General features: G+C 43.7%; 5 protein-coding genes across 11 annotated transcripts; 3 read left to right on the forward strand and 2 right to left on the reverse strand.

Annotated features, from left to right (window-relative positions):
- Nucleotides 1-13,961: 13,961 nt before the first annotated feature.
- LOC123992336 (claudin-19-like) lies at nt 13,962-22,705 on the reverse strand. Its single transcript, XM_046293490.1, has 4 exons — nt 22,478-22,705; nt 14,433-14,592; nt 14,227-14,308; nt 13,962-14,061 (listed from the first exon to the last, which is right to left on the reverse strand). Exons 1-4 carry the CDS (start codon nt 22,703-22,705, stop codon nt 13,962-13,964), a joined length of 570 nt encoding a protein of 189 aa, XP_046149446.1.
- A 680-nt stretch (nt 22,706-23,385) lies between these two features.
- LOC123993169 (presenilins-associated rhomboid-like protein, mitochondrial) lies at nt 23,386-37,268 on the reverse strand. Its single transcript, XM_046295025.1, has 10 exons — nt 37,046-37,268; nt 32,933-33,152; nt 32,609-32,749; nt 31,899-31,947; nt 31,430-31,525; nt 30,796-30,945; nt 30,613-30,683; nt 30,433-30,534; nt 24,667-24,764; nt 23,386-24,196 (listed from the first exon to the last, which is right to left on the reverse strand). The coding sequence occupies exons 1-10, from the start codon at nt 37,114-37,116 to the stop codon at nt 24,073-24,075; spliced, it is 1,122 nt and encodes a 373-aa protein (XP_046150981.1). The 5' UTR covers nt 37,117-37,268; the 3' UTR covers nt 23,386-24,072.
- Nucleotides 37,269-37,355: 87 nt separating this feature from the next.
- On the forward strand, nt 37,356-62,719 carry LOC123993168 (protein MB21D2-like). 3 transcript variants are annotated; one of them, XR_006831387.1, is made up of 3 exons: nt 38,029-38,166; nt 39,325-39,382; nt 49,462-49,587. XR_006831387.1 is itself a non-coding variant. In XM_046295024.1 (2 exons), exons 1-2 carry the CDS (start codon nt 37,911-37,913, stop codon nt 61,105-61,107), a joined length of 1,521 nt encoding a protein of 506 aa, XP_046150980.1. In that variant the 5' UTR covers nt 37,356-37,910; the 3' UTR covers nt 61,108-62,719. The 3 variants fall into 3 exon arrangements, 1 of the variants encoding a protein (XP_046150980.1); XM_046295024.1 differs by lacking the exons at nt 39,325-39,382; nt 49,462-49,587 and adding an exon at nt 59,843-62,719 and having other exon boundaries at nt 37,356-38,166; XR_006831386.1 differs by lacking the exon at nt 49,462-49,587 and having other exon boundaries at nt 38,028-38,166; nt 39,321-40,519.
- Nucleotides 62,720-77,688: 14,969 nt separating this feature from the next.
- On the forward strand, nt 77,689-216,214 carry LOC123993170 (fibroblast growth factor 12-like). 5 transcript variants are annotated; one of them, XM_046295030.1, is made up of 6 exons: nt 77,691-77,836; nt 77,941-78,095; nt 193,557-193,667; nt 197,923-198,026; nt 214,062-214,260; nt 215,106-216,214. In XM_046295030.1, the coding sequence occupies exons 2-6, from the start codon at nt 78,056-78,058 to the stop codon at nt 215,249-215,251; spliced, it is 600 nt and encodes a 199-aa protein (XP_046150986.1). In that variant the 5' UTR covers nt 77,691-77,836; nt 77,941-78,055; the 3' UTR covers nt 215,252-216,214. The 5 variants fall into 5 exon arrangements, with proteins under 5 accessions (XP_046150985.1, XP_046150986.1, XP_046150983.1 ...); XM_046295029.1 differs by having other exon boundaries at nt 77,689-78,095; XM_046295027.1 differs by lacking the exons at nt 77,691-77,836; nt 77,941-78,095 and adding an exon at nt 123,881-124,212.
- Nucleotides 216,215-236,976: 20,762 nt separating this feature from the next.
- LOC123992337 lies at nt 236,977-242,758 on the forward strand. Its single transcript, XM_046293491.1, has 4 exons — nt 236,977-237,120; nt 237,270-237,371; nt 238,586-238,607; nt 241,957-242,758. The coding sequence occupies exons 1-4, from the start codon at nt 236,977-236,979 to the stop codon at nt 242,334-242,336; spliced, it is 648 nt and encodes a 215-aa protein (XP_046149447.1). The 3' UTR covers nt 242,337-242,758.
- The last annotated feature ends 45,600 nt before the right edge of the window (nt 242,759-288,358 follow it).

Below are 288,358 nucleotides of genomic sequence, written 5' to 3' on the forward strand. Positions count from 1 at the left end.
CTCCGGGCATACTCCGGCCCCGGAGGAACATGAGGGCTATCCAGGGGCCGACCAACGCCATCTCCGCAGGGGTGCGGATCTCTCCCCCAGCATGAGGAGGGCAGGCGTGCAGGAAGTGGAGTCTTGGACAGCGGAGCGGCATGCCATGAGGACCATAGGCAGGTGCTTGTCCCAGTCACGCTGGTGTTTGGAAGAGACGATGGCCAGCTGCTGTCCAAGCGTTTTGTTGAAGCGCTCCACAAGGCCATCACTTTGAGGATGGAGAGGAGTAGTGCGGGTCTTGTGCATACCCAGCCTCTCACACATGGTGGCGAACACACGGGACTCAAAGTTTCTGCCTTGGTCGCTGTGGATGGACTCTGCAGCTCCAAACCTGCTGAACATCCCCGCTGTCAGGGCGTCGACGATGGTCTCTGCCTCCTGGTCAGGCAGAGCATAGGCCTCGGGCCATTTTGTGAAATAGTCCATGGCCGTGAGCACCCAGCGGTTTCCACTGTCTGTGGTGGGGAACGGCCCAACTACATCCACTCCCACCCTCTCCATGGGAGCCCCCACTGGGAACTGTTGTAGCTGAGCATGAGAGCGGCCTGGGGGCCCTTTCTCGCTGTGCAGTTGTCACAGCGGCGACAAAAGTCCTCCACATCCCTCTTGTGCTGCCCCCAGTAGAAGCCCTGACGGAGACGGCGCAGTGTTTTTGTGACCCCAAAGTGTCCAGTCCCCACCCCCCATGAGTACTCTGGAGCACAGCCTCCCGCAATGCTTTTGGGACCACCACCTGCCACCTCTCCTCTCCCGTAGCTGACTCCTTCCATGCCCGCTGTAGCACGCCATCAGCCAGCCGCAGTCTCTCAAACTTCGACCACAACCCTTTGGTCGCGAGTGAGAGCGCTGTCACCTCTTCCCATGGTGGCCTCACCTGCGCCTCTACCCACTGTAGCACTGGCTGTAGGTCTGTGTCCCGTCCCTGCTGCTGCCGCCATTCAGCCACGTCGACAGTCTGCAGCTCACAGCAGACAGGCCCGCTCGCCCGACACACTGTGGCACAGACACCCTCCTCTGCCCGCAGCTCTCTCTCCCGTCCCTCTCTCCGTTCACAGTGGCGGCAGCCGTCTGCAGTACAGGGCCGACGGGACATGGCGTCGGCGTTGGAGTGGCGTGCCCCTGCCCTGTGCACCACCGTGAAGTCATACGGCTGAAGCTCCTCCAACCAGCGTGCCACCTGCCCCTCTGGCTCTCTGAAAGACATGAGCCACTGGAGAGCAGAGTGGTCAGTCCTTACAGTAAAGGGCAGACCACCCAGGTAGTACTTGAAGTGTTTGACGGAAGCCACAACAGCCAAGAGCTCCCGCCGGGTGACACAGTAGTGGCGCTCATGTTTGTCAAATGTTTTGCTGAAGTACGCCACCACTCTCTCCCCCTCTGGCCCCACCTGGGCCAGCACCCCACCCATGCCCACATTGCTCGCGTCTGTGTCCAGGATAAAGGGCAAGGTGAGGTCAGGGGGCGAGCACGGGGCCTCGATCAGTGCACGTTTGAGGGTGTTGAACGCCTCCTCACACTCCACTGTCCAAGTGAAAGCCTTGTCCTTCGGCAGCAGGCGGTTCAGTGGAGCAGCAACGCTTGAGAAGCCCCGTACAAACCTCCTGTAGTACGAGGCCAGGCCCAGGAAGCTCTTCAGCTGACGCTGGTCGGTGGGGGTGGGCCAGTCTCTGACAGCCCCTACCTTGTCCTCCATGGTGCTGATCCCCTCCTTCCCCACTCGGTGGCCCAAGAAGGACACCTCTCTCCTCATGAAGTGGCACTTCTCGGGGTGGAGCTTCAGACCTGCGGCAGCCACCCTCTCCAGCACACGCCGTAGCGCCCCCAGGGCTGACTGGAAGGAGCTGCCATGGGCCAGGATGTCATCGAGGTATACCAGACACTGCTGTCGGGGGATGCCATCCAGCACCCTGTCCATCAAACGCTCAAAAGTAGCTGGAGCGTTGCACAGGCCAAAGCACAGGACCTTGAACTGCCAGTGTCCTCTGTTAGTGGAGAACGCAGTTTTGGCTCTGGCCTCTGGGGAGAGGGGCACCTGCCAGTAGCCACTGCGGAGGTCTAGTGAGGAGAACCAGGAGGACCCCTAACCAGGTCCAGCGACTCATCGATACGTGGTATGGGGTATGAGTCCTTCCTGGTTACCTCATTCAGCCGCCTGTAGTCCGCACAGAACCTCAGCTTGCCCCCCTTCTTCGGAACCATGACGACTGGCGCCGCCCAGGGGCTGTCTGAGGGCTCAATGAAGTCTGCCCGCTGCATCTCCAACACAGCCTTGTCTGCCGCCTCCTGGCGTGCCAGCGGGATACGGCGGGGACGCATCTTGATGGGTCGAGCATCACCTGTGTCGATCTCATGCTGCACCAGATGAGTCTGACCCACCTCTTCCTCACTCAACGCAAAGCTGTCTCTGAATTCAAACAGCAACTGCCACAACCGTTCCTGCTGCTCAGGGTCAAGACCAACACAGTTCCTCCCCCATATCTCCCTCACTGCAGACAGTGTCCTCTCCTCTCCCATCTGGGGTAGCTGGGCTGGGGGGATGCGACCCGGGCTCACAGAGGGCTGTGTCATGGAGGTAGCTGGGGGAATGTAACACACCGCTGTAGGTGACAGGGGGACTGGGGAAAAGTCACACACAGCTGTGGGGGAGGGGGCGCAGCCATGAGTCTCTGCTGCTTTAACTGTTGGAGTAAAGGGTTTGTTGGGTTGAGTGAATGTGACATTAGGGGGGGCCATGGTGACTTCCGTCCCTCCCTGGAAGCTCAGTGTGCCCCTATTTAGGTCTAACTGGCAGCCTGTGCTCCTAAGAAAGTCCAACCCCAGGATACAAGGGTCCTGCACAGCCGCCACCCACACAGGATGACGCACAGTCCTGCCCCCTACTGTCAGAGTCATTATTCCCTTCCCTTTCATGGGTGCCAGCTCACCTGTGACTGTGCGGAGCTGCACAGTTGTAGGCTCACACTGAGTCCAACCTGGCACAATATCTGGCCTCACCAGGGTTACTGTGGAACCAGTGTCCACCAGGGCGGAGCAGGGCACCCCCTCCACAGTGACAGGGACATGACAAAAGTCCCCAACACAGGTCCGGCCCACCACAACAACAGGCTCCATCCGCTTGCCCTCGTCTCCTTCTGGGGGAAGTGGAACCTTGCTTCCCCGTCTGTGCCGGTGGGCTCCTCCAGAAGATGATGGTGGTTGGGATAGAAAGCTAGGGGTCCGCACTACCCGGTCTATGCGGACCCCGAGCCGTTTCCCTGAGCTCTGGGGGACATGGGGCAAACTCGGCGCAGATGGCCTGGCTGGCCACAACCCCAGCAGACCCGGTGACCAGGGCGTGTGTTTCGTTCCGCCTGTAGCGACACAGCACGAATGAGTTTTGTCATTTCGGCCACCCAAGCAGGCTTTTCCGGCTCCGGGCTGCTCTGCCCCCCAGCTCGCACAGAGGGTGTGTCTCCCTGCACCCCCACCAAAGCCCCAGCTGAAGCCCCAGCCCACACCAGCTCCCTCTCCAAAGCCATCTCCAAGGCTGTCTGCAATGACTCAGGATGAGCCAGCTGGGTCTGTATGCGCAGCTCCGTAGGAGAGAGCGCCTGTATGAACTGGTCCCGTGCTAGCTCGCTCTGCACGGAGGGGGGCATGTGAGCATATGCCCGCCGAGAGAGGCTCTCAATGTCATTAGCTAGCACCCGTAGAGGCTCTCCAGGCTGCCTGCGTCTATTACTCAGTTCGGAGCGCAGTAGCCCGGGCTGTACACACTGTCCATAGCGCCTCCTCAGTGCTCCCACTAAAGCCCCATAATCATGCCTGTCCTCGGGGCTAATCAATATCAAACAGGCTAGAGCTTCATCCGTGAGGCATAAAGCCAACTGCAGTGCCCTTTCTTCATCCGACCACCCCCTAAAATGAGCTAACAGTTCAAACTGAGCATGAAAAGCTTCCCAATCCGCCTTACCGGAATACTTCGGGGTCTTAACAGATACGGACGCAGCCGGGAACTGGGCGCCGCCATGTTTGTTTACATCCTGAGCCCCAGATTCCTCATCACGCCGCGTCGACGTCACCACTTCGGTCCGCCCACCAGAATCCGCGCGAAATACATTCGACGAAGCACTCATGCCCGCTTCAGCCGCCATCGCTCTAACGTCCTCCCTCAAGCGGCCTCTGCGCTCCGACGCCCTGGCGATCTCCTCAGACAGAGCCCCCGACGTCCATTCACATGCAGTTCCTTGGCCATAATCGTCCCCTACCTCCACCTTCACTTTCGGATTCCCTCGAAGCATTTTCCATCTCCGTTCTCACCTACGGTAGCTAGCCACATAAGTCAGCTAGCTAGCTGGCTAACTTGTATCAACGTTTTTACTTCTGACACCAATGTAATGACCCGACTAGATCATAAAGGAACAATTGTCCAGACAGAGGCTTGAGTTTACGAATTGACGGTTTATTACACCAACTTTACACAGGCTACTGTTTGGGCCGTAGCACACGCCAAATAGATGACACAAGCCAATCGTGACCTTCTCTTGTGAAGCCCAGACGTAAGAGAGAGAGAACAAAAGCTGAACCTGGTCTTAACTTCCAATGCTCCACCCCCCTGCCCAACCCCCCTCCACGCCACTCCACCAACCACCAGGATGCCCGGCATCAGAACATTCCAGGCATTCCCGTGATTGGCAGATAGCAGGTTGATTGACAGGTTGGACCCCGCGAACACCGTGTACTGGTCAGTACAACACAACCACCTCCTAGCCTAACACATAACACACAGCTGTCTGTGCGGGTCGCTACAATATATACAAAAATAAGACTCATATCAAAAATAAGTAACAAAGACAAATAGAAACCAATTTGTGTTGATTTGGCACTCGAACATCAATACGTTACCCATCCCCCAACACTGTCAACAAAGAGTCAAGACTAAACCAATTCACCTTGGTGGTGTGCAGACTGGTTTTATATTATTCCTAACGATTCCGCACAAACCAGAAAAAAATCCAACAATATTTCTATGAAACTATGAATGAATTGTGGTTTATTTTGTAGCATTTCGTGGTGTGACTGATTTGACTAATTGCATTACTACTGTACAAAGTTAGAGGTGCGCTATTTGATAGATTCCCCTGCTCCCCCTACCTCGGGCTTCCAGTGGGGAGACCTGAGGTCAACCTACGCCCGCCCCCCTCCCCATCTTGTAGTTCTGAGTGGGAGACCTTCCCAGGCAGTAGCCTGTCTAGCTCACAAGCCAGAATCAGGGTGCCCACTCTGTCAAGGTTAATTGACCCACAGTCCCACATGGTGACATGATATCATTGACGTGACGTGCAAATGAGCGATAGAAAACCGATCACACAAATGTCACCATTCTGTATTTTTTTGTGCGGGCGCCCTGTCCCGCCCCCGGCAAGTTGCCGCCCTGGGCGGCTGCCCATGTCGCCTCTACCTAAATTCACCACTGCCTGCAGTCTGCAATGAAGGCCTATCCACCACCATGGACACATCAGGAGCACCATTCAAACCCTCAACCCTTTTAACAGCTGCTGCATATGAAATGCTCTGGGCAACCTTAACTTTGGCCACATCATTTTCTTTCACCCTTGTCGGGCATTCAAAAGACGTGGCTTCATGGTTCCTACCTCAATTGCAACATGTTACATTTTCATCACTTTTATAAGTCGATTCGGCTAGTTCAAACACACCTGTCGCTGACAGATGTTTAAAATAGAGCACACAGCTATACAATCACCATAAGGCAGTAGAATGGCCTTACTGAAGAGCTCAGAGACTTTCAACATGGCACCATCATAGGATGCCACCTTTCCAACAAGTCAGTTTGTCAAGTTTATGCACTGCTAGAGCTGCCCCGGTCAAATGTAAGTGCTGTTATTGTGAAGTGGAAATGTGTCGGAGCAACAATGGCTTAGCCACGAAGTGGTAGGTCACACAAGCTCAAAGAACACGACCGCCAAGTGCTGAAACATGGAGCGTGTAAAAAATAATCTGTCTTCGGTTACAACACTCATTACCAAGTTCCAAACTGCATCTGGAAGCAACATCAGCACAATAACTGTTTGTTGCGAGCTTCATGAAATAGGTTTCCATGGCCGAGCAGCCGCACACAAGCCTAAGATCGCCATGCGCAATGCCAAGCGTCAGTTGGAGTGGTGTAAAGCTTGAGGCCATTGGACTCTGGAGCAGTGGAAACGTGTTCTCTGGAGTGATGAATCTCATTTCACCATCTGGCAGTCCAACAGATGAATCTGGATTTGGCGGATGCCAGGAGAATGCTACCTGCCCCAATGCATAGTGCCAACTGTAAAGTTTGGTGGAGGAGGAATAATGGTCTGGGGCTGTTTTTCATGGTTCAGGCTAGGGCCCTTAGTTCCAGTGAAGGGACATTTAACACTAAAGCATAAAACATGTAAAATAAAGTTATGCTTTTGAATCATCTATCCATAGAACATTCTTCTAGGTGCTTTTTGGCAAACCTGAGTCAACATTTTGGACAACATGGGTCCCATTATGCCTGGCGAAAACCAAACCCTGCATTCCACAGTAAGAACCTCATACCAACGGTCAAGCATGGTGGTGGTAGTGTGATGGCTTGGGGATGCTTTTCTGCCTCAGGACCTGGACGACTTGCCTTAAATAAAAAATGTACGAATCAGAATAACAAATACAATTTGAATTACAACTCTTGATAACTCCATAAAGGAAATACTTGTATCCCATAAGGTAATTCAAGAAATAGTGAAATAGACTAGAGTCAGGTGTCCCTCATTCAGGGGCAACGCTCTCGGTCCTTCTCGTGGTCCGAAACACACATAGGACTATTAATAAATGATCAACTTCTTCCTATGTATCAGCGCTACACTTAAATCTCACCCAATGTCTCTAGCCTTTCTGGTGAGGGTGATCAGGCCTCACCAGAAAGTCAGAACAGAGACCAGATGTCAAGCAACCCCATTAAGTGAGTGTTTCTTTCCCCTTTCTTTCCCTCTTCCTCAGACTCATTGTTTAAAAACATTTCAAACATTTTGTGTACCAGGTTTACATTGGGTTTTTCTGTACATTTCTGATCAATAGACTTTAAATGTTTGCAAGCAAAACTCACACAATAGATACTTCATGAAATGTTATTTGTGTGCCCTTTAAGCTGCATCCTTTCTAACCCATGAAAAAAACACCAAAACCAAATAAGAAGACCCCACACAATAAATGAAGCACAGTATTAACATCACTAACAAATATTCATAACAGGTGGGTTGTGTGTAGGTGCTGTCGTGGGTGGTAAAATGTAGGGTAAAAACAAAAACAAAAAAAATACTTAATTTTGGAGCTCCCTTAACAACCGGATCTGGGTACCTTTATACTGTTCCTGCCTCAGGACGCCTTTCAATGGGAGAGATACAGAATCATTGGTAAACTCATCAGAACATTTGGTAGTGGACATTTCATCAGTCCTGGAAGAAATAAAATAAACATGTAAATAGTTTTCTTCATTTTAATCAGTCCTAAAAATTCTTAATCAAGTTCACTGCATCTTTGGGCATTATGTCTTGATAAAACCATGCGTACCCAGAATCATACTTGAGACACATCAGATGATACAGTGTCCCATTAAGCAGAATAGGCACTGTCTAAAGTAAACAATCCCAGTGCCCCTTTCTTGTAATCTTATCATTTTTACCTGTTGCATTGACTTATGTTTTGTACTGACTGTCCCTGTGACATCAACTAGTCAAAATATGAAACATGAAACAATATTAACAACTCTACTAGGTCCTTCAAAATGTTGGTGCTGGCTTATAAACGCAATATTCACTACTAAAACATTTACTTGGATCTACTTCAATTTTGGACACAGTTCCACGTAATGTAATAATATTATTGTTTTAGATTACATTACCTTCTTACTTAAATCACTGGTGTTACCCAAACTATAGAATTGAGTAATAATAATTGAAAATGGTCAACAACATCTCTCATTCAATTATTCATACCTCTGTCTCAAATGTCCCACTGTGTCACTTACAGTCTGTTTGAGTTCAGTGAGTACCACTCACTTTCACTGGCGGCTTATCTATTTGTCCACAGGAAGCTTATCTCTAACCCAAACACCAGAGGCTCAATCCCTCTGTTCGTCATGTGACCTTGTATTAAAACCTCAGCATTTTCAAATTACTAAAATATCTGAAAGCCACTAATAACATATTACCATTCACATACTGGCAACACTCATTACATCTGATATCAACTGATAGATCGTACTGTTAATCGTTCCACTTGACCTTCTTTATCAATGTCTTTGTTTCTCTCACAAGTCTCCATATCTGTTACCTTCAACTAAAACCCTTCTAAACTTTCCAGCAGAAAAAAACACATTCTCAATCACTACTGCTAAGACACATCACTCTCAAACAATGTCCTGCTTTTACCCCTATTGCAAGGTTTTAAAAAATAAAATAAAAACATGATAACTTTCTCCATAATGGAAGGCATTGTTTTCATTTTAGTCTACCCTTACAATTCTCTTCCCTTACAATGTTACTGCTTCATATGATTATTTTAAGAGGAATATGTCATGCACCAAATTCATAAAATACATCGGCCAAATCAGAAGGGAAGAGAAACTTTGGAGGGAGCTTCCTTTTTGAGGTAGCTCTCGAGACTAGAGTATTATAACTAGGCTAACACTACTGATCAGTCCACAGTAGATGGAGTGATCTGTCCATAATAAGTCTGGCACAGGAAACAGGATAGACTGGGCCTTAAGTTTAGTTAATTAACAAGTCTCTACGTGTTCAACATGAATTGGTTCAATATAAAGGGCATGGGTTTTGTTGGTAGAGGAAATCCCATAAGCATTTATAGTTTTATTGGTTAGGGGTAAATCAGGTCCCGTACATTAACCAAAAGTGGATATAGTGGCTCTCGTATCTACCAACCATAATGTTTAGGCCAGACTAATCTACTTTTACCCGTGGGCATTGCTGTACCAAAGATTTTGTTTCCCCTAAGGAGTGTCCCTATAGTGGCTGGTTAATTTAATTTCTAATAAAGACTCTGATTAACGTGGCAATTATATTTTTCAGTTAAATGCTGTTTTAAAAGCATAGAAAACATGCCAATCTTTGTTTGAGACTTTATTTCCCGAGACCATTTAGGCAGTCATACAATGCTTTGATCTTATCTTTATCAAATGATCCATAAAGGGACCACTCTGAACATTTCTCAAAATACTTTTTACACCACTTACGTACATCTACGTGTGGGTATACAAGTTGTATATATATTGTTTTTTCCATTGTTTATCAAATCCGTGGGGCGACGCACAATTGGCCTAGTGTCATCCGGGTTAGGGAGGGCTTGGCCGGTAGGGATGTCCTTGTTGTCACGAATATTACCGAAGGTGACTCCCCTTCTTGTTCGGGTGGCGCTCGGCGGTCGTCGTCGCCGGTCTACTAGCTATCGCCGATCCGTTGTTCTGTGTTCGTTTAGTTTTGTCTAATTGGTAGCACTTGTTTCTAGTTTGGTTGTTAGGATAAGGTTATATATAGTCTGTTCAGCCCGCTTCTGTTTCGTGCGGGCTTGTTCGTCTGTTTTGTTGTTTGAGTGTATTTTTGTTGGCATTTGGGTTTCACGCTGTCCGTTTATATATCTGTTCATTTGTGTTTCCACTTTTGTACATGTTATGTTTCCGGGACATTAAAGCGTGTTGTTTTTCCCACATCTTTTGCTCTCTGCGCCTGACTCCACACCTCTTCACTCATTTATCGTAACACTTGTCTCGCACACCAGCGACTCCTGTGGCGGCCCGGGCGCAGTGCGCGCTAACCAAGGTTGCTAGGTGCACGGTGTTTCCTCCGACACATTGGTGCGGCTGGCTTCCGGGTTGGATACGCGCTGTGTTAAGAAGCAGTGCGGCTTGGTTGGGTGGTGTATCGGAGGACACATGACTTTCAACCTTTGTCTCTCCCGAGCCCGTACGGGAGTTGTAGCAAAGAGACAAGATAGTAGCTACTAAAACAATTGGATACCACAAAAAAGGAGTCAAATTAAAATAAATAAAAATTTAAAAATAGTTTAACTTGGGTCAAACAATTTGGGTAGCCTTCCACAAGCTTCCCACATTAAGTTGGGTGATTTTTGGCCAATTCCCCCTGACAGAGCTGGTGTAACTGAGTCAGGGCTTTTTCAGATCTGCCCACAAATTTTCTATAGGATTGAGGTCAGGGCTTTGTGATGGCCACTCCAATACCTTGACTTTGTTGTCCTTAAGCCATTTTTCCACAGCTTTGGAAGTATGCTTGGGGTCATTGTCCATTTGGAAGACCAATTTGTGACCAAGCATTAACTTCCTGACTGATGTATTGAGATGTTGCTTCAATATATCGACATCCTTTCCCATGATGCCATCTATTTTGTGAAGTGCACCAGTCCCTCCTGCAGCAAAGCACCCCCACAACATGATGCTGCCACCCCCATGCTTCACGGTTGGGATGGTGTTCTTCGGCTTGCAAGCCTCCCTCTTTTTCCTCCAAACATAACGATGGTCATTATGGCCAAACAGTACTATTTTTGATTCATCAGACCTGAGGACATTTATACAAAGAGTACAATCTTTGTCCCCATGTGCAGTTGCAAACTGTAGACTGGCTTTTTTATGGCAGTTTTGGAGCAGTGGCTTCTTCCTTGCTGAGCAGCCTTTCAGGTTATGTCAGCATCATTTTCTGGAATTTTCCAAGCTGTTTAAAGGCACAGTCAACTTAGTGAATGTAAACTTCTGACCCACTGGAATTGTGATACAGTGAATTATAAGTGAAATAATATGTCTGTAAACAATTGATGGAAAAATTACTTGTGTCATACACAAAGTAGATGTCCTAACCGACTTGCCAAAACTATAGTTTGTTAACAAGAAATGTGTGGAGTGGTTGAAAAACTAGTTTTAATGACTCCAACCAAAGTGTATGTCAACTTCCGACTTCAACTGTACATATGAATGGATAAAACAGTATGTAAACATTTTTAAAGTGACAGTGTTCCAAATGACAGTGTTCCATGTCTATGTACATAGGTTGCAGCATCTAAGGTGCAGGGTTGAGTAACCGGGTGGTAGCCAGCTCGTGACAGTGACTAATGTTCATTGCAGCACTGTGGGCGGAGGCCGATTATTTAACAGTCTGATGGCCTTGAGATAGAAGCTGTTTTTCAGTCTCTCGGTCCCAGGTTTGATGCACCTGTACTGACCTTGCCTTCTGGATGGTAATGGGGTGAACAGACCGGGAGTCGGGTGGCTGAGGTCCTTGATGATCTTTAAACCTTAGGGGTCAAGCCGAATTTCTTCAGTTTCCTGACGTTGAAGAGGTGCTGTCACGCCTTCTTCGCTACACTGTGTGGGTGGATCATTTCAGATTGTCAGTGATGTGTACGCCGAGGAACTTGAAGCTTTACACCTTCTCCACTGCAGCCCCATCGATGTGGATGGCGTGCTCCCTCTACTGTCTCCTGAAGTCCACGATCAGCTTTTTCATTTTGTTAACATTGAAGGAGAGGTTATTACCTTTGTAAGACCATCATGCACATTCAACAGAGGTTATCAGCATTCAGTTCACTCTTCTTACACCGTTGCACCCGTAGCACACGCTCCAGCAGGTGTATCTCACTGACCATCCCTAAAGCCAACACCTAATTTGGCCGCCTTTCTTTCCAGTTCTCTGCTGCCTGTGACTGGAACGAATTGCAAAAATCGCTGAAGTTAGAGACTTTTATCTCCCTCACCAACTTTAAACATCTGCTATCTGAGCAGCTAACCGATCGCTGCAGCTGTACATAGTCCATCGGTAAATAGCCCACCCAATTTACCTACCCCATCCCCATATTGTTTTTATTTATTTACTTTTCTGCTCTTTTGCACACCAGTATCTCTACCTGCACATGATAATTTGATAATTTATCACTCCAGTGTTAATCTGCTAAATTGTCATTATTAGCCTACCTCCTCATGCCTTTTGCACACAATGTAAATAGACTATTTTTTTATTTATTTTTACTGTGTTATTGACTTGTTTATTGTTTACTCCATGTGTAACTTTGTGTTGTTGTCTGTTCACACTGCTATGCGTTTATCTTGGCCAGGTCGCAGTTGTAAATGAGAAATTGTTCTCAACTAGCCTACCTGGTTAAATAAAGATGAAATAAAAAAATCAAATAAAAAATGTAACATCGTCCCCCCATCTGACTCCACACTGAAATAACAATTGTCTGATTGCCAATGTCAGGCTGGGTCTGTAGCTCTAAGGCCATATTTAGACAGGAAGCCCAATTCCCATCAGATCATTGTCAGAACTGATCTGATTGGTCAAAAGAAAGAATTGGGCTTCTTGTCTAAATGCAGCCTATTTAGCCAATAATTAAAATGAACATTTATTAGCTAGCTTGTAAAGTGTCTAATTAAGTGGCTCGTTCCTAAAAACAGGTAGCTTAGTACTCAAACTCTGGAAGAACTTCATCTAATTCTTTATTTTCTCATTTAAAAACTTTTTTTCTCCCCAATTGGTAGTTTTACAGTCTTGTCCAATCGCTGCGACTCCACTACAGACTCGGGAGAGGCGAAGGTTGAGAGCCATGAGTCCTCCGAAACACGACCCTGCCAAGGCGCACTTCTTCTTGACACACTGCTCGCTTAACCCAGAAGCCAGCCACACCAATGTATCGGAGGAAACACCATTCAGCCTGCAGGCTGACTTTCTATCTTCAGAGGCTTGAACATTTTTCGAATAAAAGTTAACATTTTGACCAACGACCCCAAAAGTTCTATATAGAAACCAAATGAACCATTTTTTTCTAAATGGGGTTCAAGCCCAGTCAGTGGCAAGTGGAGGGAGAAAGTGAAACAAATAATCTAGCACAGTGATGCTGGTTATATGAACCAATTACTGTATTTTTCCCTGTTTAAAGCAGTCCAACTGTAGATTTGTACAACAGATTCTGACCAAAGTATCTAAATTAGTCACATTGTAGACATATCAGATGAAATGTTAAAGAACAGAATATCACAATGTTTTTTTCATTAAATGTCAAGCAAGGAGCTGAGCAATCACAAGACATTACTTGAACATATGGCTATAGTCAGATTAGAATCAAAGGATTCACTCCTTACCCACTGGGCACACACTGATTGAATCAATCATTTCAATGAAATTACGTTAAACCGATGTGGATTAGAGGTCTGTGGCCAGTGGGTATCTTGTCCATTAATTTGGAGTTGTGGCATAGCTTATATTTTCTATTAATTTAGATATAAAATATCAATAGAACAATAATCATCCATAGAGAAATAGTTTTATTTTCGAAACATTTCAAAGTAATAAACATTGCATTAATATTCACAGTGACTCACACAACTCAAGAAGACAACAACAAAACAACAAAAATATAACAGCAAATGCAAACCAGTAAAATTACACTTTACTGAAGTAATAAATGGAAACATACAAACAACAACATTTTTTTTAAACTCCCCGACGGACACAGGTGCTGCCCTGTAGATCTGTTGTCCACGGCTTGTTTTTGAGTAGTTGTATGAATATCCCCTGTAAGACAAGCAGGGTACAAAATATTGGTCAACAATGATTTCTTTGACTAGTTCATGTAACAGATGGGAAATCGTTAGCTAACTAGTGTTGGCTAGCCATCACCTGCCTGGAGACCTGAGATAGCGTTGTCCTCTCTTTGCCCAACTAAGACCATGGTTTTGGTAGGATAATGGTTAGCTTGCGCGTTAGCTTTGGGAGTAGGAAGTGTCTTTGGTTGCATCCCAAATGGCTATATAGTGCACCACTTTTGACCAGAGCCCTATACTGCACTATATAGGGATGCATGTGTAATTTGGGACTCAACTTTGTGGGCGCAATTACTCACCCTGTTGGTGGTGCTGGTGGACATCTCTTACAGGAACAGCAGAGCATGACCCCACCTAGAATGGCCGACCTGTATAGACCTGTACCCAGCTCAAACCTACAGGGACAGAGAATGAATCAACTTTATGTGTGTGTGTATCCAAATAAGAATGATTCCTTCAATAAAAGGTTTTTATTAACAAGGTTTTAATTGATTGGTTAAGGATCTAACTAGAACGCCAATTCCCAGGCAGTACCTTCAGCTTTTGGGATGTGTATTCACCTTACTCCTGCAAGGAATGGATCATGGAACTCCTGCACCACCCGCGCAGCGTACCATGACACAGCAGTCAAGGTGGAAAGACCTGCAGGAGAGGCAGATTGAGATGGTTGATAAACGGCAGAAGAAAGAGAGATGCGGAGTGGGGGGGGGGAAGCGAGAGAGAGAGATTGGTACTCTGGTGATGATGCTGGCAGTTGGGGACACACCTGATAAGATGAACAAGCTGCCGCCGGACAGAATGATTTCGCCCTTGGCCTGTTCAGAAGTGCTGCCGATCTCTGTGCATTTCAGCCCCCGCACTGACACAATGATGGACGCTAGACCCAGGAGCAGAGCGATGATCATCAGGGCTCGACATGCCTGTATGTAATCTGACCACAGGAAGAAACAGAGTTCCAGTCAACAACAGACATTGGATCGATAGAGGGCCTGAGCAGACTGGGCCTTGGAGTCAATACGGGAAATGTGCTCAACTCTATCCCCTTGCGTGTCTCACAACACACACACACTAAAGAAGGCATAGCATACATTTTGCAGGGTGTGCTAGTGGGACATGTTGCCTAAAGAAAATAAACAGACTTCAATTGATGCTATCAAGCAAGTTCTGGTGGCCTTTTTTCATTGTTAGACACCGCTAAATGCCTATATCAACTTCCTGTATGTCAACTACAGAACACACATTAAATCAGATGTAGGGTGTGTCTAAGATACAGAACTGTAGCAATACATGGATCATTCATGTTTGCTGAAGTGACACTCCATTGAGAATATGAAGACAGATTGTGTTCCTCTTATTCTTAAAACATTTGGCAACATCAGGAATCCAACAAAGCGGACTAGTTAAGGTTGCTGTATGTAATTGACTGACCTTCACACAGCAAAATCGCATCGCATAACATTAACCATTTGATTAAGAGGGAGTCGGCAAGTGACAGAGGAGCAGGAAACTTTTCCCTTTACAGTTCCCTTTGACAAGGGGTGTCAAACTCAGCTTGGGGGTAGTCTAAGGAGATAAACAATATGACAGATTGGTTAATCGAAAGCAATGACACTGTTTGACTTCCTCAACTATTAAATCAGGAGTTTCACAATAGATACCTGCCATTGGAGTTTGCCATTGGTATCTCCTTAGAATATGCTCACTATTATTTTCAGGTTAGACAAAACTTTTATTCTCTCTCTGTAACAATGAAAGTACTCTGACCTTTGGTGGTAAGGTGACTACAGTTCTGACTACAGTTCTTCATTCTTATGAACATGTGGTTATCTAGGAGCTTGTTTCTGTGTCATAGAGGTGAAAGGAAACCAAGGTCAGTGTGACTGTCAATGATTGACTGAGCGATGATACAATGATACATACTTGTGCGATTTACATCCAGGGTACTTTCATGGCCTGAAACTGAGACCATATGGCATGCATTCTTCAGTCTGGAGGTAGCCAGTTGAAAGTGTCCGTCACATTGGAAAGGAATTCAAAAAGACTACCATACTACAGTGTCCATTATGAGAACAGCTTCAAAAAGTCCTGCTGAGGCTGTCCTAATATAGAAGCAATACTACAGGCATGCTACAATTTATTTAACAGATACAGTATGTCAGCCTCAACTACACAATACTTTTGTAACGCAAATACTTCTTTAGATCTTAATTAATTTGTGCTGTATGGACACTTATCAAAGCAGCATATTCACCTTACAAATGTAAAACTACATCAAGAGTCTAAGGATTTTAATGTAACTGCTAGGGTCACACTGTTGGCTGGCATTAGTTAATCGAAAGGCGCCTTTGCAATGTTTATACATTGCTTTTGCCCTCAAACTAATGTCCGTGCATACACACTCCTCATTTTGAAACTTGAGACATCTACCAGGTGAAGGAAGTATGTCTTTGTGGTATCCGAGGAAGATATTTGACAGTTTATACCCTGTTGTAAAGTACAGGAGAAAGGGGGATCTTTCTCCCCTTTAGTATCAAGCAAAGGAATGTCTTTGTTAACAGACAGCTTTTCTCGCCAAAACTCTAACATGTCCAAAACTGAATACTGGATCAATATTTCTAACATAAGAATGTGGGGAATGGTCAGTGGAGAGCTATAGAAAACTAATGTCATGTTGTTATTTATTTTGTTATGTCATTAAAACTGGTATAAAAAAATACTGTAACTTGGAAAGTATATCCCCTTTATCTGTCAAGTTTCCATCCAATGTTGTGCATATAATATAATATGGAAAATTATTGAATAATTTTTGTTAAGATATGAATGTGATTTTAGGAGGGATAAGAGAATCTCCTATATACTGTTCATAGTAAGTAGCCACGCCCTGAATGAGGTCAGAGAGCATGTCAGACTGACGGAACCGTCCCCTTTTGACTTGAGTGCATAAAAGGATTGCCCACAGAAATTAACAGTAGACCAGGAAAGATGGGGAGTTGCAGCCCAAGTATAAAGTGGTTTAAACGCTGAATCTCAGAGACCAGGAAACATGAGGTGAGAGCTACATGTTTGAAATGGTTGGAACTTTAAACCTCAACATGAGGTGAAGAAATAAACTCACCTTCTTTGAGACCAGAGAGACGGTGAGCTGCAGCTCATGTCCACCGTGGTCCGAATCCTGAATACCAACACGAATGGTAAAACAAATTCCCCTCTCAGACAATCACTGGTACAGCTGATTAGCTGTCCTGAGTCAAATATCTCAAACTCTTCAAACCATCCTTACTACTCTTGTCAAATCACGAATGATTCCTTATTCCAAATGGGCAGTGGTTCATGTACAAACTATATGATAAATGTGAGGATAGTTCTGAAAAGTATCGACGATGAGTGTCTTTTTCTCTTTCTCCATGTTTTTGTGTAAAAAGCCACCGTATTGTATTATAAGATGACTGTTTATTGATGTGATAGGTAATGACATTTAAAGTTTAATTCAAGATGATAACTCTTTAAACGACCTCTTCCGTGGTGTCCCAAATCATTTACATTACATTACATTACATTTAAGTCATTTAGCAGACGCTCTTATCCAGAGCGACTTACAAATTGGTGCATTCACCTTATGACATCCAGTGGAACAACCACTTTACAATAGTGCATCTAAATATTTTAAGGGGGGTGAGAAGGATTACTTTATCCTATCCTAGGTATTCCTTAAAGAGGTGGGGTTTCAGGTGTCTCCGGAAGGTGGTGATTGACTCCGCTGTCCTGGCGTCGTGAGGGAGTTTGTTCCACCATTGGGGAGCCAGAGCAGCGAACAGTTTTGACTGAGCTGAGCGGGAACTGTACTTCCTCAGTGGTAGGGAGGCGAGCAGGCCAGAGGTGGATGAACGCAGTGCCCTTATTTGGGTGTAGGGCCTGATCAGAGCCTGGAGGTACTGAGGTGCCGTTCCCCTCACAGCTCCGTAGGCAAGCACCATGGTCTTGTAGCGGATGCGAGCTTCAACTGGAAGCCAGTGGAGAGAGCGGAGGAGCGGGGTGACGTGAGAGAACTTGGGAAGGTTGAACACTAGACGGGCTGCGGCGTTCTGGATGAGTTGTAGGGGTTTAATGGCACAGGCAGGGAGCCCAGCCAACAGCGAGTTGCAGTAATCCAGACGGGAGATGACAAGTGCCTGGATTAGGACCTGCGCCGCTTCCTGTGTGAGGCAGGGTCGTACTCTGCGGATGTTGTAGAGCATGAACCTACAGGAACGGGCCACCGCCTTGATGTTAGTTGAGAACGACAGTTTGTTGTCCAGGATCACGCCAAGGTTCTTAGCGCTCTGGGAGGAGGACACAATGGAGTTGTCAACCGTGATGGCGAGATCATGGAACGGGCAGTCCTTCCCCGGGAGGAAGAGCAGCTCCGTCTTGCCGAAGTTCAGCTTGAGGTGGTGATCCGTCATCCACACTGATATGTCTGCCAGACATGCAGAGATGCGATTCGCCACCTGGTCATCAGAAGGGGGAAAGGAGAAGATTAATTGTGTGTCGTCTGCATAGCAATGATAGGAGAGACCATGTGAGGTTATGACAGAGCCAAGTGACTTGGTGTATAGCGAGAATAGGAGAGGGCCTAGAACAGAGCCCTGGGGGACACCAGTGGTGAGAGCGCGTGGTGAGGAGACAGATTCTCGCCACGCCACCTGGTAGGAGCGACCTGTCAGGTAGGACGCAATCCAAGCGTGGGCCGCGCCGGAGATGCCCAACTCGGAGAGGGTGGAGAGGAGGATCTGATGGTTCACAGTATCGAAGGCAGCCGATAGGTCTAGAAGGATGAGAGCAGAGGAGAGAGTTAGCTTTAGCGGTGCGGAGCGCCTCCGTGATACAGAGAAGAGCAGTCTCAGTTGAATGACTAGTCTTGAAACCTGACTGATTTGGATCAAGAAGGTCATTCTGAGAGAGATAGCGGGAGAGCTGACCAAGGACGGCACGTTCAAGAGTTTTGGAGAGAAAAGAAAGAAGGGATACTGGTCTGTAGTTGTTGACATCGGAGGGATCGAGTGTAGGTTTTTTCAGAAGGGGTGCAACTCTCGCTCTCTTGAAGACGGAAGGGACGTAGCCAGCGGTCAGGGATAAGTTGATGAGCGAGGTGAGGTAAGGGAGAAGGTCTCCGGAAATGGTCTGGAGAAGAGAGGAGGGGATAGGGTCGAGCGGGCAGGTTGTTGGGCGGCCGGCCGTCACAAGACGCGAGATTTCATCTGGAGAGAGAGGGGAGAAAGAGGAGAGAGCACAGGGTAGGGCAGTGTGAGCAGAACCAGCGGTGTTGTTTGACTTAGCAAACGAGGATCGGATGTCGTCGATCTTCTTTTCAAAATGGTTGACGAAGTCATCTGCAGAGAGGGAGGAGGGGGGGGAGGGGGAGGAGGATTCAGGAGGGAGGAGAATGTGGCAAAGAGCTTCCTAGGGTTAGAGGCAGATGCTTGGAATTTAGAGTGGTAGAAAGTGGCTTTAGCAGCAGAGACAGAGGAGGAAAATGTAGAGAGGAGGGAGTGAAAGGATGCCAGGTCCGCAGGGAGGCGAGTTTTCCTCCATTTCCGCTCGGCCTTCCGGAGCCCTGTTCTGTGAGCTCGCATTGAGTCGTCAAGCCACGGAGCGGGAGGGGAGGACCGAGCCGGCCTGGAAGATAGGGGACATAGAGAGTCAAAGGATGCAGAAAGGGAGGAGAGGAGGGTTGAGGAGGCAGAATCAGGAGATAGGTTGGAGAAGGTTTGAGCAGAGGGAAGAGATGATAGGATGGAAGAGGAGAGAGTAGCGGGGGAGAGAGAGCGAAGGTTGGGACGGCGCGATACCATCCGAGTAGGGGCAGTGTGGGAAGTGTTGGATGAGAGCGAGAGGGAAAAGGATACAAGGTAGTGGTCGGAGACTTGGAGGGGAGTTGCAATGAGGTTAGTGGAAGAACAGCATCTAGTAAAGATGAGGTCGAGCGTATTGCCTGCCTTGTGAGTAGGGGGGAAGGTGAGAGGGTGAGGTCAAAAGAGGAGAGGAGTGGAAAGAAGGAGGCAGAGAGGAATGAGTCAAAGGTAGACGTGGGGAGGTTAAAGTCGCCCAGAACTGTGAGAGGTGAGCCGTCCTCAGGAAAGGAGCTTATCAAGGCATCAAGCTCATTGATGAACTCTCCGAGGGGACCTGGAGGGCGATAAATGATAAGGATGTTAAGCTTGAAAGGGCTGGTAACTGTGACAGCATGAAATTCAAAGGAGGCGATAGACAGATGGGTAAGGGGAGAAAGAGAGAATGACCACATGGGAGAGATAAGGATCCCTATGCCACCACCCCGCTGACCAGAAGCTCTCGGGGTGTGCGAGAACACGTGGGCGGACGAAGAGAGAGCAGTAGGAGTAGCAGTGTTATCTGTGGTGATCCATGTTTCTGTCAGTGCCAAGAAGTCGAGGGACTGGAGGGAGGCATAGGCTGAGATGAACTCTGCCTTGTTGGCTGCAGATCGGCAGTTCCAGAGGCTACCGGAGACCTGGAACTCCACGTGGGTCGTGCGCGCTGGGACCACCAGATTAGGGTGGCAGCGGCCACGCGGTGTGGAGCGTTTGTATGGTCTGTGCAGAGAGGAGAGAACAGGGATAGACAGACACATAGTTGACAGGCTACAGAAGAGGCTACGCTAATGCAAGGAGATTGGAATGACAAGTGGACTACACGTCTCGAATGTTCAGAAAGTTAAGCTTACGTAGCAAGAATCTTATTGATTAAAATTATTAAAAATGATACAGTACTGCTGAAGTAGGCTAGCTGGCAGTGGCTGCGTTGTTGACTTTGTAGGCTAGCTGACAGTGGCTGCGTTGTTGACACTACACTAATCAAGTCGTTCCGTTGAGTGTAGTAGTTTCTACAGTGCTGCTATTCGGGGGCTAGCTGGCTAGCTAGCAGTGTTGATTACGTTACGTTGCGTTAAAAGAACGACAATAGCTGGCTAGCTAACCTAGAAAATCGCTCTAGACTACACAATTATCTTTGATACACAGACGGCTATGTAGCTAGCTATGTAGCTAGCTACGATCAAACAAATCAAACCGTTGTGCTGTAATGAAATGAAATGAAAAATGTGATACTACCTGTGGAGCATGTAATCCTAATGAGTTAATTGTTACATGACTAATTTAATCGGGTAACAATTTTATTTTATATATAACAATTAAACATAGTTGGTTGATTAAATAAATAACATTCATAATATTAATGAAAGTAAAGTCATGACAGTGCCTTCAGAAAGTATTCATACCCCTTGACCTTTTAAACATTTTGTTAGATTACAGCCTTATTCTAAATTTGATAAAATAGGTTCCCCCCTCATTAATATACAAACAATAGCCCATAATGACAAAGCAAAAAACTTTTTTTTAGAAATGTTTGCTAATTTTTATATATATATATATATATATATGATATATATATAAATTATATTTACATAAGTATTCAGACCCTTTACTCAATACTTAATTGAAGCACCTTTGGCAGCCTACAATCTCCTTGGTTATGACGCTACAAGCTTGGCATAACTGTACTTAGGGAGTTTCTCCCATTCCTCTCTGCAGATCCTCTCAAGCTCTGTCAGGATGAATGGGTGTTACTGATGAGCTATTTTCAGGTCATGTTCGATCGCGTTCAAGTCCGGGTCACTCAAGAACATTCAGACATTTGTCCCAGGCCACTCCTGCCTTGCCTTGGCTGTGTGGTTAGGGTCGTTGTCCTATTGAAAGGTGAACCTTCGCCCCAGTCTGAGGTCCGGAGCGCTCTGGAGCAGGTTTGCATCAAGGATCTCTATGTACTTTGTTCTGTTCATCTTTGCCTCGAACCTGACTAGTCTCCCAGTCCCTGCCACTGAAAAACATCCCCACAGCATGATTCTGCCACCAAGATGCTTCACCGTAGGGATGGTGCCAGGTTTCCTCCAGATGTTACACTTGGCATTCAAGCCAAAGAGTTCAATCTTGGTTTCATCAGACCAGAGAATCTTTTGGCAAACTCCATGCAGGCTGCCATGTTTCTTTTACTGAGGAGTGGCTTCCGTCTGGTCACTAAAGGCCTGAAAAAGGCCCGATTGGTGGAGTGCTGCAGAGATGGCTGTGCTTCCGGTAGGTTCTCCCATCTCCATAGAGGAACTATAGAGTGACTATCAGGTTCTTGGTCACCTCCCTGACCAAGGTCCTTCTCCCCAGATTGTTCAGTTTGGCTGGGCGGCCAGCTCTAGGAAGTGTCTTGGTGGTTCTAAACTGTGTTCTTGGGGACCTTCAATGCTGCAGAAATGTTTTGGTACCCTTCCCCAGATCTGTGCCTCGACACAATCCTGTCTCAAAGCTCTGTGGACAACTTCTTCGACCTCATGTCTTGGAATTTACTCTGACATGCACTGTCATCTGTTGGACCTTATATAGACAGTTGTGTGCCTTTCCAAATCATATCCAATCAATTGAATTTACCACAGTTGGACTCCAATCAAGTTGTAGAAACATCAAGGATGATCAGTAGGAAACAGGATGCAGCAGAGCTCAATTTCGAGTCTCATAGCAAAGGGTCTGAAAACTGTTTTCGCTTTGTCATTATGGGGTACTCTGTATAGATTGCTGAGGATTTTTTTGAACATGGTTAAAACTATAGTTTGGATGGTCAGTTCATGCATCCATGGCGCTCTTTGAATTTGAAAGTGGTTACATTTCTCCAACAACATTCCTCCACTGTTTACCAAAACTATTTTGTTTTTGTTTAAACTAAAGATTGCCCCTTTAATAGTCCATGTGAGTATTGCACTGAGCCCTGCATGTGTCTCTCAACTGGTAGCCCCAGTACAGTCTTGTATCTCTGGCACTCCACAGAGCCCAGAGACGTGGCTGCGCAGGTCATCCACAGGCCCTCAAACTGCCAGTTGTTGGTTGTGACAGTCTGAGAGTGGCTGTGGACCCTCCAGGAATGGGAACGAGTGCCGCTGTTCTCCAGACACCAGCCCATCACCCCTAAAGACAGACCCAGGACCTGGAAGGCTAAAAGCATAGTGGTCGGTCATGCTGCCTGATTTACTTGGAAGAGGCAGAACAAAATGTTTTTGTTATGTAGTAGTTATTAACCTACAAACAATGAGTGTTAGCTATATCCCAGTTGGCAAAACTGGTTGCACCGTCGTCAATATGATGTATTTTATGTCATCATGGTCAGATTGTATGATGGTTGTACAAAGACGTTTTGTTAAAGTATTTTCCTGGTTGTTAAAACCACGTTATCTGAACTACCGACATATAGTGCCAATACCCTTTGACTTATTCCACATTTTGTTGTATAGTTTTACAGCTTAGTTAATGGTTTACTGGTGAAAGACTGAAGAGGGAGCAGTCCATCACCTTTCTCAGTTTGATAGACATGAGACTCTTTTAGTGAAATAGTAAAGACAATCCGTGAAAGCGGGGCCTCACGATCCTTCTGAATTTTTGGGTTTTAAGCAGGAGGTGTCAGAAAAGTTACCACAGTGATAACTGGCTTCTGGCGGCCAAGCGTTCATAGCGACGTCGCTTTTTGATCCTTCGATGTCGGCTCTTCCCATCATTGTGAAGCAGAATTCACCAAGCGTTGGATTGTTCACCCACTAATAGGGAACGTGAGCTGGGGTTAGACCGTTGTGAGACAGGTTAGTTTTACCCTACTGTACATATGGAAATAAATCCAAGTAGAGCTATAGCTTGGAGCAAGACAAATACACATTTTATTTGAATCAAATAAACTAAACGTTTTCTTTAATCTACAACAAATATTCCTGTACACACACTGAGTCTACAAAACATTAACACCTGCTCTTTGCAGGGACCAGTGAATAATGAGTGCCTTTGAATATAGACTTCATCATATAAAAACACATGTAGATGTGATATCGGTTTTGACATTGTAGCTCCCTAGCCATCCCCTGTACTGACAGTGGGAGGGGTTTCGTATCTTAGGGTTTAAACCTCCACCTCAGCATTTGGGGAGATGATGACGACCTGTAGGCTCCTGGGTCCGTATTCACATATAATCTTACGGATTATGATGTAAAAAGGTTCAACTAATTATAGATCAACACTTTATTGAGTTACACTAGGGCCTGTATTCACAATATGTCCCCATTGTGTCCTCTCTTCTCTCACAAACACATAAAAGCATGATTAACACAAAAGCCCTGCATTATTTTGTAGTATGTGTGTATAAGTGAGTGAGAGAGAGAGTACTGAATACAGATGGCATTTACATGTGTGAGTGTGAGAGACAAACATAGAGCTTGTGTCTGTGTGGGGTAAATGGAGAGTTTGGCTTTGGTTTGTGTGGCCAGCAAGGCTGTTGATACTATTGACAATCTTCTGCCATCCATATGCATTCACACAGTACAGTGCGCTCTACAGGGGGCCGCTGCCACCGTTTCCTCCCCCACCAGGACCCTTCGTCCTAAGGTCGTGCCACACCTTAACTAGAGGCTCGCGATTCTTCCATATCAGCTCGTGGCCATACATGATGTACCAGCTACAAAAAAAAGGAGAGAGAGAATAGGTGAGGAACATATAGAGATAGGAAGAGAGGTAGAATGACAGAGTTTAAACGAGAATACAATAACATATCTTAATTTGTCAATTTGGGCTGTCTTGGTACCCGATCCAATACCACACATGTACACGATAGGTTGGGAGCAGTATGGGGTAAGAGAAGAAGAGTGGTCACCCCTGGAGCAGTTTTTAGAGGGTGTGGGGGTAGAGGATTAAGTGACACCCAAACAAAAAACGGCAGAGCCGGGGTATTGTGGAGAAAATGGTCAAAGACAGCTAGCTTGATTAGATGTTGAGATGTTTTGTTGCTGCCCTGTGCAAGTCATTTTAATGGGGATGAGTGTGTGAGAGAGTAATTGAATAAGTGAATGAGAGCAGACAGACAGATGGACTTGAAGCTGACTTGCATGCCAAAAGGTTTTCCGCCTAGCTGAACAGAGTGAGACTTACATGCCAAAAAGAGCTCCGCCGAGATGGGCCGCGTGGTCGAAGTAACGCCATCCTAAAACTAGGCCAGCTGTGTCGATAGCTACTATGGCTTTCAATGCCTGGACAGGAGAAGAGAAAACAGATGGTGTGAATAAACAGGACAACAAATAACTTCCTGGACTCACACTTACATTTTAGTCATTTAGCAGACATGCTTATCCGGAGCATTCATCTTAAAACAGCTAGGAGGGACAAGCACAGAACACAGTAATAGTAAGTACATTTTCCCCAATGAAGTAGCTATCAGTAAAGTCAGAGCTACTAAGGGGGAGAAAAAATACATTTTTATTTATTTGGGAATATTTAAGATACACTTTTGCCAAGAATCAGTGATCCAAGTCTTGAGAGCTCTCCTGGTGTGTGTATCCTTCAAACAGCATGCTTGATGGCAAACACACCAATACAGCCGTGAATAGGGCACGACAAAGCCAATTCTCCCTCAGGAAACTAAAAAGATTTGGCAAGGGTCCGGAGATCCTCAAAAGGTTCTACAGCTGCAACATGGAGAGCATCCTGACCGGTTGCATCGCTGCCTGGTACGGCAATTGCTCGGCCTCCGACCGCAAGGCACTTCAGAGGGTAGTGTTTACGGCCCAGTACATCACTGGGGCTAAGTTGCCTGTCATCCAGGACCTCTACACCAGGCGGTGACAGAGGAAGGCCCTAAAAATTGTCAAAGACCCCAGCCACCCCAGTCATAGACTGTTCTCTCTACTACCGCATGGCAAGCGGTACCGGAGTGCCAAGTCTAGGACAAAAAGGATTCTCAAGAGTTTTTACACCCAAGCCATAAGACTCCTGAACAGGTAACCAAATGGTTACCCGGACTATTTGCATTGTGTGCCCCCCCCAACCCCTCTTTTACGCTGCTGCTACCCTCTGTTAATCTTATATGCATAGTCACTTTAACTATACATTCATGTACATACTACCTAAATTGGCCCAACCAACCAGTGCTCCCGCACATTGGCTAACCGGGCTATCTGCAGTGTGTCCCACACACCCACCACCCCCCCTTTTTATGCTTCTGCTACTCTCTGTTCATCATATGCATAGTCACTTTAACGATACCTACATGTACATACTACCTCAATAAGCCTGACTAACAGGTCTCTGTATATAGCCTTGCTACTCTTTTTTTCAAATGTCTTTTTACTGTTGTTTTATTTATTTTACTTACCTACACACATCTTTTTTTTCCACCATAAACTGATTTGATTTGATGTGCACAATGGGTCACATAAGACACCCTACTAAAGGCATTTAACAAAAGCCACAATAAGACCAAATACTAATTGTCAAAACACATACCAAATCAGACATGCAAACATACATCGTAACAAAAATCTGAAATACCAAGAATACTAAATCCCCAAGTAGCATAAAGGTGTGCAAAATGCATACGAAGGACAGTTTGACTACGTTCCAATTCTGTACCCTTCTCCTGAACTGTACACATGTACACTCTAGTGATGAGGGGGAAGAAAAATAGATATGTACACTGAACAAAAATATGAACGTAATATGCAATCATTTCAATGAGTTACAGGTTCATATAAGGAAATCAGTCAGCTGAAATAAATTCATTAGGCCCTAATCAATGGATTCACGTGACTGGGCAGGGGCGCAGCCATCAGTGGGTATCACTTGAGAGCCAGGCCCAGCCATTAAGAATGAGTATTTCCCCACAAAAGGGCTTTATTACAGACAAAAAAATACTCCTCAGTTTCATCAGCTGTTTGGGTGGCTGGTCTCAAGAGCTCGCAGGTGAAGAAGCAAAATGTGGAGGTCCTGGGATGGCAGTCACACGTGGTCTGCGGTTGTGAGGCTGGTTGAACGTACTGCCTCTAAATTTACGTTGGAGGCGGTTTATGGTAGAGAAATGAACAAAATTATGTTTGTCCCCAGCAGAAGGTGCACCTGTGTAATGATCATGCTGTTTAATCAGCTTCTTGATCTGCTACACCTGTCAGGTGAATGGATTAATTTGGCAAAGGAGAAATGCTCACTAACAGGGATGTAAACAAATTTGTGCACAAAATGAGAGAAATAAGCTTTTTGCGCATATGGAACATTTCTGGGATCTTTTATTTCACTTATAGTTCCTCTTATTTCACCATGAAACATGGGACAAACACTTTACATTTTGTATTTATATTTTTGTTCAGTATAGCTCAATATCACCATTTTAATTTTTGCATTAGTTTCCTGTACCTGTACCAAAATTCCAGTAATTTTCCTTCATAGCCGTTTCTCCATCTTTTAAATAGGGAACCAGCATTTGTGATTTCAGCACTTTTATTTCCATGACTGATCAAAATGTATTTTCTGATGGCTCTCTTGTCCTTATGCAGCAGAAATATGTTTGGAACATCGAATCGCCATAAAAACAGTATCGAGTTGCAATATATGGCATACAGTTGAAGTTGGAAGATTATATACTTAGGTTGGATTCATTAAAAATAGATTTTCAACCACTCCATTAATTTATTGTGAACAAACTATAGTTTTGGCAAGTCGATTAGGACATCTACTTTGTGCATGACAAGTCATTTTTCCAAAAATTGTTTACAGACAGATTATTTCACTGTATCACAATTCCAGTGGGTCAGAAGTTTACATACACTAAATTGACTGTGCCTTTAAACAGCTTAATATTTTGGGTCCATGGCCAGGAAACTCCCCAGACCTTAATCCCATTGAGAACTTGTGGTTAATCCTCAAGAGGCGGGTGGACAAACAACACCCACAAATTCAGACAAAGTCCAAGCATTGATTATGCAAAAATTGACTGCAATCAGTGTGTGGCCCAGAAGTTAATTGGAAGCGCAGGACAGACGGGAGACTCTGGCGGCGCAGGACAGACGGGAGACTCTGGCGGCGCAGGACAGACGGGAGACTCTGGCGGCGCAGGACAGACGGGAGACTCTGGCGGCGCAGGACAGACGGGAGACTCTGGCGGCGCAGGACAGACGGGAGACTCTGGCGGCGCAGGACAGACGGGAGACTCTGGCGGCGCAGGACAGACGGGAGACTCTGGCGGCGCAGGACAGACGGGAGACTCTGGCGGCGCAGGACAGACGGGAGACTCTGGCGGCGCAGGACAGACGGGAGACTCTGGCGGCGCAGGACAGACGGGAGACTCTGGCGGCGCAGGACAGACGGGAGACTCTGGCGGCGCAGGACAGACGGGAGACTCTGGCGGCGCAGGACAGACGGGAGACTCTGGCGGCGCAGGACAGACGGGAGACTCTGGCGGCGCAGGACAGACGGGAGACTCTGGCGGCGCAGGACAGACAAGGCGCACTGTAGGCCTGGTGCCGGCACTGGTAGTACTGGGTCGAGGACACGCACCTCAGGGCGAGTGCGGGGAGGAGTAACAGGGAGAACTGGGCTCTGGCGACACACAGGAAGCCCGGTGCGGGGCACTGCCACCGGAGGGCTGGTGCGTGGAGATGGCACCGGATAGACCGGACCGAGAAGGCTCACTGGAGATCTGGAGCACCGAGCCTGCCCAACCTTACCTGGTTGAATGCTCCCCGTAGCCAGGCCAGTGCGGTGAGGTGGAATAGCCCGTACTGGGCTGTGCAGGCGAACCGGGGATACAATACGTAAGGCTGGTGCCATGTATGCCGGCCCGAGGAGATGCACTGGAGACCAGATGCGTAGAGCCGGCTTCATGGCACCTGGCTCGATGCCCACTCTAGCCCGGCCGATACGAGGAGCTGGAATGTACCGCACCGGGCTATGCACACGCACTGGGGACACCGTGTGCTCCACCGCATAACACGGTGCCTGCACGGTACAACGCCTTCTCTCTCCACGGTAAGCACGGGGAGCTGGCGCAGGTCTCCTACCTGACTTCGCCACACTCCCCGTGTACACTCCCCCAATACATTTTTGGGGCTGCCACTCGGGCTTCCAGCCCTGCCGCCGTGCTGCTTCCTCATACCGGCGCCTCTCTGCTTTCGCTGCTTTGGGACGGCGATATTCCCCTGGCTGTGCCCAGGGTCCTTTGCCATCCAGAATCTCCTCCCAAGTCCAGAAGTCCTTTGATTGCTGCTGCTGTCTGTTACCACGCTGCTTGGTCCATTGTTGGTGGGTTATTCTGTCACGATCGTCGTATGGAGTAGACCAAAGCGCAGCGTCGTTAGAATACATTCTTCTTTATTAAATGAAGAATACGAAGAACAAAACGAATATGACGAATGTGACCTCTATATAAACAATGTGCCAACGTGCAACATAACATAGACAATAACCCACGAAATACCCAAAGAAGATGGCTGCCTAAATATGGTTCCACTTCTGACCCACTGGAAATGTGATGAAAGAAATAAAAGCTGAAACAAATTATTCTCTCGAACAGCTGATCTCTACTATTATTCTGACATTTCACATTCTTAACATAAAGTGGTGATTCTAACTGACCTAAGACTAGGATTAAATGTAAGGAATTGTAAAAAACTGAGTTTAAATCCATTTGGCTAAGGTGTATGTAAACTTCCGACTTCAACTGTAGATAGAGAAATAGTCGTAGTGTGAGTCGACCAAGCACAGGCTATTTCGATTTATTGAAACACTTTGTGTTAAACATTCCATATGTGTTATTTCATAGTTTGTCATTACTATTATTCTACAATGTAGAAAATAGTAAAAATAAAGAAAAACTCTGAAATGAGTAGGTGTGTCCAAACTTTTGACTGGGACTGTATATCGTATCGGCACCGAAGTATCATGATATTATTGTATTGTGAGGTGCCAGGCAATTCCCTGCCTTATTCCTCATACACATGAGGGGGAGGGAGTGTACTATGGTGAAAACTCCCTCCATCCATGCTTACACCAATCCAATACTTTTAAAGGGAAACTTCACAATTGTATTCATAGTCATCATCTCCAGCACCACCCTATCAACAGCGTATGTGAAAACGGTGCATTTCTATGTTTTGTAGTAAAAACGACTGAGGAAGATGAATAATACCAATGTCATTGGAAACACTTATGTGATTTTGACCAATTGTGAGCAGTGGTGGACAAAGTACTTAAGTATATTTAAAACTCAAGTATGACTTAAGTAACAAAAGTAAATGGAATTGCTAAAATGTAAAAGTATTAATAATTGCAAAATCCTTATATTATGCAAACTAGACAGCACAATTTATTTATTTGTATTTCCTATTTGCAGATAGCCAGGGGGCACACTACAACACAGACATTAATTTACAAACAAAGCATTTGTGTTTAGTGAGTCCACCAGATCAGAGGCAGTAGGGATGACCAGGGATGTTCTCTTGATAAGGGCATGAATTGGACCATTTTCCTGTCAAAATGTAACAGGCACTTTTGGGTGTCAGGGAAAATGTATGGAGTAAAAAGTACATTATTTTATTTAGGAAAGTAGTGAAGTAAAAGTTGTCAAAACTATAAATAGTGAAGTAAAGTACAGGTACACCCCAAAACTACTTAATGAATACTTTATGGTAGTTTTACTTAAGTACTTTACACCACTGGTTTTGAGTAGGCATTGTCTACTAATCTTTTTTACTACAAAACATAAAAACGTGACATTTTAACATATGCTGATGTTGGGGGTAGTTCTGGAGATGACGAATATGAAGTTGAAAATGTTCCTTTAAATCCCTGAGTGCACACTTCTGGAGATGGGTAGAAAATCAGAATGGAACTTCTGTGTGGTTAAGTGTGCTGTAAGGGTTGTTCACTCACATTGCCTGCAGAGAAAGCATACATCGGGAGGAAGATGATTGCCAGCTTAGCCTCTGGCATTTTGGTACAGACGGCAGCCAAGACTGTCATGATAGCTCCTGACTGGAGAGGACAGGAAGTGATGTCAGAAACAGGAAGTAAAGGGGAATTCCAAAAGGAGTCTAAAATGTTAGTGCTTACCGCTCCAAGAGAGGGACCCAAGCGCCCGCTGGCTGTCTTACACACATAGCTGAACATCGTAGATATAACACCTGGCAATGAGGAGATGATTGATTATTTTTCTGAAAATAAATCTGTACTTTCAGGATTAGTAATCTGTCTATTACAATCTGCCATTTGTCTCTCACACACGCGTGCTGGTACCTGCAGACACGTAGACAGCCATGAACTGCTCCCTGCCTAGCATGGAGACGATGCTGGAGGAGAAGCTCCAGAGGACGTACATGTTGGCCGCCATGTGGAAGAAGGAGTAGTGGCTGAACGTGGACAGGAGCATGGGGAAACACAGGGTTTCTGTGGATAGGGTAGAGACAGGAGGAGATGATTAGGGAAGTGTTCAATAGGAACGGGGAGGGATCTACCTGAATTTTTCCTATAAGAAATATTTTCATCGCAAAACGTTTCGCTAGGGTTTGCTACCGTGTGCACCATTTCTTATTGGACAAGTCTTTTCAGAGTATAAATCGGTCTATAGAGGCTGTATAGTTGTTAATATAATTTTTTTTATGCCGCTTTTTACTGTAGTTTTTTAATATACATGTCAAATAAACTGGATCTCTGTCAGTGTTAATAGTAATGAAGTGCCATGATTAGGGCCTCTAGTTTTACCTGACCAGGAAAAACTATAGCCTATAACAAGGGCTCCAGAGGCTCCAGATTTCCCTGGTCAGGTGAAGAAAAACTCAGGGCCCTAATCCTGACACTTATTACTATTAACACTTCCTGAGGCAGAGATCAAGTTTTGTGTGTATTTGTCATCATAGTTTCCCCTACTCACTGGAGGCAGGGTTGGATGTGAAGTATTTGATCATAGAGCGCTGGAGGGACGGCACCCTCCAACAGCAAAACACCACGGCATTAGCAGCTATGATCCCTGAGAGAGATAGGAGAGGAGTAGAAAAAGACAGAATGAATGAGAGATGAGAGATTAGTGGATAATGAAAGATGGGGGGAGGTGCTAACGGTTGGAAAAAGATGGCAGGATGTTCCCTTGAGCAAGGAACCTAAACTGCACATTGGGTGCTGCACTGCGGCTGCCCTCTGCTCCAGCCTTTCCATAATAATGTGTGATTTGAAGTGGTTGGGTACATTTCTGTCTCGTACAGACAAAAAGTAAATATTATCTTCAGTTAGAGAGGGTAGTAGTGAAAGTGACAATCATCATCTCCAAATATCTGTATCAACTAGTTGCTATCGAGAGGACACAAGAAAGAAAAAAAAAAGAATGGGCTTCAGTACAGACTAACCTGTAACAGTACGTTGTCCCTCACTCAAGCCGTTCCACCACTGGTTGATCTGTAACAGAAACAGAACCGGTCTGAAAAAACAGCCACACGTAGTGAAACCTGGGTTGTGTTCATTAGGCACTGAACAAAATAAAACTGACTGAAACAGGGAGGGACAACCTGGTCCAATAAGGAACGTACATTTTCGTTTTCTGTTGCAAAATGTTTTAAAACATTTTCTGTTGTGTGTAGTAAGGAACACGACCCAGCATAGGGAATCAACTCCCTAAGACATCAGTGTGACGACAGTTCAGCAAGAAAAGGGGGGAGCATTGCAATATTTGGCCTAGTGTGAGTGGCAAAGTCCACAACTTGGGCCAAATCAACCCTTTTCCTTATAAAACTTGAAAGAGGCCAGCACCGCAAATTCATAATTCGTCAAAATAATCACCAAAATAATTTCTCCTCGTAACCTTCAAATCCCATTCAGTTACAAATGGCGGAGAGACTATACACTTTAACCCCTGTTCCAGGGACCCTGCGCTGCTCCCAGCCTGTTGTACTGTATGTGTATGTTGTGGGGAGAGGCCGGGTAATGCGACAGCAAAATAAAAAATGTCCAGTATAATGTATCAATAAAGATGAATACAAAATAATGAGGCATGGTATAAAACATGAAAAAAAAGGATCAACCCAATATCACGCATGTTTTGACCCATCCTTCATCTCACCCATTTGCGAAGATCCCCCTGTTTCTGCGGCCGTAGTTTCTCCAGCCAGTCGGCACGGACCTCGTCAAAGTAGCTCTGGACCCGGGACTTTAGTGACTCATACTGCCAGATGGCCGCTGTGCCAAATGAACAGGCTGTAAACTAACATAGTTTTAGTCCCCCTTATTCCGTCAGTGCTGTGCTGAATTTGCCAATAGACTTACTGAGGCCTCTGTGACGGCAACAGTAATACCTGTTCAGTGTGTAACAGGTAATGCAGTTATATTGTACTGTGTTGTAGTATAGCTTATCGAATAGTGTTTGTTAAGTTAAAGAAATACCTACCCCTATTGTGAACACCAGGGGCTTGACCAGTCTGCCAAAGCTCCTGGGGTGTGTGTATGCCACTGAGGGATGAACGGGGGGAGTTGCACCCCTCTTGTGGATGAGCCCTTCACTGGGCTCTGTGTGTGAGGGCCCCGTCTCCTCTATGACCCCCTTCTTGGTCTTTGTCTCCTTCGCTGCTTTCCTGAAGCTACATCTCTGTTGAGTGTTGAGGGTGAATCTAGGGAAAAGCATAAACAGTGAAGAGTAAGAGCAAGATGATTGGTCAATTATTTAGCTATAATAACATTGAGTAAAAGGAGAAATGGTTTGAATCCTCCTTCTAGAGAAAAGAGAAGTGATCTTGAAAGTAAAAGGGAGGAACTTACTAAGTTACTCTGGATAAGAGCATCTGCTTAATCAGTGTTTTTTCATCCTGGTCCTGGAGTTATTGTTATTGCCCTAGCTCTACCCAATTCCACTAATAAAAAAGTTTGATAATGAGTGATAAGTGGAACCCGGGCTGTATTCACTAGTAACCAAATGGAGGCAAACTTAAGCAAAGGGAACGGGGAGGGACAGATCTACCCGAATTTTGTCCAATAGTAACTAGTTCTTTGCAAAACCTTCTGCAGTGTAAAACGTTTTTGCTACCGTTGTTGCTAATGAACACACCCCAGGTGTGTCGTGCTAGGGCAAAAACAAAAATGTGCAACCCTTTTGGTCCCCAGGACTAGTGGTGTAGAGTACTTAAATAAAAATACTTTAAAGTACTACTTAAGTTGTTTTTTACTTAACTACATTCCTAAAGAAAATAATGTACTTTTTACTCTGTACATTTTCCCTTATACCCAAAAGTAGTTGTTACATGTTGAATGCTTAGCAGGACAGGAAAACAGTCAATTTCACACAATTATCAAGAGAACATGTGGTCATCCCTACTGCCTCTTATCTGGGGGACTCACTAAACACAAATGCATTGTTTGCAAATGATGTCAGTGTACCCCTGGCATTCCGTACATTTGAAAAACAATAAAATGGTGCCGTCTGCTTTGCTTAATACAAGGAATTTGAAATTATTAACACTTTAGTATATTTTAGCAATTACATTTACTTTTGATACTTAAGTATACAGTGCATTTGGAAAGAATTTAGACACAGACTTTTCCAAAATGTTCTTATGTTTCAGCCTTCTTGTAACTTATTTTTTAAATTTCCCGCAATCTACACACAATTTCCCATAATGACAGAGCAAAAACTGGCTTTTAGAAAATTTTGCAAATGTATAAAAAAAAAAAACTTAAATATAACATTTACATAAGTATTCAGACCTTTGTTGAAGCACCTTTGGCAGCGATTACAGCCTCAAGTCTTCTTGGGTATGACGCTACAAGCTTGGCACACCTGTATTTGGGGAGTTTCTCCCATTCTTCTCTGCAGATCTTCTCAAGCTGTCAGGTTGGATGGGGAGCATTGCTGCACAGCTATTGTCAGGTCTCTCCAGAGATGTTCGATTGGGTTCAAGTCTGGGCTCTGGCTGGGTCACTCAAGGACATTGAGACTTGTCCCGAAGCCACTCCTACATTCTCTTGGCTGTGTGCTTAGGGTCGTTGTACTGTTGGAAGGCGAACCTCCGCCACAGTCTGAAGTCCTGAGACCTTTGGAGCAGGTTTTCATCAAGGATCTCTCTGTACTTTGCTCAGTTTATCTTTCCCTTGATCCTGACTAGTTTCCCAGTCCCTGTCGCTGAAAAACATCTCTTGCTGCCACCGCAATGCTTCACCGTAGGGATGGTGCCAGGTTTCCTCCAGAAGTGACGCGGAGTTCAAGCCAGAGTTCAATCTTGGCCAAAGAGTTCAATCTTGGTGTCATCAGACCAGAGAATCTTGTTTCTCATGATCTGAGAGTCCTTTAGGTGTATTTTGGCAAACTCCAAGCGGGGTGTTATGTGCTTTTACTGAGGAGTGGCTTCTGTCTGACCACTCTACCATAAATGCCTGATTGGCGGTAGTCCTTCTGGAAGGTTCTCCCATCTCCACAGAGAAATTCTGGAGCTCTGTCAGAGTGACCACCGGGTTCTTGGTCACCTCCCTGACAAAGGCCCTTCTCCCCCGATTGCCCAGTTTGGCCGGACGGCCAGCTCTAGGAAGAGTCTTGGTAGCCAGTCAGGGCTATGGAACCCTGACCTGTTCACTGGATGTGCTACCTTGTCCTGGACCTGCTGTTTTGGACTCTCTCTCTACCGCTCCTGCTGTCTCTAACGCTGAATGATCGGCTATGAAAAGTCGACATTTACTCCTGAGGTGCTGACCTGTTGCACCCTCTACAACCGCTGTGATTATTATTATCTGACCCTGCTGGTCATCTATGAACGTTTGAACATCTTGGCCATGTTCTGTTATAATCTCCACCTGGCACAGCTAGAAGAGGACTGGCCACCCGTCATAGTCTGGTTCCTCTCTAGGTTTCTTCCTAGGTTCTGCCCTTTCTAGGGAGTTTTTCCTAGCCACCGTGCTTCTACATCTGCATTTCCTGCTGTTTGGGGTTTTAGCCTGGGTTTCTGTACAGAACTGTGTGACATTGGCTGATGTAAAAAGGGCTTTATAAATACATTTAATTGATTGGTGGTTCCAAACTTCTCCCATTTAAGAATGGTGGAGGCCACCGTGTTCTTGGGGACCTTTAATGCTGAAGAAATGTTTTAATACCCTTTCCCAGATCTGTGCAGACACAATCCTGTCTCAGAACTCTACAGACAATTCCTTCGACCTCATGGCTTGGTTTTTGCACTGACGTGCAGTGTCAATTGTGGGACCTTATATAGACAGGTCTGTACCTCTCCAAATCACATCCAACCAATGGAATTTACCATAAGTGGACTCCAATCAAGTTGTAGAAACAGCTCAAAGATGATCAATCGAAACAGTTCTGAATACTTATGTATTTATTTATCCATTATTTTACCAGGTAAGGTGACTGAGAACACATTCTCATTTGCAGCAACAACCTGGAGAATAGTTTACAGGGGAGAGGAGAGGGATTAATGAGCCAATTGTAAACTGGGGATTATTAGGTGACCGTGATGGTTTGAGGGCCAGATTGGGAATTAGCCAGGACACCGGTGTTAACACCCCTACTCTTACAATAAGTGCCATGGGATCTTTAATGACCTCAGAGTCAGGACACCCGTTTAACATCCCGTTCGAAAGACGGCACCCTACACAGGGCAGTGTCCCCAATCACTGCCCTGGGGTATTGGGATATTTTTTTAGACCAGAGGAAAGAGTGCCTCCTACTGGCCCTCCAACACCACTTCCAGCAGTATCTGGTCTCCCATCCAGGAACTGACCAGGACCAGCCCTGCTTAGAAGCAAGCCAGCAGTGGTATGCAGGGTGGTAATGCTGCTGGCCATAATAATGTCAATAAAGCTATTTCTGTTTTATATTTTTAATACATTTTCAAAGATTTCTAAAAACCTGCTTTGTCATTATGGGGTACTGTGTGTATATATATTAAATAAAACAAAAAATAATACATTTTTGAATAAGGCTGTAATATAACGTGGGGGGAAAAGTCAAGGCGTCTGAATAATCTTCGAAAGCACTGTATTTATAACCAAATAATTTTACTCAAGTAGTATTTTACTGGGTAACTCACTTTTACTTTAAAAACTTTCTATTAAAAAGGTATCTTTACTTTTACTCAAGTTTGACAATTGGGTACTTTTACAAGCATTGCACAGGACCAGGATTAAGAGAAACTGTGCTAACTAAATTCATTCTTTCATATTTACACAGCAGAATTTGTAAACAACAAAGGACTTTTGGGTGCTCCCAAAAGATAGCTAGCTACATGGCACAGAAGAAGTCCAACTAATCAAACAATAATTCAATGGGAATACTGAGGTAACAAGCAGCCACCGATATTACTACAACTGTGGTTGCAAAGACTAGCGGACTGTGGCACCACTAGCAACGTGTCTCAAAGTGATCAGCTGTTCATCATCACGATAACCTACAGTAGCTAGCTATGGCAGCCGCTAGCTGAGTTTTAGCTATAATTTCTAGACTGACAATACATACATCAGTTGCCAAGATCTCAGCCAAGGGCAAAATACATTCCGTACACCATACCTGTTTCCTCTGGTTGCTGTACTAATGATGTCAGCCCTAGCCCATCTTAAAACGCAACCCCTCCACGCCATGTTGGTAAAACGAATGACCCCTCTTACATTCGCTACCGGGTCAACAGTCTAAAACAGCCAAACATAACTGGGTCATATGGTTAGAAGGTATCCAGCTTTTGTCAAATTTACGTCAAAAGTATAATATTTTTGCATTTTAGTTAACCCCCTACCCCTCATTCTCCTAACGTGCTACGCTAATTATCCAAACCTGCTACTTAAAGTTACATTTGACGAAAGGCTGGATCCCTTCTAACTATGACCACAACTGACAGGGACAACTAGTGGAAAACAGGGACATGGCAGCATAGTATAGTGTGTTTCACTAGAATATCATTTAATGTTGTCATTTTTTCAAAAAATATTCTGACCATTTTAAACATTTTTTCTAATAATATCTAATATTTTGAAAGTAAATGTTACAGTGATAACTGTTTTTATTTGAAGTGTTTAAATAGTGAAAACATCTCATCTTCCGAACAGCTCTTTCTTCTACGATAGGCCGGGCAACTTATCTGCTACATAAAATGCGCTCGAGCAATTACTTCGTCGCCCTAGAAGAGCTGATTCAGCCGCGACTTGACTTCTGATTTTATCACTCTCACACTAGCTATGACAAATACTTTGTCCACTATTCGACATACCATCCCCAACAGTAACGCTGATGAGAGCACTATGCACACCCCGCATACAATTTTGAAGGACCTCCGATTGGTTTGCTGCAAGCAGCGGCTGATGTTCTGAACTGAAGCCGAGGCAGCCATTGTGGGGCCTTGGGACGCTTGCGTTCACAGTGCTGTTTTTTTCTTGCAAACATGGCGGCCCCTGATCTAACCTGCCGGGCTGGGTCCGTAAATAGCTTGGGAAACAGCCCCACTGCGACTCCCAGCTCCACGACCAATAACAACAAGATCATCCCAAGCTACCTCGAGCTCGATTTCAGGTCCGGGGCCAGAATCGAGGATTTGAACCGATTGATTCAGGAATTTAGTAAACACGATCAGCGAGAATATGACGACCAGCGAGCGCTCGAGATCCACACCGCCAAAGATTTCATTTTCTCCATGCTCGGTAAGAGATTGTCGGTGGGGGGGATCACGTCTGTTTAGCTGTAATTTGAACCTACAACGAGGCTCAACCTTGTTTTATTATGCAAACTATTTATGACAATGCTCAATAACAACTACAGTCCGCTAGCTTCAGGGCCGGACCTAGACGTTCTACCATAAGGCATCACCGAGTTAAGCATTGATAAAAATGCTTGATATCATTTGGATACGTTTTCATGTATTTATTTCAAAATTTAAAGCAAACAATAGATATTATTTTTGCCCTTTTCTTTAACAAAGGGTATGTGGAACCCCCCACTCAATTCAAGCCCTGGGTTTAACCAAACACCGAGCCCTTCCCAGACACGGATACATTTAATCAGTGCATGAGATAGTGTTGGAGTATTTGGCTATACTGACATCTATGGATGGCATAACTGTGTCTATCAAGCAGGTATGATTACCACTTGTTTTTTGGAATTATGATTATGCCCATAGAAAATGTTGGTGCACATATAGGAGGTCCCTTACCAGGCAGAAGTGAATTTTACTTTAACCCCTGCACAGGAGACTTACAATGTTGCTATCACTATGCAGCCAACTGCCTACACTATAGTATGAAACCACGTTTCTTATTAATAATATACCACCTGTTGTCACACATGGCAAGATCCCATAATTGTTACAATTACAATATAAATAACACTTTTATATAACATATTTAACATATATTTTGATATTCCTGTAGAACTGTAAAAAAGAGTAAGATCATTTGAGCTTTAGAAACAAGTGCTTTCATAAGTGCATGGCGGGCCTCGTTTCGCTGGAGCAGTGTAAAATAAGCTTTATGTCAATGACCCAGCCTCAACGAATTTAGTTTGTTTACATATCGAGTTTGATTGTCCAACATCAGTTTCAGCATTTATTTATTTAGTCTCCGCCTAGAGTGGCCTCTTTCCTCTGCTGTGGTGCTGCATACAGTCAGAGATGTTTTAACTCGGTAGCTGTCCATCGTCCTGAAATCAAATTATCTGAGAGAGATCGAGAGGAAGAGAGAAAGATTAGGATGTTGTCTATTTAAATAAATAAAAATACAAAGTGAACAGGTGATAGATAATTGAGTAATCTTACAAATTTAATGCGAGTGGATGATTAACGCTTACCTTTTATTCAAAGACAGGTTGACTCGCCTGGCCTTCCTGGCAGCAAAAGCATGCACTGCTTGTTGGAGATTAAAAGTAAGCTAAAGAGATGTTGTAAGACAACTCATGCTCAATTGATATGGTGGCGAGTCCATTGAGTCTCTTGTTTTAAAGCAGAGCGCAGGCGTTTCGGGTGAGTTTGAGACATGGTTTCTGCTCTCTCCCTGTCGCCATCCTCCTATTGTAGTGGGACACTGAACTTTCATTGACCCTCATCTCTTAGGAAATTCCCCCCCTTATCCTGATGTGGCCCAGCCTGCACTAATAAGTCCCCTAAAGAACTATTCACCGGGATCTTTTATGTTTTTTGTCTGGGAGCCACTGTCATCTGGGATGGGGAGCGATGAATCTATGTCCGGGTCCAAGATAGTAGGGTCTTCACTGGCATTGTTTGGAGGTGTGGCAAGGACTGGTGCGACCACCTGTTCAGCCAGACGGCTGTCATCATCGGTGGAAGTGCATTGATCGGATACAGGCTGATGGAAATTGCTGCATGCTGCATGCTATATTTCAGCAGTGAATTTCTTTGTTTTCGAGATTGTGCTTTTCTCATTTTGTACAATTTTTTTATATTTGCTTCCTGATAGTTTTCGTCTGAGACATGGTAGCAAATAGTTTCCAATCTCTGTATCTTACTTTTATCTAGAATTATATCCACTAGTAGTAGCTAGCTAATGTTAACAGGCTAGGTTAGGCTACTGCCTTAATCACTAATTGTCTTCGTCACACACAAACATTAAAAAACAATAACATAATTGAATTTCATTGGAAGATTAATTTTTATGAATGTTTCACAATTGGATAATCCCATATAACACACACATCACCATAGCTACCAAGGATGATGGGAATGAACTTTGGGAGAAGCGGGAATGGGATGGGGATGGGAACTGCAGCAACGCTATGAACTGGGACTGGGGCACCGCCGGCGGTGTAGTAGCCGATCAGGGGCACCGGAGGGCAGCAGCCAATTGTCAAAATTCCGCTCCAAGTTCACTGCGGCTGCCTAATCTTGTCTAATGGGTTAGCTTAATTTCAGCGGGGAATGGTATTTTAATGGCTACCCGGACTATTTGCATTGTGTTCCCCTTCCCCTCAACCCCTCTTTTACGCTACTGCTACTCTCTGTTTATCATGTATGCATAGTCACTTTAACCATACCTACATGTACATACTATCTCAATCAGCCCGACTAACCGGTGCCTGTATATAGCCTTGCTACTGTTATAGCCTCGCTACTGTTATTTTTCACTCTTTTTTTACTGTTTTTTTTGTTTCTTTACTTATCTATTGTTTTGTTTTTTTACTTAAAAATTGCACTGTTGGTTAGAGCCTGTAAGTAAGCATTTCACTGTTGTATTCGGCGCACGTGACAAATAAACTTTGATTTGAATGGATGCAATAATGAAAGCAAGTGTGCTGCTGTTTTACAAATTTATCAGTGTAGATCAAATCAAGAGGCTGACTAAATCCTTAATATCTATTTATCTGACCCATCATTGTCCAGTCCTAGATACATTGATCAATATAATTAAGAATGGATTTAGTCTTAAATCATTCATAGGGCTGCAATGCCTGCAAACTGTATGCTCGAGGGCATACGGCGTGATAGACATATTTTTCTGTTTGGGAGGTTTTATAACCATATAGCAACCAGATTAAGATGTATTTTTCATAACATCATGAAAAATACGTATTATATTGGTTGAAATCTGAACTACTGACCAGTTATCTAAATGCTATTCATTTAACACCATTCTATATAAACATGTGCATAGTGTTATAAAAGTACTTAGTAAAAATACTTTAAAGTACTACTTAAGTCGTTTTGTTGCGGTATCTTGACTTTACTACATTCCTAAAAGAAAATAATGTACTTTTTACTCCATACATTTTCCATGACACCCACAAGTACTCGTTACATGTTGAATGCTTAGCAGCACAGGAAAATGGTCAAATTCACACACTTATCAAGAGAACATGTGGTCATCTCTACTGCCTCTTATCTGGCAGACTCACTAAACACATAAATCGTTTGTAAATTATGTCTTAGCGTTGGAGTGTACCCCTGGAAAACTGTACATTTTAAAAACAGGAAAATGGTGCCATCTGATTTGCTTAATATAAGAAATTTAAAATGATTTATATTTTTACATTTGATTCTTAATAAATATATTTAGCACAAAATACTTAAATTTTACTCAAGTAGTATTTTACTGGGTGACTAACTTTTTCTTGAGTCACTTTATAATAAGGTATCTATACTTTTACTCAAGTATGACAGTTGAGTTTGTGGGCCACGCACCCATTGGATATAAGACACTAGAACCATTACAAATGGTGGTAATGTTATTTTTCCAGCAGGGTTTCCATGATTCAGTTTAGCACAGTTGGCAAACAACAGTTGGGAGAGCGCACCAAAGCAGGTTAGGGTCTCATGTACTCCGTCAACACGCTGGGACTATTCCGTTTGAGACTCGGGACTCATGCGGGCCGAGCTCTTCCGAGTCCAGCATAATCATATTACTCTAGTCTGAGGCTAATGGTACTCTGGTCGAGTCCACTTCAGCTTATCTGGCAAGATTAATGTCTTCAGGAGTTGGGTCATTTTAGATTTTTATCCTGCAGGTGATGGAACACCAATAAATAAATATTTTTTATTTCACCTCCATCGAATTGGCTAGGTCATTAGCAAGCAATATTTTGTGACAGTCTCTGTGGCCCAATCAGAGATGGTCCCTAATTTATAGGATCTCTGATGCTTTAAATGCTTTTGATTTTACTACAGGCTATGGCAATGCTTTTTGTAGTTGCAGTCCACCGAATTGAAAAGTGCACATTCACTTCCAAAGCATTTGTTCTAGGCTACCAGCATGTAAGATAAACATGCACAATAATACAGGATATCCTTACAAAAATGCACTGTTGTTAAAATGCAGTGAAACTGCAGTTCAATTACATTATGTTTTTTAAATGAAGAATATCTGGTGGCTTGCTGTGTGGCTTCTAATGGTAATCATTTGTTTATTTTGCTGTGCATTTTCTTCTGTTTGTTTTCAGAATTCAACAAAATACACGTAGGCCTATATATTTTTATTTCAATATCCTAATACAATCCACCAATATTTATAAACCCTTATTTGTAATCCATTTATTTCCATCAATAATTAGTAAACATTTTTTTTTGTTATTTTCAGGGTCAAAATCAGGTGCAATCTATGTTTTCCTTTAAAGCTTTTGAGCAATTCAAATTACTGCACACATTGTTATTTTAATTTCAGTAGCTAAATGAAGAGGTAGGCATATCTGGTCCAACTCAAATTTGGATTGGAATCTGTGCCTTTCTCGCAGCAATGCATGTCTGTGCGCCTCGCAGGCAGCCTGCTTGCTCAAGTGTCAACACAGCTGGAAGACAATGACTGTTTCTCGAAATGTACACAAACATTTTACTTTTGCAAGTAGAGCGGCGGTTTGTTGGGGAGAATAATGTCAAGGAAAGTGTTTCTAGCAAGCTAGCGTTAGCTGGATATTTTTAGCTGGCTAACGTTAGCTCTCTAGCTAATCCTCCATGGATGTGGTAAGTTTGACTTTTTTTAACCTGTTGTAGCTAGCTAACTAATGTCTTGACATTTTGATATCTGTTTAATGACAGTAAATGTGTGTGTGTTCTGTCTGTTTGAGAGATGGACAGAGAGCGATGATGATCAATAACTTTAGAACACATTGTCAATGTCGTCATGCTTCCTTGGTGTGTGAGAGATGGTTGATGAATACAAATATAGGAAACATTGATTGTGTGTGAGAACTTTTTAGCTAACCTAATACTTGAAATATGGATGTGAAGTTTTTGTTGATTCATCAGGGATCCTTGTATTTGACAATATGATGCATTTTGCCTATCCTGACCCCCCCCCCTCACCATCAGTACGACCAAGAATATGACTTTCGCGAAGCGGATCCTGTGTTCCACCTTTCACCCAGGACAACGGAATGGATCCCAGCCGGCGACCCCAAAAAACGACTTCGTAAAAGTGGAAAACGAAGCGGTCTTCTGGTCAGACTCCGGAGACGGGCACATCGTGCACCACTCCCTAGCATTCTCCTCGCCAATGTTCAGTCTCTTGACAACAAGGTTGATGAAATCCGAGCAAGGGTAGCATTCCAGAGGTACATCAGAGACTGTAACGTTCTTTGCTTCACGGAAACATGGCTCACTGGAGAGACGCTATCGGAGTCTGTGCAGCCAGCTGGTTTCTCCACGCATCGCGCCGACAGAAACAAACATCTCTCTGGTAAGAAGTGGGGCGGGGGCGTATGCTTCATGGTTAACGTGATGTGGTGTTGCCACAACAACGTGACGTGGTGTTGCCTTTCGGAAAAGCTGACCACGACTCCATTTTGTTGATCCCTGCCTACAGACAGAAACTAAAACAAGAAGCTCCCGCGCTGTAGTCTGTTCAACGCTGGTCCGACCAATCTGATTCCACACTCCAAGACTGCTTCCATCACGTGGACTGGGATATGTTCCGTATTGCGTCAGACAACAACATTGACGAATACGCTGATTCGGTGAGCGAGTTCATTAGAACGTGCGTTGAAGATGTCGTTCCCATAGCAACGATTAAAACATTCCCAAACCAGAAACCGTGGATTGATGGCAGCATTCGCGTGAAACTGAAAGCGCGGACCACTGCTTTTAATCAGGGCAAGGTGACTGGAAAAAAACATATAAACGTGTCAACCCTCGCAAGGCTGCAGGCCCAGACGGCCCAGACGGCATCCCCAGCCGCGCCCTCAGAGCATGCGCAGACCAGCTGGCTGGTGTGTTTACGGACATATTCAATCAATCCCTATCCCAGTCTGTTGTTCCCACATGCTTCAAGAGGGCCACCATTGTTCCTGTTCCCAAGAAAGCTAACTGAGCTAAACGACTACCGCCCCGTAGTACTCACTTCCGTCATCATGAAGTGCTTTGAGAGACTAGTCAAGGACCATATCACCTCCACCCTACCTGACACCCTAGACCCACTCCAATTTCCTTACCGCCCAAATAGGTCCACAGACGATGCAATCTCAACCACACTGCCCTAACCCATCTGGACAAGAGGAATACCTATGTGAGAATGCTGGTCATCGACTACAGCTCGGCATTTAACACTATACTGCCCTCCAAGCTCGTCCTCAAGCTCGAGACCCTGGGTCTCGACCCCGCCCTGTGCAACTGGGTACTGGACTTCCTGACGGGCCTTCCCCAGGTGGTGAGGGTAGGCAACAACATCTCCACCCCGCTGATCCTCAACACTGGGGCCCCACAAGGGTGCGTTCTGAGCCCTCTCCTGTACTCCCTGTTCACCCACGACTGCGTGGCCATGCACGCCTCCAACTCAATCATCAAGTTTGCGGACGACACAACAGTGGTAGGCTTGATTACCAACAACGACGAGACGGCCTACAGGGAGGAGGTGAGGGCCCTCTGAGTGTGGCGTCAGGAAAATAACCTCACACTCAACGTCAACAAAACTAAGGAGATGATTGTGGACTTCAGGAAACAGCAGAGGGAACACCCCCCTATCCACATCGATGGAACAGTAGTGGAGAGAGGGTAGTAAGTTTTAAGTTCCACGGCGTACACATCACAGACAACCTGAATTGGTCCACCCACACAGACAGCATCGTGAAGAAGGCGCAGCAGTGCCTCTTCAACCTCAGGAGGCTGAAGAAATTCGGTTTGTCACCAAAAGCACTCACAAACTTCTACAGATGCACAATCGAGAGCATCCTATCGGGCTGTTTCACCGCCTGGTACGGCAACTGCTCCGCCCACAACCGTAAGGCTCTCCAGAGGGTAGTGAGGTCTGCACAACGCATCACCGGGGGCAAACTAGCTGCCCTCCAGGACACCTACACCACCCGATGTCACAGGAAGGCCATAAAGATCATCAAGGACAACAACCACCCGAGCCACTGCCTGTTCACCCCGCTATCATCCAGAAGGCGAGGTCAGTACAGGTGCATCAAAGCTGGGACCGAGAGACTGAAAAACAGCTTCTATCTCAAGGCCATCAGACTGTTGAACAGCCACCACTAACATTGAGTGGCTGCTGCCAACACACTGACTCAACTCCAGCCACTTTAATAATGGGAATTGATGAGAAATGATGTAAATATATATCACTAGCCACTTTAAACAATGCTACCTAATATAATGTTTACATACCCTACATTATTCATCTCATATGTATACGTATATACTGTACTCTATATCATCTACTGCATCCTTATGTAATACATGTATCACTAGCCACTTTAACTATGCCACTTTGTTTACATACTCATCTCATATGTATATACTGCACTCAATACCATCTACTGTATCTTGCCTATGCCGCTGTGTACCATCACTCATTCATATATCTTTATGTACATATTCTTTATCCCCTTACACTTGTGTCTATAAGGTAGTAGTTTTGGAATTGTCAGCTAGATTACTTGTTGATTATTACTGCGTTGTCGGAACTAGAAGCACAAGCATTTTGCTACACTCGCATAAACATCTGCTAACCATGTGTATGTGACAAATAAAATTTGATTTGATTTAAATGGTCAACATTGACTCCAATCCGCCCTACTTGTTGCTTATCTATGACTGATTGCTGGGGACTTTGAGATGTAATAATAGTAGGGGTTACCTGAGATGGCAGCGGCTTCCCTGAATGCTGATTGGCTGACAGCCGTGGTATATCAGACCATATACCACAGGTATGACCAGTTAATAATAGCAATAAGGCACCTCGGGGGTTTGTGGTATATGGCCAATATATCACAGCTAAGGGCTGTGTCCCGGCACTCTGCAAGGCGTCGTGCGTAAGAATATCCCTTAGCCGTAGTATATTGGCCATATACCACACCCCCTCGTGCCTTATTGCTTATTATAGTACCATGGAAATACTATTAGCCAGCTGGGTCCACAAAGTTTCTTCAGGAAATGGCAGCAGTTTTACGGGCGCCCAACCAATTGTGCTATTATGTGGGGGGGGGGGTTCACGTTATTTGTAACTTATTTTGTACATAATGTTTTTGCAACCGTATCTTACGGCAAAAAAGAGCTTCTGTATATTAGGACAGTGATCACTCACCTCGGAATAGACAAAGATTTTTTCTACAACAAAGATGATGCACAAGACATTCTCCAAACACCCCACAGGACCGACCTCCCCGTTATTTGCAAGAGGAAGCGGCGCAGGTACAGAGGACAAAGCGCCGGATGCCTGGTTAGGACCCGTAGAAGTCGACTTCGAAAGCTGCCGTTTACCGTCAATACTACTCGCCAACGTGCAATCATTGGACAATAAATTAGACGAGGTATGATCCCGAATATCCTACCAACGGGACATCAAAAACTGTAATATCCTATGTTTCATGGAATCGTGGCTGAATGACGACATTGATATTCAGCTAGCGGGATATACGCTGCACCGGCAGGATAGAACAGCACACTCCGGTAAGACGAGGGGGGGAGGGGTGGTCTGCATATTTGTAAACAACAGTTGGTGCGCGAAATCTAAGGAAGTCTCTAGATTTTGCTCGCCTGAAGTAGAGTATATTGTGATAAATTGCAGGCCACACTACCTGCCTAGGGAGTTTTCAGCTATACTTTTCGTGGCTGTTTATTTACCACCACAGGCAGATGCTGGCACTAAGACCGCACTCAGTCAGCTGTATAAGGAAATAAGCAAACAGGAAACCACTCACCCAGAGGCGGCGCTCCTAGAGGCTGGAGACTTTAATGCAGGAAACCTAAATCTGTTCTACCAAATTTCCATCAACATGTTAAATGTGCAACCAGAGGGAAAAACATTCTACATCACCTGTACTCCACACACAGAGACTCGTACAAAGCTCTCCCTCGCCACCCATTTGGTAAATCCGACCACAACTCTATCCTCCTGATTCCTGCTAACAAGGAAAATATAAAGCAGGAAGCACCAGTGACTCGGGTCTATAAAAAGTGATCAGATGAAGCAGATGCTAAACTACAGGACTGTTTTGCTATCACAGACTAGAGATTGAATCATACTACACTGGCACCGACGCTCATTTTATGTGGCAGGGCTTGCAAACTATTACGGACTACAAAGGGAAGCACAGCTGTGAGCTGCCCAGTAACATGAGCCTACCAGACGAGCTAAATCACTTCTATGCTCGCTTCGAGGCAAGCAACACTGAGGCATGCATGAGAGCATCAGCTGTTCCGGACAACTGTGTGATTACACTCTCCGTAGCCGACGTGAGTAAGACCTTTAAACAGGTCAACATGCACAAGGCTGCGGGGCCAGACGGATTACCAGGACGTGTGCTCCGGCATGTGCTGACCAACTGGCGGGTGTCTTCAATGACATTTTCAACATGTCCCTGATTGAGTCTGTAATACCAATATGTTTCAAGCAGACCACCATAGTCACTGTGCCCAATAACACAAAGGCAACCTGTCTAAATGACTACAGATCCGTAGCACTCACGTCCGTAGCCATGAAGTGCTTTGAAAGGTTGGTAATGGCTCACATCAACACCATTATCCCAGAAACCCTAGACCCACTCCAATTTGCATACTGCCCAAACAGATCCACAGATGATGCAATCTCTATTGCACTCCACACTGCCCTTTCGCACCTGGACAAAAGGAACACTGATGTGAGAATGCTATTCATTGACTACAGCGCAGCGTTCAACCCCATAGTAACCTCAAAGCTCATCACTAAGCTAAGGATCATTGGACTAAACACCTCCCTCTGCAACGCTGATCCACAACACTGGAGCTCCACAGGGGTGCGTGCTCAGTCCCCTCCTGTACTCTCTGTTCACCCACGACTGCATGGCCAGGCACGACTCCAACACCATCATTAGGTTTGCAGACGACACAACAGTCTGATCAACAACAAGACAGCCTATAGGGAGGAGGTCAGAGACCTGGCCGTGTGGTGCCAGAATAATAACCTATCCCTCAACGTAACCAAGACTAAGGAGATGATTGTGAATTACAGGAAAAGGAGGACCGAGCACGCCCCCCCCCCCCCTATTTTATCGACGGGGCTGTAGTGGAGCATGTTGAGAGCTTCAAGTTCCTCAGTGTCCACATCAACAACAAACTGGAATGGTCCAAACACACCAAGACAGTTGTGAAGAGGGCACGACAAAGCCTATTCCCCCTCAGGAAACTGAAAAGATTTGGCATGGTTCCTGAGATCCTCAAAATGTTCTACAGCTTCAACATCGAGAGCATCCTGCCTGACTGGTTACATCACTGCCTGGTACGGCAATTGCTCGGCCTCTGACCGCAAGGCACTACAAAGGGTAGTATGTACGGCCCAGTACATTACTAGGGCTAAGCTGCCTGCCATCCAGAACTTCTACACCAGGCAGTGTCAGAGGAAGGCCCTAAAAATTGTCAAAGACCCCAGCCACCCCAGTCATAGACTGTTCTCTCTACTACCGCATGGCAAGCGGTACCGGAGTGCCAAGTCTAGGACAAAAAGGCTTCTCAACAGTTTTCAACCCCAAGCCATAAGACTCCTGAACAGGTAACCAAATGGTTACCTGGACTATTTCCATTTTGGTCCCCCCCCCAACCCCTCTTTTTATGCTGCTGCTACTCTCTGTTTATCATAGTCACTAACTATACAATCATGTACATACTAACTCAATTGGGTCGACCAACCAGTGCTCCCGCACATTGGCTAACCGGGCTATCTTCATTGTGTCCCACAACCCCTCTTTTACGCTACTGCTACTCTCTGTTCATCATATATGCATAGTCACTTTAACCATATCCACATGTACATACTACCTCAATCAGCCTGACTAACCGGTGTCTGTATGTAGCCTCGCTTCTTTAATAGCCTCACTACTGTATATAGCCTGTCTTTTTACTGTTTTATTTCTTTACTTACCTATTGTTCACCTAACACATTTTTTGCACTATTGGTTAGAGCTTGTAAATAAGCATTTCACTGTAAGGTCTACACCTGTTGTATTCGGCACACATGACAAAAACTTAGATTTTCTTTTAAAATCTCAGATTGATACATTTTGTAATGCACTGATTCTCTTCACTCTAGATCTGACACGTCTCATTAGTCTTCAAGAGGACCACTACGATCCAGATCGCCTTCTCTGCTCTAAGGTCCTTGATGACAATCTACCCCATCACACCAATCTTATTAAACATTTTTTTTAAATCCCAATGTGCGTTTAATTTTTTTTATTTATTAATTGGGTGGTTCAAGCCCTGAATGCTGATTTGGCTGACTTCCGTTGTATAGCGTATACAAAACATGTATTTTTACTACTGTAATTACGTTGGTTAGTTTCTAATAATAATAAGGCACCTCTGGGGTTTGTGGTATATGGCCAATATACCACGGTTAAGGGCTGTATCCAGGCGTTTCGTCTTGCATAGCCGTGGTATTGGCCATACGCCACACCCCCTCTTGCCTTATTGCTTAAATATATTCTGTCCCAGTCTTTCTATGCATGTAATGTGTGTAGGTGAATTATGAAACAATTACTTTGCGATGTAGATTGCTTGATCTATTTTAAATGTAAGAATATGTTTCAGATTGAAACTTTAATTGGTGCCTATGGAAACAAATCCTTTTTACAGTAGGCAATACGCTGTAGACAGGTGGTCATTACCAGATTATGATGAGATCTTATGATCGGGTGGTCTACTGATGTCTTTTCAACCAGGTTTTGCTCACTAGGTAATGTAACATGGATAAATTATGACTGACTGATCTACAAATAATAATCAGTAGTTATTTATGATGGAAGGTGATTTACAGATCAGTCCGTTGGCAGTCTCTTAAACTGCTGCAATGTAGAACAAGCCCCGTGTGTCAGATCACAGTGGGCGCGTTCAAGCGGATCACTTTTGTTAAGTCGTTGGTCACAGCCTTTCAAAGTGTGTTGCATTATGGGGATTCAAATTGTACGACTAGCTCCTACATGTTCACTGCATGATCTTTACAAAAATCATGTGATCAAAGGTTATGAAGTTTTGACTGCAGCCAACTGCAAGTTTCTGCAGTTGCTCTTCACAAAGTTAATCTTGCAGCCATCATCTACATTGTGGGGGGCTCTATTGTCAACCAATCATTAGGGTGTTTTTGTTTGACTCACACGGACATGACCAAAAACATGACTGAAACAGGAACTAACTTTGCCAGGAATTATAAATATTAGTGGATATACAATTTAATGAGATTTTTGAGTCTCAATAATGAATTGTACACGCACATTAACAGTACCAGTCAAAAGTTTGGACACACCTACTCATTCAAGGGTTTTTCTGTATTTTACTATTTTCTACATTGTAGAATACAAGTGAAGAAATCGGAACTATGAAATAACACATGGAATCATGTAGAAACCAAAAGTGTTAAATCAAAATGTATTTTACATTTGAGATTTTTCAAAGTAGCCACCCTTTGCTCCCTCTTGGCATTCTCTCAACCAACTTCATGAGGAATGCTTTTCCAGCAGTCTTGAAGGAGTCATTATGCTGAGCACTTATTGGCTGCTTTTCCTTCACTTTACGTTCTGACTCATCCCAAACCATCTCAATTGGGTTGAGGTCGGGTGATTGTGGAGACCAGGTCATCTGGTGCAGCATTCCATCACTCCTTGGTCAAATAGTCTCTACACGGCCTGGAGGTGTGTTGGGTCAATGTACTGTTAAAAAACAAATGATAGCCCCACTAAGCACAAACCAGATTGGATGGAATATTGCTGCCGAATCCTGTGGTAGCCATGCTCATTAAAACCTCTACTGACTCCCTAACCCGCATGCGGGAGCGTAATCATTGCCTGACACTAACTAGCATAACGCAACGGACATAAATATCCCTAGAAAATATTCCTATTCATGAAAATCACAAATGAAATATATTGAGACACAGCTTAGCCTTTTGTTAATCACACTTTCATCTCAGATTTTCAAAATATGATTTACAGCCAAAGCTAGACAAGCATTTGTGTGAGTTTATCGATAGCCTACATAGCATTTTGTCCAGCTAGCAGCAGGTAACTTGGTCACGGAAATCAGAAAAGCAATCAAATTAAATTGATTACCTTTCGATAATATATGCGGTCGGGACAATTCATTTTTCAGTAGGACCGATTGGAGTAATGGCTACCTCTGTATTTTACACGAGAGTCACCCTGGGAGCCATCAGGTGACCACTTACGCAATGTAGCTGCCTACGGCTATTCTTCAACATAAATGTGTAAAACTACGTCACAATGCTGTAAACACCTTGGGGAATACGTAGAAAGCGTAAGCTGGTTGATAGCCCATTCACAGCTCAATAGGGACTCATTGGAATGCAGCGCATTCAAAATATGGGGCACTTCCGGATTGGATTTTTCTCAGGCTTTCGCCTGCAACATCCGTTCTGTTATACTCACAGACAATATCTTTACAGTTTTGGAAACGTTAGAGTGTTTTCTATCCAAAGCTGCCAATTATATGCATATTCTAGCATCTTGATAAAATATCCCTTTTAAAACGGGAACGTTTTTTTTTTCAAAAATGAAAATACTGCCCCTAGAGTCGCAACAATTAAGTGTGCCTTGAATTCCAAATAAATCACTGACAGTGTCACCAGCAAAGCACCATCACACCAAATCAAAGTTCTTACATCAGCTGATATCCCAAAGTGCTGTACAGAAACCCAGCCTAAAACCCCAAACAGCAGGAAATGCAGATGTAGAAGCACGGTGGCTAGGAAAAACTCCCTAGAAAGGCCGAAACCTAGGAAGAAACCTAGAGAGGAACCAGGCTATGAGGGGTGGCCAGTCCTCTTCTGGCTGTGCCGGGTGAAGATTATAACAGAACATGGCCAAGATGTTCAAATGTTCATAAATGACCAGCATGGTCAAATAATAATACCCACAGTGGTTGTCAAGGGTGCAACAGTTCAGCACCTCAGGATTAAATGTCAGTTGGCTTTTCATAGCCGATCATTAAGAGTATCTCTCCCGCTCCAGCTGTCTAGAGAGTTGAAAACAGCAGGTCTGGGACAGGTAGCACGTCCGGTGAACAGGTCAGGGTTCCATAGCCGCAGGCAGAACAGTTGAAACTGGAGCTACAGCATGGCCAGGTGGACTGGGGACAGCAAGGAGTCATCATGCCAGGTAGTCCCGAGGCAACGTCCTAGGGCTCAGGTCCTCTGAGAGAGAGAAAGAGAGAGCATACTTAAATTCACACAGGACACCGGTAAGACAGGAGAAATACTCCAGATATAACAGACTAACCCTAGCCCCCCGACACAAACTACTGCAGTATAAATACTGGAGGCTGAGACAGGAGGGGTCAGGAGACACTGTGGCCCCATCCGATGATACCCCGGGACAGGGCCAAACAGGCAGGATATAACCCCAGCCACTTTGCCAAAGCAAAACCCCCACCCCACTAGAGGGATATCTTCAACCACCAACTTACCATCCTGAGACAAGGCCGAGTATAGCCCACAAAGATCTCCGCCACGGCACAACCCAAGAGGGGGCGCCAACCCAGACAGGAAGACCACGTCAGTGACTCAACCCACTCAAGTGACGCACCCCACCTAGGGACGGCATGGAAGAGCACCAGTGACTCAGACCCTGTAATAGGGTTAGAGGCAGAGAATCCTAGTGGAGAGAGGGGAACTGGCCAGGCAGAGACAGCAAGGGCGGTTCGTTGATCCAGTGCCTTTCTGTACACCTTCATACTCCTGGGCCAGACTACACTCAATCATAGGACCTACTGAAGAGATGAGTCATCAGTAAAGACTTAAAGGTTGAGACCGAATCTGCGTCTCTCACATGGGTAGGCAGACCATTCCATAAAAATGGAGCTCTATAGGAGAAAGACCTGCCTCCATCTGTTTGCTTAGAAATTCTAGGGACAATTAGGAGGCCTGCGTCTTGTGACCGTAGCGTACGTGTAGGTGTATACGGCAGGACCAAATCAGAAAGATAGGTAGGAGCAAGCCCATGTAATGCTTTGTAGGTTAGCAGTAAAACCTTGAAATCAGCCCTTGCCTTAACAGGAAGCCAGTGTAGAGAGGCTAGCACTGGAGTAATATGATTCAATTTTTTGGTTCTAGTCAGGATTCTAGCAGCCGTATTTAGCACTAACTGAAGTTTATTTAGTGCTTTATCTGGGTAGCCAGAAAGTAGAGCATTGCAATAGCTTAGTCTAGAAGTGACAAAAGCATGGATACATTTTTCTGCATAATTTCTGGACAGAAAATGACACATTTTTGCAATGTTACGTAGATGGAAAAAAGCTGTCCTTGAAACAGTCTTGATATGTTCATCAAAAGAGAGATAAGGGTCCAGAGTAACACTGAGGTCCTTCACAGTTTTATATGAGACCACTGTTCAACCATCAACATCAATTGTCAGATTCAACAGATTCAACCACCTCCATATTCAACCACCTCCTGCTTCACAGTGGGAACCATGCATGTAGAGGTAATCACCAGTGGCGCAACTCAGTGCTTGAGGCATCACTACAGACCCTGATTAGATTCCAGGCTGTATCACAACCGGACGTAATTGGGAGTCCCATAGGGCGGCGCACTAATTCGTTAGTGTTTGGTTGGGTGGGCTGTCATTGTAAATAGTTAAATAAAGGAATTTGTTCTTAACTGATTTGCCTAGTTAAATACAGGTTAAATATTACTTTTTTATAAAAATCCATTCACCTACTTGGTGCCTCACAAAGACACGGTGGTTGGAACCAAAAAATCTCAAATTTGGACCAAAAGAGAGATCTATTGTCCTTTTTTCTTTGCAGCGATTCGACCCATGAAGGCCTAATTCACGCTGTCTCCTCTGAACAGTTGATGTTGAGGTGTGTCTGTTATTTGAACTCTGTGAAGCATTTATTTGGACTGCAATCTGAGGTGCAGTTAACTCTTACTTATCCTCTGCAACAGAGGTAACTCTGGGTCTTCCTTTCCTGTGGCAGTCCTCATGAGAGCCAGTTTCATCATAGCGCTTGATGGTTTTTGCGACTGCACTTGAAAAAACTTGACATTTTCCGGATTGACTGACCTTCATGTTTTAAAGTAATTATGCACTTTTGTTTCTCTTTGCTTATTTGAGCTGTTCTTGCCATAATATGGACTTGGTCTTTTACCAAATAGTGCTATCTTCTGTATACCACCCCTACCTCGTCACAACAAAACGGATTGGCTCAAACGCATTAAGAAGGAAAGAAATTCCACAAATTAACTTTTAACAAGGCACACCTGTTAATTGAAATGCATTCCAGGTGACAACCCCATGAAGCTGTTTGAGAGAATTCCAAGAGTGTGCAAAGCTGTCATCAAGGAAAAGGGTGGCTACTTTGAACAATCTCATATTACACACTTTTTTGGTTACTAAATGATTCCATATATGTTATTTCATAGTTTTGATGTCTTCACTATTAATGTAGAAAAGAATACAAATAAAGAAAAACCCTTGAATGTGTAGGTGTGTACAAACTTTTGACTGGTATTTTTATCATTTAGAAATAAAGAAAAATCTTTATAATCAATGCCAACACTGCCATGTTGATCTGACCCCTGTTGTTGGAAAACAACGTTAGTGTTCAACTTTCGGCTGTCACAGTTGCACCTCCCATGACTTCACGCCTCTGCTTTTGTCTAGAGTCGGTTGCTTTAGACTTACCACTTAAACTTGCCCACTAACTCAATGGTATTCAAAGTCTGGTCATGACCTCTAGTGGGGTCGCCAAAATGATTATACGTTTTAGTATATATAAAAAATAAAAAATTGGACAGATTATTGTATGGGACAATATACAAACATTTTTGAGAAAGATTATTTGAGAAATACAAGTTTGAGTAAATGTATTTATTGGTTTCATGAAAATGCAATGAATTGAAGGTTATTTGTTGAAAATAGTGTCCCAACAGAAAAAGTTTGAATACCACTTTTAACTAACTTGAATAACTTTGATTTGACTGGCATATTAGGCTAACTGTTGTGGTGGTGTACTGGTTCAGCAGCGGTGTTAGAAAAATGCATACCATGAAAAATCACTAAGATAATTTGAGCAGAAGATACAAAAGGAGTAGAAGACAGACGCACACAGTCTGACACACACACACAGCATATGTTTACTATCCTTGTGGGGATCTAAAATTGATTTACATTCAAAATCCTATTTCCCCTAACCCTTAACTCGAACCCTAATTGTAATCTTAACCCTAACTGTAATCCTAACCCCTGAGCCTAAAATAGCCTTTGTCCTTGCAGAGACCTGGGAAACGTCTACACGAGGGGAAAATATTCCTCGTTTTACTATCCTTGTGGGGACTTTTGGAGATTTCCGGTACCCACAAGGATAGTAATACAAGCCCACACTACACACACACTTGCGCTGTAGGCCTACACACTTAAGCTTCTTGCGCTCAGTGTCTCAAACAAACAGTGACAGTAGACCACAGCGCCGAGCCACTCGGGCCCGTCTCTTATGTCGGGGGTTATGGCTGCTGAGAGGGAACAGACACTTCCTGGAATCAGTGAAGAGGAAAAACAAACGAGGCAGAGCACTGCAGTCCACATAGATAAACTCAGCCAATGCGTATGGAGCATGCTAGGCCAGCTCAGTCCAGTGCAGTGCACACAGAACCCAAGAGCAAACTGCACAAGCTAATGTCAAGTTTTTTTTTACATCTGAAATGTTATGGAATGGCAGGATGCCTTTGACAGGGGAGATTTCTTTGGCCTGTGTTAATATTATGTCATGTAAATGTATCGGGTTGGAACCGGTTCAGGGAACAGAAACTCTCATTTTTAGAGGAACGGAACCAAAACCAGAAACGAAAATGATCTCTAGTGTTCCGGTACAGACCCGTTATTTTCAAATCTTGAGAACCGTTTAATCTTTAGTTCCAAAAATATTCCTAATGTCTAGTACCTTTCCCTCAACGTCATCAAGACATACAGTAGGAGATGATTATGGACTACAGGAAAAAGAGAGCCGAGGACCCCCCCCAATTCTCATCGACGTAGCTGAAGTGGAGCAGGTTGAGAGCTTCAAGTTCCCTGGTGTCCACATCACCAACAAACTATCATGGTCCAAACACACCAAGACAGTCATTAAGAGGGCATGACAACACCTATTCCCCCTCAAGAAACTGAAAATATTTGGCACGGGTCCTCGGATCTTCAAAAAGTTCTATAGCTGCACCATCAAGAGCATGGTTGCGTCACCGTCTGGTATGGCAAATTCTTGGCTTCCGACCGCAAGGCACTACAGAGGGTAGTGTGTACGGCCCAGTACATCACTGGGGCCAAGCTTCCTGCCATCCAAGACCTCTACATCAGGGGAAGGTCCTAAAAATTGCCAAAGACTCAAGCCACCCTAAGCGTAGACTGTTCTCTCCGCTACAGCACGCAAGCGGCACCAGAGCACCAAGTCTAGGGCCCAAAGGCTTAACAGCTTATACCCTCAAGCCATAATACTGCTAAACAGCTAATTGAATGGCTACCCAGACTACCCCTCCCCCCCCCGTGTCCATTTTTTTTTTTTTTTTTACATTGCTGCTAATCACTGTTTATTATCTATGCATAGTCACTTTACCTCTAGCTACATGTACATATTACCTGGATTACCTTGACTAACCTGTGCCCCTGCACATTGACTCAGTACCGGTACCCCCTGTATATAGCCTTCAGAACTTTATTTTGTGGTCAGAACGGCGGATGGATTTTTTTTTTAAAGGTTTGGTTCAGAACCAAACGATTGGAAAATAATTTAGCTTCCAACCCCTGAAATGTATATGCATAGAAATACTAGTGTAAAGATCAATATAGCCTAGTGTCTGGATCTGTATGTTATACCCCACTGGGCAGCGTGGTGGTTTGACTGCGACAGGCACCCTGGTGGGGATGCGAAATAGGCATCTTGTGTCCGAACTTGCAGCCTGGGGGGGATTAGGTGAAAATTGTCTTGCACTGCCCCCTAGTAGAGAGATGTAGTACAACACTAGTATCCAGAGGGATATATATATATTTGACATTTTAGTCATTTTGGAGACGCTCCTATCCAATTTCGCCAGTTATCAGATGCCATCTTCATCCGCCTTTCCAGCTGTTTGGGAGATGGGACTCCTGTATCTGCCTGGTCAGCAGCTTTGTAATTGGAGTTGTCCATCTCCTAGACTGGCTGCAAGTCAGGGTTTGAAAGCCCAGTCTACTCTAAATTTTCCCGTAACCCTGGGTGGGGGCCCTTACCGGTGTTGTGCGGGTAAGGGTCGTCACTCCCTGAGGTAGCATGCAAGGCAGAGCAATGCAAAGCAGAGCAGAGCAAAGCATGGAAAATTTACTCAACATTTCCAAGTTCAGCTTTCTTAATGAACCATAAAATGTAATTATTTCTAGTTGTTTATCAAGGTTAGCTGGCTAACTCATCCTGCTTTGTAGTATACCCTCTGGTCTACTGGTAATCGGTTAACTTACATTTAAACAACACTGATACAGGACCAGACGTTTTTCCACCCACATGAATATTAAGGTTAGTATTGGGGGTCGGATTATCTGATCCTAGATCTGTGGTTAGAGATTTCCTCTACCGCAAGTCTAGCCTTCAGTGTGTATTGTATTAACACATACTCACAGAGCCAGGAATGACATAGGCTACCGTATTACAGAGCATTTGCACTGCACATAATCATAGGATTAATCATAGTGCCTTGCGAAAGTATTCGGCCCCCTTGAACTTTGCGACCTTTTGCCACATTTCAGGCTTCAAACAAAGATATAAAACTATCTTTTTTTGTGAAGAATCAACAACAAGTGGGACACAATCATGAAGTGGAATGACATTTATTGGATATTTCAAACTTTTTAAACAAATCAAAAACTGAAAAATTGGGCGTGCAAAATTATTCAGCCCCTTTACTTTCAGTGCAGCAAACTCTCTCCAGAAGTTCAGTGAGGATCTCTGAATGATCCAATGTTGACCTAAATGTGATAGTGTGATAGTCTCAGAGGTCCGTTAAAAGCGCAGAGAGCATCATGAAGAACAAGGAACACCAGGCAGGTCCGAGATACTGTTGTGAAGAAGTTTAAAGCCGGATTTGGATACAAAAAGATTTCCCAAGCTTTAAACATCCCAAGGAGCACTGTGCAAGCGATAATATTGAAATGGAGGGAGTATCAGACCACTGCAAATCTACCAAGACCTGGCCGTCCTTCTAAACTTTCAGCTCATACAAGGAGAAGACTGATCAGATGCAGCCAAGAGGCCCATGATCACTCTGGATGAACTGCAGAGTTCTACAGCTGAGGTGGGAGACTCTGTCCATAGGACAACAATCAGTCGTATATTGCACAAATCTGGCCTTTATGGAAGAGTGGCAAGAAGAAAGCCATTTCTTAAAGATATCCATAAAAAGTGTTGTTTAAAGTTTGCCACAAGCCACCGGGGAGACACACCAAACATGTGGAAGAAGGTGCTCTGGTCAGATGAAACCAAAATTGAAATTTTTGGCAACAATGCAAAACGTTATGTTTGGCATAAAAGCAACACAGCACATCACCCTGAACACACCATCCCCACTGTCAAACATGGTGGTGGCAGCATCATGGTTTGGGCCTGCTTTTCTTCAGCAGGGACAGGGAAGATGGTTAAAATTGATGGGAAGATGGATGGAGCCAAATACAGGACCATTCTGGAAGAAAACCTGATGGAGTCTGCAAAAGACCTGAGACTGGGACAGAGATTTGTCTTCCAACAAGACAATGATCCAAAACATAAAGCAAAATCTACAATGGAATGGTTCAAAAATAAACATATCCAGGTGTTAGAATAGCCAAGTCAAAGTCCAGACCTGAATCCAATCGAGAATCTGTGGAAAGAACTGAAAACTGCTGTTCACAAATGCTCTCCATCCAACCTCACTGAGCTCGAGCTGTTTTGCAAGGAGGAATGGGAAAAAAATCAGTCTCTCGATGTGCAAAACTGATAGAGACATACCCCAAGCGACTTACAGCTGTAATCGCAGCAAAAGGTGGCGCTACAAAGTATTAACTTAAGGGGGCTGAATAATTTTGCACGCCCAATTTTCAGTTTTTGATTTGTTAAAAAAGTTTGAAATATCCAATAAATGTCGTTCCACTTCATGATTGTGTCCCACTTGTTGTTGATTCTTCACAAAAAAATACAGTTTTATATCTTTATGTTTGAAGCCTGAAATGTGGCAAAAGGTCTCAGTTCAAGGGGGCCAAATACTTTCGCAAGGCACAGTATATGCTGTCTATTCATCCCCATATTTATTTTTTAAATGTATTTTTATTGAACAGAAAGGATAGATAAGGAAATGTAGGAGGAGGTTGAGTCAAAGGGCAGTAGGCCAGATTCGAACCCATGCCAACTCTAAACGCTGGACCACACAGGCCACCAATAATCCCCCTTTATCCTTCTCCCATCAGGTATGGTGCAGAAACTGGAGCAGAAGCTCCCTGTGGCCAACGAGTACCTACTGCTGTCAGGTGGCGTGCGAGAGGGTGTGGTCGACATGGACCTAGACGAGCTGAGCGTCTACGCCCGCGGCACCGACTATGACATGGACTTTACCCTCCTCGTGCCTGCTCTCAAGTTGCACGACCGCAACCAGCCGGTGACTTTGGACATGCGCCACTCAGCCCTGTGCCACTCGTGGCTGAGCCTGCGCCTCTTCGACGAGGGCACCATCAACAAGTGGAAGGACTGCTGCACCATGGTAGACCACATCAACGGCGCCACCAACTACTTTTTCTCACCCACGCTGGTGGCTGACTGGTTCTACGAGTCCATCAGTGTGGTCCTGGTGGAGATCCAGAAGAAGCCCCAGCGCGGAATGCCCCGCGTGGAGAAGGTGGAGCGGAACGGCACCATCATCTCCGTCATCCTGGGCGTGGGCAGCAGCCGCATGCTCTATGACATCTTGCCTGTGGTCTCCTTCAAGGGATGGCCGGCGGTGGCCCAGAGCTGGCTGATGGAGAACCACTTCTGGGACGGCAAGATCACAGAGGAGGAGGTGATCAGCGGCTTCTACCTGGTGCCTACCTGCTCCCACAAGGGCCGTAAGGAGAATGAGTGGCGCCTGTCGTTCGCCCGCAGCGAAGTGCAGCTCAAGAAGTGCATCCCGGCCAGCCTGATGCAGGCCTACCAGGCGTGCAAGGCCATCATTATCAAGCTGCTGTCAAGGCCCAAGGCCATCAGCCCCTACCACCTGCGCAGCATGATGCTGTGGGCCTGTGATCGGCTCCCCGCCACCTACCTGTCCCAGGAAGACTTCTCAGCCCACTTCCTGCTAGGCCTCATCGACGACCTGCAGAACTGCCTGGTCAACAAGATGTGCCCCAACTACTTCATCCCGCAGTGCAACATGCTGGAACACCTCTCGGATGAGACGGCCATGCTCCACGCCCGCAAGCTCAGTTCGGTGCGCTCTGACCCGGCCGAGCACCTGCGCACCACTATCGAGCATGCCAAGGCGGCCAACCGGCTGACCCTGGACCTGCATTGGCGCGGCAGCGCCTTAAACCTGCCGTCGCCACAGTCGGACGCGGGCGGCGAGCACCAGCCAGATGACCGATTGGCTAAGAAGCTGCAGCAGTTGGTGATGGAGAACCCCAGCAAGTCCATCTCGGTGTTCATCAACCCCGACGATGTGACGCGGCCGCACTTCCGCATCGACGACAAGTTCTTCTGAGACTTCAAAATATAAAAATACTACTCTCCTTTGACTAGATTGGTCGAGTCATCAAATTAGTCGGTTTCCCAAGTAACGGTCGCCACAGAGCGGTGTGAGGTGCTTTTGTCCAATAGTGTCTTCCCATTTTGTTTCTCTGTCCCTGACACCTGTCCCCACACCCCACCAACCCTAACCCTGTCACCTTTATAAGGCCTTTACAGGACTACATGAAACAGGTGGAAGAAGAGGTACTGCGTCTTGCCTCGGATGGTTAAGGAATGTCTTAGTCCCTGTAGGAGAACTGATGGTACTAACGCCATAACTGTACATAGAGAGAGTTGAGTGGATATGTGTGTGTGTACTTTGATCTTATTTTGCGCAGAATGTAGAGGCACACAGTTATCATGTTGGAAGTGCTATGAAGTGAAGTCTGAAATGTTGCTTATCTTTTAGGAAGGCAATTTCAATGGTCTTTTTTTCTCCACTAGGCTAAATGCTCTGAATTTATACCTACTGGTTTAGAGTATGTTTAGAGCTGTTATTCCAATAAGCTGTATCACAATGACAAGTTATTTCTAACTTAACGTTCTCTGTAGTCATGTCCATGCCCTATTTGTATAGTGAACAGTTCCAGACGTATCCCGAATATGCCAAAAACCTGCAGATATCTGACCGGCAATGTGATACACATATCTTCATCCTCAAGTGCAATTAGTAAACAAACACACACCACACCATACATAAATGTGCTAACACTCATCATACACACTCCTGATCAGTGAAATGGTGTATTTAATACGTATTTGTGATATTCTAGAACTCTGGGACGTTGTCATTTTGTTTGTCTTTGTTATATGGAACTCAAACATTTTACTGCGAGTCTTATTTTCCAGATTTGCTGCTGACCTTAAGATGTTTTTATGATTAACTGGTTAAACAAATTAAGTTAACAAACACAATTATGAATTTTAATTGTACCTGTGCTTAGCTACTTTGTACACACGAATCCTGTTGAGTCAAACCTGGTCCTTCTGTAGCTCAGTTGGTAGAGCATGGCGCTTGTAACGCCAGGGTAGTGGGTTCGATCCCCGGGACCACCCATACGTAGAATGTATGCACACATGACTGTAAGTCGCTTTGGATAAAAGCGTCTGCTATAAATGGCATATATTATTATTATATTATTATTATAAACCTGTCATGGACCAATCAGAATGGACCAACCGTGCAACCTCACCATTGGCAGGGATCTAACACACTGCTTTATCATTAATTCAGACCAATCACTGCAGTGGCCGGAAGAACGTGTTCTGTGCCTCTACTTTTTCAAATGCATACTGGCCGCGTTTCCCGGGCTGACTACATTACAGATGCCTGTCAAATCTCACAATGCCTGAAGAGCTGTCATATCACATCATATGATATGCAATCTGATGCCTGACTGTACAAATCGATCGACCATGGGTTGATGCAATGTAGTTGGCCTGAAACGTGACCATACTGTATGAGAGGGAGAGCAAGTCCCGCATTCGACCTACAATGACCACATCAAATAAAATTGTGTGAATAATCTGAGAGCTGTGTAGATGGTAACACTATAAACAAGCTAAAATGTAATAAAACATTTAACAACCCTAAAGAGAAACTGCTGGAAAATAATTGACAAACAATGTTGTATAACATTTAAGTCACTTGTCTGATGCACATTAATGATGTGCATCGCAAGCCTAATAAGATCACTATGCGCAATGCCAAGCGTCGGCTGGAGGGGTGTAAAGCTCGCCGCCATTAGACTCTGGAGCAATGGAAACAAATTCTTTGGCGTGATGAATCACGTTTTACCATCTGGCAGTCTGGGTTTCCCAGATTCCAGGAGAACGCTACCTGCCGAATGCATAGTGCCAATTGTTACGTTTGTAATCGCACAACCTTGCTAATGCTCTTCTCGCTGAATGGAAGCAAGTCCCTGCAGCTGTAACGGGATTCTTCCTGGGAAGGAGAGGAGGACCAAAATGCAGAGTGGTTATCTTTATACATCTTTAATGAAAGCTGAACAATATACAAAACAAGAACCGTGAAAAACCGAAACAGCCCTATCTGGTGCAACAAACACAAAGACAGGAAACAATCACCCACAAAACCCAACACAAAACAGGCTACCTAAATATAGTTCCCAATCAGAGACAATGACTAACACCTGCCTCTGATTGAGAACCATATCAGGCCAAACGTGTCTGGGACAGTTTTTAAGATCCTAGACAAAATCCCCAAGTCGCTGTTTACTCGGGGCACCGAAGCTCATTTCATGTGAGCGGTTCAGAGACAATCAAATTGTAAATGTCACATGCCCCAAATACAACAGGTGTAGTAGACCTTACTGTGAAATGCTTACTAACAAGCCTTTAACCAACAATGAGGTTTTAAGAAACTGAGCGTTAAGAAAATAATATGAGGCTATATACAGGGGTTACTGGTACAGAGTCAATGTGCAGGGGTACAGGTTAGTCAAGGTAATATGTACAGGTAGGAAGGGGTAAAGTGACTATGCATAGATAATAAACAGTGAGAAGCAGCAACGTAAAAAAGGGGGGGTCAATGCAAATAGTCTGGGTAGCCATTTGATTAACTGTTCAGCAGTCTTATGGCTTAGAGATATAAGCTGTTAAGGAGCCTTTTGGACATAGACTTGGTGGTCTGGTACCGCTTGCCGTGCTGTAGCAGAGAGAACAGGACTTGGGTGGCTTGAGGCTATGACCATTTTTGGGGCCTTCCTCTGACACCTCCTAGTATAGAGGTCCTGGATGGCATGTAGATAGGCCCCAGTAATGTACTAGGATACCGAGGAACTTGAAGCTCTCGACCCGCTCCACTACAGCCCCGTCGATGTGAATTGGGGCGTGTTCGGCACTCCTTTTCCTGTAGTCCACGATCAGCTCCTTTTTCTTGCTCACGTTGAGGGAGAAGTTTTTGACCTGGCACCACAATACCAGGTCTCTGACCTCCTCCCTATAGGCTGTCTCATTGTTGTCGGTGATCAGGCCTACCATGAAAACTTAATGATGGTGTTGGAGTCATGCTTGGCCACACAGTCATGGGTGAACAGGAAGTACAGGAGCACGCACCCCTTAGGGACCCCCATGTTGAGGATCAATTTTTTCTTTTGGAAATGTTTTATTGACACAATTCCTTTAAAAACAGCTCATACATTTTTTACATCATTTACACACATAAAAACGGCAACAAAGCCATTTAAAATGTGTGCTGATGATCTAACAAAGGTAAAACATTTTTAAGGCATGAAAAACATGTTAAAAAGTCACTTTGTTAAAAGGCTGTCTTCAATCACTTGTACAGGAGCGGGGTGAGTCCTTATCAAACTCGCCTCATCCTGCTCTCCCGAATAGACCATCGTCCCGTCCTTCGGGGCCCAGAGGAGATCCCTCCCCTAGGCGCATCGCCCTAGGCGCCGCAGCGCTGTCAGGCCGTGGCCGCCGGGACCTAGGGTGTTGTGGGGGACCCTTCGCCTGGGGTCGAGGCCCCCTTCCGTTCGTACCACCCCAGGGCTTCCGTGGCTACCATGGCCACTGCCTGGGGGGTGGTCTCTACGCTTTTTGCTACCAGCAGGTTACGGGAGGACCACAGTGCTTCCTTCAGGCACGTGAGGGTGGGCCAGAGCTTGGTGAAGGCCTTCGGTGGAATGGGCCTTCGGCCCACCCCGTACAGCACGAGCTGAGGTGTTAGGTCCTCCCCTGCTGGTAGACACGATGTAATCAGGGGGCCTGCTTCCTTCCACAGGTCCCTGGCGGCTCTGCACTCCCAGAGCATGTGCCTCACCGACTCATCTTGGCCGCAGCCCGGTCGGGGGCACGCGGATGTCCTCGCCATGCCCCGTGAGTGCATAACGGCCCTGACCGGGAGGATCTCGTGGGCGACCATCCAGGACAAGTCCCGATGCCGATTCAGGAGTGCAGGATGGGCCACGTTGCGCCAGACCGTTGTGGGCTCGCCTATAGCGAGCCCGCGCACTGGACACACTGGTTCCCGTTCCTGCACAAGAGAGAGAAGAGAGCGGTGTTTAGTTAAAACCGTGACTGCTTCCTTTTCCAGTTTGAAATGTCTTAAAAATTTCTGGAGCTGGACGTAGTGGGTGGGGAGCAGGAAAGAGACTGGGGCTCGCAGGTCGACTGGGATCAGCCTCAGAGTCCTGAGGTAAGATCCCAGCCAGAACCGTGCGAGGGCCTGTGTCTTGTTATTGACCGGGGAGGTGGCCAGAGTCAGATGTAACGCTGTGTAGCGGCTGCCCAGGAACAAGTAGAGGTCAGGCAAGCCTTTCCCCCCCCTTGGACCTGGGCCTCTTGACCACCTCCCTCCTCAGCCTCTCCCACTTGCTTCCCCACAGAAAGTAGAACAGCATCCGCTCCAGGGCTAAAATACTCCTTCGGGGGGGGGGATAAAAACAGAACTGATTAATAAAAGCACAGGTAAAATCACAGCTTTTATGATTAAAACCTTGCCCTCAAAAGTCAGCTGTCGTAGTCCCCAAAAACGCAGTCTCTGTCTTACTGTCCCCAGGATCCCACTCCAGTTCCCACTCCCTCCTCCCTCCTGGTCAAACTTTACCCCCAGTACCCTTATGTCCATCAGTTTAACTGTCAAAGGTAGTCTGGTCAAGTCTGGGTCTGCCCACGGTCCGAAGAATTGGGCCTCTGTCTTGTCTCTGTTCAGTCTCGCCCCAGAGGCTCGTCCGTACCAGTCAGTCCTGTCCAGAGCCCTGTCGACGGATAAAAGGTCAGTGCATAAAATGTTGACGTCGTCCATGTAAAATACGCACTTGGCGGTCATCCCCCCACTCCCCGGGATACCCACCCCACTGATCCGTTGGTCCCTTCTCAAGACCTGTGCCAGTGGTTCAATGCAGGCCACGAACAGAAGAGGAGATAAAGGACAGCCCTGACGGACGCCGCAGTGTACTCCCACTGCTTTTGACAAATGCCCGTTTACAAAGATTTTGCTGGTGATATCCCCGTACAACAGTCCCACCCAAGCTAAGAACCTGTCCGGGAAACCCATTTTTTGCAGTACCTTAAAGAGGTACTGGTGCGAGACCCGATCAAAGGCTTTTTCAAAATCTAAATTTAGGACTACAAGCCGCATATTTCTGTCTCTCGCATAACAGATGGCATCTCGGATCAGTATCAGGCTGTCCGTGATCTTCCTTCCGGGCACGGCACAGGTTTGGTCCGGGTGGATCACCTCCCCTAAAACAGAAGACATTCTGAGTGTTAAAACTTTGGTAAAAAGTTTACAATCAAAATTTAAAAGGGTAATCGGTCTCCAATTTTTCAAGTCTGTCCTGTCGTTTTTCTTGTATAAAAGAGTCACGATCCCCACTCTAAAACTGTCGGGTAGTCTGTCGAGGTGTTCGAAGTCAGTAAAAACAGTCAGAAGTTCGTCGGCTAAAACATCCCAAAAGGTCAGATAAAACTCCAAAGGGAGGCCGTCCTCCCCCTGTGATTTACCCCTCTTAAAACGTTTCAGTCCTTGGTCGATTTCTGTCCTCGTCAGGTCTTTTTTCAGGTCGTCCGTGTTGGGTAAGGTCTTGTCAAGATACGTTAAAAGGTCCCCCATTGTTCCCTCGCACACATCTTTTTCCCCAAACAGTTCCCCATAAAAGTCCTCGACCACTTCCTTTATTCCCTCTGTGTCTGTTTTTAAAACCCGTCCTTGTTTTTCAATCCTGTCATTATCCTACCCTGGCTAACTATTTTCTTAAAAAAGTACCTAGTGCACTTCTCCCCCTCTTCTAATTCCCTTTCCTTACTTCTTAAAATAACCCCCTTACTTCTCTGTTCTGCTAAAAGTACCATTTCCTTTTTTACTTCTTTGATTTCTTGGTTAAAATCAAAGCCCTGTTGGCGTAAGTTAAAATACCTTTCCAGTCACTTTTGCAGTCCCACCATGTGTCTATCTTTTGCTTTGCTTTTTTCCTTTCCTATCTCTCTAAAGAAGGTCCTCGTCCTTCCCTTCACCATTTCCCACCACTGTGCTCGTGTGTCAAAAAAGTCCTGTAGCGTCTGCCACTGGCTGAACTGCTCTCTGTACTGGCTAACTACTCTATCATCTTCTAGCAGGGAGCAGTTCAATTTCCAGGGCCCTCTTCCCACAGTCACACCCGAGGTTAGTGAAAGGGTGCACGTCAGCATTGCGTGATCTGAGAAGAAAGCAGGGGTTATTCTAGCATCAGTTGGGGGACAGTCCCGGGTAAACAGATAATCAATGCGAGAGGCTCTGGTGCCGTCACCACTGGTCCAGGTGAAGCCCTCCTCTCTTGGATGCAGGGTTTTAAAACAGTCAGTCAGCTTAAAATCCCTGCACAACCCTTGCAATAAAACACTTGACCTGTCTACCTTAAAATCCTCTCCTGCCCCTCTCCTGTCTGCTCTACTTAAAACACAATTAAAATCCCCACCCACCACTAGAGGATCCCTCCCTAGCATGTGGGACTGCAGGTCCTCTAAAAGTGCGCACCGGTCATGTTTGTCATTAAACCATATACGTTTAGCATGTTAAAATCCCTCCCCATAAAAGTACAATTGGCTAAAAGAGCACGCCCACCTACCACCACCGTGCTCCCCTTCACCACCACCTGTGGGGTCTTGATTAAAATGGCAACACCGTCGTTCTTGTTAAAATTTGAGCCACTCCAAAGGGAGGGCCCGTGCTGCCACTTATCCTCCCATTTGCTGTAAGAGGATAAAAAGGGTAGACCACACTCCTGTAATAAAAACACATCTGAGTTAAACCTTTCTAAAAAGGATAAAACCGACTGTGCTCTCATTGCTGTTTTCACGCTCCTCACGTTTATAGTGGTGATTTTAAAAGCCATAAAAGGGGTGAGTAAAAACAGTGCTGAAAGAAAAGGTATTGAACAGTTAAAAAGGGGTTATTTTTCTGGTGATTTCTCTCTCTCCCTCTGGGGTAAAGGGGGGGTGGAAGGGAGAGGAGGTTAAAACTGGGTTTAAAAAAGGAGACTTGATTGGGGGAGTTGGAGGGGAAGGTTCTAAATTCTTCCTCCCCCTGGGAGCTCTCCCATTCCACCTTTCCTTTTTTCTAGTCGGTGGGGTGGGTATCCCGGGGAGTGGGGGGATGACCGCCAAGTGCGTATTTTACATGGACATGGACATGGAGCTCTCCTCCACCACCACTACCGGCTCCACCACTACCTCCTCCTCCACCACCACCGGCTCCTCCACTACCACCTCGGCAACTGCCGCTTTCGGCCCTCCGGCGCTCAGAAGCCCGGTCCGCGGCCGCCCACTCCCTCCTTCCGAACTTGGCCCTGTTGGCCCAGGAGGAGGGGCAGTCGCGGATGAGGTGGGACCGCTCGCCACAGAGGTTGCACGACCTTCCATTCGTGCATTCCTCGTAGTGGTGGCCCACCTCCCGGCACTTCATACAAACCACCTTCTGACAGGCGTCTGCCAGGTGGCCATGTTCACCACACTTACGGCACAGCTTGGGCTGGTCCTGGTAGTGAACATGGCCCCTGTTCTCTCCGAGGACTATGGTGGATGGGATGGCTTTCAACCCACCATAGCCCCCAGGGTCCTCCCTTTGCTGGACAGTGACCCTCCAGGCCCCTGTCCAGATCCCATCGAGGTCTTTAACCTGGATCAGGGGCCCCTTTACATTGCAGTACCTGTCCAGCCATACTGCAACGTCCTCCGGCTGTACGGTTTCGTTGTACATACGGACAATAACGGTTTTGATGCTATTGTCCGTCAGCTTGGTGACCTCGAACATTGCTGTGAGGGACCCCTGGGTGTTCAGGGACTTCTGGAGTTTCCCCCAGAACTCCCTCAGGAAGCTGGTGTTGGCAAAACTGACATCGAAGCCCTTCCTATAGGGGAGGGCTAGGATGCAGTTTACCTGCGCGGGGTGGAAGCCGAGTTCTTTCTGGAGGAATTTTCTGGAGAAATCCAATCGGGATAACTCCATTATTTTCCCTCCCTTCTCCTTTAAAAGGAGGCGCACTGCATGGTGCCTCCTCATGCCAGCCTGTGCTGCTGACATGATGGAGGCCCACTCCCTTTACAACCCAACACCAGTGAAAAGGGGGAGGGGAAGGGCAAAAAGGGGAGGGGGTTGGGAAGGGGGAGGGGCAAGTGAAGGGAGTGAGGGAAGGGTGAATGGAGTGGGGGAGGGGAGGTGGGGTTGGGGGAAGGGGAAAAAAAAAGGGAAAGTGTAGGACAAACCAAGGGAGCTGGCTGGCTCAGCTAGGCTAAGCTAAACAGGGCCTACCAGCACCCCGGAACACACAACAAACTATCTAGCACAGCACCAAGCTAAACTTATTGACAATGGGAAGGGACACAAGGGGGGGAGGGTTTTTTTTATTTATTTTTTTATGTTTTTCTAGATTATTTTTCACACAAGGGCAGGACACAAGGAGGAGACAAGGGTAAATGACACTAAACACAGGCCTGGAGGCTAGCAGGCCACACCAGCCGGACAGACTAAGCTTACCAGCTGACAGGCCCACAAGCCAAGAGGCCTCACAAAAAAAAAAAAAAAAAAAAGCACAGAGATATGGGGATGACAAACGGAGACACACTAACCAGCGACACCTGCCAAAAGCTTGGGGGCAATTAAGCTAGCAAGCCTCACCAGTAGGCCAGGCTAAGCTAGCCAACTAGCAGGCCAGCCAGCAAAAAAGTCCCCCAGTTGGCAACAAAAAACAACAGAGGCTAGCCAAACAAAACAGACAAACACACAGACAGACAAACAAACAAACAAAAAAAACCTGCCTCGCCTAAAGGGCCAAGAGGCTAGCCGACTAGCTAAAGCTAGCAGGCAACAAGCCAAAAGGCAACTCCGGCTAGCAGGCCACACGAAACTCAAAACAATAGGAAGAGCAAAAGGGGGGAGGGTAGGATACAAGGGGGAGGAGAGATGCAAAACAGGACAACAAGGGAAAAGACTACAATAAAATAAAATAAGAAAAGAAAAGACCAGAGGGCCTTTTAAACTCACCCTACAGGTGCTGGTGCACCTGTAGCCCTCCACCAAAACCACCACCTAACCCAGGACAAAAAGAAACAATGGTGAAACAATACAACAAAATGACAATAATTTTAAACAGAAATAAAAACACAATTTTCCCGGGCGCCCTCCGGCCTACGATCGCTTCTCCGATCAAGTGCAGCACTGTCAAAGTAACTACACTTGATCTTAGCCAAAAGGCCGAGAAGCGATGTTGAGGATCAATGTGGCAGATGTGTTGTTGCCTATCCTCGCCACCTGGGGGCGGCCCGTGAGGAAGTCCAGGATCCAATTGCAGAGGGAGGTGTTAAGTCCCATGGTCCTTAGCTTAGTGTTGAGCTTTGTGGGCACTTGGGTGTTGAACGCTGAGCTGTAGTCAATGAACAGCATTCTCACATAGGTTTTCCTTTTGTCAAGGTGGGAGAGGGAAGTGTGAAGTGCAACTGAGATTGCGCCATCTGTGGATCTGTTGGGGCGGTATGCGAATTGGAGTTGGTCTAGAGTTTCTGGAATGATGGTGTTGGTGTGAGCTATGACCAGCCTTTCAAAGCACTTCATGGCTACCGAGTACTATGGGGCAGTAGTCTTTTAGGCAGGTTACCTTGGCATTTGTGGGCACAGGGACTGCTTGAAACATGTTGGTATTTACAGACTTGGTCAGGGAGAGGTTGAAAATGTCAGTGAAGACACTTGCCAGTTGGTCCGCGCATGTTCTGAGTACACGTCCTGGTAATCCGTCTGGCTCCGTGACCTTGTGAATGTTGACCTGTTTTAAGGTCTTACTCCCATTGGCTACGGAGAGCGTGATCACACAGTCGTCCAGAACAGCTGGTGCTCTCATGCATGCTTCAGTGTTGCTTGCCTTGATGCGAGCATAAAAGGCATTTAGCCCGCCTGGCAGGCTTGTGTAACTGGGCAACTTTCGTCTGGGTTTCCCTTTGTAGTCCATAATAGTTTGCAAGCCCTGCCACATCTGATGAGCATCAGAGCGTTGTAGTAGGATTCAATCTTAGTCTTGTATTAAAGCTTTGTCTGTTTGATGGTTCGTCTGAGGGCATAGCGGGATTTCTTATAAGCGTCCGAATTAGTGTCCCGCTCCTTGAAAGCGGCAGCTCTAGCCTTTAGCTCTGTGTGGATGTTGCCTGTAATCCATGGCTTTTGGTTAGGTTATGTACGTATGGTCACTGTGGGAGACCTGTGTGTAGGTGGCAGGGAAGTCAGGCGCAGGAGAGTCAAACGGAGTGTAAAATGGAGTCTTAATAAATGTCCAAGTAACATGCTCCATAACACTAATAAGAAAACTGAATATAAACAAATATTACAAAGACATGAGGGGAAACAGAGGGTTAAATACACAACCGGTAATGGATGGGATTGAAAACAGGTGTGTGGGACCTGACAAAACCAATGGAAAATGAAAAATGGATCGATGATGGCTCGAAGAGCGGTGACGTCGACCACTGAGCACTGCCCGAACAAGGAGAGGCAATGACTTCGGCAGAAGTCGTGACACACACATTGATGAAGCCGGTGACTGAGGTGGTATACTCCTCAATGCCATCGGATGAATCCTGGAACATAATTCCAGTCTGTGCTAGCAAAACAGTCCTGTAATTTAGCTCATCTGACCACTTCCGTATTGAGCAAGTCACTGGTACTTCCTGCTTTAATTCTTGCTTGTAAACAGGAATAAGGAGGATATAATTATGGTCAGATTTGCCAAATGGAGGGCGAGGGATAGCTTTGCATGCGTCTCTGTGTGAAGTGGAGTAAAGGTGGTATTTTTTCCCCTCTGGTTGCACATAAGACAAGGTAAAGAATTAGGTAAAACAGATTTAAGTTTCCCTACATTAAAGTCCCTCGCCACTAAGAGTGCCTCTTCTTGATGAGTATTTTCTTGTTTGCTTATGGCCTTATACAGCTCATTGAGTGCTGTCTTAGTGCCAGCATCGGTTTGTGGTGGTAAATAGACAGCTATGAAAAATATAGACGACAAACTCTTGATAGATAGTGTGGTCTACAGCTTATCATGAGGTATTCTACCTCAGGCGAACAAAACCTTCCTTAATATTTCCTTAATATTAGAGATTGCGCAACAGCTACTATTGACAAATACACACAGACCACCACCCCTCGTCTTACAGAAGGTGGCTGTTCAGTCTTGCCGATGTGAGGAAAACCCTGCCAACTGTATAATATCCATGTCATCGTTCAACCACAACTTGATGTTACAGTTTTAATGTCCTGTTGGTAGGATAGTCTCGAACGGAGCTCATCCAGTTTATTTTCCAGTAATTGCACGTTAGCCAATAGCAGGGATGGTAGAGGCGGGTTACTCGCTCGCTGACAAATTCTCACAAGGCACCAGGATCTGCAGCCCCTGTATCTCCATCTCCTCTTCATGCGAATTATGGGGATTTGGGCCAGGACTGGGAGCAGCAGCATAACCTTTGTGTGTCAGACTCATTAAAGAAAAAAATCTTCATCCAGTTTGAGGTGAGTAATCGCTGTTCTGATGAACAGGAGCTATTTTGGTCATAAGAGACGGTAGCAGAAACATTATGTACAAAATAAGTTACAAACAACGCAACAAAACACACAAAAATAGCACAATTGGTTAGCAGCCCATAAAACGGGAGTCATCCCCTCCAGCGCCATTATCAGTTGACACCCGGCTTAAGATGTGGGAGCTGCTGTCCTTTGAGTACTTGACTCTTTTACAATTGTCTTTCCTCGATTCCACGTGTCCTCTCTCTCCTCACATCCTTCTCAAAGTGCATTGGATGGTAGTCAGAGATAATCCAGAACCTTGGATTTTATCCTCCAATCTATACAACAAAGTTTATTTGATATTGTAAACATTCACAGCTTAAAGCTGAATCCCATATACTGCCAAACAAAGACAAAACATAAATACATAAGTTGATTTAGATAAGGGAAAATGTAGAGAGATGGCTGAAGGGTTGATTGAAGCAGTTCGGGATGACTGGACATTTGTAATGTAGCCTACTTTATAGGTCCTCAACTTTTCTTGTAGATTTAATAAAAAGTATTTCTGAAAGGAAGGGGTTGATGAAATTGACAGTTCTTTAGGTGCAAGTATGTTATATTATCTGAATGTATACTGATTATATATGTGTTCTCTGTATTTGTCCTCACAGACTGGCAGCTCTGGCCTAAAACATTCAAATGTGTTGGGATAATCTATTTCCATTTTGTGTACACCCCCACCAGCCTCCTCTCCTCTCTACCTCTGCCAGGTTATTTTTGCTTCCTGTTGTCACAGCACCTGTCAGGACACCTGCGGCCCAGGCTCCGACCAAGCAGCCGCACACATCTCTTCCCAGCCCCACCCTCTCTGCATGGGCGGCAGGGTAGCCTAGTGGTTAGAGCGTTGGACTAGTAACCAGATAGTTGCAAGTTCAAACCCCCGAGCTGACAAGGTACAAATCTGTTGTTCTGCCCCTGAACAGGCAGTTAACCCACTGTTCCTAGGCTGTCATTGAAAAGAAGAATTTGTTCTTAACTGACTTGACTAGTTAAATAAAGAAAAATTTAGATGTGAAGTTAGATCTAGGATGAGCTCCCCCAATCCTAACCATTAGTGGGGGAAATGTTAAACTGACCTAAGATCAGTGTCTAAGAGTAACTTCACCCTACGCCCACGCACACTGTTGTGGAGGTGGTGTTTACAGAGGGCTGTGTTCATCACTGTATATTCTAGGACAGTGAGGTTTATGAGTAAAAATAAGCCTATCACTTTTTTCACTTTTTTTTTAAAGAACATGACAAATACTGTATCTTGTTGGTGCCAACACACAACACAAAAAACTTGCACATTTAAAATAACAATTACATCCAAGGTCCAGTAAGAGAGTAGCCTTGTAAACATTGACAGACAATAATACAAAGTGATGTACAACCCACAGCATAGTGGATTTTTTTTTTTTAAATGTAGGTTTACAGGCAGTATTCCACATCTCACTACGTTCACTTTTCTCCCTCAGTGGTTTTAGGGTGCTTCCCAAATAGCACCTTATTCCCCTACACTCTTACAAGTAAAGGAGCATGGAATAACCTTTTTTGGGGTTCCAAAAATTGCCACATGGGGAAACTTTCCAGGTCACAAAAGTTAATCAAGCAACCCCTCTGAAAAGGTTATTCGAGGGACCCCTTGGACATGATGAGTATATTCTTGCAAAAGTGCCACAGATTGACTCTTATACGCTGATACTAGGCTGGTTCAAACAGGAACCTGTTTGCGATGGGAGGGGTTTAATGTTGAACCTTTTTAATTATATATTGTAGCAGCATTCTAATGGAACATTAACATTGTCATGGCTCTATATAATCAGCAATCATCTGAAATCAATGACCTCCTCCTAAAGTAATAAAGTGGTAAGTAATCAACATTGGGATTTGCATAGGCTCTTGAGGAACTCATACACACCTGTAAACCTCATTGAAGCTACAAAACTGTCAGTGTACAACCTTAATATGTGGTGACATTATAACAGAACAGAACAGATAGACAGGAATTATGTTCACAGTGGCCAAGAAGAAGTATCTGAAAGCCACGCTTTTACTAACCCACATCCCCAGCATCAATAACCCAGCATCAACAACCCAACCTGGCTCTTTTTAAGGAAAACAATTCAACTAAGTAACCTAATGCCTGCAACCTGGCAGTTGGGTCATCCAAATAACCAAGCATTTTTAAGAGTGTAGACTAGGTTATCGTCGTAAGCAAACGTCATTACCATCACAATACACTTTTCGGAATTAAAATAGGAGGCTGCAGTCATTATTTAATTGGCTTGACAGGGCATGTTCTATTATTCAACATCGCTATTTAAATAGTATTCATATAGGAATGGGTAACTGTTTATACGTCGCTAGCTATCCCATAAAGCCATCGCCGAAAACTACATATTTTCATCTTCTGCGCAGGGCCAACGCCAGAATGATTCAGTTGGACGGGCATTTGATCCACGGGACCTCCTATGTACAGTATGTGTGAATGAATTATTTTTATTTTTGTAGTAAAGACGTAATTTAACTGTAAAAATGAATTACCTTTTAATATGGCAAGAAAACAACCAGTCATGATGTTTTCATCTCATTGTCAAACAAATCACTTCAAAATGTAGGTTACCTTCACACGTTCGTCCAAAATTCCAGCATCCAATCTGAGCACTGTGCACCCGCCAACTTTCCTTCAATTTGCAAGTGGCCAAACAGCGTCCATGTGTCTTATGCTCTTCTTAGCACGACAGCATCAGATAACTTGACTACACAGAGGGGCTCAGTTTCGCTCGCCCGAATGCTTTATCTGACATTGATGCGCCTTCCTGTCGGCACCCGTCTCTGTCAAATAAATTATCAATATTCCATGTTTCTATTTGGACAGGCAATGAGGTACAGCGGGCCAGGCCCCCTAAGGCCTGCTCATAATGTCAGCTCTGCTTCTGAGTCTAGCAGCACAGAAAATCAATTTGCTAAGTAAATTATAAGTGCTCTGCAAGCCCCAGCAAAAAGGTTCGTCCAGAAACCTTTGCAACATTGAAACATTAAAGGTTCCTCCAAGAACCCCTCAACTAACCAATGCTGCTAATATGAACCCATTGACTGCAATGTTTTTTGAGAAACTCCAGGGTTTGTTGAAAATCTCAAGGGTTCCTTGAGTTACCCCTCATTCTAAGAGTGTATAGTGCACTACTTTTGTCCAGAGACATATGGGCCCTGGGAAAATATAGTGCACTACATAGGGAATACAGTGCCATTTAGGACATAGCCTTAGAGACATTGAGAACTACACACTAGTACCATATAGGCCTATATGATCTGCAATGCATAACATGTAGCCCTATTTGTCCCAAATAAATATTTATTGAAATAGGGCCTTAACTACACTGAACAAAAATATAAATGCAAATTCAAAGATTTAACTGAGTTACAGTTCATAGAAGAAAATCGGTTAATTTAAATAAATGTATTAGGCCCTAATCTATGGATTTCACATGACTGGACAGGGGCGCAGCCATGGGTGAAGAAGCTGAATGTGGAGATCCTTAGCTGGCGTGGTTACACATGGTCTGCGGTTGAGAGGCCAGTTGGACGTACTACCAAATTCTCTAAAACAAAGTTGGAGGTGGCTTATGGTAGAGAAAGGAACAGCTCTAGTGGGCATTCCTGCAGTCAGCATGCCAATTGCTCCCTCAAAACTTGAGACATCTGTGGCATTGTGTTGTGTGACAAAACTGCACATTTTATAGTGGTCTTTTATTGTCCCCAGCACAAGGTGCACCTGTATAATGATCATGCTGTTTAATCAGCTTCTTTATATGCCACAAATAAATGGATTATCTTGGCTGAGGAGAAATGCTCACTTACAGGAATGTTCACAAATTTGTGCACAAAATTTTAGATAAATATATGCCTTTTGAGTGTATGGAACATTCGTGGGATCTTTTATTTCAGCTCATGAAACATGAGACCAACACTTTACATGTTGCTAGTAGAAAGAGGAGGAAAGGAAGCTCTACTAAGGTACACAATAGTACATTTTGGTAGACAGAAGGTGCTCTTTGGTAAACGGGGTGAATTGGTCATCAAAAAAGAAAGGAGGACCAAGGCACTCTTCATATAATTAATTAAAATGTCTTTATTAGTATGGTATGTTCAAAAGAAACACACTTTTTTTTATTACGCGTTTCAGCTGTATGGCCTTCGTCAGGGAGTGACGAAGGCCATGCAGCTGAAACGCGTCGTTTTAAAAAAACAACAACGTTTGTTTCTTTTGAACATGCCATACTAATAAAGGCATTTTAATGAATTATATGAAAAGTGTCTTGGTCCTCCTTTCTATTTTGACTTTACATTTTGCATTTATATTTTTGTTCAGCATATTTCAATTTCAATATTTTTGGGGGCAACTAAAATGCAATATGTCATCATCAGCCCTTAAGCCCCTACAGCCTTCAGGTCACCCAAAAGTATGCCCATCACAGTAACATCACTGTACTTGGGTGCTACCATGGAAACTCACACTAAACGTAGTTGATGACAGCCTACATCTGCACCCAATTGAGTCATCACTTGAGACTATATCTGGAAAAGAACAGGACTTGTAGTTTCTTCTTTATCCAGACATATTCAGCTTTCTAAAATAGCATAAATCTTAGGCCTATATACATGGGATCAAAGGGACTTCTGAGCTCAGCTAGATTATGTGAGAAGCAAACTTCTGAGTGCTCTGAATACAAATGAGTCGATGTAAAAATCGCAGAAGAGTAGGCTATGACGAGGAGAATGTTATTGGGCAGACTCTGATGCACCCTATCTCGTGATAGTCAACGCTTTCTCGAAGCTATTCTCACCTTGATTATGTAAAATGGAAAAAAGCCTTATTTAATATCTAGGAAAATATACAGCAGGTGTTTGTTGTCGGATTCAATAGTGGAAGTGACTCCCCCACTTTCTAACATGTAACGCACTTTCTAACATGTAATGTCTGTCGTGACGTCACGTCTGTATTTCACAGGAGCCCGAGCTGCAGCATAGACTTCAGCACCAAAGCGAGAGGACAGCCAGCCAGCTCCGGATAAGCAGCGCGCGGACACTGGTTTAATGCACGAGCGTGGACAGAGAAAATACAGACACAGCGTCCAATTTGCTCGGTCGGAAATTATCCCAACATCTCCAAGTCAGCCATTCTACCCTTCACTTATAACTAATATCAGTTGACTCACGGACAGTCCGGCCATTGACAAAACAGCTGTTCTCACCCATCACGCTTGTTGATTACAGAGCCAGGCAAAGCAGGGGGGAAGAAGAACCACATCCCGACCAGACCAGCTCTGACATCTTCCAGAAACGCACCGTCTCTAACTTCCCTCACTGATCAACCTAATCACAGCGGGAAATGGAGATCATTAAAGTAGATAAAGCAGACAAAGCACCCGGTAAGCCACTTATTTAAGTCATTTAATAACAGACTGGGTGTGTGTGAAATAATCACAGCGTGTGTTGTGTGTATTGAATAAGTGGGTCTGGTGGCGTGGCAGTGCGTGGCCCACGCCTTTGTGTGAGTAGACTGCGGTACTTGGAGCTCGTACACAGAACAGGCGCCTTGCCGCTTAGCCTTCATGAAAATAGCAGTGGTGGACTAAGGTGTGGTTTATTTGGCTACGAACATCTGTGTATGTCTCCTGCTGCTGAGGGCGTAGAGCATCCATAGGCTACGACCACTCGCCTTTGTAAGGCTACCTCGTTGCTTTTGTTTTCAGCGAATGGCTGACAGAAAGAACCCTGATGCAGCAAATTTACTCAGGTTAGCGTTTTTCGTCATGAATCTTGTTCTGGGGTAGCTCTGCAGAGCGGTCAACTGCCACAGACACAAAGTCATAACATCGGATTTTAAACATAACCCTAACGTTAACCCTAACCTTAACCACACGGCTAACTTGAATTCCTAACCCTAGCCATGAATTAAGACCAAAAAAATAATTGTTGTTTTCTTGAATTTCATATAGCCAATTTTGACTTTGCTGCTGGCCCATCTAGCGGGAATCGCTCAGTTCTGCCTCCAGGGCAAGATTCATGACAATAAACGTCAACCTGCCAAATGTACAGCTCCGTAGGGTTTCGGGAGGGGAAGGGTGGGTTCTCTCAATTCTCTGACTATGGGCAAGGCTAAAGGCCCACACGCATTATCATTACACATGTAGCCTGTGTTCTAACCTACTTCGACACCTGATATAAGAGGAGTAGCATATTGGTTGATAAAACGTGTTTTGAGTTGACCGGACTTTTATAATAATAATATTAAAATTAGGTTCAGTCAAATAATTTCTACACCTGCCTGAATTTCATCTGGGCTGCCTATTAAATACCCGTGCTTCATGGGCCATGGCACATGTTACATGTCAATAACGGATTACATGTAAGGGATTACAAAAACGGTAACAGTAATCTGTTATGTTACCAGCAAAAATATTGTAATCATATTACAGATACTCTTGACAAACTAGATGATTACTACGAGGATTTACTTTTAAATTCAGAAAGGATGTTTGGGCAAAAAATATTTGACACTTCTCTATTTTCTCAATAACATTCAAGTCAGCATTGAAAAAAGGCGCACGTTTAAGTTTGTTCCACCTGAGAGAGTCTGACCACAAGTCAGAGACACCAAATGTGTTTGATGGATCGCGGGAAAAGAGCAGGAATAGGCTACAGTCCAAGCTATGTTTTCCAATGGTGCGACAGCTGTCGGCATCCAAAGATTATCCAACTTGAATAAAAGCTTGGAGTTAAGGATGACAGCAGTGTTACTGATATAGCGCATGGATGTGAATCACACTCCTGCTCTCTCATTTAGCTATTTGCACCTTACGGATTGTGGTTGTTGTGGATGGCTGTTCACAAATCTAAATGTGTATTTGAACCCAATGTTTGAATTCAAGACGCCTATCAATCATTGTTTTTGAAACCAGTGGACAGCCAGACAGCCAAATGCGGTCTTGCAACAGCTGCTTAGTGCAAATGCAAGCCTATGGAATACAAGTGGGGCTTTTATTGCTCAAGCTAATTCATGTTGATCGATAAAACAAATCCATAGGCCTAATGGACACATGCTCAAACTTGCACACTTTTGATAGACTTAAAGAGTCGATCTGGAGATGCTACATCCATTTTTTGACTTATGAATTATGTACACAGTACCAGTCAAAAGTTTGGACACACACTCATTCCAGGGTTTTTCTTACTTTTTTACTATTTTCTACATTGTAGAATAAGAGTGAAGACATCAAAACTATGAAATAAAACATATGGAATCATGTAGAAACCAAAATATTTTATATTTGAGATTGTTCAAAGTAGCCACCCTTTGCCTTGATGACAGCTTTGCACACTCTTGGCATTCTCTGAACCAGCTTCATGAGGTAGTCACCTGGAATGCATTTCAATTAACAGGTGTGCTTTGTTAAAAGTTCATTTGTGGAATTTCTTTCCTTCTTAATGCATTTGAGCCAATCAGTTTTGTTGTGACAAGGTAGGGGTGATATACAGAAGATAGTCCTATTTGGTAAAAGACCACGTCTGTCACGCCCTGATCTGTTTCACCGGTCTTGGTTGGTTGTCTGTGATTGTCTCCACCCACCTCCAGGTGTCTCCTGTTTTCTCCATTAGTCCCCGGTGTATTTATCCCTGTGTTTCCTGTCTCTCTGTGCCAGTTTGTCTTGTTTTTCCAAGTCAACCAGCGTTTCTCCTAGCTCCTATTTTTCCCAGTCTCTGTTTTCTCGTAGCCCTCCTGGTTTTGACCCTTGCCTATCCGCCTGCCTGACCACTCTGCCTGTTCTGACCTCGAGCTGCCTATCCCCTTGTACTGTTTGGACTCAGACCTGTTCACTGAAACCCTGCCTGTCCTGACCCCGACCCTGCCTATCGCCTGGTACTGTTTGGACTCTGACCTGGTTTATGAACTCTCGCCTGTCCCCGACCTGCCTTTTGCCTACCCCTTTTGGTATAATAAATATCGGAGCTCAACCATCTGCCTCCTGTGTCTGCATTTGCGTCTTGCCTTGTGCCCTTATAAAGTCCATAGTATGGCAAGAACAGCTCAAATAAGCAAAGACAAAACGACAGTCCATCATTACATTAAGACATGAAGGTCAGTCAATATGGAAAATGCCAAGAACTTTGAAAGTTTCTTCAACCATCAAACCATCAAGCACTATGATGAAACTGGCTCTCGTGAGGACCGCCACAGGAAAGGAAGACCCAGGGTTACCTCTGCTGCAGAGGATAAATTCATTAGTTAACTGCACCTCAGATTGCAGCCCAAATTCATGTTTCACAGAGTACAAGTAACCGACACATCTCAACATCAACTGTTCAGAGGAGACTGCGTGAATCAGGCCTTCATGGTCGAATTGCTGCAAAGAAACCACTACTAAAGGACACCAATAAGAAGAAGAGACTTTCTTGGGCAAAGAAACACAAGCATTGGACAATAGATTGTTGGAAATCTATCCTTTGGTCTGATGAGTCCAAATTTTAGATTTTTGGTTCCAACAGCCATGTCTTTGTGAGACGCTGTCATGTTTTGTCATAGATTGTCATGTCTTGTCTCTGTGCTTTCTCTTCTATTCGTTTCCCCCTGCTGGTCTTATTAGGTTCTTTCCCTCTCTCTATCTCTCTCCCTCTCTCTCTCTCTCTCTATCGTTCCGTTCCTGCTCCCAGCTGTTCCTCATTCTCCTAACTACCTCGTTTACTCTTTCACACCTGTCCCCTATTTTGCCCTCTGATTAGAGTCCCTATTTCTCCCTCTGTTTCCGCTTCTGTCCTTGTCGGATCCTTGTTTGCTGTACTGTGTCCTTGTTCCGTCCTGTCGTGTTTTTGCCTTCTTCAGATGCTGCGTGTGAGCAGGTGTCTCTATCAGCTACGGCCTGCGCCAACCCGAAGCGACCTGCAGTCTGTGGTCGCATCTCCTGTTGTTCCCCTCTACTGACTAGAGGATTTCAGTTATTCCTGTTTGGACATTACCAGTGAAAGAATTCAGGATTAATCGTTTTTTGTTAATACTGGAATAAACTCTGTTTCTGTTAAGTCGCTTTTGGGTCCTCATTCACCTGCATAACAGAAGGATCCGACCAAGAATGGACCCAGCGACTACGGATCCTCGCAACTCAGCCGTCGAGATCCAGGGAGCGATGCTCGGCAGACACGAGCAGGAATTGTCTGCTGCTCGTCATGCCGTTGAGACCCTGGCCGCTCAGGTCTCCGACCTCTCAAGACAGTTTCAGAATCTCCGTCTCGATCCACCAGCTACTTCCTGGTCTTCCGAGTCTCCGGAACCAAGAGTTAATAACCCACCGTGTTACTCTGGGCAGCCCACTGAGTGCCGCTCCTTTCTCACCCAGTGTGATATTGTGTTCTCTCTCCAGCCCAACACATACTCAAGAGAGAGAGCTCGGATCGCCTACGTCATATCACTCCTTACTGGACGGGCTCGGGAGTGGGGCACAGCTATCTGGGAGGCAAGGGCTGAGTGTACTAACGAGTATCAGAACTTTAAAGAGGAGATGATACGGGTTTTTGATCGTTCAGTTTTTGGGAAGGAGGCTTCCAGGGCCCTGGCTTCCCTATGTCAAGGTGATCGATCCATAACGGATTACTCTATAGAGTTTCGCACTCTTGCTGCCTCCAGTGACTGGAACGAGCCGGCGTTGCTCGCTCGTTTTCTGGAGGGACTCCACGCTGAGGTTAAGGATGAGATTCTCTCCCGGGAGGTTCCTTCCAGCGTGGATTCTTTGATTGCTCTCGCCATCCGCATAGAACGATGGGTAGATCTTCGTCACCGAGCTCGTGGAAGAGAGCTCGCGTTAACGGTGTTCCCCCTCTCCACATCTCAACCATCTCCTCCCACTGGCTCAGGTGTTGAGCCCATGCAGCTGGGAGGTATTCACATCTCGACTAAGGAGAGGGAACGGAGAATCACCAACCGCCTCTGCTTCTATTGCGGTTCTGCTGGACATTTTGTCATTTCATGTCCAGTAAAAGCCAGAGCTCATCAGTAAGCGGAGGGCTACTGGTGAGCGCTACTACTCAGGTCTCTCCATCAAGGTCCTGTACTACCTTGTCGATCCATCTACGCTGGACCGGTTCGGCAGCTTCCTGCAGTGCCTTGATAGACTCTGGGGCTGAGGGTTGTTTTATGGACGAAGCATGGGCTCGGAAACATGACATTCCTCTCAGACAGTTAGGGGAGCCCACGCCCATGTTCGCCTTGGATGGTAGTCTCCTCCCCAGTATCATATGTGAGACACTACCTTTAACCCTCACAGTATCTGGTAACCACAGTGAGACCATTTCCTTTTTGATTTTTCGTTCACCTTTTACACCTGTTGTTTTGGGTCATCCCTGGCTAGTATGTCATAATCCTTCTATTAATTGGTCTAGTAATTCTATCCTATCCTGGAACATTTCTTGTCATGTGAAGTGTTTAATGTCTGCTATCCCTCCTGTTTCTTCTGTCCCCTCTTCTCAGGAGGAACCTGGTGATTTGACAGGAGTGCCGGAGGAATATCATGATCTGCGCACGGTCTTCAGTCGGTCCAGAGCCACCTCCCTTCCTCCTCACCGGTCGTATGATTGTTGTATTGATCTCCTTCCGGGGACCACTCCCCCCCGGGGTAGACTATACTCTCTGTCGGCTCCCGAACGTAAGGCTCTCGAAGATTATCTGTCTGTTTCTCTCGACGCCGGTACCGTTGTGCCTTCTTCCTCTCCCTCCGGAGCGGGTTTTTTTTTTTTTGTTAAGAAGAAGGACGGTACCCTGCGCCCCTGCGTGGATTATCGAGGGCTGAATGACATAACGGTTAAGAATCGTTATCCGCTTCCCCTTATGTCGTCAGCCTTCGAGATTCTGCAGGGAGCCAGGTTCTTTACTAAGTTGGACCTTCGTAACGCTTACCATCTCGTGCGCATCAGGGAGGGGGACGAGTGGAAAACGGCGTTTAACACTCCGTTAGGGCATTTTGAATACCGGGTTCTGCCGTTCGGTCTCGCTAATGCTCCAGCTGTCTTTCAGGCATTAGTGAATGATGTACTGAGAGACATGCTGAACATCTTTGTTTTCGTTTACCTTGACGATATCCTGATTTTTTCACCGTCACTCCAGATTCATGTTCAGCACGTTCGACGTGTACTCCAGCGCCTTTTAGAGAATTGTCTCTATGTGAAGGCTGAGAAGTGCGCCTTTCATGTCTCCTGCGTCACATTTCTCGGTTCTGTTATTTCCGCTGAAGGCATTCAGATGGATCCCGCTAAGGTCCATGCTGTCAGCGATTGGCCCGTCCCTAAGTCACGTGTCGAGTTGCAGCGCTTTCTCGGTTTCGCGAATTTCTATCGGCGTTTCATTCGTAATTTCGGTCAAGTGGCAGCCCCTCTCACAGCCCTTACTTCTGTCAAGACGTGCTTTAAGTGGTCCGGTTCCACCCAGGGAGCTTTTGATCTCCTCAAGAAGCGTTTTACATCCGCTCCTATCCTTGTTACTCCTGACGTCACTAAACAATTCATTGTCGAGGTTGACGCTTCAGAGGTGGGCGTGGGAGCCATTCTGTCCCAGCGCTCCCATTCTGACGATAAGGTCCATCCTGGCACGTATTTTTCTCATCGCCTGTCGCCGTCGGAACGCAACTATGATGTGGGTAACCGCAAACTGCTCGCCATCCGCTTAGCCCTAGGCGAATGGCGACAGTGGTTGGAGGGGGCGACCGTTCCTTTTGTCGTTTGGACTGACCATAAGAACCTTGAGTACATCCGTTCTGCCAAACGACTCAATGCGCGTCAAGCTCGTTGGGCGTTGTTTTTCGCTCGTTTCGAGTTCGTGATTTCTTATCGCCCGGGTACTAAGAACACCAAGCCTGATGTTTTATCCCGTCTCTTCAGTTCTTCTGTAGCTTCTACTGACCCCGAGGGGATTCTCCCTGAAGGGCGTGTTGTCGGGTTGACTGTCTGGGGAATTGAGAGACAGGTAAAGCAAGCACTCACTCACACTCCGTCGCCACGCGCTTGTCCTAGTAACCTTCTTTTCGTTCCTGTCTCTACTCGTCTGGCTGTTCTTCAGTGGGCTCACTCTGCCAAGTTAGCTGGCCACCCCGGCGTTCGGGGTACGCTTGCTTCTATTCGCCAGCGGTTTTGGTGGCCTACTCAGGAGCGTGACACGCGCCGTTTCGTGGCTGCTTGTTCGGACTGCGCGCAGACTAAGTCAGGTAACTCTCTTCCTGCCGGTCGTCTCAGACCGCTTCCCATTCCTTCTCGACCATGGTCTCACATCGCCTTAGACTTTATTACCGGTCTGCCTTTGTCATGCTGGTAAAAGAGGACCCAAAAGCGACTTAACAGAAGCAGAGTTTAATAATGTTCAAAACGGAATAACTGACATCCTCTAGATTTGTAGAGGGGAAAACAACTGGAGAAGCGGCCACAGACTGCAGGTCGCTTCGGGTAGGCGCAGGCCGTAGTCGACTGAGACACCTGCTCACACGCAGCGTCTGATGAAGGCACAAAACACGACAGAACAGGGTGATACACAATCACGGCAAAAACACGACAGGACAGGGCGAAACGCAATCACAGCATGGTGAATACAATATAAGGAACCGACGGAACAGGAACGGATTACAAAGGAATAAATAGGGAATCTAATCAGGGGAAAGGATCGGGAACAGGTGTGGGAAGACTAAATGATGATTAGGGGAATAGGAACAGCTGGGAGCAGGAACGGAACGACAGAGAAAGAGAGAGCGAGAGAGTGAGAGAGGGAGGGGGAGAGAGAGGGATAGAACCAAACAAGACCAGCAGAGGGAAACGAATAGCATGGGGAGCACAGGGACAAGACATGACAATAAATGACAAACATGACAGTCCCCCACTCACCGAGCGCCTCCTGGCGCACTCGAGAGGAATCCTGGCGGCAACGGAGGAAATCATCGATGAGCGAACGGTCCAGCACGTCCCGAGACGGAACCCAACTCCTCTCCTCAGGACCGTAACCCTCCCAATCCACTAGGTATTGGTGACCCCGTCCCCGAGAACGCATGTCCATAATTTTATGTACCTTGTAAATAGGTGCGCTCTCGACAAGGACGGGAGGGGGAGGGAGACGAACGGGGGTGCGAAGAAGGGCTTAACACAGGAGACATGGAAGACAGGATGGACGCGACGAAGATGTCGCGGAAGAAGCCGCACAGCGACAGGATTGACGACCTGGGAGACACGGAACGGACCAATGAACCGCGGAGTCAACTTACGAGAAGCTGTCGTAAGAGGAAGGTTGCGAGTGGAAAGCCACACTCTCTGGCCGCAACAATACCTTGGACTCTTAATCCTGCGTTTATTGGCGGCTCTCACCGTCTGTGCCCTGTAACGGCAAAGTGCAGACCTCACCCTCCTCCAGGTGCGCTCACAACGTTGGACAAACGCTTGAGCGGAGGGAACGCTGGACTCGGCAAGCTGGGATGAGAACAGAGGAGGCTGGTAACCCAGACTACTCTGAAACGGAGATAACCCGGTAGCAGACGAAGGAAGCGAATTGTGAGCGTATTCTGCCCAGGGGAGCTGTTCTGCCCAAGACGCAGGGTTTCTGAAAGAAAGGCTGCGTAGTATGCGACCAATCGTCTGATTGGCCCTCTCTGCTTGACCGTTAGACTGGGGATGAAACCCGGAAGAGAGACTGACGGACGCACCAATCAAACGACAGAACTCCCTCCAAAACTGTGACGTGAATTGCGGACCTCTGTCTGAAACGGCGTCTAACGGGAGGCCATGAATTCTGAATACATTCTCAATAATGATTTGTGCCGTCTCCTTAGCGGAAGGAAGTTTAGCGAGGGGAATGAAATGTGCCGCCTTAGAGAACCTATCGACAACCGTCAGAATCACAGTCTTCCCCGCAGACAAAGGCAGACCGGTAATGAAGTCTAAGGCAATGTGAGACCATGGTCGAGAAGGAATGGGAGCGGTCTGAGACGACCGGCAGGAGGAGAGTTACCCGACTTAGTCTGCGCGCAGTCCGAACAGGCAGCCACGAAACGGCGCGTGTCACGCTCCTGAGTCGGCCACCAAAAGCGCTGGCGAATAGACGCAAGAGTGCCTCGAACACCGGGATGACCCGCTAACTTGGCAGAGTGAGCCCACTGAAGAACAGCCAGACGAGTGGAAACAGGAACGAAAAGGAGGTTACTAGGACAAGCGCGCGCGACGCAGTGTGCGTGAGTGCTTGCTTAACCTGTCTTTCAATTCCCCAGACTGTTAACCCGACAACACGCCCATAAGGAAGAATCCCCTCGGGATCAGTAGAAGCCACAGAAGAACTAAACAGACGGGATAAGGCATCAGGCTTGGTGTTCTTGCTGCCCGGACGGTAAGAAATCACAAACTCGAAACGAGCGAAAAACAACGCCCAACGAGCTTGACGGGCATTAAGTCGTTTGGCAGAACGGATGTACTCAAGGTTCTTATGGTCTGTCCAAACGACAAAAGGAACGGTCGCCCCCTCCAACCACTGTCGCCATTCGCCTAGGGCTAAGCGGATGGCGAGCAGTTCACGGTTACCCACATCATAGTTGCGCTCAGATGGCGACAGGCGATGAGAAAAATAAGCGCAAGGATGAACCTTATCGTCAGACTGGAAGCGCTGGGATAGAATGGCTCCCCGCCTACCTCTGAAGCGTCAACCTCGACAATGAATTGTCTAGTGACGTCAGGAGTAACGAGGATAGGAGCGGACGTAAAACGTTCTTTTAGAAGATCAAAAGCTCCCTGGGCGGAACCGGACCACTTAAAACACGTCTTGACAGAAGTAAGAGCTGTGAGAGGGGCAGCAACTTGACCGAAATTACGAATGAAACGCCGATAGAAATTAGCGAAACCTAAAAAAGCGCTGCAACTCGACACGTGACCTTGGAACGGGCCAATCACTGACAGCTTGGACCTTAGCGGAATCCATCTGAATGCCTTCAGCGGAAATAACAGAACCGAGAAAAGTAACGGAGGAGACATGAAAAGAGCACTTCTCAGCCTTTACGTAGAGACAATTCTCTAAAAGGCGCTGTAGAACACGTCGAACGTGCTGAACATGAATCTCGAGTGACGGAGAAAAAATCAGGATATCGTCAAGATAGACAAAAACAAAAATGTTCAGCATGTCTCTCAGAACATCATTAACTAATGCCTGAAAAACAGCTGGCGCATTGGCGAGACCGAACGGCAGAACCCGGTACTCAAAATGCCCTAACGGAGTATTAAACGCCGTTTTCCACTCGTCCCCCTCTCTGATGCGCACGAGATGGTAAGCGTTACGAAGGTCCAACTTAGTAAAGCACCTGGCTCCCTGCAGAATCTCGAAGGCTGATGACATAAGGGGAAGCGGATAACGATTCTTAACCGTTATGTCATTCAGCCCTCGATAATCCACGCAGGGGCGCAGAGTACCGTCCTTCTTCTTAACAAAAAAGAACCCCGCCCCGGCCGGAGAGGAAGAAGGCACTATGGTACCGGCGTCAAGAGACACAGACAAATAATCCTCGAGAGCCTTACGTTCGGGAGCCGACAGAGAGTATAGTCTACCTCGAGGAGGAGTGGTCCCGGAAGGAGATCAATACTACAATCATACGACCGGTGAGGAGGAAGGGAGTTGGCTCGGGACCGACTGAAGACCGTGCGCAGATCATGATATTCCTCCGGCACTCCTGTCAAATCGCCAGGTTCCTCCTGAGAAGTAGGGACAGAAGAAATGGGAGGGATGGCAGACATTAAACACTTCACATGACAAGAAACGTTCCAGGATAGGATAGAATTACTAGACCAATTAATAGAAGGATTATGACATACAAGCCAGGGGTGACCCAAAACAACAGGTGTAAACGGTGAACGGAAAATCAAAAAAGACATAGTCTCACTGTGGTTACCAGATACTGTGAGAGTTAAAGGTAGTGTCTCAAACTTGATACTGGGAAGATGACTACCATCTAAGGCAAACATGGGCGTAGGCCTGTCTAACGGTCTGAAAGGAATGTTATGTTTCCGAGCCCATGCTTCGTCCATGAAACAACCCTCAGCCCCAGAGTCAATCAAAGCACTGCATGTAGCACCCGAACCGGTCCAGCGTAGATGGACCGACATAGTAGTACAAGATCTAGATGAAGGGACCTGAGTAGTAGCGCTCACCAGTAGCCCTCCGCTTACTGATGGGCTCTGGCCTCTTACTGGACATGAAATAACAAAATGTCCAGCAACTCCGCAATAGAGGCACAGGCGGTTGGTGATCCTCTGTTCCCTCTCCTTATTCGAGATGCGAATCCCTCCCAGCTGCATGGGCTCAGTCTCAAAGCCAGAGGAGGGAGATGGTTGCGATGCGGAGCAGGGAAACACCGTTGATGCGAGCTCTCTTCCACGAGCCCGGTGACGAAGATCTACCCGTCGTTCTATGCGGATGGCGAGAGCAATCAAAGAGTCCACATCTGAAGGAACCTCCCGGGAAAGAATCTCATCCTTAACCGCTGCGTGGAGTCCCTCCAGAAAACGAGCGAGCAGCGCCGGCTCGTTCCACTCACTAGAGGCAGCAAGAGTGCGAAACTCAATGGAATAATCCGTTATGGACCGTTCACCTTGGCATAAGGAAGCCAGGGCCCTAGAAGCCTCCTCACCAAAAACTGAACGGTCAAAAACCCGAATCATCTCCTCTTTAAAGTTCTGGAATCTGTTAGAGCAATCAGCCCTTGCCTCCCAGATAGCTGTGCCCCATTCTCGAGCCCGGCCAGTAAGGAGTGAAATGACGTAAGCAACCCGAGCTCTCTCTCTAGAGTATGTGTGGGGTTGGAGAGAGAACACAATCTCACACTGCGTGAGAAAGGAGCGGCACTCAGTGGGCTGCCCGGAGTAGCAAGGTGGGTTATTAACCCTGGGTTCTGGAGGCTCGGCAGGCCAGGGAGTAACAGGTGGCACGAGACGTAGACTCTGGAACTGTCCAGAGAGGTCGGAAACCTGAGCGGCCAGGTTCTCCACGGCATGGCGAGCAGCAGACAATTCCTGCTCGTGTCTGCCGAGCATGGCTCCTTGGAACTCGACGGCAGTGTAACGAGCGTCTGAAGTCGCTGGGTCCATTCCTTGGTCGGTTCCTTCTGTCATGCTGGTAAAAGAGGACCCAAAAGCGACTTAACAGAAGCAGAGTTTAATAATGTTCAAAACGGAATAACTGACATCCTCTAGATTTGTAGAGGGAAAACAACTGGAGAAGCGGCCACAGACTGCAGGTCGCCGGGTAGGCGCAGGCCGTAGTCGACTGAGACACCTGCTCACACGCAGCGTCTGATGAAGGCACAAAACACGACAGAACAGGGTGATACACAATCACGGCAAAAAACACGACAGGACAGGGGCGAAACGCAATCACAGCATGGTGAATACAATATAAGGAACCGACGGAACAGGAACGGATTACAAAGGAATAAATAGGGAATCTAATCAGGGGAAAGGATCGGGAACAGGTGTGGGAAGACTAAATGATGATTAGGGGAATAGGAACAGCTGGGAGCAGGAACGGAACGACAGAGAGAAGAGAGAGCGAGAGAGTGAGAGAGGGAGGGGGAGAGAGAGGGATAGAACCAAACAAGACCAGCAGAGGGAAACGAATAGCATGGGGAGCACAGGGACAAGACATGACAATAAATGACAAACATGACAGCCTTCGTCAGCGGGGAAGACTGTGATTCTAACGGTTGTCGATAGGTTCTCTAAGGCGGCTCATTTTATTCCTCTCGCTAAGCTTCCTTCCGCTAAGGAGACGGCACAAATCATCATTGAGAATGTGTTCAGAATTCATGGCCTCCCGTTAGACGCCGTTTCGGACAGAGGTCCGCAATTCACGTCTCAGTTTTGGAGGGAGTTCTGTCGTTTGATTGGTGCTTCCGTCAGTCTCTCTTCCGGTTTTCATCCCCAGTCTAACGGTCAAGCAGAACGGGCCAATCAGACGATTGGTCGCATATTACGCAGTCTTTCTTTTCGAAACCCTGCGTCTTGGGCAGAACAGCTCCCCTGGGCAGAATACGCTCACAACTCGCTTCCTTCGTCTGCTACCGGGCTATCTCCTTTTCAGAGTAGTCTTGGGTACCAGCCTCCTCTGTTCTCGTCCCAGCTCGCCGAGTCCAGCGTTCCCTCCGCTCAGGCTTTTGTCCAACGTTGTGAGCGCACCTGGAGGAGGGTCAGGTCTGCACTTTGCCGTTATAGGGCGCAGACTGTGAGAGCCGCCAATAAACGTAGGATTAAGAGTCCTAGGTATTGTCGCGGTCAGAGAGTGTGGCTTTCCACTCGTAACCTTCCCCTTACGACAGCTTCTCGAAAGTTGACTCCGCGGTTCATTGGTCCGTTCCGTATTTCTCAGGTCGTTAATCCTGTCGCAGTGCGACTTCTTCTTCCGCGACATCTTCGTCGCGTCCACCCAGTCTTCCATGTCTCCTGTGTCAAGCCTTTTCTTCGCGCCCCCGTTCGTCTCCCCCCCCCCCCGTCCTTGTCGAGGGCGCACCTATTTACAGGGTACGGAAGATCATGGACATGCGTTCTCGGGGACGTGGTCACCAGTACTTAGTGGATTGGGAGGGGTACGGTCCTGAGGAGAGGAGTTGGGTTCCATCTCGGGACGTGCTGGACCGTTCGTTGATCGATGATTTCCTCCGTTGCCGCCAGGGTTCCTCCTCGAGTGCGCCAGGAGGCGCTCGGTGAGTGGGGGGGGTACTGTCATGTTTTGTCATAGATTGTCATGTCTTGTCTCTGTGCTTTCTCTTCTATTCGTTTTCCCCTGCTGGTCTTATTAGGTTCTTTCCCTCTCTCTATCTCTCTCCCTCTCTCTCTCTCTCTCTATCGTTCCGTTCCTGCTCCCAGCTGTTCCTCATTCTCCTAACTACCTCGTTTACTCTTTCACACCTGTCCCCTATTTTGCCCTCTGATTAGAGTCCCTATTTCTCCCTCTGTTTCCGCTTCTGTCCTTGTCGGATCCTTGTTTGCTGTACTGTGTCCTTGTTCCGTCCTGTCGTGTTTTAGCCTTCTTCAGATGCTGCGTGTGAGCAGGTGTCTCTATCAGCTACGGCCTGCGCCAACCCGAAGCGACCTGCAGTCTGTGGTCGCATCTCCTGTTGTTCCCCTCTACTGACTAGAGGATTTCAGTTATTCCTGTTTGGACATTACCAGTGAAAGAATTCAGGATTAATCGTTTTTTGTTAATACTGGAATAAACTCTGTTTCTGTTAAGTCGCTTTTGGGTCCTCATTCACCTGCATAACAGATGCAGTGTAGGTGAACGGATGATCTCTGCATGTGTGGTTACCACCGTGGACGAGGAGGTGTGATGGTGTGCGTGTGCTTTGCTGGTGACACTGTCTGTGATTTATTTAGAATTCAAGGCACACTTAACCAGAATGGCAACCACAGCATTCTTCAGCGATACGCCATCTCATCTGTTTAGTGGGACTATCATTTGTTTATCAACAGGACAATGACCCAAAATGCACCTCCAGGCTGTGTAAGGGCTTTTTGACCAAGAAGGAAAGTGGTGGAGTGCTGCATCAGATTACCTGGCCTACACAATCACCCAACCTCAACCCAATTGAGGTGGTTTGGGATGAGTTGGACCTTAGAGTGAAAGAAAAGCAGCCAACAAGTGTTCAGCATGTGTAGGAATTCCTTCAAGACTTTTGGAAAAGCATTCCTCATGAAGCTGGTTGAGAGAATGCCAAGAGTGTGCAAAGCTGTCATCAAGACAAAGGGTGGCTACTTTGAAGAATCTCAAACATTTATTTTGATTTGTTTAATACTTTTTTGCTTACTACATGATTCCATATGTGTTATTTCATAGTTTTGATGTCTTCACTATTATTCTACAATGTAGAAAATAGTAAAAATAAAGAAAAGCCCTTGAATGAGTAGGTATGTCCAAACGTTTGACTGGTACTGTATATATCCATTGATTCTTGAGGAATATAACTTGTCTCATGAGCTTAGATTAACTGTCACACTCCACGAGAACCCAAAATATAAGCTTGTTTTTCTCCAATGTTTTTAAACATTGTAAATGTAAACAAACATTGTATAGCCTCATAACATGTTTAAAACAATCATTTTGATATCATGGATGGTCAGTCCTTGCATCCATAGCTCTGTCTTTTACATTTCTCCAGGCCCATCCCTCAGCTTTTTACCAAAACAGAGGCGGGGCAATCGTTTTGTTATTTTTTCATCTGTGCATTTCCCTTTAAACAGCTGCATATTATCAATATATAAAAGTGTCACCAACAAAAATGTTAACAGTAGGCCTATAGCAAATGCAACATATGGCATTCATTTTTCATGTGTAAATAGCACTTTCCAGTAGTGCTCAAAGCATGCCATTCCATGAGTGCAGCATTTATTTTTCAGCTCGAATCAATGAGCCCAATCAGTCCTCCATGACAACAAAATCATAAACAACAGAGTAGGGCTGGCTAATAAGTCCTTAGTTTTGAGGTTATGCTAGGTAAAACAATTTGGTTAATCTATACTTCCATATTTCCAAGTGTTATTTTTGAAGATCAAGGGGTATAACATTTATTGGAATGATTGGAATTCTGATACTTTGATTTTTTTGTAAATAAATAATTAAAAATTATTATTATACTGTATGTAGATGAAAGCGATGAGTTAGAAAAAGCCAACATAACCAACCCATAAAGTAAAATTTAACTTCCATATATGGCCAGCTATGTAAACTTTAACATTGATTTATCCTGCAATAGATGTTCTTCAATTGGTAACATACATTTGTGTCTTCTTCTAATTCCTCTTAATAAGGGCATTACAGAATGTAATCAGATTACGTTACTGAGTTTGGGTAGTCCAAAAATTACGTTACTGATTACAATTTTGGACAAGTAACTAGTAACTGTAACGGATTAGATTTAGAAAGTTACCTACCCAACATTGTCTATTCGTGTGTGTGAGTGTGCTTGGTTTGAGGTTAATGGCTGCCTACTTGTGTGACAAAGCTTATATGTGACGGATGCCCCATACACATAAAAGGTTACCTGACAATTCTAATGGGACACCTATAGATATCTCCATTCATTACTGGTTATAGGATGGACATTCCCTTACAAAGCTCCCTAATCTTATATCCAAACAGTTTTGCCTTAAAGATGGTATGTCACACACACACACAAAATCAACATTGGATAAATGTTTAGTGATATAATATAACCGCAGATGGTTATGTTCATTGTGCTGTGACTCGCTCATGCTCTGCGAACATTCCCATTTCATCATCCTCTATCCGCCTCTCAGGGCCATGGATGGTTAGTGCTACTGGTGTTTTTGTGTGTGTGCCCAGTGGTCCTAAACACCTCTGGAGCCTTGGTTCCATGGATCCTGCTGGCTCAGAACACACACACACACACACACACACACACACACACACACACACACACACACACACACACACACACACACACACACACACACACACACACACACACACACACACACACACACACACACACACACACACACACACACACACACACACACACTGACTGGAAGGTGGAAATTACTGTAGATGTTTTTGGGTCAAAACATGGTGTCTGATACCATCACAGATCAATATTTTGCTCCGGCCTCTTTCAGACAGGCTCTACTTCATCCTTCTTCTGTTTCTCAGTTTTGCCCTGGATTCTGTCCTGAATGTGGGGGAGTGCATGTGACTGTGTGTAAATGGGTTACATGTGTGTAAATGGGTTACATGTGTGGGATCGGAGTTATTTGCATAGAATTTTCATTCTAGATAAGTGTGGAAGAGAGCCATGTAATGTGAAAGATTGCAGATGCAGAGAAAGGGGGGAACTGGAGAATATAAAGTTGTGAGTTTGACATGGCCTCCAAGATGTCTGAAGAGAGGATGACTTGACATGCATTTCTGCAACAAACGTCTTGTGAAATAATTATACGCTTACTTTCTTTTCTTATCATGTGTTTGTAATGGTAGCTTTTCATTGAAACTCTATGGTGTTAAAGCTGCAATATACAACCTTTTGGGCCACCGGACCAAGTTCACATAGAAATGTGAGATATAGATCTGACATTAAATCTAGGAAAGGGTTGACGTGCACTATGTGTGGAGCGATTTCTACATAGCGCATCTTTAATGTTGTTCTAAATAGAAGAATCGACTATGGCAATAACTTTTCTACAGGAACATTACTTTAGGTGATAAAGAGTCAAACCCAGAAGCAATTGTGGTAATGCTTTATTTCATGGCGCACACACACACACACACACACACACACACACACACACGCACACGCACACGCACACGCACACGCACACGCACACACACGCACATACACACACACACACACGCTGGTGATTCAAGTGACAAAAATGTTATATTAGTTTTCCCATTCATATCTGGATCCTGCGAAGTAGTTAGCGTTAACGCTGGGAAAACTGATATATGTACAGGGATCCTTGCTCAGACAAGGCAGTACTACATTGGCGAAGCAGCTAGTTATCAAGCGCGGCAACCTGGTCTATTACTGCCGGATACCAAGAACCAGAGGTGTGGACTCGAGTCACATGACTTGGACTCGAGTCAGATTCAAGTCACAAATATGATGACTTGCAACTCGACTTTGACTTTAACACCAATGACTCGTGACTTAACTTGGACTTGAGCCTTTTGACTCGAACTGACTTGATACCCTCCCCAAGCTCAAATATATAAAATGATGCTATTAAATAAAGTGTGCAGTGCATCAACTCTTCATTTAACGGATTACAGTTTGAATCGGACAGCAGCCAATCAAATTGTGCTAGCTGAGAAAAAGTTGCGTGTGGAAATGCAGAGGAATGTCGGCGGGTGAATTCAGATGGAGCCCTTGGAAAGATGATACCCCAAATTATTATTTTGGGATATAAAGACTACAAAAAACTACGGACTACGGATTGCGACTTGCAAAACATGCGGGAAGAAAATTACAGACGGAGGCGCAACAACTTCCAACATTTGAAGCTACACAAAGAACGGTAAGTCGTGGCTAATATAGCCGACAGCTATATATAACTTTGCTTGTGTAGCATGTAGGCTAACAAAACATTAAGTCAATGACACTCCACACATTCAGTCAGTGCGGGAACGTGATCATTGCACCCAAGATTGAGCTACAACTGGCTAGGCAGTTGGTAGCCTAAATCCTGCCTGATGTTACTGCTGTTCCTAAAACCATTGATATACGTTAGCCTACTGTAACCACACACAGAGAGGGTGTGTGTGTGTGTGTGTGTGTGTGTGTGTGTGTGTGTGTGTGTGTGTGTGTGTGTGTGTGTGTGTGTGTGTGTGTGTGTGTGTGTGTGTGTGTGTGTGTGTGTGTGTGTGTGTGTGTGAGTGAAGGTTGGGCGATTGTGTAGAAGTCTACATCGCCCAATTGCGCCCCATAGCGATCCTCGATAGTCGATCAATCAGGACTAAATTGATGAAGTAAGGGGTGATGGGGAAAAACTGTGGAGACCGTTGAACACTTATGGTTAGGAATTCAAACACGTCCGCCTCTTTTGTTGAAAGAGGGTATATTTATTACAAAACCACACAACATCGTAAACTACTCTACTGAATATTTTACAGAGTTTACAGACAAGTTGAGGAAGGCTCTGATTCCAACTGATGGCTCTATGTCATATACCCTTGTAAAATATTATATCATGAAGGAGATGCAATGAATGTTCGAATTTCTTCAAGTCGAAAGGGAAGAGGTAGAAAGGATGCTGTTGTCTCTTTCGGATGACAAGTCACCTGGTACAGATAATCTTGACATCAAATTGCTTAGAGTTACAGCTAACCAAATATCAGCCCCAATCACTCATATTTGTAATAAGTGGAAGAAGCCTAGAAAGAGTCAAAGGTTATTCCACTATCTAAAGATAAAATCTGCATTCACTTGTCTTAATAATTGTCCTTTAAGCTTGCTGGCTGTGTTAAGAAAATAATTGGAAAAACTGGTATCAAATCAAGGATTATTTCTCATGTAATGGTCTGATAATGGGTTTCCAGCATGCATACAAAGAAGGGCATTCTATGCTGATGACTCTACAATGTATTGCGCAGCATCAGAATGTAACGATAATCAAATGGCTACCCAGACTAATTGCATTTCTCCCCTTCCCCCTTTGGAACGCTGCTGCTACTCTCTGTTATTATCTATGCATAGTCACTTTAATAACTCTACCTACATGTACATATTAACTCAATTACCTCGACACCGGTGCCCCCCGCACATTGACACATTGACTCTACCGGTACCCCCTGTATTTAGCCCCGCTATTGTTATTTACTGCTGGTCTTTAAATATTTGTTATTCTTATCTCTTACTTTTTTGTAGGTATTTTCTGAAAACTGCATTGTTGATTAAGGGGTTGTAAGTAAGCATTTCACATTTCACATGTGACAAACACAATTTTATTTTATTTAATGTACTGAGTAGTGAACTAAGAATGGTGTCTGAGTGGGTTGATATGAACAAATTGGTGTTGAACATATCTAAAACTAAATGTATTGTGTTTGGTTCAAGATACAGTGGGGCAAAAAAGTATTTAGTCAGCCACCAATTGTGCAAGTTCCCCCACTTAAAAAGATGAGTGAGGCCTGTAATTTTCATCATAGGTAAACTTCAACTATGACAGACAAAATTAGCATTTTTTATGAATTTATCCCCAATTGAATTTGTCGATGAATAGAACGCATGTAGAGCAAGTGAAAAAAACGAAACTACTCGGCATCATGTTGGACGCAGCTTTATCATGGTCAGGACACATAGATAATATTGTTATTAAGATGGGTAAGGGAATTGTTGTTACAAGAAAATGTTCAGAGTATGTAACATCTAGCACTCTGAATCAGGTGATTCAATCCCTGTCCTATCACACTTAGAGTACTGTCCAGTTATATAGTCAATCCCTGGTCCTATCACACTTAGAGTACTGTGTAGTTATATAGTCAATCCCTGGTCCTATCACACTTAGAGTACTGTCCAGTTATATAGTCAATCCCTGGTCCTATCACACTTAGAGTACTGTCTAGTTATATGGTCATCTGCAGCAAAGAAAGATATAAAAAAGCTCCAAATGGCTCAAAACAGGGCTGCCAGATTGCAGTTGAAGTCGGATGTTGACATACACCTTAGCCAAATACATTTAAACTCAGTTTTTCACAATTCATGACATTTAATCCTAGTAAACATTCCCTGTTTTAGGTCAGTTAGGATCACGACTTTATTTTAAGAATGTGAAATGTCAGAATAATAGTAGACAGAATGATTTATTTCAGCTTTTATTTCTTTCATCACATTCCCTGAGAGAGAGGAGAGGAGCCGACTTCGGTGGAAGTCGTGACATACTTTTACTAAGAGTATTAGTGTATAGGGAATTTACTGACTAGGTCTCTCCAGATCTCCAAACAATGCTATTTCTAGGGTCAATTTTAGATTAATATTATGCTTTTTCAGCCACTCCTAAACCTGAGACCAGAAACAGGCAATCTGAGGGCAATACCAAATCAGATGGTCTATTGATTCAGTATCCTCACAACAAAATCTGCAGAGCTTCGATGATTTTATGGCCCAAATATTCAAAATTTTGTTGTACAATAATTTTTGCTGAAAATCAACAAATCGTTACTCTTGCATCATTTTATATATCTACTCATACACCTGTGGCACAGATGTCAACATCCTGATCCTCAAATGAAACTGCTATACTTTCCTAATTGGACCTTTATATTGGGCAGACAGACCAGTTCCCTACCTCTTCCTGCTGCCACCTGCCTCCTCCATTTTTGGGGTAATGCTGTCATCAATTAGTTGTAATCTTGGATTGAGCAGACCTTCCCATACAATTCTGATGACTCCATAAAATACATAACTCTACCATTCCAATTTACATTGGTACATTGTTTGCTGCCTCCACTCATTTGGGATGCACTGTTTCAGTTTCAACTTGGACAAAAACAGATTCATGTAACTAAGGCTTGGAATGTCAATACAATCAAACTAGCAAGGGCAATTAATTAGTCATAATGTGGCTAATAGGCTAGCGCAGTGCTTCCCAAACTTGGGCCATGGGCCACCAGGGGGTGCACGTTTAGATTTTTGCCCTAGCACTACACAGCTGATTACAATAATCAACTAATCATCAAGATTTGATCATTTGAATCTGCTGTGTCGTTTTAAGGCAAAAAACAAAATGTACATCCCTTCGGTTCCTGAGGATCGAGTTTGGGAAACGCTGGGCTATTTATGTAGCTATTTAACAAGCTTAAAACACAGAGCCTAACGTTAGCTAACTAGATGCTGGTAGGATATCATGTCATTGAAGGAGTGTGTAAGTGACCGACTTTTCCCCCTCATATCGATTTTCGGTGGCTACAGCTAGAGATGCAGGTGTCATTTGGTTAGCTAGCAAGACATATGAATGCTTTGCTAGCTAGTTAGCTATGCAGAAATTGAACAACCTTTATCCAGCTAGCATATCTCTTGTGTTCTAATTTCACTCTGGCTATCTACTCCAATTTCAGAGCACTCTCGTCTGACTGCGCCAGAGTGCAGAATAACTGATGAATTTACGAACACGCAACACCCGCTGAATATGACCGGTGTCAGTCAACGTCAGTAAAAAAGTAATTCAATTGTTGCCAGCAGCACAGTTATTCAGTAACGCTCTAGATAACATGTAAACAGTCTAACCAGCTCTGCTCGGGTGAGTAACATGGCCAGTGAGGCGTTCTCTCATTTGTCTCTGGAAGTATCTAGCAAGCTAGCCAACTTTAGCCAGTTACCTTGGGTGCTTGATTGCCGTTGTGAGCAGGTAGCCTAGCGGTTAAGAGCGTTGGGCTAGTAACCAAAAGGTTGCTGGTTCAAATCCCAGAGCCAACTAGGTGAAGAGTCTGTTGATGTGCCCTTGAGCAAAGGCACTTTACCCAAATTTACCCTGTAAGTTGCTCTGGATAAGAGTGTCTGCTAAACTAAACTGTCATGAATGCTGTGATCAATCCTACTCCTCGGCCAGAGCATGCAGTGTGTGCTCTGAACACTTGGAGACTGAAACGCTCTGAATTCTTGAACAACCCAGGACACGCTGACATACTGGGGGCAAATTATGAATTAGTTGTCGATCAAATGTATTTGGATTTGGGCAGGCATGCAAGTTTCCATTCAGTTGTCAAAACGTGGTTTGGAGCTGCAGAAGGACGAACAGGCAACTATTACTCATTGTTTATCAGTTAAATTATGACTGCCAACTAGCTAAAAATGTTTGAGAGGGATTATCTAATGTTCCCTCTAGATTTTTTTTCTCAACTTGCTCTGGCTAGTATTAGTTGTTGTGCATAACTGAGGGAGAGAGAGCCTACCTTTTCATGGTTGTTTGATCAATAGGACTGTAAATTTCCCAAATACATGAGAACTCCTGTGATATATATTTACAATGTGCTCTATTGATCTAAAGTCACACTGTTGCTACTGCCTGTAAATACACATGCCAGTTCAAAGTGAATGATTGCAGGCCCATGTGGCAAATGGCTTATTTGCATAAATGTAGCTCTGGTTGGCTATGGCGCACTGGTCTGCGTAGACTCTGGTCATGGAGGAGACAATATGTTTTTATTAGGCTTTATTTACAACAGTTTCTAATAATTGTCCAAACGCACGGCCGCTTTCCCACTCTATATTCCTATAGAATTTTCACAAATTCCTTACTATACATCGTTCCCAAACATTCTATGAATTTATGAAAATGTGAAAATGACCATATCTAATAACCCTTTCTAAATAACCATATTCGTCCTGGGCCTGTATATAAACAGATTTGAATATGATTTAATGTTGCTAAAACGCTGTCAGTTCCACTTTCAGTACCTGGTAAGCAGGAGCCTTTTGGATATTTACCAACAAGTCAATATTCTTTGTTGGATCTCAAGCATTGTTGCTGAGCGAGACGAGAGAGAAAGAGAGAGAGGGAGAGAGAGAGTGAAAGGAAGATGGAGACAGAAAGGGAAAGAGGGGTCATAAAGATTCTCATTTAGATCCACCTCCACAGCAGAACAGTGAAAATGAAACAGGGTCTGTTGAATAATTCGTCTTGGGGAACAGTTCAGGTTGCTATCACAAGACATCCCTGTAGAAACCATCCACCAAAACGAATGATGAGCACAATCTAGAGCACTACTTTTGACCAAGGTCCATAGGTAGTAATGCACTACATAAGGAATAGGGTGTTATGTTGGTAGCATACATGGACACACAGTGAACTAAGCCCTTTGTACCATGCTGTTTCATTTTAGAAATGTTATAGTCATTTCGCAGACACTCTTATCCAGAGTGACTTACAGGAGCAATTAGGGTTAAGTGCCTTGCTCAAGGGCACATTGACAGATTTTTTTCACCTAGTCAACACAGGGAGTCAAACCGGCAACCTTTTAGTTACTAGCCCAGCAGTCTTAACCACTATGCTACCTGCTGTTTCAGACAAAAAGCTGCACCCTACTGCATTTTATATAGTGTAATGCAATTGGAAAGTCTTGGCTCTGCCTATGTCAGTACTTGATTGCATTATACGATGTGCACCGCCACTGACAAATCAACCTTGCTAAATGCTTCCGTACACAGCTTTGCAAAAATAACTTGAATATAGACAGGGCAAGGGCAATTGTGTGTGTGTGTGGGGGGGTTCAAAGCAGGTGGGGAGACCGAAATTCCTTTACGTTGAGGACTTTTGTCAAATGATATCAGGTAGCGAGCGGGAATCACATCACAGACAATTTTAGCTAATTATCAACTTTTCAACTACTTGGCATGTTAGCTAAATCTTCCCCTAACCTTAACACTTTTAGCTAACTCTTGCTCTAACCTTAACCTTTTTAGCCAACCCTAACCTTAACGGTAATCCTAACCTTAAAAACCCTTTAACCTAACTCCTAAATTTAACCTTAACCCTTGTTATGCAGGTGAATGAGGACCCAAAAGCGACTTGGCGAAAACAGAGTCTTTATTCCAGTAAAGGAAATAGGCAATACTCCTAGACAAATCAGAGCAGAAAACAAAACATAAAAAACTAATTCCACTCGTAGTGACGAGGACAGACTGGAGACTCGACCATAAACTGTAGGTTGCCTCGGGAAGGCACCGACCGTAGCAGACTCAGACACCTGCTCACACGCAGCATCTGAGGGAAACAAGACACGACAGGGCGAGACAAAGACACAGCACGGCGAACAATATACAAGGATCCGACAGGACAGAAACGGAAGACAAGGGGAGAAATAGGGACTCTAATCAGAGGGCAAGATACGGAACAGGTGTGAAAAGATTAGATGATTGAGTAGGGGAATAGGAACAGCTGGGAGCAGGGACGGAACGATAGAGAGAAGAGAGAGAGGGAGGGAGAGAGAAAAAAGGGAACGAACCTAATAAGACCAGCAGGGGGAAAACGAACAGAAGGGAAAGCAAAATGACAAGACAATATAAGACAAAACATGACAACCCTAGCCCCTAACCGAGCTAATGTTAGCCAGCTAGCTAACGTTAGCCACCTAGCTGCCAAGTTAGAATTCGTAACATATAAGTTTGGTAAATTCTTAACATATTGTACGTTTTTCAATTTGGTAATATATTGCACATTTATAAAATAAATTATAATTCGTAACATCATAAGAAATGGGTGATGGACATTCACAAATTAATACATACCATACGAAACGTAGAATATTATACTAAAGGAAGTGTCTTGGATTTAGATACAGAATAATATGAAATGCTCTGAGACCAGGTTGGGATGTCTAGTCAGTCAGTTTCTAGGTGTGGTTAATAAACTAAGCCAAAGCTGTCATAAATGTTTAGGGTGGGTTTACTGGGCACAGATTAAGGCCAGCCTTGGACTAAAAAGAAAGCTCAATAGAGAATCTAATGCTTCATGGTCTGGGATTAGTCTTAATATGTGTCCGGGATTCATTTGGTTCAGGTCAGCATCACAAACACAACAATTTCAAGGAATTTAGAAATCATCATTTCCAGACACATCATTTTCATTGAATCAGTATCAATACAATCCCATACAAATAAAATGTTATTTATTGATCCATTACACAGACAACTGAAATGGTTAGTTTTATTGTCATAGTACCCAGTCCCACCCCACAACAGTACCTCTCCATTCCTCACCTACAGTTTTACAAAGGGGGAGGCCCTGTCTGTGAGAGGGTGTTTAGGTTCTCCTCTGCTGCTCGGAGTGTAACCTGATGGGACAAAAGGGTTTCCGTCTCTCCCTTTCTCACACTCTCCATCAGCCGACCTGCTAGCTAAGAGCCCAGGAGACCCAGACACACACAGTCAAACAAGGTGCTGGGTTACACAATCAATGTCTGTCTGTTGCCCAGATGTAGTGGGGAAAGAACCCAAACAACTTTGGTTGCCAAGAGTGGGACAGTCCCCAGGTCCCCAATGCAGAGTAGTGTTGTGGCTGCTCTGTCAAAGATTGTCATCTGAATGTTAGACTGATGTTATGTTTGTTTCCCCTACCAGCCACCACCGCCCTGTCTTGGGAGGCCTGGGTTAACATAGTTTTTGAGTAAAAGTGCAAGCACAGTCAAGCTTTAGCTTAAGTATTTGAATAATAGTATTGGAAACCAGGGGCCCTATTTTCGGCGGCCGTTAAGGTGGCGCTAATATCAAACGGCATGTTAATTTGCAATTTCGTAATGTAAAAACTGCCGCACTGGCATTTTCCAGCCCTAATGCCAGGTTTGGCTATATCCCTGTCTTAGATAAACTCGCTTGCACTCAGATGGTTGGGTGGAAATATTTGAGGTGTGTCCTTAAACATGATCCAAAGTGTTAATTTCAGGCAGCGCTGATAGGGATATTTGAGGCCAACCAACAGCTGATTTTAACGGTAACGCAGTTGGTTATGGCATGCTTCTGACAGCGGAAACGCAGCCTATCCAGCCGTGATGCACACTGCCCATATGCGTATGGAACGACAGTAGTCTAATGTGCTTTTAGTGCCTGTATAATTCATATTTAGAAACATAAAAACAAATGTTTTTTCCCATTCTATTTGTTTTTATTACAAACCAAGTGCTCTCAATTGCATTTTTTTGTGTCTTTCTAATGCAATCGTGAGGTAATCAAGACTATCGATGAACGGTTTGGCCCCTGAGACCGCTTGGAAATAAATCTTAACCACCAAAGCTTTATTAAAATATCAAGTTTTAGAGGAGTAAAACTGTGAGTTGACGTTATCATTTTATCTGTGTAGCCGATGTGAAATGGCTAGCTAGTTAGCGGTGGTGCGCACTAGTGGCGTTTCAATCGGTGACGTCACTTGTTCTGAGACCTTGAAGTAGTGGATCCCCTTGCTTTCCAAGGGCCTCGGCTTTTGTAGAGCGATGGATAAACGATGCTTCGAGGGTGACTGTTGACGTGTGCAGAGCGTCCCTGGTTCGCGCCCAGGTCGGGGCGAGGGGACGGACGTAAAGTCTATACTGTTACATATGCATTGTAGGCAGGCCCACATTATTTTAGCTATGCAGGTCCCGTTTTGGACGTGTGTAAAACCCTCCATAATCTGCTTTGTTTTAATATTATATGCCCGTGGGATAAATTATGGTGCCTGTAACATAAACTGTTTAAAACAAGTTTTTGTTTTGTTTAGAATTTGATTAGTGTAAGGGTTTTCCTCTTCGTCTGAAGAGGAGAGGCGAGAAGGATCGGAGGACCAATATGCGGCGTGGTAAGTGTCCATGGTTTTTTATTAAAACACATAAACTGAACACTCCATACAAAAACAATAAACGTAACGTGAAATACCGAAACAGTACCGTGTGGTGTAAAACACAGACACGGAAACAATCACCCACAAACAAACAGTGAAACCCAGGCTACCTAAGTATGATTCTCAATCAGAGACAACTAACGACACCTGCCTCTGATTGAGAACCATACTAGGCCGAACACAGAAAAACAACCTAGAAACACAAAACATAGAATGCCCACCCAACTCACGTTCTGACCAATTCAAACAAATAACACAAATACTAGGGTCAGAACGTGACAATTAGAATTATTCATTCTCTTTTTATGCCTTATCAATAATTAATTGAATCTTGCTGATTGACAATGTTTTGCATGTCCATGTTCAGTCATAATGCAAATTACAGTAGGCCTAGACCCTATATCAGTATGAATGCTATTGAAGCCATGCAATTACTTAAACCCATTTGCAGTCCACATTGTTCTAAGTTAACCTATTTAGCAAAGATGGGATAGGTCTACATTTTGTTATTTAGTTTCTGTAAGCCATTTAACAAACTATAACGGACTAAGGCAGTACATAAAAGACTGTAAATACACAACCTGAAGCAAACACAGATTTCGCCATGGAGCACGTTCTGATTGGCCAGTGAGGGGCCAAGCCTCGACAGCCACAACTTGTTTATTCATCAAAACCCATTCATTCGCGGCAATGCCATCAAGTGCGTCGGTAATTATGATAGTGTAAATAGCTAAAATATTTCGGACACATCCTTGAACCTGTGCGTAGATCTACCATTGGGTTAGGTGTATTAAAATAGAACCCCTAATAGAGTCTGTTATTCATACTTTCTTTACAATAAAACAATCTACATCCATATGATAGGCCCACAAAGAGGTAGGCAGATTGAAGTGGATGATCTTGCCATGCTTGCTTCTGTGACTCTCCAGACTGGGTCATAGAACAGAGGGTGAATGATTCTTTCATAGGCGATTACACAAACACTCTCTCCCTTTCTTCCTTTCTCCTTCCCTCCCTCTCTTTTTCTCTCTCTCTCCATTAAACAAACTCACACAACAAACACTATCTCCTCCCTTTAACTCTTTCTCCATTACACAAACACGTACAGCACACAAAAACCCTCCCCTGCCTTCCTCGGTTTCTCTCTCTCTCTACCCCCTCCACAACCCCCCTAATTGAGTCCTTGTTAGTTCCACTCAGATAATGAGATATGAAGAGTTTCTTTCCAAAAAGCTATACACTGACTATACAAAACATTAAGGACACCTGCTCTTTCCATGACATAGACTGAACAGGTGAAAGCAAAAAGAACCCAATTGTCATACTTGAGGTAAAGTAAAGATACCTTAATAGAAAATGACTCCAGTAAAAGTGAAAGTCACCCAGTAAAATACTACTTGAGTAAAATTCTAAAAGTTTTTGGTTTGAAATATACTTAAGTATCAAAGTAAATGTAATTGCAAAACATACTTAAATAGCAAAAGTAAAAGAAATTATAAATCTCAAATTGCTTATTTTAATTAAACCAGACGGCACAATTGTATTTTTTAAATGTTATTTACGGATAACCGGGGGCATACTACTACACGCAGATATAATTTACAAACTAAGAATTTGTGTTTAATGAGTCCTCCAGATCAGAGGCAGTAGTGATGACCAGGGATGTTCTCTTAATAAGTGATTGAATTGGACCATTTTCCTGTACAGCTAAGCATTCAAAATGTAACGAGTACTTTTGTGTGTCAGAGAAAATGTATGGAGTAAAAATTGCATTATTCTCTTTTGGAATCTAAGTGAAGTAAAAGTAGCCAAACATTTTAATAGTAAAGTAAAGTACATATATCCTAAAAAACGACTTAAGTGAAAATAATTTAAAGTACTACTTAACTACTTTACACCAGTGATAATCCCTTATTGATGTCACGTGTTAAATCGACTTCAATCATTGTAGATGAAGGGGAGGAGACAGGTTAACAAAAATGATTTTTAAGCCTTGAGACAATTGAGACATGGATTGTGTATGTGTGCCATTCAGAGAGTGAATGGGAAAGAAAAAATATTTAAGTGCCTTTGGTACTAGGTGCCAGGCGCACCTGTTTGTGTCAAGAACGGCAGCTCTGCTGGGTTTTTCATGCTCAACAGTTTTCCGTGTGTATCAATAATGGTCCACCACCGCAAGGACATCCCTCCCAACTTGACACAACTGTAGGAAGCAACAACGTCACCATGGGTCAACATCCCTGTGGAAAGCTTTCGACACCTTGTAGAGAGAATGTAGGCTGTTCTGAGAGCGAATGTGTGTGTGTGGGGGGGCTAGCATGCTCTAATTGTAACGGTCACATTAGCTCCCTGTTAATTCACAGATTGTTCCATGCTAACAGACTAATCACAAATCTACAGCCATCAATATACTTTAACTTTTTTATTTAACCTTTATTTAACTAGGAAATTCAGTTAAGAACACATTCTTATTTTACAATGATGGCCTACCCCAGCCAAACCATCCCCTAACCCAGACCACGCTTGGCCAATTGCACGCTGCCCTATGGGACTCTCGATCACGGCGGGTTGTGATACAGCCCGGTATCGAACCAGGGTCTGTAGTGACGCCTCTAGCACGGAGATGCAGTGTGTTAGATCGCTGCGCCACTCGGGATGTGCACCTCTAATTTGCTTCCTTATCTATCGTCAGGTACTTACATTTATTGTATTGTGTACTATTTTTGTCAATGTTATGATGTTTGATTACAAAATACCCAGTCTGATATTGACACGCAAGCAACGAATCACAAATCTACAGTCATCAACATAATGTTGTCCTGCACATCTAATGTGCTTCTTTGTGTCTATTGTGAGAATTAACACCAATCAAATGGGACCGCTGGCTGGAAAATATTTTCTTTAAAACATAACGCAAGAGTTACGAAGTACGATCCCATCTGTTACACTCAGCACCTTTTCTGTTTACCCATCCCAGTCCTATTTCAGGAGGAGCCGTGTGAGCCCGGCCATCGGAAAAACCTTACTGCTCTCTAGCGCTATACAGTGCATTCGGAAAGTGCTTTGAAAGGCTGGTCATGGCTCACATCAACACCATCATACCAGTAATCCTAGACCCATTCCAATTTGCATACCATCCCAACAGATCCACAGATGATGTAATCTCTATTGCACTCATTTTAACATTTACATTTTAAGTCATTTAGCAGACGCTCTTATCCAGAGCGACTTGCACTCCACACTGCCCTTTCCCTTCTGGACAAAAGGAACACCTACGTGAGAATGCCATTCATTGACTACAGCTCAGCATTCAACACCATAGTGCCCTCAAAGCTCATCACTAAACTAAGGACCCTGGGATTAAAAACCATAAAAACCACCCCCTGCAACTGGATCCTGGACTTCCTGACAGGCCGCCCCCAGTTGGTAAGGGTAGGTAACTACACAACTTCCATACTGATCCTCAACACAGGGGCCCCTCAGGGGTGCGTGCTCAGTCCCCTCCTGTACTCCCTGTTCACCCATGACTGCATGGCCAAGCAGGACTCCAACACCATCATTAAGTTTGCTGACGACCAGACAGTGGCCTGATCACCAACAACGATGAGACAACCAATAGGGAGAAGGTCAGAGAACTTGCAGTGTGGTGCCAGGATAACAACCGCTCCCTCAATGTGATCAAGACAAAGGAGATGATCGTGGACTACAGGAAAAGGAGGGCTGAGCACGCCCCCATTCTCATCAACTGAGCTGTAATGGAGCAGGTTGAGAGCTTTAAGTTCCTTGGTGTCCACATCACCAACGAGCTGTCATGGTCCAAACACACCAAAACAGTCGTGAAGAGGGCCCAACAATGCTCATTCCCCCTCAGGAGACTGAAAAGATTTGGCATGGGTCCTCAGATCCTCAAAGTCCTACAGCTGCACCATCGAGAGCATTCTGACTGGTTGCATCACCGCCTGGTATGGAAACTGCTTGGCCTCCGACTGCAAGGCACTACATCACTGGGGCCAAGCTTCCTGCCATCCAGGACCTAGTGGGGATAGGTACCTTGTTCCTTGTCAATCATTGGCTTATTGGTGAAATCAGCAATCAGACAATATCTTCAAGTAAATCAATCAAACCTTTATTAATGCAATTGCAGACAGAAGTTGACAATGAAAACACAGCGTGCATGTTTCAGAGTAAGTTTTGCAAAATAAAAAAGGTCCAAGTTGCTTTAATATGCTTGCAGTCAACCCCTAGTGATGTAACTGCCTACGTCAACACCTTCTACTCATGAGACCAAGCACATGCATATACAGTTATACAAACTTGCAGGAGAGAACAATAGTCCGGTGTTTTCTAAGGGCTCAGCAGTAATTTTCCACTCCCGTGTGGCTTACAGTGGTATGTCTGACTTGTCTCTTATCTATTTACTCCCCATGCAGGGTTCTGTGTCTATGAATCTCTTTTAGACTTGAGGCGCTTTCTCACAGACACCCTGTTTTGACAGCAATAACTCACGCATCTCTCAGACCGTTTCTTATAAGAGGCAGAGACTGGAAAAGAACTGTGGAACAGTATTTAAAACTTAATTAAAATGTCTATGGTCCAGGACCCTGTAACTGTAATGGGGGTGGGGTCTTATAGCCCTTCCCCTTCTATTAATACAACAGAAGCATAATCCATTATTATAATACATCAATTATTTGGTGCAGCCCCTATCATGTCCCCATAATATGCTCTAGTATCTCCTTCAGCTTTCACCAACACCATCACTCCAGCATGTTCAAGAGCAGTTAGTCATTTTCATACAAATATAAACAGAGACTAGAAAAGAACTGTGGAACAGTATTTAAACCTTAATTAAAATGCATATAATGCTAATCTATGGTCCAGGACCCTGTAACTGTAGTGGGGGAGGGGTCTTATAGCCCGTCCCCTTCTATTAATACAACATAAGCATAATCAATTATTATAATACATCAATCATTTGGTGCAGCCCCTATCATGACCCCCAAGATGGCCCCATCAACCTCCTTAATAGGCGATGTCAGAGGAAGGCCCTAAAAATAGCCAAAGACTCCAGCCACCCTAGTCATAGACTGAACTCTGTCACTGAATGTCCTTGATTGGCCCAGCCAGAGCCCGGACTTGAACCCGATCGAAGATCTCTGAAACCTGAAAATAGCTGTGCAGCGATGCTCCCCTTCCAACCTGACAGAGCTTGAAAGGATCTGCAGAGAAGAATGGGAGAAACTCCCCAAATAAAGGTGTGCCAAACTTGTAGCGTCATACCCAACGTAACAAAATGTGGAACAAGTCAAGAGGTCAGAATACTTCCCTAATGCACTGTACATCACATCCTGTCCCCACCTGTCACAGACCTATCATACGGGCCCCGCTCACCACTCATGCCTCGTATCAGCCATCTTCCATTTGTCTCCTCGTGTCAGCCATCTTCCAATTTTCTCCTCACTCTCTCCTGCGTTTTATCTCTCCACCCTCCAATCCCCCATGCTCTCTCTCCCTCTGGTTAATACCTCCTTCCTCTTCTCTCCCCTGTCTATCCCTTCTTCTCTCGCTCTCTCTCGCTAGAGTGTTTGATGGCTCTGCAGTAGTAGAGGGGAAATGCTGCAGCCATTGAAATCCCTGATGCATTAATGTTGAGAGGAGGCAGATAGAGACCCTGTCTCATTTTGAGCTCTCTATCTCCCCTCTCTCTCCCCTCTTTTCACACACACACGCACTTCAGCGCATACTGCCTACACTCCCAGTACATGCTTTCTACATGCTATTTAGTTGTAATATATGCTGTAATTTTATTATAATTTACATTGGCCTGGAATTCCCTAATCGTGAGGGCAGTCATACAAAAGGTTGCTTTCTATTGGAACATTGGCGTGTTCTGTGCTGTGTGATGCACAGTGCTGTTCATCACATGATTGATAGTATATTCCCATGTGTCCTCCCCATACAGTCCTATAGATAAACACATTAAGGTGCACAGCCATGCAGTCCTGCATAGCCATTCTCTCTCTCGCTCTCCCTCTATGCAGAGTAATGAGCTATATGAGTGTGCCACTGAATGGTGGCGCTAAGTAGACCTCTTAATTATTTACAGAGCTCTGCAAATGGACTCGCTCACATCGGAACGAGCAGGCTGGCTGCACTCTGCCTCAAATTCTCCATCCCAGCTGGAAGTGGTTTGATGGATACTCCTCCTCCTCTTCACACCGGTCTGATAAAAAAAATAGTTTCAAACTCTTTCCTATACTAATTTGTCTCAATTTTACCAATATTCAATGGAAATCTTAAAGTGGCATTCAGCAGTTGAAACAACAACAAAGTGAACACCCCGCACTGTTTTGGTTAAAAGGTCAGGGATGGGGCTGGAGAATTGTAACCAATCAAATTCATAAACAGAGTTATGGATGCAAGGATTGACCATCCTTGATATCAAAATGATAATTTTAACCATGTTTTGAGAATACATGTACTTTGTTTACAAACATTGGAGTAAACAAGTTGATATTTTGAGTTCTGATTGGGTACGACAGTTGAAATAAGCTCATGAGTCATTTCTAATATTCATCAAGAATCAATGGGTACATATCATTAATTTAGTCCAAATATAGCAACTGGTACAGATCCTCTACTCCAGTTGTTAATTTTTTAAATATTGTTTTTGTCTCAATATAATTTTCACTTGGGAGTGTTAGTAGGACTTCCACTAAACTCATTTTGGACAATGACAAACACGCAAATAAATACTTGACACTATGATTCATTGTGATTACGCATACAACAACACCCACGTTAAGCACTCCTACAGCACTAAGTATGATTAGTTGCGACCAGTGGTGACCCGTCATTCAGGGCAGGTGGGTGTTGTATGCGTAATCACAATGAATCATAGGTCAAGTGTAAGTATTTATTTGCATGTTTGTCATTGTCCAAAATGAGTTTAGTGGGAGTCCTACTAACACTCCCAGGTGAAAATTATATTGAGGCAAATACAAATACATTTTTTTGGGGAGGGCGGTGGGGACTTGCCTATTTTGCATTTTATTTTGGTATTAATTCACATATCAGTTTGCAAACAATGTAAAAAATGCAGGTGTTTCTGCCTAGCTCAGTGCTTTCTGTGGTGGTAGGGCAAGCCAGCAGAAAATACGGAGCGTTGCGCCATGATTGCCTCAGTGTTCTGTCACTCATGGGGACACTAAGTCACTACGAAGTCTTAAGGGGGAGATCTCAAAAATCCTAGCCCTTTGGCTGCTGCGATAGTGTTACATTAGAAATGCCCATCCAAGAAGGCTCAAGGGCATTAATGTCTGTAAAAAAGTACCCTTTTGTGGGGAAAAACTCATGCTGATTGGCTGGGCCTGGCGCCCCTGCTCAGTCATGTGAAATCCATAGATTAATTTATTTCAATGGACTGATTTCCTTATATGAACTGTAACTCAGTACAATCCTTGAAATTGTTGCATATTGTGTATATATTTTTGTTCAGTATATATTTCATGCAGCTGTCTATTACAGTGCATTCGGAAAAGTATTCAGACCCCATGACCCCATGGCTGAAATCAAAAAATGATTCATCAATCTACACACAATACATCAGAATGACAAAGTGAAATAGTTACATTTTATTTTTTAATTTAAATAGGCAAGTCAGTTAAGAACAAATTCTTATTTACAATGACGGCCTAGGAACAGTGGGTTAACTGCATTGTTCAGGGGCAGGACAACAGATTTTTACCTTGTCAGTTCGGGGATTCGATATTGCAACCTTTCGGTTACTAGTCCAATACTCTAACCACTAGGTTACCTGCCACTACTGTATTAAATATATTCTATTAAAAATATTAAATTAATTAAATTAAAAACAGTACAGTACCAGTACATACAGTACCAGTCAAAAGTTTGGACATACCTACTCATTCAAAGGTTTTTATTTATTTTGACTATTTTCTACATTATAGAATAACAGTGAAGACATCAAAACTATGAAACACATATGGAATCATGTAGTAACCAAAAAAGTGTTAAACAAATCAAAACATATTTTATATTCTTCAAAGTAGCCACCCGTTGCCTTGACAGCTTTGCACACTCCTGGCATTCTCTCAACCAGCTTAACCTGGAATTATTTTCCAACAGTCTTGAGCATTCCCACATATGCAGAGCACTTGTTGGCAGCTTATCCTTCACTCCGCGGTCCAACTCATCCCAAACCATCTCAATTGGGCTTAGGTCGGGTGATTGCGGAGGCCAGGTCATCTGATGCAGCACTTCACCACTTTCCTTCCTGGTCAAATATCCCTTACACAGCCTGGTTGGGTCATTGACCTGTTGAATAACAAATGATAGTCCCACTAAGTGCAAACCAGATGGGATGGCATATCGCTGTAGCATGCTGTGGTAGCCATGCTGGTTAAGTGTGCCTTGAATTCAAAATAAATCAGATAAAAGCACCCCTACACCATAACACCACCTCCATGCTTCATGGTGGGAACCACACATGCGGAGATCATCTGTTCACCTACTCTGTCTCACAAAGACACATTGTCCAAAAATTTCAAATTTTAAAACTGGAACTAATCAATCAAACTCATGTAAAAAGGATCAAAGGAAATTTGTTATAGAGCAAAACAACCGACATGTACGTGTTAGTGAGAGTCTCACCTTTACACCTTTATTAGCGTGTAGCCCAAACCATTCGGACGCTACAGACAGAAGTTGGCAGATTGGCTGTACTGACTTCAGACGAGTCCCAAGACGCTTGTGGGGGTCGCAGAGCAGAACGTTGTGTTTGTGAGAGCCTCATCTTTCCATAGAGTGGTCATAATAGTTTGTAGACCGGAAGCCACAGACGACATTGTGAGAAGACGACAGTTTTCAGGATGTCTCATGGTCTGACAAACACCGCTCTGTCACCTTTCACAGCAGATGCAAAAGTGTTACATAGGCAGATGCGGTGGATTGAGATGCAGCCAATGTAAAAAAACAGATATCTCTAGCTTAAATTCACCGATTTTATTTTTATGGGGGATGTTTTTATTATGCTAATTCTCAGTAGCATCTGAGAACGGAGACTGTAAGTTTGTGATGACCTTGTAAGTGAGGAGCACAGATACTTTTGGTCATGAAGTGTATTTGGTCACCTGCTCGTCAAACATCTCACTCCAAAATCATGGGCATTAATATGGAGTTGGTCCCCCCCTTTACTGCTATACTAGTCTCCACTCTTCTGGGAAGGCTTTCCACTAGATGTTGGAACATTGCTTCCATTTAGCCACAAGAGCATTAGTGAAATCGGGCACGGATGTCGGGCGATTAGGCCTGACTTGCAGTCTGCGTTCCAATTAATCTCAAAGGTGTTCGGGAGGGTTGAGGTCAGGGCTCTGTGCAGGCCAGTCAAGTTATTCCCCAATCTCAACAAACCATTTCTGTATGGACCTCGCTTTGTGCACGTGGGCATTGTCATGCTGAAACAGGAAAGGGCCTTCCCCAAACTTTTGCCACAAAATTGGAGCACAGAATCGTCTAGAATGTCATTGTATGCTGTAGTGTTAAGATTTCCCTTCACTGGAACTAAGGGGCCCAAACCATTATTCCTCCTCCACCAAACTTTAGAGTTGGCTCTATGCATTCGGGCAGGTAGCATTCTCCTGGCATCTGCCAAATCCAGATTTTCCCGTTGGATGGCGCCAGATGGTGAAGAGTGATTCATCACTCCAGAGAACGTGTTTCCACTGCTGCCAATGGCGGCGAGCTTTACACCACTCCAGCCGACACTTGGCATTGCGCATAGTGATCTTAAGCTTGTGTGGGGCTGCTCGGCCATGGAAACCAATTTAATTAATCTCCAGATGAACAGTTCTTGTGCTGACGTTGCTTCCAGAGGCAGTTTGGAACTCAGTAGTGAGTGTTGCAACCGAGGACAGATGATTTTACATTTACATACATTTACATTTAAGTCATTTAGCAGACGCTCTTATCCAGAGCGACTTACAAATTGGTGCATTCACCTTATGACATCCAGTGGAACAGTCACTTTACAATAGTGCATCTAAATCTTAAGGGGGGTGAGAGGGATTACTTATCCTATCCTAGGTATTCCTTAAAGAGGTGGGGTTTCAGGTGTCTCCGGAAGGTGGTGATTGACTCCGCTGTCCTGGCGTCGTGAGGGAGTTTGTTCCACCATTGGGGGGCCAGAGCAGCGAACAGTTTTGACTGGGCTGAGCGGGAGCTGTACTTCCTCAGTGGTAGGGAGGCGAGCAGGCCAGAGGTGGATGAACGCAGTGCCCTTGTTTGGGTGTAGGGCCTGATCAGAGCCTGGAGGTACTGAGGTGCCGTTCCCCTCACAGCTCCGTAGGCAAGCACCATGGTCTTGTAGCGGATGCGAGCTTCAACTGGAAGCCAGTGGAGAGAACGGAGGAGCGGGGTGACGTGAGAGAACTTGGGAAGGTTGAACACCAGACGGGCTGCGGCGTTCTGGATGAGTTGAAGGGGTTTAATGGCACATTTTTACCTGCTACACGCTTCAGCACTCAGCAGTCCCGTTCTGTGAGCTTGTGTGGCCTACCACTTTGCGGTTGAGCCGTTGTTGCTCCTAGATGTTTCCACTTCACAATAACAGCACTTACATTTGAACGGAGCAGTTCTAGCAGGGCAGAAATTTGACTAAATGACTTGTTGGAAAGGTGGCATCCCTATGACGGTGCCACGTTGAAAGTCTCTGAGCTCTTCAGTAAGGCCATTCTACTGTCAATGTTTGTCTATGGAGATTGCATGGCGGTGTGCTCGATTTTATACACCTGTCAGCAACAGGTGTGGCTGAAATAGCCGAATCCACTAATTTGAAGGGGTGTCCACATACTTTTGAATATATAGTGTAAATAGGCAATATTCCATGCACTGCTTTGTACACAAAGATGAACCAGTGCTTCAGCCGTCTCGTAGAAAGGGAGGGCCATTTCACCATGTCTTATAGAGCACAGTGATGGGTGAGTGATCACAGTGTACAGTATCTTAGCATGCATATAAACAATATCACCATAATCTAGCACAGTTTTTAAATTTTTTATCCTGACTGACAAAAAACATGATTTATTCCTGAAATAGTAACCCAATTTCAGCTGTTTTGATGAAATGTCAACGTGCTGTTTAGAACTCAGCTTTTCATCTATCCAGATACCAAGATACTTATACAATCTGAAAGTGGCTCAATTTGTCTGCTTTGAGACTGGAACAAAACATGAACTGTTATTTTCTGGCATTCAGCACAAGTTTCAGTTGGTGAAGTTGTTTCTAAATGTCCTCAAATGCTTGTTGTAAGTTCTGAAAAGTTTCCTCAATTATTGATGCTCTTGATAAATATGAGTAAAAATGATTGTATGATTGTACCCTGAACAAGGCACAGTGAGGCCGAAACTTTGTTGATTTATACATGAAGTATGCGACTCTTTATTATTTATATAGCTTATAGTTTATTTGCCGTTAGTCAGCACCTCTACATCACATTATTTTCTCTGTGTGTGCGCCAGCTCATGTTTTTAATGTAAAAAAGTATTGTATAAAATAAATAATTAAAATACTGAGCTATATTGTATGCTAAAAATAACTGGGTTGGAAAACATACAGAATCCTTCCAGATCGTTGATATCCTTCATCTGCGCTCAATTCAATCCACAGGTCCAGAGACTGAGATGGCCATTGCAAAATGTTAATTTTGTGGACAATTAACAATTTCTTTGTGGATTTTGTTGTGCCTGGGGTTATTGTCTTTTTGGAATATCCACTTGTGATCACATTTCAGCCTCCTGGCAGAGGCAACCAGATTTTGGGCTAAAATATCCTGGTACTGGGTAAAGTCCATGATGCCGTTGACCTTAACAAGGGCTCCAGGACCAGTGGAAACAAAATAGCCCCATAACATCAGAGATCCACAACCATATTTTAGAATCGGTATGAGGTTATTTTCTGCTTATGCATTCTCATTCCGACAACAAACCCACCGCGGATGTGTATCGCTAAAGAGCTCTATTTTCACAAATAAGTTGAGTATTTCAGAGCTTGCCCCGAAATACATGCAGCTTTTCACACATATAGTCCACATGGACAGTCAATCTCAAGGCATGGTCAACATGTACTCCCTGTTCACTGTGAATGACGACCGGACTACGGTCTACCACTAACCTGGGTTCTGTCACGGATCCCTTCGGAACGGTGTCATTACGCACACCTGGTCCCCATTTCCACTGATTGTAATTGTATAAATGTGGTTCACTAAGGTTCACCATTGGGCTGTTGCTTATTGTTCCATTGTCCGTTGGTCGCGTGAGGACCTGTGCTGTGTTTGATTTGGCTCTCGTGCTGCGTGTCGTGCGCTTGTGTTTTCGGGTCTCGTCCCGTGTATGTATTCCAGGTACACCTCGCTTTTTTGGGGGGGTTCAACCCTGTGTTTTGGGTCCGTGTTTGTTTGGTCTTCGTCCCCATGCCTTTACATGGCACGCTGTAATTTGGGTGAAAAAAAAACGATTACGCATTCCTACGCCTGTCTCCCGACCCTTTATACCAACGTGACAGCTTCAAAGATAACTTCTTGTGTTTTTGTGACATTCAGGACCAGAGAGTTCACGTTACATCATATACCCATTGATCCTTGATGAATATAACTCTTGAGCTTAGTATAACTGTCTGTCCCCATCATAACCCAAAATATATGATTGGTTTACTCAATTGATTGTTTGTAGGATCATGTTGGTCCCACTTTAAACAAACTACAAATTATAAAGACTTTTTATAGAGCATTCATAAAGTCTTCATAAACACATCAGAGATGCTTAAATCCTTCAAAGAAAACAATTGGATGACATTTGTTTCTGAATGGTCAGTAGCATCTATATGCTTTGTAAAGTGTTTATGAAGGATTCATTAATTAGTTTGTTTGACAGATTGCTTGCAAGAAAGTTTAATAGCCATGTACAGGGTTACAAATATAATTACAGGGTACAAGGCCTCCCAAGTGACGCAGTGGTCTAAGGCACTACAGCCTTGGGTTCGATCACAACCGGCCGTGACCGGGACTCCCATAGGACGGCACACAATTGGCCCAGCGTTGTCAGAGTTAGGGGAGGGTTTGGCATGGGGGGGCTTTACTTGGCTCACCTCGCTCTAGCGACTCCTTGTGGCGGGCTGGGCGCCTGGAGGCACACACACACACAACCCCCAAAATGTCTGTTAATGAAGGCATCATTAAGTAGTTTGTTTTTTGTAAACAAACAATGGAATAAAGATAGAAATAAAATAAATTTTTATGTCATGAATTCTTTAGTGGCTACATTTCTCCAGCACCATTCCTCAACGTGAAGGTGAACTATGTGGCAGGTCTGCCATTTGGCTGAAAAATTAATTAAGGATTGTGTCTACCTGTGTGTGTGTGCAAGTAGGTGTAGGTGCCTGTTTGTGTGCATGAGCGAGTTTGTGTTTGTGTGTGTGTAGGCAGAGAGGTCTTGCAGGTCAATATTTGTGATGAAAGCCCTGCTACTATGAGTCTCTTCAGCTGTCCATAATACAGTCCAGGGCCCGGTTTCCCAAAAGTATCTTAAGGCTAAGTTCATCGTTAGTGCCTTCGTAGGAGCATCGTTAAGTTTCCAAGTTGTTTCCTAAAAACATCGTTATAAAGTTGAGCTTAATAACGCTCATAGTCTTAACACCTGCCTCAGACCGTATGCTATAGGCCTATTTTGGTCAATCAAGTTATATTTTGATACTTGTAGACTACTGTCTCAATATATTTCATGATGTGTAGTGTAACATGTGCGCAATGATATGCGAAATTGGTGATTTTGTGCATTTTTATTTGTAGGCATTAGCATAAGCCACGTCAATATTTGCAGCCATAGATAGATATTACCATCTAGTAGCTGATCCATTGTCAGTATTGTGCAATAATTCTAAAGTTAAGGTAAGATTTGAATTGAGAAAGCTGACCTGAGAGCAGCACTGCCTTTCATTCGATCAGTATCGACACATGCGCTTTGCGACCGTTCTCTTTGCGTGGTGTTTGGGACACACATGTAGGAAAGATGCAAAACCTGATTTTAATGTCTATGGTTAAAACACTCATAAGTTGAATCGCTATCGGAAACTGACCTGAATTGGAAGGAGACTGGAGTTATTTGCCACCATCATAACCAGTGTTGCTTGTGTCATCCGTTGCTATATAGGGCCCTCTGCTGGCCAATAGAAGACTTGCATCAGTCTGCAGGCTGTATTTTTTAAAATGTTATTTAACCTTCATTTAACCAGACTGAGTTGTATCCAATCACAGGTGAGCGTACATATTAATTCACAAGGAGACCATCTAATAAAATACCAAAGTATAACTAATAGATCCAAATAATGGGAACAGAAACAAAATTATGTTCTGGTCAGTTTGTCTACAAACATGTCTACACACAAGTGCATCTGCATTCATTCACACAGAAACTATTCAGACAAACAGTCACAATAACTAGCAATTTACAACCCTCATGCAACCTTTACTGAAACTCTTATTCATAAATTGGCAATCACACCCATGCACATGGATGCACATACACACACACACTTTTTAACATTGCTCTTGTAATGAAAAGGCCTGAGTTAAACATATCACTGAATAAAAAAACGTCATTATGAAAATCTATTTTGTAATTGAGTCATTACCGTAACACAACCTATTTGAATTGTTTTGCTGTTATAATCGCTTTTGTATACATGTTATAATTTGTATTTTTTTATGAACACATATTTAGATAAAGAGCAAAAGTCACACTATCAAATTAAGGCAAAATAGTTTTTTCCCCCTAATATTTCCTAAATATTGGTCCATTACGGTAATGATGAGCAGGTTTTGGAGAAGAGACAGTATATTTAGTTAATGAGTGTTGCATAGTTTGCCAAAACTGTACTGATCTCTATCAGAGATTCAGTAACCCAACAAATCATCAAAGTGTGTAGTTTGTTAATACCAAATGACTTGCATAATACTAAAATCACTAATCTAAATGCAATTGACTAAAATACCACTTACTTCAGTGCCTTCAGAAAGTATTCATACCCCTTGACTCATTCCACATTTTGTTGTGTCACAGCCTGAATACATAATGTACAAAAAAGATCTTACCGATCTACCCCATAATGATAATGTGAAAACATGTTTTTAGAAATGTTTTCACTTTTATTGAAAATGAAATGCAGAAATATCTAATTTACATAAGTATTCACACCCTGAGTCAATTACATGTTAGAATCGCAATTACAGCTGTGAGTCTTTCTGGGTAAGGATTGTACAATAGTCACCATTGGCCTCATGGTGAAATCCCTGAGAGATTTTAGAAATGTTTGAAAATGTATTACAAACAAAACCCAGAAATACCTGATTTACATAAGTTTGGAAAGGCACACACTCTTTTTAAGGTCCCACAGTTGACAGTACATGTCAGAGCCAGAACCAAGCCATGAGGTCGAAGGAATTGTCCATAGAGCTCTGAGACAGCATTGTGTCGAGGCACAGATCTGGGGAAGGGTACCAAAAATTGTCTGCAGCATTGAAGGTCCCCAAGAACAGTGGCCTCCATCATTCTTAAATAGAAGAAGTTTGGAACCGCCAAGACTCTTCCTAGAGCTAGCCTCCCGGCCAAACTGAACAATCTGGGGAGAAAGGCCTTGGTCAGGGAGGTGACCAAGAACCCGATGGTCTCTCTGACAGAGTTCTAGAGTTCCTCTGTGGAGATGAGAGAACCTTCCAGAAGGGCAACCATCTCTGCAGCACTCCACCAATCAGGCCTTTATGGTAGAGCGACCAGACAGAAGCCACTCATCAGTAAAAGACACTTGACATCACACTTGGAGTTTGCCAAAAGGCACCTAAAGACTCTCAGACCATGAGAACGATTTTTCTGGTCTGATGAAACAAAAATGTAAACCTTTGGCCTGAGTGCCAAGCGTCACATCTGGAGGAAACCTGGCACCATCCCTTCCGGCGCTGACAGAGATGGCTGCCTCGCTTTGCATTCCTAGGAAACTATGCAGTATTTTGTTTTTTTACATGTTATATCTTACATTGGTACGCCAGGTGATCTTAGGTTTTATTACATACAGTTGGGAGGAACTTCTGGATATAAGAGCAACGTCAACTCACAATTACCAGAAACTCCCTAAATAATGGTATGCCAAGCTTTTAGCGTCATACCCAAGAGGACTCAAAGCTGTAATCGCTGCCAAAGGTCCTTCAACAAAGTACTGAGGAAAAGGTCTGAATACCTAAAGTTGAAGTCGGAAGTTTACATACACTTTGGTTGGAGTCATTAAACCCGTTTTTTAACCACTCCACAGATTTCTTGTTAACAAACCTATAGTTTTGACAAGTGGGTTAGGACATCTACTTTGTGCATGACAAGTAATTTTTCCAACAATTGTCTACAGACAGATTATTTCATGTATAATCCACTGTATCACAATTCCAGTGGGTCAGAAGTTTACATACACTAAGTTGACTGTGCCTTTAAACAGCTTTCGAAAATTCCAGAAAATTATGTCATGACTTTAGAAGCTTCTGACAGGCTAATTGACATAATTGGCCGTCAAACTCAGTGCCTCTTTGTTTGATGTCATGGGTAAATCAAAAGAAATAAGCGCTGCTCAGCAAGGAAGGAGCCACTGCTCCATAACCTCCATAAAAAAGCCAGACTGCGGTTTGCAACTGCACATGGGGACAAAGATCGTACTTTTTGGAGAAATGTCCTCTTGTCTGATGAAACAAAAATAGAACTGTTTGGCCATAATGACCATTGTTATTTTTGGAGGAGAAAGGGGAATGCTTGCAAGCTGAAGAACACCATCCCAACCGTGAAGCATGGGGGTGGCAGCATCATGTTGTGGGGGTGCTTTGCTGCAGGAGATACACTCTTCAGCAAAATCATTCGCAAGGAGATTACTGCAAAAATATTATTTGAAGATAATATTCCATCCTCGTGATGCCATCTATGTGGATTTATTGAAGCAACATGTCAAGACATCAGTCAGGAAGTTAAAACTTAGACTCAAATGGGTCTTCCAAATGGACGATGACCCCAAGCATACTTCCAAATTTGTGGCAAAATGGCCTAAGCCACTTTGTTACCCTATCACAAAGCCCTGATTTTATTTTACTTTTATTTAACTTGGCAAGTCAGATAAGAACAAATTCTTATTTTCAATGACGGCCTAAACCTGACACAGTTACACCAGCTCTGACAGGAGGAATGGGCCAAATATTCACCCTACTTATTGTGGGAAGCTTGTGGAAGGGTACCTGAAACATTTGACCCAAGTTAAACAACTTTAAGGCAATGCTACCAAATACTAATTGAGTGTATATGTAAACTTCTGACCTACTGGGAATGTGATGAAATAAATAAAAGCTGAAATAAATCATTCTCTTTTCTATTATTCTGACATTTCACATTGTCTTTGGGCTTTAAAAAAGCATTAAACATTTTCCAAACAAGCAGAGGCGTCACGAAAGTCAGAAATAGCGATAAAATAAATCACTTACCTTTGAAGATCTTCCTCTGTTTGCAATATCAAGGGTCCCAGCTACAGAACAAATGGTTGTTTTGTTCGATAAAGTCCTTCGTTATATCCCAAAAAGGTCTGTTTATTTGGTGTTCTTGATTCAGTCATCCACCGGTTTCCCTCGTTCAAAAATGCATACAAAGGAATCCCAAATGTTACCAATAAACTTCGTCCAAACAAGTCAAACAATGTTTCTAATCAATCCTCAGGTACCCTAACATGTATATTAACAATCAAATTTAAGACTGAGAATAGTACGTTCATTACCGGAGATCAATAATGAAGTGTGCGCCCTCAGCCATGCGCGCCACAATACTACAGCCAAAATGGGAGTCACCTGGAAAACTACAAATTCTCACTAATTTTTCAAAAAACAAGCCTGAAACTCTTTCGAAAAACTTTTGACATCTAGTGGAAGCCCTAGTAACTGCATTCTGAGAGGTATTCCTTTGATTTTCCCATAGACAGCCATTTCAATGAGTCGTGACCTCAGAATAAAACAATTCCGGATTGATTCTCCTCAGGTATTTGCCTGCCATATCAGTTCTGTTATACTCACAGATATTATTTTAACAGTTTTAGAAACGTGATAGTGTTTTCTATCCAATACTACCAATTATATGCATATCCTAGCCTCTGGGCCTGAGTAACAGACAGTTTACTTTGGGCACCTCAGCCATCCAAACTTCTGAATACTGCCTCCTATCCCTAAGTGGTGATTCTAACTGACCTAAGACAGGGAATGTTTACCCGGATTAAATCTTAGGAATTGTGAAAAACTGAGTTTAAATGTATAAGGTCTATGTAAACTTCCGACATCAACTGTATGCAAATGTGATAATTCAGTTTTTATGTTTAAACAACTAATATATAATTTTCACGATTTATGGACAAACTACAGACAAACTACAGCAACATCTTTTGGGTTGTATTCAAATAAGTTTTTCTAAAGTAAGATTTTATAAAATGCCCTGAGAATTTAATCCGGACGCATTTCTGTAATGAGAATATTCAGGCGAAAATGTAAAATGTATTTAAATTAAGACACTTTACCAAAAACAAAACATCTTAGTCTTCAGAATCTGCTCATTTTTGCAGATGCATGAAATTGTTAAATACATAGTTTTGCTACTGAACTTGCCCCCCCCCCCCACACACACACAAACATACTCGAAGACAAATCATAGGAATAAAAAGTTTAAAAAATACACTGACTACTTAAATACACTGACTATACACTGCATACTTACCCATCCACACCCTGATTACCTAATGAAGACATACTCTCTTTAATGTCCCCAGTGTCTCCGATGTCTTGCCTCTGTCATTGCTCACTGGGAATTTCCTCTCCCAGCACTTTCACCGCGTAAACACAGATATAAATAGTTCCCACCATGCAGTGACCCCAATTTACACTCTCAGAATAGACTTTCCATTTCTATTGCATGGCTTGCCGGGGCCAAGGGATCACATATCCACATCGTTAAACCGCTCGAATAACTCCTAATTGTGTTTGACGCATGGCGTCAATCACTGGAGAGGGAGGTGTGCAGCTGTCCCGCTTGACAAAGGTGAAAAGGTTGACTTTGGTGTCTCATTGCAGTGTTAGATAACCTGCTTGCAAAGCCAAGGCGTGTATGGACGCAAGCGTGTGTGTGTGTGCTGCAGGAGCCTGGAGAGAGTGGTGGTGGTGAGTTGGAGGGTGGGGATTTAGTGAGTTAGAGTTTTCATGTCAACAGGAGCAGGACCAGGACTGCCAGAGCTAAATACAGTGAGACAGACACACACCGAGTGGACAAGGACTGGTCAGCTTAACTAACTATTTACAAGTGACATGGCAACTGACTTATACAGGGGAAGAGGGGTTGTGTAAACAGGGGCATAGGAAAGAAAAAGCAGATTAAGGGGTACAGGGGGGCTCTGCATTTTATCGACTGTTTTTGGACGTCTCAGAAAGCGTTGGAGAGCCAGACATGACTCGTTCGCTTGGTAGCCTGTTCCGACGACTGTTGTCCAAAGACAGTAAGGGAGAGGAGGAAGATGAGGAGGAAGGAACAGCAAAACCAGACAGCGATGAGCAGGGTGAGTTCTCTTTACTCCAAGCCAGGGGTGTCAAACTCATACCATGGAGGACTGAGTGTCGGCGGGTTTTTGTTTTTTCCCCTTCAATTAAGACCTAGACAACTAGGTGAGGGAAGTTCCTTACTAATTAGTGACCTTAATTCATCAATCGAGTACAAGGGTCGAGCGAAAACCCACAGACACTCGGCCCTCCGTGGAATGAGTTTGACACGTGCTCCAAGCCCTTCGCATAGGTTAGCTGTTGCAAAAGCAGCAGCTACTCTTCCTGGGGTCCACACAAAAAATGAAACGTGACATAATACAGAACATTAATAGACAAGAGCATCTCAAGGACAGAACTACATAAAAAAAAAAAAACATTTTAAAGGCACAAGTAGCCTACATATCAATACATACACAAACTATCTAGGTCAAATAGGGGAGAGACGTTGTGCTGTGAGGTGATGCTATATCTGTTTAAACGAGGTTTGCTGTTCATTTGAGCAAAATGAGATGGAATGAAGTTCCATGCAATAATGGCTCTATCTAATACTGTATGCTTTCTTGAATTTGTTCTGGATTTGGGTCCTGTGAAAAGACCCCTGGTGGCATGTATGGCAGGGTAAGTGTGTGTGTGTCAGAGCTGTGTGTAAGTTGACTATGCCAACAATTCTGGATTTTCAACACATTCATTTCTCTTATAAAAAGAAGTGATGCAGCCAGTCTCTCAACTCTTAGCCAAAAGAGACTGGCATGCATAGTATTTGTATTTACATCAGCCCTCTGATTACAATGAAGAGCAAGATGTGCCACCCTGTTCTGGGCCAGCTGCAGCTTAACTAAACATGATTTGTTTAAGGCCAGTGACAGGTCATTGGTAAAAATAGAAAAGAGTAGAGGGCATAGGGAGTTGCCCTGCGGTACACCACACTTTACATGCTTGACATTAGAGAAGCTTCCATGAACGAAAACCCTTTAAGGTCTATTAGATACAGTGCCATCAGATAGTATTCAGACCCCTTGACTTTTCCCACATTTTGTTACAGCCTTGTTCTAAAATGAAATAAAACATTTTCCTCAGCAATCTACACACAATACCCCATAATGACGAAGCAAAAACATTTAAAAAAAATGTTTACTAGTTTATTGAAATTAAAAAACAAAAATACCTTATTTACATAAGTATTCAGACCCTTTGCTATGAGACTTGAAAATGACCTCTGGTGTATCCTGTTTCAATTGATCATCCTTGAGATGTTTCTACAACTTGACTGGAGACCACCTATGGTAAATTCAATTGATTGGACATGATTTGGAAAGGCACACTTTTCTATATATGTGATATTTCTGTTTTGTATTTTAATACACTTACAAACATTTCTAAACCTTGCTTTGTGATTTTGCGGTACTGTTGTACAGTAGATTTATGAGGGGAAAAAACAATTTAATATTTTTTATCATTCACACACAGAACTGATGTCCTCTCTCAATGACTTACAGATTGCTGTCATCTTGCCGTTCTCCGTTCTCCTGCAAACTGTTCTTCAGGTCCTGGACCGCTCTGGTCAGGTCGTCCATTCTTGTATTAGTTGAATCTACTAGTATTTTGAGAAAACACTTGAAGCTATTTTATTGTTGTCACAACTGCTTGTAGAATTATTCTTGATTTGTAAAAGAAATCCTTCACCTATGATAGAGAGACACCACTGTCCTCAACGGTACTCCCTCCGGCTTTGGTCTTTGTCATGATAGTTAGCAACGTAGGTTACGCTGTTATTCCTCGCAGTTCCAGACAGGGCAGGTCACAGGGATCTAGACAGCTACAAACCCAGGACAATCTGCGGTCCCAGTCACAATGGCTAACCGTGTCACGGGCTGCGTTCAAGCCCTCAAGAAAACTTCTCTAGCTTGATAGATAGCTAGCTAGGAGCTAGGGTAGCTGCTACGCCAAATAGCTCCTCGGACCCAGCCTTGGTCGGCAGGATCACTGGACAGAGAGTAGTAGTCCCAGCAACTGATGGCAACTGCGTCGCGGGATCCAAACTCAAAAGTTAGCTACAGTTGAAGTTGGAAGTTTACATACACTTAGGTTGGAGTCATTAAAACTAATTTTTCAACCAATCCACAAATGTCTTGTTAACAAACTATAGTTTTGGCAAGTTGGTTAGGACATCTACTTTGTGGGTGACACACAAGTAATTTTTCCATCAATTGTTTACAATCAGATTATTTAATTTATAATTCACTGTATCACAATTCCAGTGGGTCAGAAGTTTACATGCACTAAGTTGACTGTGCCTTTAAACAGCTTGGAAAATTCCAGAAAATGATGTCATGGCTTTAGAAGCGTATGATAGGCTAATTGACATCATTTGAGTCAATTGGAGGTGTACCTGTGGATGTATTTCAAGGCCTACCTTCAAACTCAATGCCTCTTTGATTGACATCATGGGAAAATCAAAAGAAATCAACCAAGACCTCAGAACAAAAATGGTAGACCTCCACAAGTCTGGTTCATCCTTGGGAGCAATTTCCAAACACCTGAAGGTACCACGTTCATCTGTAAAACAATAGTACGCAAGTATAAATACCATGGGACCACGCAGCTGTCATAGCACTCAGGAAGGAGACGTGTTCTGTCTCCTAGAGATGAACATACTTTGGTGCGAGAAGTGCAAATCAATCCCAGAACAACAGCAAAGGACCTTGTGACGATGCTGGAGGAAACAGGGACAAAGGTATCTATATCCACAGTAAAACGAGTCCTATATTAACATAACATGAAAGGCTGCTCAGCAAGGAAGAAGCCACTGCTCCAAAACCTCCATAAAAAGCAAGACTACAGTTTGCAACTGCACATGGGGACAAAGAATGTAATTTTTGGAGAAATGTCCTCTTGTCTGATGAAACAAAAATAGAACTGTTTGGCCATAACAACCATCGGTATGTTTGGAGGAAAAAGGGGGAGGCTTGCAAGCCGATGAACACCATTCCAACCATGAAGCACATTGGTGGCAGCATCCTCTTGTGGGGGTGCTTTGCTGCAGGAGGGACTGGGGCACATCACAAAATAGATGGCATCATGAGGGAGGCAAATTATGTGGATATATTGAAGCAACATCTCAAGACATCAGTCAAGAAGTTAAAGCTTGGTCGCAAATGGGTCATCCAACTGGACAATGACCCCAAGCATACTTCCAAAGTTGTAGCAAAATGGCTTAAGGACAACAAAGTCAAGTTATTGGAGTGGCCATCACAAAGCCCTGACCTCAATCCTGTAGAAAATTTGTGGGCAGAACTGAAAAATCGTGTGTGAGCAAAGAGGAATGGGCCAAAATTCAATCAACTTATTGTGGGAAGCTTTTGGAAGGCTACTCAAAATGTTTGCCCCAAGTTAAACAATTTTAAGGCAACGCTACCAAATACTAATTGAGTGTATGTAAACTTGTGACCCACTCGGAATGTGATGAAATAAAAGCTGAAATAAATGATTCTCTCTACTATTATTCTGACATTTCACATTCTTAAAATAAAGTGATGATCCTAATTGACCTAAGACAGGGCATTTGTACTATGATTAATGTCAGGAATGGTGAAAAACTGAGTTTAAATGTAGTTGGCTAAGGTGTATGTCAACTTCCGACTTCAACTGTAGGTTTAGACTGGGGACAAACAGATTACAAATATACTTGCACACAATAACGCACGCACCCAAACATGCACAAACACACGTACACATTATGTGTATTTCTCATACTTTTTATGAGAGTATTCTGTGAGTGGCAATAGTCTGCATGTCTGTTCACTGGTAGGCCTATGTGTTGGATCCATAAAAAGGGGGAGGCAGAAATGATTAGCCATATATGAAATCCAGGGGCGCCACTTTGGTTTTAGAAGTGGGGGGGGGGGTTCATTATTAAATATGTTTAAGTGTTTAATAAGACTGAACTAGATCAAAGGTAATTCAGTAATAAATATTGTTTTGCACCTTTAACCTATAGCCTAACAAATGAACATCTCTTGAAAAAATTCAAAGACTTTTGATTCTCTTTATTTAAAGGCATCCTCCATATCAAATTTCAGACCGACTGACCAGCCAGCCTGGGCTGGCACGCCTGACCCCCACCAGTCTAGTCAATAACTCCACCCAAGTTCCTTCCCCGTTCCCACCTTTAAAAAATGTTGATACCAAGGAAAAGGTTTGGAAACAAAAAAAACACATACAGTGGGGCTAAAAATTATTTAGTCACCACCAATTGTGCAAGTTCTCCCACTGAAAAAGATGATAGAGGCCTGTAATTTTCATCATAGGTACACTTCAACTATGACAGAGAAAATGAGAGAAAAAAATCCAGAAAATCAAACAGGATTTTTAATGAATTTCTTTGCAAATTATGGTGGAAAATAAGTATTTGGTCAATAACAAAAGTTTATCTCAATACTTTGTTATTTACCCTTTGTTGGCACTGAAAGAGGTCAAACGTTTTCTGTAAGTTTTCACAAGGTTTTCACACACTGTTGCTGGTATTTTGGCCCATTCCTCCATGTAGATCTCCTCTAGAGCAGTGATGTTTTGTGGCTGTTGCTGGGCAACACAGACTTTCAACTCCCTCCAAAGATTTTCTATGGGGTTGAGATCTGGAGACTGGCTAGGCCACTCCAGGACCTTGAAATGCTTCTTACGAAGCCACTCCTTCGTTGCCCGGGCGGTGTGTTTGGGATCATTGACATGCTGAAAGACCCAGCCACGTTTCATCTTCAATGCCCTTGCTGATGGAAGGAGGTTTTCACTCAATCTCACGATACATGGCCCCATTTATTCTTTCCTTTACACGGATCAGTCATCCTGGTCCCTTTGCAGAAAAACAGCCCCAAAGCATGATGTTTCCACCCCCATGCTTCACAGTAGGTTTGGTGTTCTTTGGATGCAACTCAGCATTCTTTGTCCTCCAAACACGACGAGTTGAGTTTTTACCAAAAAGTTATATTTTGGTTTCATCCGACCATATGACATTCTCCCAATCTTCTTCTGGATCATCAAAATGCTCTCTAGCAAACTTCAGACGGGCCTGGAGATGTACTGGCTTAAGCAGGGGTACATGTCTGGCACTGTAGGATTTGAGTCCCTGGCGGCGTAGTGTGTTACTGATGGTAGACTTTGTTACTTTGGTCCCAGCTCTCTGCAGGTCATTCACTAGGTCCCCCCGTGTGGTTCTGGGATTTTTGCTCACCGTTCTTGTGATCATTTTGACCCCACAGGGTGAGATCTTGCGTGGAGCCCCAGATCGAGGGAGATTATCAGTGGTCTTGTTTATCTTCCATTTCCTAATAATTACTCCCACAGTTGATTTCTTCAAACCAAGCTGCTTACCTATTGCAGATTCAGTCTTCCCAGCCTGGTGCAGGTCTACAATTTTGTTTCTGGTGTCCTTTGACAGCTCTTTGGTCTTGGCCATAGTGGAGTTTCGAATGTGACTGTTTGAGGTTGTGGACAGGTGTCTTTTATACTGATAACCAGTTCAAACAGGTGCCATTAATACAGGTAACGAGTGGAGGACAGAGGAGCTTCTTAAAGAGGTCTGTGAGAGCCAGAAATCTTGCTTGTTTGTAGGTGATCAAATACTTATTTTCCACCATAATTTGCAAATAAATTCATAAAAATTCCTACAATGTGATTTTCTGGATTTTTTTTCTCATTTAATCTGTCATAGTTGAAGTGTACCTATGATGACAATTACAGGCCTCTCTCATCTTGTTAAGTGGGAGAACTTGCACAATTGGTGGCTGACTAAATACTTTTTTGCCCCACTGTACATCTCAAATATACTGTACATTAACACACAGAAACAGCAAATCCTTCATGGAATTAATCTCCCAGGATTAGAGCTCTTTTTACTTGCACACGCAATATAGCTGGGTCGCCCTGTCCTGTTCCTAGGGGTCCACCGCCCTGCAGTGCCCCCAACCCACACACCCCACACAACTTTATAATCTTAGTGAAGCATTCATTATTGGTTTCAGGTGTGTTAGGCCAAGGCCAGAGTGACAACCCACAGAACGGCAGACCACCAGGACTGAGCAGCCCAGCAGCTAGGGATTGCCTAAATAGGTATCTCCCCTGACATGGGCATGTTTTCAATACAGACTCCTTTATTCAAACTGTATTCCATATAAGGCCTCCAGACCTTATGACAGTTGCCCAGTCTACCCTTAATCTTGTAATAAATCAAAGCTTTTATTACCAACCTTCAATTTAATGGCACTGCATTTCTTAGCCGTTATAAATGCTTGGTTACACAGTATCTTCAGATAACAGTCTCCAGTATCAACATTTCCAAGCAAACATGGGATAAGGGAGAATCTGTAGACATGCTGAGATAAAATAACATACTCTTTGAAAGAATTCCGCCAGCCTTCACAAGACCATAACATATGCAAATGTGTCCCCTTTTGTGTTATACACCTCTAGCAGAGGAATTACATTGTTGAGTGCATGTTATTCAGTTTCACTGGTGTATAGTACTTTCTATGGATGGTCTTAAATTCCTACAGTTTATGTCTGAGATGATATGAACATGACTGGAGATTCAAACATATGTATCCATTCATCATCACTTGCTTCTACCAGGTCTCCCTCATATTTTAGTTTTACATATTTGTGTCATCGGGAAAAGCCTCTGTCAACTCTTGATACAGTTTGGAAATCAACTATGGAGGTTTGTCAGACTGCCTTAAAATAGCATCTGACTTGTCAAGTGTTTGCTTGCACAGAGAGAATTAAGTGTTGTGTCTGCAAAAATTCACCTCTTCCCTGGCTGCCTGACCCTGCTGGGACCCCGTCACCATCTGATCCTCCTAACACGCGGCATGACAAAGAATTACCTTGGTGCACATTTATACATTATATTATCCAAGAATTGAATCAATTGTTCAGTAATTGAAATGACCATCATTCCCAGATCCCAGACTGTAGCTTTAAGCTGCTGTCCTGTAGCTACTGTAGGTCTACTCATCAATTCAAGATGGAACTTTATATCATTCACTGATATTGTTAATATACTGCAAAATTCCCCTGACCTCCATAGACTGGTCTTCCCTGGCTGTCTGACCCTGCTGGGACCCCTGTCACCATCTCGTCCTGCTAAGACATGATGAGCAGGGTTCCATTCCCGTGGGACGCCTGAAGGACCTGCGGGTTTGACAGAGATCATTGCAGCACAGTCTGCGGAAGGTCAGACAGATGACTTTGGGATTCAAATATTTTTGTTGTCCCACAGATAATTTGGAAACAGTCCTCTTTCTGTTTTGTATGGGTTAGCCTACCTATTGTATTAAAATGACATATTATTTTGCAATGACATTGTTCACACACTCAGAATTTGTTGCTTCAACTTCAGTAGCCTAGCTACCACTGCTAGATGGGCTTGAGAGTTCAAGTGTTCCTAGTATGTGTGGTCTCATTGAAATAGAGTAGGCTGCCTACATGGACGGAGAATCACTTGGCAGTTAACTTCAATATGATTAGACTGTAGTTTACAACAGTGTCTGTAAATAAATATTGATACTTATTAACGTGAGTCGGTTAATAATATTTGTCATAATAATATTTGTCTCTGCCTGCAAATCATTCTCGTAAAAGGTAGGCTATAACCTACAGGCCTATGCAAAACGTAGCAAGTGTCATTGTCATCATTCTTGTTGCTTCAAGTTCAGTAGCCATACCTGCATGATCAGGTCCGCGTGTGGTCTAAATTAAATAGAGTAGGCTATAGCCTATACATAGGCGGAGAAGCACGGGGCAGCTATCTTTCCAAGGAAATGTACTTCCTAAATAGGCCTATGATTAGGCTTTAGTTTAAATGATGTACCTCAAGAGAAAGTGCAAGTCTCTCCATTGCCTTCAAAGTCCCAAATATTGATCACCCATACTTCTCTGTCTGAAAATCTTCCCACTCCTAAAATGAAGTCTATAAAAAATACTTTAGCTCAAGAGAAAGTGCAAGTCTCTCCAACTCTGCTCTCTTCAAACTGGATCTAACATATTGGCTGATCTAGCCAAGTAACAAGCCTAATGTAAGGACCATGTGACAATGCAATTTCAGAATGTGGGGGGGGCCCTCCGTCCCCAGTGAAAGTTGCGCCCCTGATGAAATCCATATATAAGAGCCATACGAGATTATAAGGTGCATGTAATAGGCAGAGAGAAAGAACCGGAGGGTTGTACAGTGATGTGAAAAGCGTGGGGTGCGATGTCAATTTGGCATTAACGTCTGTCTTCTGTCTGCCTAATGTGTATGTGTGAGGCTGTGTTTGCTGCTCTTTGTGTGTTAGTGGGTGTGGGTGTCTGTGAGAGAGCTGATTGTTGCCTATTCTCCCGCTGTGTGTGTGTGTGCGTGTGTGAGTGCCTCCCTGCGTTCATGCGTTTGTGTATGTGTGTGTGTATCAACGGACCTTGACCATGAAGACTGTGATGTATTTATAGCAGGCAGTAGCAGTAGCAGCAGCAATATAGGTCTTTATTCTAACTAATTTCAACACTCAAGTCAGAGATTTCATCACCAAGTAGATCTAGTGTGTCCTGTATGATGTGTTGTTTGTGAATGGAGGAATCTATGGGCATTGATAAAGACATAAAACTATGTAAATATTGATGGCTATATTCTAGTGCTATGATGATACAAAATACATGTTTGAGGTTGTCATCATCCAGACATGAAAAAACAACAGGCTACTCTGTGTGGCACAATGTCTACAATAGGACCACAATGAAACTGTACGCAAATGTAATTAATACGTTTTGTACTATATCATATTTAGCACACAAGCATTGATTTCATACTTTTCAATATTATGCAATCATGAAATGACTCTGCAGTGGGAATGAAGATTGGTGTTTAGGTGCATTGACTGTACGTGTACGCAAGTACGTAAGAGAGCGTTGACGTCCCACCCTTTGATGTAAATTAATGTGATGGGGAGCCAGGGTTCCCGTGACAGCTGGATTCGCCTCTGTCCTCTGCATGCTACCGCCTCCTTTTGGTGAAATGATTACCTTGCATGGAACTGTGAGCACATTCATCTGTATAGACTTTAGTAGCCGATAATAGGCCTATATGGGGCAGGTTGATATTTATTGGGATGAGTCTTTTTGTCCTGGAGACAGAGATGAGCGATTTTACGCTAGATGTAAAGTCAAAATTGTGTATATCATAGAAATTCATGAAAACAAAAATGTGCTAAATTTAAGGTTAGGGTTAGCCAGTAGGGTTAGCAGTGGGGTTAGGGTTAGTTTAAGAATCAGATTTGATTAAAGGAGGTCCCTCTTAAGTTTGATTCTACTATCTACTATGTCTGCTTCACCAGATATCATGGTCTTATGATCTTCTCATGATATCATCTTGTTTAGCTTTTCCAACGATTCACCCGACTTGACTATAACCCCAAGGCCACATTGCAGGCTACCTTTCAATGTAAAAAAACCTCAACATTCCTGGAAACAATTTATCTAATATTTGGCATACTTAATGTTGCCTATAGTATAGAAAAATCTAAATGGGATTTCATATTCAATGCATTACTTGGGCAGTGAAATATAATATCACTACTAGGCTAGTTGTTTTTTTAGACTGGAAGACACACACACCTAGGCAGTGGACTCATCGTGCTACACACAATGCCCCATAATGACAAAGCGACCCTTTGCTACGGGACTCGAAATTGAGATCAGGTACATCCTGTTTCCATTGATCATCCTTGAGATGTTTCTACAACTTTATTGGAGTCCACCTGTGGTAAATTCAATTAATTGGACATGATTTGGAAAGGCACACACCTGTCTATATAAGGTCCCAAAGTTGACATTGCATATCAGTGCCAAAACCAAGCCATGAGGTCGATGGAATTATTCGTAGAGCTCCGAGACAGGATTGTGTCGAGGTACAGATCTGGGGAAAAAGTACCAAAAATGTTCTGCAGTGGCCTCCATTCTGGAACCACCAAAACTCTTCCTAGGCCTGGTCGCCTGGCCAAACTAAGCAATCGGGTGACCATGAACCCGATGGTCACTCTGACAGAGCTCCAGACATCCTCTGTGGAGATGGAAGAACCTTCCAGAAGGACAACCATCTTTGCAGCACTCCACCAATCAGGCTTTTATGGTAGAGTTGCCAGACGGAAGCCACTCCTTAGTAAAAGGTACATGACACCCCGCTTGGAGTTTGCCAAAAGACACCTAAAGTACTCTCAGATCATGAGAAACCAGATTCTCTGGTCGGATGAAACCAAGATTGAACTCCAAGCGTCAGGTAAAGCATGGTGGTGGCAGCATCATGCGGCAGAGACTGATGGACTAGTCGAGGGAAAGATGAACAGAGCAAAGTACAGAGAGATCCCTGATGAAAACCTGCTCCAGAGCGCTTAGGACTTCAGACTGGGGCGAAGGTTCACCTTCCAACAGGACAACGACCCTAAGCACAAGACAATGCAGGATTGGCTTCGGGACACGTTTCTGAACGTCCTAGAGTGGCCTAGCCAGAGCCCGGACTTGAACCCGATTGAACATCTCTGGAAAGACCTGAAAATAGATGTGCAGTGACGCTCCCCATCCAACCTGACAAAGCTTGATAGGATCTGCAGAGAATAATGGGAGAAACTCCCCAAATACAGGTGTGCCAAGCTTGTAGCGTCATACCCAAGAAGACTTTAGGCTGTAATCGCTGCCAAAGGTGCTTCAACAAAGTACTGAGTAAAGGGTCTGAATACTTATGTAAATGTGATATTTCAGTTTTTAATTTTGAATAAGTTTGCAAACATTTCTAAAAACCTGTTTTTTCTTTGTCATTATGGGGTATTGTGTGTGGATTTATGAAGGAAAAAAACTATTTAATACATTTTAGAATAAGGCTGTAACATGACAAAATGTGGAAAAAGTCAAGGGGTCTGAATACTTTCCGAATGCACTATTATCAAGAGTTTTCGCCTCCGCCCCTCTGGAAACCTCTGTCTCAAAGCTACGGATCACGTTCAGCGTATGTGTTATTTTACACACGTTTCTCTCTTCAAATCAAATCAAATCAAATGTATTTATATAGCCTTTCGTACATCAGCTGATATCTCAAAGTGCTGTACAGAAACCCAGCCTAAAACCCCAAACAGCAATGCAGGTTTAGAAGCACGGTGGCTAGGAGAAACTCCCTAGAAAGGCCAAAACCTAGGAAGAAACCTAGAGAGGAACCAGGCTATGTGGGGTGGCCAGTCCTCTTCTGGCTGTGCCGGGTGGAGATTATAACAGAACATGGCCAAGATGTTCAAATGTTCATAAATGACCAGCATGGTCGAATAATAATAAGGCAGAACAGTTGAAACTGGAGCAGCAGCACGGCCAGGTGGACTGGAGACAGCAAGGAGTCATCATGTCAGGTAGTCCTGGGGCATGGTCCTAGGGCTCAGGTCCTCCAAGAGAGAGAAAGAAAGAGAGAAGGAGAGAACGCACACTTAGATTCACACAGGACACCTGAATAGGACAGGAGAAGTACTCCAGATATAACAAACTGACCCTAGCCCCCCGACACATAAACTACTGCAGCATAAATACTGGAGGCTGAGACAGGAGGGGTTAGGAGACACTGTGGCCCCATCCGAGGACACCCCCGGACAGGGCCAAACAGGAAGGATAAAACGCCACCCACTTTGCCAAAGCACAGCCCCCACACCACTAGAGGGATATCTTCAACCACCAACTTACCATCCTGAGAAAAGGCTGAGTATAGCCCACAAAGATCTCCGCCATGGCACAACCCAAAGGGGGGCTCCAACCCAGACAGGATGACCACATCTTTACTCACCTTCTTCTGAAACATGATTATGTAGCCTATGTCTCTGCCTCGTAATTTTGAACAGCTGAAATAAAAACCTTCAGTGATTTGAATGAACAAACATTCAAGGCCATTATGAAGGCTACAACCTTCTCTGTCTGTTGTAACAGATAGTGCAGTTATATATGCAGGACACAGCCCTACATACTGCATTGGATCAAAAACAATCTGCGTTCTGTGTGATGATGTAGGCTAATCTTTGTAGTTGCTGCCATATCATAGTCACTAGCCAGAGTTGCTGAAAAAGAACACTACCACTCTGACTTCATGTCTGGCTCCTGATTAGCCAATGTCTGCAATGATTTTTTTTTTAAATAACATGAAATCGCTAATTAGACTGTGCATCTGTCTCTTGCTTGTGTTTGATACAGTTGAAGATGGAAGAATACATACACTTAGGTTGGAGTCATTAAAAGTTTTTCCTAGCCACCGTGCTTCTACACCTGCATTGCTTGCTGTTTGGGGTTTTAGGCTGGGTTTCTGTACAGCACTTTGAGATATCAGCTGATGTACGAAGGGCTATATGAATACATTTGATTTGAAAATTTGATTAAAACTCATTTTTCAACCATTCCACAGATTTCTTGTTAACAAACTATAGTTTTGGCAAGTTGGTTAGGAGATCTACTTTGTGCATGACACAAGTCATTTTTCCAACAATTGTTTACAGATTATTTAATTTATAATTCACTGTATCACAATTCCAGTGGGTCAAGAAGTTTACATACACTAAGTTGACTGTACCTTTAAACAGCTTTCGAAAATCCCAGAAAATTATGTCATGGCTTTAGAAGCTTCTGATAGGCTAATTGACATCATTTGAGTCAATTGGAGGTGTACCTGTGGATGTATTTCGAGGCCTACCTTCAAACTCAGTGCCTCTTTGCTTGACATCATGGGAAAATCAAAAGAAATCAGACAAGACCTCAGAAGAACAATTGTAGACCTCCACAAGTCTGGTTCATCCTTGGGAGCAATTTTCAAATGCCTGAAGGTACCACGTTCATTTGTACAAACAATAGTACGCAAGTATAAACACCATGGGACCATGCAGCCATCATACCGCTCAGGAAGGAGATGCGTTCTGTCTCCTGGAGATGAACATACTTTGGTGCGAGAAGTGCAAATCAATCCCAGAACAACAGCAAAGGACATTGTGAAGATGCTGGAGGAAACAGGTACAAATTTATCTATATCCACAGTCAAACGAGTCCTATATCGACATAACCTGAAAGGCCGCTCAGCAAGGAAGAAGCCACTGCTCCAAAACCGCCATAATAAACCAGACTACCGTTTGCAACTGCACATGGGGACAAAGATCGTACTTTTTGGAGAATTGTCCTCTGGTCTGATGAAACAAAAATAGAACTGTTTGGCCATAATGACCATTGTTATGATTGGAGAAAAAAGGGGGAGGCTTGCAAGCCGAAGACCACCATCCCAACTGGGAAGAATGGGGGTGGCAGCATCATGTTGTGGGGGTGTTTTGCTGCAGGAGGGACTGGTGCACTTCACAAAATAGATGGCATCATGAGGGAGGAAAATTATATGGATATATTGAAGCAACATCTCAAGACATCAGTCAGGAAGTTAAAGCTTGGTCACAAATGGGTCTTCCAACTTGACAATTACCCTAAGCATACTTCCAAAGTTGTGGCAAAAATGGCTTAAAGACAACAAAGTCAAGGTATTGGAGTGGCCATCACAAAGCACCGACCTCAATCCTATAGAAAATGTGTGGGCAGAACTGAAAAAGCATGTGTGAGCAAGGAGGCCTACAAACCTGACTCAGTTACACCAGCTCTGTCAAGAGGAATGGGCCAAAATTCACCCAACATATTGTGGGAAGCTTGTGGAAGTCTATCCAAAACATTTGACCCAAGTTGAACAATTTAAAGGCAATGCTACCAAATACTAATTGAGTGTATGTAAACTTCTGACTAACTGGGAATGTGATGAAAGAAATAAAAGCTGAAATAAATCATTCTCTCTACTATTATTCTGACATTTGACATTCTTAAAATAAAGTGGTGATCCTAATTGACCAAAGACAGGGCATTTTTACTAGGATTAAATGTCAGGAATTGTGAAAAACTGAGTTTAAATGTATTTGGCTAAGCTGTATGCCAACTGTATGCTGCCTAGATAGCTGCATGCCCCAATGCAAAACTCTCCACTTTTTTGTATTTGAGTTTTGTATTGGGGCAAAATACTATCCGTGAGTTTGTATGCACATGTTGATCATGTCTCTTGTGAACAACATGTAAATACCTGCATGTTGCCGAACTAACTTACTGAAAAAATAACATTAAATTGAGCTTGTGCTAAATAGCGTACTGAGACATGGAATTCAATAGTTCAAACATATACAACATAAAGTTTGTAGGCTACAACAGACAAAGGCGTTCGTTGGGGAAACGAAAGTGGAGTATTGCGCAGCAGCGAACAGTGCCGCATCTAAGATAAATAAATACCGCACATGCGCAGAAAACTCCTTATCTTAAACTGTAACAAATCAACATTTCCAGAAAATCTGGAACAGCAGCCACTCATATAGTCGATAGCTTCTCTTTCTCACTCTGATATGCCCTGGTATCCCTCACGCCCCACTGTAGCCTACCACCAAGGATGAACAAGGCGCATTACCTCATCCACGGCGATGCTGTCACTCTACCCTGCGGTTTAACTTTAGCGAGCGCGCTTGAACCAAGGGACACCTCGTTTTACATCTGCTAATAAAACCGAGAAGAGGCATAGACTATGGGAAATTATTCTGAAGTCCTTGTGGCATAGTTTGATATTCATGGAGCCATGGGCGTTTTTGTTGGAATTCTCATCAATGACAAATATATCAGGATGTGTCGGTGTAATGTATCGCTTCGCTTTGTCGAGGCTTTTCTGTGGTTTTCGATCTGCTGAGGGAAGCCAGGGATCTGGATCGCACGGTGATCAACCTGAGGTGGCTGTACTTAAATAACCTCCACCGTAATAGTGTCAGATTGCGTGAATTGACGAAGAAACACTACAACCCAAATCAATGAAGATTCCGAGGCTTTTCCTGAAGAAAGGTGTGCATATGCTGCAGTGTCTCTGTGGGAAGCGATCGAAGTCGACTACAACCACGAGCGGTGAGACATCTTGCATGCTTCTTTCTTTCAGTGCGAGGTCTGTTCTCTAGTGGCGCGGGGGGATTAGCCTCTGCAGCGGTGTGCTTTCAGCAGTCTCCGTTTCTCAATGGGAGAAACAGTGAGAGCCATACATTTGAAAACAAAACAATTCGGCATTATTGTAGATGCATTAACTTTGAGACAAAATGCCTCCAATATTTTTGATTAAATTACTGCGAACAGAGACGTATAAAAGTCCCTATATTCAAACCAGTGGAGTCGCTTAAGTGGGCCACTGAGAGGCAGTCATTTCATACTGAGTGAGCATCTACACTATCCATGACACTTATATGATAAGCTTTCATCATCTTCTATTTTGTGTGTAAGTCGTGGTGATTTATCAGAAGACGTGTTTGTGTGTTTGAGTATGTATGTCTGTGTGATGCAGTGTGTAGATACATTAATGGGTGTATGTTGGCCTAGACTGTCAAGTGCAAAGTTTCAGAAGTAGCAATACGTGTCTTATGTGTATGATAGATTGCTCATAACAGTGAACGAAAGTAATTTTATTCTGCAGCGCTGGTATCCCAACCAGCGAAAATGTCAAAACAAAATCTGAAATGCTCTGCCGGTGAGTTTTGCGCCCCAAGACTGATTCAGCACAATGGACAGCACAGAACCTTAACCACTGATTTTTATCCGCAAACCAGCAACATAAAAGTAGACCACTACACTCGATTTACCAAAGTTAACGACAGCACTGTACGGCTACTACTAACTATTCACAATATTTTTCAAAAATGAATCAACCGAATGCCTCCCCAAGACTGTGTTCATAGTGTGGTGGCTATGTATCTTTGTGAAAGTGTTTGGGCTTGCCTCTGAAATTGTATTTGTGGAGTTGCGCTGTGCTTGCAGTTCTCTGGGGCAGGATGCCATGCCTCTCTCAGGAATTGTATGTGGCCCTGGCCTTCACCATGCAGAGGACAGTAGAAGGGCTGCAGAGGCTTCAGCACTGGGGCAGATGCACATACAGGGTGAAAAAATGAATCTCATTTGACTAATAAAAGCAGGGAATTTTCCACATGGTGATCGACTGAGTTGTCTTTGTCCACAAGAGCTAATGAATCGAACTTCGTTCTGGGTTTGAATAGTATCTTTGAGCATTTGCTTGAGAGTGTCAGAGGGGTGGGGTTTGGACTTTGAGGACTATTCCATTGGCCCCATTGTTCCAGGCAAGCTCAATCAAGCACAGCTAAAGTATTTGAGGGATTTCAAAAACTATACTGAACAAAAATATCAATGCAACATGCAACAATTTCCTGAGTTACAGTTCATATAAGGAAATCAGTCAATTTAAATAAATTCATTAGGCCCTAATCTATGGATTTCACATGACTGGGCAGGGGCGTAGCCATGGGTGGGCATATTGTAGGTCCACCCATTGGGGAGCCATATCCACCCACTGGGGAGCCAGGCCCAGACAATCAGTATGAGTTTTTCCTCACAAAAGGGCATTATTAAACAGAAATACTCCTCAGTTTCATCAGCATTCTGGGTGGCTGGTCCCAGACGATCCCGCGGGTGAAGAAGCTAGATGTGGAGGTCCTGGGCTGGTGTGGTTTACACGTGGTCTGCGGTTATGAGGCCGGTTGGACATACTGCCAAATTCTACAAAATGACTTTGGAGGCAGCTTATGGTAGAGAAATTAACATAAAATTCCCTGTCAACAGCTCTGGTGGACATTCCTGCAGTCAGCATGCCAGTTGTACACTCCCTTAACTTGAGACATCTGTGGCATTGTGTTGTGTGACAAAACAGCACAATTTAGATTGGCCTTTTATTATCGCCAGCACAAAGTGCACCTGTGTAATGATCATGCTGTTTAATCAGCTTCTTGATATGCCACATCTATCTTGGCAAAGGAAAAATGCTCTCCAACACAGGGACATAAACAAATTTGTGCACAACATTTGAGAGAAATAAGCTTTTTGTGGGTATTGAAAATGTCTGGGATCTTTTATTTCAGTTCATGAAACATGGGACCAACACTTTACATGCTGTGTTTATATTTTTGTTCAGTATACTTAAACCCAGGTATGAGTAAAATACTGGTCTAGTGAGTTAAAGAGAATATTTGAGCCGAACAGTTAGCAAGGGTATATCGTCATCTTCAGTGAGCCAGACACCGAGGCCCCGTTTGAATACTTTTAAGAATGCATCCTTTGTAATCTAAACTGATATGACTAGATACAGTGCATTCGGAAAGTTTTCAGACCTCTTTTTCCACATTTTGTTACGTTACAGCCTTATTCTAAAATAAAATAAAAATCCTCATCAATCTACACACAATACCCCATAATGACGAAGTGAAAACAGCTTTTTAGATATTTTTGCATATGTATTCAAAATAAAAAACAGTTTTCAGACTATTTGCTATGAGACTCAAAATTGAGTTCAGGTGCACCCTGTTTACATGGATCATTCTTGAGCTGTTTCTACAACTTGATTGGAGTCTACCTGTGGTAAATTAATTTGATTGTGTCATGTTTGTCATTTATTGTCATGTCTTGTCCCTGTGCTCCCCATGCTATTCGTTTCCCTCTGCTGGTCTTGTTTGGTTCTTTCCCTCCTTCTATCCCTCTCTCTCCCCCTCCCTCTCTCACTCTCTCGCTCTCTCTTCTCTCTGTCGTTCCGTTCCTGCTCCCAGCTGTTCCTATTCCCCTAATCATCATTTAGTCTTCCCACACCTGTTCCCGATCCTTTCCCCTGATTAGAGTCCCTATTTATTCCTTTGTGATCCGTTCCTGTCCCGTCGGTTCCTTGTATTGTATTCACCATGCTGTGATTGCGTTTCGCCCTGTCCTGTCGTGTTTTTGCCGTGATTGTGTATCACCCTGTCCTGTCGTGTTTTGTGCCTTCATCAGATGCTGCGTGTGAGCAGGTGTCTCAGTCGACTACGGCCTGCGCCTACCCGAAGCGACCTGCAGTCTGTGGCCGCTTCTCCTGTTGTTTCCCCTCTACAAGTCTAGAGGATTTCTGTTATTCCGTTTTGGACTTTAATAAACTCTGTTTCTGTTAAGTCGCTTTTGGGTCCTCTTTCACCTGCATGACAGAAGGAACCGACCAAGGAATGGACCCAGCGACTTCAGACGCTCGTTACACTGCCGTCGAGATCCAAGGAGCCATGCTCGGCAGACACGAGCAGGAATTGTCTGCTGCTCGCCATGCCGTGGAAAACCTGGCTGCTCAGGTTTCCGACCTCTCTGGACAGTTCCAGAGTCTACGTCTCGTGCCACCTGTTACTTCCTGGCCTGCCGAGCCTCCAGAACCTAGGGTTAATAACCCACCTTGCTACTCCGGGCAGCCCACTGAGTGCCGCTCCTTTCTCACGCAGTGTGAGATTGTGTTCTCTCTCCAACCCAACACATACTCTAGAGAGAGAGCTCGGGTTGCTTACGTCATTTCACTCCTTACTGGCCGGGCTCGAGAATGGGGCACAGCTATCTGGGAGGCAAGGGCTGATTGCTCTAACGAATTCCAGAACTTTAAAGAGGAGATGATTCGGGTTTTTGACCGTTCAGTTTTTGGTGGGGAGGCTTCTAGGGCCCTGGCTTCCTTATGCCAAGGTGAACGGTCCATAACGGATTATTCCATTGAGTTTCGCACTCTTGCTGCCTCTAGTGAGTGGAACGAGCCGGCGCTGCTCGCTCGTTTTCTGGAGGGACTCCACGCAGTGGTTAAGGATGAGATTCTCTCCCGGGAGGTTCCTTCAGATGTGGACTCTTTGATTGCTCTCGCCATCCGCATAGAACGACGGGTAGATCTTCGTCACCGGGCTCGTGGAGGAGAGCTCGCATCAACGGTGTTTCCCTGCTCCGCATCGCAACCATCTCCCTCCTCTGGCTTTGAGACTGAGCCCATGCAGCTGGGAGGGATTCGCATCTCGAATAAGGAGAGGGAACGGAGGATCACCAACCGCCTGTGCCTCTATTGCGGAGTTGCTGGACATTTTGTTAATTCATGTCCAGTAAGAGGCCAGAGCCCATCAGTAAGCGGAGGGCTACTGGTGAGCGCTACTACTCAGGTCCCTTCATCTAGATCTTGTACTACTATGTCGGTCCATCTACGCTGGACCGGTTCGGGTGCTACATGCAGTGCTTTGATTGACTCTGGGGCTGAGGGTTGTTTCATGGACGAAGCATGGGCTCGGAAACATAACATTCCTTTCAGACCGTTAGACAGGCCTACGCCCATGTTTGCCTTAGATGGTAGTCATCTTCCCAGTATCAAATTTGAGACACTACCTTTAACTCTCACAGTATCTGGTAACCACAGTGAGACTATTTCTTTTTGATTTTCCGTTCACCGTTTACACCTGTTGTTTTGGGTCATCCCTGGCTTGTATGTCATAATCCTTCTATTAATTGGTCTAGTAATTCTATCCTATCCTGGAACGTTTCTTGTCATGTGAAGTGTTTAATGTCTGCCATCCCTCCCATTTCTTCTGTCCCTACTTCTCAGGAGGAACCTGGCGATTTGACAGGAGTGCCGGAGGAATATCATGATCTGCGCACGGTCTTCAGTCGGTCCCGAGCCAACTCCCTTCCTCCTCACCGGTCGTATGATTGTAGTATTGATCTCCTTCCGGGGACCACTCCTCCTCGAGGTAGACTATACTCTCTGTCGGCTCCCGAACGTAAGGCTCTCGAGGATTATTTGTCTGTGTCTCTTGACGCCGGTACCATAGTGCCTTCTTCTTCTCCGGCCGGGGCGGGGTTCTTTTTGTTAAAAAGAAGGACGGTACTCTGCGCCCCTGCCTGGATTATCGAGGGCTGAATGACATAACGGTTAAGAATCGTTATCCGCTTCCCCTTATGTCATCAGCCTTCGAGATTCTGCAGGGAGCCAGGTGCTTTACTAAGTTGGACCTTCGTAACGCTTACCATCTCGTGCGCATCAGAGAGGGGGACGAGTGGAAAACGGCGTTTAACACTCCGTTAGGGCATTTTGAGTACCGGGTTCTGCCGTTCGGTCTCGCCAATGCGCCAGCTGTTTTTCAGGCATTAGTTAATGATGTTCTGAGAGACATGCTGAACATTTTTGTTTTTGTCTATCTTGACGATATCCTGATTTTTTCTCCGTCACTCGAGATTCATGTTCAGCACGTTCGACGTGTTCTACAGCGCCTTTTAGAGAATTGTCTCTACGTAAAGGCTGAGAAGTGCTCTTTTCATGTCTCCTCCGTTACTTTTCTCGGTTCCGTTATTTCCGCTGAAGGCATTCAGATGGATTCCGCTAAGGTCCAAGCTGTCAGTGATTGGCCCGTTCCAAGGTCACGTGTCGAGTTGCAGCGCTTTTTAGGTTTCGCTAATTTCTATCGGCGTTTCATTCGTAATTTCGGTCAAGTTGCTGCCCCTCTCACAGCTCTTACTTCTGTCAAGACGTGTTTTAAGTGGTCCGGTTCCGCCCAGGGAGCTTTTGATCTTCTAAAAGAACGTTTTACGTCCGCTCCTATCCTCGTTACTCCTGACGTCACTAGACAATTCATTGTCGAGGTTGACGCTTCAGAGGTAGGCGTGGGAGCCATCCTATCCCAGCGCTTCCAGTCTGACGATAAGGTTCATCCTTGCGCTTATTTTTCTCATCGCCTGTCGCCATCTGAGCGCAACTATGATGTGGGTAACCGTGAACTGCTCGCCATCCGCTTAGCCCTAGGCGAATGGCGACAGTGGTTGGAGGGGGCGACCGTTCCTTTTGTCGTTTGGACAGACCATAAGAACCTTGAGTACATCCGTTCTGCCAAACGACTTAATGCCCGTCAAGCTCGTTGGGCGTTGTTTTTCGCTCGTTTCGAGTTTGTGATTTCTTACCGTCCGGGTAGCAAGAACACCAAGCCTGATGCCTTATCCCGTCTGTTTAGTTCTTCTGTGGCTTCTACTGATCCCGAGGGGATTCTTCCTTATGGGCGTGTTGTCGGGTTAACAGTCTGGGGAATTGAAAGACAGGTTAAGCAAGCACTCACGCACACTGCGTCGCCGCGCGCTTGTCCTAGTAACCTCCTTTTCGTTCCTGTTTCCACTCGTCTGGCTGTTCTTCAGTGGGCTCACTCTGCCAAGTTAGCTGGTCATCCCGGTGTTCGAGGCACTCTTGCGTCTATTCGCCAGCGCTTTTGGTGGCCGACTCAGGAGCGTGACACGCGCCGTTTCGTGGCTGCTTGTTCGGACTGCGCGCAGACTAAGTCGGGTAACTCTCCTCCTGCCGGTCGTCTCAGACCGCTCCCCATTCCTTCTCGACCATGGTCTCACATTGCCTTAGACTTCATTACCGGTCTGCCTTTGTCTGCGGGGAAGACTGTGATTCTGACGGTTGTCGATAGGTTCTCTAAGGCGGCACATTTCATTCCCCTCGCTAAACTTCCTTCCGCTAAGGAGACAGCACAAATCATTATTGAGAATGTATTCAGAATTCATGGCCTCCCGTTAGACGCCGTTTCAGACAGAGGCCCGCAATTCACGTCACAGTTTTGGAGGGAGTTCTGTCGTTTGATTGGTGCGTCCGTCAGTCTCTCTTCCGGGTTTCATCCCCAGTCTAACGGTCAAGCAGAGAGGGCCAATCAGACGATTGGTCGCATACTACGCAGCCTTTCTTTCAGAAACCCTGCGTCTTGGGCAGAACAGCTCCCCTGGGCAGAATACGCTCACAATTCGCTTCCTTCGTCTGCTACCGGGTTATCTCCGTTTCAGAGTAGTCTGGGTTACCAGCCTCCTCTGTTCTCATCCCAGCTTGCCGAGTCCAGCGTTCCCTCCGCTCAAGCGTTTGTCCAACGTTGTGAGCGCACCTGGAGGAGGGTGAGGTCTGCACTTTGCCGTTACAGGGCACAGACGGTGAGAGCCGCCAATAAACGCAGGATTAAGAGTCCAAGGTATTGTTGCGGCCAGAGAGTGTGGCTTTCCACTCGCAACCTTCCTCTTACGACAGCTTCTCGTAAGTTGACTCCGCGGTTCATTGGTCCGTTCCGTGTCTCCCAGGTCGTCAATCCTGTCGCTGTACGACTGCTTCTTCCGCGACATCTTCGTCGCGTCCATCCTGTCTTCCATGTCTCCTGTGTTAAGCCCTTTCTTCGCACCCCCGTTCGTCTTCCCTCCCCCCTCCGTCCTTGTCGAGAGCGCACCTATTTACAAGGTACATAAGATTATGGACATGCGTTCTCGGGACGGGGTCACCAATACCTAGTGGATTGGGAGGGTTACGGTCCTGAGGAGAGGAGTTGGGTTCCGTCTCGGGACGTGCTGGACCGTTCGCTCATCGATGATTTCCTCCGTTGCCGCCAGGATTCCTCCTCGAGTGCGCCAGGAGGCGCTCGGTGAGTGGGGGGTACTGTCATGTTTGTCATTTATTGTCATGTCTTGTCCCTGTGCTCCCCATGCTATTCGTTTCCCTCTGCTGGTCTTGTTTGGTTCTTTCCCTCCTTCTATCCCTCTCTCTCCCCCTCCCTCTCTCACTCTCTCGCTCTCTTCTCTCTGTCGTTCCGTTCCTGCTCCCAGCTGTTCCTATTCCCCTAATCATCATTTAGTCTTCCCACACCTGTTCCCGATCCTTTCCCCTGATTAGAGTCCCTATTTATTCCTTTGTGATCCGTTCCTGTCCCGTCGGTTCCTTGTATTGTATTCACCATGCTGTGATTGCGTTTCGCCCTGTCCTGTCGTGTTTTTGCCGTGATTGTGTATCACCCTGTCCTGTCGTGTTTTGTGCCTTCATCAGATGCTGCGTGTGAGCAGGTGTCTCAGTCGACTACGGCCTGCGCCTACCCGAAGCGACCTGCAGTCTGTGGCCGCTTCTCCTGTTGTTTCCCCTCTACAAGTCTAGAGGATTTCTGTTATTCCGTTTTGGACTTTAATAAACTCTGTTTCTGTTAAGTCGCTTTTGGGTCCTCTTTCACCTGCATGACAGATTGGGCCTGATTTGGAAAGGCACACACCTGTTTATATAAGGTCCCACAGTTGAAAGTGCATGTCAGAGCAATAACCAAGCCATGAGGTCGAAGGAATTGTCCGCAGTGCTCCAAGACAGGATTGTGTCGGCACAGATCTGGGGAAGGGTACCAAAACATTTCTCCAGCATTGAAGTTCCTCCATCATTCTGAAATGGAAGAAGTTTGGAACCATCAAGACTCTAAGCCACTCCTCAGTAAAAGGCACATGACAGCCAGCTTGGAGTTTGCCAAAAGGCACCTAAAGGACTCTCAGACCATGAGAAACAAGATTCTCTGGTCCGATGAAACCCAGATGAAACTTTTTGGCCTGAATGCCAAGAGGTACGTCTGAAGGAAACCTGGTACAAACCCTACGGTGAAGCATGGTGGTGGCAGCATCATGCTGTGGGGATGTTTTTCAGCAGCAGGGACTGGGAGACTAGTCTTGATTGAGGGAAAGATGAACGGAGCAAAGTACATAGAGATCCTGAATGAAAACCAGCTCCAGAGTGCTCAGGACCTCAGACTGGGGTGAAGGTTTACCTTCCAACAGGACTAACGGCCCTTGGCACACAGCCAAGACAACACAGGGGTGGCTTCGGGACAAGTTTCTGAATGTCCTTGTGTGGCCCAGCTTTGTCTTCATGGGGTGTTGTGTGTAGATTGATTAGGGGGAAAACTCTTTAATACATTTTAGAATAAAGCTGTAACTTAACAAAATCTGGAAAAAGTAAAGTGGTCTGAATATTTATTCCTGACTGAAATTGCTCATTCTGATATTTCTTAATTCCTTTCTTTGAACTTTTTGGATTATATTTTGTATTGACAGGTATTATTATTGCCCTGTTGGAGATAGAAACACAAGCATTTTTGCTGCACCTGCGATAAGATCCAAAAACCTGTATACACGACTTTTATTTGATACAACAGTAGCCTACACTTCAAATTTGAACTTGCCTCTCTGCATTCAACATTTTAATACAACTTTGAAATTCATATTTTGTAGGATATCATGAAGTTGATGGCTAAAACCCTTTGGCCAAAAGTTGTCTGAACTGAATGAAGAAATGAATTGCCCTTTTACATGGATTTATATGATTTAAAAAGTTACAAACCATGCCTGCCTTTTCGTCTACTTACATTGTTTGAAAATACAATAAGCCAGAGAGTTGGACGTCCCATTTCTCATACCTCACAGTACTACTTTTGAAAGAAAATGAATGTGGACCAAAGTCTGGTTGAGTGGGTAACACTTGCTTCATGTACTTCCCTCTGTGGCAGGGATCCTGGTATGCCCCTTACATTCTCTGCTCCCTCCACTCTGTCTCTCTGCTTCTGCTCCTGTCCTGCCATAAAATTCAGAACTTTGTACTCCAATGAGAGCAGTCCTAGGCTAGAAGAATATAACACCCTTCCCCCTGGGCATAGATATAGATTTCTCCCATTCAGATATAAGAGTGAAGCATCTATCAAACTCCTCAACTTGTTTTTGTTTTAAGTTACGATTGAATTAAATGTTATACTGCATGTGTTATTGTCATGTGCCTTGCATGTACCAATTCTTCACCAAACATGAAGTTTCCTCTTAAAAAATAAAAGTGATTGGAATTGGATTTGAATTGGAATAGTTCATACAGAGGACTAATTAAGTCACAGTGGCATGAGTAAGATGAATGTGCCTGTTAATGTTTTAGGACGGTATGATAAGCGCTAATCTATCTGATGTTGCGCATGATTTTGCCGACGGAGAAGGGCGACATCTTATCAAATCTAATTTTATTCGTCACATGCGCCGAATAGGTGTAGACCTTACAGGTGTAGAACTTACAGTGAAATGCTTACTTACAGGCTCTAACCAACAGTGCAAAAAAATGTATTAAGTGAACAATAGGTAAGTAAATAAATAAAAACATCAGTAAAAAGACTGAAAAATAACAATAGCGAGGCTACGTACAGGAGCGAGGCTGTAACAGTAGCGAGGCTACATACAGGCACCGGTTAGTCGGGCTGATTGAGGTAGTATGAACATGTAGGCATGGTTAAAGTGACTATGCATATATGATGAACAGAGAGTAGCAGTAGCGTAAAAGAGAGGTTGGCGGGTGGCGGGACACAATGCAGATATCCCGGTGTCAAGTAATTATTTAATCAGTGTTCATAAATTCCAATTATATTTATCTGTCTGATACCCAGAGGTTGTAAAGGTATGGTCTTAAATAAAACAGACAGAATTCCCAGCTCACAATTGATCAGATCCCAATTTATTTGCAAGAGCTCTCAAGTATTATTATTATTAAGTTTTGACAAATACATTTCTTCTTATACCATCCTAAACTACGCACATACATACACACCAACAGGGATTTTCTCATGAGTCTAACCACAGTTTATAACCCCTCAGCTGACAGTTCCAGGCTCCCCCAGACAGGATCCTTAGCTTAATGATGAGCTTTGAGGGTACTATGGTGTTGAACGCTGAGCTGTAGACAATGAATAGCATTCTCACATACAGTTAAAGTCGGAAGTTTACATACTGTCATGTATTGTCATATATTGTCATGTCTTGTCCCTGTGCTTTCTCTTCTATTCGTTTCCCCCTGCTGGTCTTATTAGGTTCTTTCCCTCTCTCTATCCCTCTCTCTCTCTATCGTTCCGTTCCTGCTCCCAGCTGTTCCTCATTCTCCTAACTACCTTGTTTACTCTTTCACACCTGTCCCCTATTTTGCCCTCTGATTAAGTCCCTATTTCTCTCTCTGTTTCTGCTTCTGTCCTTGTCGGATCCTTGTTTGCTGTGCTGTGTTCTTGTTCCGTCCTGTCGTGTCGTGTTTTGCCTTCATCAGATGCTGCGTGTGAGCAGGTGTCTCTGTCAGCTACGGCCTGCGCCTACCCGAAGGGACCTGCAGTCTGTGGCCGCTTATCCTGTTATTCCCCTCTACAAACTAGAGGATTTCTGTTATCCCCGTTTGGACATTTCCTGTTAAGGATTCAGGATTTGTTATTTTCTGTTTGGACTTGAATAAACTCAGTTTCTGTTAAGTCGCTTTTGGGTCCTCACTCACCTGCATAACACATACACTAAGGTTGGAGTCATTAAAACTCATTTTTCAACCTCTCCACAAATTTCTTAGTTTTGGCAATTCGGTTATTACATCTACTTTGTGCATGACACAAGTAATTTTTCCAACAATTGTTTACAGACAGATTATTTCACTTAACTCACTGTATCACAATTCCAATGGGTCAAGAAGTTTACATACACTAAGTTGACTGTGCCTTTAAACAGTTTGGAAAATTCCAGAAAATGATGTCATGGCTTTAGAAGCTTCTGATAGGCTAATTGTGGATTAGAGGTCGACTGATTAATCGAATGGCCGATAAATTAGGGCCGATTTCAAGTTTTCATAACAATCGGAAATCGCTATTTTTGGGCGCCGATTTCCGATTATTATTATTTTTTTAACATTTATTTTTTTATAACTTTTATTTAACTAGGCAAGTCAGTTAAGAACACATTCTTATTCTCAATGACTGCCTAGGAACTGTGGGTTAACTGCCTTGTTCAGGGGCAGAACGACAGATTTTCACCTGGTCAGTTTAGGGGATTCAATCTTGCAACCGCACAGTTAACTAGTCCAACGCTCTAACCATTGCACTCCATGAGTAGCCTGCCTGTTACGCAAATGCAGTAGAAGCCAAGGTAAATTGCTAGCTAGCATTGAACTTATCATATAAAAAACAGGCAATCATAATCACTAGTTATAACTACTGATCCAGTTTAGCAGGCAATATTAACCAGGTGAAATTGTGTCATTTCTCTTGCATTCATTGCACGCAGAGTCAGGATATATGCAACAGTTTGGGCTGCCTGGCTCATTGCAAACTAATTTGCCAGAATTTTTCGTAATTATGACATACATTGAAGGTTGTGCAATGTAACAAGAATATTTAGACTTAGGGATGCCACCCGTTAGATAAAATACCGAACGGTCCCGTATTTCACTGAAATAATAAACGTTTTGTTTTCTAAATGATAGCGTCCAGATTCGATCATATTTAATGACCAAAGGCTCGTAATTTCTGTGTGTTATTATGTTATTTGGTGATTTGGTAGAGCAGTCTGACTGAGCAGCAGCAGGCCCGTAATCATTCATTCAAACAGCTCTTCGCATGCACAGCACTGTTTATGACTTCAAGCCTATCAGCCTAATGGCTGGTGTAACCAATGTGAAATGGCTAGCTAGTTAGCTGGGTGTGCGCTAATACTGTTTCAAACGTCACTCGCTTTTAGATTTGGAGTAGTTATTCCCCTTGCGCTGCTTTTGTGGAGAGATGGGTAACGTAGCTTCGAGTGTGGCTGTTGTCGACGTGTTCCTGGTTCGAGCCCAGGTAGGGGCGAGGAGGGGGACGGACGCTATACTGTTACACTGGCAATACTATAGTGCCTATAAAAACTTCCAAAGGTATATGAAATACAAATGGTATAGAGAGAAATAGTCCTATAAATACTATATTAACTACAACCTAAAACCTTGGAATATTGAAGTCTCATGTTAAAAGGAACCACCAACTTTCATATGTTCTCATGTTCTGAGCAAGGAACTTAAACGTTAGCTTTTTTACATGGCACATATTTAACATGGCACACATTTTTACATGGCACATATTACTTTCTTCTCCAACACTTTGTTTTTGCATTATTTAAACGAAATTGAACATGTTTCATTATTTATTTGAGGCTACATTTATTTTATTTATGTTTTATATTAAGTTAAAATAAGTGTTATTTCAGTATTGTTGTAATTGTCATTATTACAAAGTAAAAATATATATTTTTTTAAATCGGCCGATTCACCGGTATCGGCTTTTTTGGTCCTCCAATAATCGGTATCGGCGTTGAAAAATCATAGTCGATCGACCTTTACTGTGGATGTATTTCAAGGCCTACCGTCAAACTCAGTGCCTCTTTGCTTGACATCATGGGGAAATTAAAAGAAATCAGCCAAGACCCCAGAAGATAATTGTTGACCTCCACAAGTCTGGTTCATCCTTGGGAGCAATTTCCAAAGAACTGAAGATAGCAACGTTCATCTGTACAAACAAAAGAAGCCACTGCTCCAAAAACCGACAAGAAAAAACAGACTATGGTTTGCAACTGCACATAGGGACAAAGATCGTATTTTTTGGTGAAATGTTCTCTGGTCTGATGAAACGAAAATAGAACTGTTTGACCATAATGACCATCGTAATGTTTGGAGGAAAAAGGGGGAGGCTTGCAAGCCGAAGAACACCATCCCAACCGGGAAGCGCGGGGGTGGCAGCATCATGTTGTGGGGGTGCTTGAATGAAGGAGGGACTGGTGCACTTCACAAAGTAGATTGATTAATGAGGAAGGACAATGATGTGGATATATGGAAGCAACAACTCAAGACATCAGTCAGGAAGTTAAAGCTTGGTAGAAAATGGGTCTTCGAAATAGACAATGACCCCAAGCATTCTTCCAAAGTTGTGGCAAAATGGCTTAAGCAGGAATCAGGACAACAGAGTAGTGGTCAGATTTACCAAATGGAGGGTGAGGGAGAGCTTTGTACGCGTCTCTGTGTGTGTAGTACAGGTGATCTATAATTCTTTCTCCCTCTGGTTGCACATTTAACCTGTTGATAGAAATGAGGTTGAACTGATTTAAGTTTCCCTGCATTAAACTCTCCGGCTGCTAGGAGCGCCGCCTCTGGGTGAGTGGTTTCCTGTTTGCTTATTTCCTTATACAGCTGACTGAGTGCGATCTTAGTTCCATCTGTCTGTGGTGGTAAATAAACACCTATGAAAAGTATAGCTGAAAACTCTCTAGGCAAGTAGTCTGGCCTACAATTTATCACAAGATACTCAAGCAAAATTCTAGAGACTTCCTTAGATTTCGTGCACCAGCTGTTTTTTTTACAAATATGTACAGACCACCCCCCCCCCTCGTGCTTTCTTATTTTGACGGTGCAGCGTATATCCCGCTAGCTGAATATCCATGTCATAATTCGGCCACGATTTCGTGAAACATAGGATATTACAGTTTTTGATGTCCTGTTGGTAGTATATTTGTGATCGTACCTCGTCTAAGTTATTGTCCAATGATTGCACGTTGGCGAGCAATATTCACGGTAACGGCAGCTTTCCCACCTGCCTTCTGCAGATCCTCACGAGGAATCCCGCTCTGTGTCCTCTGTACCTGCGTCTCTTCCTCTTGCAAATAACTGGGATGTTGGCCTTGTCGGGTGTTTGGAGAATGTCACTTCTGGACATCAGATCGAAAGTTACTAACCTCGATTTCGACTTCAAATATGACTTAAACTCAGACTCAGCTGTTCCACTGTTCATACAGGACCCTATATTCCTTTGTTCCATGGGCTACCGACTTCAGTGCAACTTTTTACATCATCGATCATAGTCTGCAGCTGGTCAAACGTATGTGTTATGGCTTTACACCCCTTGCAATAATGTGGATAAAGAGGTACCTGTCTAACAGAACACAGAGGGTGTTCTTTAATGGAAGCTCATCCAACATAATCCACATAGAATCAGGAATTCACCAGGGCAGCTGCTTAGGCCCCTTACTTTTTTTCAATCTTTACTAATGACATGCCACTGTGTGTCTATGCATGCAGATGACTCAATACTATACACGTCAGCTACAACAGCGACTGAATTGACTGCAACACTTCACAAAAGAGCTCCAGTTAGTTTCAGAATGGATGGCAAGGAATAAGTTGGTCCTAAATATGTGACTCACCACCTGGATTCGGGCCTTATGTAGCAAAAAAACATTTTATTTATTTATTTTTTACGTAGGATAAAAGTAGAAACTCAGAACTACAAAATGATATATGCATATGAGGAACAATGGGAAAGTAATTCTGCTTTGAAAGTTGGTCAACTTGTAAACTCACTTTTGAGACAATCTCCTTTGAATGTTTTGGTATCTAGTGAAGAGCTCTTCTTTTGTCTACACCCATTCAGTATCGTTCACAACCTCTTAAGCTTTAGCCCCACCCATCTCGTTTCGCTCTCGGAGCGCACACTTGACTCTCTGGCCGATGATTTGTTTACCTCTGGATAACATGAAAACAGCCTAACCAGCCCTGCTGGCAACAATTTCATTACACTTTTTTGCAGATGTTTACTGACACTGGCCATATTCAACGGGTGCTGTACACACGTCACGTAATGTTATCTTACGAGCCTGCCAGCTAAAGTTAGCTAGTTAAACAACAATGAACAAGGTGCCAACAATGCCACAGTTCTGGGAGCTAACCAACCAGGTTCAATGTTTGCTAGCTAACATTAGGCTCTAACTAGAAAAGCAAACTGCTCTGGGAAACAAATAATGTCAGCTAGGGAAACAGCCAGCTAACGTTAACTAGCTAGCTAACAGTACAGTTTAGCTTGAAATTAAACCACTTTCTGTCAAAATTTGAAACGTATAATATCAGAAAATGTTGCTAGCTATCTTAACTGTATACATCATCATGCACGATGGACTCGTCTCCCTGTCTGGAATGCCATATCACGGTTGCCCTTAGTTTGAAGATGTAATCCGGAGATGGGTTTTCTCTATCCTAAACTATCATACTCTAATTCCACTGATTTCAAAACTTGATCCTCCAGAAAGTGGAGAGCAACACTTTTGCAACTCCACTACACGATAAAAAAAAGCTGCATTCGACAGGATTACCAACACAGACTGACAGGCTCAAATAGACAGAGGCCTTCTATATGTCAGACCAATCCGAACTCGTCTCTCGGCATGTCCAGCCCACTCAATATCTCAGACAATCATGGCTAGCGGGAAGGTTACAGTCTAAACCAAATAGGCTTGTAATTTAACTTTGTATTTACAGATAGCATGCAAGTTTGTTATGAAGGCACATGAAAGTTCACATGTTTGAGAAGGCATATCAGCCAAAAAATTATCCTGTGAAGTCGTGACTTGCTACATATGCCTACTTTCCTGAATCGGGTCCCATATATGTCATGTTTTGTCTTAGATTGTCTTGTCATTTTGCTTTTCCCTCTGTTCATTTTCCCCCTGCTGGTCTTTTTAGGTTCGTTCCCCTTTTTCTCTCTCCCTTCCTCTCTCTCTTCTCTCTATCGTTCCGTTCCTGCTCCCAGCTGTTCCTATTCCCCTAATCAATCATTTAGTCTTCCCACACCTGTTCCCGATCCTTTTCCCTGATTAGAGTCCCTATTTCTCTCCTTGTTTTCCGTTCCTGCCCTGTTGGATCCTTGTCTATTGTTCACCGTGCTGTGTTTGTGTATCGCCCTGTCGTGTCGTGTTTCCCTCAGATGCTGCGTGGTGAGCAGGTGTCTGAGTCTGCTAAGTTCAAGTGCCTTCCCGAGGCAACCTGCAGTTCAAGATCGAGTCTCCAGTCTGTTCTCGTCATTACGAGTGGAAATTGTGTTTTTTGATTGTATTTTACTTTACTGGATTAAAGACTCTGTTTTCGCCAAGTCGCTTTTGGGTCCTCATTCACCTGCATAACAGAAGGATCCGACCAAGAATGGACCCAGCGACTATGGATTCTCTCTACTCTACTCTCGAGTTCCAGGGAGCGATGCTCGGCAGACACGAGCAGGAATTGTCTGCTGCTCGGCATGCCGTTGAGACCCTGGCCGCTCAGGTCTCCGACCTCTCAGGACAGTATCAGAGTCTTCGTCTCGTGTCACCAGCTACTTCCGGTTCTTCCGAGCCTCCGGAACCTAGGGTTAATAACCCACCATGTTATTCTGGGCAGCCCACTGAGTGCCGCTCCTTTCTCACCCAGTGTGATATAGTGTTCTCTCTCCAACCCAACACATACTCAAGAGAGAGAGCTCGGATTGCCTACGTCATATCACTCCTTACTGGTCGGGCTCGGCAGTGGGGCACAGCTATCTGGGAGGCAAGCGCTGAGTGTACTAACAATTATCTGAACTTTAAAGAGGAGATGATAAGGGTTTTTGATCGCTCAGTTTTTGGGAAAGAAGCTTCCTGGTCCCTGTCTTCCCTATGTCAAGGTAATCGATCCATAACGGATTACTCTATAGAGTTTCGCACTCTTGCTGCCTCCAGTAACTGGAACGAGCAGGCGTTGCTCGCTCGTTTTCTGGAGGGACTCCACGCTAAGGTTAAGGATGAGATTCTCTCTCGGGAGGTTCCATCCAGCGTGGATTCTTTGATTGAACTCGCTATTCGCATTGAACGACGGGTAGATCTTCGTCACCGAGCTCATAGAAGAGAGCTCGCGTTAACTGTGTCTCCCCTCTCTCCGACACTACCGTCTTTCCCCACTGACTCAGGTGTTGAGCCCATGCAGCTGGGGGTATTCGCATCTCGACTAAGGAGAGGGAACGGAGAATCACCAACCGCCTCTGTCTCTATTGCGGTTCCGCTGGTCATTTTGTCATTTCATGTCCAGTTAAAGGCCAGAGCTCATCAGTAAGCGGAGGGCGACTGATAAGCGCTACTAGACGGTCCTCTCCGTCAAGTACATGTACTACCTTACCGGTCCATCTACGCTGGACCGGATCGGCAGCTTCCTGCAGTGCATTAATAGACTCTGGGGCAGAGGGCTGTTTTATGGACGAAGCCTGGGCGCGGGAACATGACATTCCTCTCAGACAGTTAGGGGAGCCCACGGTCATGTTTGCCTTGGATGGTAGTCCTCTCCCCAGTATATTATATGAAACACTACCTTTAACCCTCACTGTATCTGGTAACCATAGTGAGACCATTTCTTTTTAGATTTTTTGTTCACCTTTTACACCTGTTGTTTTGGGTCATCCCTGGCTAGTGTGTCATAATCCTTCTTTTGATTGGTCTAGTAATTCTATCCTTTCCTGGAACGTTTCTTGTCATGTGAAGTGTTTAATGTCTGCTATTTCTCCTGTTTGTTCTGTCCCCTCTTCTCAGGAGGAACCTGGTGATTTGACAGGAGTGCCGGAGGAGTATCATGGTCTGCGCACGGTCTTCAGTCGGTCCAGAACCAACTCCCTTCCTCCTCACCGGTCGTATGATTGTTGTCCTGTTCTCTTCAAGAAGCGTTTTGCATCCGCTCCTATCCTTGTTGCACCTGACGTCACTAAACCGTTTATTGTTGAGGTTGACGCGTCGGGGTGGGCGTGGGAGCCATTCTGTCCCAGCGCTCCGATACTGACGATGGGGTCCACCCTTGTGCGTATTTTTCTCATCGCCTGTCACCGTCGGAACGTAACTATGATGTGGCTAACCGCGAACTGCTCGCCATCCGTTTAGCCCTAGGCAAATGGCGACAGTGGTTGGAGGGGGCGACCGTTCCTTTTGTCGTTTGGACTGACCAAAGGAACCTTGAGTACATCCGTTCTGCCAAACGACTTAATGTGCGTCATGCTCGTTGGGCGTTGTTTTTCGCTCGTTTCGAGTTCGTTATTTCTTTTTGCCCGGGTACTAAGAACACCAAGCCTCATGCTTTATCCCGTCTCTTTAGTTCTTCTGTGGCTTCTACCGATCCCGAGGGGATCCTTCCTGTTGGGCGTGTTGTCGGGTTGACTGTCTGGGGAATTGAGAGACAGGTTAAGCAAGCACTCACGCACACTGCGTCGCCGCGCGCTTGTCCTAGTAACCTTCTTTTCGTTCCTGTTTCTACTCGTCTGGCTGTTCTTCAGTGGGCTCACTCTGCCAAGTTAGCTGGCCATCCCGGCGTTCGGGGTACGCTTGCTTCTATTCGCCAGCGGTTTTGGTGGCCTACTCAGGAGCGTGACACGCGCCGTTTCGTGGCTGCGTGTTCAGACTGCGCGCAGAAGAAGTCTGGTAATTTTTTTTCTGCTTCTGCTCCTGGTCTTGCTGGGTCTCAGTCTGTTCCCTGCCATTGCATCTCTCCTGTTCTTGTTCCTGCCCTTGCTGTGTCTCAGTCTGTCCCTAGTTGTTACTCTCCTGGCCTGTTTGGTCCTGTTTGCTCTAAAGCTTTCAGTTCTCTACCCGTGTCTCATTTTATTTTTAGAGTAGTACCCTAGTTTCCCTTTTTATCGTTTTTCGTTACGGTCCTGAGGAGAGGAGTTGGGTTCTTTCTCGGGACGTGCTGGACCGTTTGTGATCTATGATTTCCTCCGTTGCCGCCAGTGTTCCTCCTCGAGAGCGCCAGGAGGCGCTCGGTGAGTGGGGGGGGTACTGTCATGTTTTGTCTTAGATTGTCTTGTCATTTTGCTTTTCCCTCTGTTCATTTTCCCCCTGCTGGTCTTTTTAGGTTCGTTCCCCTTTTTCTCTCTCCCTTCCTCTCTCTCTTCTCTCTATCGTTCCGTTCCTGCTCCCAGCTGTTCCTATTCCCCTAATCAATCATTTAGTCTTCCCACACCTGTTCCCGATCCTTTTCCCTGATTAGAGTCCCTATTTCTCTCCTTGTTTTCCGTTCCTGCCCTGTCGGATCCTTGTCTATTGTTCACCGTGCTGTGTTTGTGTATCGCCCTGTCGTGTCGTGTTTCCCTCAGATGCTGCGTGGTGAGCAGGTGTCTGAGTCTGCTAAGTTCAAGTGCCTTCCCGAGGCAACCTGCAGTTCAAGATCGAGTCTCCAGTCTGTTCTCGTCATTACGAGTGGAAATTGTGTTTTTTGATTGTATTTTACTTTACTGGATTAAAGACTCTGTTTTCGCTAAGTCGCTTTTGGGTCCTCATTCACCTGCATAACAATATAGCTACATTCTTGTGTATTTTATTATTCTTGACATTTATTTTTTAAAACTCTGCATTGTTGGGTAGGGCTCTTTTAAGCAAGCAGGTATTCGGTGCATGTGACAAATATAATTTGATTTGTTTCACTCAATTGGAGAGGACACATCAGAGTAGGCATAATAAGGCCACATTATACGTAATCATCATGTTTCTTCTAGCACCCCATCTACAGTGAAGACATGCCTTGGAGGGTAGGACATTTTATGACAGGTTGGGTTTAAATGATAGGCCCTAATTGAGACCTTGTTAGTTCTGCTCAGATAATGAGATATGAAGAGGTTCCAAAATGCTACATATACATTTTCAGAAATGTTGGTACATTTGCTTTTATTGTTTAAAGAACTTATGAAAGAGATGTGTGTATCTAATCATGACATGGCCTTGTTCAATTACATACATGGTCTGCAAAACGCTATATATCTGTCTCACTTTCAGAGAAATAAGTAGTACTGATAGGATTTACACAGTCAAAGGTAACAAATAACAATACTTTTAATAGAGGACTATAAAAATGATAATTTGTGACATCAATATACCTATATATTTTTGTATTAATCAATACAGTAATATGAGGTCTGTATTTACAGTAATATGAGGTCTGTATTTACATTTGACATTTTAGTCATTTAGCAGATGCTCTTATCCAGAATGATGTATGGTTGGTTAGTGCATTCATCTTACGATTGTTAGGTGAGACAACCACATATCACCTTCCATTCCAGCTAAACAGTGGATTTATACTGTTTTGCAAAAAAAAAGAACTAAAATCTGAGAACAGTAATATTTTACACACAACAAACATGAAGGTACCCAGAAGCGATCATTTCTGGTGAAAAAACACAAACGTGAAAAATGTGTGGGTTTTGCATTTTGGAAACGAGCTCTTCATATGGCCTTCAGTTATGATGATGATACAGTGCATTGGGAAAGTATTTGACCCCTTGAGTTTTTCCACATTTTGTTACATTACAGCCTTATTCTAAAATGGATTACATATTTTTTTCTCATCTACACACAATAACCAATTTTTGCAAATGTATTAAAAATAAAAACAGAATTACCTTATTTACGTAAGTATTCAGACCCATTGCTATGAGACTCGAGAATTACGCTCAGGTGCATCCTGTTTCCATTGATCATCCTTGTTTCTAGATTTTGAGTGGAGTCCACCTGTGGCGAATTCAGAGCGATGACCAAGAACCTGATGGTCACTCTGACAGAGCCTCAGAGTTCCTCTGTGGAGATGGGAGAACCTTGTAGAATGACAACCATCTCTGCAGCATTCCACCAATCAGGCCTTCGTGGTAGAGTAGCCAGATGGAAGCAACTTCTCAGTAAAAGGCACATGACAGCCCACTTGGAGTTTGCCAAAAGACCTAAAGACTCTCTGACCATGTGAAACAAGATTTTCTGGTCTGATGAAACCAAGATTGAACTCTTTGGCCTGAATTCCAAGTGTCACGTCTGGAGGAAACCTGGCACCATCCCTACGGTGACGCATGGTGGTGGCAGCATCATGCTGTGGGGATGTTTTTCTCCCAGGGACTGGACGACTAGTCAGGGTCAAGGCAAAGATGAACAGAGCAAAGTACAGAGAGATCATTGATGAAAATATGCTCCAGACGCTCAGGACCTCAGACTGGGGCGAAGGTTCACCTTCCAACAGGACAATGACCTTAAGCACAAAGCCAAGACAAAGCAGGCTTCGGGACACGTCTCAATGTCCTTGAGTGGCCTAGCCAGAGCCCGGACTTCTCTGGAGAGACCTGATAATAGCTGCGCAGCGATGCTTCCCATCCAACCTGGCAGAGTTTGAGAGGATCTTCAGAGAAGAATGGGAGATGCCAAGCTTGTAGTGTCATACCCAAGAAGACTCGAGGCTGTAATCGCTGCCAAAGGTGCTTCAACAAAGTACATATGTAAATGTGATATTTCCGTTTTTTAATTTTAAAACATTTGCAAGAATGTCCGTAAACTTGGTTTTGCTTTGTCATTAATGGGTATTGTGTGTAATTTGAGGAGGCTAAAAAAAATAATTTGGCTGCAACATAACAATATGTGGATAAAGTTAAGGGGTCTGAATACTTCCCGAAAGCACTATATAAACTCATTAAAAAAAATGGCCTCTCACTGTCAACTGCGTCAAAAGTAACAGTCTGGTGTGGCCACCAGAAGCATTAACCTCTCTGGTATATGTGGGACGTCCCACCTGGCCAAAAGCCAGGGAAAATGCAGAGCATCAAATTCCAATAAATGACTATAAAAATAAAAATCAAACTCATTAAATCACACATGCAAGATAGAAAATTAAAGCTACACTTGTTGTGAATCCAGCCAACATGTCAGATTTCAAAAAGGCTTTCCGGCAAAAGCAAAAGATGCTATTATCCGAGGATAGCACCCCAGCAAACAAAGAGAGAGAAGCATATTTCAACCCTGCAGGCGCGACACAAAACGCAGAAATAAAAATATAATTAATGCCTTACCTTTGACGAGCTTCTTTTGTTGGCACTCCAATATGTCCCATAAACATCACAAATGGTCCTTTTATTTGATTAATTCCGTCGATATATATCCAAAATGTCCATTTATTTGGCTCGTTTGATCCAGAAAAATACTGGTGACTACAAAATATCTCAAAAGTTACCTTTAAACTTTGTCAAAACATTTCAAGCTACTTTTGTAATACAACGTTAGGTATTTTTAACGTAAATAATCTATAAAATTGAAGATGGGATGATCTGTGTTCAATACAGGAGCAAAACAAACTGTAGCTAGCTTTCTGGTCATGCGCCTCTATCTAACAGTACAGTACAAGTGACCCTCGCTCTGAACAGGGATACTTCTTCATTACACAAAGGAAAAACCTCAACCAATTTCTAAAGACTGTTGACATCCAGTGGAAGCGGTAGGAACTGGAAGAAGTTCCCTTAGAAATCTGGATTCCCAATGACAACCCATTGAAAAGAGAGTGACCTCAAAAAAACAAACAACCTAAATGGTTTGTCCTCTGGGTTTCGCCTGCTAAATAAGTTCTGTTATACTCACAGACATGATTCAAACAGTTTTAGAAACTTCAGAGTGTTTTCTATCCGAATATACTAATACTATGCATATCTTATCTTCTGGGGATGAGTAGCAGGCTCAGTAACGTGCTCAATGGGATTGAGATCCGGGCTCTTTGCTGGCCATGGAAGAACACTGACATTTCTGTCTTGCAGGAAATCACACACAGAACGGCTGGTGGCATTGTCATGCTGGAGAGTCATGTCAGGATGAGCCTACAGGAAGGGTACCACATGAGGGAGCAGAATGTCTTCCCTGTATTGCACAGCGTTAAAATTGCCTGCAATGACAACAAGCTCAGTCCGATGAGGCTGTGACACACCGCCCCAGACCATGACGGACCCTCCACCTCCAAATCGATCCCGCTCCAGAGTACAGGCCTCGGTGTAACGCTCATTCCTTCGACGATAAACGCGAATCCGACCATCACCCCTAGTGAGACAAAACTGCGACTCGTCAGTGAAGAGCACTTTTTGCCAGTCCTGTCTGGTCCAGCGATGGTGGGTTTGTGCCTATAGGCAACGTTGTTACCGGTGATGTCTGGTGAGGACCTGCCTAACAACATGCCTACAAGCCCTCAGTCCAGCCGCTCTCAGCCTATTGCGGACAGTCTGACACTGATGGAGGGATTGTGTGTTCCTGGTGTAACTTGGGCAGTTGTTGTTGCCATCCTGTACCTGTCCCGCAGGTGTAATGTTCGGATGTACCGATCCTGTGCAGGTGTTGTTACATGTGGTCTGCCACTGTGAGGACGATCAGCTGTCCATCCTGTCTCCCTGTAGCGCTGTCTTAGGCGTATCAGAGTACGGATATTGCAATTTATTGCCCTGGCCACATCTGCAGTCCTCATGCCTCCTTGCAGCATGTTCACGCAGATGAGCAGGGACCCTGGGCATCTTTCATTTGGTGTTTTCCAGAGTCCATAGAAAGGCCTCTTTTGTGTCCAAAGTTTTCAGAACCGTGACCTTAATTGCCTACTGTCTGTAAGCTGTTAGTGTCTTAATGACCGTTCCACAGGTGCATGTCCATTAATTGTTTATGGTTCATTGAACGAGCATTGGAAACAGTGTTTAAACCCTTCACAATGAAGATCTGTGAAGTTATTTGGATTTTTATTAATTATCTTTGAAAGACAGGGTCCTGGACTTTTCTTTTCTGAATTTATGTGCTCTAAGCCTTGTCTTGTTTGATGATGTACCACAGTTAAAAAAAATGTACATGCGTCCCTTTTCCTCTTTATTTTGACATAGGATTTTTACAAGTATATTATTAAGTATATTGGCTCTGTCATAACCTCACATGGTCTCTCCTATCATTGCTATGCAGACGACACACAATTAATCTTCTCCTTTCCCCCTTCTGATGACCAGGTGGCGAATCGCATCTCTGCATGTCTGGCAGACATATCAGTGTGGATGACGGATCACCACCTCAAGCTGAACTTCGGCAAGACGGAGCTGCTCTTCCTCCCGGGGAAGGACTGCCCGTTCCATGATCTCGCCATCACGGTTGACAACTCCATTGTGTCCTCCTCCCAGAGCGCTAAGAACCTTGGCGTGATCCTGGACAACAAACTGTCGTTCTCAACTAACATCAAGGCGGTGGCCCGTTCCTGTAGGTTCATGCTCTACAACATCCGCAGAGTACGACCCTGCCTCACACAGGAAGCGGCGCAGGTCCTAATCCAGGCACTTGTCATCTCCCGTCTGGATTACTGCAACTCGCTGTTGGCTGGGCTCCCTGCCTGTGCCATTAAACCCCTACAACTCATCCAGAACGCCGCAGCCCGTCTAGTGTTCAACCTTCCCAAGTTCTCTCACGTCACCCCGCTCCTCCGCTCTCTCCACTGGCTTCCAGTTGAAGCTCGCATCCGCTACAAGACCATGGTGCTTGCCTACGGAGCTGTGAGGGGAACGGCACCTCAGTACCTCCAGGCTCTGATCAGGCCCTACACCCAAATAAGGGCACTGCGTTCATCCACCTCTGGCCTGCTCGCCTCCCTACCACTGAGGAAGTACAGTTCCCGCTCAGCTCAGTCAAAACTGTTCGCTGCTCTGGCTCCCCAATGGTGGAACAAACTCCCTCACGACGCCAGGACAGCGGAGTCAATCACCACCTTCCGGAGACACCTGAAACCCCACCTCTTTAAGGAATACCTAGGATAGGATAAAGTAATCCTTCTCACCCCCTCCCCCCTTAAAATATTTAGATGCACTATTGTAAAGTGGTTGTTCCACTGGATGTCATAAGGTGAATGCACCAATTTGTAAGTCGCTCTGGATAAGAGCGTCTGCTAAATGACTTAAATGTAAATGTAAATGATAACTGGGATAGTTAGTATTGACATCAGGCGTTATGAAGAGAGAGAGAGAGAGAGAGAGAGAGAGAGAGAGAGAGAGAGAGAGAGAGAGAGAGAGAGAGAGAGAGAGAGAGAGAGAGAGAGACCCCCAGTTCTCTGTCACCATGGCACATTTTCGTCACAGCAGCCTCTGACAGAGCATTCTGTCCGTCATCATCAGGAACATGACACCTGGCCGACAGAGTGACTGACTGTGCCTTTCACGCCTTCACTGCCTTTCTGTTCATTATATAATCACTGCAATAGTCTGCAGTCCCACTGGAATGTTCTTACTGCTCCAGCTGAGGTCTTGATGTTTTCGAACATCGACTTGGCAGACTGATATAAGTCATTCAAGCCACGTCTTGTTTTGGTTTCTCATAAATGTTTCCAGGAGGGGAAAAGAGGCGAGAGAAGGTTGTGGGAGGAGGACATAAAACAGGAGTAGAGGGACAGAGAGAGACCGAGAGACATGCTTTGCTGATGTTCACTGATGTGCTGGCCCACAGAAATAATTCATAGATCTGTACGCTGGATGTGTATTTTTAGTATCTCAACCTTAAATTTGAGAAACACTCATTTGTTTGTTGGGGAAGTGGAATTCTTATCAATGCAATAGTGAATTCTGTTAAAAGGTTATGCTACTCTTGCTGCTGAGTGAGTAAAGCACTGTCCATATCTATGTGGGTTCGAGCTGCTGTTCTGAACGACAGACCTTCTAAAGAGCAAGAATGAAAAAATGTTTACCGAAGCACCCTGTGACATTGTTGCGAGGGAGAGGTAGATAGAGACAGGAGGGGGTTGTGAGTATACTGTAAGCTGGGAAATTCAACACTGCAAGGAATATAGAGGGGTACACATGGATAATGGATTTAGAGTTAGAAGGTTTTAATTATACACTGAGCGCACAAAACATTAAGAACACCTTCCTAATATTGAGTTGCACCCTCCCTTTTGTCCTCTGAACAGACTCAATTCGTCGGGGCATGGACTCCACGTGGACTTTTGGTTACTACATGATTCCATTTGTGCTATTTCATAGTTTTGATGTCTTCACTATTATTCAACAATGTAGAACATAGTAAAAATAAAGAAAAACCACCACAGCTCTACACATGGACCCCATAATATGACTTTCATTGACTGTCTAGTGGGAAAACACAGTTCATGTCCTAACATTTACAGAAATTGATCACAGGTTTATTGGATATTGTACACATTTGCAGCTAAATGCTGAATTGCGGTAAAAAAAAGAGAACGATTTTGGATGGGGAGAAATGGTTTATGGTGGATGATGGTGGTCCTATAGTCATATATGATAGACAGGTAGCCCACTGCTTGACATTGATGTGTCACTGAAGTGTATGCGAAATGTATGGCTCAGCACAGAGAAACCACACAGCTGAGGCAGTCCAGCTGACTCTTCTCTAGAGAGAAACCATGCAGCTGATCTCTGTGTTTGGGTGTGCGTGTGATGCAGGGGACAGTCTTTCATGTGACCTCAGCAGGAAAATCTTTTGACCCTAATCATGATGATATATCATCATTACATGCAAAGCAAGATAGAAAGACTAAATATGTATGAGAAACATTCCTGTGTGCGTAAGATTGTGTAGTGTAAGCTTGTGTGTATTTGACTATTTCAGACCATACACTTCTGCCCCCCTGCAACTGTCTGTCCGACTCGCCGTCTGTGTTCATGTCTGTGTGCATAATGGCTGGTTTAAATGTTTGATTTCAACATAAGCACATTTTGAGGATTTTAGATGCAGTTTGTATGTGGACAAATTCGTTTAGTTACAGTATGAGTTTTTTGTGATGGCGGCAGTTGTTTAGAGGTTGATTTCAGTGAGTCTCTTCCAGCATTAAAGGACTAGCTGAAGGACAGACCCATCTGTCCTTCAGCTAGCTCTCTATGGCATTGAGAACGAGCCATTGACCAGGCCAAAAGGGGGAGGAGAGGACAGACACGACAGCTTTGCTCCCATGGTAGCCTCTGGTGGAGGATTGAAGTACTACAGGCATTTCAACAACATTTTGCATTTACATTTTGGTCATTTAGCAGAGGCTCTTATTATCCAGATTAATACAAACTCAAATCCCCCGCACAGCTGATCTCAATTGCAACCATCATCCGCCACCGATTTACCTCTCTATAATGCGGATGTCGGCGTTATCCTATAGTCCTGGTTGCAACCAACATTTTTCAAGATGATTTTGCCCTCTGGTGGGTATTATCATCGTAACTTTTTAATTTCACTAGTTGAGCAGACAAAGGGCAATTTGTCTATTTGACAATCATTCTGTACAACTGAAATTAAGTATTTCCTCGTAACAGTTTTGTTTCCACTTGCCACTGCAGAAATATATGTAGTCGATGTTTATGTATTCCTATTGATTGGTTTAATTTACATACTATTAAGGTGTTATGCCATTGGTCATGTTTGCAGATAGGGGGAGATCGCACATTTTTGTAAAGTACCACTTAAGTCATTTTTGGGGTATCTGTACTCTACTATTTATATTTTTGACAAATTTTACTTCACTACATTCCTAAAGAAAGTACCTTTTTACTCCATATATTTTCCCTGACACCCAAAAGTACTCATTACATTTTGAATGCTTAACGGGGACAGGAAGATGGTCCAATTCACACACTTATCAAGAGATCATCCCTGGTCATCCCTACTGCCTCTATGGTAAACTCACTAAACACAAGTGCTTCGTTTGTAAATTATGTCTGACTGTTGGAGCGTGCCCCTGGCTATCCGTAAAAAATATATATTTTAAAGAACATTGTGCCATCTGGTTTGCTTAATATAAGGAATTCTAAATGGTTTATACTTTTACTTTTGATACTTAGATATATTTTACCAATTACATTTACTTTTTATACTAAAGTATAATTAAAACCGAATACTTTGACTTTTACTCAAGTAGTATTTTACTGGGCGACTTTCACTTTTACTCAGGTATGACAATTGGGTACTTTTTCCACCACTGAAATCGCAAACGTCAATTCTTCCCACTCTGACATTGACATTCAAGTGGTAGTGTAGTGGAAGAATGAGAGAAGGTGATACTCGCGTCTAGCGACTTGCTGGTGCCGAGTCCCAGCGCAATTACTCAATCACGATTAATGACATTGTTTGGATGGCTGACTATCACAGGGTTCAAACACATCTTATTGGTGGAAATCTCGAGGAAGAAATGTTCCCAAGGAAGTCGTGGGGTCACAGGAGAGTTGTGAAGACTGATGAAACTTGAATCAACGAAAATGAATGTTCTTGTATGAATTCAATTGTCATGTTTGGTTTGTTTTAAGAGTTCAGAAAGAGCTATGATTTTTTGACGTTTTGTATTGTGCTGTAAGTGCTATGGATGTATTGTTACAGGGAAACACATTTTGTTTTTCGCACTGCTGCTAGTTCAAAGAGTAGTGACACTGGTGCGCTCCTATCATTTACATTGAGTTGATTAGACTAGAATCTGGGTGTGTTGTCATGTCTTTTTGCTTTTACGAGTTAAGTGCAAATGCATTTTAATTTAGGTTGGGGGGCGAGTTTCTTTTTGAATTTGGTTAAAAAGACTTGAATTTGTTCATAATTTTAGAACTTGCTACCAAGCTCATGTGTGGCTCAGTTGGTATAGCGTGGTGCTTGTAACACCAGGGGTGTGCGTTCGATTCTCATGGGGGACCAGTACGGTGAAAATGTATGTACTCACTACTGTATGTCGCTCTTGATAAGAGCGTCTGCTAAATGACTCAAATGTATCCGTTTTCTCTTAGACATTATCCTGAACTGAAATCTTAGCCTGTTGATGATAGTATTTTTGTTTCTCTGACTAGTCTAATGTATTTCATGAACACTAATTGTTTGAATGCTAATTATTGAGTGATTTAATACATTCTATTAGTTGAACTGAGTCAATGCGTTCCTCGTTTTACTCAGTCATTTGGGGCGGTTTCGGTGCCAAGATCTTTGTAAGGCAGGGTTTACACGACCAGTCCAAGTGAAGGGTTAAACCGTTTTATTACTATCAGGTTTCGGCAGCGTTTCTGATATACAAAACCTCAAAACAAACAGAGTAAACACTTCATCACCAGTGGAAGGTCCTCCAGTCGTAGTCTTTGGGGGTTCAATTCTTGTTGAAATGATAAGTTCCATTCTTCTATTAAACCCCTCTCCCAACAACTTCCAAATTCTTCACTTACTGGGATCAAAGTAAGAAAACCCAGGGTGTGGTTAAGTAGAGGCCCTGATTGGTTTCACCTTTCTGCAGTTTGGCTCTGATTACAACTGGAGACAGGTGTGGCTGTTCTGCTGCAGTCTAGAAGTTTTCCCCTGAGCTGTCCATGTTCCTGACTCTGGGGAATACTTCACATTGCTGTCCGTTGCCTTGGCAGCCAGAAGACAAAGAAACATTGCAGGCACATACCATCCATCCACCACACAACCCCTGAAACCGCAACAAATTGTTTGATTGACTATACGCTTATAATTTAGCAGGTCTATTGGTAGTTGGAATATACACATAGCACATGCTTGGGCACCACCTTTACATTTCTGATTTGCTTGCCTCAATAAATTAATGCTATTGGTTGCCAGGATTAGCTATTTGTATGAACATTGGTTGCCAGGATTAGCTATTTGTCTGAACATTGGTTGCCAGGATTAGCTATTTGAATCCAGTCTCATAATAATTGCATAAAGGTGCAAGTTAGACACATGTTCGTTATTGTTATACTGAGAGGTGATGCAAGGCTCGCTACCTTGACTAGATTCTTCCAGAGACGAACAGGGCCTGTTGTATTTATTCACATAATATTGGAGTCAGATTGATGAATGTAGTTTATTATTATTTTCAACATAATTTTGACATAATGGTTGGATAATGTCCATCCAACTACAGAATGGTGACTCATCCTCAGTTGAGGACTGACGACTACAATAGGTCACGTTCTGGAAGAGTGCATTCTATTTACGTAGTGACAACATGTACTAGTTCAGTATGCACATTTCCTGAGATATACAGTTGAAGTCAGAAGTTTACATACACCTTAGCAAAATACATTTAAACGCAGTTTCACAATTCCTGACATTTAAGTCTCGTAAAAATTCCCTGTCTTAGATCAGTTAGGATCACCACTTCATTTTAAGAATGTGAAACGTCAGAATAATAGTAGAGAGTGATTTATTTCAGCTTTTATTTCTTTCATCACATTCCCAGTGGGTCAGAAGTTTACATACACATACATTAGTATTTGGTAGAATTGCCTTTAAATTATTTAACTTGGGTCTAACGTTTCGGGTAGCCTTCCGCAAGCTTCCCACAATAAGTTGGGTGAATTTTGGCCCATTCCTCCTGACAGAGCTGGTGTAACTGAGTCAGGTTTGTAGGCCTCCTTGCTCGCACACGCTTTTTCAGTTCTGCACACAAATTTTCTATGGGATTGAGGTCAGGGCTTTGTGATGGCCACTTCAATACCTTGACTTTGATGTCCTTAAGTCATTTTGCCACAACTTTGGAAGTATGCTTGAGGTCATTGTCCATTTGGAAGACCCATTTGCGACCAAGCTTTAACATCCTGACTGATGTCTTGATGTTGCTTCAATATGTCTGTTGTTCTAGGATTGATTTGCACATTTCGCACCAAAGTACGTTCATCTCCAGGAGACAGAACGCGTCTCCTTCCTGAGCGGTATGACGTCTGCATGGTCCCATAGTGTTTATACTGCGTACTATTGTTTGTACAGATGAACGTGTTACCTTCAGGCGTTTGGAAATTGCTCCCAAGGATGAACCAGACTTTTGATTTTCCCATGATGTCAAGCAAAGAGGCCCTAAATTGGCAGGCCTTGATATACATCCACAGGTACACCTCCAATGGACTCAAATTATGTCAATTAGCCTATCAGAAGATTCTAAAGCCATAACATAATTTTATGGAATTTTCCAAGCTGTTTAAAGGCACAGTCAACTTAGTGTATATAAACTTCTGACCCACTGGAATTGTGATACAGTAAATTATAAGTGAAATAATCTGTCTGTAAACAATTGATGTCCTAACCGACTTGCCAAATCTATAGTTTGTTTACAAGAAATGTGTGGAGTGGTTGAAAAATGAGTTTTAATGACTTCAACCTAAGTGTATGTATGTTAACCTCACGTGCTAGTCGGAACTAGGAAACTGAAATTTCTGACTTGATAAATGATTGAACGTGGCACGTGTATAACTACAACCAGTTATCAAGTCAGACATTTGAGTTTCCTAGTTCCGACTAGCTCTTGAACACGGCATTATACTCGAATAAGTATATATATTTTTTTACATTCATTAGCCTTGGTTTCCGCTGCTTCGGATTGGTCGCTATTTAATTGTGGCGAGAGTAGAGATTCCAGACCAGCTGTCTGGTATCATAATCACTTGATGTGGTAACATCGAGGGATCAACTGGAGTGTATTCATTACGCTGATTCTGTGACAAAACGTTTTTGCAACACACCGTTTATTCCTAACTGAAATCGTTTGGTAAAGAAAACGAGAGTTTCTTTTGGACACATTCGGGTAGGTCCCACAGTGTTTCCTTCCATTTGGTTCTTAAACAGTAAATGGTTTTCTTAATGAATACACCCCTGATCTGCTGTTTTATCGTTGTGGGTTTTTCGTTGATATCAAGTTTAGTTGAGCCCGGAGGTTCATGTAATCTCCCGTTAATAGCGTTTTAAGAAACCCAGCGCTAACTTGCAGGATCACGTTAAATTCTGTTGCTTGTCAACACTCAGCTTGTCACAACATCATAATGGTTGACATGAGCACCCCCACCTGGCTAGATTGTGCAGAGAGTAGGTGGAAGTTGCCCCCAATCTGGTCCTAGGTCTGGGGATATGGGAAACTTCACCCTCAACACATGATGTGAAGATGAGCCTAGATATAGCTTATTATCTGTCTTACAGACATGGCTCAAAACAAGATACTAGCCCAGACATGGTGGAAGAGAGAGACAGTATGCAATATTGCTCAATCATAAAACAGTAGTGGCAGTCTCAAGAGAGAGTGCCAGTAGCAAAAGGGTTGCTGGTTCAATTCCCATGGTGGCCAGAGAGCAATCGGGTGCAAATCTCACGTACCAGCTTCTGCAGTTGTGCCTTGAGCATGGCACCTAACCAGCTCTAGGGGTGTTGCTCAGCAGCTGACCCTATGGTGCTTCCAGCCTCTTGTACGTGTGGTTTTTGGGGGGGTTGGGAATTTCCGATACAATACAATTTTATTCTAGGTTTTGTAAAATTAGAGATGGTCATTATTTAAGCATAATGAAAGCAGTAAGAGTACAGTGATTTACTTACATTTAGGATACTGATGGGAGAGTGCAGCACACTCTTGAAAAAAGTGACCAGTGAATTTTATTTGACCACAGAATATACATTTTACCATATGTAACCGGTGGCTAATATACCCCACTGCCCTCGTACCTTACAGCTGCTGTGTGTGCATGATGAGGCACCTGGATGTTTTTAGGTTCCGTTTAAAAGCCAGTTGTGTTTCAGATTCATACATTTTACAGAAGCCAAATTTCTAAATTAGTCACTAGTTGTGGAATGGAGCTCAGAGACATGGACACATCAAACATTTAACGTGTATGTGTGTGAGAGAGAGAGAAACAGAGGAGGAATATAGGCCATATAAAGTAAGAGTATATCTATGCGTGGGTGCCGGCTAAAATAGCAAGGCTATCTTTCAGTGCAATCTCTTAGAATATACAAAGAGATGTATCTTTCTAAACTACAGGATAAAATACTGTGTTTAGGGTTTAAGATCACAGTCATTCATAGTTCAGATATGATCAGACAGTGCTGATGTTCATTGTAGTGTAGAGTTCTCAGGAACATACACTAGATGGCAATGTCTCTCATGGATAACTCACCTATCAACATACACAGTATTTGCTTTCTATACTGCAAGGATTCATTGTACAGTAGCCTCGTTATGTGCTCATTATTTGTATTTGTGTCTTCACAGCTATCTATCCACAGACACTTAATATACACACCTGTGCAACAGACCTGGGTTCAAATACTATTTGAAATCTTTCAAATACGTTTAGCGTTTGCTTTAGTGCCAGATGGGCAGAAGTTTGCATTCCTTGGTTCCATTGTGTCAGGAATGCTAAAATATATATATATATATATATTTAAACGTAACCTTTATTTAACTAGGCAAGCCAGTTAAGAACAAATTCTTATTTACAATGACGCACTATACTGTCAATCAAGCCCAGATAAAGTATTTAAGATAATTTCAAATATTATTTGCTGTGCAGATGCTTTTCAAGCAGAGAGAACTGCACTATAATATATTCAGGGGACTGGGGAGTGTTGACTCTGGGCCAGAGCATCCCCAGAGTGTTCTCAGCATTATGAAAATAGGAAGAACAAGACACTTGCTGACATTCACGTTGACTTGAATGTTTAATGTCGATTGCATGCAGGCCGGCGGGCAAGAGGTTTTTCATGTACCTAGTAACACTTTAAAAACACACTGCACTCATTGCCTCCCTCCTTATCTCCAGCGGGATAAGACCATGTACGACATTATCATCATCATTAATTTCCTCCTGCCTCTACTGTGTGCTGTAGTTTGACTCAGCCAGATGCACACAGAGAGGAAGTTGTAGGAAAGTTGTCCTATTCACTCACACTGGCAAGAACGAGTTGGATGCATGCAACATAAAATGTGTGAGTTTTAGAATAAAAATACATTAAAAAAAGAGTAGTATGAATTTTAGTCATCTGACATTTTTTATTTAACTTGTATTTTATCATGGAGTCATATTGAGACCAAAGTCTGTTTTTACAGTTATTGCAGAAATACACACATCCAAATACAAAATGCAAACAGAAAGAAAACACACATAAAAAACAACCACATTCATCAGTAATAAGGTCCTGAAATCAGTTTTATGAATTGCCCTAGCGGCACCAAAACTTCACATTTAAGAACATTTTTAAGATCGACACACAAATAAGGTGCAAAAAAAAACCTAAAAGCTGATTTACCTGACTTAGTAGAGACCGAAGGAATTTCCAGAAACCAGGTGTGGTAACTAAAGGTTAGTAATGATGTTAGGTACAGTGGGAGTTTGTGCCTTATGAAAACATAGCAATGTACGTGACATCAGAGGGCCAACCAACTTTCTGGTAGAGATCCGCATCTAACTGCTTTAATGAAGTGGTAGCTGCGTTCATATAAATGATGGCATCATAGTTTTGCATCGGTAGGAACGTCGACTGAATGTGCTTTCTACTATTTAGCGAGAGGCACAACCTATTTGTATAGATGGAGCACATTTCAATTGTCAGCTTCTTAACTAACTAATCAATGTTTTTTAAATTACAGATGCCTAGATATTAGTATTTATTAATGATTAATAAATACAATTAAGGATTAAGGATCCCTGCCAGTAGCTACTCTCCCTGGGGTCCAGCAACATTAAGGTAGTTTAAAATATTACATGGCATTACATGTCATAACACTTTTCATGACACATTAAGTGTGTGCCCTCAGGCCACTACTCTACTACACACATATCTACAATACAAACTCCATATGTATGTGTGTATAGTGCGTATGTTATCGTATGATAGTATGGGTGGTCCTTCTGTAGCTCAGTTGGTAGAGCATGGCGCTTGTAACGCCAGGGTAGTGGGTTCGATTCCTGGGACCACCCATACGTAGAATGTATGCACACATGACTGTAAGTCGCTTTGGATAAAAGCGTCCGCTAAATGGCATATATTATTATTATTATATACACCTTTTTCCGGATGCCCCAAACAATCAGAAAGGGGATTCATCAGAGAAAATGACTTTACCCCAGTCCTCAGCAGTCCAATCCCTGTACCTTTCGCAGAATATCAGTTAGTCCCTGATGTTTTTCCTGGAGAGAAGTGGCTTCTTTGCTGCCCTTCTTGACACCAGGCCATCCTCCAAAAGTCTTCGCCTCACTGTTCGTGCAGATGCACTCACACCTGCCTGCTGCCATTCCTGAGCAAGCTCTGTACAGGTGGTGCCCCAATCCCGCAGCTGAATCAACTTTAGGAGACGGTCCTGGTGCTTGCCGGACTTTCTTGGGCGCCCTGAAGCCTTCTTCACAACAATTGAACCGCTCTCCTTGAAGTTCTTGATGATCTGATAAATGGTTGATTTAGGTGCAATCTTACTGGCAGCAATATCCTTGCCTGTGAAGTCCTTTTTGTGCAAAGCAATGATGACGGCACTTGTTCCCTTGCAGGTAACCATGGCTGACAGAGGAAGAACAATTATGTTTTGGGGGGATTCAGTTCATTTGCATGGCAAAGAGAGACTTTGCAATTAATCTGGTCACTCTTCATAACATTCTGGAGTATATGCAAATTACCATCATACAAACTGAGGCAGCAGACTTTGTGAAAATTAATATTTGTGTCATTCTCAAAACTTTTGGCCACGACTGTATGTGACCAATAAAATTTGATTTGATTTGATGTAGCGCAGTGCCTCCACTTAATAAGTAAAGATACTGTATGTATTTACTGACTTGGGTCTATGGTGGCAAAATTGCTGTTATGTTTATCCAGTGTATCTATGTATTTAACTAAAGTCATATGATATACTAATGAGACTTGCTCCCTCTGCTAGAACTGTCATGTATTGTATTGTCATGTCTTGTCCCTGTGCTTTCTCTTCTCTTCGTTTCCCCCTGCTGGTCTTATTAGGTTTCTTTCTCTCTCTCTATTCCTCTCTCTCTCTATCGTTCCGTTCCTGCTCCCAGCTGTTCCTCATTCTCCTAACGACCTCGTTTACTCTTTCACACCTGTCCCCTATTTTGCCCTCTGATTAAGTCTCTATTTCTCTCTCTGTTTCTGCTTCTGTCCTTGTCGGATTCTTGTTTGCTGTTTGCTTTGCTTTTGTTCCGTCCAGTTGTATTCTGCCTCGTCATCAGATACTACGTGTGAGCAGGTGTCTCTATCCTCTACGGCCCGCGCCTACCCAAAGGGACCTGCAGTCTGTTGCCGCTAGCCCTGCAACTCTCCTCAACAACTAGAAGGGGGACTCTCCTGTTAAACTAGAGGATTTGTGTTTTCCCTGTTTGGACTTCCCCTGTTATGATTGAGGATTTATGTTTTCCCTGTTTGGACATTAAAAGACTCTGTTTCCGTTATATCGCTTTTGGGTCCTCACTCACCTGCATAACAAGAACACTCCACCTTTGTCTACATGACTGACTCACGGTTCTGGACTTACAGCCAAATGCTGTTTCTCCATATCCTGGTATAGAGCAGTAGACTGAACTAAGCTGTGAGAGACGAGCAAGACAAATGGTTGTGGTTCTTTTGAGAACAGTGTTGTGACAATGAGCACTGAGAAATGGTGTGACATTTCTCAACAAGACCACACCACAAACCAACAGCAGCCTCTTAGTTCCATAGTCCTCTGGCTGAGACCAAACTCTATTTCGTGTGGCTCTTAACTCTGCACCTTTTGAGTGATTGTTATTAACCGCTCCGCTATGGCCCCTCTGCTCCGCTATGGCCCCTCTGCTCCGCTATGGCACTTCTGCTCCGCTATGGCCCCTCTGCTCCGCTATGGCCCCTCTGCTCCGCTATGGCCCCTCTGCTCCACTACGGCCCCTCTGCTCCGCTATGGCTAGAGGAGCCGGCCGGCCGACTGAGAGGGCCCTAGAGGAGTCAGCTTGCTGAAAGGGCCCCAGTTTAGCCAGCTGGCTGAGAGGGTCCTAGTGGAGCCGGCTGGCTGAGAGGGCCCTAGTGGAGCCGGCTGGCTGAGAGGGCCCTAGTGGAGCCGGCTGGCTGAGAGGGCCCTAGAGGAGCCGACTGGCTGAGAGGGCCCTAGGGGAGCCGACTGGCTGAGAGGGCCCTAGTGGATCCGGCTGGCTGGGAGGGCCCTAGTGGAGCCTGCTGGCTGAGAGGGTGAATTGTGGCAAAATTGCTGTTATGTTTATCCAGTGTATCTACACATTTAATTAATGTCACATAATCCTGGACAATCAGACCACCATTTTATTACGTTTGCAATCTCTACAAATAATCTGCTCAGACCCCAACCAAGGAGCATCAAAAGTATAAATTCTCAGACAACCCAAAGATTCCTTGATGCCCTTCCAGACTCCCTCTGCCTACCCAAGGACGTCAGAGGACAAAAATAAGTTAACCACCTAACTGAGGAACTCAATTTAAGATCCAGAAACACTTCGCCGACTTCGAAGTTTACATACACTTAGGTTGGAGTCATTAAAACTCATTTTTCAACCACTCCACAAAGGTCTTGTTAACAAACTGTAGTTTTGGCAAGTCGGTTAGGACATCTACTTTGTGCATGACAAGTAATTTTTCCAATAATTGTTTACAGAGAGATTATTTTACTTAACTCACTGTTTCACAATTCCATTGGGTCAAACACTGACTTGACTGCCTTTAAACAGCTTGGAAAATTCCAGGAAATGATGTCATGGCTTTAGAAGCTTCTGATGGGCTAATTTGACATAATTTGAGTCAATTGGAGGTGTACCTGTGGATGAATTTCAAGGCCTATCTTCAAACTCAGTGCCTCTTTGCTTAACATCATGGGAAAAATAAAAATAAATCAGACAAGACCTCAGAAAAGTCTGGTTCGTCCTTGGGAGCAATTTTCAAACGCCTGAACGTACCACATTCACCTGTGCAACCTATAGTATGCAAGTATAAACACCATGGGACCACACAGCAGTCATACTGCTCAGGAAGGAGATGCGTTCTGTCCCTTAGAGATGAACGAACTTTGGTGCGAAAAGTGCAAATCAATCCCAGAACAACAGCAAAGGACCTTGTGAAGTTGCTGGAGGAAACAGGAACAAAAGTATCTATATCCACAGTAAAACGAGTCCTATATTGACATAACCTGAAAGGCCGCTCAGCAAGGAAGAAGACCCTGCTCCAAAACCGCCATAAAAAAGCTAGACTACGGTTTGCAACAGCACATGGGGACAAAGATCATACTTTTTGGAGAAATGTCCTCTGGTCTGATGAAACAAAAATAGAACTGTTTGGCCATAATTACCATTGTTATGTTTGGAGGAAAAAGGGGGAGGCTTGCAAGCTGAAGAACACCATCCCAACCGTGAACCACAGGGGTGGCAGCATCATGTTGTGGGGTTGCTTTGCTGCTTGAGGGACTAGTGCACTTCACAAAATAGATGGCCTCATGAGGATGGAAAATGATGTGGATATATTGAAGCAACATCTCAAGACATCAGTCAGGAAGTTAAAGCTTGGTCACAAATGGGTCTTCCAAATGGACAATGACCCCAAGCATACTTCCAAAGTTGTGGCAAAATAGCTTTAAGGAAAACCAAGTCATGGTATTGAAGTGGCCATTACAAAGCCCTGACCTCAATCCTATAGAAAATTTGTGGGCAGAACTGAAAAAGTGTATGTGAACAAGGAGGCCTACAAACCTGACTCAGTTACACCAGCTCTGTCAAGAGGAATGGGCCAGAATTCACCCAACTTATTGTGGGAAGCTTGTGGAAGGCTACCCGAAACATTTGACCCAAGTTAAACAATTTAAAGGCACTGCTACCAAATACCAATTGAGTGTATGTAAACTTCTAACCCACTGGGAATGTGATGAAAGAAATAAAAGCTGAAATAAATCACTCTCTACTATAATTCTGATATTTCACATTCTTAAAATAAAGTGGTGATCCTAATTGACCTAAGACAGGGAATTCTTACTAGGATTAAATGTCAGGAATTGTGAAAAACTGAGTTTAAATGTATTTGGCTAAGGTGTATTTAAACTTCCGACTGTATGTCCAGTTTAGATTTAATGCACTCCAGAAAATAGCATTTGGCTGTTTCAGTAGAATGGTTAGTTCTGAATCCAAATTGCATTTGATGTATGGAGTTGCCCTGATTGAGGTGATCAGTCAGATGATCAGCCACCATCTTTCAGCTACTTTTGATAGCACTGGAAGATTGCTTATAGGTTGGTCATTTTCCACCAGTGATGGGTCACCAGATTTTAAAACCGGTATCACTGCAGCAGACTTCCAAGCATTGGAGAAGAACCCATATTTGATGGACAGATTAACTCGATGTACAATAGGGGCAATCATAGAATATTTGTGTCTCTTCAGGAATTCAGTGTCTCGACCAAGTACATATTTTGTTCTAGAGCTCCGGAAGAAGCTAATAATACAGTCCACTGCTGATGCTGAGATTTCAGGAATTCTGAACATTGGTTTATTATTATCTATGGGAGTGAGAACTGTGTTCTTGGTTGAAAATCTTTGAGCCAGTTCCCTTACAGAGCCAACAAAAAAAGTGTTAAATGTGGTGGATATGAAATTGGAGTCTTGAATTAGAATCCCATTAATCTTTAAATCGGGACGTTTTTAAAAAACTTTTCAGCTCCTCTCCCTGTTAGTTTAAGATTTTCCAAATCCCTTTGCCATTTCCTTTTGCTTCATTGATCATTCTGAAGAAGAACTCTGATTTTGCTTATTCTTTTTAATATGCCTTACCATCTTATTTCTCAGTGATGTAAATAGACATCTGTCATCATTCTGATGAGACGTCAGTGCTTTTTTCAAGGAAAGATCCCATTCTCTCATCTGCCTCCAGAGGTCCTCGTTGAGCCATGATAGAGAGGTTTTCCTTCTTGGCTTACGTAGAAATGTCCCGGTAAAAGAGGTATCCAGTTTGTCAATAGCTGACAGAAATGTTCTGAATCCAGACTCTGGGTCTTCATTGCTTAACAGATCAGACCAGTCAATTTGACGTATAGCTTAGTTAGTCATAGCTTAGTTATTTATTCGATCAGGTCTGTTAGTAAACACCAGATCAATTTGAGTCTGGGATGTCTTGTATTATTTGAGTCAGGTTAAAATTGTCTGTGATCTCTTACAGTTTTCCTGTAAGTTTTGTTTTCCCAGTTTATATTGAAATCGCCCATGAAGATGATCTCCTTATGATCACATTCTTTAAGCATGGCATTTAATCATTTAACCACAGTATCAGCAGCCAACTGTAGGCCTACCATTGCTGATTCGCTGAAGCAGGTCAGTGAGAAAACTAATCATGGCATCCTCTCTGTGAGTCACATGGGTCCTCTACTCTCAGCTCTGAGGTGATCAGAGCTGGGGGGGTTGAGTGGCAATCAGGAGAAAGAGAATGAGGTTGGCAGCCAAACCAAGCTCCATGCAGTCTAATGGTTTACATGCCCTCTATCCATTCTGTCCCATCACTGTGTATCACACAGAGCCTGTATAGATCATATCTTCTCGGTCTGTATAATAGTCAGAAATAGATTACACGAAGAGAAGCCTACTTTTACATGTTTCATTGATTTCCAGAAACTTTTGATTTTATAAATAGGGTTATTTTAGCCTAGAGTTTGTTAAAGACAGGAGTTATTGGGAAATTGTATCACGCAATCCAGTCTCTTTACAAAGTACCAATTGCTTGTGTGCGAATTAATTAAAATTGTTCCGATTGTTTTCCCACACCCTCGGGTGTAAAACAAAGACACGCCTTATCACCGACTGTTTGCTATGTTTATAAATGATTTGGCAAAATAATAATAATATAATAATAATAATAATAATATATGCCATTTAGCAGACGCTTTTATCCAAAGCGACTTACAGTCATGTGTGCATACATTCTACGTATGGGTGGTCCCGGGAATCGAACCCACTACCCTGGCGTTACAAGCGCCATGCTCTACCAACTGAGCTACAGAAGGACCACAATAATAAACAGATGAATCAAATTCAAATTTTGGAATTACGTTCAGTACAATTAACTCTGAATGGCTCTATTGAGGCAGGAACTATTTGAATTAGTACGTCACTACATTTTCATAATACAGGTGAATGGAAAGGAAATGTATAAGGCAGGGCTACTACTCCTTATAGAAGGGCTGCAGGGCTACTACTCCTTATAGAAGGGCTGCAGGGCTACTACTCCTTATAGAAGGGCTACAGGGCTACTACTCCTTATAGAAGGGCTGCAGGGCTACTACTCCTTATAGAAGGGCTACTACTCCTTATAGAAGGGCTGCAGGGCTACTACTCCTTATAGAAGGGCTGCAGGGCTACTACTCCTTATAGAAGGGCTGCAGGGCTACTACTCCTTATAGAAGGGCTACTACTCCTTATAGAAGGGCTGCAGGGCTACTACTCCTTATAGAAGGGCTACTACTCCTTATAGAAGGGCTGCAGGGCTACTACTCCTTATAGAAGGGCTACAGGGCTACTACTCCTTATAGAAGGGCTACAGGGCTACTACTCCTTATAGAAGAGCTGCAGGGCTACTACTCCTTATAGAAGGGCTACAGGGCTACTACTCCTTATAGAAGGGCTACAGGGCTACTACTCCTTATAGAAGGGCTACAGGACTACTACTCCTTATAGAAGAGCTGCAGGGCTACTACTCCTTACAGAAGAGCTGCAGGGCTACTACTCCTTACAGAAGAGCTGCAGGGCTACTGGTAGCAAACACATTGTTGAGCCCTGGCTCAAAACAAGCTCTTCACCCCAACATGGACAAACAGTCTGGAAGGCTTCCTGTCACTGTAGTCTATGAGGCTTAAGAGATCTGCCTTCTGATCGAAGTGTGCCTGCAAAAAGGTAGAGAGATGGAGAGAGAAAAAGAAAGACCCGTCCAATAAATCTATAGCACACTATCATTTCGGTCCTGAACACCCCCAACCATTGCGCTACAAAGTGTGCCCCCTTACACAAATACAACCTCCCCTCCCCTCCGCCCACATGGCATTCTTCCCTAGGCAACGGTGTCACCAGCAGCCTAGCTGACCCCTGGGACCCGCACGAGTCAGGACCTCTTGGATTGATTGGAATAAAGATTGCTGGTGACTCGCTCTGCTCTTCAAGAGATCAAACAGCTGTCCTCCCTCACACCTGTTCTCCCTGTGTGACGCACGTAGCGCCTAGCTCCGTAACAGCCATTGAGAAGACCTCTCTTTCTAGCTCTCAGAGGGAAGCAAAAAATATATTTTTTAAATGCATTAAAAAAATGATGATACATCATCAATGTGTGCATGAGTGTGTGTGCATGTGTGTGAACGAGACGGGCTGCGGGGATGGGCATAAAATAAGACAGGGTGGGAAACAAAATCAAAAGCAACAAAGGGGAGGAGGAAGACGGGAGTAAGGGAAGGGAGAATGGGGGCTCGTGTGAAAAAGAGAGGTAGTCACTCTCTCTTGTCAGAGCGGCAGCCGCACCCTACGCATCTCTCCGCCTTATTACTAGTAATCTCATCAGGAATTAAACAGTTAAATATTGGAGTAAGATGTAATGATGAAATGCTAAGTACCCCTTTATATGCTGATGATATTATTTTGATGGCAGAAACTGAACAAGACCTGCAGAACATGTTATGATGTGCAGTCAGTTCGTGTAAAAAAATGGAGACCCAGACAAAAACACAGATAGTACCTGTTTTTCTAAAATGCATTAAGAGAAGTGTTTTGGTGAAGACATTCTTGAGTTCAGTAACAATTTTAAATATGTGGTCTTTTTTTAATGAACATATTACCTTTCTATATGGAACATTTGCCCTGTCCGAATCAGCAAGTATAGCTCTTAGGGGAGTTATAGGAAAACAAAAAGACTCAAAGATATTGGTCATGCTATGTGGGCAACTGATATGTCTGACCTTTTCCAACAGTCTGACTGTGAACATCCTGTACAAAAACCAAATTAAGGGAACAAAGAAGACCTCTCCAGTAGGTACCAAAACGTTCAAAGGCCATTTTCTCAAAAGTTATTAGGGCTATCTTCTGTATACCACCCCTAACTTGTCACAGCACAACTGATTGGCTCAAATGCATTAAGAAGGAAAGAAACTCCACAAATGCACTTTTAACAAGGCAAATCTGTTCATTTAAATGCATTCCAGGTGACTAACTCATGAATCTGGTTGAGAGAATGCCAAGATTGTGCTAAGAGTCTTGGTGGTTCCAAACATCTTCCATTTAAGAATGATGGAGGCCACTGTGTCTTGGTTTCATCAGACCAGATAATCTTGTTTCTCATGGTGTGAGAGTCTTTAGGTGTCTTTTGGCATACTCCAAGCTGGCTGTCATGTGTCTTTTACTAAGGAGTGGCTTAGGAAGAATCTTGGTGGTTCCAAACTTCTTCCATTTAAGAATGATGGAGGCCACTTTGTTCTTGGGGACCTTCAAATGCTGCAGAAGTGTTTTGGTACCCTTCCCCAGATCTGTGCATCAACACAATCTTGTCTCTGAGCTCTACGGACAATTCCTTCGTCCTCGTGACTTGTTTTTTTCTGTGATATGCACTGTCAACTGTGGGAACTTTTATCGACAGGTGTGTGCCAATCAAAATCATGTCCAATCAATTGAATTTACCACAGGTGGACTCCAATCAAGTTGTTGAAACATCTCAAGCATGATCAATGGAAACAGGATGCACCTGAGCTCAATTTCGAGTCTCATTGCAAAGGGGCTGAATATTTATGTAAATAAGGTATCTGTTTTTTATTTAAATGTAATATATTTGCAAAAAAATCTAAAAACCTGTTTTCACTTTGTCATTATGGGGTATTGTGTGTAGATTGCTGAGGATAACAAAACATATTTTTTTAGAATAAGGCTGTAATGTAACAAAATGTTGAAAAAGTGAATACTTTCCAAAGGCACTGTATATATATATATATATATATATATATGATTATTTTTAACCTTTATTTAACTAGTCAAGTCAGTTAAGAACAAATTCTTATTTTCAATGACGGCCTAGGAACAGTGGGTTAACTTCCTTGTACAGGGGCAGAACGACAGATTTTTTTCCTTGTCAGCTCAGGGATTCGATCTTGCAACCTCTCGGTTACTAGTCCAACGCTCTAACCACTAGGATACCTGCCGCCCCAATGTATGTACAGTGGGGCAAAAAAGTATTTAGTCAGCCACATGAGAGCGGTCTGTAATTTTCATCATAGGTACACTTCAACTATGACAGACAAATAGAGAAAAAATAATCCAGAAAATCACATTGTAGGATTTTTAATGATTTTATTTGCAAAATATGGTGGAAAGTATTTGGTCAATAACAAAAGTTTCTCAATAAGTTGTTATATACCCTATGTTTGCAATGACAGAGGTCAAACATTTTCAGTAAGTCTTCACAAGGTTTTCACACACTGTTGCTGGTATTTTGGCCCATTCCTCCATGTAGATCTCCTCTAGAGCAGTGATGTTTTGGGGCTGTTGCTGGGCAATACGGACTTTTAACTCCCTCCAAAGATTTTCTATGGGGTTGAGATCTGGAGACTGGCTAGGCCACTCCAGGACCTTGAAATGCTTCTTACGAAGCCACTCCTTCGTTGCCCGGGCGGTGTGTTTGGGATCATTGTCATGCTGAAAGACCCAGCCACGTTTCATCTTCAATGCCCTTGCTGATGGAAGGAGGTTTTCACTCAAAATCTCACGATACATGGCCCCATTCATTCTTTCCTTTACACAGATCAGTCGTCCTGGTCCCTTTGCAGAAAAACAGCCCCAAAGCATGATGTTTCCACCCCCATGCTTCACAGTAGGTATGGTGTTCTTTGGATGCAACTCAGCATTCTTTGTCCTCCAAACACGACGAGTTGAGTTTTTACCAAGAAGTTATTTTGGTTTCATCTGACCATATGACATTCTCCCAATCTTCTTCTGGATCGTCCAAATGCTCTCTAGCAAACTTCAGACGGGCCTGGACATGTACTGGCTTAAGCAGGGGGACACGTCTGGCACTGCAGGATTTGAGTCCCTGGCGGCGTAGTGTGTTACTGATGGTAGACTTTGTTACTTTGGTTCCAGCTCTCTGCAGGTCATTCACTAGGTCCCACCGTGTGGTTCTGGGATTTTTGCTCACCGTTCTTGTGATCATTTTGACCCCACGGGTGAGATCTTGCGTGGAGCCCCAGATCGAGGGAGATTATCAGTGGTCTTGTATGTCTTCCATTTCCTAATAATTGCTCCCACAGTTGATTTCTTCAAACCAAGCTGCTAACCTATTGCAGATTCAGTCTTCCCAGCCTGGTGCAGGTCTACAATTCTGTTTCTGGTGTCCTTTGACAGCTCTTTGGTCTTGGCCATAGTGGAGTTTGGAGTGTGACTGTTTGAGGTTGTGGACAGGTGTCTTTTATACTGATAACAAGTTCAAACAGGTGCCATTAATACAGGTAATGAGTGGAGGACAGAGGAGCCTCTTAAAGAAGAAGTTACAGGTCTGTGAGAGCCAGAAATCTTGCTTGTTTGTAGGTGACCAGATACTTATTTTCCACCATAATTTGCAAATAAATCCATTAAAAATCCTACAATGTGATTTTCTGTTTTTTTTTCTTCTAATTTTGTCTGTCATAGCTGAAGTGTACCTATGATGAAAATTACAGGCCTCATCTTTTTAAGTGGGAGAACTTGCACAGTTGGTGGCTGACTAAATACCTTTTTGAATTCCCATTCAGTCGCTGACCGATAAATCTCCGGTCGTCGGTATTAGGCCTACTGATTGATCAACTTTTACTTGTGACAAAGTCAGCAAAGGATATCACTGCATTTGGAATGCATTTGCAGCCGAAATGGACTCAACCAGAAAAATGATATGACACAACTTAGCCACAACACTCAGTGGGCATGCGTGATGATGTAGCCCAGAGATGAACTCATAATTTTGTATTTTATTTATTATGGATACCCATTAGCTGCTGCCAAGGTAGAATTAAGGCAGTTTATGCCGTTTTAAAACATTACAATACGTTCACAGATTTCACAACACACTGTGTGCCCTCAGGCCACTTCTCCACCACTACCACATATCTACAGTACAAAAACCATGTGTACATGTATGTGTGCATATGTTTGTGTTGCTTCACAGTCCCATAAGGTATATTTTTATCTGTTTTTAAATCAAATTTTGCTGCTTGCATCAGTTACTTGATGTGGAATAGAGTTTCATGTAGTCATGACTCTATGTAGTATTGTGCACCTCCCATAGTCTGTTCTGGACATGGAGTATGTGAAGAGACCTCTGGTGGCATGTCTTGTGTGGTATCCATGGGTGTCTGAGCAGTGCACCAGTAGTTCAAACAGACCGCTTGGTACATTCAACATCTCTCATTAATACAGGTAGTGATGAAGTTAATCTCTCCTCAACTTTCAGCCAGCAAAGATTGACATGCATGTTATTATTAGCTCTCTGTGTACATCCAAGGACCATAGTGGCTCCCAGCTCTGCGTACCCACATCCATACCCACACATTTTTATTTTACTAGGCAAGTCAGTTAAGAACAAATTCTTATTTTCAATGATTGCCTAGGAACTGCCTTGTTCATGGGCAGAACGGCAGAACAAATGACCTTGTCAGCTCGGGGATTTGATCTTGCAACCTTTCGGTCACTAGTCTAACGCTCTAAGCACTAGGCTACCTGCCTCCCCATGTGGTCAGCGCTGGCCCTAAGCAACATTTTGTTGGCCCATCCCCAGTCTTTAATATGATATCTGGTGAGAGTCCCTAACAAAATCAATGGGGGCCCCCTTTCGGTAATTCAACCATGATTACTACAAGTATAAAACACGTTAGCTGACATGGGCTAATTGAATGACTGTCAGTGAAAAACTGCTGATCCACATCCACATTTCGAAATTGACCTTGTGTATTATACTACTCTAACTATCAACAGTAAGTTGAGACCCTGACTGAGTCCCCCCCCTCCCCCCCAAAAAATCCCTGTGCCAAATGGAACAAGACACTTTTAACCCGCATCGGCCCTGAGAGATGCACAGTGAGGAGTATCCTGAGTGAATCATTTCCGCTTGACACGACAGAAGGTTTTGGAGAGAGAGAGAGAGAGAGAGAGAGAGGCCCGCTCGGTGATCCATTTTAGAATAGCATTAGTGTGTGACTTGTTCACGGTGGAGGATTCACTTGCGTGCGTGTCACTTGCTGTAACCTAAAAAAAGCTACACTGGATGGAATTGTCTCAGTTGCTAGAACATGAGAATCACCAAAACACACCACAACTGCACTATCATTCTGGACAAATGAGAGATGGGAATATTAAGTGATCGGCTACGACAAGAGATCGCTCTGTTTATGGAAGTGTCCTCAAGCCATTTCTCAGCATAATGTGGTATAGGATATTCATGAATGATCAGACCATTCTTGCTGATATCATCTGTTTCAATGTGCCTATGGTCATCAATCAAAGCGTGTCGAATGACTTTATTGCCCTCGCCCCCCCCCCCCAAAAGGTACTTAAACGATATCATAACCATCATCGATAAAAGACCTGGCCTACTCACCACATTCTTATCGGCAGACTGAACAGCCTTGGTTTCTCAAATGACTGCCTCGCCTGGTTCACCAACTACTTCTCAGACAGAGTTCAGTATGTCAAATTGGAGGGCCTGTTGCCCGCACCTCTAGCAGTCTCTATGGGGGTGCCACAGGGTTCAATCCGCAGACCGACTCTTTTCTCTGTATACATCAATGATGTCACTCTTGCAGCTGGTGATTCTCTGATCCATCTCTACGCAGATGACACCATTCTGTATACTCCTGGCCCTTCTTTGGACACTGTGTTAACTAACCTCCAGATGAGCTTCAATGCCATACTCTCCTTCCGTGGCCTCCAACTGCTCTTAAATGCTAGTAAAACTAAATGCATGCTCTTCGACCGATCGCTGCCCGCACATGCCGCCCGTCATGCATCACTACTCTGGATGGTTCTGACTTAGAATATGTAGACAACTACAAATACCTAGGTGTCTGGTTAGACTGTAAAATGCAGTCTATCACAGTGCCATCCGTTGTCACCAAAGCCCCATATACTACCCACCACAATGACATGTATGCTCTCGTTGGCTCGCCCTCGCTTCATATTCATCGCCAAACCCACTGGCTCCAGGTCATCTATAAATATTTTCTAGGTAAAGACTTATATATATATATTTTTTTTTCTTTTCTTTTCTTTTTTTCACATTTATTTAACCAGGTAGGCTAGTTGAGAATAAGTTCTCATTTGCAACTGCGACCTGGCCAAGATAAAGCATAGCAGTGTGAACAGACAACACAGAGTTACACATGGAGTAAACAATTAACAAGTCAATAATACAGTAGAAAAAAGGAGAGTCTATATACATTGTGTGCAAAAGGCATGAGGAGGTAGGCGAATAATTACAATTTTGCAGATTAACACTGGAGTGATATATTATCAGATGGTCATGTACAGGTAGAGATATTGGTGTGCAAAAGAGCATAAAATAAAATAAATAAAAACAGTGGGCTAAAAAATGGGTGGGCTATTTACCGATACACTATGTACAGCGGCAGCGATCGGTTAGCTGCTCAGATAGCAGATGTTTGAAGTTGGTGAGGGAGATAAAAGTCTCCAACTTCAGCGATTTTTGCAATTCGTTCCATTCACAGGCAGCAGAGAACGAAAGGCGGCCAAATGAGGTGTTGGCTTTAGGGATGATCAGTGAGATACACCTGCTGGAGCGCGTGTTACGGGTGGGTGTTGCCATCGTGACCAGTGAACTGAGATAAGGCGGAGCTTTACCTAGCATGGGCTTGTAGATGACCTGGAGCCAGTGGGTCTGGCGACGAATATGTAGCGAGGGCCAGCCGACTAGAGCATACAGGTCGCAGTGGTGGGTGGAATAAGGTGCTTTAGTGACAAAACGGATGGCACTGTGATAAACTGCATCCAGTTTGCTGAGTAGAGTGTTGGAAGCAATTTTGTAGATGACATCACCGAAGTCGAGGATCGGTAGGATAGTCAGTTTTACTAGGGTGAGTTTGGCGGCGTGAGTGAAGGAGGCTTTGTTGCGGAATAGAAAGCCAACTCTTGATTTGATTTTCGATTGGAGATGTTTGATATGAGTCTGGAAGGAGAGTTTACAGTCTAGCCAGACACCTAGGTACTTATAGATGTCCACATATTCAAGGTCGGAACCATCCAGGGTGGTGATGCTGGTCAGGCGTGCGGGTGCAGGCAGCTAACGGTTGAAAAGCATGCATTTGGTTATAGCGTTTAAGAGCAGTTGGAGGCCACGGAAGGAGTGTTGTATGGCATGGAAGCTCGTTTGAAGGTTAGATAGCACAGTGTCCAAGGACGGGCCGGAAGTATATAGAATGGTGTCGTCTGCGTAGAGGTGGATCAGGGAATCGCCCGCAGCATGAGAACCCTGTGGCACCCCCATAGAGACTGCAAGAGGACCGGACAGCATGCCCTCCGATTTGACACACTGAACTCTGTCTGCAAAGTAATTGGTGAACCAGGCAAGGCAATCATCCGAAAAACCGAGGCTACTGAGTCTGCTGATAAGATTATGGTGATTGACAGAGTCGAAAGCCTTGGCAAGGTCGATGAAGACGGCTGCACAGTACTGTCTTTTATCGATGGCGGTTATGATATTGTTTAGTACCTTGAGCGTGGCTGAGGTGCACCCGTGACTGGCTCGGAAACCAGACTTTTCTACTGTGTTATTGACTGTACGTTTGTTTATTCCATGTGTAACTCTGTGTTGTTGTTTGTATCCCACTGCTTTGCTGGTTAATGTGCTCAACATCTGCTCTGAATACGAGCTCATGTCTGAAGGAGGGTTAAAAAAACACCCTTTTAAGAACTCTTTTTTTAATTGTATTTTTTATATATATTCACTTTCAATGTCGCAGGTAGCAGCTATAAATGATAACTTGTTCTCAACTAGTCTACCTGGTTAAATAAAGGTGGGGGAAAAAAATGCTAGACCCTCTCTTTTTGAATTAGGTTTACAGTATAAGGTAGAGAGATGCAGTGCCTCGGGACAGCCGGTATCCAGCTGGTTCATGTGTGTGGTAGGTTACAGGTACAGATACAGGCTACTAGCCTAGGGACTAGGTTTGCATTCACCTCGCCCCCAGTCCATAGGCTATATTGCGCGCAGGAAGTATGCCTGGTGCGCGAGATCGGTTTGTGTAATGGAGACCTGCCTTTCTCATAGCCTTAACTGATGATGTTGAATTACGGAATTTATCTGCTGCTGGCGCATCTACTGCCAAGCAGCCCACCATCACTTTCGTTTACAATGCACCAATTCTCTCTAACTCTCTTTCCTCCCTCCTGCTCTTTCTCCCTCCCTCTCTCAACCACACACACACACACACTCGCTACAGCCCGCTTCCTCTCTCTCTCGTTGGTTTCCTTTCCCTCTCTTTCTCTCAGTCTCCGATAATTCCTCATCCGAACCACAATCACGTAGGATTGCATAGAGCGAAAAAGAAAGGCTGTTTGCAAACCAGGCAATGAAGAGTGGACTTCACCGGTTGCTTTGATAGTACTTTTTACCACAGGCTACAAGTGAGATTTGTGCTTCGATTTTTCCCACTGGGCACAGACGTCAATTCATCGACTATTCCACGTTGGTTGAATGTCATTTTAAAGAAATAACGTGGAAACATTGGTTCAACCAGTGTGTTCGAATGATGTCAGTTTAGGATGCTCATTACTTGTCATGACAACATATATTTTCCGACTGTTCTCCAATTTGTTATAACTCTCCGTCTTCCAGAGAACATTGAGGTTTCGAATTTGGATTTTTTTTTTAACCTGCTGCTCGAGTGTCGAGCCCGTAGTAGTCCAAAAGACCATGCCGTCCGCAGGCTGGTGAACAGTGTGTCCGCGTACATGAACAGTGAACTCAGAAAGTTGTGCAATGTCGAGCACTAGAAATTGTCGAGGAGTGAAAACGATGGATAATGAAACTATTTACGGGACATTTTATCAGGATAACTGGGAATAATCTGGACTGGAGATAAAGGAGTACATTTGAGAAATTTGCACAATGTGCTGAATGTAAAATACAAATGTGTTTATTTAGAGATATAGTAGCCTACATATTTGTAAAGACTGCCTTTGCAATATTTCATATGTATATCGATGTTGTTACCGTTATTTAGATCGCAAATATGTTTGATTTCAGCATTCAGCAAGTTCAGTCATTTTATGCACCTTACCTACATATTTATCATCATGGCGCACTTACGCAACCTTATGCATTGGACCAGCCATAATCAGCACCCTCAGCAGTATCTTCACAACATCTCGCTCATAGTAGATGCGGAGACGATTCACGTGGTCTACACTAAGGTTAGTCTACCGGGGAGATGGCGGCGGCGCTCGCCAGCTCCCTGATACGACAGAAACGTCAAGCAAGAGAGGCAAACAGCGAAAAGGTCGCTACTTCGAAACGGCGCACCAGCCCCAACAAAGATCCCCGCTCCTTGTGTGAGAGGCATATATTTACTGTCTTCAACAAAATTCGGTTCTGCAGCGGCAAGAAAAGACCAGTCCGCAGGAAGCCAGGTCAGTGACATCAGAGCAGGGCTGCGTTCAGTACATTAAAACGTAATATAACGTTCAATTTAACGGAAACGGCGCTGTACTGTTACTGTTTAACGTCACTCTTTGCTTCAAGATCACACCCTGCACATCCACTGAGCGGAGCAAACATATCTCAGTCTGTTCAATAATTTACAAGAACGTTTTGGGGAAACGTGTTGTTCAGTTCAAATCATTCCGCAAATTCAGAATTTGCTCAAATTGAGCTGTACGTTTAAAAAAAATGTTTTATACAAAAACCATTATAACAATGATTTTTGTCCAAAGTAACAGTTAGCAAAATCAGGTAAATTGATAAATGCACACTTTGTTTAACCTCAATGTCAACTTGTTTTCACATTGCATTGTTGTTTTAAGCTGTACAGATAATGTATTTGACATGTTTTCATTGTATTTTGAACGCTTTCAGACTGAGCATTTGAAATGTTAGGAGTACTTTGGGGGTCAGGGAAAATGTATGGGAGTAAAAAGTACATATCTTTAGGAATTTAGTGGAGTAAAAATAGAAGTTGTCAAAAATATAAATAGTAATGTAAAGTACAGATACCGAAAAAAGTACAGACTTAAGTAGTACTTCAAATATTTTTTTCTTTACACCACTGAGCATGCCACCATCAGAGTCAATTCAAACTTCTTGTGTGTTCTTATGTTGGCATAATACATCATTTTAAAGAAGTCCATAACTGAACATTGATATACACAGTTGAAGCAACCTCTCTCCCCTCTTCATTTCACCTGGGGGGGACATCCGAGTTTTTAAATCCATGTAGGATACTGGTCAAGTGAGTTACAACAGCAATGCACCAAGGGCTATTTAGTCTGGTTGTCTACAGGTAAATGTTTATTAGTTAGGGGGTTGCTGAACTGAGTGCCCTTAAAACAACAAAAAACATGAAAAAAACACATTTTTCACAAATCACGTGAAAAATGTCACGTGAAAACAAAAAATGCACGGACCAGACATGGTTTTCGGACACATTAAGTTTTATATGGATTTTTAACATGACTCAGACTAGTGGTTTTCCAACATTTCACATGTGATATTCTAAACCAGCATGTGCTTTTGAAACTGGCGGGATTAGATCCCAGGTCTCCCATGGGAGAAGCCAATGTCTTGACCATGCATATTTATTATCAATTTCTCTCAATCTCAGATATTGACTGTTCAATTCAAAATAGGGCTGTCAATTTTTTTTTTTACGTGACTATCATTCATGTGATGACATGCTATTTATCGAATAATTAACTATATTTAATTATTATGTAATTTAAATTAATCATGTAACAATTAACTAATTAGTATCTTGGGGCACCATGGGAAAAGTTTGTTTAATGAGTTACCGTTTCCCGAATTAACTCAATAATTTATCGGAATATCTTGATATCATTACAGTCAATAATTAATAATTTCCTAATTTCAGTCTCATTCTGAATGTCGTTGACCTCGTAAATCTGCACAAACCCTAGCCTAAATCATGAATAAGCGATGCACAAATTGGCTTAATTATTTATTTACTAACTAACTAAATAATCACGCAGAATTACATAAACACACACACTATTGTAGCCTGTTTATTTAATGTAACAAAAACCAATGGACAGCTAACAATAACATAAGCTAAAAATGGCTAGCTAGGATGAAATGGAAGGCTAATAATAGAGTGGATAGCTCAGAAGTAAGAAATAATATTTTTAGGCTATGTAACCTTTTTATAGAAAAAAAGGTTTAAGAATGCAACACATTAACACCTTTTGACATGTGAGGAGAATAACACTATTTCACTCCCACATGTGAATTTACAATGGTTGTGACATTTCTTACATATGAAACTGCAAATGTGATTTTCACGTGATTGTTTTTCAATTCTACTCGTGTGAAAAGGTGTTGTTAACATGTAAACTATAATTTAATACATGCGAAAATATGGTTTCACATATGAAATCTAAGCTCAACATCTGAAAACATACATTTATCATGTGAAAACGTGATTTTCACATGTTGTTGTTGTGCGGGTTCCTCCAGTACTTGAAGTGAAGAAAGGCACACTAATGAACTGGACCAGAGCTATTAGTGTCCAGGGTATGGTGAAGCATTTTTGTTGAAGAATGCTTTATTGATCCACCCATGGGCCAATTCTCACAGTTAGGCTACAAGTTAGGCAGAGATCTGAGAGTATCATATCTGTCACCGATGGATAAGAAGAGGTGGACCACACATTTCTGCATCATATTTAACGTATCTCTCCACCTTTCAGAGTTTCTATCATCCACTGGGTCCACCTCATCATCAGCATTTAACTGGCACACCGACTTGCTCTAAATAGTGCTGTATTTTAGTCTTTTTATGTCTCTTCCTGCATAATTTGGGTGTTAGGCGGCTGTAGTGCCAAGTTTATCTGTCCCATATTGTGTGCACAGTTCATGATCTGGAGGTGGCGTCTTCGACCGTTTATTTTTCAGTTCAGTTTTGACCCACCAACTGAAACCTTTTTATTTTATCTACAAGACTGGGTGATGGTTTATGGTTTTCCACTGATTAGTGTTATGTTGGTATCTGCATGCTCTGAATGCCCTTAGTACAATTAGCTGTTGTTTTCCCTAGTCATTGAAATGGTTACTGGGGGTATGAGGGCATGGCATTCAAGTGTTTTGGTGCCTAAGTGACCTGGGCTGTGGTCATTGCAATGGAAATCTAAAATGAGCTATTCTTATTGGACACATTCAGGTAGTCCCTCCCTGTTTCAGTCCATCTTATTATGTTTGGTGCTTAATAAACACGACCCAAGCAGCTAGCTAACTCTCATCCCCATTGTGTTATATTGCAGAGCCGCAGCTGAAGGGCATTGTGACTCGACTGTTCAGCGAGCAGGGCTTCTACCTGCAGATGAAGCCGGACGGCACTATAAATGGGACCAAGGACGAGAACAGCGACTACAGTGAGTTTATATGACACACATTACAGATCCCAACATGCACAACTCCTATCATACAATCTGAAAGTACAATACACTTTGTCCTGGTGAGGTCACGTGGGTCTGAAAAAATGCCTAGCCCTTATGATGACAAATGCCATTTCATCATGACAGTGTACATGGATGTTGACACACCACAATCTAGAATTCCACAGATATCACCTGTGCAAGCCTCAACACTCAACACACATCCACTCAACGGTCAGGCCAGGAGCATTCCTGTCCATCTGTCTGGTGGGAAGGGGATCTGTCCCCTCCTTGACTTACATGCAGTACCAGCCTAGAGGTGCACATGTTACGTGCATGCGTGCGTGCACACCATGACTTGTGTTCCTTGTGCGTGCACACACACACACTAAAGTGATAGTTTAATAGATGCAGGAGTCACTTGATAGAGTTGAAGTCCAGAGCAAAGTGTTGGCCCTATAAGTCACTTTTATCCAAAGTGACTTACAGTGCTTGCATATATTTTTGTATGGCGGGTGGTCCCACCTATCGAACCCACTATCCTGGCATTGCAAGTGCTGGGCTCTACCAACTGAGCCACAGGGGGCCACTCATCCAACCTGTGTGCTCTTGGAGTGAGTCACAACATGTTGCCAAGGACAGAATGAAGTGGAGGGAGCTCTTTGTTTCTCAATAGAGATGAAGAGTATTAAGTAAGTAGTTAACCTGTGCTCGGTCAATTCACACTACAACTATTTCCCTATCTATGCAGAGTGTGTGTGTTAGCGCTGCAGCACACACTGTATTGCAGGGGCGAGATTACCTACTCTACCTGGCAGTTGTGAAATGGCACAGTAACTCAATTCGCAATTCTTCTGAACAAGAAAATTAATGAAAGGCAAACTTCCTCTTCCCTTCTCCACTGCTGTATCCAGCTGGAGAGAAGAAGAAGAAGAAGGCCTCTCATTGTATCAGAACGAAAATATCATAGCATATGAGTCTCCAGAGCTTCAGGGGAAGGAGAATAGAAGAATTAACAGCTGGCAAGATGTTAAAATTATTTCGTTCACATCTCCTACTCATATTGAAGAGATAGATAGATTAGAGAAGCCAGAAGTAAACCCAATGAGCTCTATCAGAAGAGAGGAGAGGAGAGAAGAATAGAGGAAGAGGAGAGAGGAAAGCTGATAAGACGAGGATGGGAGAGGAGGGGAAAAGAGGAAAAGATGGGTGAAATAGAAGAGAGGAGGAAAACAGGGCTGAGGAGAAGAGAGGCAAGGAAAGAAAAGGAGAGGTTGGAGACGGACCCAAAAACGATCTTGTTTCCAGGCCCAAACTCTTTCAGGGTGGATGGATGGTGGGTACAGTACAGTATGTGTTTTCGTGGATTGAGAGAAGATTAATGCCTGGTGAGCTGTGTAGCCGGAGGGCTCCTTCTTCATACAGGAGCTCAGTTGCACCCACTCATGATGCTGGAGTATTTTTGCATCCCCTCCTTATCCCTTTTGTATTTGTGTCCTTGCGGATTATTTCACCTATCTCTCTCTGTTAAAAAAGTCAAACTTTTTTCTTCCTAGCCCATATCAAAGCATCCCGAAAGGCTTAGTGTTGTTATGTGATCCTTGAATGATCGTCAAAGCTCTTATTTGTGAGTTTTGGCATTATGGAGCTCCAAGGCTGGCGTTAATATGAGATTTATCGGCTGCCCGAATTACCGTACAGTGTTTCTTTTTCTGGGCTTTAGCTCAGAATCCAGGAAGCAGTGGTGAGAAATGCTGCCAGGTCTGAGGATGGTTTTAAGGACATGATATGAAAATCTCGGATTGGTAAATCATTTTTTGAACCTTTAATAAATGATTCGATACATAGCCATTAATTCTTTAAAACATATAATTGATAAATGCCTCATGAGCTTAGTTCAACTGTCAACTTAAATATAAGCTTTCTTAACTCCATTGTTTGTAAACAATGTAATTGTAAACACACACTGTATAGCTTAAAAACATGATTATGGCCTGGACTCTATCCATAGCACAGCACTTTGGACAGCTGACAATTCCGTTTTCAATGGAGGCACATATCATGGGATCATAACAAATACAAAATATCATGATATTATCTTAAGGTGCAAGATTACAGTTAAACATTTACAATTTGTGTAAAACATTTAAAGGATTGTGAGTCTAGTAATTGTTTATTTCCTAAAGTCTAGCAACCCAGTTGCCAGCAGGCATGCCAGCTACAGGTAATTACCAAAATAGGGGAAACACTTGAGTAAATGATGGATACAAAGTACACTGAGTGTACAAAACATGAGGAACACCTTCCTAATACTGAGTTGCACTCCTTTTTGCCCTCAGAACAGCCTCAATTTTGTCAGACATGGACTCTACAAGCTGTCTTCCACAGGGATGCTGGCCCATGTTGGCTCCAGTGTTTCCAGCAGTTGTGTCGAGTTGGCTGGATGTCCTTTGCGAGGTGGACCATTCTTGATACACAGTGTTGCAGCTCTTGACACACTCAAATCGGCGCGCCTGGCATCTACTACCATACCCTGTTCAAAGGCACTTAAATATTTTGTCTTGCCCATTCACCCACTGAATGGCACCCATACACAATCCACATCTCAATGGTCTCAAGGCTTAAAAGTTCTTCTTTAACATGTCTCCTCCCTTCATCTACACTGGATGAAGTGGATTTAAGTGACATCAATAAGAGATCCCAGCTTTCAACTATATTCACCTGGTCAGTCTATGTCATGGAACAAGCAGGTGTTCCTAATGTTTTGTATACTCAGTGTATATTGAAAGCAGGTGCTTCCACACAGGTGTGGTCCCTGAGTTAATTAAGCAATTCACTTCCCATCATGCTTAGGCTTATGTATAAAAATGTTGGGCAGGCCATTATTTTGGCTAGAATGGCCCCATAGGATGACTATTTCCCCATCCAGAGGGCATGATTGGTCATTGAATGGTTTGATGAGCTTGAAAACGATGTAAACCTTATGCCACGGCCCTCTCAGTCACCAGATCTCATCCCAATTGAACACTTGTGGGAGATTCTGGAGCGGCACCTGAGACAGTGTTATCCATCAACAAAATACCAAATGATGGAATTTCTCGTAGAAGAATGGTGTCACATCCCTCCAGACACTTGTAGAATCTATGCCAAGGTGCATTGAAGCTGTTCTGGCTCGCTCTACTAAGACACTTTATGTTGGTGTCTCCCTTTTGGCAGTTACCTGTAGTTAGACAAACTACTATAACTTGATTGATAGCATGACATGACATGCTAGCTAGTTATGAGGTTGGGAGATTGGGAACCTATCTAGCTGGCTAGCTAAAGCCAACTTCATAAAATGGTAGGGGCTAGTATTATCACCGGCAGCTAAAATCAAATCAAACGCTGTGTGTGTGACTCTATACTCTCTCTCCTCCTCCACTGGCCTATGGGCATGACGCCCCTGCACAGAGTACACACACACACACACACACACACACACACACACACACACACACACACACACACACACACACACACACACACACACACACACACACACACACACACACACACACACACACACACACACACACACACACACACACACACACACACACACACACACACACACACACACACACACACACACACATTTGTTCAGTCTCTTTATCCCACACATATACACTCACACTGACTCCACTTCACTCTCCCTCATGCATTTCTTTTGATCCACCCCCATCATGCTTAAACATCCACACGCATGCACAGTCACACGCACACACACATCATTTCTGGGCACTTGCTTCGCTGCTCCCCTGGCCTCTGGTATGCATTACTCTTTTCTGCCTACAAAGGTAATTTGTTGGCCAACCAAAGAGCCTGTCGATTTTCACTGAGTGAAATTCCCCCATACCCCTGAGGTTCTTATTTGATTCGCTTATTACCTTTTCCCTTATTCCCTCAAAGATCCACCATAGACCACTTTCCTTCCACAGCCTACCTTATTCAATACAATGACTGGTTTTCTAAACAGTCAACACTCTTCCCAAATGTGAAAGTCACAGTGCTGTGATGTTGCTCTACTGCTGTACTGTATTTAAATAGTAAGGTGGGTAGGAATAAACTGTGACCTTTATTATACCTGTGTTCGTTCTCCCTTATCCCTTCCTGTCTTTCTGTCTCTCTTTCTCTGTCTCTTTCTCCATTTATCTCTTCATGTATTTCTCTTTTTTCCTCCCCCTGTCTCTCTCTTCCTCTTCTCTCTCCTCAGCTCTGTTTAACCTCATCCCAGTGGGGCTGAGGGTGGTAGCCATCCAGGGGGTGAAGGCCGGCCTCTACGCAGCCATGAATGGAGAGGGCTTCCTCTACACCTCAGTAAGTCCTGCCTCTGCTACTCTAAAACTTGACTGACTCCGAGTGTGTTTTTTGTGTGTGTGATTATATTCTAGATATATTCAAACTTGTTCTAGAAAAACTCTTTAGTAACTGGTACTTTTGTTGTACTGGATAATACGTACTTAGTACTGTGGACCAAGTCAGTTTAGATTCCCTGTAGGTCTGCATTTGAACAGGTCTGCATTTGTTTGTCTCAAATGGCACCCTATTCCCTACATACACTAAGAAAAAAGGGTTCCAAAAGCGTTTTGAGTCTGTTCCAGGTATAACCCTCTCCAAAAGGGGTTCTTCAAACGGTTCTCCTATGGGGACAGCCAAATAACCCTTTTTGGTTCTAGATAGCACCCATAGGGCTCTGGTCGAAAGTAGTGCACTGTATAGGGATGCAACCTTTGTCTCTTCGGTTATTTATGGATAATAGCTATTTAGTGTCTGCCTCAGTGAAGTCCTATTCTCTTTCCATCCCTCATTTCTATCCGTTCCCTCCTCTTCTTCCTCTTCTTCTTCCTTCCTTTCCATCCCTCCTCTTCTCATGTTCCCTATTTCTCTACCTCCGTTACCTTTTCTACCTCCCGTCCGGTGATATATAATCCTCTCTTCAGGTCCCACATTCATCAAGTGTCCCAGAGTAGGAATGCTGATCTATGATCAGTTTTGCTTTTAGATCATAAGGAGTCAGATTATTATGGACAGGGAGAACCTGATCCTAGATCAGCACTCCTACTCTGAGATGCTTGATAAATACTGGCCCATATTTTCCCAGTTTGTTTTTGGGTCATCCTCTGAGAAATAGTACAGTACACACACATAACAACCACTCTCCAAACGCAGATTTTATGAATGCTCTCTGACCATAATACACTCACTGCGTAATACACTCACTAAACAGATGTTTCCTACATGTTTGGAAAATACCATTACCCCCCTTATTTTGGAGCACTATATTGTATCTTGGGACCATGCTTATAGAGAGGGGAGGGGGGTACTTCTTGGGTATTCCTCTGGCCAATATCAACAGCAGATTTCAAAGGGGAAGGACAAATCCTTATATAATGGAATTGCAGAGGTTAGAGCCATTCGTTTGTTTGACATCCCAACATAAAGCACAGTCTCGCTACACTCTTAGAAAAAAGGGTTCCAAAAGGGTTCTTAGGCTGTCCCCATAAGAGAACCCTTTTTGGTTCCATGTAGAACCCTCTGTGTAAAGGGTTCTACATGGAACCATAAGGGTTCTGCCTGGAACCAAAAAGTGTTCTTCAATGGTGCTCTGGGGACAGCCGAAGAACCCTTTTAGGTTCTAGATAGCACCTTCTAAGAGTGTACAACAGGCCTCTTAGCAGTTATATCTCTGTGTGGCTCTTAGAGAAGGGAAGAGTGGGGCCACTGACGTTGTATGTCGCTGTGCTGTGGGTCCATCCCTAATAAGTTGTTGATGCCTCCATCTATGAAAGTTTAAAATGCAATTCTTGATTTTCTATATGCAGAGAAGGGGGGTGGGGGGGTTCTTTCATTGTCAACAAGCAACCATTATTTTATGATCAAACCACTGTCATTGGTCTACTCCACCGTCAGTGTTTTCTCAGATCAAGGTCAGACATGTTTTTTTGAGTTGCCCACGATGGGAATTTTATAAATACCCGACACATCTTAGTCAAATCTTCAAATGAATCAATGTTAAAACTTACTTGACTGTCTTGCATAATTTTTGGGAGCAGTACTATCACTATCAAAACTTTCCACAGCCCCAGTCATCTCCCCACCTCACCAATAGGCCGAAACCCATTAATGCACTACGCCAGGGATGATCAACTACGCCAGGGATCATCAACTAGATTCAGCCGCGGGACAATTTTTTCTTGAGCGGATGGTCAGGGGGCCGGAACATAAATACAATGATGATCTGTGCCTTGACTTGTTAAATTTCATCACTGAAAATGTATGTTCACATAAACTCAGCAAAAAAAGAAATGCCCCTTTGTCAGGATCCTGTCTTTCAAAGATAAATCATAAAAATCCAAATAACTTCACAGATATTCATTGTAAAGGGTTTAAACATGGTTTCCTATGCTTGTTCAATGAACCATAAACAATTAATGAACATGCACCTGTGGAACGGTCATTAAGACACTAACAGCTTACAGACGGTAGGCAATTAAGGTCACAGTTATGAAAACTTAGGACACTAAAGAGGCCTTTCTACGGACTCTGAAAAACACCAAATTAAATATGCCCAGGCCCCTGCTCATCTGCGTGAACGTGCCTTAGGCATGCTGCAAGGAGGCATGAGGACTGCAGATGTGGCCAGTGCAATACCTTTCAATGTCCGTACTGTGAGACTCCTAAGACAGAGCTACAGGAAGACAGGATGGACAGCTGATCGTCCTCGCAGTGGCAGACCACATGTAACAACACCTGCACATGATCGGTACATCTGAACTTCACACCTGCGGGACAGGTACAGGATGGCAACAACAACTGCCGAGTTACACCAGGAACGCACAATCCCTTCATCAGTGTCAGACTGTCCGCAATAGGCTGAGAGAGGCTGGACTGAGGGCTTGTATGCCTGTTGTTAGGCAGGTCCTCACCAGACATCACCGGCAGCAATGTCGCCTATGGGCACAAACCCACCATCGCTGGACCAGACAGGTCAGGCAAAAAGTGCTCTTCACTGACGGGTTGCGATTTTGTCTCACCAGGGGCGCGTTTATCGTCGAAGGAATGAGCGTTACACCGAGGCCTGTACTCTAGAGCGGGATCAATTTGGAGGTGGAGGCTCCGTCATGGTCTGGGGCGGTGTGTCACAGCATCATCGGACTGAGCTTGTTGTCATTGCAGGCAATCTCAACGCTGTGTGTTACAGGGAAGACATCCTCCTTCCTCACGTGGTACCCTTCCTGCAGGCTCATCCTGACATGACCCTCCAGCATGACAATACCACCATCCATACTGCTCGTTCTGTGCGTGATTTCCTGCAAGACAGGAATGTCAGTGTTCTGTCATGGCCAGCGAAGAGCCCGGATCTCAATCCCATTGAGCACGTCTGGGACCTGTTGGATCGGAGGGTGAGGGCTAGGGCCATTCCCCCCAGAAATGTCTGTGAACTTGCAGATGCCTTGGTGAAAGACAACATTTCACAGCAATAACTGGCAAATCTGGTGCAGTCCATGAGGAGGAGATGCACTGCAGTACTTAATGCTTCTGGTGGCCACACCAGACTGTTACTTTTGATTTTGAGCCCCCCTTTGTTCAGGGACACATTATTCCATTTCTGTTAGTCACATGTCTGTGGATCTTGTTCAGTTTATGTCTGTTGTTGAATCTTATGTTCATACAAATGTTTACACATGTTAAGTTTGCTGAAAATAAACACAGTTGACAGTGAGAGGACGTTTCTTTTTTTGCTGAGTTTACATAGGTTGACCAAAACAGTACAAACATCTTCTGAGCATGACTCCTAATCTTTGGAAAGATTTGTTCATCAAGAGATGTATAGTACCTCGTCAGTGAAATTGTTTTGAATAGTTCTCCAATCACTGCATCAGACTGAAGATGGATAAGCCCAAGTTGCAGGTCAGCGGGAGCGTTATCCACATTGACAGTGAAGGAGAGGAAACCAACAGCATGTCATTCCAACACTTTGAAAATCCTTAAAATGATGAGAAAAATCACCGTTCAAAGCACGCAGCAGCGAAGTATACCTCTCCTGCTGGTCATCTGATAGGGAACAGACTAGTAGAGTCAGAAGGTAAGTGAGATTGTTGGCTTCTACTTGGCAGGTCAAAGGAGTAGTAAGTTTCCCTTAAAGGCTTTGACAAGGATGTACATCTGATGTGCAAAAAAGCCCTTCCCTTGTAGTTTGGAATTCAGTTCATTCATGAGGGCTATCATGTCCATGGTGAAGGCAAAATCAGCCAACCATTCTTTATCATGCAGGTGAGGGAAATCCACATATTTTCCTCAACAATCTCCAACTTCAGATCCCACACCCTTCTAAGCACTTTCCCCAAACTCAGCCATCTCATGTATGTGGGGTAGGGGAGATCTGTAAGACCCGACTCTGTCTCTTCCAACAGTGAGACAAACTGCCTGTGGTTTAAAGATTTTGCTCTTATGAAGTTTACTACTTTAGTGGCTGTAGCCACAGCATGGCTCATTTTCAGAACACAGTTACAGAGCACCTCCTGAAGAATAATGCAATGCAGGAAAATCATTTTCTGATCTGGATTCAGCTCAGCTACTTGATCTTGTATATCCTTTTCAAAAGGCTTATGTTTTTTCCTGTCAAGTTTGGGCACCCATCAGTGGTCACACTGAATAACTTTTCAACACTCAGTCCCAGCTTTGCCACACACTTATTGACCTCTGTAGTTTCAAAGTCTCGGGTTATGCCTTGTAAGAATATCAACACCCGCGCCGTGTCACGGGCATCACTGCTCTCATCCAGGGCCAAGGACAAATAGATGAAATCCTTTACCTTGTCTTTCAATTATTCTCTGCAATATTCTCAACACGCCGTGTACCTGTTCATCTTGACAGGGAAACATTTTGAAACAGCTCTTTCTTGTCAGGGCAAAGTATTGCGGCAGGGTCAATTAAACGATCTTTAATGAATTCGCCCTCAGCGAATAGCTTGCTATGTTTAGCAATTTTGTGGGACAGTACATAGCTAGCTCTCGCAATTCCATCGTTTTCTGAATGCAGTTTTGTGAAAAGTCCTTATTGCTTTTGCAACTGAGAAAGCAACTCTTTCGATGCACTTGCCCTCTGCTCAGAAGACATATTCCTATATTTCTCTGCATGCTTCATCTGGAAGTGTCGGGACAAGTTGTACTCTTTCAAGACAGCGATGCTCTCTTTGCACACTAAGCACACAGCTTTCCCTGATACCTCAATAAAGAAATATTTCGATGTCCATTCTTGCTGGAACACCCTACATTCATCGTCTACTTTCCTTTTCTTTGAATATGTGGAAAACTAATTTTTGAGCAATTTCTTGCTAGCTACTATTTGTAACTGTGACATGTGTGTCAGACTGTCAGTCACTGTCTGTCCTCGTGCAGTTGTTATTATACGTGCCTTCAAAATAAATGTCCCACAAGTGGTGGGAGTTAAATCATTACCCATTTACATTACATTTAAGTCATTTAGCAGACGCTCTTATCCAGAGCGACTTACAAATTGGTGCATTCACCTTATGACATCCAGTGGGACAGTCACTTAACAATAGTGCATCTAAAACTTAGGGGGGGGGTGGGGTGAGAGGGATTACTTAACCTATCCTAGGTATTCCTTAAAGAGGTGGGGTTTCAGGTGTCTCCGGAAGGTGGTGATTGACTCCGCTGTCCTGGCGTCGTGAGGGAGCTTGTTCCACCATTGGGGGGGCCAGGGCAGCGAACAGTTTTGACTGGGCTGAGCGGGAGCTGTACTTCCTCAGTGGTAGGGAGGTGAGCAGGCCAGAGGTGGATGAACGCAGTGCCCTTGTTTGGGTGTAGGGCCTGATCAGAGCCTGGAGGTACTGAGGTGCCGTTCCCCTCACAGCTCCGTAGGCAAGCACCATGGTCTTGTAGCGGATGCGAGCTTCAACTGGAAGCCAGTGGAGAGAACGGAGGAGCGGGGTGACGTGAGAGAACTTGGGAAGGTTGAACACCAGACGGGCTGCGGCGTTCTGGATGAGTTGAAGGGGTTTAATGGCACAGGCAGGGAGCCCAGCCAACAGCGAGTTGCAGTAATCCAGACGGGAGATGACAAGTGCCTGGATTAGGACCTGCGCCGCTTCCTGTGTGAGGCAGGGTCGTACTCTGCGGATGTTGTAGAGCATGAACCTACAGGAACGGGCCACCGCTTTGATGTTAGTTGAGAACGACAGGGTGTTGTCCAGGATCATGCCAAGGTTCTTGGCGCTCTGGGAGGAGGACACAATGGAGTTGTCAACCGTGATGGCGAGATCATGGAACGGGCAGTCCTTCCCCGGGAGGAAGAGCAGCTCCGTCTTGCCGAGGTTCAGCTTGAGGTGGTGATCCGTCATCCACACTGATATGTCTGCCAGACATGCAGAGATGCGATTCGCCACCTGGTCATCAGAAGGGGGAAAGGAGAAGATTAATTGTGTGTCGTCTGCATAGCAATGATAAGAGAGACCATGTGAGGTTATGACAGAGCCAAGTGACTTGGTGTATAGCGAGAATAGGAGAGGGCCAAGAACAGAGCCCTGGGGGACACCAGTGGTGAGAGCGCGTGGTGAGGAGACAGATTCTCGCCATGCCACCTGGTAGGAGCGACCTGTCAGGTAGGACGCAATCCAAGCGTGGGCCGCGCCGGAGATGCCCAACTCGGAGAGGGTGGAGAGGAGGATCTGATGGTTCACGGTATCGAAGGCAGCCGATAGATCTAGAAGGATGAGAGCAGAGGAGAGAGAGTTAGCTTTAGCAGTGCGGAGCGCCTCCGTGACACAGAGGAGAGCAGTCTCAGTTGAATGACTAGTCTTGAAACCTGACTGATTTGGATCAAGAAGGTCATTCAGAGAGAGATAGCGGGAGAGCTGGCCAAGGACGGCACGTTCAAGAGTTTTGGAGAGAAAAGAAAGAAGGGATACTGGTCTGTAATTGTTGACATCGGAGGGATCGAGTGTAGGTTTTTTCAGAAGGGGTGCAACTCTCGCTCTCTTGAAGACGGAAGGGACGTAGCCAACGGTCAGGGATGAGTTGATGAGCGAGGTGAGGTAAGGTAAGGGAGAAGGTCTCCGGAAATGGTCTGGAGAAGAGAGGAGGGGATAGGGTCAAGGAGGTGAGTATTCATTGGGCCTTTAAAACTTTACTTTTTCAAATTCTTTGTGATATGAGCATGATTCCGTGGGCCGTATTGAATCAGGTCGCGGGCCGCATATGGCCCCCGGGCCGGCCTTTGCCCAGGCCTGGTCTAGCAGGTTGACGTTTGTCATGAATCTTGCCCTGGAAGCATAACTGACTGATTTTCACTAGATGGGCCAGCTGCAATTCATGATTCTTATTTTTGCTATTTGGTCTTAATTTAAGGTTAGGGTTACGCATTAAGGTTAAGGTTAGGGTTAGGTTTAGATTTTATGACTTTATGGCTGTGCCAGCTAGTGACCACTCTGCAGAATCTCTAGGTCAAGATTCATGACAATAAATGTTTATCCTGCATTTATCTATGGGGAACAGGGTTCACGTGTTATGCTCGACCTGCTCAGTTCTCCACCACAAAACACCAGAAAATGGCCAAAAAGAGTATAGAACCAGCTCACCTGCTTTTACTCTGTGATTTTAATATTAGATGTTCCATGTTTCTTTTGTAAAAAAATATTTTTAAAGGAATATTTAAACCAAATCGAAATAAGAGTTCAGTTCACACTTTTGTCAAATAATTCTCTATGTGGACTATATGAAAGTGCACTAATATACCAGGATTTTAAAATGGAGTGTTGGTGCACAATTTCTACTTAAAATATCAAACGGTTGCAAAAGACACTCTTTTAGTGGAATGACCCAGGAACCAAAAGAAAAAAGTGTGATCGTGGGTACCGATCCTGTTGATTGCTGTCTAGCTTGTTATACTGAGGTGTTGTTTGTCGGGGTGTTCGTTTTTTTGTCGTTTTACTTCATCAAGATCTGTGTCTGATGAAAATAACCTTTTTTTGCTACAGTTTCCTACCGCTACGTTTGCATTATATAAGGTCATAAGTGTGACAGTGTTATCAGGAGGATGAGACATTTGTTGCTGTAGTTGATGATGATGGTTGGTGATGAGAGTGTAATAAGGAGGCTCTGGCTGCGATTCCCTCCTCCATTTTAGAAATCGATCAATGGCAACCATGACGGGTAAACAGTGAAAGATTGATGTCCTCTAATCTTGATAGTACGGGTATCTCAGCACAATAAAGTGAGTGGCCTCCAGTTTTGAGGTGTACTGGGTAATTTATCTTCCTGCTTCAATAATAATGTTTACTGTTATCAACCATTTATTTTGCATCATTCTTTAATTTCTGTAAAATAAAAACATATATAGTATTTGGAGCTAGCACAGAATATTTGATTCTGTCTTCTGAGATGAATTCCATTGTATTCTATTTTTTCCAGAACAGGGACTGAGATATTATGTCATAAAATACTCCCTCTTATTGGAGAGACTCGTGACCAATGACTCCAGCCAACTGATCTGATTCTATAGCCTGCATTGTATCTCTCATCTGACCTTCTCCTGGCTCAGCCTTGGCTCCCGTATTAGCCTAGCTGTCTATATAGAGTGGTCTCCCTATTGATTTACTAAGCCTTAATCTGCTAACGTGGCTGTGGAGCGGGATTGGAGAAGGGGGAGCATCTCCCCGTCCCCCAAATCCAGTGAGATGTGTTGGGTGGAGAGCTGTCTTCAGCTTGCCCTGCGCTGCTTGGAACTGAGCCTTATTACTTGGTCAGTGTTCTTCTTTGGTATAAAGTGAGCTTGGTAACACAACCTGCAAGTATAATGCTTCAACTCAAAATAACTGGTATTTACTCAGGAATTATAAGGGGGAGCCATACATGATTAGCAGAAGTGAATGTTAACATTGGAAGCAGCCTAAGGCGGGCAATCTGGGTTATTAAACCTTAGAGGAAGAACTGCTTTCATTGTAGGAGATAGAGATATAAAGAAGTAAAATGTTTGGATTGGATATAATAAGTTCATTAGAAATAGACAATCAGTGTAGCCTCCTCAGAGGAAGGTGAATTTCAGATTTTTTTTATAGTGAAACAAAAAATTATCCTTTTTAGATAAAATTATACTAAATATATTCACGTCACCAAATAATTGATTAAAACATACTGTTTTGCAATGAAGGTCTACAGTAGCCTCAACAGCACTCTGGGGTAGCACCATGGTGTAGCCCGGAGAACAGCTAGTTTCTGTCCTCCTCTGGGTACATTGACTTCAATACAAAACATAGGAGGCTCATTGTGCTCAGGTTTATTAATGCGTCAGTTCTAGTAGCTAGCTATGTTGACCAGCCTAACGAGAATAAAAAAACCTGTTCCTGACCATCCTCCCTCTGCTGCTGGCCTTCGCAGATTCTGCTGTTAAGCTCCTGAAGTTGCCGGTAATAGGCTACACCAGCGGTCGGCAACCTTTTCCATTTAGAGTGCCAATTTATCTTACCATTTCTACCAATCTATGTGGCAGTTATGATTTTGATTTGTACATTTTTGTGGAACAGTTTAATGTAATTTATAATCGTCTTTGTCTGGGGTTAATCTACATTCTATCTAAATCTAAATGAAAATGATACAAATATAAAATTAACTTTTATTGCCATTGCCAACTTTTAAAAATAGACTACAACATTGCAGCCTGCAAATTAATAGCCTTTAAATCACAATGGCTACTCATGGCCTGTCTGCAACGAACTTGAAACATTGTATTAACTGGGTCACCGAAACTCACACTAGCAAACTTGTAACATTGTATAAAATATTCTGGGCCCTCAGAGTTTCCCGAGCCAGTGAGCTTGGGACAGAGAGCTGTAGGCTATTTGCGCAAGCGATAAGAAGTAATCAGGTATGAATATTCCACTGGATCAGAGCATTACATTTTTCCCTTTAAGGCCAAGTGGTTATCGAAAGGGAGAGAGCTAGAAATATTGTTAAAACACTGAGGAACTATTGTCATTCTCAATTGATTCTAAGAACATACTTTGTTTACTTGCTGTTCAGAATTATGTTGAGAAGCTCCACAGCTCCACAGTGAGTTAAGACAATCAGAAATACAATCAGACATCCCTAACTGGGCACATTTATAGGCCTACATTTGCACGCAGGCCAGGTAAACTAGTCCTACTTCTATATTCATATTCGGGTGCAGGTCCTTACTCAACATTGACAGGAGCATTTCAAACAAAAGACGATCAATATATTGACAAAATTCATAAATTGAATGTAATGAACAAAAACGTGTTTCTCACAAGTGTAGCATAGGTTGGGATTGCTGCGAAACACATGTCCAATATGACAATGAGAACGGTAAATTTAAATTTAAAAACAGTGGGTTAACTGCCTGTTCAGGGGCAGAACGACAGATTTGTACCTTGTCAGCTCAGGGATTCGAACTTGCAACCTTTCGGTTACTAGTCCAACACTCTAACCACTAGCCTACCCTGCCGCCCCAATAACTGTAATAATAATATATTGAAGTTATTAACAGAAATTACCGTAAGTTAACGGTAAATGTGGGCTACTACTGGTGATATATGTAATTGGGAATTGATAGTCACAGCAAACAATGCACACAATGAAGTTATGAAACAATGAATACCTACGAAATGGCTGGAGAGAAGGCATTCTGGAGAGAGACTTACGGGCCTTGTGCATCTGAGCCACAATCCCCATATTCTTGGACCGTGTCCCTGTGACCTCAATGGATTAGTCCTCTGAGGCAGATGCAAATCAGACGGGTGTCTAGTGTGCCATGAATTTTTTTTAATCTATTTGCAACTGCTGTGCTAAAAAATGTTTTCAATACAGAACTTTTTTTTCATACAGTATTTCATATAAGGCACCCAGACCTTGTGAAAGTTGCACAGTATACACTTAATCTTGTAATAAATCAAATCAAACATAACTTGACATTTCTGCCAACAATTGTGACATTGTGGGAGAATAACCAACCTTCCAATTAATGGCAATGCATTTCTTAGCTGCTATAGATGCCAGGTTACAGTTTCTTCTGATAACATTCTCCAGTATTAACTTTTCCAAGCAAACAAAAACAGGGAGAAGGGAGAATCTGTATACATGCTAAGATAAAATAACATACGGTTTGAAAGAATTCAGCCAGCCTTCAAAAGATCATAACATGCAAATGTGTCCCCTTTTGTTTCCCCCGGCTTCTTCACCTGAGGGATCGTCTTAGACCAGCCACCCAGACAGCTGATGAAATTGAGGAGTATTTATGTGTGTAATAAATCCCTTTTGTGGGGAAAAACCCATTCTGATTGGCTGGGCCTGGCTCCCAAATGGGTAGGCCCACCCATGGCTGCGCCCCTGCCCAGTCATGTGAAATCCATAGATTAGGGCCTAATGAATTTATTTCAATTTACTGATATCCTTATATGAACAGTAACTCAGTAAAATTGTTGCATGTTGCGTTTATATTTTTGGACAGTATAGTATGCTCTATGGATGGTCTTAAACTGCAGTATGTCTGAGATTACATGAATATGACTGGGCACTCAAACGTATCTGTGTCCATTCATCATCATCATCATCATCAATTGTGTCTCTCAGGTCTTCCTCACAGTTTTGTTTGACATTTTCTGTGTCATCAGGAAAAGCCTCTATCAACCTTGGATACAGTTTGGAAATCAACTTGAGGTTTGTCAGACTGCCTTTAAATAGTTTACATTTTTTTAAGCTTCTTGCTTGTCCAATATTTGCTGCACAGAGAGAATAAAGTGTTGTATCTGCAAAAGTTAACCTCAGCGCCGTCACAGACTGGACTTCCCTGGCTGCCTGACCCTGCCGAGACCCCTGTCACCATCGGATCCTGTTCAGATGAGGCATGATAAAGAATTACCTTGGTGTACATTTATACATTATATTATTCAAGAATAGAATCAATGGTTCAATAATTGAAATTACCATTATTTCCAGATCTCAGACTATAGCTTTAAACTGCTGTCCTGTATCTACTGTAGGACTACCCATGAATTCAAGATGGAACTTTGTATCCATTCACAGATTGTTATAGCTAATATCCTGTATAATTCACCTGAGCTCCGTAGACTGGTCTTCCTTTGCTGTCTGACCCTGCTGGGACATCTGTCACCACCTGATCCTGCTAAGACATGATGAGCATAGTATTGTGTACTAACTGTGCACCATGACAGTGTAGCCTGTAGAGCTGTTTATACCATGTAAATGTGAAAAGTAGGGAATTTGCTAGGGAAACTGACAGATCAATAACGTTACATTGCTATACTGACTCTAATAAAAACTCACATTGTGCTGTTAAAAAAACATCTGAATATTGGTCTTCAATCATTTGGCCTCTGGTTTCATTTCTTTAATTCAGGTCTAGTGTGATTGAGGCAAAGATAATAGCTAAGGTTAATGAGCTAGCTAGCTAACGTTAGCCAGCTTTTGGCTAGCTCTAATAGTACATTAACAGATGAAAACTATCCAAGTTAATTTACCTCTGTTGAAACGGGACAAAAAGGCTAGAAAACTTTTCCATACACATAACAGCTTTTAGATACAGCTACATGACAGCTAGAGACTAGAGCTGAACTGGCTGTGGTAGCTACTAGCTAGCTAGTTCATTCTCTTCAGTCGAGAGGGAATGTTACTGTAGATAACATTACATGTCAGTTACACTACTAGTCCAACAGAAGTTACCTTGCCAGCTACATCAGTCAATTAAAGTATAGACAGTTTTGTCTCTGCTTGCTTTTACACCTCAGAGACAAAGCACAACACACAAAGAGACAGCAGCTGCAGACAGCAGCACCATGCCTTCCAGAAGCTGCCTTCACACAGCCTGTCCGCACGCTCTGTGGTGTCCTTGCGGTCCTAAATCCAGCCGGCTGAAACTTCCAAACAGCCTACCAGACCGCTCTGAGGCGTACGCATGGTCTGATGCCGCTTTTGGTATTACAGTGCAAAATGATAAAACTGGGGGGACAAAAATGCTATTTTAGAATGTGAGGGGGGGTCATGCCCCCCCAGTCCCAATTGAAAGTTGTGCCCTTGATGTTGACTATAATATTAGCTAATATGGTGACAACGATGTAGGCTGTATGTAGAGATTAGCGGTTATGGTATGGCATGGAAAGTTTTTTTGCATGGTCACAGGCAGCTGTTTTATTGTGTACTGAACGTGTGAGAGGAGGAGAGTGCGTAGATGCGAGGACAAATTATACAATGAACAAATGATCCTGCTGTTTGTATGTAGCTGCTATGAAAGTGAACTGTGTTTGCGGTGATCAGGGATGTATTAATTCCGCCAATTCTGTTGAAAAACTTTTCTTAAACGGAAGCAAACGTAACGAAACAGGGATTAACATACCTGAATTTGTCCAATAGAAACTATTGTTTGCAACTGTTGGACTAATGATTACACCATAGATCAGCTTGATGCAGGTAAGAGTGTGTCAAGTGGTATTGAATGTGTCACTGTCTGTCACCTTGATTACTCAATATTTTCTCTCGCCCTTTGCAGCTTTACATTTTAATTCGTTGGGTAAATTGTAGCAACCTCCAATATGCTGTAATAGAAATAAGGCCATGCTCCTCCCTCATCTTAAACGTCACCGACCACCACTGTAGACAATGTACGTTTTTATTCATTAATGTGATCTTATATCTGAATAGATTGATCTGGGTTGGGTGGTCAGATGGTTATATAAAAAGACATGACCCTTGACCAAAGTTCACTGTCTATTTCATTGCATGTAGCCTTCTACTATATTCTCTACGTTTTCTTTTCCATCCCTCAATTTCCCACTGCTCTCCCTCCCTCTCTTCCCCCACTGTCCTACATGCTGTCTTCCTCACAAAACATCCCTTGGAGCTCAAGGAAACATTACCATCTGCTGAAATAATGGAGGGGTGATGTTAGAGATAATGTTGTCAAGTTGAATTTCAGGAAACAATAAACAGGGCGATCTCTGTCTTTTCGTCCATGTCTACAGCATGTGTCGGGTGTGTGTGTACACACTACTTGAGGTGTTTTGTGCTCTGATTAATCACATTCTCCACCCTGTCCACTTGTGCACAGCTCGAGGGTACTATGACACAATGGCACAGTCATCCAATTCCAAGGCCTGGAAAAAAGGAGAAATCTAGATCAAATGTTACTCTCTGTAGTAAGACGTACTCTTAGAAAAAAAATAGTTCCAAAAGGGTTCTTTGGCTGTCCCAATAGGATAACCCTTTTTGGGTCCAGGTTGAACTATTTTGGGTTCCATGTTGAATCTTTTCTGAAAAGGGTCCTACATGGAACCCAAAAGGGTTCTACCTGGAACCAAAGAGGGTTTCTTCAAATGGGGACAGCAAAAGTGCCCTTTTTAGGTTCCAGATAGAAAAAAGGTGCTAAGAGTGTAGGATCTTATAGAGGTCGACTTGGATTATTCTCCTAAAATTCCACCATTGTATTGGATTTTATACCTGTAATACCCAGTGGATGGGAATGTGGGGAGGATGTGCTCATTGTGATGTCTGAATGTAATGTAATCATAGCAAACACCCATAGCCCATGCTCCTAATTTCTTACATCAACAGCCTCCACTGGTGACACCCCTTCAGGCAAAAACCTAACATACAGTGGATTAGGAAAGTATTCAGACCCCTTTTTCTTATTTTAAAATTAATCAAAACATGTTTTCCCTCAATCTACACACAATATCCCATAATGAGAAAGCAAAAACAGTTTTTTTTTAAACATTTTGCAAGTGTATTACAAATAAAAACGGAAATATCACATTTACATAAGTATTCAGACCCTTTACTCAGTACTTTGTTGAAGCACCTTTGGGAGCGATTACAGCCTCGAGTTTCTCCCATTCTTCTCTGCAGATCCTCTCAAGCTCTGTCAAATTGGATGGGGAGCCTCGCTGCACAGCTATTTTCAGGTCTCCAGAAATGTTCAATCGGGGTTCTAGTCCGGGCTCTGGCTGGGCCACTCAAGGACTTGTCCCCGAAACCACTCCTGCGTTGTCTTGACTGTGTGCTTAGTGTTGTTGTCCTGTTGGAAGGTGGACCTTCTCCCCAGTCTGAAGTCCTGAGCGTTCTGGAGCAGGTTTTCATCAGCGATCTCTCTGTATTTTGCTCCGTTCATCTTTCCCTCAATCCTGACTAGTATCCCACTGAACAACATCCCCACAGCATGATGCTGCCACCACCATGCTTCACTGTAGGGATGGTACCAGGTTTCCTCCATACGTGACGCTTGGCATTCAGGCCAAATAGATCAATGTTGATTACATTAGACCCGAGAATCTTGTATCGCATAGTCTGAGAGTCCTTTAGGTGCCTTTTTGCAAACACCAAGCGGGCTGTCATGTGCCTTTTTACTGAGGAGTGGCATCCGTCTGGCTACTCTACCATACAGGCCTGATTGGTGGAATGCTACAACAGCGATGGTTGTCATTCTGGAAGGTTCTCGCATCTGTCAGAGTGACCATCAAGTTCTTCGTCACCTCCCTGACCAAGGCCCTTCTCCCTCAATTTCTCAGTTTGGCAGGGCGGTCAGCTCTAGGAAGAGTCTTGGTGGTACCAAACTTCTTCCATTTAAGATTGACAGAGGCCACTGTGTTCTTGGGGACCTTCAATGCTGCAGACATTTTTTGGTACCCTTCCCCAGATCTCTGCCTCAACACAATCCTGTCTCAGAGCTCTACGGACAATTCCTTCGACCTCATGTCATGGTTTTTGCTCTGACATGCACTGTCAACTGTGGGACCTTATATAGACAGGTGTGTGCCTTTCCAAATCATGTCCAATCAATTGAATTTAACACAGGTGGACTCCAATCAAGTTGCAGACACATCTCAAGGATGATCAATGGAAACAGGATGTACCTGAGCTCAATTTCAAGTCTCATAGCAAAGGGTCTGAATACTTATGTAAATAAGGTATTTTTGTTTTCATTTTTAATACATTTGCTAAAATTTCTAAAAACCTGTTTTCACTTTGCCATTATGGGGTACTGTGTGTAGATTGATGAGGAAACATGTTTATTTTAGAATAAGGGTATAACGAGACAAAATGTAGAAAAGAACAAGGGGTCTGAATACTTTCCAAATGCACTGCAACATAAAATCAATGTCCATTTTTGGTTAATATTTATTTTAGTTGTCAACCAACGTGAATTCTACTTGAAATAAACAAAACCTGTGTTCGTTGACAACTTTTTGCCTTTTCAACTAAGAATTCCATTGATGTTCGATGTATTTTAAACTGGTGGGCGAGATCTTTGAACACTGTACTATCTGATCTCAAGCGTTGTCTTCCTCTCTTTGTTCCTCAGGACTTGTTCACAGTAGAGGCAAAATTCAAGGAGTCTGTTTTTGAGAACTACTATGTCATCTACTCATCGACGCTGTTCCGGCAGCACGAGTCTGGCAGGGCCTGGTACCTGGGCCTCAACAAGGACGGCGTTGTCATGAAGGGCAACCGGGTGAAGAAGACCAAGCCCTCCTCACACTTTGTGCCCAGACCCATCGAAGGTGAGGCCGAAACACCGTCTGGCTGCCAGCCAGCCACACTCAGGGCTGGATTCAAATGCAACACCTGCCATAAGTCAAGTCAAGGTTTATTTAAAGTGTATTTAATAGGAGTCATAACACACTTTTACAAGCCATAGCTATGTTAATGAAGCGTCTTTGTATCTGTTTATAAATGACCCAGCAGGTCAAAATTGTCATGGGACATTATAACAACATTCTGTTTGGTGTAATGTCAGATTGCCAGATTACAATAATTCTGTTTGTTTGAGAAGACCTCAATGTGCCTTTGATAGATTTGAGTCCTCAGATACAGGTACCCAGATAATCCATTCAAGTTTGAGAAGCTAAATTACTTCCTCGATACTGGGAAGCAGGGTTAGGGTCAATTTTATTTGAAGTCATGCAATTCAGGAAGTGATCTGAATTTTAAATGGTTTAAATAAATAGGTTTCAGTTTATTGAGAAAACATTGAAAATTGATTTTTTTTAAATTCAATTATCTAATTGGAATTTCAGTTTATTTTTTGAGTTGACTGACGCAATTCAAATTGACCCCAACCCTGCTGGAGGTTCAAATGTTGTGTGTGTTTGAACTAAACTAACTCTAAACTAATGCTGAATCTGTCAATTCATCTCCTCTGTTTTTTGTCTCTCTTACCTCCTTTATCTCCCCTACTCTCTCTCTCTCTCTCTCATTGTCGTCTCTCTCCCCTCCCTTCTCTCCCCTCCTGCTCTCTCCTATATCGCTTTACTGTATAAATATTCCTTCTCTCACTCCTCTTCACTCTCTACCTCCATCTCTCTCTTTTTTTCTCACTTTCCCCCCTCCCCCGCCCTTTCTTCAGTTTGCATGTACAAAGAGCCATCGCTGCATGACATCGAGGAGAAGGGACGCTCACGAAAAAACTCAGGGACTGAGGCTCCCACTCACCTGAACGGAGGAGAAAAAGTGGTGGGGCAGAACTCCACAGAGCAGGATGGTGGCTCATAGCCTGCACATCGCCCCACGTATTTCTTACACCTTGTTCAACGACAGCAACAACGACCATAAACAACAACAACAAACAACAACAACAATAAAAATAGAAGAAAAAACATACAATTACGAAATTCTTGCCTGTGAAATATTTTAGAAAAAAGGGAGAAAATATTTTTAAATCAGGACATTGAATTGACATTTTATGCAAAAGCCTGATATGAGTGTGGCACCAGGGAGTTCGTCCTCCTCATCATGACAATGTCAATGTTTCAAAGCTTTAAACCATGGTAGTTCACACATGTTGATTTTATGAATGCAACAACACTTTCACGTACTACTTGTGTTGTTAGAATCAGGAATTAGCATGGTATTGTAATTGATTTAGGGCTTTATTCAAACAGATCAGCTTTAGTCGGCATCCGCATAGCAGTTGTTTCGGCGGTGTCGGAGGTGGAACTGCGCTAGAGCTGTCAAATCGACAAGAGGCTCCTGGCATTATACCCAAAACAGACATTGCCGTTTAAGAGAAATGTTCGAACACTGGAATGTGAGATGTCATTTACACCTCGATTAGGCTGATCCTCATAATTTTGTTTTAAATTTGAGCGTCATTATTTCTGTATAGCCTACGCTTTCTCGTTCTGAACTTGGGTGTGGCTTCGTGACAATGATCAAGAACAGCTGCTCACCGATTTGACAGCTCCAACCCAGTTACACCTTCGACACGGCCAAAACATCAGCTGTGCGGTTGTCGGCAATAGCCAGTTAACGCTTGATCTGATTGAATCTAGGCCTAAGGCTCTTTCCCCTCTTCCTCCTATCATAACTATAATTTTCCTTTTGGGTTGGGGAAGGGGGGTCATGGATGGGGTAAAGGCAGGGGTTTGGCATGGGGAGGTTCTTCTGCAGACACTGCCGTCAGATGGGAATAGGTGTGTATCACGAATCCTGCTCTCTGATTTGCTATGATGCCCTCATGGGGAAGGGGGCGGGCAAGGGGTATCACTGGGGTGGGGTGGGGTCACGGTACTCCACACTGTTGGGCTTGATGGAGTTAGCTACCTTTCCAACATTAGGTTGGTCACATGGTACACTTTAGTATTATTGTTAGCCACTTGAGTTGATAGTGCAGCCACTCACAGAGCAGTCACATGCCATGGTCAAGATGTGGTCCAGAATGCTGGTCCAGAATTGTCTGTGAGACAGACATGTAGAGTTCTGATACTGCACATAGTACAGTAGTGAAGGGGTACACAGATGTTTTTTAAGCCAAGAAACATTATGTACAGTTTGAAATTCTGAAAAGGAAGTATTGTTATTGGTGTGCTGCTTTTTAAAATAGTTTGCTACACTAAAAAGCATTTGATCGAAAGACCCAGACAATGATTTGAATGTGAGAGATGTGATGGACACACTTGAAGGATCCTGAATGAATGGACAGCTAGGGCTAACGAGAGCAGTCAAAGGTCAAACCCTGATGTCATATGTCATGATACTTACTGCTGTCATCAAAACCTGAGTTCCACACCCAGGTACACCTTCAGACATCATCCAGGAAGTCCTTCATATATTGGGACCTCCACTTATAATAGCAATCTAGATTTTTGTGAGTTGTGCTAAAAGCACATACTGCTTTCTCAACCATCCAAATCATACAATGTGTCATTGTATAAACCTCAGCATTCCTGTGTGATAAGTTGCACTACTGGGAATCTGTTATACACTGCCCTGATTCATTGTAGACTCTGGATCCACTGCTGGGAATATCTATACACACTGCCCTATATCCTATTGTCTTATTATCTCTTTACTTATCACAGTTAAACTCATCATGACTCGGTCAACCAACACTGGAGGAGAGTTTTTAGATATGTTTAAATTAGCCTATCAAGGAGTCATGAGGTCTATGAGGTCGTCTCTGATTGGCTGCTGTGCTGAAGGAGACCTGGCCTGAAAACGGGTTCCCCCTGAATTTTCTTTGTGTAAATTGGTGATTTTGCATTTAATTGGTGTACTACTACTCCACTAAGGAGAGACATTATCCAATCACTCCTCTGAGAAGTCTTCCATTGGGGAAAATGACACCAGCACTAGGACTAGTTGTGTTGGAGAGTTGGGTCATTGATATGAGGTCAGATCCATGGCATACAGGCAATGAATGGTATGGGGGCAAAAAGAGCCCTGCCTAAATGTGTACCGGTGTGTTTGGATATCTCATCAAGGAGGTAGGCCCTTTGTCGATCTCAACCTGATCATGAAGGGTATAACGGAAGGGTGCGATTAATGCCATATTTACGGTAAATGGTCTTTCTATGTGTTTGCTAATGTTTGCACCTTTATTGAAACACCTTCATATGCATAATATAATAGAAAAACATTGCAAATAAACAGCAGGATGAAAAATATAACTGAACAATAAAAAATAATGATACCAAACCTCAGTCTCTTTGGCAATTTATTGTTCCTGTAGTTTAAACAGGAGTCTTTGACTATTGAATGCCTTTGATCTGACACACCCACTGAATTTGCTAAATATACACTATCGAAGTTTAATTGCTAAATGTTTACGTAAAATGTCTTGAATGTTGATTCATGAATATAATGTAATATTAATCAATTTCCTATCATGAAACTACTCTACTACAAGTCATTAGTTTTAGGCAAACACGGTAATTGGGTAATTTTCTGGACAATATTGTAGTGAAGTAATATTTGATAGAAATGCATATTATACAGTGCCTTCGGAAAGTATTCAGACCCCCTTGACCTTTTCCACATTTTGTTACATTACAGCCTTATTCTAAAATGTATTAAATAAATACAACCTACACACAATAATGACAAAGCGAAAACAGGTTTTATACATTTTTGCAAATGTATAAAAAAAAAAACATGCTAATTTACATAAATAATCAGACCATTTGCTATGAGACTCGAAATTGAGCTCCTGTGCATCCTGTTTCCATTGATCATCCTTGAGATGTTTCTACAATTTGATTTGAGTCTACCTGTGGTAAATTCAATTGATTGGACATGATTTGGAAAGGCACACAACTTTCTATATAAGGTCCCACAGATGACAGTGCATGTCAGAGCAAAAACCAAGCCACAAGGTCGAAGGAATTGTCCGCAGAGCTACGAAACAGGATTGTATCGAGGCACAAATCTGGGGAAGGGTACCAAAAAATGTCTGCAGCATTGAAGGTCCCCAAGAACACAGTGGCCTCCGTCATTCTTAAATGGAAAAACCACCAAGACTCTTCCTGGAGCTGGCCGCTCAGCCAAACTGAGAAATCGGAGGAGGAGGGCCTTGGTCAGGAAGGTGACCAAGAACCTGATGGTCACTCTGACGGAGCTATAGAGTTCCTATGTGGAGATGGGGCAACCTTCCGATGGACAACCATCTCTGCAGTACTCGGGCCGTAACAGTAGAGTGGCCAGACGGAAGCCACTCCTCAGTAAAAGGCACATGACAGCCCTCTTGGAGTTTGCCAAAAGGCACCTAAAGACTCTCACACCATGAGAAACAAGATTCTCTGGTCTGATGAAACCAAGATTGAAATCTTTGGCGTGATTACCAAGCATCACGCCTGGAGGAAACCTGGCACCATCCCTACGGTGAAGCACGGTGGTGGCCTCATCATGTTGTGGGAATGTTTTTCAGCGGCAGGGACTGGGAGACTAGTCAGGATAGAGGAAAAGAGTAACGGAGCAAAGTACAGAGAGATCCATGATGAAAACCTGCTCCAAAGCGCTCAGGACCTCAGAGCGAAGGTCCACCTTCCAACAGGACAACAAGACTAAGCACACAGCCAAGGCAACGCAGGAGTGACTATAGGACAAGTCTCTGAATGTCCTTGAGTTGCCCAGCCAGAGCCTGGACTTGAACCCAATCTAACATCTCTGGAGAGACCTGAAAAAAGCTGTGCAGCAACGCTCCCCATCCAACCTGACATAGTTTGAGAGGATCTACAGAGAAGAATGGGAGAAACTCCCGAAACACAGGTGTGTCAAGCTTGTAGCATCATACCTAAAAAGACTCTATGCTGTAATCGCTGCCAAAGATGCTTCAAGAAAGAACTGAGTAAAAAGGGTCTGAATACTTATGTACATTTAAAAATAAGGCTGTAATGTAACAAAATGTGGAAAAAGTTAAGGGATCTGAAAAACTTTCTGAAGTTACTGTATACTCCCCACATGTGACTTGTAAGAAGACTAAACAATCAGCCCATTAAATTAATTATCTGACTCCATAAAGACAATACAGCAATAGGCCAGAGGCTATAGTTAATCATGTGCAATCAAGTATTATGTGTTTAGCTGACTAAGATCAAGGAATGGTCATGAGGATTGTCTATGTCAAAGGCACAAAGATTGAGTTGCCATTAAAAAACATTATTCAAAGCATGATCAGAGAGGGAGAGAGAGAGTCAAATAAGCCATGGCCAATAGCTCAGAGAGGGAGAGAGATAGTGTAGGTATCTCACCAGTGCAGGTTAGGAACAAAAAAGAGAAAATTAATATAAGACTCTTAATAACATCTGAATTGATTGGATTCCAAATCTGAGATGTTAACCAATAGCATTGCTGTAAAGTTAACCTCCAATCAGATATCAGAACTACAGACCTGTGAAGACTTTTGCTACCCGAAAGTGTGACGAGGGTGTTGGCAAGACAACACAAAGGATACCCTTGCATACAGTTGATTAGAGTCACTTCAGGGGCTCCAATTGGAGACACTACAATATTAGGGGACTCGAGAACACACCAAGAGGCAAAAATTCTGTGTAGCTTATTTAATATTACATATTACACTCCAAAGTTTGTAAAATGTCCCAGGCCTATTGCTTTGTAGAGCCGCAGGACGACTGATTTAGAGAATATATATATATATATATATATATATATACATATACATACAGTGGGGCAAAAAAGTATTTAGTCAGCCACCAATTGTGCAAGTTCTCCCACTTAAAAAGATGAGAGAGGCCTGTAATTTTCACCTTAGGTACAGTTCAACTATGACAGACAAAATGAGACAAAAAAATCCAGAAATCATTTTTAATGAATTTATTTGCAAATTATGGTGGAAGTATTTGGTCACCTACAAACAAGCAAGATTTCTGGCTCTCACTGACCTGTAACTTCTTCTTTAAGAGGCTCCTCTGTCCTCCACTCGTTACCTGTATTAATGGCACCTGTTTAAACTTATCAGTATAAAAAACACCTGTCCACAACCTCAAACAGTCACACTCCAAACTCCACTATGGCCAAGACCAAAGAGCTGTCAAAGGACACCAGAAACAAAATTGTAGACCTGCACCAGGCTGGGAAGACTGAATATGCAATAGGTAAGCAGCTTGGTGTGAAGAAATCAACTTTGGGAGCAATTATTAGGAAATGGAAGACATACAAGACCACTGATAATCTCCCTCGATCTGGGGCTCCACGCAAGATCTCACCCTGTGGGGCCAAAATGATCACAAGAATGGTGAGCAAAAATCCCAGAACCACACGGAGGGACCTACTGAATGACCTGCAGAGAGCAGGGACCAAAGTGACAAAGCCTACCACCAGTAACACACTATACCGCCAGGGACTCAAATCCTGCAGTGCCAGACATGTCCCCCTGCTTAAGCCAGTACATGTCCAGTGATCCAGAAGAATATTGGGAGAATGTAAAATGGTCAGATGAAACCAAAATAGAACTCAACTCAACTTGTGTTTGGAGGACAAAGAATGCTGAGTTGCATCCAAAGAACACCATACCTACTGTGAAGCATGGGGGTGGAAACATCATGCTTTGGGGCTGTTTTTCTACAAAGGGACCAGGACGACTGGTCCGTGTATAGGAAAGAATGAATGGTACAAAACATTGTACAAAACATTAGGAACACCTTCCTAATATTGAGTTGCTCCCCCTTTGTCCCCTCAGAACAGCTTCAATTTTGTCCATTCACCCTCTGAATGGCACACACACACAATCCATGTCTCAATTGTCTCAAGGCTTTAAAATCCTTCTTTAACCTGTCTTCTCCCATTCATCTACACTGATTGAAGAGGATTTAATTGACATCAGTAAGGGATCATTATTATTATTATTTTTATAATAATTTATTTTACCCCTTTTTCTGGTATCCAAATGTTTTAGTAGCTACTATCTTGTCTCATCACTACAACTCCTGTACGGGCTCTGGAGAGTCAAAGGCTGAAAGTCATGCGTCCTCCAATACACAACCCAACCAAGCCACACTGCTTCTTAACACAGCACGCATCCAACCCTGAAGCCAGCTGCACCAATGTGTCAGAGGAAACACCGTGCACCTGGCAACCTTGGTTAGCACGCACTGCACCCAGCCCGCCACAGGAGTTGCTGGTGCGCAATGAGACAAGGACATCCCTACCGGTCAAGCTCTCCCTAACCCAGACAACGCTAGGCCAATTGTGCATCTTCCCATGGACCTCCTGGTCATGGCCAGTTACGACAGAGCCTGGGCGCGAACCCAGAGTCTCTGATAGTACAGCGCCCTTAACCACTGCGCCACCCGGGAGGCCTGGGATCATAACTTTTAACCAGGATTCACCTGGTCAGTCTATGTCATGGAAAGAGCAGGTGTTCCTAATGTTTTCCACACTCAGTGTATATTGACCACCAAAGATCTCTTCCACCCAGTGTTGTTTTAATAGTCTTCAGATAAAAACATTATTCACCATCATCATCTACATGTTGTTACTACCTAGTGTTCAAATAGGTAACACAATAACAACACAACCTGCTCTTTAACATCATTTTCATTGCATATAATCTATCCATCATATCATACAAGGTACACACTGAGATAGAGGACTGTTGTGCAAATCACATAATCTATGATGGATTGCCAATCTTGTCATGTGCACCTGCTCACTTTCCTAGAGTCACACACACACACACACACACACACACACACACACACACACACACACACACACACACACACACACACACACACACACACACACACACACACACACACACACACACACACACACACACACACACACACACACACACACACACACACACACACACACACACACACACACACACAGGCACATACACACAGGCACATACACATATGCATGCATACACACAGGCACTCACTCACAAACATCTATTCTACACTGTAGATACTCGCTCATACTCTCTCCTTCTGGTCCTTCTGTAGCTCAGTTGGTAGAGCATGGCGCTTGTAATGCCAGGGTAGTGGGTTCGATTCCCGGGACCACCCATACGTAGAATGTATGCACACATGACTGTAAGTCGCTTTGGATAAAAGCGTCTGCTAAATGGCATATATTATTATTATTATTATTACAAAATGTTTCACATTCTCCCAGACCTTCTTAAAGCGCAGAGCACAACCACTCTGAAACAGTACAGGCTGGAAGTAGGTATAAATAAACTCTTCTTCAAAGATTCACTTTAGGGCCCTGTGTCTCCAATATCTTGCTGTCTTAATGGCAGGAGATGGTTATGAAAGATGTATGAAGGCCAATACAAATACAGCTCTTCTTCATGCTGTGTGACAGATAAAACAAGACTCCACGTCAAAACGACAAGAGTTTACAGTTGACAAGGCTTTCTCCACCAAAAAGTTTTTCAGGAAAAAAGAACACTCTCCGACTCTATTATAACTCTGAGCAGTTATTTATAAGACAATTATAAAGAAGATGGACACTAACTAAAAAAACGCTAAGTTTCGCAGCGCTGTTAAAAGTGATAACACTAATTTCTTCACACACTCCATGTGTTGCTAATGTCACAGCAAAGAGTGAATGTTCCTAAAACGTTAGGTAACGTTCCAACGGAGTCCCAATTGACCCATTGTCAAGACCTCCTCTTGTTACTATTCAGGTCAAAGTTTTCCAAGAAGTCCAATTCCCCCTTCAAACCAATGGAGAAAACCTCTCACAATGATCTCAAACTGTGTTTTTAATACACAATGTAAACATAGACTACCTCTTGGTAATCAGGAGACTTTCAGGTATGTTGTTGTAGACTGCCATTACAACCTGCTAAATGAAGTTTGTACTGTGGACACTGGATGGCTAATGCACTGTCGGCATACAGTCAACGCAACCACTTTCGGAGCTAACTTCGTTCACTCTCAAATCGTATCCTGAGGCAGACAGCAGATGAGTGTTATATTCATGATATAGCTATGTTAGCTAGCTAACATACATTTGGAGAAAACAAGTTATATTAACTGGCTACCTAGATAGCGTTAGCAGCGTTTTCAATGGTGGTCACTGAGAGCTAGATCACCAGCAAGTAAACAAGGTACCAAAAATATAATTTTGGAGAAAAAAAAATACATTTGATACTACTAAAACTTTTCACACTACAACCAAATGTGCATGAATCCCAAATAATTTCAATGGCCAACATTCTGGTCTTCAACCGTTAAAGCCATTCGAACTTAAAAATGTGCAGACCGGTCTGGAATAGGTTGCTGGTATACAGCTTTTTGATACCATTTATACTTTTTGAACTATAACCGTTTCAAATGTTCATACACGCTCCAAAGACTTGAAAGGGAAGTATTTGGATTCGCCACTGCTGTTGAACCGTTAAAGCTACCAACACCAGACTAGCACTGGTACTGATGCTATGGAAAAAGTTTTGATACTACTTATACTATTCACACTACAACCATATTTGTATAAATCCTATTGCATTTCAGGGGCCAAAAACTTGGGTGAAAAATGTTTGGTCACTACTAGTCTTCAACCATTTAAGCTAGAAATGCCATTCAAATTATTACCATTTTAAATTTGTATAAAAGCTCCATATGCTTCAATGGGAAGTGTTTGCATCGCCACTGCTCTTGAATCGTTAAAGCTGCAAAATCCACCAAACCAACGTTGACATGTTCAGACTGGCTCAACTAAAGCCGGGCGTACACTACATGATTTGGGACCTGATTAAGTTGTCCCAGGAACGTTTTTGAGATCGGAGACAAAATCCCCATGTCATTGACTACTCAGGGTGCGGCCATCACTGACGCTCATTCAATTTCAGCGGGTCAGTGACAAAATCTGAGGGCTACCGATCCCGTCTTTGAGCCATCCCATTGTCCCAAAATATATTTGATTTTGATTTTATCGGCACAAAATCTGCAATGCCCTTCTAGTGTCATTTTGAGAATGGTGATTAGCAATAGCCAGAGGTGGGAAAAGTATTCAAATTTCATACTTGAGTAAAAGTACAGATACCTTAATATAAAATGACTCAAGTAAAAGTGAGTCACCCATTAAAATACTACTTGAGTAAGAGTCTTAACGTATTTGGTTTTAAATATACATATGTATAAAAAGTACATGGAATTGCAAAAATATACTTAGGTATCAAAAGTAAAAGTATTCATAATTTCCAATTCCTTATATTATGCAAACCAGACAGCACCTTTTCTTGTGTTTTTAAAACCCTCCAACACTCAGACATTAATTTACAAACGAAGCATTTGTATTTAGTGAGTCCGCCAGATCAGAGGCAGTAGGGATGTTTTCTTGATAAGTGGGAGAATTGGACCATTTTTTCTGTCAAAAATATAACGAGTACTTTTGAGTGCCTGGGAAAATGTATGGAGTAAAAAGTACATTATTTTCTTTAGGAATGTAGTGAAGTAAAAGTAAAAGTTGTCAAAAATGATACCCTCAAAAACTACTTAAGTAGTACTTTAAAGTATTTTTCCTTAAGTACTTTACACCACTGCCAATAGCCAATGAGAATCCTCACGACCAAGTGAATAATAATCTGGTAGTGTGTGATCCCTCGTCTGTGCCGCATCGTTTAGTGCGAGAGGCTTGTTAAGGACTTCAGTCTCCCCTGGTTCCTCAGCAACAGCTGCAAGCGGCGGTCATGTCAGTGGCGGCTATGACTCAAAAACTAAGACCGTCACTGAAACAAATACGGTTCTTTGAGGAAGGAAAGATAGGACGGCTCCACTCTCTCACTTGAAAATCTTACCTAGTTATTTTCAGATTATCATTTTTTTCTCTTTTTGTAGCTTTGGCAACTATATGTGTGTTTTCCATAGCTGTTTGCTTTTCAGACGCTCCCCACCCCTTGGCTGCAACCCTTCTAATTTAGTGTACCCTGCGCGCACAACCGATGTGGATTTCCGGGTCTCTGGCAGCATTTGGAACCACCAACCTGCAGAGGGCGGCAGGGTAACCTAGTGGTTAGAGCATTGGGCTAGTAAATGGAAGGTTGCAAGTTCAAACCCCTGAGCTGGCAAGGTACAAATCTGTAATTTTGCCCCTGAACAGGCATTTAACCCACTGTTCCTAGGCTGTCATTGAAAATAAGAATTTATTCTTAACTGACTTGCCTAGTTAAATAAAGGTAAAATAAAAAAAGTAAAGAACGTCGAATACATCTGAGCCTATGCTCCCCTTCAGTCCCTTCACTTTTTGGAACTGACAGCGACATGGATCACCTCAGAGAACACTGCTACTCCAACTGCTCTTTTTTTACATCGGACTACATTTTCACTCATAGTCCAAGAGCATCTGGTCACCGCGGCGGTGGCACAGGTCTACTAATTTCTTCTAAATAAATGGAGATTTGATCATTTCTCCCCCTCTCACCTGTCCATCTCCTCATTTGAATTCCTTGCTGCCACTGTCACTTGTCCAATCAAGCTTAACATTATTTTCATATTTCGCCCACCAGGTGCCCTTAGAGTTCCTCAATGAGCTTGACATCTTGATCAGCACATTTCCTGATGATGGCTCACCGCTCTTCGTACTTGGCAACTTCAACCTCCCAACTCCCTGCCTCTTTTCACCTCACCCTTTCCTAATCGCCCCCAACTCACAAGGCAGGAAATACGCTTTACCTCATCTTTACTAGAGGCTAATCTCACTGCAACCCCTCTCTGGGTCTCTGATTACTACTTTGTTTCCTTTTCTGTCTCCCTTACCTCCAACCCTGACCACTCAGCCCCTACCCAGATGGTCATGCGCCATCTCAATCTTCACTCTCTCTCTCCCACTTCTCTTCTATCCAGGTTGTCGGGTCTGGCCGCCCGACAACCTGCCAGACACGACCCCGTCCCATCTTCCCTTCCCCACACCATCTCTGGAGACCTTCTCCCATTCATCACTTCCCTCATCAACTCATCCTGACCCCTGTCTGAGTCGCTCCCTTTCTCAAGAAACCAACACTCAACTCATCTGATGTCAAACTGTAGACCTGTATCCCTTTCTTCTTTTTTCAAAAACACTTGAGTGTGCTGTTTCTGATCAACTTTCTTGTTTATCTCTCTCAGAGTGATCTTCTTGATCCTAACCAGTCAGAATTCAAGACAGGTCACTCAACCAAGACTGCTCTTCTCTGTGTAACGGAGGCTCCCCGCAAAGCTCACTCTCTCCTCTGTTCTCATCCTCCTAGATCTATCCAATGCCTTTGACAACATGAATCATTAGATCCTCTTCTCCTCCTTCTCAGGGCTGGGCATCTCAGACTTTGCACACTTTTGAACTGCATCTGTGAAGGACATTTTATCTTGTGAAGAGACAGCCTTGAAAATGTTAATCTTATCTTTTGTGTCAAATAATCCTTGGTTCCTCCCTGTGCTTGGTAAAGATATGAGAGGGGACGTCATAACCCCCTCCTTAGGACCATCTAGCAGAACGCCCAGAATATGTTCTTTATGTTAAGATGGGAGACTGCCAGACACATGCAGGAACCATGTGTCAGGATTTGGCCAGGGTTGTTCCGGTTTTTGGTCACTAGATGCCCCCATTGTGCCTTTTGACCTTTTGTTTTCCCTTGATCCCCATTATTATTTGCACCTGTGCCTCGTTTCCCCTGATTGTAATTTAAACCCTTTGTTTTCCTCTGTTCTTTGCTCTGTGTTTGTATGTTAGCACCCAGCCCTAGTACTCTGAGAACTCTTGTTGTTCCCGGTGGACTCTCTTGTGGAATTCTGTTTTTTGTTCTTGTTTGTTTGTTTTTTGAGTATCTTTTGAGGCTTTTTGTGCTTTACCTTCCACCTTGTGGATTTACCTTTTTTTGTCTTGGAGGATTACCCTTGTTCTTGTAGGATTCCTTTTGAGGTTGTGGAGTTACATGTTTTCCTGAAGAACTTCACTTTTTACTTCATTAAATACACCGTCTCAAGTACTGCTGTGTCTGCCTCATCTTCTGGGTTCTGCCGACTATTCGTGGCTCAGTTGGTTAAGTGACTGTTTCTCACTCCAGAGACCCAGGTTCGTAACTGGGTCCTGACACCATGCTGATGTAACTTGTCTGTATAAGTAGTATATAAGGGATTTAACAGGACTGCCCCAGCAGAGCTCATTTCAGACTGGTACTTAATGCATCTAAGTTTGACTGTGACCTCTCCAGCATGATTCATTTAAGATTGACTTCAGGTGTCCCTGGTGGTAATTTCCACGTCAATTTGGCATCTACGAACATTGATTCTGCCTGCGGAGCATTCCAGTGAGGGTCTGTGAGGAAAACCGGTGGCACATTTTACGAAGCGTGAGGGAGATTCCTGTCTGACCAAAAGACAACGAGGACCCGCCCTGAACCAGACCCTTACTGTGAGCTGCCCAGGAGGAGACACATCATCCACAAAGGCACAGCGACTGAATTTTTGTAAATCAATTTAATTTCATTTGTAAACACTTTTAAAAAATATCATTAAACCAACAAAACTGAACAATAAGGTACCCATAGTCATATGAGAAGGCTATTCACTTGTCTTGAGAAGACTAGAGCTAGGGTGAATAATGGTACAATGGACAGGTGTCTGTAGGCATTTATAGGAGGAGTGTCTACGTGGCCTGCAGCCACTACAAATGGCATGAGGAGCTATTGAGCACAAGGTGTTATTTATGTATAGCAAGAAGCGTCAACAGAACCGCTGAAGATACATGGTGCATAGGAAGTAACGACAAGAGAATCATTGAAGATGCACAGAGAGTAATAAGGGAGATTACTGACTGTTTGGGAATAGTACTAAGTGACTGTGCATGTGAGTTGTGTGAGTGTGGAAAGGACGTTTTACCCTGATTTGAAATTTGGATATTAAAGCTGATTGCAATTTGGATAACAAGAGGATTGAAATTTGAATAATAAGAGGATTGGAATTTGAATAATAAGAGGATAGAAATTTAGATAAGATATATTTTACTATTAAGCACTAACTGAGAGCTGTCAGGGGACTAGATCCGGTGTGAAAGAGATGTTTGTCTGAATGAATACCCCAACCAGTTCTGTGTGAGCTGAGTTTTTATGATCTATAACGTTATCTAGGGGTTCTGTCCAACACCAAATCAATCTACAGGTAGTGAGCACTGACAGGAGAAGCCATTGAAAAGTTTGAGAGGGTAACAGATGAGATGGGGAAGGGCTGTTCATTGATGCTACTGACATTTTCTCAAGAACATGATACGAGCTAGCTGCGCTGTGATTGTTGCTGGTGGTATGGATGTAAATGCCAAAGTTGATTTATAATGTTATATAGGAAATCTGTGTATGGAGAGAGTACTATTTCAGAATATGCTGTTAAATAGAATAGTGTAAATATTCAACCCTTAAATGAATAGAACACTAGTGTAAAAGAGGAATTTGTGAATACGAGTTTAATGGGCTTACAAGAGATTTGATAAAGTAACAATGGAAAATAAAAATAATAATATACAAATTGTAAACCCACATGTAGACATATGTAAGTGGTGTAAAAAGTATTAAGAAAAAATAATAGTGTAATGGGTTGTTAGATTTGATAAAGTAACAATGTATGAATGTATAATGAGTTAGAGTTTAACTTGCTCAATAGACTTATTATGGACAGAGCACGCCATCTATAGGGGAATGATAAACAGTGCCAGCCCAGTTATAGTGAAAGTTGATCCCAGAAAGAGAGTCCAATCTCGAAAGCTACCTTAAAAAAGGAAGCTCCCTCCAAAGTGTGTGTCTTCTCTTCTGAATTGGCCGATGTATTATATAAATTCAGCGCATTACATGTTCATCTTAAAATAATAGCCATTTAATAAGTGTGAAGCAGAAAGTGAATATCCAACAGAAATTAATAATAAATATGTAGAGTAACTTTGTTAGGGTAAAACTAAAACAATGCCTTCCAAAATGGAGAAAGTTATGTTTGTTTTGTTTTTAACCTTTTGTGACTAGGGGGCAGTATTTTCATTTTTGGATATAACATTCCCGTAGTAAACGAGATATTTTGTCAGGACAAGATGCTAGAATATGCATATAATTGACAGCTTAGGATAGAAAACACTCTAAAGTTTCCAAAACTGTAAAAATATTGTCTGTGAGTATAACAGAACTGATATTGCAGGCGAAAGCCTGAGAAAAATCCAATCCGGAAGTGCCTCATGTTTTCAAAGTGCTGCGTTCCAATGCGTCCCTATTGAGCAGTGAATGAGCCATCGACCAGATGACTTTTTTCTCCGTATTCCCCAAGGTGTCTACAGCATTGTGGCGTAGTTTTACGTATTTATGTTGAAGAATACCCGTAAGCGGCTACATTGCACAACTGGTCACCTGATGGCTCCCAGAGTGTTCTCGCGTAAAATACAGAGGTAGCCATTATTCCAATCCGTCCTACTGAAAAACCATTTGTCCCGGTGTATCGAATAGATATTTGAAAAACACCTTGAGGATTGATTATAAACAACGTTTGCCATGTTTCTGTCGATATTATGGAGCTCATTTGGAATATTTTTCGGCGTTTTCGTGACTGCAATTCCCGGGTGATTTCTCAGCCAAACGTGAAGAACAAACGGAGCTATTTCGCCTACAAATAAAAAAAATTGGGGAAAAAGGAACATTGGCTATCTAACTGCGAGTCTCGTGAGTGAAAACATCTGAAGCTCATCAAAGGTAAACGATTTAATTTGATTGCTTTTCTGATTTCCGTGACCAAGTTACCTGCTGCTAGCTGGACAAAATGCTATGCTAGGCTATCGATAAACTTACACAAATGCTTGTCTAGCTTTGGCTGTAAAGCATATTTCGATAATCTGAGATGACAGGGTGATTAACAAAAGGCTAAGCTGTGTCTTAATATATTTCACTTGTGATTTTCATGAATAGGAATATTTTCTAGGAATATTTATGTCCGTTGCGTTATGCTATTTAGTGTCAGTCGATGATTACGCTCCCTCATGCGGGATGGGGAGTCACTCGAGGATAACTGACTAGGTATCCCCTTTCCCTTTCTTTAGAGTAACCACCCGTTGCCTTGTTGATGGCTTTGCACACTCTTGGCATTCTCTCAACCAGCTTAGTGAGGTAGTCACCTGGAATGCATTGAAATTAACAGGTGTGCCTTCTTAAATGTTAATTCGTGGAATTTCTTTCCTTCTTAATTAATGCGTTTCAGTTAAATCAGTTGTGTTGTGACAAGGTAGGGGTGGTATACAGAAGATTACCCTATTTGGTAAAAGACCAAGTTCATATTATGGAAAGACCTGCTCAATAAATAAAGACAAACGACAGTCCATCATTACAAAAGCCAGTGAAAATGCAGAGCGCCAAATAAATTACTATAAAAATCTAACTTTCATGAAATCACACATGTAAAATATCAGTTTAAAGCCACACTTGTTGTCAATCCAGCCAACATGTCAGATTTCAAAAAGGCTTTTTGGCGAAAGCAAACGATGCTATTATCTGGGGATTAGCACCTCCGTAAACAAAGAGAGAAAAGCATATTTCAACCCTACAGGCGCGACACAAAACGCAGAAATAAAAATATAATTCATGCCGTACTTTTGAAAAGCTTATCTTGGTGGCACTCCAATATGTACCATAAACATCAAAAATGGTCCTTTTGTTCGATTAATTCCATCGATATATATCCAAAATGTCCATTTACTTGGCACATTTGATCCAGAAAAACACCGGTTCCAACTTGCGCAACGTGACTAGAAAATGTCTCAAAAGTTATCTGTAAACTTTGCCAAAACATTTCAAACTACTTTGGTAATACAACTTTAGGTATTTTTTTACGTAAATAATCAATAACATTGAAGACGGGATGATCTGTGTTCAATACAGGAGGAAAACAAACTGTAGCTAGCTTTCTGGTCAAGCGCCTCTATCTAACAGTACAGTACAAGTAACCCTCGTTCTGAACAGGGCTACTTCTTCATTACACAAAGGAAAAACCTCAACCAATTTCTAAAGACTGTTGACATCCAGTGGAAGCGGTAGTAACTGCAAGAAGGTCCCTTAGAAATCTGGATTCCCAATGACATCCCATTGAAAAGAGAGTGACCTCAAAAAAACAAAAAATCTGAATGGTTTGTCCTCGGTGTTGCGCCTGCTAAATAAGTTATGTTATACTCACAGACAGGATTCAAACAGTTTTAGAAACTTCAGAGTTTTTTCTATACAAATCTACTATCTACTATAAAAATATGCATATCTTATCTTCTGAGGATGAGTAGCAGGCAGTTGAATCTGGGCATGCACCTCTGCTGCAGAGGATAAGTTCATTAGAGTTAACTGCACCTCTGATTGGAGCCCAAATAAATGCTTCACAGAATTCAAATAACAGACACATCTCAACATCAACTGTTCAGAGGAGACTGCGTGAATCAGGCCTTCATGGTCAAATTGCTGCAAAGACACCACTACTGAAGGACATCAATAAGAAGAAGAGACGTGCTTGGACCAAGAAACATTAGCAATGGACATTAGACCAGTTGAAATCTGTACATTGGTCTGATGAGTCCAAATTTGAGATGTTTGGTTCCAACCGTTGTGCCTTTCTGAGGTGAATGGTGAATGGAGGTGTAGGTGAATGGATTATTTCCACATGTGTGGTTCCCACCGTGAAGCATGGAGGAGGAGGTGTGATGGTGTGGGGGTGCTTTGTTGGTGAAACTGTCTGTGATTTATTTAGAATTCAAGGCACACTTAACCAGCATGGCTACCACTGCATTCTGCAGTGATACGACATCCTATCTGGTTTGTGCTTAGTGGGACTATCATTTGATTTTTAATAGGACAATGATCCAAAACACACCTCCAGGTTGTGTAAGGGCTATTTGACCAAGAAGGAGAGTGATTGATTGCTGCATCAGATGACCTGGCCTTCACAATCACCCGACCTCAACCCAATTGAGATGGTTTGGGATGAGTTGGACCCCAGAGTGAAGGAAAATCAGCCAATAAGTGCTCAGCATATGTGGGAACTCCTTCAAGACTGTTGGAAAAGCATTCCTCATTAAGCTGGTTGAGAGAATGCCAAGAATGTGCAAAGCTGTCATCAAGGCAAGAAGAAGAAGAATCTAAAATAGAAAATATATTTGGATTTGTTTAACATTTTGGTTACTACATGATTCCATATGTGTTATTTCACATTATTCTACAAAGTAGAAAATAAAGAAAAACCATTGAATGAGTAGGTGTCTAAACTTTTGACTGGTACTGTATGTGATGGTGGTGTAGTGGCCTGAGGGAACACACTAAATGTATTGGATAAAGTGTTATGAAATGTCATGTCATACTTTAAACTGTTTGGTCTAAATGTTGTCTTGAATACAACGTTCATTTGAGTTTACTGTTCAATAAGTACACGTGCATTTGCGGGACAGAACAAAAAACTAAACCAAACCAAGCATCACAGTTCTCCCTAAAATCCTTTTCACCGCCTTGTCTCACTCACTCAATTGCATTCCGACTGCTCCACCTGTTCTTTGTGCACCTACAGAAATAAACGCCTATAAAAACGTTTCTAACTAATGGGATACACATTCCTTGCCAAATGACGACAGTTTTATCACAAATTCTAAATGGACTGGTTGACTGAAGTAGGGAAATACGTTTTCCATTAATGAGCTGCAGTTTTGGAATAATTGCGTCATTTTCTGCATAAAGGCTATTTTGCGGTTCTCACTAGTTACCAAGGCACAAAGTGAAAATTGGCTATATCGTAAAAATCTGATAAAACATTTTTTTTTTTGCTTTGGGTTTTACTTTAAAGTTATGGTTAGGAATAAAGTTAACCGTGTGGTTAAGGTTAGCGTTAAGGGTTATGTTTGGAATCAGATTATCAGAAACAAATTGTAGAAAGAGGCAGGGTTAATGGCTTTGTGGCTGTGGTAACTAACGTTAGTCGATGACCCTAATTTGTGATTTGCTGATGGCATTTAGAATTGGTTAGCCCCTAAACTATTACCCCCATAAACATAGCAAGGTTCCACGCTGCCAGGTTTTTTTTTCATCAGAATCATTAATGCCTACTCACCAAACAAATGTTTTGGCCATAATTCATCCCCATGCAGTGTTCAATGTAGAATTGTTAATCCGATTTGAAAATTCCAAGGAACAGACATAATAAACTAAATTAAATTAAATTCAACTTGCCAAATTGAGCCCCTTTTCAAATGACCACTCTTTGAGAATAAGATGCGAATCAATTCACACTATTCTGTAATATTTTATTCTGGTGTATTACATCATATTTTGTACTATAAAATATACTGAATAAAAATATAAATGCAACAATTTCAACAATTTCAAAGATTTTACTGAGTTACAGTTCATAAAAGGAAATCAGTCAATTTAAATAAAGGCCCGGATCTATTGATTTCTCATGACTGGGAATATACAGTGGGGCAAAAACGTATTTAGTCAGCCATCAATTGTGCAAGTTCTCCCACTTAAAAAGATGAGAGAGTCCTGTAATTTTAGGTACACTTCAACTATGACATACAAAATGAAAAAAAAATCCAGAAAATCACATTTGTTATGAATTTATTTGCAAATTATGGTGGAAAATAAGTATTTGGTCACCTACAAACAAGCAAGATTTCTAGCTCTCACAGACCTTTAAGAGGCTCCTCTGTCTGATTGTGTTATGGAATAGCCTACTGAAAGATTAAATTCTTCGGTGGCTTTATCTACTCCTACTTCCAACAACACAATGCGAGGAGTGACATTTAACTCTAATTACCAGTGGTACCTGGGAGATCGCACGGGGGACTCACAGAGATTTGCAAATCAAGTTACCTCAAAGTAATTTATGACGGTTGGCAGTCTTTCGTCAAACGGACAGGTACGTTTTATGTGTAATAGGCAATACTCTGTAGCCTACTGCCGAAACGAATCTCGAATATGTTTGACTGTCTTTTTGATGGGAAGGATTCCCAAGACCGTGTGGTTGCCGTTTGCCATATGATTTAAATCATGCCTGGTACTGGCACGACCGCGGTGTCCCTCGTTCCGCTCTGATCGTGAATTTGTCTGACTCAGCTGCAGCCGGCTGTCACCTCACCCTACAACAGCCACTCTGCCCTGCCCTATCCGGCTTGTCACCCTCTCCCGTAGCCTTCTTCATCGCTCCCGAGAGAACCCGTGGAGATGTAAGTATTACCACATTGTGCACTGCTGCCGTTTATTACGCATTGTGCACTGTTGCTGTACTAGTTGCATGGATAGACAATAGCTTGCTTCTTTTTTTCACTCTCAGCCTATAATCCAAACAATTCAAGCAATTAAGCTTTTCCCATACATTGCAAGCAGAGACATCTATATACATGTATTGTAATTCATTGATGCATTTTCATACAGTTTGTCAGTTTTGACAGAAAGACCCTACTCTTCTCCATCAGATTCTGATCGGAACTGGTTAACTTCTTAGAGATAGGAGGCAACAATTTCAACTTCCTGCTACTCATGCCAGGAATATATTATATGCATATGATTAGTAGGTGTGGATAGAAAACACTCTGAAGTTTCTAAAACTGTTTCAATCATGTCTGTGACTATAACAGAACTTATGTAACAGGCAAAACCCCAAGGAAAAACTGTTCAGAATTATTTTATTTTTGTCTCCTCTGACCGTTCCCTCAGATGTCTTTGCCAAGGGAAATTAGATAGTGACCATTTTACAGTTCCTTTTACAGTTCCTATGACTTCCACAGGATGTCACCAGTCTTTGGAATTAGGTTGAAGTTAATCATTGGTGAAACGAAGAAGACGCACATCCTGGAACAACGTTACACTGTTGATAGTTACGCAAGAGGGAAAATGGTGCATGTTTTGTTTTCTTGCTCTAATGAATACAGATTGCCCCGTCTACAATTTGATTGATTATTAACATTTAAAAATACCTAAAGTTGTATTACAAAAGTAGTTTGAAATATTTTGGCAAAGTTTATAGGCAACTTCTGAAATGTTTTGTAGTGACGTTGTGTTTTGGAAAGCTGTTTTTTTCCGGATCAAACCTGCTTTATAAATGGACATTTTGGGTATACATGGACGGAATTAATCGATGGGGTTATGGGTTAAATTGTTTATGGGACATATTGGAGTGCCAACAAAGAAGCTCGTCAAAGGTAGTGCATGTTTTATATTTTATTTCAGCGTTTTGTGTAGCGCCTGCTATGCTAGTTCTTTTGTTTACAACTGGTTCAGCTGGGTGCATGCTATCAGATAATAGCTTCTCATGCTTTCGCCGAAAATGATTTTTAAAATCTGACATGTTGGCTGGATTCACAACGAGTGTAGCTTTAATTGAGTATCCTGCATGTGTAATTTAATGAAGTTTGAGTTTTAACACGTTTTATTTGAATTTGGCGCTCTGCATTTCCCGAGGCTATTGGCCACTTGGGACGCTAGCGTCTCACTATCCCCAAGAGGTTTTAAGTAATTTTTGACTCATTAGAAAACGTCTCCCTATCATCCGGTGGTTGAATGATAATGAGAAATTCTAGGCTAATTCAGGCGGTATCGGTATTGTTTCCAGAAAATTGGCTATTTAAGCAGTCATTTGTGACACTCAGATAAGCAGAAAGAAGATGTTTAAAAAAAGTTAAATTAGCCTAAGTAGCCTAGCTTAAAATGTAAACTGATTTTGTGTCCAATATTTTATTGTACATTAAATGATTTAGCCTAACTTTATTTTGCACAAGTCAGCATATGTTATATTTGAGAAGAAACTGACGTGAATATAAAGGGAGAGTTCAAAGTTTGAAGAGATGGTTCACCCAAATTACACAATTGGTTTCCTTACCCTGTCTATAGACTGCTTACAGGGTAGGAAAACCAATATGTAATTTAGTATTTGGTTGAACTATCCCATTACGATAAACATATGTTTTCAGATTACACATCTGTGTGAGTTCAGTGTTCCTTGTTGTTTTCATGTTGTACGTTACGTACAGCATCAGTGTATCTGTGTTCATATTCAACACAGTCTCACATTCAATTTGTGCATATATGTACATAAGGCCTTTTTGTCATGTAGGCAACAGTACACGATTTTCTTCATAACCCATTTCATATTTTTGGAGCTAAATTACACAATTTTCTTCATAATGTATTTATTACATGTTCAACAGGTTCATGTAAAATAATGAATTATGACACTTCCAAGGCCTTTCCATTATGATTATTACGGTAATGTCAATCATGTTATATACTTAGGCTACTGTAACGCGTTCAACCAGTTAGCAAGTCAGAAATGTCAGTTTCCTAGTACCGACTAGCACTTCAATACAGTATTATGCCGGCTTCACATTCTTGTGGGAAATGGGAAATGGAAAGTTGTAACTACGACATGATTGTGTTCAAGTGCTTTTGAAGTCGGAACAATTCTTAAACCAATAAGATTTACAATTTGTAATTCCTATTTGCAGGGTCATTCAAGTGAAACTTCCCAGTCGGAACTAGGAATTTCCGAGAACTCCGATAGCACATGAACGAGGCATTAGTATGTGTAATATTCAACAATAGGGTCTGGGTCGCGGCATGTCCAGCCCTCATACCCATTCACAACCACCGTGTGTCAGTATCCTACTATGTGTCCGTGCCGTCAACCAGTAGAATTATTGTTTGTGACGTAAGTATGGGGATTATTATTAAGGTTATGGTCGTCTGAGATACAGGCTATACAACAAACAATATAACAGTTTATATAATAATATAAATTAAATGAATCTAAGAAACGCTTTTCCAGGCAGTTTGAATGTTTATTCTTATTCTGTGCAGAATCTGTGTAATTTGACCTACAACACAAATGCGCATCATGACTTCAACAAAGAAGGCAACTTGGAACTTACCCGATCCTCCCATGCGATCATTCTATTCCCGGTAAGTGAAGTATGCAATTAAACAATGTGGTTGTAATAACTAGTAATGTAATGTTATGGAGACACATTTTTTGCTTTTTACGTCATTTCTCAAGCCACTATGCATTTTCACCGATCTGTCAAGGTTTTCAATCAAAATCTTAGCTATAGGCCTTACTCAACAGATCCAGCTAGCTTTAGCTAGCTAACGAGCTAGGCTACAGTCTATGGAGTTTCATGGTGGGCGCAGGGTTTTGTTCTGGGCAACATCTATACACCTGATTAAACCAGTTTGAGTTGTTAATTACTTTAATCCACGTGGGAGGTCCGAGTGTCTGCAGGTTTTTGCTCCACCCTTGATTGATAAATGAAGGTCACAAATGTCACGACTCCTACCGAAGGTGGCTCCCCTTCCCGTTCGTGTGGCGGTCGTCGTCGCCGGCCTACTAGCTGCCACTGATTCTTTCCTCCCCCTCCTTGTCTGTTTATTGGTTACACCTGTAATGCATTGTGGTGATTAGTTGGGCTTCATTAGTCAGCCTGTTTCTTTGTGCGGGATTGTTTATGTAACATTTGTGCATGTTGGAGTCGGATGTGTTTGTTCCTGTTCGTGCGTTTTTGCTGGATTTTTTTAGTCCCCGTGTTTGGGGCATTTGTTTTAGCGCACAGTGGTTCGTGGGGTGGCCTTGGTTCACCGTGTGTGCATTAAAGAGCACTACCTTAATCTCTCTGTTTCATGCGCCTGACTTCACACCCACGACACCCAGATCGTTACAACAAATGACTAAGGAACTCTCCTCATTTGGTTAGGTTTTCCAGGTGTTCATTGAAATGAAAAACCAAAAACCCGCAGACACTTGGCCCTCTGTGGAATGAGTTTGACACACATTGTCTAATAGAGCTAGTTCAACTTGTCTTTGCAAAGCCTTTCTAAAGCCCGTTTTAGATCTTGTGGAGAAAACAATTGCAAACAATGGATGAATTGGGACCAGACAGCAATGCTCCCATCCACAATGAATGTGTATCTATCCAATGTTCATCTTGTTATCCATCATTCACATTCCTTACATTTTTGTACACCACCTGTAGTTTTTGTGATGTAATCCACTTACAGATTAAGTACATTTTAATGCTCAGTTACATTTTTTGATTAAAATAAGTATCCTACTTATACAGCGGTGAAATACAATTCTAAACTTGTTCTATTCTCTTTACTTTTGTCACGGCTGGCTGAAGGACTGGACCAAGGTGCAGCATGGTAAGCGTACATTTGAACTTTATTTAAAAATGACGACGACAAAACGAAGAACAAAAAAAACAACCCTGAAGCTTTGGGCTATGTGCCCTGAACAACTACAAAGTTAACTTCCCACCAAACGGGTGGGGGAAAAGTGTACCTAAGTATGGTTCTCAATCAGAGACAACGATAGACAGCTGTCCCTGATTGAGAATCATAGCAGGCCAAGACATAGAAATACAAAACATAGAAAAAAGGACACAGAATGCCCACCCTAGTCACACCCTGGCCTAACCAGAATAGAGAATAAAAAGCCTCTATGGCCAGGGCGTGACAACTTTGCAGCTCCAAATAAAGACCCTTCACACCTGCCACCCTTCTCTTTAGACCACTCAGACCTACGGCTGACACCTTTAGTCTCTCTCTCTCTCTCTCTCTCTCTCTCTCTCTCTCTCTCTCTCTCTCTCTCTCTCTCTCTCTCTCTCTCTCTCTCTCTCTCTCTTTCTATCCATCCTCTTGATACAGATCTCTTGATCTATCCTAAGGCTCTTTTAATTCAGCTTTCTTCCCATTTCTTGTGTTTTCAAAAACAAAACAGGTTGTAGTTTAGAAATGCAAACCAACTGGAGGAGATTATTCAAAAATTGTATCTTAAAATAAGTAACCCACTAGCCCAGGTATTGTTTCATCTGTCAACTAACGACACTCATTGCACTGTGCACCTGAGGCTATGGCAGGTAGCCTACATCTAGGTTACAATAGTAGTCAACAGTAAGTATGACACATTACGTTACAGTGTGGCATGTTAATTAAAGCTTCAGGCTTAGTTTTAGTAACAGGCGAGGTCCATTATCAGATCTGACCCATATGATTGAGTCCTTGAAACCCATGTCACCTTCAAACACACACACAGCACTTCTTTAATGGGTTTGAGAAGGGTCAGGGCTTGATGTTTAATGCGAACTCAACGTCAGATCCTTAGTTGGCCAAACACTCTTTATTAATTGCTATTGTTAGTATAGTTTTTATCTCATAATCTCTAGTTCTCCTTGTCAATTCAAGCCCCATGCCAGAGGGGACCTCCCTGGTGCATTCCATCAGTCAAAGTTATGTGTATCGGGCTATTCTTTCTGTCACTTTCGTATCCACCTTTCATACATAATGCCTCCTGGCTCCAGCCGTGTCCTAGTGTCCTAGTTGTAACACATCAATAGGAGTAGCGTCAAAGAAGTGCCAGTTCTGTGGTGCAACAATACAGCTAAAGGTCAAGTTAGAGGCCCAGAAAATGAAGGCTACAGATGAATGGGCAAATAAGACAATGAAACATGGATTATATGCCACCTTGGTTAATGCAGCAAACAAGCTGGTAAGCTTTATTATGTTTTCCTCTAAAATGATTTCTGCATTTCTATCTCAGGGAAATGATAGGCTATATGCACTTATTTGTTGTTGTCTCATTGTGTCATCTAAGGCTGTAAACCTAAATGTCATTATCTGACTGATATTTGTTGTGTTTCTGGAAGTTAATTTGTCATTAATGATTCCAGATTAATGATTAATGATTCCCTGCTTCTCCTCATCAAGAGGAAGAAGCATAACATTTTGTCGTCAACTGCACTGTGTCTTCACAGTGGTATGATGAATCAGATCTCAATGGCAGCAATCCAAAGATTGTATGAGGCAATTGTGAAAGGTATTTGGACAGAAATATGTATGTTTGTCTACCGTAAGACCCTATCCCTCAACCACCACATCCGTCAGACTGTAAAAACCAAATTATTCAGTCAGCCTCTCCTGTCCTGCCGGCCAAAACTCTCATCCATGCTTTCTACTTCTCCCGAATAGACTATTGCAACTCACTACTCCCCGGCACTAACACAAACTCTCTCGATAAGCTCCAAATGGTTCAAACTCAGCGGCCCGTCTTCTAACCCACTAAATCATCCTGGCAGCATATCACCCCCATCCTCTGTGTACTCCGCTGGCTCCCTGTCTCCCGCATGAATTACAAGATCCTCCTGACCTAAAAAGCACTCCCCCCCCACCTTGCTACCCCTGACCTCTCTGACCTTCTTCCCTCCTACCAGCCCTCGTGCTCTCTCTGCTCAACCACAGTTGGCCACCTTGTCATCCCCAGTTCCAAGCTCCAGACTTTCAGTGACAGGGCCTTCTCCAGGGTTGCTCCTAGACTCTGGAACTCCTTCCCTCCAGCCATCCGCGACTCTGAGTCCATCATCATGTTTCAGTCCCGCCTAAAAACCCACCTCTTCACCATGGCCTACCCTTACCTCCCCCTCCACCATTCCCACCTCTTCTGTTTCACACACTCGCACACACACTCACACATACACGCAACACCTGCTCGCTCACTCATATTCTCACACATCACACCCTTTCCTTGAGCCCTTCTTACCTCCATTTAGCCCCATTTATACCTGGTTCTAACATGCATTATATTTCCTGATCTGGTCCACAGTCTGATTGTTCCCACATTTCCAGACAGGTGTAGACGATTAAAAGGAGCATTGTGATCAGATCTTCCTGACCACGTCTGGAGTTGACAGTGAAACCATTTCAATCATCCTGCCTTCTAAATTCATTAACATGTGACACCATTGACTTATGGAATATATATGTGTCTTAAAATAAATAAATAAGTATTATTTTGAAAGAATATCTGTCAAATAATTAGCATACAGTAAATCTGTTCACAATGCGGACACAGTGGACTGTTAAGACCATGTGTAGACGCATTTCTAAAAATGTGGGCACAATCAGAATGTGGACAAGATCAGGACAAAGGACACATGTTTGCGCCAAAGTATTTTGTTTAATGTTTTTCTTTTGTTTAGTCTGCTGTTTAGTTAGATTATTGATTGTTTGTTAGTTTCTAAAATTGTAAAGCTATGTATGTTTCATGTATAATTATTGTTATTATGAAAGTAGAGGAGTTAGTTCAGGCAAGCAACATTTCAACACATTCTTTTCACATATCCTGTGTAGAAGTTTATTTATAAACTGGGTGATTCCAGCCCTGAATGCTGATTGTATGAAAGCCTTGGTATATCAGACCGTATACCACGGGTATGATAAAACACTTATTTTTACTGCTCTAATTACATCGGTAACCAGTTTATAATAGCAATAAGGCACCTGGGGGTTTGTGGTATATGGCCAATATACCATTGCTAAGGGCTGTATCCAGGCACTCTGCATTGCGTCATGCATAAGAACAGCCCTTAACAGTGGTATATTGGCATACACCACACCTCCTCGGGCCTTATTGCTTAAATATATATGCTCACCTCTGCCAATTGGAAACTGTCGCCCACTTGTCTGTCCCATTTCCTTAATATGTTCTATTTCTCAGTTGCAATCAACACCCATACCCCCACACTACAACCCTCCAACCCTCCTACTGTTGCTGCCCAGGAACTGTCTGATACAGTTGCCCCCCAGGAGACCAACTGCAACCTCATCCTCACGCAGGTTGAACCCCCGATATCCCCCACCACCCAGGAGACCAGCTACACCCCCATCCTTAACCAAGTTGAACCCCCAATAATCCCCACCACCCAGGAGACCATCTACACCCCTATCCTCAACCAGGTTGAACCCACAATACTCCCCACCACCCAGGAGACCAGTTTTACCCGGTTTCCCAACCAGGTTAAACCCCCAATAACCCCCTCGGCCCAGGAGACCAGCTACACCCAAACCAAAGAAGAAACCCTAAAGAAAATGACATAGTCAGCCCCATCCAACCTCATCCTACTTATATTGTTTATTCATAAATGTTAATGATGTCAATAACTTAATTTATGTTTTTAATGAATTAATAAAACAATTCCAGTGATTGATGGTCCCCTACTTTTCAGGAGGCAGGCATACTGTACACGCTTAGAAAAAGGGGTTCCAAAAGGGTTCTTCAGCTGTCCCCAAAGGAGAAACCTTTTTGGTTCCAGGTAGAACTCTATTCGGTTTCATGTAGAACCCTTTGTCTTACATGGAACCAAAAGGGTTCTACCTGAAAACAAAAAGGCTTCTCCTATGGTGACAGCCAAATAACCATTTCTAAGAGTGTAGTATAAGTATAGATGTAAAAATGAATCATGCAACTGACTGTCCCGCTAACTTTATTCATGTTCTGGTGGGTGGTGATTAAATAAATACATGCATTTATTGTTTCGGAGTGTCCAGTGTATCCGGGGAAAACGATTTTCCCTATTTTCAAGATTCTTGCCAATAGAACTTCAAAGGAGGTAAATCTGCAGTACATTGAAATTCCTGTGACTGTACTTACAGGCTAATCCTAGTGCAACACTAATTGTCGTTAACTTCTTATGGCTGGGGGCAGTATTGAGTAGCTTGGCTGAATAAGGTGCCCAGAGGTACCCAGAGTAAACGGCCGGATACTCAGTCCCAGTTGCTAATATATGCATATTATTAGTTTATTTGGATAGAAAACACTCTGACGTTTCTAAAACTGTTTGAATGATGTCTGTGAGTATAACATAACTCATATGGCAGGCAAAAACCTGAGAGAAAAAATCCAACCAGGAGGTGGGAAATCTTTGGTTGGTCGTTTTTCATCTCATTCCCTATTGAAGATACAGTGGGATATTGGTCATATCGCACTTCCTAAGGCTTCCACTAGACAGTCTTTAGAACCTAGTTTGATGCTTCTACTATAAAGTGGGGGCGAATGAGAGGGGAATGAGTCAGAGGACTGGCAGAATGCTTTGAGCTCGTGACGCTCGTTCACGTGAGAGGTAGCTCGCGTTCCATCGCTTTTCTGAAGACAAAGGAATTCTCCAGTTGGAACATTATTGAAGATTTATGTTAGAAACATCCTAAAGATTGACTCTATACATCGTTTGACATGTTTCTACAGACTGTATTGGAACTTTTTGACATTTTGTCTGCTCTTAGTGAATGCATTTCGTGACTTTGGATTTGTTTACAAAACGTGCTAACAAAAGTAGCTATTTGGACATAAATGATGGGCATTATCGAACAAAACAAACATTTATTGTGGAACTGGGATTCCTGGGAGTTCATTCTGATGAAGACCATCAAAGGTAAGTAACTATTTATAATTCTATTTCTGACTAATATTGACTGCACAATATGGCGGATATCTTTTTTGCTTGTTTGGTTTCTGTTAATGTAATTGAATTATTCCAATATGTTTTCATTAATTGAATTCCCTTAATCTATTTTATGAGAATTTGTAAGATTCTTGTTTGCATAAAATAGACGAAGACCAGTCTTATCGATAATAGATAAAAGTATTTAACGCTGCCACGTTACCACGAGCAACAGTTTATATACAATAACATGACGTCATTTCATTGCTTCTAAAATGAATCTCCTCCTCTCGACCGAGACAAAGGGAACTTTAAAAGTTCATTCAAAGTTCATTCTGACCCACTAGCACATACACAGGACACACAACACATCTGAAATAACTTTGGACTCCTCACCAGTATCGATCACCACTTAGCTGACAGTTCTAATTAACAGAAAACCTAGGAATGCACTCACTGTCTTATCTAAAACACCCCAGAGCTAAGTTTCGTTGGTTCAACCATAGGTTAACTACCTCATCTGCTTACTTAATCCACAACTCATTCCTTTCTGACAAGTTGGAATGGTGTCCGTGTCACACATTGTTAATCAGATATAATAAAACTGAGTATAAGTTTACTTAGTTACAGTTCCATTTAAAATGAGAATATTGTTCAGTCATTTAATCATGATATTCCTAACAGTCTCTGAGCGCTGTACTCAGATTATAGCATGGTTGGCTTTTTTCGTAAAGCTTTTCTGAAATCTGACACAGCGGTTGCATCAACCTCTTGAAACTCTGGGGGCAGTATTTCATTTTTGGATGAAAAATGTTCCCGTTTTAAACAAGATATTTTGTCACGAAAAGATGCTTGACTATGCAAAAATTGACAGCTTTGGAAAGAAGACACTCTGACGTTACCAAAACTGCAAATATATTGTCTGTGAGTGCCACAGAACTGATATTACAGGCGAAACTCAGATAAAAATCCAATCAGGAAGTGCTGCATTTTTTGAAACCGCCTCATGCCAATGACTCCTCATATGGCTGTGAATGAGCTACGAATGAGCTTACGTTTTCCACGTATTCCCCAAGGTTTCTACAGAATTGTGACGTCTTTTTAGGCATATCATTGGAAGATTGACCATAAGACACTACATCTACCAGGTGGTCACTTGGTGTCCTCATTCCCCAAGGCATTTCCATTGGACAATAGCTGTAAGGGACCATATTTAGCCAGTGGTCACATGGTGTCTCCCGGAGAAAATCTCGCGTAAAATACTGAGGTAGCCATTTTTCCAATCGCTTCTTATGAGAAACCAATTGCCTCGACGGATATATTATCGAATATATATATGTTAAAAACACCTTGAGGATGGATCCTAAACAACGTTTGCCATGTTTCTGTTGATATTATGGAGCAAATTTTGAAAAGCGTTCGGCATTATATTTTAAGTATTTTTCGGTCGATTTCTCAGCCAAGCAGGATGAACAAACGGGACCTTTTTCGCCGACAAAAATATAATTTTTGGAATAAAAGGGACATTTTCTATCTAACTGGGAGTCTCCTGAGTGAAAGCATCTAAAGTTCTTCAAAGGTAAATGATTTAATTTGGTTGCTTTTCTTACTTTCGTGAAAATGTTGCCTGCTACCAGCAGAGCCTAGCATAGCATTATGCCATGATAAACTTACACAAGCGCTTGTCTAGCGTTGGCTGTAATGCATATTTTGAATATCTGAGATGACAGTGTTGTTAACAAAAGGCTAAGCTTGTGTTTGAATATATTTATTTAATTTCATTTGCGATTTTCATGAATAGGAAAAGTTCCGTGATGGTAATGAGGCTACGCTCCCGGATACGGGTTTGCTCGTCGCAAGAGGTTATTTAGGAGAAGTGTATTTAAAGTTCCATGCATAACACTTGTATTTTCATCAACGTTTATAATGAGTATTTCTGTAAATTGATGTGGCTCTCTGCAAAATCACCGGATGTTTTTGGAACTACTGAACATAAACGCGCCAATGTATACTGAGATTTCTTTTATATAAATATGAACTTTATCGAACAAACATACACTGATCAAAAAAATAAAGGGAACACTAAAATAACACATCCTAGATCTGAATGAATGAAATATTCTTATTAAGTACTTTTTTTACATATTTGAATGTGCTGACAACAAAATCACACAAAAATTATCAATGGAAATCAAATTTAGAAACCCCATGGAGGTCTGGATTTGGAGTCACACTCAAAATTAAAGTGGAAAACCACACTACAGGCAGATCCAACTTTGATGTAATGTCCTTAAAACAACTCAAAATGAGGCTCAGCAGTGTGTGTGGCCTCCAGGTGCCTGTATGACCTCCCTACAACACCTACGCATGCTCCTGATGAGGTGGCGGGTGGTCTCCTGAGGGATCTCCTCCCAGACCTGGACTTAAGCATCCGCCAACTCCTGGACAGTCTGTGGTGCAACGTGGCGTTGGTGGATGGAGCGGGACATGATGTCCCATATATGCTCAATTGGATTCAGGTCTGGGGAACGGGCGGGCCAGTCCATAGCATCAATGCCTTCCTCTTGCAGGAACTGCTGACACATTCCAGCCACATGAGGTCTAGCATTGTCTTGCATTAGGAGGAACCAGGGCCAACCGCACCATAATATGGTCTCACAAGCGGTCTGAGGATCTCATCTCGGTACCTAATGGCAGTCAGGCTACCTCTGGCGAGAACATGGAGGGCTGTGCGGCCCCCCAAAGAAATGCCACCCCACACCATGACTGACCCACCGCCAAACCGGTCATGCAGAACGTTCTCCACGGTGTCTCCAGACTCTGTCACGTCTGTCACGTGCTCAGTGTGAATCTGCTTTCATCTGTGAAGAGCACAGGGCGCCAGTGGCGAATTTGCCAATCTTGGTGTTCTCTGGCAAATGCCAAACATCCTGCACGGTGTTGGGCTGTAAGCACAACCCCCACCTGTGGACGTCGGGCCCTCATACCACCATCATGGAGTCGGCTTCAGACCGTTTGAGCAGACACATGCACATTTGTGGCCTGCTGGAGGTCATTTTGCTTGGCTCTGGTAGTGCTCCTCCTGCTCCTCCTTGCACAATGGCGGAGGTAGCGGTCCTGCTGCTGAGTTGTTGCCCTCATACGGACTCCTCCACGTCTCCTGATGTACTGGCTTGTCTCCTGGTAGCGCCTCCATGCTCTGGACACTACGCTGACAGACACAGCAAACCTTCTTGCCACAGCTCACATTGATTTTCCATCCTGGATGAGCTGCACTACCTGAGCCACTTGTGTGGGTTGTAGACTCCGTCTCATGCTACCACTAGAGTGAAAGCACCGCCAGCATTCAAAAGTGACCAAAACATCAGCCAGGAAGCATAGGAACTGAGAAGTGGTCTGTGGTTGTCACCTGCAGAACCACTCCTTTATTGGGGGTGTCTTGCTAATTGCCTATAATTTCCACCTGTTGTCTATTCCATTTGCACAAAAAGCATGTGGAATTTATTGTCAATCAGTGTTGCTTCCTAAGTGGACAGTTTGATTTCACAGAAGTGTGATTGACTTGGAGTTACATTGTGTTGTTTAAGTGTTCCCTTTATATTTTTGAGCAGTGTATATGTATCGTGTAACATGAAGTCCTATGAGTGTCATCTGATGAAGATCATCAAATCAAATTTATTTATATAGCCCTTCGTACATCAGCTGATATCTCAAAGTGCTGTACAGAAACCCAGCCTAAAACCCCAAACAGCAAGCAATGCAGGTGTAGAAGCACGGTGGCTAGGAAAAACTCCCTAGAAAGGCCAAAACCTAGGAAGAAACAAAGAGAGGAACCAGGCTATGAGGGGTGTCCATTTCTCTTCTGGCTGTGCCGGGTGGAGATTATAACAGAACATGGCCAAGATGTTACAATGTTCATAAATGACCAGCATGGTCGAATAATAATAAGGCAGAACAGTTGAAACTGGAGCAACAGCACGGCCAGGTGGACTGGGGACAGCAAGGAGTCATCATGTCAGGTAGTCCTGGGGCATGGTCCTAGGGCTCAGGTCATCCGAGAGAGAGAAAGAAAGAGATAATTAGAGAGAGCATATCAAAGGTTAGTGATTCATTTGATCTCTATTTCTGATTTTTGTGACTCCTCTCTTTGGCTGGAAAAATGGCTGCATGGCGCTGTGTTAAGAAGCAGTGCGGCTTGGTTGGGTTGTTTATCGGAGGACGCATGACTTTCAACCTTCATCTCTCCTGAGCCTGTAAAAAAATAAATAAAATAAAAAATAATAATGTCTCAGGAGCAGAAAGTGAGGTGGAAGCCATGCTCTGGATGGTGTGTTTACTTCAACTAATCTCCTAGAATGAATTGAGGATATACTGTACACTCAACACCATATGTATTGAGGATTTCCTGAACATTCAAACCCATATGTATTTGGACAGTGAAGCTAAAATGTACAATTTGACTCTAAACGCCAGCATTTTGGATTTGAGATCAAATGTTTCATATGATCGATAGTATGAGGCGATAGGACCGGGCACCTTTTTACAATTACGAAATGAAATCACTTCATGTATATAGTCCCCCCAATTTGAAGAAGCCATAAGTATTTGAACAAATTCACTTAAAGTGTATTAAAGTTATAGTACATGAAACCTTTTATTTAAAATACTAAATTCTGGAGTATGGATTCAAATTTCACATTTTATGTTACTCTCCCAAATACAATGGTTTTGGCTGTACCTTGGTATTGGACATTACAGTGCTTTGCAAAAGTAGTTATACCCCTTGGAAACGCCTTTGACAGTGATTACAGCTGTGAGTCTGCTTGGGTAAGTCTTTTAGAGCTTAACACATCAGGATTGTACAAAATTACCCCATTTTTATAATTCTTCAAGCTCTGTCAATATGTTTGACGGATCATGTCTAGACAACAATTTAATAGTCTTCAATAGATTTCCAATCAGATTTAAGTCCAAACTTGAACTTGGCAACTCAGGAACATTCACTGTCTTCTTGGTAAGCAACTCCAGTGTAGATTTGTCATTGTGTTGTAGGTTATTGAACTGCTGAAAGGTTGAATTCCTCTCCCAGTGTCTGGTGCAAAGCAGGCTTTGCATTTAGGCCAGAAAGTATATTATTTTGCAGTTTTCTTCAGTACTAACTCCAGTGCCTTGTTGCATACAAGATGCATGATTAGATTTTTTTTCTCTTCTGTATATTTGTATTCTTCTTTTCACTGTAATTTAAGTCATTATTGTGGCATTACTACAATGATGTTAATCCATCCTCCGTTTTTCTACCATGATAGCCTGTAACTGTAAAAACACCAATGGCCTCATGGTAACACCCCTGAGCAGTTGTGTTCATGTCCTGCAGCTCAGTTCAGTTCGGAAGGACGACTATCTTTGATGTGTCTGGGTGGTTTAATACACAATCCACAGGATAATTATTAACTTGACCAAGCTAAAAGAGATATGCAATGTCTGAGTTGTTATTGTTACCCATCTACCAATCACTGCCCTTCTTTATAAGGCTTTCGAAAAGCTCCCTGATCTTTGTAGTTGAATCTGTGCTTGAAATTCAATACCTGACTGAGGGACCAACAGATGTTCTATGTATGGGGTACAAAGGTATGGGTAGTTATTCAAAAATAATGTCAACCCCTATTGAGTCCATATAACATATTATGTGATTTGTTAAGCAAAATGTATCTCGTGAACTAATTTAGGCATGCCTAAAGTACACCATTTTGAGTTGCTTGTTGACAAAAAAAAATCTATATTAAAATCAATTTCTCTCCAACGTTGTAACACAATAAAATGTGAAGAAATCCAAGGGCTATGAATACTTTTGCAAGGTACTTCATGTAGTTTAAATATTATATTTTAGAGGAGAAGAAGGCGCTTGACTAACGTGAGATTAGGTTCACCAAAAATCATAAAACCCTTTGAAAGGAATATGGTGCAACCATTGCTCATGATTTATATATTGAATGATTTATTTTCTATTTCTGCTTAAAAACATGACATTCCTTTTTTATGTTTTCTTTCTTGTCTCACAGTGGCAAGAAATGGGAGGATGACTGGATCAAGGCCGAGCACCGAGTTTCTCCAGTTTAACCTACTTTATGCACAAATGTATTCCTCACTCTCTCTTCACATGTATCACTGTCAATCATAAATGGTTGGCAAAATTTGCCATGATTTACCATTGAAGCATTCATGGAGCATCAGCATGCCGACCATTTGATCTCAATCAGTTTCATGAGAATATGCATTTAGATATTCTTGATATAAAGTGAGCTACAAAAGTATTGCAACAGTGACACTTTTTTTGTTGTTTTGGATCTGTACTCCAGAACTTTGTATTTGAAATAATACAATGACCATGAAGTTTAAGTGCAGACTGTCAGCTTTTAATTTGAGGGTATTTTCATCCATATCTGGTGAACCGTTTCGAAATTACAGCACGTTTTGTACATAGCCACCCCCCCCATTTTAGGGGACCAAAAGTGATAAATTCACTTGTATGTGTATTAAAGTAGTCAGAAGTTGAGTATGTTTGTATTTTTATATTTGCATTGATTCATTTTACAATGTTATTACAATGTTTAATTTCACTCTCATGTTTTACCTTTAGTCTATGCCTATTTCTATAACATAATGGACATATTCTAGCTGATTATCCTATGGAGTAAATACAATTATATTTAGGAAAGACAGTTCATTTGCAAGTTTAATAGTCTATTTTTGGTCTTTCAGCCAAAACACCCCATACAGAAGCAATCAGTTGATATAATAAAGAACAAACATAAAATATCAGGCTATATGAATCAGACAGTAGGTCAGATGGTCGAAAATCAGAGATTCATATTGTGATTTGAAATGCCAATGTTTACAGTAGGCAAAAATCATCTTGTGGTCTTCGTTTTTGTTGTTAGTGACGCTCTCCAGTCTCCACTGCCGTGGTTCTGAACTCGCCACGGCAAACCCTGCATTTCTGCCGCACTAGCTAACAGTAGCTGTCCGTGGTCCAGAAATGAAATGCTGGCGCAATATTAGAAAAGGCACATGGGTTAACATACACGGTTCTTCATTTTACGTGGGCCTTTTCCAATATAGTAAAGCTACATCATTCTTTTTGGAACAAACTAATACAAATCTGAGACTTAAAGGTCACTTATTTCCTTCTGTCTTTCTACTGGAAGAATGTTAGTTCCAAATGCCACCCTAATTCCCTTGAAAGTGCATTACTGTTGACCAGAGGCCTAGGCACATAGTACAATGTTGATACATTAGTTATGAGCAGTGGATTGAGCTGATCAATTTTAGTACTGAGTGAATGTCTTGTGAGGAATGAGAAAATAATCATCAACAGTTATGAGAATGTTGCATTTTGGAAAGCATTTTGGCCGACTGACCTTGAACATCGCAATTTATAACAATGTTTATTATAGGCCCATAGGCTAGGCGCATCTAGGTTATATATTATAATACATGTGTATATCAACATAGCTTACATATATATACTGTATATATCATGCTATTACATATATTACTTTACCTGCAATTCTTCTGTTGGATATAGGCCTACCCCTGAGTCATATTGGCATGCAGCATGTTTAGCGTATAAAGGCAGACTGTCTATCTGCTTGGTCTCTAGGCTAGTTGTCCATAGAAAATATTAAATGAAGGTGAAAGCCAAATAATTTCACAACTGATTTTTTTTGAATAGGCAGTGAGAATACATTTTCATCGTTGTTGCTTATCAGGAATATCAAATCAAATCAAATCAAAATTTATTTGTCACATACACATGGTTAGCAGATGTTAATGCGAGTGTAGCGAAATGCTTGTGCTTCTAGTTCCGACAATGCAGTGATAACCAACAAGTAATCTAACTAACACTTCCAAAACTACTGTCTTATACACAGTGTAAGGGGATAAGGAACATGTACATAAGGATATATGAATGAGTGATGGTACAGAGCAGCATACAGTAGATGGTATCGAGTACAGTATATACATATGAGATGAGTGTGTAGACAAAGTAAACAAAGTGGCATAGTTAAAGTGGCTAGTGATACATGTGTTACATAATGATGCAGTCGATGATGTAGAGTACAGTATATACATATGCATATGAGATGAATAATGTAGGGTAAGTAACATTATATAAGGTAGCATTGTTTAAAGTGGCTAGTGATATATTTACATCATTTCCCATCAATTCCCATTATTAAAATGGCTGGAGTTGGGTCAGTGTCAATGACAGTGTGTTGGCAGCAGCCACTCAATGTTAGTGGTGGCTGTTTAACAGTCTGATGGCCTTGAGATAGAAGCTGTTTTTCAGTCTCTCGGTCCCAGCTTTGATGCACCTGTACTGACCTCGCCTTCTGGATGATAGCGGGGTGAACAGGCAGTGGTTCGGGTGGTTGATGTCCTTGATGATCTTTATGGCCTTCCTGTAACAACGGGTGGTGTAGGTGTCCTGGAGGGCAGGTAGTTTGCCCCCGGTGATGCGTTGTGCAGTCCTCACAACCCTCTGGAGAGCCTTACGGTTGAGGGCGGAGCAGTTGCCGTACCAGGCGGTGATACAGCCCGCCAGGATGCTCTCGATTGTGCATCTGTAGAAGTTTGTGAGTGCTTTTGGTGACAAGCCGAATTTCTTCAGCCTCCTGAGGTTGAATAGGCGCTGCTGCGCCTTCTTCACGACGCTGTCAGTGTGAGTGGACCAATTCAGTTTGTCTGTGATGTGTATGCCGAGGAACTTAAAACTAGCTACCCTCTCCACTACTGTTCCATCGATGTGGATAGGGGTGTTCCCTCTGCTGTTTCCTGAAGTCCACAATCATCTCCTTAGTTTTGTTGAGGTTGAGTGTGAGGTTATTTTCCTGACACCACACTCCGAGGGCCCTCACCTCCTCCCTGTAGGCCGTCTCGTCGTTGTTGGTAATCAAGCCTACCACTGTTGTGTCGTCCGCAAACTTGATGATTGAGTTGGAGGCGTGCGTGGCCACGCAGTCGTGGGTGAACAGGGAGTACAGGAGAGGGCTCAGAATGCACCCTTGTGGGGCCCCCGTGTTGAGGATCAGCGGGGAGGAGATGTTGTTGCCTACCCTCACCACCTGGGGGCGGCCCGTCAGGAAGTCCAGTACCCAGTTGCACAGGGCGGGGTCGAGACCCAGGGTCTCGAGCTTGATGACGAGCTTGGAGGGTACTATGGTGTTGAATGCCGAGCTGTAGTCGATGAACAGCATTCTCACATAGGTATTCCTCTTGTCCAGGTGGGTTAGGGCAGTGTGCAGTGTGGTTGAGATTGCATCGTCTGTGGACCTATTTGGGCGGTAAGCAAATTGGAGTGGGTCTAGGGTGTCAGGTAGGGTGGAGGTGATATGGTCCTTGACTAGTCTCTCAAAGCACTTCATGATGACGGAAGTGAGTGCTACGGGGCGGTAGTCGTTTAGCTCAGTTACCTTAGCTTTCTTGGGAACAGGAACAATGGTGGCCCTCTTGAAGCATGTGGGAACAGCAGACTGGTATAGGGATTGATTGAATATGTCCGTAAACACACCGGCCAGCTGGTCTGCGCATGTTCTGAGGGCGCGGCTGGGGATGCCGTCTGGGCCTGCAGCCTTGCGAGGGTTAACACGTTTAAATGTCTTACTCACCTCGGCTGCAGTGAAGGAGAGACTGCATGTTTCCGTTGCAGGCCGTGTCAGTGGCACTGTATTGTCCTCAAAGCGGGCAAAAAGTTATTTAGTCTGCCTGGGAGCAAGACATCCTGGTCCGTGACTGGGCTGGATTTCATCTTGTAGTCCGTGATTGACTGTAGACCCTGCCACATGCCTCTTGTGTCTGAGCCATTGAATTGAGATTCCACTTTGTCTCTGTACTGACGCTTAGCTTGTTTGATAGCCTTACGGAGGGAATAGCTGCACTGTTTGTATTCAGTCATGTTGCCAGACACCTTGCCCTGATTAAAAGCAGTGGTTCGCGCTTTCAGTTTCACGCGAATGCTGCCATCAATCCACGGTTTCTGGTTAGGGAATGTTTTTATCGTTGCTATGGGAACGACATCTTCGACGCACGTTCTAATGAACTCGCACACCGAATCAGCGTATTCGGCAATATTCCCATCTGACGCAATACGAAACATGTCCCAGTCCACGTGATGGAAGCAGTCTTGGAGTGTAGAGTCAGCTTGGTCTGACCAGCGTTGGACAGACCTCAGCGTGGGAGCCTCTTGTTTTAGCTTCTGCCTGTAGGCAGGGATCAGCAAAATGGAGTCGTGGTCAGCTTTTCCGAAAGGGGGGGCGGGGCAGGGCCTTATATGCGTCGCGGAAGTTAGAGTAACAATGATCCAAGGTTTTACCACCCCTGGTTGCGCAATCGATATGCTGATAAAATTTAGGGAGTCTTGTTTTCAGATTGGCTTTGTTAAAATCCCCAGCTACAATGAATGCAGCCTCCGGATAAATGTTTTCCAGTTTGCAAAGAGTTAAATAAAGTTCGTTCAGAGCCATCGATGTGTCTGCTTGGGGGGGGATATATACGGTTGTGATTATAATCGAAGAGAATTCTCTTGGAAGATAATGCGGTCTACATTTGATTGTGAGGAATTCTAAATCAGGTGAACAGAAGGATTTGAGTTCCTGTATGTTTCCTTCATCACACCATGTCCCGTTAGTCATGAGGCATACGCCCCCGCCACTCTTCTTACCAGATAGATGTTTGTTTCTGTCGGCGCGATGCGTGGAGAAACCCGTTGGCTGCACCGCCCTGGATAGCGTTTTCCCAGTAAGCCATGTTTCCGTAAAGCAGAGAACGTTGCAGTCTCTGATGTCCCTCTGGAATGCCACCCTTGCTCGGATTTCATCAACCTTGTTGTCGAGAGACTGGACATTGGCAAGAAGAATACTGGGAAGTGGTGCGCGATGTGCCCTTTTTCGGAGTCTGACCAGAACACCGCCGCGTTTCCCTCTTTTTCGGAGTCGTTTCCTTGGGTCGCTGCATGCGATCCATTCCGTTGTCCTGTTTGTAAGGCAGAACACAGGATCCGCGTCGCGGAAAACATATGTGCCGAGGACTATGGCAATAGAGGTGTGGTTATAAGGCCATGTGGGTCATGGGTATAGGGGTTGAAAGGCCACATATGGACTGTTGAATGTCTATTTTTGAACTTCTAGAAGCATCAATATCGATGTAACAATGTTTATATAAGCATTTCTATACATACACTTGTTTTCTGCCATGAACCTTTCTTTATACACCCCTAGGAAAGAGAGGTCAACTCTGGTCAGAGTCCTCAAAAATATATATATATATTTTTTTTTTGTGGCACAAATAATCCTATGCATGAATTATACATAATTATGCAACCCCATACCCCTGGTGGCCATGGGGAGCTCAGTAGCGCCACCAACAGTTGACTTTTCCCCATGATTTTTAAATCAAGAATAGATTAACATATCCGAACGTTATTTGACATGAAGGTTTAGTAAGGGGTCCTTATTAAATCAAAAGAATCACACATGTCAAGCTTAAATGTCAAGCTTAAATAGTTATGACGAAAAACATATTTCAAAAAGTGCACTATTTCAGACATTGAATTGGCATGTGCTGATGCAGTACAGCGTTATGTCCTAATGAATCTACATATCATTCTAACTCAATTAGAATGATATTGGTGAAGATATTGATAAAAAAAACTAACCGTTTAGGGTTAGTAAAAAACGACAAAATGGTGCCACATTTGTAGTTCACAACTTTTCCAGTTTCTGTAATGTAAGAATTTATCTGTTACATTTACATTATTTAATAGAATCCAACAATGTTTACGACATTCAAATGAAAGTAACATTGCGCAAGAATAATTTATGAATAGTTTAAAAATGTAATCAGAAAATTCAGAAACTTTGCATTGCGACGCACACAACCAAAACAAACTTTGACCGAACGACCAAACCGAAGACGTGGCCAAACACTGTATTGTCACAGATATATATATATATACATGCATGTTCACAATTCTCCCACTATGTCAGACCTGCCTGCACAGGTTTCATTTAAAAAATATATAATTTTCATAATAATACGGTGTTGCTAATTGTAGCGTTAAGAGTATTTCACTTGCAACTGGCTTGTTTAGTATGGGACAACCCCCATTTCAATAGGAACATTTCCAAGTGTGCAGTTTAACACACAAGGGCTATGCATTATTCTTCCCAAAAGATGTCATGGGTCATAATTTGGTCAGCATAAAACAATGTTAACAATAATAATGTTAACAATAATTAACATTAAACATTATTTTTCAACTAACCTAATCTGCAGCTGATGGGAGTCAGGTCTTGTACTCAAGTACAAGTAGCCCTCTCGAAAACTACTTGAGAGTAAAGAAGTAACTGGTCAAAGTACTCAGTACTAGTTAAACATTTGTACATCTCATACATACATAAGGAATCATTGACTTAAAAAGTCCATGACTAATGTACTGATGTCGCTCCATCAGGATGCAAATTATTACTTGAAGACAAGGATAACCTTTTTTAGTTTTCTATCTATTCTAAACTAATAAGCACACACAAGAACAGTACATTACATTTTAACAATGTTTAAAATCGGAAATCACCAGGTGAAACAATAAATTGTTCTCCCCGCCAATGGTTCTGTAAAAAGCAGAGGGATGGGGCTGGAGAAATGGAACCATAGTTTAAACCATGTTTCGAGGCTATAGTCCAGTGGTGTCAATTTCATTCCACGGAGGGCATAGTTCCCCCTACAAGCATTTCGCTACACTCGCATTAACATCTGCTAACCATGTGTATGTGACAAATAACATTTGATTTGATTTGTCTGCTGGGTTTTGTTTTTTCCTTTCAATTCAGACCTGGACAACCAGGTGAGGGGAGTTCCTTACAAATTAGTGAATCATGGGAGGAGCGAAAACCCGCAGACACTCAGCTCACCCGTGGAATGAGTTTAACACATGCAAGTGTATGTTTACATTTACTTTGTTTACAAAAATTGGAGTAGAACAAAAATATATATCTTGGGATCTGATGGGGTACGGCAGTTGAACTATGTTCATGAGGCATTCATATATTATATTCTTCAAAAATCCAAAAGTGGATGTATCAACTGCAGATAGTCCATTTAAAGGGGTGCATCGGACCTGGTCATGTAACCGGGCAAAAGCAGTAACAGACGAGCGGCAAAGTAGATTGGTCACGAAAGTCAGAAAAGCAATAAAATGAATCGCTTACCTTTGATGCTCTTCGGATGTTTGCACTTACGAGACTCCCAGTTACACAATAAATGTTTGTTTTGTTCGATAAAGATTATTTTTATATCCAAAAACCTCCATTTGGTTGGAGTGTTTTGTTGAGTAATCCACAGGCTCATGCAGGTCATGACAGGCAGACTAAAATTCCAAATAGCATCGGTAAAGTTCGTAGAAACATGTCAAATGTTTTTTATAATCAATCCTCAGGTTGTTTTTACAAAAATAATTGATAATATTTCAACCGGGCGGTAGCCTTTTCAATAGGAGAGAGAGAGAAAAGGTCTGGTCCAAGCTGCTCGCGCATGCAAAACTCTGGGGACACACAGCTATCCACTAACGCAATGTGATCATTCTCGCTCATTTTTCAGAATAAAAGTATGTCTAAAGATTGTTCACACCTTGTGGAAGCTATAGGGAAAGGAATCTGGGTTATATCCCTTTAAATGGAGGACAGGCCTGCAATGGAACAGAGAGGTTTCAAAATAACAGCATTTCCTGGTTGGATTTTCCTCAGGTTTTCGCCTGCAATATCAGTTCTGTTATACTCACAGACAATATTTTGACAGTTTTGGAAACTTAAGAGTGTTTTATATCGTAATCTGCCAATTATATGCATGTTCTAGCTTCTGGGCCTGAGAAATAGGCAGTTTCTTTTGGGTACATTTTTCATCCAAACATCAAAATACTGCCCCCTAGTCAAGAGGTTTTAAATACAATAGCAATTACAGGGTGTCATCATCAATTGTACATATTAATGAAAGTATCCCTACTTTGCCGGCTTAGGTCAAGAGCCACATGTGAAGCAAGGTCTTGCTGCTTGACTTCCTTTAGGTGTCTCCTTCAGCCGTCTCAGAAGCATCACACGGTCAAAGGCTATTTTCTTTGTGTGTAGGTCAGCTGTAAATTCATAAGAGTGCAATGTGGAATTGTAACTTTGGCAGTGCTGGCAGTGCTCTCTGTGTTTGCGCAACTGAATAAACACAGAGAGCAAAACAGAAACATTGTTATTGTGACACACGAACATACTACTTACTTTGTCCGTGCAGCTCCCAAGGCCATGCATGAAGGTCTGCGGAAAGGATCTCATCTGCAGATGGTATTGCTAAATCTGGTACAAGGGTGTTGTACTCCTCTATGGCAGCTGCCAATTTGGCCTTTTCTTCCAATATCTTTCTGCGCAGAGGGTGTCTTTTCTTGCATCCATCTGTCATGAAAACAAAAGATGAACGAAATTATTTGTTAAATTGCATGGCTTTGAAATGGAAGAGAAATGAAGTGTGTGCAATTCAATATTCATGAAATTTAACAAACCTGTCTGTTTGATGCTAAGAAAAAGGACTTCAATTGTTCTCTGTAGTACCTGGGGACCATCCATGTTCTCATTTGTTTCCTCTGAAATACAATAACTCTATAAATTAACAACGTATCTCCAACGGTGAGTAGTTGCACTCACTTCCTGGAGGAACATAGGGCCCGTGAAGGTTTCTGTAACATATTATTTGTTAAGTGGGGGGTGAGTGAGCCCCAACCTGGAGAACCAGGGAATGTTTTGTCTGCCTCCTACCCTTCCACCTGTCCAGCTTGATTGCACCTGCCAGTGGAAAATACCCTCTAAGGGTTTAGGTCTCAGGGTCATTGGAGTACGCAAGCCTCTCCACTACGTTAAGGTGACAGTTCAGGAGAGTTACGTTTAGGATTATTTCGTTTTTGTATTCATTTACCTGTATTGGCCCATTGCTGAACTTCCGTTGTCCAGTTGTACAGTCTCATCGCCTACACCCAAATCACTCTTAAACTTTGAGAGTCTGGGTCTCCTCCTGGATTTTTGCTGTTGTCTGAGAATTATGACAAAAACAAAACAGAATATATATATATATTTTTTAATTAAGTGCATCGATATAATACTTCTAAAATACATGTATTCATCCACACAATAGACCTTCAAGTATCTTCTGGACAATACTCTGTGCAGGTTGTTCTTCTTCCTTCTGTTCCACCCCATGACATGGATGGTTAGCATGTCTGTTCTTGCTAGAAAAGCCAAATAGAATTCTTTATTCCTGTAATGTGTGCGTACTGGCGGCAGAGAAGTCAGGTGCAGGAGAGCAAAAACTATGTTACAAGGGTGCAGTTTAATAATAAAATCACTGTGAACAAACACAAATAAATAAATACAATGGGACAAAACCCTTCGCATGCCAGACATAATGTGCACAAACTCTTACAATCAACAAATACCGGATAAGTATATATGGGGAACAGAGGGTTAAATACACAACATGTAATTGATGAGATTGAAACCAGGTGTAATGGAAGACAAGACAAAACAAATGGAAAAGGAAAAGTGTATTGGCTAGAAGACCAGTGACGTCGACCGCCGAACGTCGCCCGACCAAGGAGAGGGACCGACTTCGGAGGAAGTCGTGACAATTCCAGTTAAGTATTATCATAGCTCAATAGAACAACCTTAAACAAATTGTTTACCTCCTTTGGCCATTTGCTTGGAACAGACTGCAGCCCTCGACAAGAAGCTGTTCCCTTGTTCCACTTCCTCCGCCAGAGTTGTGCCAGCTCCTTGCCGATTTAGTCCTCCCCACTTAATCTTAATTTACATTTTAAAAAAATGTTGACTTAATATTGCAATTATGTGAATAACAAACATCTAAATGGGAAGCCTTGTAAAGGACTGAAGCTGGAAATTCTCTTTGAACAGTTTAATAAAGAAAAACTTACCTAGCATGCACGACAGACAGAATGAAGTGGCTTCATGTCTAGAAGAGTGGCGAGCTCTGGACAATGAAGAGCAACCCTGGTCAGTTATGGCCAAAATTTGCAGATCACATGAATTGTATGTTCCCGCTGCCAGACAATTCCTTCTGCAAGAACAGTGGGTATGCAAATATCTCTCTCCACGCATCATGTTGAGGCTCCTTAGAAGTATTCCATGGCGGCAGATGGCAACTTCAAGTCCCTCTTCATCAAGGTTGTCGTTTGTTTTCCTTGACAACTCTTTAGCTGCTGTCCACTGGGGTGCTCCACATACCCCTTTTCCATAACCCTAGACAAGGAAGTAGAAGAGTATAGGTAGAAAAAATGTTTTGGGGGAAGTGTTAAACGGGACAGTGGTTAGGTTTTTAAAATCTAGCTGAGGGCGCTGAGCTACCCCCTGTGTTCACTACAATGGAGATCAAAAAACAAGCACTTGTAAAGTGTGTTGCATTTCTGAACAGAGGGAGTGGTGTAACAACCCTGGACATGAAGAGAGAGGATTACCATCTCTCCAAAATGATATGTTTTTATTGGAATGGTGTATAATAAGTCTGCCTTTGAGTGCGATGGCCCGAGGCCAGTCCTATTTCACAGATTAGAAGATACACAGGAAACGTACATGTTTAGTCTTTGAATGGACATAGTTCACAAAGTCAGACATCCTCATCCTTGCAGATAAATACGCCATCAAAGAATCCTTTGTCATCAGTCCTTGAAAGGATACATGAAATACATTACATTTATGACATATGAAATAGCAATCAACCTCAGTAACTGATTGTGGGACACTTGACAATGTTGATAATTCATTTCAGCTAAAAATGAACTGAACAGCATCTTGAAAACGTTGACAATGGACAAAGAAAAGGCAAAACCTTTGGATTGTTTGGATTGTTTAAATGATATAGAGTAATGTGTTATTTGATAAATTATGAATAGTTTTACATACCCTTTTTTTACATACCCTTTTTTGAACATGCTTCCACTGACACTGCAAGCATGTTGGGTGAACAGGCTGGGCAGTCAAAGTACTGTATATCACAGACCTGATCAATTTCAGAGCGGCAGTACGTCCACTCAAAGAAGCTTTTTTGAAAAGTGTCCCCACAGATCATTCCGTTCTGGTAAGGGAAAAATACATATAGAAAATATATGAAATAACTTACAACAATTGCATAAACAAAACATACTATAATTCACTATGTCTGACTGGATTTGAGTTGAAGCAGGGCCAGTGCATAGTGTTGACAGCAAAGCAGGTGAAAGCCAATGCTAAAGTAGGACGAGTACTTATGTTGTAAAGAGCAGGAAATATTGGACGCAAGAGGGGCACAGATAAGGGGCATGGCAGGACAGTGGTGCAGGAGGCTAACACATACTGTAACAAGAGACCTGCAGTTTTAACCTAGTTGTAGTACAGGAAATACATTTTGTTACAACGCTTTGTGTAACATAACTTTAACATATTGTTAACCTGAAGTCATACATTGGTAAAGCTGAGCATAATTTATCGTTACCCTGCCAAAGAAGTCAGTTCGCTGCTCCAAAATCTGCATAAATGCCAGACAGGACATTCCTGGGGCTGACACTTTCAGCTCCTCAAAAGAGCTGAACAAGTCAACTGGTATATGGTGTCACAGTTGACAGTGGTAGGCCAGTGCCCATTCTTTATCAGATCTGCTAAGTTTGCTGTCCAGGTGCAAAGACAGGTTGTGCAGGTCAGCACAGGCACTGTGACATTGTAGCGACCTTGAGGAAAACTGTGGAGAGATATATATGTAGTTGGAGGAAGGGGCGTGTAGAATCCCTCCAACATGGACTGTCTGTTGCGCAGGGGGAACTTTGCATGTGTAGAGACATCGCAGTCTTCGCAGTAAAGCTGTTCCGGCAGACAATCTCTACATCGCAGAATAGCCCTTTTCACATTGCATGACTGACAGATCTTCTGAGAAGCATCCATCTCAGGCCTGGACGCCCTCCACCTATCCTGTGAGAGTTCCTTCCTCACACTCCAACTGTGTGATGCACCAGGCACAGCAGGATTTGAACACTCAGGGTATTCTAAGTCAGCTAGGAGGATGTTAATTTCTCGATGAAGTATTGCTTTTTTGAAATCACAAAAATGGGAAAAGGATTCAATTAAGAATATTATATAATGCATCTATTAAAATGCACATAGGGCTTCAAGAGGGCCACCATTGTTCCTGTTCCCAAGAAAGCGAAGGTAATTGATCTAAATGACTACCGCCCCATAGCACTCACTTCCGTCATCATGAAGTGCTTTGAGAGACTAGTTAAGGACCATAATCACCTCCACCTGACACGCTAGACCCACTCCAATTTGACACCCCAGACCCACTCCAATTTGCTTACTTACTGCCCCAACAGGTCCACAGACGACACAATCGCAATCACACTGCACACTGCCCTAACCCATCACGGACAAGAGGACTACACATGTGAGAATGCTATTCATCGACTACAGCTCAGCATTTAACACCATAGTACCCTCCAAACTCGTCATCAAGCTCGAGACCCTGGGTCTCGACCCCGCCTTGTGCAACTGGGTCCTGGACTTCCTGACGTGCCACCCCCCAGGTGGTGAGGGTAGGTAACAATCCTCACCCCGCTCATCCTCAACACTGGGGCCACACAAGCGTTCTGAGCCCTCTCCTGTACTCCCTGTTCACCCACGACTGCGTGGCCATGCACGCCTCCAACTCAATCATCAAGTTTGCAGACAACACTACAGTGGTAGGCTTGATTACTATCAATGACGAGACGGCCTACAGGGAGGAGATGAGGGCCCTCGGAGTGTGGTGTCAGGAAAATAACCTCACACTCAACGTCAACAAAACAAAGGAGATGATTGTGGACTTCAGAAAACAGCAGAGGGAGCACCCCCTATCCACATCGACGGGCACAACAAAGAGGCACAACAATGCCTCTTTGAAGAGGCACAACAATGCCTCTTCAACCTCAGGAGGCTGAAGAAATTTGGCTTGTCACCAAAAGCACTCACAAACTTTTACAGATGCACAATCGAGAGCATCCTGTCAGGCTGTATCACCGCCTGGTATGGCAACTGCTCCGCCCATAACCGTAAGGCTCTCCAGAGGGTAGTGAGGTCTGCACAACGCATCACCGGGGGCAAACTACCTGCCCTCCAGGACACCTACACCACCCGATGTCACAGGATGGCCCCAAAAAAATCATCAAGGACAACAACCACCTGAACCACTGCCTGTTCACCCTGCTATCATCCAGAAGGCGAGGTTATTACAGGTGCATCAAAGCAGGGACCAAGAGACTGAAAAACAGCTTCTATCTCAAAGCCACCAGACTGTTAAACAGCCATCACTAACAATGAGTGGCTGTTGCCATCATACTGACTCAACTCTAGCCACTTTAACAATGAAAAAATTCATGTAATAAATGTATCACTAGCCACTTTAAACAATGCCACTTCATATAATGTTTACATACCCTACATTACTCATCTCATATGTATATACTCTACTTTATACCATCTACTGCATCTTGCCATCTTGATGTAATGTATCACTAGCCACTTTAAACAATGCCACTTTTATATGTTTACTCATCTCATATGTTTGTATATACTGTACACTATACCATACCATCCACTGCATCTTGCCTATGCCGTTCGGCTATCACTCATATTTCTTATGTACATATTCTTATTCATTCCTTTACACTTTTGTGTGTATAAGGTAATTGTTGTGAAATTGTTAGGTTAGATTACTCGTTGGATATTACTGCTTTGTCGGAACTAGAGGCACAAGCATTTCGCTACACTCGCATTAACATCTGCTAACCATGTGTATGTGACAAATAAAATTTGATTTGATTAAAAATAAAAATAAATGTTTAAGTAGGTGACAGCAAATATATCTCTGCACAAACTAACAAGTGTGACAAGCCAAAACCCTCAGCTTTGATTTTACAGTATATTCAATTACAGGGCAGACCAAAATATTGACTAAAGTCTAAACAATAGAACTTGATCCCATCGTTGAATAGAAATTCTGAATGTTCTTAAAACAGCAAACACACTGAGTGTACAAAATATTATCTTTCCCTGATAAACTGACCAGGTGAAAGCTATGATCACTTATTGATGTCACCTGTTAAATCCACTTAAGTGTAGATAAAGGGAGGAGATGCAATTGAGACATGGATTGTGTATGTGTGCCATTCAGAGGGTGACTGGGAAAGACAAAATATTTAGGGGTATGATTCTCGCTTGGGGTGCGAGAGGTCCCGGGTTCAAATCCCGGATGAGCCCCCACTTGTCACGAACCGGATCAAAGCCTGTAACAAAAGGGAGACAAGGTGGAGATAAGGAGTAACAAAATATATATTTATTAAATAAAGTAACTAAGTATAATATACAATGTTTGTGTGTAATGTGTGTAATCAGTAATCAGTAGTGTGAGTGAATGTTTTGCATGCATGAATGTGATAATGCAGGGTGTTGAAAGATGCCAAAGCAAACAACCAAAAAACCACAAAGAAACACAACAAAATCCATAAAGGTGTCTGCATGGAGAGAGTCTCCCCATGAATGGGGAAGTGGTGTATTTATCCTGGGACCCACCGGGCCCAGGTGTTTCCCATGTAGCTGACGTGTCATGCCGGTGAATGAGGACCCAAAAGCGACTTGGCGAAAACAGAGTTTTTAATCCAGTAAGATACTTAACAAAACAAAAGGCATAATACTACTCGTAAAGACGAGAACAGACTGGAGACATGATCAAGAACTGCAGGTTGCCTCGGGAAGGCACTTGAACCTAGCAGACTCAGACACCTGCTCACCACGCAGCATCTGAGGGAAACACGACACGACAGGGCAAAACATAGACACAGCACGGTGAATATAGACAAGGATCCGACAGGGCAGGTACGGAAAACAAGGAGAGAAATAGGGACTCTAATCAGGGAAAAGGATCGGGAACAGGTGTGGGAAGACTAAATGATTGATTAGGGGAATAGGAACAGCTGGGAGCAGGAACGGAACGATAGAGAGAAGAGAGAGCGAGAGAGTGAGAGAGGGAGGGGGAGAGAGAGGGATAGAAGAGGGAAAGAACCTAATAAGACCAGCAGAGGGAAACAAATAGAAGGGGAAGCACAGGGACAAGACATGATAATTAATGACAAAACATGACAGTACCCCCCCACTCACCGAGCGCCTCCTGGCGCACTCGAGGAGGAACCCTGGCGGCAACGGAGGAAATCATCAATAAGCGAACGGTCCAGCACGTCCCGAGACGGAACCCAACTCCTCTCCTCAGGACCGTAACCCTCCCAATCCACTAAGTATTGGTGACCCCGTCCCCGAGAACGTATGTCCATGATCTTACGTACCTTGTAAATAGGTGCGCTCTCGACAAGGACGGGAGGGGGAAGGGAAGACGAACGGGGGTGCGAAGAAAGGGCTTGACACAGGAGACATGGAAGACAGGATGGACGCGACGAAGATGTCGCGGAAGAAGCAGTCGCACAGCGACAGGATTGACGACCTGGGAGACACGGAACGGACCAATGAACCGGGAGTCAACTTACGAGAAGCTGTCGTAAGAGGAAGGTTGCGAGTGGAAAGCCACACTCTCTGGCCGCAACAATACCTTGGACTCTTAATCCTGCGTTTATTGGCGGCTCTCACAGTCTGTGCCCTGTAACGGCAAAGTGCAGACCTCACCCTCCTCCAGGTGCGCTCACAACGTTGGACAAACGCTTGAGCGGAGGGAACGCTGGACTCGGCAAGCTGGGATGAGAACAGAGGAGGCTGGTAACCCAGACTACTCTGAAACGGAGATAACCCGGTAGCAGACGAAGGAAGCGAGTTGTGAGCGTATTCTGCCCAGGGAGCTGTTCTGCCCAAGACGCAGGGTTTCTGAAAGAAAGGCTGCGTAGTATGCGACCAATCGTCTGATTGGCCCTCTCTGCTTGACCGTTAGACTGGGGATGAAACCCGGAAGAGAGACTGACGGACGCACCAATCAAACGACAGAACTCCCTCCAAAACTGTGACGTGAATTGCGGACCTCTGTCTGAAACGGCGTCTAACGGGAGGCCATGAATTCTGAACACATTCTCGATAATGATTTGTGCCGTCTCCTTAGCGGAAGGAAGTTTAGCGAGGGGAATGAAATGTGCCGCCTTAGAGAACCTATCGACAACCGTAAGAATCACAGTCTTCCCCGCAGACAAAGGCAGACCGGTAATGAAGTCTAGGGCGATGTGAGACCATGGTCGAGAAGGAATGGGGAGCGGTCTGAGACGACCGGCAGGAGGAGAGTTACCCGACTTAGTCTGCGCGCAGTCCGAACAAGCAGCCACGAAACGGCGCGTGTCACGCTCCTGAGTCGGCCACCAAAAGCGCTGGCGAATAGACGCAAGAGTGCCTCGAACACCGGGATGACCAGCTAACTTGGCAGAGTGAGCCCACTGAAGAACAGCCAGACGAGTGGAAACAGGAACGAAAAGGAGGTTACTAGGACAAGCGCGCGGCGACGCAGTGTGCGTGAGTGCTTGCTTAACCTGTCTTTCAATTCCCCAGACTGTCAACCCGACAACACGCCCATAAGGAAGAATCCCCTCGGGATCAGTAGAAGCCACAGAAGAACTAAACAGACAGGATAAGGCATCAGGCTTGGTGTTCTTGCTACCCGGACGATAAGAAATCACAAACTCGAAACGAGCGAAAAACAACGCCCAACGAGCTTGACGGGCATTAAGTCGTTTGGCAGAACGGATGTACTCAAGGGTCTTATGGTCTGTCCAAACGACAAAAGAAACGGTCGCCCCCTCCAACCACTGTCGCCATTCGCCTAGGGCTAAGCGGATGGCGAGCAGTTCACGGTTACCCACATCATAGTTGCGCTCAGATGGCGACAGGCGATGAGAAAAATAAGCGCAAGGATGAACCTTATCGTCAGACTGGAAGCGCTGGGATAGAATGGCTCCCACGCCTACCTCTGAAGCGTCAACCTCGACAATGAATTGTCTAGTGACGTCAGGAGTAACGAGGATAGGAGCGGACGTAAAACGTTCTTTTAGAAGATCAAAAGCTCCCTGGGCGGAACCGGACCACTTAAAACACGTCTTGACAGAAGTAAGAGCAGTGAGAGGGGCAGCAACTTGACCGAAATTACGAATGAAACGCCGATAGAAATTAGCGAAACCTAAAAAGCGCTGCAACTCGACATGTGACCTTGGAACGGGCCAATCACTGACAGCTTGGACCTTAGCGGAATCCATCTGAATGCCTTCAGCGGAAATAACGGAACCGAGAAAAGTAACGGAGGAGACATGAAAAGAGCACTTCTCAGCCTTTACGTAGAGACAATTCTCTAAAAGGCGCTGTAGAACACGTCGAACGTGCTGAACATGAATCTCGAGTGACGGTGAAAAAATCAGGATATCGTCAAGATAGACAAAAACAAAGATGTTCAGCATGTCTCTCAGAACATCATTAACTAATGCCTGAAAAACAGCTGGCGCATTGGCGAGACCAAACGGCAGAACCCGGTACTCAAAATGCCCTAACGGAGTGTTAAACGCCGTTTTCCACTCGTCCCCCTCTCTGATGCGCACGAGATGGTAAGCGTTACGAAGGTCCAACTTAGTAAAGCACCTGGCTCCCTGCAGAATCTCGAAGGCTGATGACATAAGGGGAAGCGGATAACGATTCTTAACCGTTATGTCATTCAGCCCTCGATAATCCACGCAGGGGCGCAGAGTACCGTCCTTCTTCTTAACAAAAAGAACCCCGCCCCGGCCGGAGAGGAAGAAGGCACTATGGTACCGGCGTCAAGAGACACAGATAAATAATCCTCGAGAGCCTTACGTTCGGGAGCCGACAGAGAGTATAGTCTACCCCGAGGAGGAGTGGTCCCCGGAAGGAGATCAATACTACAATCATACGACCGGTGAGGAGGAAGGGAGTTGGCTCGGGACCGACTGAAGACCGTGCGCAGATCATGATATTCCTCCGGCACTCCTGTCAAATCGCCAGGTTCCTCCTGAGAAGTGGGGACAGAAGAAATGGGAGGGATGGCAGACATTAAACACTTCACATGACAAGAAACGTTCCAGGATAGGATAGAATTACTAGACCAATTAATAGAAGGATTATGACATACTAGCCAGGGATGACCCAAAACAACAGGTGTAAAAGGTGAACGAAAAATCAAAAAAGAAATAGTCTCACTGTGGTTACCAGATACTGTGAGAGTTAAAGGTAGTGTCTCAAATCTGATACTGGGAAGATGACTACCATCTAAGGCAAACATGGGCGTAGGCTTGTCTAACTGTCTGAAAGGAATGTCATGTTTCCGAGCCCATGCTTCGTCCATGAAACATTTACATTACATTTAAGTCATTTAGCAGACGCTCTTATCCAGAGCGACTTACAAATTGGTGCATTCACCTTATGACATCCAGTGGAACAACCACTTTACAATAGTGCATCTAAATATTTTAAGGGGGGGGTGAGAAGGATTACTTTATCCTATCCTAGGTATTCCTTAAAGAGGTGGGGTTTCAGGTGTCTCCGGAAGGTGGTGATTGACTCCGCTGTCCTGGCGTCGTGAGGGAGTTTGTTCCACCATTGGGGAGCCAGAGCAGCGAACAGTTTTGACTGAGCTGAGCGGGAACTGTACTTCCTCAGTGGTAGGGAGGCGAGCAGGCCAGAGGTGGATGAACGCAGTGCCCTTATTTGGGTGTAGGGCCTGATCAGAGCCTGGAGGTACTGAGGTGCCGTTCCCCTCACAGCTCCGTAGGCAAGCACCATGGTCTTGTAGCGGATGCGAGCTTCAACTGGAAGCCAGTGGAGAGAGCGGAGGAGCGGGGTGACGTGAGAGAACTTGGGAAGGTTGAACACTAGACGGGCTGCGGCGTTCTGGATGAGTTGTAGGGGTTTAATGGCACAGGCAGGGAGCCCAGCCAACAGCGAGTTGCAGTAATCCAGACGGGAGATGACAAGTGCCGGGATTAGGACCTGCGCCGCTTCCTGTGTGAGGCAGGGTCGTACTCTGCGGATGTTGTAGAGCATGAACCTACAGGAACGGGCCACCGCCTTGATATTAGTTGAGAACGACAGTTTGTTGTCCAGGATCACGCCAAGGTTCTTAGCGCTCTGGGAGGAGGACACAATGGAGTTGTCAACCGTGATGGCGAGATCATGGAACGGGCAGTCCTTCCCGGGAGGAAGAGCAGCTCCGTCTTGCCGAAGTTCAGCTTGAGGTGGTGATCCGTCATCCACACTGATATGTCTGCCAGACATGCAGAGATGCGATTCGCCACCTGGTCATCAGAAGGGGGAAAGGAGAAGATTAATTGTGTGTCGTCTGCATAGCAATGATAGGAGAGACCATGTGAGGTTATGACAGAGCCAAGTGACTTGGTGTATAGCGAGAATAGGAGAGGGCCTAGAACAGAGCCCTGGGGGACACCAGTGGTGAGAGCGCGTGGTGAGGAGACAGATTCTCGCCACGCCACCTGGTAGGAGCGACCTGTCAGGTAGGACGCAATCCAAGCGTGGGCCGCGCCGGAGATGCCCAACTCGGAGAGGGTGGAGAGGAGGATCTGATGGTTCACAGTATCGAAGGCAGCCGATAGGTCTAGAAGGATGAGAGCAGAGGAGAGAGAGTTAGCTTTAGCGGTGCGGAGCGCCTCCGTGATACAGAGAAGAGCAGTCTCAGTTGAATGACTAGTCTTGAAACCTGACTGATTTGGATCAAGAAGGTCATTCTGAGAGAGATAGCGGGAGAGCTGACCAAGGACGGCACGTTCAAGAGTTTTGGAGAGAAAAGAAAGAAGGGATACTGGTCTGTAGTTGTTGACATCGGAGGGATCGAGTGTAGGTTTTTTCAGAAGGGGTGCAACTCTCGCTCTCTTGAAGACGGAAGGGACGTAGCCAGCGGTCAGGGATAAGTTGATGAGCGAGGTGAGGTAAGGGAGAAGGTCTCCGGAAATGGTCTGGAGAAGAGAGGAGGGGATAGGGTCGAGCGGGCAGGTTGTTGGGCGGCCGGCCGTCACAAGACGCGAGATTTCATCTGGAGAGAGAGGGGAGAAAGAGGTCAGAGCACAGGGTAGGGCAGTGTGAGCAGAACCAGCGGTGTTGTTTGACTTAGCAAACGAGGATCGGATGTCGTCGATCTTCTTTTCAAAATGGTTGACGAAGTCATCTGCAGAGAGGGAGGAGGGGGAGGGGGAGGAGGATTCAGGAGGGAGGAGAATGTGGCAAAGAGCTTCCTAGGGTTAGAGGCAGATGCTTGGAATTTAGAGTGGTAGAAAGTGGCTTTAGCAGCAGAGACAGAGGAGGAAAATGTAGAGAGGAGGGAGTGAAAGGATGCCAGGTCCGCAGGGAGGCGAGTTTTCCTCCATTTCCGCTCGGCCTTCCGGAGCCCTGTTCTGTGAGCTCGCATTGAGTCGTCAAGCCACGGAGCGGGAGGGGAGGACCGAGCCGGCCTGGAAGATAGGGGACATAGAGAGTCAAAGGATGCAGAAAGGGAGGAGAGGAGGGTTGAGGAGGCAGAATCAGGAGATAGGTTGGAGAAGGTTTGAGCAGAGGGAAGAGATGATAGGATGGAAGAGGAGAGAGTAGCGGGGGTGAGAGAGCGAAGGTTGGGACGGCGCGATACCATCCGAGTAGGGGCAGTGTGGGAAGTGTTGGATGAGAGCGAGAGGGAAAAGGATACAAGGTAGTGGTCGGAGACTTGGAGGGGAGTTGCAATGAGGTTAGTGGAAGAACAGCATCTAGTAAAGATGAGGTCGAGCGTATTGCCTGCCTTGTGAGTAGGGGGGAAGGTGAGAGGGTGAGGTCAAAAGAGGAGAGGAGTGGAAAGAAGGAGGCAGAGAGGAATGAGTCAAAGGTAGACGTGGGGAGGTTAAAGTCGCCCAGAACTGTGAGAGGTGAGCCGTCCTCAGGAAAGGAGCTTATCAAGGCATCAAGCTCATTGATGAACTCTCCGAGGGGACCTGGAGGGCGATAAATGATAAGGATGTTAAGCTTGAAAGGGCTGGTAACTGTGACAGCATGAAATTCAAAGGAGGCGATAGACAGATGGGTAAGGGGAGAAAGAGAGAATGACCACATGGGAGAGATAAGGATCCCTATGCCACCACCCCGCTGACCAGAAGCTCTCGGGGTGTGCGAGAACACGTGGGCGGACGAAGAGAGAGCAGTAGGAGTAGCAGTGTTATCTGTGGTGATCCATTGGTTGGTGAAACAACCCTCAGCCCCAGAGTCAATCAAGGCACTGCATGTAGCACCCGAACCGGTCCAGCGTAGATGGACCGACATAGTAGTACATGATCTAGATGAAGAGACCTGAGTAGTAGCGCTCACCAGTAGCCCTCCGCTTACTGATGAGCTCTGGCCTTTTACTGGACATGAATTGACAAAATGTCCATCAAATCCGCAATAGAGGCACAGGCGGTTGGTGATCCTCCGTTCCCTCTCCTTAGTCGAGATGCGAATCCCTCCCAGCTGCATGGGCTCAGTCTCTGAGCCAGAGGAGGGAGATGGTTGCGACGCGGAGCAGGGAAACACCGTTGATGCGAGCTCTCTTCCACGAGCCTGGTGACGAAGATCTACCCGTCGTTCTATGCGGATGGCGAGAGCAATCAAAGAGTCCACATCTGAAGGAACCTCCCGGGAGAGAATCTCATCCTTAACCACTGCGTGGAGTCCCTCCAGAAAACGAGCGAGCAGCGCCGGCTCGTTCCACTCACTAGAGGCAGCAAGAGTGCGAAACTCAATAGAGTAATCCGTTATGGATCGATCACCTTGGCATAGGGAAGCCAGGGCCCTAGAAGCCTCCCTACCAAAAACTGAACGGTCAAAAACCCGAATCATCTCCTCTTTAAAGTTCTGGTATTTGTTAGAGCAATCAGCCCTTGCCTCCCAGATAGCTGTGCCCCACTCTCGAGCCCGGCCAGTAAGGAGTGAAATGACGTAAGCAACCCGAGCTCTCTCTCTAGAGTATGTGTTGGGTTGGAGAGAGAACACAATCTCACACTGGGTGAGAAAGGAGCGGCACTCAGTGGGCTGCCCGGAGTAGCAAGGTGGGTTATTAACCCTAGGTTCTGGAGGCTCGGCAGGCCAGGAAGTAACAGGTGGCACGAGACGAAGACTCTGGAACTGTCCAGAGAGGTCGGAAACCTGAGCGGCCAGGTTCTCCACGGCATGGCGAGCAGCAGACAATTCCTGCTCGTGTCTGCCGAGCATGGCTCCTTGGATCTCGACGGCAGTGTTACGAGCGTCTGTAGTCGCTGGGTCCATTCCTTGGTCGGATCCTTCTGTCATGCCGGTGAATGAGGACCCAAAAGCGACTTGGCGAAAACAGAGTTTTTAATCCAGTAAGATACTTAACAAAACAAAAGGCATAATACTACTCGTAAAGACGAGAACAGACTGGAGACATGATCAAGAACTGCAGGTTGCCTCGGGAAGGCACTTGAACCTAGCAGACTCAGACACCTGCTCACCACGCAGCATCTGAGGGAAACACGACACGACAGGGCAAAACATAGACACAGCACGGTGAATATAGACAAGGATCCGACAGGGCAGGTACGGAAAACAAGGAGAGAAATAGGGACTCTAATCAGGGAAAAGGATCGGGAACAGGTGTGGGAAGACTAAATGATTGATTAGGGGAATAGGAACAGCTGGGAGCAGGAACGGAACGATAGAGAGAAGAGAGAGCGAGAGAGTGAGAGAGGGAGGGGGAGAGAGAGGGATAGAAAGAGGGAAAGAACCTAATAAGACCAGCAGAGGGAAACGAATAGAAGGGGAAGCACAGGGACAAGACATGATAATTAATGACAAAACATGACATGACGACCCTCCCAACTCCGCCCACCGGCATCCTAATAAGGAAACAAGAACAAAGAGAGAATACGGCAGACAGAGTGGGAGGGTCGTCACAAAGTGTATTTGAACGGGGTATGGTAGTAGGTGCCAGGTCCAACGGTTTCTGTCAAGAACTTCAACGCTGCTGGGTTTTTCACGATCAACATTTTCCAGTGTATATCAAGAATGGTCCACAACCCAAAGGACATCCAGCCAACTTGACACAACTGTGGGAAGCATTGGAGTCAACATGGGCCAGCATCCCTGTGGAAGGCTTTCGACACCTTGTAGAGTCCATGCCCTGGCGAATTGAGGCTGTTCTGATGGCAAAGGGGAGTGCAACTCAATATTAGGAATATTTTGTACACTCAGTGTATTTTGACTACAGAGTAAACTCTCCTCAAAGGCAAATGATTCCAGCTTCCACAATTCCAAACAGTGGTTACAAAAGGAAAGACACTATAATCATTCCAATAGTGGATTTGAATGAATTCAACTAAGACGAATTCCATTAATGTGGAACGGCAGATTGCTTCATATTAAAGGAAATGTGCAGGAAAAAGCTCTTACAGGATGTTGTTATTGCCTTCCCTTACAGAAGTATTTGGACAGTGATGCTTAAATGTCGAGAAGCAACCTGAGAGTAAGCATTTCATTGGATGGTGTTACCATCCATCCGTATCCTGTACATACGACTAATAAAACTTGCAACTAGACGGTAAATCAGAAAAGTCTGAAAATACCCTGAAATAAAAGGTGACATTCTGTACTGTAACCTCATATCAAACATTTGATCTCAAATCTGAAATTCTGGAGACTTGAGCCACATTTAAAAATTTTGCATCACTCTCAAAATAAAGATGTAGTGCAGTATAATTCAGTAACACCAAGATTACCCCAATTTGGAAAATAAAACTATTTAAACATACCTATTTCTTCATCAATGTTTAAAACTGGAGTGGATTCTGTTGGGGATGGATCAGAATAGTTGGGTAACATAGATAAGATGTTTTATTTTCATTATATGCTTGTGAGTTACTTCTAATTTAGAATGTATCTTGTACTATAGTGATGGCCATTTGCAGTTATCCTTTCTCTGTCCTGGGTTCAGTTACTTGGGCCGCAGAGAGGGGAGAGGTCAAGCTTGTCTTCATATGTAAACATATCTTTTAAACCATGTGAAGGGATGATTGAGGGGGAACCAATTATCTCTTTGCTCCACAATGTCTGTGTGCCAGTCACTGTGTCTCTGTGATCTTGTCCAGGAGGGGTGTATTTTATATATGCTAGTGGATGAGGTTTTGTTTTTGGTCCTGAGTGGTACTAAGAGCGAGATAAAAACATAGTTTAGAAGACGAAGCTGAATGATAATTTATAGCCAATGCTGTCTGGCTATGGGATACTCCTCTCTCAAGTAAAGTCTTCCTTTGTAATGTTCCTAAGGTCTGTTATTCATCATGTGAGTTGAGATGGGTGTGTCTTGGCTATAAATGATACTAAGAACTGTTTTGTAAGCACTCTCAGAGAATTCATTTATAGACACTGAATTAATCTGAGAGTCACAGGGTTGTGATGGAGCTCATATAATTAAAGATGGACTTTATGATAACTCTGACTTGTGTGTGGTTTGCTCTCATGATTTGGTAAATACAGGAAATGTCCACTACAATTCCAATCCACTGGTGCTAGTCTCTAAAATAAGATATGCAAAAAAGGAAAGGATTAGACTTAAAGGGGCATTCAGAAGTTGATAAAGCCATTTTTGGATTTATAGTAATGATATACCCATTGATTCTAGAAGATCAATGGGTATATTTTGGCAAAGCTTATAGGCAACTTTTGAAATATTTTGTAGTGATGTTGCACATTTGGGAAGCTGTTTTTTTTCTGGATCAAACGCGCATTTTGGATATATGGCCGGAATTAATCGAACAAAAGGACCAATTGTGATGGTTATGGGACATATTGGAGTGCCAACAAAAGAAGCTCGTCAAAGATAAAGCATGTTTTATATTTTATTTCTGTGTTTTGTGTAGCGCCTGCAGGGTTGAAATATGCTACCCTCTTTGTTTACTGTTGTGCTATCATCAGATAATAGCTTCTTATGCTTTTGCCGAAAAGCCTTTTTAAAATCTGACATGTTGGCTGGATTCATAATGAGTGTAGCTTTAACTTCTTGCGTCAAGCCAACCCGGATCCGGGTTCATGACTACAGCCTCAAGGCCATTACCATAACGCAACGTTAACTATTCATGAAAATCTCAAATGAAATGAAATCAATATGCTAGCTCTCAAGCTTAGCCTTTTGTTAACAACACTGTCATCTCAGATTTTCAAAAATATGCTTCTCAACCATAGCAAACTAGCATTTAGCATTTAGCATTAGCATTTAGCATTAGCATGCAACATTTTCACAAAAACCAGCAAAAACATTCAATAAATCATTTACCTTAAAAGAACTTCGGATGTTTTCAATGAGGAGACTCTCAGTTAGATAGCAAATGTTCAGTTTTCCTGAAAGATTATTTGTGCAGGAGAAATCGGTCCGGTTTCTGCGTCATGTTTGGCTACCAAAAAAAACAAAAATTCAGTTATAAAAACGCCAAACTTTTTCCAAAATAACTCCATAATATCGACTGAAACATGGCAAACATTGTTTAGAATCAATCCTCAAGGTGTTTTTCTACATATCTCTTCAATGATGTATCGTTCCTGGAAGTGTGTTTCTCTCTCTGAATGGCATGGTAAAATGATTGCCACTGAGAATTGCGCACCAATTTAGACAAAGGACACCGGGCAGACACCTGGCAAATGTAGTCTCTTATGGCCAATCTTCCAATGATATGCCTACAAATACGTCACAATGCTGCAGACATCTTGGACGAACGGCAGAGAGCATAAGCTCGTTCACGGCACATTCACAGCCATATAAGGAGATGATAGTATAACAGAGCTTCAAAAATTCAACTAATTTCCTGTTTGAGGTTTCATCTTGGTTTCGCCTGTAGCATCAGTTCTGGGGCACTCACAGATAATATCTTTGCAGTTTTTAAAACTTCAGAGTGTTTTCTTTTCAAAGCTGCCAATTATATGCATCTTTTAGAGCATCTTTTCGTGACAAAATATTGCGCTTAAAACGGGCACGTTTTTTAATCCAATAATGACATAGCGCCCCCATAGATTGAAGAGGTTAATTGACTATCTTACATATGTGATTTAATGAAAGTTATATTTTTATATAATTTTTTTTGAATTTGCCACGCTGCATTTTTCCTGGCTTTTGCCCAAGTTGGACGCTATACCATAAGAAGTTATTAATCATGACAAAGTGACTGGAAAGATGACCGAATACAAACAGTGCAGCTATTCCCTCCGCAAGGCAATCAAACAAGCAAAGCGTCAGTATAGACACAATGTAGAGTTGCAATTAAAAGTCTCGAACATGAGATGTACGTGGCAGGGTCTACAGTCAATCACTGATTACAAAAAGAAAACCAGCCCCGTCGCGGATATCGTCTTGCTCCCAGACAAATTAAACAACTTCTTTGCTCGCTTTGAGGACAATACAGTGCCACTGACACGGCCCGCTACCAAAGCCTGTGGGCTGTCCTTCTCTGTGGTCAACATGAGTAAAACATTTAAGCGTGTTAACCCTTGCAAGGCTACTGGACCAGACGGCATCCTTAACCGCGTCCTCAAAGCATGCGCAGGCCAGCTGGCTGGTGTGTTTACAGACATATTAATCCAATCCCTATCCCAGTCTGTTGTCACAACATGCTTCAAGATGGCCACCATTGTTCCGAAGAAAGCTACGGCAATTTAACTAAATGACTATTACCCCATTGCACTCACTTCTGTCATAATGAAGTGCTTTGAGAGACTAGTCAAGGATCATATCACCTCCACATCACGGACAAACTGAAATGGTCCACCCACACAGACAGCGTATTGAAGGCACAACAATGCCTCTTCAACCTCAGGAGGCTGAAGAAATTTGGCTTGTCATCTAAAACACTCACAAACTTTTGCAGATGCACAATCGAGAGCATCCTGTAGGGCTGTATCACTTCCTGGTATGGAAACTGCACCACACTCAACCGCAAGGCTCTCCAGAGGGTAGTGCGGTCTGCACAGTGCATCACCGGGGGCAAACGACCTGCCTTCCAGGACATCTACAGCACCCGATGTCACAGGAAGGCCAATAAGATCATCAAGGACAACAACCACCCGACCCACTGCCTGTTCACCCTGCTGCCATCCAGAAGGCGAGGTCAGTACAGGTACATCAAAGCCGGGCCCGAGAGACAAAAACAAGGCCATCAGACTCTTAAACAGCCATCACTAACATAGAGGCTGCTACCAACATACAGACTCAAATCTCTGGCCACTTAAATAAATGGACTTAATAAAGGTATCACTAGCCACCTTAAATAACTCCACTTTAATAATGTTTACATATCCTACATTACTCATCTCATATGTATATACTGTATTCTATACCATCTACTGCATCTTGCCTATGCCGCACGCCATTGCTCATCCATATATTTACATGTGTCACAATATTGAGTGAAGAGGTGTGGAGTCAGGCGCAGAGAGCAAAGATGTGGGAAAAACAACACGCTTTAATGTCCCGAAACACAACATGTACAAAGTGAAAACACAAATGAACAGAAATATAACCGGACAGCGTGTAACCCAAAATACAACAAAATACACTCAACAAACAAAACAGACGAACAAGCCCGCACGAAACAGAAGCGGGCTAAACAGACTATATATACCCTATCCTAACAATCAAACTAGAAACAGGTGCTACCAATAGACAAAACTAAACGAACACAGAACAACGGATCGGTGATAGCTAGTAGACCGGCGACGACGACCGCCGAGCGCCACCCGAACAAGAAGGGGAGTCACCTTCGGTAATATTCGTGACAGTACCCCCCTCCTGACGCGCAGCTCCCGCAGCGCGCCGACGTCGGCCTCGGGGACGACCCGGAGGCCGAGGCGCTGGGCGATCCGGGCGGAGGCGATGAAATTCACTCAACATGGATGGGTCTAGAATATCCCTCGCCGGAACCCAGCACCTCTCCTCCGGACCGTACCCCTCCCAGTCGACGAGGTACTGCAAGCCTCTCACCCGGCGTCTCGAGTCCAGAATAGCTCGTGTCTTGTACGCCGGGGACCCCTCGATGTCCAGAGGGGGTGGAGGAACCTCCGGTACCTCATTCTCCTGCATGGGACCAGCTACCACCGGCCTGAGAAGAGACACATGAAATGAGGGGTTAATACGATAATACGAAGGAAGTGATAATCGATAACAAACCTCATTTATTCTCCTCAGGACTTTAAATGGCCCTATACACTGCGGACCCAGCTTCCGGCAGGGCAAGTGGAGAGGCAGGTTACGGGTCGAGAGCCAGACCCTGTCCCCAGGTGCAAACACGGGGGCCTCACTGCGGTGACGGTCAGCGCTCTTCTTCTGCCTTATACTAGCTTGGCGTAATGACTCCTGGACTGCCCTCCAGGTCTCCTTAGAGCGCTGTACCCACTCCTCCACCGCAGGAGCCTCAGTCTGGCTCTGATGCCACGGTGCCAAGACCGGCTGGTACCCCAACACGCACTCAAATGGTGACATGTTGGTAGAAGAGTGGCTTAGAGAATTCTGGGCTATTTCTGCCCAGGGAATATATCTTGCCCATTCGCCTGGCCGGTCCTGGCAATACGACCGCAGAAACCTACCCACCTCCTGGTTAACTCTCTCCACCTGACCATTACTCTCCGGGTGATACCCTGAGGTAAGGCTGACCGAGACCCCCAGACGTTCCATAAATGCTCTCCAAACACGGGAGATAAATTGGGGGCCCCGATCAGAAACTATATGTCATGCTGGTGAAAGAGGACCCAAAAGCGACTTAACAGAAACAGAGTTTATTCAAGTCCAAACAGGGAATAACAGAAATCCTCTAGTCTGTAGAGGGGAAAAACAGGAGAAGCGGCCACAGACTGCAGGTCGCTTCAGGTAGGCGCAGGCCGTAGTTGACAGAGACACCTGCTCACACGCAGCATCTGATGAAGGCAAAAAACACGACAGGACAGGGCGAAACACAATCACAGCACGGTGAATACTAAACAAGGAACCGACGGGACAGGAACGGAACACAAAGGAATAAATAGGGACTCTAATCAGGGGAAAGGATCGGGAACAGGTGTGGGAAGACTAAATGATGATTAGGGGAATAGGAACAGCTGGGAGCAGGAACGGAACGACAGAGAGAAGAGAGAGCGAGAGAGTGAGAGAGGGAGGGGGAGAGAGAGGGATAGAAAGAGGGAAAGAACCTAACAAGACCAGTAGAGGGAAACGAACAGAATGGGGAGCACAGGGACAAGACATGATAATAAATGACAAACATGACACTATATCCTCGGGCACCCCGTAGTGCCGGAAGACATGGGTGAAAAGAGCTTCCGCAGTCTGTAGGGCCGTAGGGAGACCGGGCAATGGGATAAGATGGCAGGACTTAGAGAACCGATCCACAACGACCAGGATAGTAGTGTTACCCTGAGAGGGGGGAAGGTCAGTAAGAAAATCCACCGAAAGATGGGTCCACGGCCGTTGTGCAATGGGAAGAGGTTGTAATTTACCTCTTGGCAGGTGTCTAGGAGCCTTACTCTGGGCGCACACCGAACAGGAGGAAACATAGAATCGCACATCCCTCCTCAAAGTGGGCCACCAGTACTTCCACTCAAGACCTCTCACGGTCCTATAAACACCTGGGTGACCCGACGAGGGTAGACAATGAGCCCATCGAATCAATTGATCACGAACAGCCAGCGGCACGTACCTACGACCCTCCGGACACTGTGGAGGCGTAGGTTCCCCCCTTAGTGCCCGCTCGATGTCCGCGTCCACATCCCATACTACCGGTGCCACCAGCTTAGCTGCCGGAATGATGGGAGTAGGATCGATGGACCTGTCCTCAGTGTCGTAAAGTCTTGACAGCGCGTCAGCCTTAGTGTTGAGGGAACCTGGTCTATATGAGACAGTGAAATTAAATCTGGTGAAAAACATGGCCCAACTTGCCTGACGAGGATTCATTCTCCTAGCTGATCGGATATACTCCAGGTTACGATGGTCAGTCCAGATAAGGAAAGGGTACTTAGCCCCCTCAAGCCAGTGTCTCCACACCTTCAGGGCCTTAACCATAGCCAACAACTCCCTATCCCCCACATCATAATTCCGCTCCGCTGGCCCGAGCTTCTTAGAAAAAAAAGCACAGGGGCGGAGCTTCGGTGGCACACCCGAACGCTGTGAGAGTACAGCTCCAACTCCAGCCTCGGATGCGTCCACCTCTACTATAAACGCCAAAGAAGGGTCCGGATGTGCCAACACCGGCGCTTTAGTAAACATCGCCTTCAACTTATGAAAAGCTCCGTTCGCCTCTGCTGACCACTGTAAACGCACCGGTCCCCCCTTCAGCAGTGAGGTAATAGGGGCAGCTATCTGACCAAAAACCCGGATAAACCTCCGGTAGTAATTGGCAAATCCCAAGAACCGCTGCACCTCCTTTACCGTGGTCGGAGTCGGCCAATTACGCACGGCCTTAACGTGATCACCCTCCATTACCAAACCAGAGCTAGAAATACGATAACCCAGGAAGGAAACTGATTGTTTGAAAAACTCACATTTCTCCGCCTTCACATACAGGTCATGCTCCAGCAGTCGTCTAAGAACTTTACGCACAAGAGATACATGCGCAGTGCGTGTAGCGGAGTAGATCAAAATATCGTCAATATAAACCACTACACCCTGTCCGTGCAGGTCTCTGAGTATTTCATCCACGAAGGATTGAAATATAGCTGGAGCATTCTTTAAACCGTATGGCATGACGCGATACTCATAATGGCCCGACGTAGTACTAAATGCAGTTTTCCACTCATCTCCCTTCCGAATACGCACCAAATTATAAGCACTCCTGAGATCCAGTTTAGTGAAGAACTGCGCTCCGTGAAATGATTCCACTACCGTAGCAATGAGAGGTAGTGGGTAACTAAAACCCACTGTGATGGAATTTAGACCTCTATAATCAATACACGGACGCAAACCACCATCTTTTTCTTCACAAAAAGAAACTCGAAGAGACAGGTGACATGGAGGGCCGAATGTACCCCTGTCCCAGAGCCTCGGTGATATAATTTTCCATAGCCACCTTCTCCTCCTGAGACAAAGGATACACATGACTCCTGGGAAGTGCAGCGTTAACCTGGAGATTTATCACGCAATCCCCCTGCCTATGGGGTGGTAATTGGGTCACTTTCTTTTTACTGAAAACGATAGCCAAATCATCATACTCAGCTGGAATGCGCACGGTGGAAACCTGGTCTGGACTCTCCACCGTTGTAGCACCGATGGAAACCCCTACACACCTGCCTGAACACTCATCAGACCACCCCTGTAGAGTTCCCTGTTTCCACGGAATCGTAGGATTATGAATAGCCAACCAGGGAATCCCCAGAATAACTGGAAACGCAGGTGAATCGATAAGGAACAAACTAATTCGCTCCTTGTGATTCCCCTGCGTAATCATCTCCAACTAAATTGTGGCTTTCTTCACCAGCCCTGACCCTAATGGTCGACTATCTAAAGAGTGCACGGGAAAAGGGGGGTTTACTTTAACTAACGGAATCCTCAACCTCTGAGCGAGTCCACGATCTATAAAGTTTCCAGCTGCGCCTGAATCTACCAGTGCCTTATGCTGGAGAGAAGGAGAATAATTTAGGAAACAAATTAATAGAAACATGTGACCAACAGGAAACTCTGGGAGAGTGTGGTGCTTACTCACCTGGGGTGACCGATGAGTATTCTGCCTGCCCTCATGATTCCCAGATGAATTCCTCCAGCACCGACCAGACGTGTGCCCTCTCCGGCCACAACTGGTACAGGAGGAGCTTCCTCCTCCGATCTCCCTTGATGCGGTACCTCCTAACTCCATCGGAATAGGGGCAGGAGGATCAGGAGGTAGAACTGACAAGACCCTTTCAGAACGTCCACGAGCAGCTAGCAGATGGTCCAACCGGATCGACAGGTCTATCAGTCCATCCAGGCCAAGTGTAGTATCCCGACAGGCCAGCTCCCTACGGACGTCCTCTCTCAGGCTACACCTGTAATGGTCTATCAGGGCCCTGTCGTTCCACCCTGCTCCCGCAGCCAAGGTCCGGAACTCCAGCGCGAAGTCCTGCGTGCTCCTCTTCCCCTGTCTCAGATGGAACAATCTCTCACCTGCCGCACGACCCTCTGGAGGGTGATCGAACACGGCCCTGAAACGGCGGATGAACTCTGAGTAGTTGTCTCTTGCCGAGTCGGGCCCGTTCCAGACCGCATTAGCCCACTCCAGGGCTCTACCAGAAAGGCAGGTGATGAGGACCCCTACTCTCTCCTCCTCTGAGGGGGCCGGTCGAACGGTGGACAGGTAGAGGTCTAATTGCAGCAGGAATCCCTGGCACCCTGTCGCTGTTCCATCGTATTTCCTCGGAGGCGTCATGAGCAGAGCGCTGGAACCGGATCCAGATGGGGCAGATGGTAGAGTTGCTGGTGGGAGGGTCGGTGGAGTAGTAGGGAAACCATTCCTCTCCCAACGATCCATCCTCTCCATCATCCGTTCCATCGCTGATCCTAGGCGATGGAGGATGGATGTGTGATGTTGGACTCTCTCCTCCATAGTGGGAAGAGGAGTGGTCGCTGCTCCTGCTGACTCCATATCGTGGTGCGGGCTTCTGTCACAATATTGAGTAAAGAGGTGAGGTGTGGAGTCAGGCGCAGAGAGCAAAGATGTGGGAAAAACAACACGCTTTAATGTCCCGAAACACAACATGTACAAAGTGAAAACACAAATGAACAGAAATATAACCGGACAGCGTGTAACCCAAAATACAACAAAATACACTCAACAAACAAAACAGACGAACAAGCCCGCACGAAACAGAAGCGGGCTAAACAGACTATATATACCCTATCCTAACAATCAAACTAGAAACAGGTGCTACCAATAGACAAAACTAAATGAACACAGAACAACGGATCGGCGATAGCTAGTAGACCGGCGACGACGACCGCCGAGCGCCACCCGAACAAGAAGGGGAGTCACCTTCGGTAATATTCGTGACAACATGTACATATTCTATTCATCCCTTTACATTTGTGTGTTTAAGGTGTTGTGAGCTTGTTAGATATTACTGCATAGTCGGAACTAGAAGCACAACCATTTGGCTATACACTCGCATTAACATCTGCTAACCATGTGTATGTTACCAATACATTTGATTTGATTGCTGAAGAAAAGTTCAAATGTAATGTGAATGTAATGTAAAGAGCAACTATAGATATATTGCTCAGTTTACTAAACTATTGTTAAATCATACTGCGAGATTGGTCTCAGTGGGAATCCCCTGCCTAACTAAGTAAAATAAAAAATTATAGGTTTACGCTATTTTTCACACTTTGCCCAGTTCTTTTGCACTGTGAAAATGGTGCCCTGAATACAGGTACAGTATATGCTGCAGGTGACTATGGTACCCAGTAGGCACCCTAATCTTTATTGTATTGCATTTTCAGTGTACCTGCCATCGGTGGAGCTGGGCTGTGGCCTGTGCGTGACTCTGTTCCTGATGCTGGTGATGTTCGTGGTCTACCACATGTTCTGGCTGGAGCTGCTGCTGCTCTATCGTTCCTGGTTCGGAACCGTCGAACAATGTACAGGTGGGACACCTTCTGTACAGACAGCTCTAGCTAAGAATAACCAACTAGATCTTGGTGTTTTTCCTGACCACCTGACCAAGAAAGTCTGGCTCCAAGTTATTAAACTTGACCAGGAAAAACTCCAGGCCTTAGTTAGTTACCCAGAATTTTGCCTGGTCAGGTCCAGTGGTCAGGAAACGTTTTGACCCTACTAATGACATCTGTGAAATTCATATTTTTAAAAATTCTTACTGAGTTTCCGCTTCCTCCCTCATTCAGTCGACAAGGAGTACGATATCTACATCTCGTATGCGAGGAGGAGCAATTTGTCCTCTTGACACTGCATAGGGTCCTGGAGAATGAGCTGGACTATACTGTCGGCATATTCGACATAGACAGCCTTCCTGGAGGGAAAGAGTATGGGAGAACCCCCCCCCCCCTGCTTAGAATGGTATAGTCTATCTTTAGGCACTGATATCAGTATGGAACAGGGGTGAGGAGTGCATGAGAGAAAGGGAAATGTATGTAACAATGTAACAATGAATGTAACAATGAACCGGTGGGTAGAAATGTGTAGGAATTGTGAAGGAGATGATTACAGACAGGAGGTTTTCCAGACCACATGACCTGACCAGGAAAAACTCCAGTCCCTAGTAGCCTACAACAAGGGCCTGGAGTTTCCCTGGTCAGGTCACTTAGCAAACCTCCTCTGGCCCTAACGATGACACTTGCTATTACCATTAGAGGTTTCGGGGGATTGGCCTGAACAAAGGCTCTGCACAGGCCGCCCCCCTCTAACACGCTGTGTGACTGAGTGAGAATAGTGTGATCCCCTCCCCCTTCCCAGCCATCACAGACGAGATGCTGACCTTTGTGGGCCGCAGTCGCCGCCTCCTTGTGGTTCTCAGCCCAGGATACGGTCGCCAGGGGACCCAGGCCCTGCTGGAGCTCAAGGCAGGCCTTGACAGCATGGCGGTGGGTGGGCGTCTACGGGTCATCCTGGTCCAGTATAAGCCACTGAGGCGGGACGGCTGCCGCTGGTACATTGGAAAGGGGACAAATCCAGTGATCTGTCCTCTAGGTTCTGGAAGCGACTGCGTGTGGAGCTGCCTGTCAGAAGGATAAAAGACTCGCTACAGAGCCAAGATAGTAATGATATACCACTGCAGAATATAGCTATAGACACACAGCGTGCATAATAACATAGCGGAGACAAAACTCGCACTTAGAATACAGAATAGCATAGCATATACGTGACACAGACGTACACACATACATACGCACCATTGTTCCATTATTTCACTGTCTTGTTTCCTTTTTGTGAGTGACAAGCCATTCATTTGTTTTGCATTCTGTTAAATGCTCTTTTGAAAGAGTCCCACAAATGTTATATAATTTTGTGTAATTATTCAAAATTATGTAAATGTTTTATCTGAATAAATTCATTTTTTTTATCTCTCCAATTTCATCACATTTTCATTAAAGTTTGTCATAATATGCATATGGAATATGATTATCTTTCACATACATGTCTGTGTGTTTAAATACCACAATGCGATTTTGATTTATTGTTGCCAATAGTGTCATAGTCCCGTTCTGCTGGGTTCCCTTGGTGAGTCTCTCCTCCAAATGTGGCGGAGGCTGTCCTCAGGTGTATACAGTCAAGCTGATGGCTCCTGGTGGTCCTTAGCCCTGACTATCTGACAGAGAAGAGCATCAGCCTGCTGGAGTGTCACCTGGGCTTCTACATCCAGCTCACCAGCCACGCCTGCATCATCGCCGTCCTTTACAGTCCCCTCCCGGTAGTCTCCTGCTGGGCATCCTGCACTGAGGCCCAGCAGCTACGCCGCAGTACCACCACCATCACCTGGAGGGGACGCCAGTTGGAGCCACCCACCTCTTGCTTTTGGAAGCGCCTGAGCCTGACCCTGCCTGTGAGGCCACTGGCCTTGGGGAGGAGGATCATCGACAGTACCTCATCACACTCCGACCTGGCCGACCTTTTTTGTTCCTTCAGCGCTAGCAGCAGGATGCTGCCCGAGCTACAGAGGCAGAAGGATGGGAAGGGTGCTGCAAGCAACGATAGCAATGGCAAGGGGTGCAAGTGGAGATACAGAGGATACACGTGGTGCGAAGTAGAAGAGAGGTCGAAGATTAAAGAGGCGGTAAGAACTGTAGAGTGTGTGTATGTGAGTTTTAGAGAGCCTCGTGGAGTCTTGGTTCGCTTCATCCGGTATCAAACAGTAACAGACCTGACGACCAGGACTTCACTCAAACAACACAGGGTCCCAACCAGGAATTCATCCAAGCAGCACAGAGACCCAATCAGGACTTTATCCAAACAACACAGACACCCAACCAGGACTTCATAAAATCAGCACAGAGACCAAACCAGGACTTCATCCAGGCAGCACAAAGGCCCAAGCAGGACTTAACCCTAAGAGTACTGAGACTCAAGCAGAATGACCAAATCCTTCCCCTAGCCAACCACAGAATTCTGTGTGCAACCTAGATAATAATAACAGCAACAATATCAGGCATGGCTTTGCACTGTAAAACACTGGCTGAAGACGGACAACTGCAATAGACTTGACTTACAACTTACTGGCAAAATGCCAAGGACACATCACATTGAAATAGGAGACAACTTATTTTTTGAAGTGGAGAAATGTGCAAAGTTAATTTTATGGGTATGTAGTGAGAAACATTTGATGTGACATATAAAAGGCTGGTGTTTATGTGATTGATTGTCAGTTCTGTATCTCATTTGGTCCCTTCACTGACTTATCGAAGACCTATGGCAGACGTCACTAGATGTCACCCTTTCACCATTCACTGGCCTGAGTTGGTTGGTCTCCAATAAGTTTATCTGTGTGCGTGTGTTGGTTGTGGGTGGGTAGGGGTGTCTAGATTATCATAATATACTATCTATTGTCCATGTTACTTCTTTGGTGGTCTTTTGAGCCCATGACTTAAATTTGGATTATGTATGCCATATGTTCAGAAATCCATACAGCTCTACCAATGCACGTTTTTTAAGACTGGGTTTTGATGTGCCATAGAACAATTTCCTGTCTCAATGAATATTGAATTCAATAGAACTCAATAGAATTCTACACAAACCATGACCTTGTCGCTATGTGATTATAGTGTATTTCCTTGTGAAATTAATGTGTTGTATTGAACAAGGGTTGTATTATCAATCGGCACAAAAGCTGAAATCTTATTCCATATGGATCATAGATTGGGGCAAGTTCAATGATGACATACAGTGTATGAAGCACATTTACAATGCTGAAGTGCAGAAAGAGAGAGTAGAGGAAATTGTGCTGGTGGGAGGGTCTGTTTGCTCAGTGTCTGCTTTCGGGGAAGGTGCTCATTTCATTCCATTGAGGCAAATTATACACACATTGAAGGGAATTGTTTAGGCTTGCACCTGAATAGGCGTGCACTTTTTCAAGAGTCCTGGAAATTGATTTGATCAACGTCTTAGGACCAGAGATACAATTAGAGCATGAGCAAAGCGGACATTGACCTAATCGCGGCTCAGATTGAATGGCAGTAAATTGGTGTACAAGTATACAGTAACACAAACAAATCACTGAGCATTATTTAGGCCGCCGAGGGGGGAGAAATGTCATCGTAAGAGAAATGGGCAATTATATATTACGGGAAAGGATTTGACAGGAGGTGACGAGAATATGATTTATACCACATTAGTATTACACAAGGATATAAATAAGGATATAAATAAGGATACTTTTTATGCTTTTTTTGAGTTGACTAGAGTAATTTAGAAAAGGATTTCATTTTGCTGGCCAACTCAGTCCGCTCTGGTAGAGGGAATGATATTTCCCCACAGCCGTTGATGGATCATCAAACACAATATACAGTATGAGAAAACTACTACAGGCATCAGTTATACAGGGTTATCAAAACATGGCAGAGGCTTCCCAACATTATGGTCGTACATGGCGACATGATGATAGAGTTAAAACAACACAGTGAGTAGTGGCCATGCTACAGCTACTATGATCTATTCCATAGGATGCTCCATGTACAGTACAGTGGTTACAAAACTGTCCCTGGGCATACGGGCATGTAGGCAGGCAGGGGTAACAGGAAGGCCCTGATGTCACCGCGTCTGTCCCCACCTTGTCCTGATATCTTCATGGCTTCTTTATGAATTCTGAAAGGTTGTCCAGATAAGGACTGTGATTGGATGTGTGTGTCAGGGTAAGAGGGATATAACAGTAGCGTACAGGTGCAGATACCATCACACACACATACCCCTGGTGTAGCAGGTGTATACGCTCTACCTACCCCATGGACAGGTGCGGGTGTCGAAGGTGCCAAAGTGCATGTTTACTCAGGGCTCAACCATTATCTGTCTTCATGGAGGGTAAATACTGTACTCAGGGACATGGAGAACACCTGAAGACATAACCTAGCAACTTTCCATGATGTTTACCACATCTGTGTTCCAAATGGTACCCTATTCCTTACATAGTGCACTACTGTTGACCAGAGCCATATGGACCCTGGTCAAAAGTAGTGCACCATAAAGGGAATAGGGTGCAAATTTGGATGTAGCACACATATTGGGTGATAGGCTGACCACCCACACCAACCTCCCACACACATACCTGTACACACACTGTCAAACATATATTTCCGCTTGAGGTTTGATCTTCATTCTTATATTTCCTTTCAGTGGACATTTCTGTGATATACACTACCGTTCAAAAGTTTGGGGTCACTTAGACATTTCCTTGTTTTTGAAAGAAAAGCTAATATATTTGTCCATTAAAATAACATCAAATTTATCAGAAATACAGTGTAGACATTGTTAATGTTGTAAATGACTATTGTAGCTGGAAACTGCTGATTTTTTTATGCAATATCTACATAGGCGTACAGAAACCCATTATCAGCAACCATCACTCCTGTGTTCCAATGGCACGTTGTGTCAGCTAATCCGAGTTCATCATTTTAAAAGGCTAA

This window comes from Oncorhynchus gorbuscha, linkage group LG13 (genome assembly GCF_021184085.1).
Source record: "Oncorhynchus gorbuscha isolate QuinsamMale2020 ecotype Even-year linkage group LG13, OgorEven_v1.0, whole genome shotgun sequence".
Lineage (NCBI taxonomy): Eukaryota > Metazoa > Chordata > Actinopteri > Salmoniformes > Salmonidae > Oncorhynchus > Oncorhynchus gorbuscha.

What these genes read in the sequence shown, in the direction of transcription:
- LOC123993169 (XM_046295025.1), bottom strand. Translation starts at nt 37,116, where the DNA reads ATGGCGTGGAGGGGTTGCGTTTTAAGATGGGCTAGGGCTGACATCATT. An exon ending in ACAGCAACCAGAGGAAACAG is followed by an intron (nt 33,153 to 37,045) that starts GTATGGTGTACG and finishes GCTTTTCCCTAG; the next exon opens with ATTCACCCTCAACACTCAAC. An exon ending in GGCGGAGCTCTTTTTGGCAT is followed by an intron (nt 24,197 to 24,666) that starts GTAAGTCTCACT and finishes TTTTTTTTGTAG; the next exon opens with CTGGTACATCATGTATGGCC.
- LOC123992337 (XM_046293491.1), top strand. Translation starts at nt 236,977, where the DNA reads ATGAACGAGGCATTAGTATGTGTAATATTCAACAATAGGGTCTGGGTC. An exon ending in GTAGAATTATTGTTTGTGAC is followed by an intron (nt 237,121 to 237,269) that starts GTAAGTATGGGG and finishes TATTCTGTGCAG; the next exon opens with AATCTGTGTAATTTGACCTA. An exon ending in CTGGACCAAGGTGCAGCATG is followed by an intron (nt 238,608 to 241,956) that starts GTAAGCGTACAT and finishes TCTATTTCTCAG; the next exon opens with TTGCAATCAACACCCATACC.
- LOC123992336 (XM_046293490.1), bottom strand. Translation starts at nt 22,705, where the DNA reads ATGCTTTTAGCCTTCCAGGTCCTGGGTCTGTCTTTAGGGGTGATGGGC. An exon ending in GGCTACCAGTTGAGAGACAC is followed by an intron (nt 14,593 to 22,477) that starts ATGCAGGGCTCA and finishes TGGTCAGATTAC; the next exon opens with ATACAGGCATGTCGAGCCCT. An exon ending in CCATTCCTTGCAGGAGTAAG is followed by an intron (nt 14,062 to 14,226) that starts GTGAATACACAT and finishes CTGTCCCTGTAG; the next exon opens with GTTTGAGCTGGGTACAGGTC.
- LOC123993170 (XM_046295026.1), top strand. Translation starts at nt 190,497, where the DNA reads ATGGCGGCGGCGCTCGCCAGCTCCCTGATACGACAGAAACGTCAAGCA. An exon ending in GGACGAGAACAGCGACTACA is followed by an intron (nt 193,668 to 197,922) that starts GTGAGTTTATAT and finishes CTCTCTCCTCAG; the next exon opens with CTCTGTTTAACCTCATCCCA. An exon ending in TGTGCCCAGACCCATCGAAG is followed by an intron (nt 214,261 to 215,105) that starts GTGAGGCCGAAA and finishes CCCTTTCTTCAG; the next exon opens with TTTGCATGTACAAAGAGCCA.
- LOC123993168 (XM_046295024.1), top strand. Translation starts at nt 37,911, where the DNA reads ATGGCGGCCCCTGATCTAACCTGCCGGGCTGGGTCCGTAAATAGCTTG. An exon ending in TTTCATTTTCTCCATGCTCG is followed by an intron (nt 38,167 to 59,842) that starts GTAAGAGATTGT and finishes TTCTCCCATCAG; the next exon opens with GTATGGTGCAGAAACTGGAG.